This window comes from Mobula hypostoma, chromosome 28 (genome assembly GCF_963921235.1).
Source record: "Mobula hypostoma chromosome 28, sMobHyp1.1, whole genome shotgun sequence".
Classification (NCBI taxonomy): Eukaryota; Metazoa; Chordata; class Chondrichthyes; order Myliobatiformes; family Myliobatidae; genus Mobula; species Mobula hypostoma.
The window spans coordinates 33,971,958-34,260,315 of record NC_086124.1 but is presented as its reverse complement, the minus strand read 5'-3'; the positions used below and the strand labels follow the sequence as shown (position 1 = coordinate 34,260,315).

The window sequence follows — 288,358 nt, the reverse complement described above, 5'->3', positions numbered from 1 at the left end:
ACTCAGGAGTGTGTGACGATGTGGAGGGTGTTTCACGCTGTGTCTGACCCGGGAGTTTCTGACGATGTGGAGGGAGATTCACGCTGTGTCTGACCCGGGAGTGTGTGACGACGTGGAGGGAGTTTCACGCTGTGTCTGACCCCGGAATGTTTTACGACGTGGAGGGAGTTTCATGCTGTGTCTGACGCGGGAGTGTGTGACGACGTGGAGGGAGTTTCACACTGTGTCTGACCCCAGAGTGTGTAACGACGGAGAGGGAGTTTCACGTTGTGTCTCACCTTGGGTGTGTGTCGACGTGGACGGAGTTTCACGCCGTTTCTGACCCGGGGACTGTGACGATGTGGAGGGAATTTCACGTTGTTTCTTACTCAGGAGTGTGTGCCGATGTGGAGGGAGTTTGACTCTGTGTCTGTTCCGGGTGTGTGTGACGATGCGGATGGAGTTTCAGGCTGTGTCTGACCCGGGAGTGTGTGATGGGACAGTATGGAGGGAGTTTCATTCTGCATATGACTGCGTGAGTGAGTGATGGGACAGTGTGGAGGGAACTTCACCCTGTGTCTGACGCCTGGAGTGAGTGATGGGACGATGTGGAGGGAGTTTCACGCTGTGTCTGACCCGGGGGTGTTTGAAGACGTGGAGGGAGTTTCACGCCATGTCTGACCCGGGGACTGTGACGATGTGGAGGGAATTTCACGCTGTTTCTTACTCAGGAGTGTGTGCCGATGTGGAGGGAGTTTGACTCTGTGTCTGTTCCGGGAGTGTGTGACGATGCGGATGGAGTTTCACGCTGTGTCTGACCCGGGAGTGTGTGATGGGACAGTATGGAGGGAGTTTCATTCTGCATATGACTGCGTGAGTGAGTGATGGGAAAGTGTGGAGGGAACTTCACCCCGTGTCTGACACCTGGAATGAGTGATGGGACGATGTGGAGGGAGTTTCACGCTGTGTCTGACGCGGGAGTGTGTGACGATGTGGTGGCAATTTCACGCTGTGTCTGACCCGGGAGTTTGTGACGATGTGGAGGGAGTGTCACAATGTGTCTGAACCGGGAATAGGTGACGAGGAGGGAGTTTGACGATGTGTCTGACCTCGGAGTGTGTAACGATCTGGATGGAGTTTCACACTGTGTCTGACCCGGGGGTGTGTAACGATGTGGAGGGAGTTTCACGCTGTGTCTGACCCGGAAGTTTGTGACGATGTGGAGGGAGTTTCACGCTGTGTCTGACCCAGGAATGTGTGACGACGTGGTGGGAGATTCACGCTTTGTCTGACCCGGGGGTGTGTGACGACGTGGAGGGAGTTTCACGCTGTGTCTGACCCCGGAGTGTGTGACGACGGAGAGGGAGTTTCACGTTGTGTCTCACCCGGGGTGTGTGTCGACCTGGACGGAGTTTCACGCCGTGTCTGACCCGGGGAATGTGACGATGTGGAGGGAATTTCACGCTGTTTCTTACTCAGGAGTGTGTGCCGATGTGGAGGGAGTTTGACTCTGTGTCTGTTCCGGGAGTGTGTGACGATGCGGATGGAGTTTCACGCTGTGTCTGACCCGGGAGTGTGTGATGGGACAGTATGGAGGGAGTTTCATTCTACATATGACTGCGTGAGTGAGTGATGGGACAGTGTGGAGGGAACTTCACCCTGTGTCTGACACCTGGAATGAGTGATGGGACGATGTGGAGGGAGTTTCACGCTGTGTCTGACCCGGGAGTGTGTGACGATGCGGAATGATTTCAACGCTGTGTCTGACCCGTGGGTGTGTGACGACGTGGAGGGAGTTTCACGCTGTGTCTGACCTGGGGTGTGTGACGATGTGGAGGGTGTTTCACGCTGTGTCTGACCCGGGAGTGTGTGATGATGCGGAGGTAGCTTCACGCTGTGTCTGACCCCAGGAGTGTGTGATGGGACGGTGTGGAAGGAGTTTCAGCCTGTGTCTGAGCTGGGAGTGTGTGACGACGTGGTGGTGAGTTTCATGCTGTGTGTGACTCAGGAGTGTGAGACGACGTGGAGGGAGTTTCACACCGTGTCTGACTGAGGAATGTGTGATGATGTGGATGATGATTAACACTGTGCCTGAGCCGGGAGTGTGTGACGATGTGGAGGCAGTTTCACACTGTGTCTGACTCAGGAGTGTGTGACGATGTGGAGGTTGTTTCACGCTGTGTCTGACCCCGGAGTGTGTGACGACGGAGAGGGCGTTTCACGTTGTGTCTCACCTGGGGTGCGTGTCGACGTGGACGGAGTTTCACGCCATGTCTGACCCGGGGACTGTGACGATGTGGAGGGAATTTCACGCTGTTTCTTACTCAGGAGTGTGTGCCGATGTGGAGGGAGTTTGACTCTGTGTCTGTTCCGGGAGTGTGTGACGATGCGGATGGAGTTTCACGCTGTGTCTGACCCAGGAGTGTGTGATGGGACAGTATGGAGGGAGTTTCATTCTGCATATGACTGCGTGAGTGAGTGATGGGACAGTGTGGAGGGAACTTCACCCTGTGTCTGACGCCTGGAGTGAGTGATGGGACGATGTGGAGGGAGTTTCACGCTGTGTCTGACCTGGGAGTGTGTGACGATGCGGAGTGATTTCAACGCTGTGTCTGACCCCGGGATGTGTGACGACGTGGAGGGAGTTTCACGCTGTGTCTGACCCGGGGGTGTTTGAAGACGTGGAGGGAGTTTCACGCCGTGTCTGACTCAGGAGTGCGTGACGATGCCGACGGAGTTTCACGCTGTGTCTGACCCGGGAGTGTGTGACGATGTGGAGGCAATTTCACGCTGTGCCTGACCCGGGAGTTTGTGACTATGTGGAGGGAGTGTCACACTCTGTCTGAACCGGGAATAGGTGACGAGGAGGGAGTTTGACGTTGTGTCTGACCCGGGAGTGTGTGATGATGCGGCGTAGCTTCACGCTTTGTCTGACCCCAGGAGTGTGTGATGGGACGGTGTGGAAGGAGTTTCAGCCTGTGTCTGAGCTGGGAGTGTGTGACGACGTGGTGGTGAGTTTCATGCTGTGTGTGACTCAGGAGTGTGAGACGACGTGGAGGGAGTTTCACACCGTGTCTGACTGAGGAATGTGTGATGATGTGGATGATGATTAACACTGTGCCTGAGCCGGGAGTGTGTGACGATGTGGAGGCAGTTTCACACTGTGTCTGACTCAGGAGTGTGTGACGATGTGGAGGTTGTTTCACGCTGTGTCTGACCCCGGAGTGTGTGACGACGGAGAGGGCGTTTCACGTTGTGTCTCACCTGGGGTGCGTGTCGACGTGGACGGAGTTTCACGCCATGTCTGACCCGGGGACTGTGACGATGTGGAGGGAATTTCACGCTGTTTCTTACTCAGGAGTGTGTGCCGATGTGGAGGGAGTTTGACTCTGTGTCTGTTCCGGGAGTGTGTGACGATGCGGATGGAGTTTCACGCTGTGTCTGACCCAGGAGTGTGTGATGGGACAGTATGGAGGGAGTTTTATTCTGCATATGACTGCGTGAGTGAGTGATGGGACAGTGTGGAGGGAACTTCACCCTGTGTCTGACGCCTGGAGTGAGTGATGGGACGATGTGGAGGGAGTTTCACGCTGTGTCTGACCTGGGAGTGTGTGACGATGCGGAGTGATTTCAACGCTGTGTCTGACCCCGGGATGTGTGACGACGTGGAGGGAGTTTCACGCTGTGTCTGACCCGGGGGTGTTTGAAGACGTGGAGGGAGTTTCACGCCGTGTCTGACTCAGGAGTGCGTGACGATGCAGACGGAGTTTCACGCTGTGTCTGACCCGGGAGTGTGTGACGATGTGGAGGCAATTTCACGCTGTGTCTGACCCGGGAGTTTGTGACGATGTGGAGGGAGTGTCACACTCTGTCTGAACCGGGAATAGGTGACGAGGAGGGAGTTTGACGTTGTGTCTGACCCGGGAGTGTGTGACGATGTGGAGGATGTTTCACGCTGTGCCTGACCCGGGAGTTTGTGACGATTCAGAGGGAATTTCACGTTGTGTCTGACCCGGGAGTGTGTGACGATGTGGAGGAAGTTTCACACTGAGTCTGATCCCGGTGTGTGTGACGATCTGGAGGGAGTTTGACGCTGTGTCTGACCCGGGAGTGTGCGACGATGCAGAGGGAGATTCACGCTGTGTCTGACCCGGGAGTGTATGACGATGTGGAGGGAGTTTCACTCTGTGTCTGAACCGGGAGTGTGTGACGATGTGGAGGGAGTTTTACTCTGTGTCTGAACCGGGAGTGTGTGAAGAGGAGGAAATTTCACGCTGTGTGTGACCCCGGAGTGTGTGCCGATGTGAAGGGAGATGCACGCTGGGTCTGAACCGGGAGTGTGTGTCGACATGTCGGGAGTTTCACGCGTTGTCTGACCCGGTTTGTGTGACGATGTGGAGGGAGTTTCACGCTGTGTCTGATCCCGAGAGTGTGTGACGAGGAGGGAGTTTCACACTGTGTCTGACCCGGGAGTGTGCGACAATGCAGAGGGAGTTTCACGTTTTGTCTGACCCGGGAGCGTATGACGATGTGGAGGGAGTTTCAATCTGTGTCTGAACCGGGAGTGTGTGAAGAGGAGGGAGTTTCACGCAGGGTCTGACCCGGGAGTGTGTGTCGACGTGGAGGGAGCTTCACACTGTGTCTGACCCGGGAGTGTGTGACGATGTGGAGGGAGTTTCACTCTGCGTCTGAACCGCGAGTGTGTGACGAAGAGGGAGTTTCACGCTGTGTCTGACCCCGGAGTTTGTGAACGACGTGGAGGGAGTTTCACGCTGTGTCTGACCCGGGAGTGTGTGACGATGTGGAGGGAGTTTCACGCTGTGTCTGACCCGGGAGTGGTGACGATCTGGAGGGAGTTTCACGCTGTGTCTGACTCGGGAGTGGTGACGACGTGGAGGGAGTTTCACGGTGTGTCTGACCCGGTCGTGTGTGACGACGTGGAGGGAGGTTTACGCCGTGTCTGACTCAGGACTGTGTGAAGCTGTGGAGGGTGTTTCACACTGTGCCAGACCTGGGAGTGTGTGACGATGTGGAGGGATATTCACGCTGTGTCTGACCCGGGAGTGTGTGACGATGCGGAGTGAGTGTCATGCTGTGTCTGACCCGGGAGTGTGTGACGATGTGGAGGCAATTTCACGCTGTGTCTGACCCAGGAGTTTGTGACGATGGGACAGTATGGAGGGAGTTTCAGTCTGTGTCAGACTCCGTGAGTGAGTGATGCGACAGTGCGGAGGGAGTTTGACGCTATGTCTGCTCTCGGAGTGTGTGACGATCTGGATGGAGTTTCACACTGTGTCTGACACGGGAGTGTATGATTATCTGGAGGGATTTTCAAGTTGTGTCTGACCCGGGAGTGTGTGACGAGGAGGGAGTTTCACTCTGTGTCTGACCCAGGTGTGTGTGACAATGTAGAAAGAGTTTCACTCTGTGTCTGACCCGGGGGTGTGCAACGATGAGGAGGGAGTTTCACTCTGCGTCTGACCCGGGAGTGTGTGACCATGTGGAGCGAGTTTCACGCTGTTGTTACGTACCCCATAACTGGGTTGCCAAACCAGCAGAAATGGATCACTCAGTTGGAGTCTGGAGTACTAGAACTAAGAAAGTTTTATTAAAGAAACAAGCAACACAGTAATCGAAAGGATAATAAATGCAACAGTTCAGCGATGATAAACACACATGTGCACAGAATTAAGATAACAGCATCAATCAAGCTCTATCGTTGCCTAGGGGTAAATGACCAAACTTCAAAGTGACCCAAAGTTCAGTCCAGTTTAGTAGTTCAGTTCGCAGTAATCGTTGCCATGGCGATGGACAACGTGGGGAGAGAGAGAGAGAACGAGAAGAACTGATCATTCAGAACGGCTTCCACTCACAGACCGGCGATATTGCTCACAAGCAGCTTTTGGGCGGGTCCTTGGTGATGTCACCTGAGGTCACCGACTGTGACCCCTCCTCCAGATGCGGTCGATCCTCTGCAGTGATCCCGGCACCCAAGAAAGGGCGGACACACACCGGGTTCCTGCTGATCGTACCTTTCCACCCTGGTCGTTGTCTGGTACTTCCCACCTACTCGTGAGAGGCGTACCGCTTCCAGGGTCTCGTTACCTCGGGTGGCGTGTGTGCCTGTCTTAGCGAACCTGTCCCTTTTTATCCCCCTGCTGGGGTATCGCCTGTCCATCACTTCAAACAGTTCAGGGTTCAAAGGGGGAGCCGCTCCAGACAGCTCTCTCTCTCCCACGTCCCTTCATTACACATCTCCAGACGCTGCTCCATTGTTCCTTATCTCTCCTTCCCCTGAGGGCAGGTGGCAGACCACTTGCTGATGTCACTGATGCTAACCCAGGCCAGCAAACATCTTAATTTTATGTGTATTCTCGTCACACTGTGTCTGACCTGGGAGTGTGTGACGATTCAGAGGGAGTTTCACGTTGTGTCTGACCCGGGAGTGTGTGACGAAGTGGAGGGAGTTTCACGCTGTGTCTGACTCAGGAGTGTGTGACGAGGTGCAGGGAGTTTCACGCTGTGTCTGACCCGGGAGTGCGTGACGATCTGGAGGGAGTTTCACGCTGTGTCTGACTCAGGAGTGTGTGGCGATGTGGAGACAATTTCATGCTGTGTCTGACCCGGGTGTTTGTGACGGCGTGGAGGGAGTTTTACGCCATGTCTGACTCAGGACTGTGTGAAGCTGTGGAGGGTGTTTCACGCTGTGCCAGACCCGGGAGTGTGTGACGATGTGGAGGGAGATTCACGCTGTGTCTGACCCGGGAGTGTGTGACGATGCGGAGTGAGTTTCACGCTGTGTCTGACCCGGGAGTGTGTGACGATGTGGAGGCAATTTCACGCTGTGTCTGACCCGGGAGTGTGTGACGATGCGGAGGGAGTTTCACGCTGTGTCTGACCCGGGAGTGTGTGATTATCTGGAGGGAGTTTCACTCTGTGTCTGACCCGGGGGTGTGTAACGATGTGGAGGGACTTTCACTCTGCGTCTGAACCGCGAGTGTGTGACGAAGAGGGAGTTTCACGCTGTGTCTGACCCCGGAGTGTGTGACGATGTGGAGGGAGTTTCACGCTGTGTCTGACCCGGGAGTGTGTGACGATGTGGAGGGAGTTTCACGCTGTATCCGACCCCGGGAGTGTGTGATGGGACGGTGTGGAGAGAGAGTCACTCTGTGTCTGACCCCGGAAGTGCGTGATGGGGCAGTATGGAGGGAGTTTCAGTCTGTGTCTGACTCCGTGAGTGAGTGATCCGACAGTGTGGAGGGAGCTTCACCCTGTGTCTGACCCCGGGAGTGTGTGATGGGACGGTGTGGAGGGAGCTTCACCCTGTGTCTGACCCCGGGAGTGTGTGATGGGACGGTGTGGAAGGAGTTTCAGCCTGTGTCTGAGCCGGGAGTGTGTGACGACGTGGTGGGAGTTTCATGCTGTGTGTGACTCAGGAGCGTGAGATGACGTGGAGGGAGTTTCACGCCTTGTCTGACTGAGGAATGTGTGACGATGTGGAGGGTGATTAACACTGTGTCTGACACAGGAGTGTGTGCTGATGCGGTGAGAGTTTCTCCCTGCGTCTGACCCGGGGAGTGTGTGTCGACGTGGAGGGAGTTTCACGCTGTGTCTGACCCGGGAGTGTGTGACGATGTGGAGGGAGTGTCACACTGTGTCTGAACCGGGAATAGGTGACGAGGAGGGAGTTTGACGCTGTGTCTGCCCTCGGAGTGTGTGACGATCTGGATGGAGTTTCACACTGTGTCTGACCCGGGAGTGTATGATTATCTGGAGGGATTTTCACGTTTGTCTGACCCGGGAGTGTGTGACGAGGAGGGAGTTTCACTCTGTGTCTGACCCGGGTGTGTGTGACAATATAGAAAGAGTTTCACTCTGTATCTGACCCGGGGGTGTGTAACGATGAGGAGGGAGTTTCACTCTGCTTCTGACCCGGGAGTGTGTGACCATGCGGAGGCAATTTCACGCTGTGTCTGATCTGGAGTTTGTGACGATTCAGAGGGAGTTTCACGTTGTGTCTGACCCGGGAGTGTGTGACGAGGTGGGGGGAGTTTCACACTGTGTCTGACCCCGGAGTGTGTGACGATGTGGAGGGAGTTTCACGCTGTGTCTGACCCAGGAGTTTGTGACAATGTGGAGGGAGTTTCACGCTGTGTCCGTCCCTGGGAGTGTGTGATGGGACGGTGTAGAGAGAGAGTCACTCTGTGTCTGACCCCGTGAGTGTGTGATGGGACGGTGTGGAGAGAGAGTCACTCTGTGTCTGACCCCGGGAGTGTGTGATGGGATGGTGTGGAAGGAGTTTCAGCCTGTGTCAGAGCCGGGAGTGTGTGACGACGTGGTGGGAGTTTCATGCTGTGTGTGACTCAGGAGTGTGAGATGACGTGGAGGGAGTTTTACACCGTGTCTGACTGAGGAATGTGTGATGATGTGGAGGGTGATTAACACTGTGTCTGAACCAGGACTGTGTGACGAGGAAAGAGTTTCACGCTGTGTCTGACCCGGGAGTTTGTGACGATGTGGAGGGAGTGTCACACTGTGTCTGAACCGGGAATAGGTGTCGGGGAGGGAGTTTGACGCTGTGTCTGCCCTCAGAGTGAGTGACGATCTGGATGGAGTTTCACACTGTGTCTGACCCGGGAGTGTATGATTATCTGGAGGGATTTTCACGTTGTGTCTGACCCGGGAGTGTGTGACGAGGAGGGAGTTTCACTTTGTGTCTGACCCGGGTGTGTGTGACAATGTAGAAAGAGTTTCACTCTGTGTCTGACCCGGGGGTGTGTAACGATGAGGAGGGAGTTTCACTCTGCGTCTGACCCGGGAGTGTGTGACGATGCGGAGGGAGTTTCACGCTGTGTCTGACCCGGGAGTGTGTGATGACGTGGAGGGAGTTTCACGCTGTGCCTGACTCAGGAGTGTGTGATGATGTGGAGGCAATTTCATGCTGTGTCTGATCTGGAGTTTGTGACGATTCAGAGGGAGTTTCACGTTGTGTCTGACCCGGGAGTTTGTGACGAGGTGGGGGGAGTTTCACACTGTGTCTGACCCCAGAGTGTGTGACGATGTGGAGGGAGTTTCACGCTGTGTCTGACCCGGGAGTTTGTGACAATGTGGAGGGAGTTTCACGCTGTGTCTGTCCCCAGGAGTGTGTGATGGGACGGTGTGGAGAGAGAGTCACTCTGTGTCTGACCCCGGGAGTGTGTGATGGGGCAGTATGGAGGTTGTTTCAGTCTGTGTCTGATCCGTGAGTGAGTGATCCGACAGTGTGGAGGGAGCTTCACCCTGTGTCTGACCCCAGGAGTGTGTGATGGGACGGTGTGGAAGGAGTTTCAGCCTGTGTCTGAGCCGGGAGTGTGTGACGATGTGGAGGGAGTTTCACGCTGTGTCTGACCTGGGAGTGTGTGACGATGTGGAGGCAGTTTCACGCTGTGTCTGACCCGGGAGTGTGTGACGACGGAGAGGGAGTTTCACGTTGTGTCTCACCCGGGGTGTGTGTCGACGTGGACGGAGCTTCACGCCGTGTCTGACCCGGGGACTGTGACGATGTGGAGGGAATTTCACGCTGTTTCTTACTCAGGAGTGTGTGCCGATGTGGAGGGAGTTTGACTCTGTGTCTGTTCCGGGAGTGTGTGACGATGCGGATGGAGTTTCACGCTGTGTCTGACCCAGGAGTGTGTGATGGGACAGTATGGAGGGAGTTTCATTCTGCATATGACTGCGTGAGTGAGTGATGGGACAGTGTGGAGGGAACTTCACCCTGTGTCTGACGCCTGGAGTGAGTGATGGGACAATGTGGAGGGAGTTTCACGCTGTGTCTGACCCGGGAGTGTGTAACGATGCGGAGTGATTTCAACGCTGTGTCTGACCCCGGGAGTGTGTGACTACGTGGAGGGAGTTTCACGCTGTGTCTGACCCGGGGGTGTTTGAAGACGTGGAGGGAGTTTCACGCCGTGTCTGACTCAGGAGTGCGTGACGATGCAGACGGAGTTTCACTCTGTGTCTGACCCGGGAGTGTGTGACGACGTCGAGGGGGTTTCACGCTGTGTCTGACCTGGGGAGTGTGTGACGAAATGGTGGGAATTTCACGCTGTGTCTGACCCGGGATTGTGTGACGATCTGGAGGGAGTTTCACTCTGTGTCTGACCCGGGATTGTGTGACGATGCGGACGGAGTTTCACACTGTGTCTGACCCGGGAGTGTGTGACGATGCGGAACGAGTTTCACGCTGTGTCTGACCCGGGAGTGTGTGACAATCTGGAGGAAGTTACACGTTGTGACTGACCCGGGAGTTTGTGACGAGGAGGGAGTTTCATTCTGTGTCTGACCCGGGAGTATGTGACGACGTGGAAGGGGTTTCACGCTGTGTCTGACCTGGGGAGTGTGTGACGAAATGGTGGGAATTTCACGCTGTGTCTGACCCGGGATTGTGTGACGATGCGGAGGGAGTTTCACTCTGTGTTTGACCCGGGAGTGTGTGACGATCTGGAGGGAGTTTCACTCTGTGTCTGACCCGGGATTGTGTGACGATGCGGAGGGAGTTTCACTCTGTGTTTGACCCGGGAGTGTGTGACGATCTGGAGGGAGTTTCACTCTGTGTCTGACCCGGGATTGTGTGACGATGCGGAGGGAGTTTCACACTGTGTCTGACCTGGGAGTGTGTGACGATGCGGAACGAGTTTCACGCTGTGTCTGACCCGGGAGTGTGTGACGATCTGGAGGAAGTTTCACTCTGTGTCTGACCCGGGAGTGTGTGACGACGTCGAGGGGGGTTTCACGCTGTGTCTGACCTGGGGAGTGTGTGACGAAATGGTGGGAATTTCACGCTGTGTCTGACCCGGGATTGTGTGATGATGCGGAGGGAGTTTCACTCTGTGTTTGACCCGGGAGTGTGTGACGATCTGGAGGGAGTTTCACACTGTGTCTGACCCGGGAGTGTGTGACGACGTGGAGGGAGTTTCACGCTGTGTCTGACCCCGGAGTGTGTGACGATCTGGAGGGACTTTCACGTTGTGTCTGACCCCGGAGTGTGTGACGACGTGAAGGGAGTTTTACGTTGTGTCTGACCCGGGAGTCTGTGATGACGTGGAGGGAGTTGCACGCTGTGTCTGACTCGGGACTGTGTGATGACGCGGAGTGAGTTTCACGCTGTGTCTGACTCAGGAGTGTGTGACGATTTGGAGGCAATTTCACGCTGTGTCTGACCCGGGAGTTTGTGACGAGGAGGGAGTTTCACTCTGTGTCTGATCCGGGAGTGTGTGACGACGTGGAGGGAGTTTCACGCTGTGTCTGATCCGGAGTGTGTGACGATGTGGAGGCAATTTCACTCTGTGCCTGACCTTGGTGTGTGTGACAATGCAGAAAGAGTTTCACTCTGTGTCTGACCCAGGGGTGTGTGACGATGCAGAGCGAGTTACACGTTGTGTCTGACCTGGGGAGTGTGTGACGATCTGGTGGGAGTTTCACGCTGTGTCTGACCCGGGAGTGTGTGACGACATGGAGGGAGTTTCACGCTGTGTCTGACCCCGGGAGTGTGTGATGGGACAGTGTGGAGGGAGTTTCAATCTGTATCTGACTCCCAGAGTGAGTGATGGGACATTGTGGATTGAATTTCACCCTGTGTCTGACCCCTGGAGTGTGTGACTATGTGGAGGGAGTTCCACGCTGTGTCTGACACGGGATTGTGTGACGATGCAGAGCGTGTTTCACGTTGTGTCTGACCCAGGGAGTGTGACGATGTGGAGTAAGATTCACGCTGTTTCTTACTCAGGAGTGTATGGCGATGTGGAGGGAGTTTCACGCTGTGTCTGACCCACGTGTGTGTGGCAACGTGGAGGGAGTTTGACGCTGTGTCTGTCCCGGGAGTTTATGACGATGTGGATGGAGTTTCACACTGTGTCTGACACGGGAGTGTATGATTATCTGGAGGGGTTTTCACGTTGTGTCTGACCCGGGAGTGTGTGACGAGGAGGGAGTTTCACTTTGTGTCTGACCCGGGTGTGTGTGACAATGTAGAAAGAGTTTCACTCTGTGTCTGACCCGGGGGTGTGTAACGATGAGGAGGGAGTTTCACTCTGCGTCTGACCCGGGAGTGTGTGACCATGCGGAGCGAGTTTCACGCTGTGTCTGACCCGGGAGTGTGTGATGACGTGGAGGGAGTTTCACGCTGTGCCTGACTCAGGAGTGTGTGATGATGTGGAGGCAATTTCACGCTGTGTCTGATCCGGAGTTTGTGACGATTCAGAGGGAGTTTCACGTTGTGTCTGACCCGGGAGTGTGTGACGAGGTGGAGGGAGTTTCACACTGTGTCTGTCCCCAGAGTGTGTGACGATGTGGAGGGAGTTTCACGCTGTGTCTGACCCGGGAGTGTGTGACAATGTGGAGGGAGTTTCACGCTGTGTCCGACCCCGGGCGTGTGTGATGGGACGGTGTGGAGAGAGAGTCACTCTGTGTCTGACCCCGGGAGTGTGTGATGGGGCAGTATGGAGGTTGTTTCAGTCTGTGTCTGACTCCGTGAGTGAGTGATCCGACAGTGTGGAGGGAGCTTCACCCTGTGTCTGACCCCGGGAGTGTGTGATGGGACGGTGTGGAAGGAGTTTCAGCCTGTGTCTGAGCCGGGAGTGTGTGACGACGTGGTGGGAGTTTCATGCTGTGTCTGACCTGGGAGTGTGTGACGATGTGGAGGCAGTTTCACGCTGTGTCTGACCCGGGAGTGTGTGACGACGGAGAGGGAGTTTCACGTTGTGTCTCACCCGGGGTGTGTGTCGACGTGGACGGAGCTTCACGCCGTGTCTGACCCGGGGACTGTGACGATGTGGAGGGAATTTCACGCTGTTTCTTACTCAGGAGTGTGTGCCGATGTGGAGGGAGTTTGACTCTGTGTCTGTTCCGGGAGTGTGTGACGATGCGGATGGAGTTTCACGCTGTGTCTGACACAGGAGTGTGTGATGGGACAGTATGGAGGGAGTTTCATTCTGCATATGACTGCGTGAGTGAGTGATGGGACAGTGTGGAGGGAACTTCACCCTGTGTCTGACGCCTGGAGTGAGTGATGGGACAATGTGGAGGGAGTTTCACGCTGTGTCTGACCCGGGAGTGTGTAACGATGCGGAGTGATTTCAACGCTGTGTCTGACCCCGGGAGTGTGTGACTACGTGGAGGGAGTTTCACGCTGTGTCTGACCCGGGGGTGTTTGAAGACGTGGAGGGAGTTTCACGACGTGTCTGACTCAGGAGTGCGTGACGATGCAGACGGAGTTTCACGCTATGTCTGATCCAGGAATGTGTGACGACGTGGAGGGGGTTTCACGCTGTGTCTGACCTGGGGAGTGTGTGACGAAATGGTGGGAATTTCACGCTGTGTCTGACCCGGGAGTGTGTGACGATCTGGAGGGAGTTTCACTCTGTGTCTGACCCGGGAGTGTGTGACGATGCGGACGGAGTTTCACACTGTGTCTGACCCGGGAGTGTGTGACGATGCGGAACGAGTTTCACGCTGTGTCTGACCCGGGAGTGTGTGACAATCTGGAGGAAGTTACACGTTGTGACTGACCCGGGAGTTTGTGACGAGGAGGGAGTTTCACTCTGTGTCTGACCCGGGAGTATGTGACGACGTGGAAGGGGTTTCACGCTGTGTCTGACCTGGGGAGTGTGTGACGAAATGGTGGGAATTTCACGCTGTGTCTGACCCGGGAGTGTGTGACGATGCGGAGGGAGTTTCACTCTGTGTCTGACCCGGGAGTGTGTGACGATGTGGAGGGAGTTTCACTCTGTGTCTGACCCGGGAGTGTGTGACGATGCGGAGGGAGTTTCACTCTGCGTCTGAACCGCGAGTGTGTGACGATCTGGAGGGAGTTTCACTCTGTGTCTGACCCGGGAGTGTGTGACGATGTGGAGGGAGTTTCACACTGTGTCTGACCTGGGAGTGTGTGACGATGTGGAGGGAGTTTCACGCTGTGTCTGACCCGGGAGTGTGTGACGATCTGGAGGAAGTTTCACTCTGTGTCTGACCCGGGAGTGTGTGACGACGTGGAGGGAGGTTTCACGCTGTGTCTGACCTGGGGAGTGTGTGACGAAATGGTGGGAATTTCACGCTGTGTCTGACCCGGGATTGTGTGATGATGCGGAGGGAGTTTCACTCTGTGTCTGACCCGGGAGTGTGTGACGATCTGGAGGGAGTTTCACACTGTGTCTGACCCGGGAGTGTGTGACGACGTGGAGGGAGTTTCACGCTGTGTCTGACCCCGGAGTGTGTGACGATCTGGAGGGACTTTCACGTTGTGTCTGACCCCGGAGTGTGTGACGACGTGGAGGGAGTTTTACGTTGTGTCTGACCCGGGAGTCTGTGATGACGTGGAGGGAGTTGCACGCTGTGTCTGACTCGGGACTGTGTGATGACGCGGAGTGAGTTTCACGCTGTGTCTGAACCGGGAGTGTGTGTCGACGTGGAGGCAATTTCACGCTGTGTCTGACCCGGGAGTTTGTGACGAGGAGGGAGTTTCACTCTGTGTCTGACCCGGGGGTGGGCGACGACATGGAGGGAGTTTCACGCTGTGTCTGACCCAGGTGTGTGTGACGAGGAGGAAGTTTCACTCTGTGCCTGACCTTGGTGTGTGTGACAATGCAGAAAGAGTTTCTCTCTGTGTCTGACCCAGGGGTGTGTGACGATGCAGAGCGAGTTTCACGTTGTGTCTGACCTGGGGAGTGTGTGACGATCTGGTGGGAGTTTCACGCTGTGTCTGACCCGGGAGTGTGTGACGACATGGAGGGAGTTTCACGCTGTGTCTGACCCCGGGAGTGTGTGATGGGACAGTGTGGAGGGAGTTTCAATCTGTATCTGACTCCCAGAGTGAGTGATGGGACATTGTGGATTGAATTTCACCCTGTGTCTGACCCCTGGAGTGTGTGACTATGTGGAGGGAGTTCCACGCTGTGTCTGACACGGGATTGTGTGACGATGCAGAGCGTGTTTCACGTTGTGTCTGACCCAGGGAGTGTGACGATGTGGAGTAAGATTCACGCTGTTTCTTACTCAGGAGTGTATGGCGATGTGGAGGGAGTTTCACGCTGTGTCTGACCCACGTGTGTGTGGCAACGTGGAGGGAGTTTGACGCTGTGTCTGTCCCGGGAGTTTATGACGATGTGGATGGAGTTTCACGCTGTGTCTGACCCTGGAGTGTGTGATGGGACAGTATGGAGGGAGTTTCACTCTGTGCCTGACTCTGTCAGTGAGTGATGGGACTTTGTGGAGGGACTTTCACTCTGTGTCTGACCCCGGGACTGTGTGATGGGACGGTGTGGAGGGAGTTTCACCCTGTGTCTGACCCCGCAGTCTGTGACGACGTGGTGGGAGTTCAGGCTGTGTCTGACTGAGGAGTGTGTGCTGATGTGGAAGCAGTTTCACGCTGTGTCTCACCCGGGAGTGTGTGACGATGTGGAGGGAGTTTCACACTGTGTCTGAACCAGGAGTGTTTGAAGAGGAGCGAGCTTCACGCTGTGTCTGACCCTGGAATGTGTGTCGACAGGGAGGGAGTTTCATGCGTTGTCTGACCCGGGTTTTGTGACGATGTGGAGAGAGTTTCACGCTGTGTCTGACCTGGGGTGTCTGACGATGTGGAGGGAGTTTCACGCTGTGTCTTACCCTGGTGTGTGCGACAACGTGGAGGGAGTTTCACTCTGTGTCTGACCTGGGAGTGTGTGAAGATGCCGAGGGAGTTTCATTCTGCGTCTGACCCGGAAGTGTGTGACGATGCGAAGGGAGTTTCACGTTGTGTCTGACCCGGGAGTGTGTGACGATGTGGAGGGAGCTTCACGCTGTGGCTGACCCCGGAATGTGACTATCTGGAAGAGTTTCACGCTGTGTCCAACTTGGGAGTGTGTGACGACGTGGAGGGTGTTTCACAGTGTGTCTAACTCCGTGAGTGTGTGATGGGACAGTGTGGAGGGAATTTCGCCCTGTGTCTGACCCCGGTAGTGTGTGATGGGACGGTGTGTGGAGGGAGTTTCACCCTGTATCTGACCCCACTGTGTGTGACGACGAGGTGGGAGTTCAGGCTGTGTCTGACTCAGGAGTGTGTGACGATGTGGAGGCAGTTTCAGGCTGTGTCTCACCTGGGAATGTGTGACGATGCAGAGGGAATTTCACGCTGTGTCTGAACCGGGAATATGTGACGATGAGGGAGCTTGACGCTGTGTCTGACCTCAGAGTGTGTGACGATCTGGATGGAGTTTCACGCTGTGTCTGACCCCGGAGTGTGTGACGATCTGCAGGGAGTTTCACGCTGTTTCTCACCCAGGAGTGTGTGACGATCTGGAGGGAGTTTCACGGTGTGTCTGACTCCGGAATATGTGACGACGTACAGCGAGTTTGACGCTGTGTCTGACCAGGGAGTGTGTGTCGACACTTGGAGGGACTTTTACGCAGTGCCTGACCCGGGGTGTGTAACGATGTGGAGGAAGATTCACGCTGATTCTTACTCAAGGGTGTGTGACGATGTGGAGGGAGTTTCACTCTGTGTCTGTCCCGGGAGTTGATGACGATGTGGATGGAGTTTCACGCTGTGTCTGACCCTGGAGTGTGTGATGGGACAGTATGGAGGGAGTTTCACTCTGTGCCTGACTCTGTCAGTGAGTGATGGGACTTTGTGGAGGGACTTTCACTCTGTGTCTGACCCCCGGGACTGTGTGATGGGACGGTGTGGAGGGAGTTTCACCCTGTGTCTGACCCCGCAGTGTGTGACGACGTGGTGGGAGATCAGGCTGTGTCTGACTGAGGAGTGTGTGACGATGTGGAGGGAGTTTCACACTGTGTCTGAACCGGGAGTGTTTGAAGAGGAGGGAGCTTCACGCTGTGTCTGACCCTGGAGTGTGTGTCGACGTGGAGGGAGTTTCACGCGTTGTCTGACCCGGGTTGTGTGACGATGTGGAGGGAGTTTCACACTGTTTCTTATTCAGGAGTGTGTTACGATGTGGAGGGAGTTTCACGCTGTGTCCGACTCGGGAGTGTGTGAAGACGTACAGCGATTTTGACGCTGTGTCTGACCAGGGAGTGTGTGTCGACACGAGGAGGGACTTTTACGCAGTGCCTGACCCGAGGTGTGTAACGATGTGGAGGAAGATTCACGATGTTTCTTACTCAAGGGTGTGTGACAATGTGGAGGGAGTTTCACTCTGTGTCTGACCCAGGAGTGTGTGAAGATGCGGAACGAGTTCCACGCTGTGTCTGATCCGGGAGTGTGTGACGATGCGGTACGAGTTTCACGCTGTGTCTGACCCGGGAGTGTGTGACAATGCGGTACGAGTTTCACGCTGTGTCTGACCTGGGAGTGTGTGACGATCTGGAGGGAGTTTCACGCTGTTTCTCACCCAGGAGTGTGTGACGACGTGAAGGGAGTTTCACGTTGTGTCTGATCCGGAGTTTGTGACGATTCGGAGGGAGTTTCACACTGTGTCTGACCCCGGAGTGTGTGACGATCTGCAGGGAGTTTCATGCTGTTTCTCACCCAGGAGTGTGTGACGATCTGGAGGGAGTTTCAGGGTGTGTCTGACTCCGGAATATGTGACGACGTACAGCGAGTTTGACGCTGTGTCTGACCAGGGAGTGTGTGTCGACACTTGGAGGGACTTTTACGCAGTGCCTGACCCCGGGTGTGTAACGATGTGGAGGAAGATTCACGCTGATTCTTACTCAAGGGTGTGTGACGATGTGGAGGGAGTTTCACTCTGTGTCTGACCCGGGAGTGTGTGACGATGCGGAACGAGTTTCACGCTGTGTCTGACCCGGGAGTGTGTGACGATCTGGAGGGAGTTTCACGCTGTGTCTGACCCGGGAGTGTGTGACGATGTGGAGGGAGTTTCACGCTGTGTCTGATCCGGAGTTTGTGACGATTCAGAGGGAGTTTCACGTTGTGTCTGACCCGGAAATGTGTGACGATGTGGAGGGAATGTCACGCTGTATCCGACCCCGGGAGTGTGTGATGGGACGGTGTGGAGAGAGAGTCACTCTGTGTCTGACCCCGGGAGTGTGTGATGGGGCAGTATGGAGGGAGTTTCAGTCTGTGTCTGACTCCGTGAGTGAGTGATGCGACAGTGTGGAGGGAGCTTCACCCTGTGTCTGACCCGGGAGTGTATGACGATGTGGAGGGAGTTTCACTCTGTGTCTGAACCGGGAGTGTGTGAAGAGGAGGGAGTTTCACGCTGTGTGTGACCCCGGAGTGTGTGACGATGTGGAGGGAGATTCACGCTGGGTCTGACCCGGGAGTGTGTGACGACGTGGAGGGAGTTTCACGCTGTGTCTGACCCGGGAGTGTGTGACGATCTGGAGGGAGTTTCACGCTGTTTCTCACCCAGGAGTGTATGATGATGTGCAGGGAGTTTCACGCTGTGTCTGACCCCGGGAGTGTGCGATGGGACAGTGTGGAGGGAGTTTCACTCTGTATCTGACTCCGAGAGTGAGTGATGGGACAGTGTGGAGGGAATTTCACCCTGTGTCTGACCCCTGGAGTGTGTGACGACGTGGAGGCAGTTTCACGCTGTGTCTGACCTGGGGTGTGTGACGATGTGCAGGGAGTTTCACGCTGTGTCTGACCCGGGAGTGTGTGACAATGCGGAGGGAGTTTCACTCTGTGTCTGACCCTGGAGTATGTGACAATCTGGAGTGAGTTTCACGCTGTGTCTGACCCGGGAGTGTGTGACGACCTGGAGGGAGTTTCACGCCGTATCTGACCCGGGGAGTGTGACGTTGTGGAGTGAGATTCACGCTGTTTCTTACTCAGGAGTGTGTGACGATGTGGAGGGAGTTTCACGCTGTGTCTGAGCCGGGAGTGTGTGACGACATGGAGGGAGTGTCACGCCGTGTCTGACCCGGGAGTGTGTGACGATGTGGAGGGAGTTTCACGCTGGGTCTGACCCGGGAGTGTGTGTCGACGTGGAGGGAGTTTCACGCGTTGTCTGACCCGGGGTGTGTGATGACGTGGAGGGAGTTTCACGCTGTGTCTGACCCCGGGAGTGTGTGATGGGACGGTGTGGAGAGAGAATCACTCTGTGTCTGACCACGGGTGAGTGTGATGGGACAGTATGGAGGGAGTTTCACTCTGTGCCTGACTCCGTCAGTGAGTGATGGGACATTGTGGAGGGACTTTCACTCTGTATCTGACCCGGGACTGTGTGATGGGACGGTGTGGAGGGAGTTTCACCCTGTGTCTGACCCCGCAGTGTGTGACAACGTGGTGGGAGTTCAGGCTGTGTCTGACTCAGGAGTGTGTGCCGATGTGGAAGCAGTTTCACGCTGTGTCTGACCCGGGAGTGTGTGTCGACGTGGAGGGAGTTTCACGCGTTGTCTGACCCGGGTTGTGTGACGATGTGGAGGGAGTTTCACACTGTTTCTTATTCAGGAGTGTGTTACGATGTGGAGGGAGTTTCACGCTGTGTCTCACCCGGGAGTGTGTGTCGACGTGGAGGGAGTTTCACGCTGTGTCTTACCCTGGTGTGTGCGACAACGTGGAGGGAGTTTCACTCCGTGTCTGATCCGGGAGTGTGTGAAGATGCCGAGGGAGTTTCATTCTGCGTCTGACCCGGGAGTGTGTGACGAGGAGGGAGTTTCACTCTGTGTCTGACCCCGGGAGTGTGTGATGGGACGGTGTGGAGAGAGAGTCACTCTGTGTCTGACCCCGGGAGTGTGTGATGGGGCAGTATGGAGGGAGTTTCAGTCTGTGTCTGACTCCGTGAGTGAGTGATCCGACAGTGTGGAGGGAGCTTCACCCTGTGTCTGACCCCGGGAGTGTGTGATGGGACGGTGTGGAAGGAGTTTCAGCCTGTGTCTGACCCGGGAGTGTGTGACGACGTGGAGGGAGTTTCACGCTGTGTCTGACCCCGGAGTGTGTGACGATCTGGAGGGAGTTTCACACTGTGTCTGACCCGGGAGTGTGTGACGAGGAGGGATTTTCACACTGTGTCTGACCCGGGAGTGTGTGACGATGTGGAGGGAGTTTTACTCTGTGTCTGAACCGGGAGTGTGTGAAGAGGAGGAAATTTCACGCTGTGTGTGACTCCGGAGTGTGTGACGATGCAGAGGGAGTTTCACGCTGTGTCTGACCCGGGAGTGTGTGACGACGTGGAGGGAGTTTCACTCTGTGTCTGACCCGGGAGTGTGTGACGACGTGGAGGGAGTTTCACGCTGTGTCTGACCCGGGAGTGTGTGACGATGTGGAGGGAGTTTCACTCTGTGTCTGACCCCGGAGTGTGTGACGATGTGGAGGGAGTTTCACGCTGTGTCTGACCCGGGAGTGTGTGACAATGTGGAGGGAGTTTCACGCTGTGTCTGACCCGGGAGTGTGTGACGATGTGGAGGGAGTTTCACTCTGTGTCTGACCCGGGGGTGTGTAACGATGTGGAGGGAGTTTCACGCTGTTTCTTACTCAGGGGTGTGTGACGATGTGGAGGGAGTTTCACGCTGCGTCTGACCCGGGAGTGTGTGACGACGTGGAGGGAGTTTCACGCTGTGTCTGACCCGGGAGTGTGTGACGATGTGGAGGGAGTTTCACGCTGTGTCTGACCCGGGAGTGTGTGACGATGTGGAGGGAGTTTCACGCTGTGTCTGACCCAGGAGTGTGTGACGACGTGGAGGGAGTTTCACGCTGTGTCTGACCCGGGAGTGTGTGACGATGTGGAGGGAGTTTCACGCTGTGTCTTACTCAGGGGTGTGTGACCATGTGGAGGGAGTTTCACGCTGTGTCTGACTCAGGGGTGTGTGACGATGTGGAGGGAGTTTCACACTGTGTCTGACCCGGGAGTGTGTGACGATGCGGTGGGAGTTTCACGCTGTGTCTGAACCGGGAGTGTGTGATGGGACGGTGTGGAGAGAGAGTCACTCTGTGTCTGACCCCGAGAGTGTGTGATGGGGCAGTATGGAGGGAGTTTCAGTCTGTGTCTGACTCCGTGAGTGAGTGATGCGACAGTGTGGAGGGAGCTTCACCCTGTGTCTGACCCCGGGAGTGTGTGACGATGTGGAGGGAGTTTCACGCTGTGTCTGACCCGGGAGTGTGTGACGACGTGGAGGGAGTTTCACGCTGTGTCTGACCCGGGAGTGTGTGACGATGTGGAGGGAGTTTCACTCTGTGTCTGACCCGGGAGTGTGTGACGACGTGGAGGGAGTTTCACGCTGTGTCTGACCCGGGAGTGTGTGACGAGGAGGGAGTTTCACACTGTGTCTGACCCGGGAGTGTGTGACGATGTGGAGGGAGTTTCACTCTGTGTCTGACCCGGGAGTGTGTGACGACGTGGAGGGAGTTTCACGCTGTGTCTGACCCGGGAGTGTGTGACGACGTGGAGGGAGTTTCACGCTGTGTCTGACCCGGGAGTGTGTGACGATGTGGAGGGAGTTTCACGCTGTGTCTGACCCGGGAGTGTGTGACAATGCGGAGGGAGTTTCACGCTGTGTCTGACCCGGGAGTGTGTTTAGAAACGTGGAGGGAGTTTCACGCTGTGTCTGACCCGGGAGTGTGTGACGACCTGGAGGGAGTTTCACGCCGTATCTGACTCGGGGAGTGTGACGTTGTGGAGTGAGATTCACGCTGTTTCTTACTCAGGAGTGTGTGACGATGTGGAGGGAGTTTCACGCTGTGTCTGAGCCGGGAGTGTGTGACGACGTGGAGGGAGTGTCACGCCGTGTCTGACCCGGGAGTGTGTGACGATGTGGATGGAGTTTCACGCTGTGTCTGACCCGGGAGTGTGTGTCGACGTGGAGGGAGTTTGACGCGTTGTCTGACCCGGGGTGTGTGACGACGTGGAGGGAGTTTCACGCTGTGTCTGACCCCGGGAGTGTGTGATGGGACGGTGTGGAGAGAGAATCACTCTGTGTCTGACCATGGGTGAGTGTGATGGGGCAGTATGGAGGGAGTTTCACTCTGTGCCTGACTCCGTCAGTGTGTCATGGGACTTTGTGGAGGGACTTTCACTCTGTATCTGACCCGGGACTGTGTGATGGGACGGTGTGGAGGGAGTTTCACCCTGTGTCTGACCCCGCAGTGTGTGACAACGTGGTGGGAGTTCAGGCTGTGTCTGACTCAGGAGTGTGTGCCGATGTGGAAGCAGTTTCACGCTGTGTCTCACCCGGGAGTGTGTGTCGACGTGGAGGGAGTTTCACGCGTTGTCTGACCCGGGTTGTGTGACGATGTGGAGGGAGTTTCACACTGTTTCTTATTCAGGAGTGTGTTACGATGTGGAGGGAGTTTCACGCTGTGTCTCACCCGGGAGTGTGTGTCGACGTGGAGGGAGTTTCACGCTGTGTCTTACCCTGGTGTGTGCGACAACGTGGAGGGAGTTTCACTCCGTGTCTGATCCGGGAGTGTGTGAAGATGCCGAGGGAGTTTCATTCTGCGTCTGACCCGGGAGTGTGTGACGATGCAGAGGGAGTTTCACACTGTGTCTGACCCCGGGAGTGTGTGATGGGACGGTGTGGAGAGAGAGTCACTCTGTGTCTGACCCCGGGAGAGTGTGATGGGGCAGTATGGAGGGAGTTTCAGTCTGTGTCTGACTCTGTGAGTGAGTGATGCGACAGTGTGGAGGGAGCTTCACCCTGTGTCTGACCCCGGGAGTGTGCGATGGGACGGTGTGGAAGGAGTTTCAGCCTGTGTCTGACCCAGGAGTGTGTGACGACGTGGAGGGAGTTTCACGCTGTGTCTGACCCCGGAGTGTGTGACTATCTGGAGGGAGTTTCACATTGAGTCTGACCCCGGAGTGTGTGACGATCTGGAGGGAGTTTCACGCTGTGTCTGACCCGGGTGTGTGTGACAAGGGGGGAGTTTCAGACTGTATCTGACCCGGGAGTGTGCGACGATGCAGAGGGATTTTCACGCTGTGTCTGACCCGGGAGTGTATGACGATGTGGAGGGAGTTTCACTCTGTGTCTGAGCCGGGAGTGTGTGAAGAGGAGGGAGTTTCACGCTGTGTGTGACTCCGGAGTGTGTGACGATTCAGAGGGAGTTTCACGCAGTGTCTGACCCGGGAGTGTGTGACGATGCAGAGGGAGTTTCACGCTGTGTCTGACCCGGGAGTGTGTGTCGACTTGCAGGGAGTTTTACGCTGTGTTTGACCCGTGAGTGTTTGATGATGCTGTGGGAGTTTGACGCTGTGTCTGACCAGGGAGTGTGTGTTGACACTTGGAGGGAGTTTCACGCTGTGACTGACCCTGGAATGTATGACGATGCGGAGGGAGTTTCACTCTGCGTCTGACCCGGGGTGTGTAACGATGTGGAAGAAGATTCACGCAGTTTCTTACTCAAGGGTGTGTGACGATGTGGAGGGAGTTTCACTCTGTGTCTGACCCGGGATTGTGTGACGATGCGGAGGGAGTTTCACACTGTGTCTGACCCGGGAGTGTGTGACGATGCGGAACGAGTTTCACACTGTGTCTGACCCGGGAGTGTGTGATGGGACGGTGTGGAGAGAGAGTCACTCTGTGTCTGACCCCGGGAGAGTGTGATGGGGCAGTATGGAGGGAGTTTCAGTCTGTGTCTGACTCTGTGAGTGAGTGATGCGACAGTGTGGAGGGAGCTTCACCCTGTGTCTGACCCCGGGAGTGTGCGATGGGACGGTGTGGAAGGAGTTTCAGCCTGTGTCTGACCCAGGAGTGTGTGACGACATGGAGGGAGTTTCACGCTGTGTCTGACCCCGGAGTGTGTGACTATCTGGAGGGAGTTTCACACTGAGTCTGACCCCGGAGTGTGTGACGATCTGGAGGGAGTTTCACGCTGTGTCTGACCCGGGTGTGTGTGACAAGGGGGGAGTTTCACACTGTATCTGACCTGGGAGTGTGCGACGATGCAGAGGGATTTTCACGTTGTGTCTGACCCAGGAGTGTATGACGATGTGGAGGGAGTTTCACTCTGTGTCTGAGCCGGGAGTGTGTGAAGAGGAGGGAGTTTCACGCTGTGTGTGACTCCGGAGTGTGTGACGATTCAGAGGGAGTTTCACGCAGTGTCTGACCCGCGGTGTGTGACGATGTGGAGGGAGTTTCACGCTGTGTCTGACCCCGGAGTGTGTGACGACGTGCAGGGAGCTTCACGCCGTGTCTGACTCAGCAGTGTGTGACGATGTCGAGGGTGTTTCACATTGACTCTGACCCCGGAGTGTGTGACGATCTGGAGGGAGTTTTACGCCGTGTCTGACTCAGGACTGTGTGAAGCTGTGGAGGGTGTTTCACGCTGTGCAGACCTGGGAGTGTGTGACGATGTGGAGGGAGATTCACGCATGTCTGACCCGGGGTGTATAACAATGTGGAGGGAGTTTCAAGCTGTTTCCTGCTCAGGAGTGTGCGACGATGTGGAGGGAGTTTTACGCTGTGTCTGAACCGGGAGTGTGTGACGAGGAGGGAGTTTCACGCTGGGTTTGACCCGGGGTGTGTAACAATGTGGAGGGTGTTTCACGCTGTGTCTGTCTCAGGAGTGTGTTACGATGTGGAAGCAATTCACGCTTTGTCTGACCCTGGAGTGTGTAACGATGCAGAGGGAGTTTCACACTGTGTCTGAACCGGGAGTGTGTGAAGAGGAGGGAGTTTCACGCTGAATCTGACCCCGGAGTGTGTGACGACGTGGAGGGAGTTTCACGCTGTGTCTGACCCGGGAGTGTATGACGATGCGAAGGGAGTTTCACTTTGCGTCTGACCCGTGTGTGTGTGACGATGCGGAGCGAGTTTCACGCTAAGTCTGACCCGGGAGTGTGTTTAGAAACGTGGAGGGAGTTTCACGCTGTGTCTGACCCCGGAGTGTGTGACTATCTGAAGGGAGTTTCACACTGTATCTGACCCGGGAGTGTGCGACGATGCAGAGGAATTTTCACGCTGTGTCTGACCCGGGAGTGTATGACGATGTGGAGGGAGTTTCACTCTGTGTCTGAGCCGGGAGTGTGTGAAGAGGAGGGAGTTTCACGCTGTGTGTGACTCCGGAGTGTGTGACGATTCAGAGGGAGTTTCACGCAGTGTCTGACCCGCGGTGTGTGACGATGTGGAGGGAGTTTCACGCTGTGTCTGACCCCGGAGTGTGTGACGACGTGCAGGGAGCTTCACGCCGTGTCTGACTCAGCAGTGTGTGACGATGTAGAGGGTGTTTCACATTGACTCTGACCCCGGAGTGTGTGAAGATCTGGAGGGAGTTTTACGCCGTGTCTGACTCAGGACTGTGTGAAGCTGTGGAGGGTGTTTCACGCTGTGCCAGACCTGGGAGTGTGTGACGATGTGGAGGGAGATTCACGCATGTCTGACCCGGGGTGTGTAACAATGTGGAGGGAGTTTCAAGCTGTTTCCTGCTCAGGAGTGTGCGACGATGTGGAGGGAGTTTTACGCTGTGTCTTAACCGGGAGTGTGTGACGAGGAGGGAGTTTCACGCTGGGTTTGACCCGGGGTGTGTAACAATGTGGAGGGTGTTTCACGCTGTGTCTGACTCAGGAGTGTGTGACGATGTGGAGGGAGATCACGCGGTGTCTGACCCAGGAGTGTGTGTAGAAACGTGGAGGGAGTTTCACGCTGTGGCTGACCCCGGGTGTGTAACGATGTGGAGTGAGTTTCACGCTGTTTCTTACTCAGGAGTGTGTGACGACGTGTGGAAGTTTCACGCTGTGTCTGTCTCAGGAGTGTGTTACGATGCGGAAGCAATTCACGCTTTGTCTGACCCTGGAGTGTGTGACGATGCAGAGGGAGTTTCACACTGTGTCTGAACCGGGAGTGTGTGAAGAGGAGGGAGTTTCACGCTGAATCTGACCCTGGAGTGTGTGACGACGTGGAGGGAGTTTCACGCTGTGTCTGACCCGGGAGTGTATGACGATGCGAAGGGAGTTTCACTTTGCGTCTGACCCGTGTGTGTGTGACGATGCGGAGCGAGTTTCACGCTATGTCTGACCCGGGAGTGTGTTTAGAAACGTGGAGGGAGTTTCACGCGGTGGCTGACCCCGGGTGTGTAACGATGTGGAGGGAGTTTCACTCTATGTCTGACTCAGGAGTGTGTGACGATGTGGAAGAAGTTCCACGCTGTGTCTGACCCTGGAGTGTGTGACGTTGCAGAGGGAGTTTCACGCTGTGTCTGACTCGGGAGCGTGTGACAATGTGGAGGGAGTTTCACACTGTGTCTGAACCGGGAGTGTGTGAAGAGGAGGGAGTTTCACGCTGAATCTGACCCCTGAGTGTGTGACGACGTGGAGGGAGTTTCACGCTGTGTCTGACCCGGGAGTGTATACGATGCGAAGGGAGTTTCACTTTGCGTCTGACCCGTGTGAGTGTGACGATGCGGAGCGAGCTTCACGCTGAGTCTGACCCGGGAGTGTGTTTAGAAACGTGGAGGGAGTTTCACGCTGTGTCTGACCCCGGAGTGTGTGACTATCTGAAGGGAGTTTCACACTGAGTCTGACCCCGGAGTGTGTGACGATCTGGAGGGAGTTTCACGCTGTGTCTGACCCGGGTGTGTGTGACGATCTGGAGGGAGTTTCACACTGTATCTGACCCGGGAGTGTGCGACGATGCAGAGGGATTTTCACGCTGTGTCTGACCCGGGAGTGTATGACAATGTGGAGGGAGTTTCACTCTGTGTCTGAGCCGGGAGTGTGTGAAGAGGAGGGAGTTTCACGCTGTGTGTGACTCCGGAGTATGTGACGATTCAGAGGGAGTTTCACGCAGTGTCTGACCCCCGGTGTGTGACGATGTGGAGGGAGTTTCACGCTGTGTCTGACCCCGGAGTGTGTGACGACGTGCAGGGAGCTTCACGCCGTGTCTGACTGAGCAGTGTGTGACGATGTAGAGGGTGTTTCACATTGACTCTGACCCCGGAGTGTGTGACGATCTGGAGGGAGTTTTACGCCGTGTCTGACTCAGGACTGTGTGAAGCTGTGGAGGGTGTTTCACGCTGTGCCAGACCCGGGAGTGTGTGACGATGTGGAGGGAGATTCACGCTTGTCTGACCCGGGGTGTGTAACAATGTGGAGGGAGTTTCAAGCTGTTTCCTGCTCAGGAGTGTGCGACGATGTGGAGGGAGTTTTACGCTGTGTCTGAACCGGGAGTGTGTGACGAGGAGGGAGTTTCACGCTTGGTTTGACCCGGGGTGTGTAACAATGTGGAGGGTGTTTCACGCTGTGTCTGACTCAGGAGTGTGTGACGATGTGGAGGGAGATCACGCGGTGTCTGACCCAGGAGTGTGTGTAGAAACGTGGAGGGAGTTTCACGCTGTGTCTGAACCCGGGGTGTGTAACGATGTGGAGGGAGTTTCACGCTGTTTCTTACTCAGGAGTGTGTGACGACGTGTGGAAGTTTCACGCTGTGTCTGTCTCAGGAGTGTGTTACGATGCGGAAGCAATTCACGCTTTGTCTGACCCTGGAGTGTGTGACGATGCAGAGGGAGTTTCACACTGTGTCTGAACCGGGAGTGTGTGAAGAGGAGGGAGTTTCACGCTGAATCTGACCCCGGAGTGTTTGACGACGTGGATGGAGTTTCACGCTGTGTCTGACCCGGGAGTGTATGACGATGCGAAGGGAGTTTTACTTTGCGTCTGACCCGTGTGTGTGTGACGATGCGGAGCGAGTTTCACGCTAAGTCTGACCCGGGAGTGTGTTTAGAAACGTGGAGGGAGTTTCACGCGGTGGCTGACCCCGGGTGTGTAACGATGTGGAGGGAGTTTCACGCTATGTCTGACTCAGGAGTGTGTGACGATGTGGAAGAAGTTCCACGCTGTGTCTGACCCTGGAGTGTGTGACGTTGCAGAGGGAGTTTCACGCTGTGTCTGACTCGGGAGCGTGTCACAATGTCGAGGGAGTTTCACACTGTGTCTGAACCGGGAGTGTGTGAAGAGCAGGGAGTTTCACGCTGAATCTGACCCCGGAGTGTGTGACGACGTGGAGGGAATTTCACGCTGTGTCTCACCCGGGAGTGTATGATGATGCAGAGGGATTTTCACGCTGTGTCTGACCCGGGAGTGTATGACGATGTGGAGGGTGTTTCACTCTGTGTCTGAGCCGGGAGTGTGTGAAGAGGAGGGAGTTTCACGCTGTGTGTGACTCCGGAGTGTGTGACGATTCAGTGGGAGTTTCACGCGGTGTCTGACCCGCGGTGTGTGACGATGTGGAGGGAGTTTCACTCTGTGTCTGAGCCGGGAGTGTGTGAAGAGGAGGGAGTTTCACGCTGTGTGTGACTCCGGAGTGTGTGACGATTCAGAGGGAGTTTCATGCAGTGTCTGACACGCGGTGTGTGACGATGTGGAGGGCGTTTCACGCTGTGTCTGACCCCGGAGTGTGTGACGACGTGCAGGGAGCTTCACGCCGTGTCTGACTCAGCAGTGTGTGACGATGTAGAGGGTGTTTCACATTGACTCTGACCCCGGAGTGTGTGACGATCTGGAGGGAGTTTTACGCCATGTCTGACTCAGGACTGTGTGAAGCTGTGGAGGGTGTTTCACGCTGTGCCAGACCTGGGAGTGTGTGACGATGTGGAGGGAGATTTACGCATGTCTGACCCGGGGTGTGTAACAATGTGGAGGGAGTTTCAAGCTGTTTCCTGCTCAGGAGTGTATGACGATATGGAGGGAGTTTTACGCTGTGTCTGAACCGGGAGTGTGTGACGAGGAGGGAGTTTCACGCTGCGTTTGACCCGGGGTGTGTAACAATGTGGAGGGAGTTTCACGCTGTGTCTGACTCAGGAGTGTGTGACGATGTGGAGGGAGATCACGCGGTCTCTGACCCAGGAGTGTGTGTAGAAACGTGGAGGGAGTTTCACGCTGTGGCTGACCCCGGGTGTGTAACGATGTGGAGTGAGTTTCACGCTGTTTCTTACTCAGGAGTGTGTGACGACGTGTGGAAGTTTCACGCTGTGTCTGTCTCAGGAGTGTGTTACGATGCGGAAGCAATTCACGCTTTGTCTGACCCTGGAGTGTGTGACGATGCAGAGGGAGTTTCACACTGTGTCTGAACCGGGAGTGTGTGAAGAGAAGGGAGTTTCACGCTGAATCTGACCCCGGAGTGTGTGACGACGTGGAGGGAGTTTCACGCTGTGTCTGACCCGGGAGTGTATGATGATGCGAAGGGAGTTTCACTTTGCGTCTGACCCGTGTGTGTGTGACGATGCGGAGCGAGTTTCACGCTAAGTCTGACCCGGGAGTGTGTTTAGAAACGTGGAGGGAGTTTCACGCGGTGCCTGACCCCGGGTGTGTAACAATGTGGAGGGAGTTTCACTCTATGTGTGACTCAGGAGTGTGTGACGATGTGGAAGAAGTTCCACGCTGTGTCTGACCCTGGAGTGTGTGACGTTGCAGAGGGAGTTTCACGCTGTGTCTGACTCGGGAGCGTGTGACAATGTGGAGGGAGTTTCACACTGTGTCTGAACCGGGAGTGTGTGAAGAGGAGGGAGTTTCACGCTGAATCTGACCCCGGAGTGTGTGACGACGTGGAGGGAGTTTCACGCTGTGTCTGACCCGGGAGTGTATACGATGCGAAGGGAGTTTCACTTTGCGTCTGACCCGTGTGTGTGTGATGATGCGGAGCGAGCTTCACGCTGAGTCTGACCCGGGAGTGTGTTTAGAAACGTGGAGGGAGTTTCACGCTGTGTCTGACCCCGGAGTGTGTGACTATCTGAAGGGAGTTTCACACTGAGTCTGACCCCGGAGTGTGTGACGATCTGGAGGGAGTTTCACGCTGTGTCTGACCCGGGTGTGTGTGACAAGGGGGGAGTTTCACACTGTATCTGACCCGGGAGTGTGCGACGATGCAGAGGGATTTTCACGCTGTGTCTGACCCGGGAGTGTATGACAATGTGGAGGGAGTTTCACTCTGTGTCTGAGCCGGGAGTGTGTGAAGAGGAGGGAGTTTCACGCTGTGTGTGACTCCGGAGTATGTGACGATTCAGAGGGAGTTTCACGCAGTGTCTGACCCCCGGTGTGTGACGATGTGGAGGGAGTTTCACGCTGTGTCTGACCCCGGAGTGTGTGACGACGTGCAGGGAGCTTCACACCGTGTCTGACTGAGCAGTGTGTGACGATGTAGAGGGTGTTTCACATTGACTCTGACCCCGGAGTGTGTGACGATCTGGAGGGAGTTTTACGCCGTGTCTGACTCAGGACTGTGTGAAGCTGTGGAGGGTGTTTCACGTTGTGCCAGACCTGGGAGTGTGTGACGATGTGGAGGGAGATTCACGCTTGTCTGACCCGGGGTGTGTAACAATCTGGAGGGAGTTTCAAGCTGTTTCCTGCTCAGGAGTGTGCGACGATGTGGAGGGAGTTTTACGCTGTGTCTGAACCGGGAGTGTGTGACGAGGAGGGAGTTTCACGCTTGGTTTGACCCGGGGTGTGTAACAATGTGGAGGGTGTTTCACGCTGTGTCTGACTCAGGAGTGTGTGACGATGTGGAGGGAGATCACGCGGTGTCTGACCCAGGAGTGTGTGTAGAAACGTGGAGGGAGTTTCACGCTGTGGCTGACCCCGGGTGTGTAACGATGTGGAGTGAGTTTCACGCTGTTTCTTACTCAGGAGTGTGTGACGACGTGTGGAAGTTTCACGCTGTGTCTGTCTCAGGAGTGTGTTACGATGCGGAAGCAATTCACGCTTTGTCTGACCCTGGAGTGTGTGACGATGCAGAGGGAGTTTCACACTGTGTCTGAACCGGGAGTGTGTGAAGAGGAGGGAGTTTCACGCTGAATCTGACCCCGGAGTGTTTGACGACGTGGATGGAGTTTCACGCTGTGTCTGACCCGGGAGTGTATGACGATGCGAAGGGAGTTTTACTTTGCGTCTGACCCGTGTGTGTGTGACGATGCGGAGCGAGTTTCACGCTAAGTCTGACCCGGGAGTGTGTTTAGAAACGTGGAGGGAGTTTCACGCGGTGGCTGACCCCGGGTGTGTAACGATGTGGAGGGAGTTTCACGCTATGTCTGACTCAGGAGTGTGTGACGATGTGGAAGAAGTTCCACGCTGTGTCTGACCCTGGAGTGTGTGACGTTGCAGAGGGAGTTTCACGCTGTGTCTGACTCGGGAGCGTGTCACAATGTGGAGGGAGTTTCACACTGTGTCTGAACCGGGAGTGTGTGAAGAGGAGGGAGTTTCACGCTGAATCTGACCCCGGAGTGTGTGACGACGTGGAGGGAATTTCACGCTGTGTCTGACCCGGGAGTGTATGACGATGCAGAGGGATTTTCACGCTGTGTCTGACCCGGGAGTGTATGACGATGTGGAGGGTGTTTCACTCTGTGTCTGAGCCGGGAGTGTGTGAAGAGGAGGGAGTTTCACGCTGTGTGTGACTCCGGAGTGTGTGACGATTCAGAGGGAGTTTCACGCAGTGTGTGACCCGCGGTGTGTGACGATGTGGAGGGAGTTTCACTCTGTGTCTGAGCCGGGAATGTGTGAAGAGGAGGGAGTTTCACGCTGTGTGTGACTCCGGAGTGTGTGACGATTCAGAGGGAGTTTCATGCAGTGTCTGACACGCGGTGTGTGACGATGTGGAGGGCGTTTCACGCTGTGTCTGACCCCGGAGTGTGTGACGACGTGCAGGGAGCTTCACACCGTGTCTGACTCAGCAGTGTGTGACGATGTAGAGGGTGTTTCACATTGACTCTGACCCCGGAGTGTGTGACGATCTGGAGGGAGTTTTACGCCGTGTCTGACTCAGGACTGTGTGAAGCTGTGGAGGGTGTTTCACGCTGTGCCAGACCTGGGAGTGTGTGACGATGTGGAGGCAGATTTACGCATGTCTGACCCGGGGTGTGTAACAACGTGGAGGGAGTTTCAAGCTGTTTCCTGCTCAGGAGTGTATGACGATAAGGAGGGAGTTTTACGCTGTGTCTGAACCGGGAGTGTGTGACGAGGAGGGAGTTTCACGCTGCGTTTGACCCGGGGTGTGTAACAATGTGGAGGGAGTTTCACGCTGTGTCTGACTCAGGAGTGTGTGACGATGTGGAGGGAGATCACGCGGTGTCTGACCCGGGAGTGTGTGTAGAAACGTGGAGGGAGTTTCACGCTGTGGCTGACCCCGGGTGTGTAACGATGTGGAGTGAGTTTCACGCTGTTTCTTACTCAGGAGTGTGTGACGACGTGTGGAAGTTTCACGCTGTGTCTGTCTCAGGAGTGTGTTACGATGTGGAAGCAATTCACGCTTTGTCTGACCCTGGAGTGTGTGACGATGCAGAGGGAGTTTCACATTGTGTCTGAACCGGAAGTGTGTGAAGAGGAGGGAGTTTCACGCTGAATCTGACCCCGGAGTGTGTGACGACGTGGAGGGAGTTTCACGCTCTGTCTGACCCCGGAGTGTGTGACTATCTGGAGGGAGTTTCACACTGAGTCTGACCCCGGAGTGTGTGACGATCTGGAGGGAGTTTCACGCTGTGTCTGACCCGGGTGTGTGTGACAAGCGGGGAGTTTCAAACTGTATCTGACCCGGGAGTGTGCGACGATGCAGAGGGATTTTCACGCTGTGTCTGACCCGGGAGTGTATGACGATGTGGAGGGAGTTTCACTCTGTGTCTGAGCCGGGAGTGTGTGAAGAGGAGGGAGTTTCACGCTGTGTGTGACTCCGGAGTATGTGACGATTCAGAGGGAGTTTCACGCAGTGTCTGACCCGCGGTGTGTGACGATGTGGAGGGAGTTTCACGCTGTGTCTCACCCCGGAGTGTGTGACGACGTGCAGGGAGCTTCACGCCGTGTCTGACTGAGCAGTGTGTGACGATGCAGAGGGAGTTTCACGCTGTGTCTGACTCGGGAGCGTGTGACAATGTGGAGGGAGTTTCACACTGTGTCTGAACCGGGAGTGTGTGAAGAGGAGGGAGTTTCACGCTGAATCTGACCCCGGAGTGTGTGACGACGTGGAGGGAGTTTCACGCTCTGTCTGACCCCGGAGTGTGTGACTATCTGGAGGGAGTTTCACACTGAGTCTGACCCCGGAGTGTGTGACGATCTGGAGGGAGTTTCACGCTGTGTCTGACCCGGGTGTGTGTGACAAGCGGGGAGTTTCAAACTGTATCTGACCCGGGAGTGTGCGACGATGCAGAGGGATTTTCACGCTGTGTCTGACCCGGGAGTGTATGACGATGTGGAGGGAGTTTCACTCTGTGTCTGAGCCGGGAGTGTGTGAAGAGGAGGGAGTTTCACGCTGTGTGTGACTCCGGAGTATGTGACGATTCAGAGGGAGTTTCACGCAGTGTCTGACCCGCGGTGTGTGACGATGTGGAGGGAGTTTCACGCTGTGTCTGACCCCGGAGTGTGTGACGATGTGCAGGGAGCTTCACGCCGTGTCTGACTGAGCAGTGTGTGACGATGCAGAGGGAGTTTCACGCTGTGTCTGAACCGGGAGTGTGTGAAGAGGAGGGAGTTTCACGCTGAATCTGACCCCGGAGTGTGTGACGATGCGGAGGGAGTTTCACTCTACGTCTGCCCCGTGTGTGTGTGACGATGTGGAGCGAGTTTCACGCTGTGTCTGACGTGGGGTGTGTGACGATGTGGAGGGAGTTTCACGCTTTGCCTGACCAGGGAGTGTGTGACGACGTGGTGGCAATTTCACGCTGTTTCTGACGCGGGAGTGTGTGACGATGTGAAGGGAGTTTGACATTGTGTCTGAACCAGGAATATGTGACGAGGAGGGAGTTTGACGCTGTGTCTGACCTCGGAGTGTGTGACGATCTGGAGGGAGTTTCACGCTGAATCTGACCCCGGACTGTGTGACAACGTGGAGGGAGTTTCACGCTGTGTCTCACCTGGGTGCGTGTGACGATGCGGAGCGAGTTTCACGCTTTGTCTGACCAGGGAGTGTGTGACGACGTGGAGGCAATTTCACGCTGTGTCTGACGCGGGAGTGTGTGTAGAAACGTGGAGGGAGTTTCACGCTGTGGCTGACCCCGGGTGTGTAACGATGTGGAGTGAGTTTCACGCTGTTTCTTACTCAGGAGTGTGTGACGACGTGTGGAAGTTTCACGCTGTGTCTGTCTCAGGAGTGTGTTACGATGTGGAAGCAATTCACGCTTTGTCTGACCCTGGAGTGTGTGACGATGCAGAGGGAGTTTCACACTGTGTCTGAACCGGAAGTGTGTGAAGAGGAGGGAGTTTCACGCTGAATCTGACCCCGGAGTGTGTGACGACGTGGAGGGAGTTTCACGCTCTGTCTGACCCCGGAGTGTGTGACTATCTGGAGGGAGTTTCACACTGAGTCTGACCCCGGAGTGTGTGACGATCTGGAGGGAGTTTCACGCTGTGTCTGACCCGGGTGTGTGTGACAAGCGGGGAGTTTCAAACTGTATCTGACCCGGGAGTGTGCGACGATGCAGAGGGATTTTCACGCTGTGTCTGACCCAGGAGTGTATGACGATGTGGAGGGAGTTTCACTCTGTGTCTGAGCCGGGAGTGTGTGAAGAGGAGGGAGTTTCACGCTGTGTGTGACTCCGGAGTATGTGACGATTCAGAGGGAGTTTCACGCAGTGTCTGACCCGCGGTGTGTGACGATGTGGAGGGAGTTTCACGCTGTGTCTGACCCCGGAGTGTGTGACGACGTGCAGGGAGCTTCACGCCGTGTCTGACTGAGCAGTGTGTGACGATGCAGAGGGAGTTTCACGCTGTGTCTGACTCGGGAGCGTGTGACAATGTGGAGGGAGTTTCACACTGTGTCTGAACCGGGAGTGTGTGAAGAGGAGGGAGTTTCACGCTGAATCTGACCCCGGAGTGTGTGACGACGTGGAGGGAGTTTCACGCTCTGTCTGACCCCGGAGTGTGTGACTATCTGGAGGGAGTTTCACACTGAGTCTGACCCCGGAGTGTGTGACGATCTGGAGGGAGTTTCACGCTGTGTCTGACCCGGGTGTGTGTGACAAGCGGGGAGTTTCAAACTGTATCTGACCCGGGAGTGTGCGACGATGCAGAGGGATTTTCACGCTGTGTCTGACCCGGGAGTGTATGACGATGTGGAGGGAGTTTCACTCTGTGTCTGAGCCGGGAGTGTGTGACGATGTGGAGGGAGTTTCACGCTGTGTGTGACTCCGGAGTATGTGACGATTCAGAGGGAGTTTCACGCAGTGTCTGACCCGCGGTGTGTGACGATGTGGAGGGAGTTTCACGCTGTGTCTGACCCCGGAGTGTGTGACGATGTGCAGGGAGCTTCACGCCGTGTCTGACTGAGCAGTGTGTGACGATGCAGAGGGAGTTTCACGCTGTGTCTGACTCGGGAGCGTGTGACAATGTGGAGGGAGTTTCACACTGTGTCTGAACCGGGAGTGTGTGAAGAGGAGGGAGTTTCACGCTGAATCTGACCCCGGAGTGTGTGACGATGCGGAGGGAGTTTCACTCTACGTCTGCCCCGTGTGTGTGTGACGATGTGGAGCGAGTTTCACGCTGTGTCTGACATGGGGTGTGTGACGATGTGGAGGGAGTTTCACGCTTTGCCTGACCAGGGAGTGTGTGACGACGTGGTGGCAATTTCACGCTGTTTCTGACGCGGGAGTGTGTGACGATGTGAAGGGAGTTTGACATTGTGTCTGAACCAGGAATATGTGACGAGGAGGGAGTTTGACGCTGTGTCTGACCTCGGAGTGTGTGACGATCTGGAGGGAGTTTCACGCTGAATCTGACCCCGGACTGTGTGACTACGTGGAGGGAGTTTCACGCTGTGTCTCACCTGGGTGCGTGTGACGATGCGGAGCGAGTTTCACGCTTTGTCTGACCAGGGAGTGTGTGACGACGTGGAGGCAATTTCACGCTGTGTCTGACCCGGGAGTGTGTGACGATGTGGAGGGAGTTTTACTCTGTGTCTGAACCGGGAATAGGTGACGAGGAGGGAGTTTGACGATGTGTCTGACCTCGGAGTGTGTGACGATCTGGATGGAGTTTCACGCTGAATCTGACCCCGGAGTGTGTGACGACGTGGAGGGAGTTTCACGCTGTGTCTGACCCGGGAGTGTGTGACGACGTGGAGGGAGTTTCACGCTGTGTCTGACCCCGGGAGTGTGTGATGGGACGGTGTGGAGGGAGCTTCACTCTGTGTCTGACTCCAAGAGAGAGTGATGGGACAGTGTGGAGGGAGCTTCACCCTGTGTCTGACCCCTGGAGTGTGTGACGATGCGGACCGAGTTTCAATCTGTGTCTGACCCGGAAGTGTGTGACGACGTGGAGGGTGATTCACGCTGTGTCTGACGCGGGAATGTGTGACGATGCAGAGGGAGTTTCACGCTGTGTCTGACCAAGGAGTGTGTGACGATGTGGAGGGAGTTTCACACTGTGTCCGAACCGGGAGTGTGTGACGTGGAGGGAGTTTCACGCTGTGTCTGACCCCGGAATGTGTGATGACGTGGAGGGAGTTTCACGCCGTGTCTGACGCGGGGTGTGTGACGATGCGGAGTGATTTCAACGCTGTGTCTGACCCCGGGAGTGTGTAACGACGTGGAGGGAGTTTCATGCCGTGCCTGATTCAGGAGTGTGCGACGATGCAGAGGGAATTTCATGCTGTATCTGACCCCGGTATGTGTGACGAGGAGGGAGTTTCACGCTGTGTCTGACCCGGGAGTGTGTGTCGACTTGGAGGGAGTTTCACGCGTTGTCTGACCCGGGCTGTGTGACGACTTGGAGGGAGTTTCACGCTGTGTCTGACCCCGGGAGTGTGCGATGGGACAGTGTGGAGGGAGTTTCACTCTGTATCTGACTCCGAGAGTGAGTGATGGGACAGTGTGGAGGGAATTTCACCCTGTGTCTGACCCCTGGAGTGTGTGACGACGTGGAGGCAGTTTCATGCTGTGTCTGACTTTGGAGTGTGTGACAATGTGGAGGGAGTTTCACGCTGTGACTGACCCTGGAATGTATGACAATGCGGAGGGAGTTTCACTCTGCGTCTGACCCGGGAGTGTGTGACAATCTGGAGGGAGTTTCACGCTGTGTCTGACCCGGGAGTGTGTGACGACGTGGAGGGAGTTTCACGCTGTGACTGACCCGGGGTGTGTGACGATGTGGAGGGAGATTCACGCTGTTTCTTACTCAGGAGTGTGTGACGATGTGGAGGGAGTTTCACGCTGTGTCTGACCTGGGACGGTGTGACGACGTGGAGGGAGTTTCACGCCGTGTCTGAACCGGGGAGTCTGACGATGTGGAGTGAGATTTATGCTGTTTCTTACTCAGGAGTGTGTGACGATGTGGAAGGAGTTTCACGCTGTGTCTGACCTGGGACGGTGTGACGACGTGGAGGGAGTGTCACGCCGTGTCTGAACCGGGGAGTCTGACGATGTGGAGTGAGATTTATGCTGTTTCTTACTCCGGAGTGTGTGACGATTCAGCGGGAGTTTCACGCTGTGTCTGACCCGGGAGTGTGTGACGACGTGGAGGGAGTTTCACGCTGTGTCTGACCCGGGAGTGTGTGACGATCTGGAGGGAGTTTCACGCTGTTTCTCACCCAGGAGTGTATGACGATGTGCAGGGAGTTTCACGCTGTGTCTGACCCCGGGAGTGTGCGATGGGACAGTGTGGAGGGAGTTTCACTCTGTATCTGACTCCGAGAGTGAGTGATGGGACAGTGTGGAGGGAATTTCACCCTGTGTCTGACCCGGGGAGTGTGTGACGACGTGGAGGGAGTTTCACGCTGTGTCTGACCCGGGAGTGTGTGACGATGTGGAGGGAGTTTCACGCTGTGTCTGACCCGGGAGTGTGTGACAATGCGGAGGGAGTTTCACTCTGTGTCTGACCCGGGAGTGTGTGACAATCTGGAGGGAGTTTCACGCTGTGTCTGACCCGGGAGTGTGTGACGACCTGGAGGGAGTTTCACACTGTGTCTGACCCGGGGAGTGTGACGTTGTGGAGTGAGATTCACGCTGTTTCTTACTCAGGGGTGTGTGACGATGTGGAGGGAGTTTCACTCTGTGTCTGAACCGGGAGTGTGTGACGACGAGGAGGGAATTTCACGCTGTGTCTGACCCGGGAGTGTGTGACGATGTGGAGGGAGATTCACGCTGGGTCTGACCCGGGAGTGTGTGTCGACGTGGAGGGAGTTTCACGCGGTGTCTGACCCGGGGTGTGTGACGATGTGGAGGGAGTTTCACGCTGTGTCTGACCCCGGGAGTGTGTGATGGGACGGTGTGGAGAGAGAATCACTCTGTGTCTGACCACGGGTGAGTGTGATGGGACAGTATGGAGGGAGTTTCACTCTGTGCCTGACTCCGTCAGTGAGTGATGGGACATTGTGGAGGGACTTTCACTCTGTATCTGACCCGGGACTGTGTGATGGGACGGTGTGGAGGGAGTTTCACCCTGTGTCTGACCCCGCAGTGTGTGACAACGTGGTGGGAGTTCAGGCTGTGTCTGACTCAGGAGTGTGTGCCGATGTGGAAGCAGTTTCACGCTGTGTCTCACCCGGGAGTGTGTGTCGACGTGGAGGGAGTTTCACGCGTTGTCTGACCCGGGTTGTGTGACGATGTGGAGGGAGTTTCACACTGTTTCTTATTCAGGAGTGTGTTACGATGTGGAGGGAGTTTCACGCTGTGTCTCACCCGGGAGTGTGTGTCGACGTGGAGGGAGTTTCACGCTGTGTCTTACCCTGGTGTGTGCGACAACGTGGAGGGAGTTTCACTCCGTGTCTGATCCGGGAGTGTGTGAAGATGCCGAGGGAGTTTCATTCTGCGTCTGACCCGGGAGTGTGTGACGATGCAGAGGGAGTTTCACGCTGTGTCTGACCCAGGAGTGTGTGTCGACTTGCAGGGAGTTTTACGCTGTGTTTGACCCGTGAGTGTTTGATGATGCGGTGGGAGTTTGACGCTGTGTCTAACCAGGGAGTGTGTGTCGACACTTGGAGGGACTTTTACGCAGTGCCTGACCCGGGGTGTGTAACGATGTGGAAGAAGATTCACGCTGTTATTACTCAAGGGTGTGTGACGATGTGGAGGGAGTTTCACTCTGTGTCTGACCCGGGATTGTGTGACGATGCGGAGGGAGTTTCACACTGTGTCTGACCCGGGAGTGTGTGACGATGCGGAACGAGTTTCACGCTGTGTCTGATCTGGAGTTTGTGACGATTCATAGGGAGTTTCACGTTGCGTCTGACCCGGGAGTGTGTGACGATGTGGAGGGAGTTTCACACTGTGTCTGACCCCGGGAGTGTGTGATGGGACGGTGTGGAGAGAGAATCACTCTGTGTCTGACCCCGGGAGAGTGTGATGGGGCAGTATGGAGGGAGTTTCAGTCTGTGTCTGACTCTGTGAGTGAGTGATGCGAAAGTGTGGAGGGAGCTTCACCCTGTGTCTGACCCCGGGAGTGTGCGATGGGACGGTGTGGAAGGAGTTTCAGCCTGTGTCTGACCCAGGAGTGTGTGATGACGTGGAGGGAGTTTCACGCTGTGTCTGACCCCGGAGTGTGTGACTATCTGGAGGGAGTTTCACACTGAGTCTGACCCCGGAGTGTGTGACGATCTGGAGGGAGTTTTACGCCGTGTCTGACTCAGGACTGTGTGAAGCTGTGGAGGGTGTTTCACGCTGTGCCAGACCTGGGAGTGTGTGACGATGTGGAGGGAGATTTACGCATGTCTGACCCGGGGTGTGTAACAATGTGGAGGGAGTTTCAAGCTGTTTCCTGCTCAGGAGTGTATGACGATATGGAGGGAGTTTTACGCTGTGTCTGAACCGGGAGTGTGTGACGAGGAGGGAGTTTCACGCTGGGTTTGACCCGGGGTGTGTAACAATGTGGAGGGAGTTTCACGCTGTGTCTGACTCAGGAGTGTGTGACGATGTGGAGGGAGATCACGCGGTGTCTGACCCGGGAGTGTGTGTCGACGTGGAGGGAGTTTCACTCTGTGTCTGAACCCGGGGTGTGTAACGATGTGGAGGGAGTTTCACGCTGTTTCTTACTCAGGGGTGTGTGACGATGTGGAGGGAGTTTCACGCTGTGTCTGTCTCTGGAGTGTGTTACGATGTGGAAGCAATTCACGCTTTGTCTGACCCTGGAGTGTGTGACGATGCAGAGGGAGTTTCACACTGTGTCTGACCCGGAAGTGTGTGAAGAGGAGGGAGTTTCACGCTGAATCTGACCCCGGAGTGTGTGACAACGTGGAGGGAGTTTCACGCTCTGTCTGACCCCGGAGTGTGTGACTATCTGGAGGGAGTTTCACACTGAGTCTGACCCCGGAGTGTGTGACGATCTGGAGGGAGTTTCACGCTGTGTCTGACCCGGGTGTGTGTGACAAGCGGGGAGTTTCAAACTGTATCTGACCCGGGAGTGTGCGACGATGCAGAGGGATTTTCACGCTGTGTCTGACCCGGGAGTGTATGACGATGTGGAGGGAGTTTCACTCTGTGTCTGAGCCGGGAGTGTGTGAAGAGGAGGGAGTTTCACGCTGTGTGTGACTCCGGAGTATGTGACGATTCAGAGGGAGTTTCACGCAGTGTCTGACCCGCGGTGTGTGACGATGTGGAGGGAGTTTCACGCTGTGTCTGACCCCGGAGTGTGTGACGACGTGCAGGGAGCTTCACGCCATGTCTGACTGAGCAGTGTGTGACGATGCAGAGGGAGTTTCACGCTGTGTCTGACTCGGGAGCGTGTGACAATGTGGAGGGAGTTTCACACTGTGTCTGAACCGGGAGTGTGTGACGACGTGGAGGGAGTTTCACGCTGTGTCTGACCCCGGAGTGTGTGACGACGTGGAGGGAGTTTCACGCTGTGTCTGACCCCGGAGTGTGTGACTATCTGGAGGGAGTTTCACACTGAGTCTGACCCCGGAGTGTGTGACGATCTGGAGGGAGTTTCACGCTGTGTCTGACCCGGGTGTGTGTGACAAGCGGGGAGTTTCAAACTGTATCTGACCCGGGAGTGTGCGACGATGCAGAGGGATTTTCACGCTGTGTCTGACCCGGGAGTGTATGACGATGTGGAGGGAGTTTCACTCTGTGTCTGAGCCGGGAGTGTGTGAAGAGGAGGGAGTTTCACGCTGTGTGTGACTCCGGAGTATGTGACGATTCAGAGGGAGTTTCACGCAGTGTCTGACCCGCGGTGTGTGACGATGTGGAGGGAGTTTCACGCTGTGTCTGACCCCGGAGTGTGTGACGACGTGCAGGGAGCTTCACGCCGTGTCTGACTGAGCAGTGTGTGACGATGCAGAGGGAGTTTCACGCTGTGTCTGACTCGGGAGCGTGTGACAATGTGGAGGGAGTTTCACACTGTGTCTGAACCGGGAGTGTGTGAAGAGGAGGGAGTTTCACGCTGAATCTGACCCCGGAGTGTGTGACGACGTGGAGGGAGTTTCACGCTCTGTCTGACCCCGGAGTGTGTGACTATCTGGAGGGAGTTTCACACTGTGTCTGACCCCGGAGTGTGTGACGATCTGGAGGGAGTTTCACGCTGTGTCTGACCCGGGTGTGTGTGACAAGCGGGGAGTTTCAAACTGTATCTGACCCGGGAGTGTGCGACGATGCAGAGGGATTTTCACGCTGTGTCTGACCCGGGAGTGTATGACGATGTGGAGGGAGTTTCACTCTGTGTCTGAGCCGGGAGTGTGTGAAGAGTGGAGGGAGTTTCACGCTGTGTGTGACTCCGGAGTATGTGACGATTCAGAGGGAGTTTCACGCAGTGTCTGACCCGCGGTGTGTGACGATGTGGAGGGAGTTTCACGCTGTGTCTGACCCCGGAGTGTGTGACGACGTGCAGGGAGCTTCACGCCGTGTCTGACTGAGCAGTGTGTGACGATGCAGAGGGAGTTTCACGCTGTGTCTGACTCGGGAGCGTGTGACAATGTGGAGGGAGTTTCACACTGTGTCCGAACCGGGAGTGTGTGAAGAGGAGGGAGTTTCACGCTGAATCTGACCCCGGAGTGTGTGACGATGCGGAGGGAGTTTCACTCTACGTCTGCCCCGTGTGTGTGTGACGATGTGGAGCGAGTTTCACGCTGTGTCTGACGTGGGGTGTGTGACGATGTGGAGGGAGTTTCACGCTTTGCCTGACCAGAGAGTGTGTGACGACGTGGTGGCAATTTCACGCTGTTTCTGACGCGGGAGTGTGTGACGATGTGAAGGGAGTTTGACATTGTGTCTGAACCAGGAATATGTGACGAGGAGGGAGTTTGACGCTGTGTCTGACCTCGGAGTGTGTGACGATCTGGAGGGAGTTTCACGCTGAATCTGACCCCGGACTGTGTGACAACGTGGAGGGAGTTTCACGCTGTGTCTCACCTGGGTGCGTGTGACGATGCGGAGCGAGTTTCACGCTTTGTCTGACCAGGGAGTGTGTGACGACGTGGAGGCAATTTCACGCTGTGTCTGACGCGGGAGTGTGTGACGATGTGAAGGGAGTTTGACACTGTGTCTGAACCGGGAATATGTGACGAGGACGGAGTTTTGACGCTGTGTCTGACCTCGGAGTGTGTGACGATCTGGAGGGAATTTCACGCTGAATCTGACCCCGGGGTGTGTGACGACGTGGAGGGAGTTTCACGCTGTGTCTGACCCGGGAGTGTGTGTCGTGGAGGGAGTCTCACGCTGTGTCTGACCCCGGGAGTGTGTGATGGGACAGTGTGGAGGAGTTTAACTCTGTATCTGACTCCAAGAGAGAGTGATGGGACAGTGTGGAGGGAGCTTCACCCTGTGTCTGACCCCTGGAGTGTGTGACGATGCGGACCGAGTTTCAATCTGTGTCTGACCCGGAAGTGTGTGACGACGTGGAGGGTGATTCACGCTGTGTCTGACGCGGGAATGTGTGACGATGCAGAGGGAGTTTCACGCTGTGTCTGACCAAGGAGTGTGTGACGATGTGGAGGGAGTTTCACACTGTGTCCGAACCGGGAGTGTGTGACGTGGAGGGAGTTTCACGCTGTGTCTGACCCCGGAATGTGTGATGACGTGGAGGGAGTTTCACGCCGTGTCTGACGCGGGGTGTGTGACGATGCGGAGTGATTTCAACGCTGTGTCTGACCCCGGGAGTGTGTAACGACGTGGAGGGAGTTTCATGCCGTGCCTGATTCAGGAGTGTGCGACGATGCAGAGGGAATTTCATGCTGTATCTGACCCCGGTATGTGTGACGAGGAGGGAGTTTCACGCTGTGTCTGACCCGGGAGTGTGTGTCGACTTGGAGGGAGTTTCACGCGTTGTCTGACCCGGGCTGTGTGACGACTTGGAGGGAGTTTCACGCTGTGTCTGACCCCGGGAGTGTGCGATGGGACAGTGTGGAGGGAGTTTCACTCTGTATCTGACTCCGAGAGTGAGTGATGGGACAGTGTGGAGGGAATTTCACCCTGTGTCTGACCCCTGGAGTGCGTGACGACGTGGAGGCAGTTTCACGCTGTGTCTGACTTGGGGTGTGTGACAATGTGGAGGGAGTTTCACGCTGTGTCTGACCCGGGAGTGTGTGACAATGCGGAGGGAGTTTCACTCTGTGTCTGACCCGGGAGTATGTGACAATCTGGAGTGAGTTTCACGCTGTGTCTGACCCGGGAGTGTGTGACGACGTGGAGGGAGTTTCACGCCGTATCTGACCCGGGGAGTGTGACGATGTGGAGTGAGATTCACGCTGTTTCTTACTCAGGAGTGTGTGACGATGTGGAGGGAGTTTCACGCTGTGTCTGACCTGGGACGGTGTGACGACGTGGAGGGAGTGTCACGCCGTGTCTGAACCGGGGAGTCTGACGATGTGGAGTGAGATTTATGCTGTTTCTTACTCAGGAGTGTGTGACGATGTGGAAGGAGTTTCACGCTGTGTCTGACCTGGGACGGTGTGACGACGTGGAGGGAGTGTCACGCCGTGTCTGAACCGGGGAGTCTGACGATGTGGAGTGAGATTTATGCTGTTTCTTACTCCGGAGTGTGTGACGATTCAGCGGGAGTTTCACGCAGTGTCTGACCCGGGAGTGTGTGACGACGTGGAGGGAGTTTCACGCTGTGTCTGACCCGGGAGTGTGTGACGATCTGGAGGGAGTTTCACGCTGTTTCTCACCCAGGAGTGTATGACGATGTGCAGGGAGTTTCACGCTGTGTCTGACCCCGGGAGTGTGCGATGGGACAGTGTGGAGGGAGTTTCACTCTGTATCTGACTCCGAGAGTGAGTGATGGGACAGTGTGGAGGGAATTTCACCCTGTGTCTGACCCCTGGAGTGTGTGACGACGTGGAGGCAGTTTCACGCTGTGTCTGACCTGGGGTGTGTGACGATGTGCAGGGAGTTTCACGCTGTGTCTGACCCGGGAGTGTGTGACAATGCGGAGGGAGTTTCACTCTGTGTCTGACCCTGGAGTATGTGACAATCTGGAGTGAGTTTCACGCTGTGTCTGACCCGGGAGTGTGTGACGACCTGGAGGGAGTTTCACACCGTATCTGACCCGGGGAGTGTGACGTTGTGGAGTGAGATTCACGCTGTTTCTTACTCAGGAGTGTGTGACGATGTGGAGGGAGTTTCACGCTGTGTCTGAGCCGGGAGTGTGTGACGACGTGGAGGGAGTGTCACGCCGTGTCTGACCCGGGAGTGTGTGACGATGTGGATGGAGTTTCACGCTGTGTCTGACCCGGGAGTGTGTGTCGACGTGGAGGGAGTTTGACGCGTTGTCTGACCCGGGGTGTGTGACGACGTGGAGGGAGTTTCACGCTGTGTCTGACCCCGGGAGTGTGTGATGGGACGGTGTGGAGAGAGAATCACTCTGTGTCTGACCCCGGGAGAGTGTGATGGGGCAGTATGGAGGGAGTTTCAGTCTGTGTCTGACTCTGTGAGTGAGTGATGCGAAAGTGTGGAGGGAGCTTCACCCTGTGTCTGACCCCGGGAGTGTGCGATGGGACGGTGTGGAAGGAGTTTCAGCCTGTGTCTGACCCAGGAGTGTGTGATGACGTGGAGGGAGTTTCACGCTGTGTCTGACCACGGAGTGTGTGACTATCTGGAGGGAGTTTCACACTGAGTCTGACCCCGGAGTGTGTGACGATCTGGAGGGAGTTTCACGCTGTGTCTGACCCGGGTGTGTGTGACAAGGGGGGAGTTTCACACTGTATCTGACCCGGGATGTGCGACGATGCAGAGGGATTTTCACGCTGTGTCTGACCCGGGAGTGTATGACGATGTGGAGGGAGTTTCACTCTGTGTCTGAGTCGGGAGTGTGTGAAGAGGAGGGAGTTTCACGCTGTGTGTGACTCCGGAGTGTGTGACGATTCAGAGGGAGTTTCACGCAGTGTCTGACCCGCGGTGTGTGACGATGTGGAGGGAGTTTCACGCTGTGTCTGACCCCGGAGTGTGTGACGACGTGCAGGGAGCTTCACGCCGTGTCTGACTCAGCAGTGTGTGACGATGTAGAGGGTGTTTCACATTGACTCTGACCCCGGAGTGTGTGACGATCTGGAGGGAGTTTTACGCCGTGTCTGACTCAGGACTGTGTGAAGCTGTGGAGGGTGTTTCACGCTGTGCAAGACCTGGGAGTGTGTGACGATGTGGAGGGAGATTCACGCATGTCTGACCCGGGGTGTGTAACAATGTGGAGGGTGTTTCACGCTGTGTCTGACTCAGGAGTGTGTGACGATGTGGAGGGAGATCACGCGGTGTCTGACCCAGGAGTGTGTATAGAAACGTGGAAGGAGTTTCACGCTGTAGCTGACCCCGGGTGTGTAACGATGTGGAGTGAGTTTCACGCTGTTTCTTACTCAGGAGTGTGTGACGACGTGTGGAAGTTTCACACTGTGTCTGTCTCAGGAGTGTGTTACGATGTGGAAGCAATTCACGCTTTGTCTGACCCTGGAGTGTGTGACGATGCAGAGGGAGTTTCACACTGTGTCTGAACCGGGAGTGTGTGAAGAGGAGGGAGTTTCACGCTGAATCTGACCCCGGAGTGTGTGACGACGTGGAGGGAGTTTCATGCTGTGTCTGACCCGGGAGTGTATGACGATGCGAAGGGAGTTTCACTTTGCGTCTGACCCGTGTGTGTGTCACGATGCGGAGCGAGTTTCACGCTAAGTCTGACCCGGGTGTGTGTTTAGAAACGTGGAGGGAGTTTCACGCGGTGGCTGACCACGGGTGTGTAACGATGTGGAGGGAGTTTCACGCTATGTCTGACTCAGGAGTGTGTGACGATGTGGAAGAAGTTCCACGCTGTGTCTGACCCTGGAGTGTGTGACGTTGCAGAGGGAGTTTCACACTGTGTCTGACTCGGGAGCGTGTGACAATGTGGAGGGAGTTTCACACTGTGTCTGAACCGGGAGTGTGTGAAGAGGAGGGAGTTTCACGCTGAATCTGACCCCGCAGTGTGTGACGACGTGGAGGGAGTTTCACGCTGTGTCTGACCCGGGAGTGTATGACGATGCGAAGGGAGTTTCACTTTGCGTCTGACCCGTGTGTGTGTGACGATGCGGAGCGAGTTTCACGCTAAGTCTGACCCGGGAGTGTGTTTAGAAACGTGGAGGGAGTTTCACGCGGTGGCTGACCCCGGGTGTGTAACGATGTGGAGGGAGTTTCACGCTATGTCTGACTCAGGAGTGTGTGACGATGTGGAAGAAGTTCCACGCTGTGTCTGACCCTGGAGTGTGTGACGTTGCAGAGGGAGTTTCACGCTGTGTCTGACTCGGGAGCGTGTTTAGAAACGTGGAGGGAGTTTCACGCAGTGTCTGACCCCGGAGTATGTGACTATCTGAAGGGAGTTTCACACTGAGTCTGACCCCGGAGTGTGTGACGATCTGGAGGGAGTTTCACGCTGTGTCTGACCCGGGTGTGTGTGACAAGGGGGGAGTTTCACACTGTATCTGACCCGGGAGTGTGCGACGATGCAGAGGAATTTTCACGCTGTGTCTGACCCGGGAGTGTATGACGATGTGGAGGGAGTTTCACTCTGTGTCTGAGCCGGGAGTGTGTGAAGAGGAGGGAGTTTCACGCTGTGTGTGACTCCAGACTGTGTGACGATTCAGAGGGAGTTTCACGCAGTGTCTGACCTGCGGTGTGTGACGATGTGGAGGGAGTTTCACGCTGTGTCTGACCCCGGAGTGTGTGACGACGTGCAGGGAGCTTCACGCCGTGTCTGACTCAGCAGTGTGTGACGATGTCGAGGGTGTTTCACATTGACTCTGACCCCGGAGTGTGTGACGATCTGGAGGGAGTTTTACGCCGTGTCTGACTCAGGACTGTGTGAAGCTGTGGAGGGTGTTTCACGCTGTGCCAGACCTGGGAGTGTGTGACGATGTGGAGGGAGATTCACGCATGTCTGACCCGGGGTGTGTAACAATGTGGAGGGAGTTTCAAGCTGTTTCCTGCTCAGGAGTGTGCGACGATGTGGAGGGAGTTTTACGCTGTGTCTGAACCGGGAGTGTGTGACGAGGAGGGAGTTTCACGCTGGGTTTGACCCGGGGTGTGTAACAATGTGGAGGGTGTTTCACGCGGTGTCTGACTCAGGAGTGTGTGACGATGTGGAGGGAGATCACGCGGTGTCTGACCCAGGAGTGTGTGTAGAAACGTGGAGGGAGTTTCACGCTGTGGCTGACCCCGGGTGTGTAACGATGTGGAGTGAGTTTCACGCTGTTTCTTACTCAGGAGTGTGTGACGACGTGTGGAAGTTTCACGCTGTGTCTGTCTCAGGAGTGTGTTACGATGTGGAAGCAATTCACGCTTTGTCTGACCCTGGAGTGTGTGACGATGCAGAGGGAGTTTCACAGTGTGTCTGAACCGGGAGTGTGTGAAGAGGAGGGAGTTTCACGCTGAATCTGACCCCGGAGTGTGTGACGACGTGGAGTGAGTTTCACGCTGTGTCTGACCCGCGAGTGTATGACGATGCGAAGGGAGTTTCACTTTGCGTCTGACCCGTGTGTGTGTGACGATGCGGAGCGAGTTTCACGCTAAGTCTGACCCAGGAGTGTGTTTAGAAACGTGGAGGGAGTTTCACGCGGTGGCTGACCCCGGGTGTGTAACGATGTGGAGGGAGTTTCACGCTATGTCTGACTCAGGAGTGTGTGACGATGTGGAAGAAGTTCCACGCTGTGTCTGACCCTGGAGTGTGTGACGTTGCAGAGGGAGTTTCACGCTGTGTCTGACTCGGGAGCGTGTGACAATGTGGAGGGAGTTTCACACTGTGTCTGAACCGGGAGTGTGTGAAGAGGAGGGAGTTTCACGCTGAATCTGACCCCGGAGTGTGTGACGACGTGGAGGGAGTTTCACGCTGTGTCTGACTCAGGAGTGTGTGACGATGTGGAGGGAGATCACGCGGTGTCTGACCCGGGAGTGTGTGTAGAAACGTGGAGGGAGTTTCACGCTGTGGCTGACCCCGGGTGTGTAACGATGTGGAGTGAGTTTCACGCTGTTTCTTACTCAGGAGTGTGTGACGACGTGTGGAAGTTTCACGCTGTGTCTGTCTCAGGAGTGTGTTACGATGTGGAAGCAATTCACGCTTTGTCTGACCCTGGAGTGTGTGACGATGCAGAGGGAGTTTCATAGTGTGTCTGAACCGGGAGTGTGTGAAGAGGAGGGAGTTTCACGCTGAATCTGACCCCGGAGTGTGTGACGACGTGGAGGGAGTTTCACGCTGTGTCTGACCCGCGAGTGTATGACGATGCGAAGGGAGTTTCACTTTGCGTCTGACCCGTGTGTGTGTGACATGCGGAGCGAGTTTCACGCTAAGTCTGACCCAGGAGTGTGTTTAGAAACGTGGAGGGAGTTTCACGCGGTGGCTGACCCCGGGTGTGTAACGATGTGGAGGGAGTTTCACGCTATGTCTGACTCAGGAGTGTGTGACGATGTGGAAGAAGTTCCACGCTGTGTCTGACCCTGGAGTGTGTGACGTTGCAGAGGGAGTTTCACGCTGTGTCTGACTCGGAAGCGTGTGACGATGCAGAGGGAGTTTCACACTGTGTCTGAACCGAGAGTGTGTGAAGAGGAGGGAGTTTCACGCTGAATCTGACCCCGGAGTGTGTGACGACGTGGAGGGAGTTTCACGCTGTGTCTGACCCGGGAGTGTATACGATGCGAAGGGAGTTTCACTTTGCGTCTGACCCGTGTGTGTGTGACGATGCGGAGCGAGTCTCACGCTAAGTCTGACCCGGGAGTGTGTTTAGAAACGTGGAGGGAGTTTCACGCGGTGGCTGACCCCGGGTGTGTAACGATGTGGAGGGAGTTTCACGCTATGTCTGACTCAGGAGTGTGTGACGATGTGGTAGAAGTTCCACGCTGTGTCTGACCCTGGAGTGTGTGACGTTGCAGAGGGAGTTTCACGCTGTGTCTGACTCGGGAGCGTGTGACAATGTGGAGGGAGTTTCACACTGTGTCTGAACCGGGAGTGTGTGAAGAGGAGGGAGTTTCACGCTGAATCTGACCCCGGAGTGTGTGACGACGTGGAGGGAGTTTCACGCTGTGTCTGACCCGGGAGTGTATACGATGCGAAGGGAGTTTCACTTTGCGTCTGACCCGTGTGTGTGTGACGATGCGGAGCGAGTTTCACGCTAAGTCTGACCCGGGAGTGTGTTTAGAAACGTGGAGGGAGTTTCCCGCGGTGGCTGACCCCGGGTGTGTAACGATGTGGAGGGAGTTTCACGCTATGTCTGACTCAGGAGTGTGTGACGATGTGGAAGAAGTTCCACGCTGTGTCTGACCCTGGAGTGTGTGACGTTGCAGAGGGAGTTTCACGCTGTGTCTGACTCGGGAGTGTGTGACAATGTGGAGGGAGTTTCACACTGTGTCTGAACCGGGAGTGTGTGAAGAGGAGGGAGTTTCACGCTGAATCTGACCCCGGAGTGTGTGACGACGTGGAGGGAGTTTCACGCTGTTTCTGACCCGGGAGTGTATACGATGCGAAGGGAGTTTCACTTTGCGTCTGACCCGTGTGTGTGTGACGATGCGGAGCGAGTTTCACGCTAAGTCTGACCCGGGAGTGTGTTTAGAAACGTGGAGGGAGTTTCACGCGGTGGCTGACCCCGGGTGTGTAACGATGTGGAGGGAGTTTCACGCTATGTCTGACTCAGGAGTGTGTGACGATGTGGAAGAAGTTCCACGCTGTGTCTGACCCTGGAGTGTGTGACGTTGCAGAGGGAGTTTCACGCTGTGTCTGACTGGGGAGCGTGTGACAATGTGGAGGGAGTTTCACACTGTGTCTGAACCGGGAGTGTGTGAAGAGGAGGGAGTTTCACGCTGAATCTGACCCCGGAGTGTGTGACGATGCGGAGGGAGTTTCACTCTACGTCTGCCCCGTGTGTGTGTGACGATGTGGAGCGAGCTTCACGCTTTGCCTGACGTGGGGTGTGTGACGATGTGGAGGGAGTTTCACGCTTTGCCTGACCAGGGAGTGTGTGACGACGTGGAGGCAATTTCACGCTGTTTCTGACGCGGGAGTGTGTGACGATGGGAAGGGAGTTTGACACTGTGTCTGAACCGGGAATATGTGACGAGGAGGGAGTTTGACGCTGTGTCTGACCTCGGAGTGTGTGACGACGTGGAGGAAGTTTCCCGCTGTGTCTGACCCGGGAGTGTGTGTCGTGGAGGGAGTTTAACGCTGTGTCTGACCCCGGGAGTGTGTGATGGGACAGTGTGGAGGGAGTTTAACTCTGTATCTGACTCCAAGAGAGAGTGATGGGACAGTGTGGAGGGAGCTTCACCCTGTGTCTGACCCCTGGAGTGTGTGACGATGCGGACCGAGTTTCAGTCTGTGTCTGACCCGGAAGTGTGTGATGACGTGGAGGGTGATTCACGCTGTGTCTGACGCGGGAATGTGTGACGATGCAGAGGGAGTTTCACGCTGTGTCTGACCAAGGAGTGTGTGACGATGTGGAGGGAGTTTCACACTGTGTCTGAACCGGGAGTGTGTGACGTGGAGGGAGTTTCACGCTGTGTCTGACCCCGGAATGTGTGATGACGTGGAGGGAGTTTCACGCCGTGTCTGACGCGGGGAGTGTAACGATGTGGAGGGAGATTCACACTGTTTCTTACTCAGGAGTGTGTGACGATGTGGAGGGAGTTTGACTCTGTGTCTGTCCCGGGAGTGTGTGACGATGCAGAGTGATTTCAACGCTGTGTCTGACCCCGGGAGTGTGTAACGACGTGGAGGGAGTTTCATGCCGTGCCTGACTCAGGTGTGTGTGACGACGTGGAGGGAGTTTCACGGTGTGTCTGACTGAGGACTGTGTGTAGATGTAGAGGGTGTTTCACGCTCTGCCAGATCCGGGAGTGTGTGACGAGGTGGAGGGAGATTCACGCTGTGCCAGACCCGGGAGTGTGTGATGACGTGGAGGGAGTTTCACGCTGTGTCTGACCTCGGGTGTGTGACGATGTGGAGGGAGTTTCACGTTGATTCTGACCCGGGAGTGTGTCTCGACGTGGAGGGAGTTTCACGCTGTGTCTGACCCGGGTGTGTGTGACGATATGGAGGGCGTTTCAAGCTGTGTCTGACCCGGGAGTTTGTGATGATGTGGAGGGCGTTTCAAGCTGTGTCTGACCCGGGAGTTTGTGATGATGCGGAGGGAGTTTCACGCTGTGTCTGACCCGGGAGTGTGTGACAATGTGGACGGAGTTTCACGCTGTGTCTGACCCGGGAGTGTGTGACTATGCGGAGGGAGTTTCACGCTGTGTCTGACCCCGGAGTGTGTGACGACGTGAAGGGAGTTTCACGCTGTGTCTGACCCGGGATTGTATGATTGATGCGAAGGGAGTTTCACTTTGCGTCTGACCCGTGTGTGTGTGACGATGCGGAGCGAGTTTCACGCTAAGTCTAACCCGGGAGTGTGTTTAGAAACGTGGAGGGAGTTTCACGCGGTGGCTGACCCCGGGTGTGTAACGATGTGGAGGGAGTTTCACGCTATGTCTGACTCAGGAGTGTGTGACGATGTGGAAGAAGTTCCACGCTGTGTCTGACCCTGGAGTGTGTGACGTTGCAGAGGGAGTTTCACGCTGTGTCTGACTCGGGAGCGTGTGACAATGTGGAGGGAGTTTCACACTGTGTCTGAACCGGGAGTGTGTGAAGAGGAGGGAGTTTCACGCTGAATCTGACCCCGGAGTGTGTGACGATGCGGAGGGAGTTTCACTCTACGTCTGCCCCGTGTGTGTGTGACGATGTGGAGCGAGCTCACGCTGTGTCTGACGTGGGGTGTGTGACGATGTGGAGGGAGTTTCACGCTTTGCCTGACCAGGGAGTGTGTGACGAGGAGGGAGTTTGACGCTGTGTCTGACCTCGGAGTGTGTGACGACGTGGAGGGAGTTTCCCGCTGTGTCTGACCCGGGAGTGTGTGTCGTGGAGGGAGTTTAACGCTGTGTCTGACCCCGGGAGTGTGTGATGGGACAGTGTGGAGGGAGTTTAACTCTGTATCTGACTCCAAGAGAGAGTGATGGGACAGTGTGGAGGGAGCTTCACCCTGTGTCTGACCCCTGGAGTGTGTGACGATGCGGACCGAGTTTCAGTCTGTGTCTGACCCGGAAGTGTGTGATGACGTGGAGGGTGATTCACGCTGTGTCTGACGCGGGAATGTGTGACGATGCAGAGGGAGTTTCACGCTGTGTCTGACCAAGGAGTGTGTGACGATGTGGAGGGAGTTTCACACTGTGTCTGAACCGGGAGTGTGTGACGTGGAGGGAGTTTCACGCTGTGTCTGACCCCGGAATGTGTGATGACGTGGAGGGAGTTTCACGCCGTGTCTGACGCGGGGAGTGTAACGATGTGGAGGGAGATTCACACTGTTTCTTACTCAGGAGTGTGTGACGATGTGGAGGGAGTTTGACTCTGTGTCTGTCCCGGGAGTGTGTGACGATGCAGAGTGATTTCAACGCTGTGTCTGACCCCGGGAGTGTGTAACGACGTGGAGGGAGTTTCATGCCGTGCCTGACTCAGGTGTGTGTGATGACGTGGAGTGAGTTTCACGCTGTTTCTTACTCAGGAGTGTGTGACGACGTGTGGAAGTTTCACGCTGTGTCTGTCTCAGGAGTGTGTTACGATGTGGAAGCAATTCACGCTTTGTCTGACCCTGGAGTGTGTGACGATGCAGAGGCAGTTTCACAGTGTGTCTGAACCGGGAGTGTGTGAAGAGGAGGGAGTTTCACGCTGAATCTGACCCCGGAGTGTGTGACGACGTGGAGGGAGTTTCACGTTGATTCTGACCCGGGAGTGTGTCTCGACGTGGAGGGAGTTTCACGCTGTGTCTGACCCGGGTGTGTGTGACGATATGGAGGGCGTTTCAAGCTGTGTCTGACCCGGGAGTTTGTGATGATGCGGAGGGAGTTTCACGCTGTGTCTGACCCGGGAGTGTGTGACAATGTGGACGGAGTTTCACGCTGTGTCTGACCCGGGAGTGTGTGACTATGCGGAGGGAGTTTCACGCTGTGTCTGACCCGGAAGTGTGTGACGATGTGGAGGGAGTTTCACGCTGTGTCTGACCCGGGAGTGTATGACTATGCGGAGGGAGTTACATGCTGTGTCTTACTCAGGAGTGTGTGACGATGTGGAGGGATATTCACGCTGTGGCTGACCCGGGAGTGTGTGACAATCTGAAGTCGGCTTCGTCAGCGTCTTACCCGGGGTGTGCTCTCTGTCCCATTGTCACCCCTCTGCCACCCCCACGCCCCTGTGCCCACAGTGATACGTAACCAACTTCAAACCAGTGTGTGGGGTGTTTTTTATTTGTCTACATTCACGCTCCAACACTCTGTCGGCGACTCTCCTGTTGAGAAATGGCTTCCACCCTTTGCCTGCACACCTCTGCCAGTAGTTCCAGCCCCTACCCCACAGGCCCATCTCTTGCCCCACAGCCCCCAACCCCCACCCCCCCAGCCTGCGCCCCTCCGGGGGGAGATCGGTTGCGAACGATGGATAGCGACGCGCAGGTACACAAAACACGCAACAGTTGACAATGTTCACGGATCGTATAAAAGGACGTGCAATGATTTTTTTCTCACCCCACATCGTGGTTTCTTTTTGCCCCAACCCCCACCCCCCACCCCCGACCCTCCTCTGGGTCCTCAGAACGGCCAGACTTTGCGACAGGGTGAGGATCTCAGTCCCCACACTCCCTCCGTCCACATCACACACCTCCCTCTCCTTCCACCCCCCACCCTCACACAGCCAGGGTCTCTGGCCAGACCAGAGGGGGGGCTCTTGCTCACACCTGGGCCCCGTGGGTGGTCTCCCTCTCGGACACACCAAGTCCTGGCAAATGTGCGGAGGGTGAGGACATGATGGGGTCATGGACACACACCAGAGAAACAGAGAGAAGGGCAGAATGCAGGGAGGGAGGGGGAAATTATGAAGAGAGGTGGGAGGGAAGCAGAAAGAGAAAGAAGAGGGAGGGGGAGGGGAGCAGGAGGGAGAAAGGGGGAGTGGGATGGGTAGGGTGATGGACGGGGGAGAAAGAGAGAAAGAGGAGGAGAGAGACAGAGAGAGAGGAACAGAGATGGAGCAAGAGATGGCTGTCGAACGTAGGAGAAGCTAAGACACCTGGACGGATAGAAAGAGAAACACAGAAAAAGAACAGAGGGAGTGAGGAGGAGAAAGTCTGACCCCGGGAGTGTGTGATGGGACGGTGTGGAGGGAGCTTCACTCTGTGTCTGACCCTGGGAGTGTGATGGGATGGTGTGGAGGGAGATTCACTCTGTGTCTGACCCCATGAGTGAGCGATGGGACAGTGTGGAGAGAGATTCACTGTGTCTGACCCCGGGAGCAAGTGCTGGGATAATGTGGAGGGAGCTTCACTCTGTCTGACCCCGTGAGTGAGTGAGTGATGGGACAGTGTGGAGGGAGCTTCAATTTGTATCTGACCCCAGGAGTGATTGGTGGGATAATGTGGAGGGAGCTTCACTCTGTCTGACCCTGAAGTGTGTGATGGGACCGTGTGGAGGGAGATTCACTCTGTGTCTGACCCCGGGAGTGTGTGATGGGACAGTGTGGAGGGAGCTTCACTCTGTGTCTGACCCCGGGAGTGTGTGATGGGACAGTGTGGAGGGAGATTCACTCTGTGTCTGACCCCGGGAGTGTGTGATGGGACGGTGTGGAGGGAGATTCACTCTGTCTGACCCCGGGAGTGTGTGATGGGACGGCGTGGAGGGTGCTTCACTCTGTCTGACCCCGGGAGTGTGTGATGGGACGGCGTGGAGGGTGCTTCACTCTGTCTGACCCTGGGAGTGTGTGATGGGACGGTCTGGAGTGAACTTCACTCTGTGCAAGTGCATCCAGTTTTCTTTCTGCTCAGCAGGGTGAGGTCGAGTACCTCCCACGATCACAGGTGACAGCAGGCGGGAAGCTCTCATTCATCTGGATGGAAATGTCGCTGGAAATCTCAGATGCACTGCGTGCCCGTTGCCAGGGCTGGGGGTGCAGAAACTGGGCTGAATGGTCAGACGAGTCACTCAGCCGCGGGCGATAGAGGGCTGGATGTGGCCGGTACATCTCTTCCTCTGCGTAGCGCTTCATAAACAGATAGACCGAAAGCACTCCAGCGCCCTGCGTGAGGGAGAATACCACCATCAGTGTGGGAGCACATTGTGGGACTAATGAAGGAGCAGATCACCATCAGTGAGGGAGCACATTGTGGGTCTAATGAAGGAGCAGATCACCATCAGTGAGGGAGCACATTGTGGGACTAATGAAGGAGCAGATCACCATCAGTGAGGGAGCACATTGTGTGAACAATGAAGGAGCAGATTACCATCAGTGAGGGAGCACATTGTGTGAACAATGAGGGAGAACATTGTGGGAACAATGAGAGAACACATCACCATCAGTGAGGGAGCACATTGTGGGACCAATGAGGGAGCATACCACCATCAGTGAGGGAGCACATTGTGGGACCAATGAGGGAGCATACCAACATCAGTGAGGGAGCACTTTGTGGGACCAGTGAGGGAGCATACCACCATCAGTGAGGGAGCACATTGTGGAAACAATGAGGGAGCACACCACCATCAGTGATGGAGCACAATGTGGAGACAGTGAGGGAGCATGCCAGCACCCTGTGAGGGAGCACACCTCTGTCAATGAGGGGGCAGACTGTGGGAGCAGTGAGAGAGCTCTGCACGCTGGCATACTACAAAAGAGCAGATTGTGGTGTCAGTGAGGGAGGGGTGTGTATGAGCGAGCCCAGTACGGGGTGAGGGGCGGATGAAGTGGGAATTGTGGGAGTGACGGTGAGGCAGCTCTGTGTCGTGGCAGGGTGAGGGTGAGGGTGAGGGATGAGGGGATGGTTCAGTGTTGACCCTCTCCCCCTCCTTCACCCTTTCACTCTCCCCTCCCTCTCTTTCTCCTCCACATCCACTCCCTTCTTTCCTCTCTCCCTACCTCTCGTTCTCCCCTCTCCTCCCTCCCTACACTCCGTCTCCTCTACCCGCCCTCTCCTTTTCATCTTCTACTCTTCCCTTCTTCCCTCTCCTTTCTCCCTTTCCATCCTGCTCACCTCCCCATGCCTCCCCCTCCCCTCCATCCCCCTCCTTTCCCCATCCACTCCTCTCCCCGCTCCCTCTTCTCTTTCCCTCACCCCCTCCCTCTCCTCATAATCCCTCCCCTCCTATCCCATTCTCCCTTCTCCCCTCCCCTCCCATCCCCGAGAGGGACGCACCTCTTTGAGGAGGAAGGACGAGGCGGCGAAAGCAAATGACCATCCGTACCGGTAGCGGAAGTGGAGCTCCGGCTCCCTCGGGCGGTTCATCACCTCATCGTTGATGCTGGAGATGTAGAGGACCAAGCCCACCACCAGGCTCAGACCTGGGCAGGTTTGGGAAGGGAAAGGACGGTGCGATGGGGAAGTGGGAGAGGAGTGAGGGGCAAGGAGGGTGATGGAGGCAATGAGGGGGAGACGAGCAACAGAGAGTAAACAACAGATTCTGACCCCTGACCATCTCTCCCCCTCTCCCTCACCCTACACCTCTCCCCCCTCCCTCACTCTACCCCTCTCCCCACTCTCTCTGTCCACCCCTCTCTCTCCAGCCTACTCTCCCCTCACCCCACCTTTCTCTTTCCATCCCCTGCTATCTCCCCTCTCTCACCTCTCACTCTCTCCACCATTCTGTCCCCTTCCGCTCTCTCTACCCTCTCTCCATTTCACTCTCTTTACGCCTCACTCTCTCCACCCTTTCACCCAACCCCCCTCTCCCCTCTCTCCATCCCCCTCCACCCTTCTCTATACCTCCTCCACCTATCTCCACCCCTCTCTCCATCCCTCTCTCTCTCCACCCCTCTCTCTCCACCACCACCCCTCTCTCCATCCCTCTCTCTCCACCCCTCCCGTCCCCCCTCTCACTCACTCCTCCCTCTTGCTGTCCAATCGCCCCCTTTCTCTCTCTCCCCGTATGTTAAATAACAATTCCAATAGAGGTTAACGATGGAATCAGATGCCCGTTGGCGCTGGTGGGTTTGCAGGCCGTTACTTCCCACAAAGCGAAACCCAACATCACGAGTGGTTGTGTTGCTTCTCTCGCAGACCAGGAACACCTTCTATGTTCACTTTGGAAGGGAGAATAAAACTACAGTGATATCGGTACTGGGGTCCAATGTCTGAATATCTTCCAGAAGGACGACCCTTCGCAAGACCTCAGGCCCTGGAAGGGTCTAAAAGCTCATGGCAACCAACCTCAATCTGTCACGGCTGCAGTCGGAGGTTCCCACCTGCTTCAGAAGGGCAGCAGGCATAGCGGTGTCCAAGAAGAGCCGGGTGAGCTGTCTCAATGACTCTCCCCAGTTGCACTCATATCTACGGCGATTTGAGAGGTTGGTTGTGACCTGAATCAACAAGGATCTGGACCCACTGCAATTTGCCTATTGCCACAGTAGATCTACAGTCCCATTGGCTCTCTGTGTGGTCCGGGATCACCTGGACAACAGCGATACCTACATCAGGCTGCTGATTATTGATTGCAGCTCAGTGTCAACACAATCACACCCTCAGTTCTAATCAAAAAGTTCCAATACTTGGGCCTTCTGCATCTCCCTCTGCAACTGGATCCTTGACTTCCTCACCAGGAGGCCAAAGTCTGTGCGGATCAGAAAAATCATCTCCTCCTTGCTGACAGTCAACACTGGCTCACCTGCTTAGCCCACTGCTCTACTCTCTCTCTACACCCATGACTGTGCGGCTAGGCACAGCTAAAACACCTTCTATAAATTTGCCCATAACACAACTAAAGTTGGCAGAATTTCAGACGGTGACGGGGAGGCGTACAGGAGTGAGATAGATCAGCTGGTTCAAACTTGCACTCAACATCAGTAAGAGCAAGGAGTTCATTGTGGACTGCAGGCAGGGGAACTCGAGGGAACACACACCAGTCCTCATCGAAGGATCAGAAGAGGAAAGGGTGAGCAGTTTCTAGTTCCTGGTGTCAACATCTCTGTCGTATAATCATACCAACATATTAACACAATTACAAAGAAGGCCATACATATTAGATACCTAGACACACAGAAAACCTACAGCACAATACAGGCCCTTCGGCCCACAATACTGTGCCAAACATGTACTTTAGAAATTACCGAGGGTTACCCATAGCCCTCTATTTTTCTAAGTTCTATGTACCTACCCAGGAGTCTCTTAAAAGACCCTATCATATCCGCCTCCACCATCGTCACCGGCAGCTCATTCCACGCACTCTCTATTCTCCGCATAAAAAAACTTACCCCTGACATCCCCTCTGTACCTACTTCCAAGCACTTTAAAACTATGCCCTCTTGTGCTAGCCGTTTCAGCCCTGGGGAAAAGCCTCTGACTATCCACACGATCAATGCCTCTCATCATCTTATACACCTCTATCAGGTCACCTCTCATCCTCCGTCGCTCCAAGGAGAAAAGGCCAAGTTCACTCAACCTGTTCTCATAGGACGTGCTCCCCAATCCAGGCAACATCCTAGTAAATCTCCTCTGCACCCTTTCTATCATTTCCACATGCTTCCTGTAGTGAGGTGACCAGAACTGAGCACAGTACTCCAAGTGGGGTCTGACCAGGGTCCTATAAAGCTATAAAGTCCAATGCACTGTATGCCTTCTTAACCAGAGTCAACCTGCACAGCTGCTTTGAGTGTCCTATGGACTTGGACCCCAAAATCCCTCTGATCCTCCACACTGCCAAGAGCCTTACTATATTCTGCCATCACATTTGACCTACAAAAATGAACCACTTCACACTTATCTGGGTTGAACTCCATCTGCCACTTCTCAGCCCAGTTTTGCATCTTATAGATGTCCTGCTGTAACCTCTGACAGCCCTCCACACTATCCACAACACCCCCAGCCTTTGTGTCATCAGCAAATTTACTAACCTATCCCTCCACCTCCTCATCCAGGTCATTTATAAAAATCATGAAGAGAAGGGGTCCCAGAACAGATCCCTGAGGCACACCACTGGTCACCGACCTCCATGCAGAATATGACCCATCTACAACCACTCTTTGCCTCTGTGGCAACCCAGTTCTGGATCCACAAAGCCAGGTCCTCTTGGATCCCGTACATCCTTACTTTCTCAATAAGGCTTGCATGGGGTACCTTATCAAATGCCTTGCTGATATCCATATACACTACATCTACTGCTCTACCTTCATCAATGTGTTTAGTCACATTCTCAAAAAATTCAATCAGGCTCGTAAGGCACGACCTGCCTTTGACAAAGCCAAGCTCACTATTCTTAATCATATTCTACCTCTCCAAATGTTCATAAATCCTGCCTCTCAGGATTTTTCCCATCAATTTACCAGCAACTGAAGTATTACTCACTGGTCTATAATTTCCTGGGTTATCTCTACTCCGGTTCCATACACAATTTTCCACTGTCACAGTTGATAGGTCCTATTCTCTCACATCTTATCCTCTTGCTCTTCACATACTTATAGAATGCCTTGAGGTTTTCTTTAATCCTGCTCACAAAGGCCTTCTCATGGCCCCTTCTGGATCTCCTAATTTCATTCTCAGGCTCCTTCCTGCTAGCCTTATAATCTTCTAGATCTCTATCATTACCTAGTTTTTTGAACCTTTCTTAAGCTTTTTTTAAACTTGACTAGATTTTCAATAGCCTTTGTACACCACGGTTCCTAAACCCTACCATCCTTTCCCTGTCTCATTGGAACGTACCTACGCAGAACTTCACACAAATGTCCCCTGAACATTTGCCACAATTCTGCCGTACATCTCCCTGAGGACATCTCTTCACAATTTATGCTTCCAAGTTCCTGCCTGATAGCTTCAATTAAACTCTAATTAGACACTTTCCTGACTTGTCTGTTCCTATCCCTTTCCAATGCTATGGTAAAGGAGGTAGACTTGTGATCACTATCTCCAAAATGCTCTCCCACTGAGAGATCTGACATCTGACCAGGTTCATTTCCCAATACCAGATCAAGTACAGCCTCTCCTCTTGTAGGCTTATCTACATATTGTGTCAGGGAACCTTCCTGAACACACCTAACATAATAATAATAATAATAGGCATCTGTTAGTCTCATGAGACATGGATTTGCACCTTGGAAGGTTTCCAGGGCGCAGGCCTGGGCAAGGTTGTATGGAAGACCGGCAGTTGCCCCATGCTGCAAGTCTCCCCTCTCCACGTCACCAATGTTGTCCAAGGGAAGGGCACTAGGACCCATACAGCTTGGCACCAGTGTCGTCGCAGAGCAATGTGTGGTTAGGTGCCTTGCTCAAGGACAGAACACACGGCCTCAGCCAAGGTTCGAACTAGCGACCTTCAAATCACTAGACGAACACCTTAACCACTTGGCCATGCGCCAACACACCCAACAAACTCCACCCCATGTAAACCCCTAGCTCCAGAGAGATGCCAATCAATATTTGGGAAATTAAAATCTCCCACCATGACAACCCTGTTATTATTACAGCTTTTATACACATATTTTATACACATTTATGCACATACTTTATCAGCAGTCTGTGCAGAAATGGCAGATGGAGTTTAACCCGGACAAGTATGAGGTGTTGCACTTTGGGAGGTCAAACGTGAGGGCAGAGGATGAGTGTTGATGTACAGAGGGGTCCTGGGGGTCCCTGAAAGTGGCTGTACAAGTAAAGAAGGCACACAACACTTGCGCTTGTCTTCATCGGTCGGGCGTTAAGTACAAGTCGGGAAGCTACGTTGCAGCCGTATTAAACTCTGGTCTGTCCGCTCTCGGAGTATCGTGCGCAGTTCTGGTCTCCCCATTACGGGACGGGTGTGGCGGGGGGGGTGCTTTGTGGCTGTTGCGTGGATTAGAGGACATGAGGTTGGACTAACTTGGGCTGTTTCCCCTGGAGTGTCGGACGCTGAGGGGAGATCTGATAGAGGTTTATCAGATTACGAGGGGCACAGACAGAGGTGAAAATGCCTGGTGCTGCAATATTCCATATTCAGTTTGCACAGGCACTCTGCATCTGCTGCACTCCGGGCACCGTCCCGGCCGACATTCCCTGGTCTGTGAATGGAGGAGGAAGGGGAAGCGTTGCCCGGGGATCACTCTGTTCTCAGTCCGACCACTCCCGCGGGGAAAGGCAGGCACTTACCAGACAGAATGAAGAATATTCCAGAGACAAAGGCCAGGATGGTGCGCTGGGGACGGATGTGTCCAATGTTACTGATGATGAAGGCAGTGAAGACAAAGAGGAGGCTCACCATCGGAAAGGGGGTGGCTGTCTGAATCATCTCTGTGGGACAGGGGAGGGAGAGGGAGGGGCAGAGAGAAAGGGGAGAGAGGGACGGGGTGAGGGAGAGGGGAGAGCGAGAGAGGGTTGAGAATAAGGAGGGAGAAAGAGGGGTGAGGGGGGAGAGAGGGTGTGGAGGGGAGAGAGAAAAGGGGGAGGGGAGAGGGGAGAGAGAGAGGGAGGGGAAAGAGAAGGGGAAGAGAAACGGGGGAGAAAGAGAGGGGCAGATGGGGGAGGGAGAAGGGGGAGAGAATGCAGAGAGGAAGGAGGGGAGAGGAGAGTGGGTAATTCTGTGTCAGTGTGGTGGCCATTCAGTGGGGGAGGCGGCAGAGAGGGGGGCGTCACTGTAGGAAGGGGCCCCGGGAAGGACAGGTGGGACGGGTCCCAGGGAAGCGGGTGGGTGCGTTCCCGTGTTCGGGAAGGACGGGTGGGAGGGGTCCCAGGGACAGATGGGAGGGGTCTTGGAGAGGACGTGCGTCAGTGTCCCGAGAAAGGATGGGAGGGGTCCCGGGGAGAATAGGTGGGAGGGGTTCTGGGGAGGGGATCTAGTGCCCAGGGAGTTCTCTTGTCCAGGGAGGATGGATGGGAGGGGTCCCGAGAACGGATGAGAGGGGACACATGCTCACTGAGAATATTGGCTGTGTTCTCTGTTGTAATCTCAACTTCAGGCTCCAGGAAATACTCTGTCGCCACACATCGGCCGTTCTCCCGGCCTGGTGAGAGAGGGGATGAGAAAGGGAGATAGAGGAGGGAGAAAGAGGGGTAAGAGAGAGGGTGAGAGGGAGGGGGAGTGAGGGTGAGAGGGAGGGGAGGGAGATTAGGGAGTGAGAGAGGGGGAAAGAGGGGAGAGGGAGGGTTAAAAAGAGAAAGGAGAGCGGAGAGAGGGTGTAAAAGGCAAGGAGGAAGATATCAGGGTGTGAACTGTTCTTCGCCCACCCTTCACACCTCCACCTTTCTTCGCCAACCTCATTCAGTCCATCCTCCCTCCCTCTCCCTCTACAGTTCGCTCTCCTCCATCCCTCCCTCTCATTCTTCCCTTCCCATTCCTCTTTCCACTGTCCCTTTCTCTCTCCATCCTCACCCCTTTGTTCCTACCTGCGATGAAACAGACCCTCTGGTTATACTCCCTCGCTCCATCCCTCCCTCTCTCCCTTCCACCATTCCTCAGTCCCTCATCCCTACCTGGGATGAAACAGACCCTCTGGTTATACTCCCTCGCTCCATCCCTCCCTCTCTCCCTTCCACCATTCCTCAGTCCCTCATCCCTACCTGGGATGAAACAGACCCTCTGGTTATACTCCCTCGCTCCATCCCTCCCTCTCTCCCTTCCACCATTCCTCAGTCCCTCATCCCTACCTGGGATGAAACAGACCCTCTGGTTATACTCCCTCGCTCCATCCCTCCCTCTCTCCCTTCCACCATTCCTCAGTCCCTCATCCCTACCTGGGATGAAACAGACCCTCTGGTTATACTCCCTCGCTCCATCCCTCCCTCCCTCCCTCTCTCCCTTCCACCATTCCTCAGTCCCTCATCCCTACCTGGGATGAAACAGACCCTCTGGTTATACTCCCTCGCTCCATCCCTCCCTCTCTCCCTTCCACCATTCCTCAGTCCCTCATCCCTACCTGGGATGAAACAGACCCTCTGGTTATACTCCCTCGCTCCATCCCTCCCTCTCTCCCTTCCACCATTCCTCAGTCCCTCATCCCTACCTGGGATGAAACAGACCCTCTGGTTATACTCCCTCGCTCCATCCATCCCTCTCTCCCTTCCACCATTCCTCAGTCCCTCATCCCTACCTGGGATGAAACGGACCCTCTGGTTATAAGATCATAAGATAGAGGAGCAGAATAAGGCCATTTGGCCCGTCGAGTCTGCTCCACCATTTCATCGTGGCTTTTCCTCTCCCTCCCAATCTCCTGCCTTCTCCCTGCATCCCTTCATGCCCTGACCAATCAAGAACCTATCAACCTCTGCCTTAAAAATTAATAAAGGCAGCCTCCACAGCCACCTGTGGCAATGAATTCCACAGATTCACCACTCTCTGGCTAAAGAAATTCCTCCTCTTCTCCGTTCTAAAAGGGACACCCCTCTATTCTGAGGCTGTGTCCTCTGGTCTTAGACTCTCCCACCATAGGAAACATCCTCTCCACATCCACTCTATCAAGGCCTTTCACCATTCGATAGTTTTCACCCCTTACTGTTCTGAATTCCAGTGAATACAGGCCCAGAGCCTTCAAACATGCTTCAAGCTATTCAATCCTGGAATCATTTTCATGAACTCTCTCCAATGTCAGCACATCAATTTTTAGATAAGGGGCTTTTATATTCTATTCCTCTCAAAATGAATGCTAACATCACATTTGCCTTTGTCACCACAGACTCAATGTGCAAATTAACCTCTAGGGAATCCTTCACGACAACTCACAAGTCCCTTTAGGTTTTTGATTTTTTTCACCAGTTAGAAAATAGTCAACCCTTTTATTACTTTTACTAAAGTGAATGACCGTACACTTCCCAACGCTGTATTCCATCTGCCACTTCTTTGCCCATTTTCCTAATCTGCCCAAGTTCTTCTGTAGCCTCTTTGCTTCCTCAAGACTATCTGCCCCTCCACCTATCTTCGTATTGTTCACAAACTTTGCCACAAAGCCATCGATTCCATCATTCAAGTCACTGACACATAACGTCAAAAGGAGTGGCCCTAAAACAAACCCCAGCGGAACATCACTAGTTACCGGCATCCAACCAGAAAAGGCTCCCTTTGTTCCCATTCTCTGCCTCTTGCCAATCAGTCATTGCTTTATCCTTGTTAGAATCTTCTCTGTAATACCATAGGTTCTTAATCTGTTAAGTAGCCTCATGTGTGACACCTTGTCAAAGGACTTCTGAAAATCCAAGTACACAACATCAACCGATTCTCCTTTGTCCGTCCTGTTTGTTAGTCCTTCAAAGAATTCCAACAGATTTGGCAGGAAACATATTCCCTTGAGGAAACCATGCTGTCTATGGCCTTTTTTATCATGTGTCTCCAAGCAAGCCGAAACCATATCCTTAACTATCAACTCCTTCATCTTCCCAGCCTCTGAAATCAGACTAAGTGGCCTATAATTTCCTTCCTTCTGCCTTTCCCTCATCTTGAAGAGTGGAGACATTTGCAATTTTTCAGTCTTCCAGAACCATTCCAGAGTCAAGTGATTCTTGAAAGATCGTTACTAATGCCCCCACAATCTCTTCAGCCACCTCTTTCAGAACTCTGGAGTGTACACCAGGCGACTTATCTACCTTCAGACCTTTCAGTTTCCCAAAACCCTTCTCCCTAGTAAAACCTAACACGTTTCTGCCCCCCGACACACTCAAACTTCTGGCATACTGCTAGTGTCTTCCACAGTGAAGACTGATGCAAAATACTTATTCAGTTCTTCCACATTTCCTTGTCCCCTATTACTACTCTTTCAGCATCAACTTCCAGCGGTCTGATATCAACTCTCACCTCTCTTTTATACTTTATGCACCTGACGAATCTCTTTAATATTAACGGTTAGCTTACCTTGGTATTCCACCTTTACCTTCTTAATGACTTTTTTAGTTGACTTCTGTTGGTTTTTAAAAGCTTCCCAATCTTCTAACTTCCCACTATTTTTTTCTCTATAAAATTGGTTTCCTTCCAATCAATGTTGACCTGCTCTTCTCTCATACCTCTGTATACTGGCAGACTCTCCTTCGTTCCTTCCTCTGTCCCTCTCTCTCCTCCTCCATCACTCAACCCCTTGTCCTTACCAACGATGAAACAGACCATCTGACCCTCCTTTGCTCCCTCCCTCCCATCCCTTGCTCCCTCCATCACTCAGCACCTCGCCCCTACCAGCGACGAAGCAGACCCTCCAAAGGCCAGAGTGGAGAGCCATGGTGATCTCGGTGCTCTGATTATGTTGGGAAACCAGCCCCTCCTCCAGGTACAGCCAGTAGTCAGTGCTCACAGCAATTCCCACCAGCAGGAGCCCACTCGCACCGAAGGCGCTGCTCAGGAGCGTAAGCGCCCGCGCACTGCACGTCCCCAAGCCCTCCAGCTCGCCGGTGTGGAGGAGGGGTGAGAGCCCGAGGGCTCCCCGCACGCTCCCTGAGGAAAAGGGGCAGCCAGGTGGGTGTCTGTGGGGAGAGGGAGAGGCAGCAAGGAGTGAAGAGACGGGAGCAGGGGAGAGGGGAACGAGGACGAGGGGGAAAAAGGGGGTGGAGAAGGGAAAGAGAGGAAGGGAGGGGGGGAGAGGAGGAGAGAAAGAGTGGGGGGAGGAGGGAGAGAGAGGGGAAGATAGATGGCGAGGGAAAGGGGGAAGGAGAGGGAAGTGAGGGAGAGTGTAGGAAGAAAGATTGTGAGGAAGTTAGGAAGCAGGGATAGAAGGAAGGAAGAGGAGAGGAAAAAAGGTGTGGGAGAGGGTAAAGGAGAGGGAGGGAAGGGGCCATAGGTGTTAGGTGAGAGAAAGAGGAAGGGTTGAAGGGAGGAAGGGACAGAGAGAAAAGAGGGGAGATTAGAATTGATCCCAGCCTGAAACCCACTCCCAGGAATCAGTTATCCTATATATAAACCCCTGAACCACTGGGTTAGATCCCCACCTGTAACATAACCCTGGGGATCTGTTATTCTATTCAATGTTTATGGAAAGTATTCACCCCCTTCGGAAGTTTTCATGTTTTATTGTTTTACAGCATTGTATAACAGTGGATTTAATTTGACTTTTTTGACACTGATCAACAGAATCAGGTTTATTATCACTGAAATGTGCCACGAAATTTGTCAACATAGCAGCAGCAATTCAATGCAATACATAATATGGGGGGGGGGGGAAACGGGACACAAAATAAATAAATAAATAAATAAATCGATTACTGTATACGTATATTGAATAGATTAAAACTCGTGTAAAAAGACAGATTTTTAAAAAGTGAGGTAGTGTGCAAGGATTCAATGTCCATTTAGGAATCAGATGGCAGAGGGGAAGAAGCTGTTCCTGAATCTCTGAGTGTGTGCCTTCAGGCTTCTGTACCTCCTACCTGATGGTAACAGTGTGAAAAGGGCTGACCTGGGTGCTGGAGGTCCTTAATAATGGACGCTGCCTTTCTGAGACACCGCTCCTTGAAGATGTCCTGGGTACTTTGTAGGCTAGTACCCAAGATGGAGCTGACTAGATTTACAACCCTCTGCAGCTTCTTTCGGTCCTGTGCAGCAGCCCCTCCATACCAGACAGTGATGCAACCTGTCAGAATGCTCTCCACAGTACATCCATAGAGGTTTTGAGTGTATTTGTTGACATACCAAATCTCTTCAAACTCCTAATAAAGTATAGCCAATGTCTTGCCTTCTTTGTAACTACATCGACATGTAGGGATCAGGTTAGATTCTCAGAGATCTTGACACCCAGGAACTTGAAGCTGCTCACTCTCCCCACTTCTGATCCCTCTATGAGGATTGGTATGTGTTCCTTCATCTTACCCTTCCTGAAGTCCACAATCAGCTCTTTCGTCTCACTGATGTTGAGTGCCAGGCTGTTGCTGTGACACCACTCCACTAGTTGGCATATCTCACTCCTGTGCGCCCTCTCATCACCACCTGAGATTCTACCAACAATGGTTTGTATCGTCAGCAAGTTTATAGATGGTATTTGAGCTATGCCTAGCCACACAGTCATGTGTATAGAGAGAGTAGAGCAGTGGGCTAAGCACACACCCCGGAGGTGCGCCAATGTTGATCATCAGCAAGTAGGAGATGTTATCACTAATACGCACAGATTGTGGTCTTCCGGTTAGGAAGTTGAGGATCCAATTGTAGAGGGAGGTACAGAGGCCCAAGTTCTGTAACTTCTGACTCAGGATTGTGGGAATGATGGTATTAAATGCTGAGCTGTAGTCAATGAACAGCATCCTGACATATACAAGCAACATACATAAAAGTTGCTGGTGAACACAGCAGGCCAGGCAGCATCTCTAGGAAGAGGTGCAGTCGACGTTTCAGGCCGAGATCCTTCGTCAGGACTAGTCCTGAGATGCTGCCTGGCCTGCTGCGTTCACCAGCAACTTTTATCTGTGTTGCTTGAATTTCCAGCATCTGCAGAATTCCTGTTGTTAGCATCCTGACATGGGTGTTTTGTGTTGTCCAGGTGGTCTAAAGCCATGTGGAGAGCCATTGAGATTGCATCTGCTGTTGACCTATTGTGGCGATAGGCAAATTGCAATGGGTCCAGGTCTTTGCTGAGGCAGGAGTTCAGTCTAGTCATGACCAACCTCTCAAAGCATTTCATCATTGTCGACGTGAGTACTACTGGGTGATAGTCATTAAGGCAGTCCACATTATTCTTCTTAGGCACTGGTATAATTATTGCCTTTTTGAAGCAAGTGGGAACTTCTGCCTGTAGCAGTGAGAGGTTGAAAATGTCCTTGAATACTCCCATCCATGGAAGACCCTTTCATGCCAAAGTGAAAACAAATTTCTTCAGGTCTAAATTTATTACAATTATTAAACACAAAATAATTGATTGCATAATTACTCATCCCCTTCAAGTCAGTATTTAGTAGATGCACTTTTGGCAGCAATTACAGCCTTGAGTCAGTGTGGATAGGGTCTCTATCAGCTTTGCACATCTGGACACTGCAATTTTTCCCCATTCTTCTTGACAAAACTGCTCAAGCTCTGTCAGATTACATGGGGATTGTGAGTGAACAGCCTTTTTCAAATCCAGCCACAAATTCTCAATTGGATTGAGATCTGGGCTATCAGTTGGCCACTCCAGGACATGAACTTTGTGTTTTTAAGTCATTCCTGTGTAGATTTGGCTTTATGCTTGGGGTCATTGTCTTGCTGTAAAACAGCTCTCCCAAGTTGCAGTTCTCTTGCAGACTGCATCAGGTTTTCCTCCAGGATTTCCCTGTACTTTGCTGCATTCATTTCACCCTCTACCTTCACAAGCCTTCCAGGGCCTGCTGCAGTGAAGCATCCCCACAGCACGATGCAGTCTCCACCATGCTCTACGGTAGGGATGGTGTGTCTTCGATGTTGTGCATATACCAAACATAGCGTTTAGTCTGATGGCCAAAAAGCTCGATTTTGGTTTCATCAGACCATAGAACCTTCTTCCAGCTAACTTCAGAGCCTCCTATATGCCTTCTGGCAAGCTCCAGCTGAGATTCCATGCGAGTTTTCTTTTTCAACAGTGGCTTTCTCTTTGCCACTTTCTCATAAAGCCGCGACTGGTGAAGCAGCCGGGTAAAAGTTGTTGTCTGTGCAAGTCTCCCTCATCTCAGCCACCGAGGCTTGTAACTCCTCCAGAGTTGTCATACGTCTCTTGGTGGCCTCCCTCACTAGTCCCAAACAAGAGAAAAGCTGCAGATGCTGGAAATCCAAGTAACACACACAAAATGCTGGACTACCCTTCTTGCACGGTCACTCAGATTTTGAGGACAGCCTGCTCTAGGCAGATTTACAACTGTGGCATATTCTTCCCATTTCTTGACGATTGATTTAACTGTACTCCAAGGGACATTCAATGACTTGGAAATTTTCTTGTATCCATCTCCTGAGTGTTCTTTTGTCTTCATGGTGTAGTTTCTGCCAGGATACTGACTCACCAGCAGTTGGACCTTCCAGATACAGGTGTATTTTTACTACAGTCAATTGAAACATCTTGTCTGCACACAGGTCTCCAAAAACAGATCTCCATTTAACTAATTATGTGACTTCTAAAACCAATTGGCGGCGCTAGTGATGATTTGGTGGTCATTTTAAAGGGGAGGGTGAATATTTATGCAATCAGTTACTTTGTGTTTTATATTTGTAATTAATTTTGATAATTTTGTAGAGATCTGTTTTCACCTTGACATCAAAGTCTTTTTCTATTGATCAGTGTCAAAAAAGACAAATTAAATCCATGTGATTCAATGTTGAGAGACAATAAAACATGAAAACTTCTGGGATGGGGTGGGGTGAATATGTTTCAGAGACAATGTATAAACCCCTTGAACCACTGGATTACAGTGTGTAACCTATGCCCAATGATCTGTTATTATACATATAAAGCTCCTGATCCCAGGATTAGACCCCAGCCTGTAACCAGCTCAGTTATATAAAAAAACAATACCCCCAAAACCTTGCAAGGGGGACTGGGAGAAATGGAGAGAGTGTGAGAGGGGGGAAGGTGAGAAATGGAGAGAGTGTGAGAGAGGAACAGGGAGATGAAGAGGGTGAGAGGGGAAAAGGGGAAGATGGAGAGAGTGCGAGAGGTGAATGACGAGCTGTAAAGAGAGTGTGAGATGGGAACAGGGAATATTGAGAGGGTGAGAGAGGGCTCAGGACAGATAGACAGAGTGTGAACAAGGGGCTCAGGAGAGATGGAGAGAGTGTGAGAGGGGAATGAGAGAGATGGAGAGAGTGGGAAAGGGGAATTGTGTAGACTGAGAGAGAGTGAGAGTGTGAGAGAGGGTAATGGAGAGATGGACAGATTGAGCAAGGGGAATCGTGTAGATGGAGAGAGAGCGAGAGTGTGAGAGAGGGGAACGGAGAGATGGAGTGAGTGTGGGAGGGGAATCAGAGAGATGGAGTGAGTGTGGGAGGGGAATCGGAGAGATGAAGTGAGTGTGGGAGGGGAATGGGAGAGATGGAGAAAGAGTGAGAGCGAGAAAAATTACAGAAACTGATCAAGCAAGGATACTACTGCTGGAATAGATTTTTCGGGATTAGAGGTATATAAATTTTTATACTTGTTTCAAGCATTACTTATTTTCATTTCTAAATCCTTTTTTGATACTTTAGATTCTAAAATTTCTTCATATATGTGGCAAAATAAAAATCCTAGAGTAAGAAAAAAATATTTACAGAAGTCTAAAAAGGATGGTGGTTTAGCATTGCTGAATTTTAGATTTTACTATTGGGCAATTAATATTTGATATTTAATATTCTGGACGCATGATTTGGATATAACTTTAACCCCACAATGGGTAAACCTGGACTGTAAATCCGTACAAGGATTTTCTCTGACTTCCATTTTAGGGACTCCTCTTCCATTTGTTCTTTCTAAATTAAATAAACAAATGGTTAACCCAATACACTACGAATATGGTTTCAATTTCGTAAATTCTGTGGTTTGAACCAATTTATTTTATCAAGACCTATTATATCTAACTTTTTCTTTCAACCATCTGTTATAGATCAAGCTTTCTCGGTATGGAAAATGAAGGGTTGTGACGACAAGCGAACCGGCTCCAGCAGTCGCGGGCGAGTCCGCAGCCAGCGGCAACCGAGAGGGCTTGGAGTGCGGGGCAGGCCTCGGCCCGGAAGCCGATGTCACTTCCACCCCGCAAAGAGCGGGGGATGCTGGGAGCGGGCACTTAAGCGCGCGTGAATTGAAACAGTAAACAGTTCAACCACACCCTGCTCGACTCAGTGTGTTGCTTTCACTCGTTGTATATCAGCGCGACTACTGTGGTGGCCAGTGCGATCATGTTTGCTGTTGTGTGCTGGGGCAGCAGGCTGAGGGTAGCAGACACCAACAAAATCAACAAACTCATTCGTAAGGCCAGTGATGTTGTGGGGATGGAACTGGACTCTCTCACGGTGGTGTCTGAAAAGAGGATGCTGTCTAAGTTGCATGCCATCTTGGACAATGTCTCCCATCCACTACATAATGTACTGGTTGGGCACAGGAGTACATTCAGCCAGAGACTCGTTCCACCGAGATGCAGCACAGAGCGTCATAGGAAGTCATTCCTGCCTGTGGCCATCAAACTTTACAACTCCTCCCTTGGAGCGTCAGACACCCTGAGCCAATAGGCTGGTCCTGGATTTATTTCATAATTTACATATTACTACTTAACTATTTATGGTTCTATTACTATTTATTATTTATGGTGCAACTGTAACGAAAACCAATTTCCCCCGGGATCAATAAAGTATGACTATGACTATGTGACTCCGACAGTCCAACGACATTCGGACCCAACATGAACGACTCGGCTCTGCAGAATGGAGTTTCCCTTAAACTGCCAACTTCTGGACCACACAACCCCTGGTCTGGTTCGAGCAAGCGGAGGCCCAGTTCCAGGTCAGGCAAACTGTCTCAGACGCCACCAGGTATTACTACGTGGTGGGTGCCCTCGACCAGGACACAGCGGGCCGTGTTATCAACTTTCTGCATCAGCCCCCGGCAACAGACAGGTACGAGGCACTCAAGGCCCTGTTAATCCGCACATTTGGGCTCTCCCACCGTGAACGGGCTGCGCAGTTACTGCATGTGGACGGCCTGGGCAACCGGGCGCCATCAGCCCTGATGAGTGACATGCTAGCACTGGCAGACGGCCATAAGCCTTGCCTGCTGTTTGAACAGATCTTCTTGGAGCAAGTGCCAGAAGACATCCGCCTCCTGCAGATGAAGACTTCAGAGACCCGCGCGGGGTGGCTGCCCACACGGACGTGCTTTGGCGCGCTAAACAAAATGGTGGAACGACCATCGAAAGTCCAGCCCTCCCACACCCCAGCAGCAGAGCACCGAACACCCACACCAAGGGACGGCACCATTTCTGAGTCTTGGTGTTTTTATCAACAAAGGTGGGGCTGGTCACCGTGATAGCCTCCTCTACGTTTGGGACAAGCTCTCCGGGCGAAGATTCCTGGTGGACACAGGGGCGGAAACCAGTGTCCTACCCCCCTCGAGCCACGATACCCGAACTAGAAGAACAGGACCGGAACTTACGGCAGCCAACAGCAGCACCATCCGCACCAACGGCGCAAGAACCATCCCCTTGCGGTTCGGTTCCAGCCGCTTTACATGGACATTTACGCTGGCCGCAGTGTCACAGCCATTGCTGGGTGCGGACTTCCTCTGCGCGCACTGCCATCTCGTAGATTTGAAGGGACGACAATTGGTCGATGCGAGGGCACATGAGGGTATCATCAGATCCCAGTCCACCCAGACGATGTACCCAAGACGGCCCTCATTACCCCCTTTGGCCTGTTCGAGTTCCTCAGGATGCCGTTCAGGCTCAGAAATGCGGCACGGACGTTCCAGCGCCTGATGGACGCAGTAGGATGAGGTCTGGACTTCCTGTTCATCTACCTGGATGACATACTTATCGCCAGCCGCTCCCGCCAGGAACATCTAGCACATCTACGCCTGCTCTGCCGCCGCCTAAGCGACTACGGCCTGGCTATCAACCCCGCCAAGTGCCAGTTCGGCCTACCCGCCATCGACTTCTTGGGACACCGGATCGACCGCCATGGAGCTGCTCCTCTGCCGGCGAAAGCTGAGGCCATCCGCCAATTCGCCAGGCCCAGCACTGTTAAAGGCCTGCAGGAATTTGTTGGGATGGTTAACTTTCACCACCGTTTCCTGCCCTCAGTGGCCCGGATCATGCGGCCCCTTTTTGGCTTGATGTCCGGCAAGGCCAAGGAGGTCACCTGGACAGAGGAGGCAACAACAGCTTTTGAACAAGCCAAGAACGCGCTAGCAAACACCACGGTCCTAGTCCACCCCCGGGTCGACGAACCCACTGCCCTCACTGTGGATGCCTCTGACGCGGCAGCTGGTGGCGTGCTCGAGCAGCTCATCTAAGGTTAGTGGAAGCCGCTCGCCTTCTTCAGCCGGCACCTACGACCCCCGGAACTTGAGTATAGCGCTTTCGACAGGGAGCTGCTGGCCCTGTACCTTGCCATCCTGCACCTCAGGTATTTCCTGGAAAGGGAGGAATTCACGGTCTTCTCAGACCACAAGCCCCTCACTTTCGCATTTGCCAAAGTGTCGGACCTGTGGTCGGGCCGCCAGCAATGCCACCTGTCGTACAATTCGGAGTTTACCACGATCAAGCACATCTCCGGGAAGAACAACATGGTAGCCGACGCGCTGTCACGAACCTCCATCCAGTCAGTGCACTCTCTGTCTCCAGGGTGGATTATGTGGCGTTAGCTAAGGCGCAACGACTGGACCGTGAGATGCCGGTGTATTGAACCACAGTCTCAGGACTCCGCCTCGAAGACATACCCATTGGGCCCGAAGGTAATGAGCTCTTTTGCGATGTGTCCACCGGGCAACCTCGGCCCACTGTCCCGACCGCTTGGAGCCGCTGCGTTTTTGACGCCTTGCACAGATTAGCCCACCCTTCCATCCGGGCGACCATCCGGCTGATCGCAGACAGGTTTGTGTGGCACGGCCTCGCAAGCAGGTCGGGCACTGGGCCAGGACATGCACGCACTATCAAACCTCCAAAATCCGGAGGCACGTGAGGGTCCCACTGCAACCCTTCCAGCCGACACATAGGAGGTTTGAACATGTCCACGTGGACATCGTCGGCCCACTGCCGGTTTCGAGAGGAGCGAGATACCTGTTCACCATGGTGGACAGGTTCACGAGGTGGCCGGAAGCTGTCCCACTCGCTGACACGGCCACGGAGACATGCGCCAGAGCCCTGATTACCATCTGGGTGGCACGGTTCGGACTGCCAGCCCACGTCACATCAGACAGGGGTGCGCAGTTCACAACGGCTTTGTAGACTGCACTGGCACAACTCCTCGGAACCCAGCTCCACCGAACAACTGCTACCACCCGCAGTCCAACAGCCTGGTGGGATGTTTCCACAGGCACTTGAAGTTGGCCCTGATGGCACCTCCGAGGGTCAGACTGGGTTGACGAAGTCCCCTGGGTGCTGCTTGGCATCCGCACGGCACCCAAGGAGGACTGGGCCACGTCATCGGCCGAACTTGTTTATGGTGCCCGGCTCACAGCTCCCACAGCACCCCGTGGCCAGGAGGACACACCTACGGCGATCCTAACTAAACTCCAGGAGTGGCTTGGAATACTTGCCCCAGTCCTGACGTCCCACCACGGAACAACACCCTCTTTCATGCCCAAGGACCTACAACAGAGCAAGTATGTTTTGGTTCGCCGAGGCGTGCACAGACCACCCCTGCAGCGACCATACGAGGGACCCTACAAGGTGGTGCGCCATAATGGGACGACCTGCGTCCTCGACATCAGCGGTCGTGAAGAGACTTTTACCATTGACCGTCTCAAACCGGCGCATCTAGACCTTGAAGGCCCGTTTGCGGTGCCACCCCCACGACGACGAGGCCGGCCACCTAAAAGAACTGAGAGTGTGCAGGCTGTGGCACCAGTCATTGAAAGTGGGCATGCAGGTACAGCAGGCGGTGAAAAAGGCAAATGGTATGCTGGCATTTATAGCGAGAGGATTCGAGTACAGGAGCAGGGAGGTACTACTGCAGTTATACAAGGCCTTGGTGAGACCACACCTGGAGTATTGTGTGCAGTTTTGGTCCCCTAATCTGAGGAAAGACATCTTTGCCATAGAGGGAGTACAAAGAAGGTTCACCAGATTGATTCCTGGGATGGCAGGACTTTCATATGATGAAAGACTGGATGAACTGGGCTTGTTCTCGTTGGAATTTAGAAGATTGTGGGGGGATCTGATTGAAACGTATAAAATCCTAAAGGAATTGGACAGGCTAGATGCAGGAAGATTGTTCCCGATGTTGGGGAAGTCCAGAACGAGGAGTCACAGTTTGAGAATAAAGGGGAAGCCTCTTAGGACCGAGATTAGGAAAAACTTCTTCATACAGAGAGTGGTGAATCTGTGGAATTCTCTGCCACAGGAAACTGTTGAGGCCAGTTCATTGGCTATATTTAAGAGGGAGTTAGATATGGCCCTTGTGGCTAAAGGGATCAGGGGGTATGGAGGGAAGGCTGGTGCAGGGTTCTGAGTTGGATGATCAGCCATGATCATAATAAATGGCGGTGCAGGCTCGAAGGGCCGAATGGCCTACTCCTGCACCTATTTTCTATGTTTCTATGCACCTCCGATCGCCGGTTCCGGGGGCGGGGGGGTGGTGGTGGTGGAGGGTCATGTGGCGGCTCGCCCATGCGGCAACCGAGAGGGCTCTGAGTGCAGGGCAAACCTCGGCCCGGAAGCCGATGTCACTTCCACCCCGCAAAGAGCAGGGGATGCTGGGAGGGGGCACATAAGCGCGCGCGGATTGAAACAGTTCAACCAGACCCTGCTAGACTCAGTGTGTTATTTTCACCTGTTGCGTATCAGCGCAATTACAGGGTACATTAAGCCTTTGTGATTTATTTTTGGATAGCTGTTTTATGTCTTTTGAACAGTTATCTAATAAATATAATTTGCCTAGATCTCATTTTTTCAGGTATTTACAAGTTAGAAACTTTTTAAATACTAAGCTACCTACATTTCCAACTTTATATCCGTTTGATATCACGGAAAAGATTTTTGGTTTAAATCCTTATCAGAAGGGTTTAATAGCAATCATTTATGATTTGAATATGAAAATAAATTCTGGTATATCTGATAAAAATTAAGACTGAATGGGAAAGGTAACTTCATTTACCTACAGAAAAATGGGAAAAAAATTTTCAGTTAGTTCCTCTTTATGTGCTAAACATACATTGATATAATTTAAGGTGCTCTTATGTCTAAAAATAAACTGGCTCGTTTTTATTCTCATATGAGCCCTGTTTATGATAGGTGGCACTCTGAAGCTGCTTCCTTGACTCATTTGTTCTGGTCTTGCCCCTTTTTGGATAAATATTGGAAAGATATCTTAGATATTATCTCTACACTTTTGCGTATTGATTTACAGCCTCACTCCATTACTGCAATTATTGAGTTACCAATGATGGAAGTTGGTTACTTACCCCTTTCGGCCTGCCGGATGGTTGCATCCCTCACATTAATGGCGAGAAGATCAATGTTATTGAATTGGAAAGAGGTCAATCCTCCTACTACATTTCAATGGTTTTCCCAAACTATATCTTGCTTAAATTTAGAGAAAATCAGAAGTGACACCTCTGATCCTTCCGTCAAATTTGAAGAAACTTGGGAGACCATTTATTCAACATTTTCATATGATGTAGTTTGACTTTTTTCGAATCCTTTTTTTAAATTAAAATATATATGGATAGAGAGTGGGGTTAACAACATTAATGATTGTATTCAGTACAATATGTTAGCCCGACTTTGTTTTTTGGTTTTGTTTAGTTTAGTCTAGTTTTGCTTAGCTTAATTTAGTGTTTTTTTTTCTAGTTTGGGTTTTTTATTAGTTTTTTTTCCATTTATCTTTCACCATGTTCAATTATATTTAGAGCTGGGGAGATCTAACATCCCTGTACTATCAGCAATTTTATATGCAAATGTTAGCTATTAATAATGTAATCCCATTCTCTGTTTATCAATATTATTGCTATGTTTATAATTTTGAAAATTAATAAGAAGACCGGAAAAGATAAAGAGTGAGAGTGAACAGGGAGATGGAGAGCGGGTGAGGGGAATAGTGAGAAGGTGAGAGTGTGAGGGGAAAGGGGGGAGTGATAGCAGAACGGGTCGAAGATAAGGTAAAAGATGCCACACTTTCCTGTTCCCTGTCGATTCGCCCACCTCATCTCAGTCTGTCCCTTCCCCCTCCCCACATGTTGATGCCATCTCCCTCCCTCCGTGTGACAGCCCTCCTCTCCTCCTGTCCCACTTATCACCCCCCCACTGTCCCACGCCTTACCCCCTTCCCCCTTCCCCTGCCCCTTCTCCTCACCAAGACACTCTCCTCCATCTCGTGCCCATTCCCCATCTCCCATCCCACCTCTCATCCTCCCCCCATCCCTTCACCACAAACTTTGCCCTCTCCCCTTCCACCTCTCGACCTCTCCCCATCCCAACTCGCCCACCACCCATTTCACTACTCACCTACCCCAATTCCCCAACCCAGCTCTTGCTCTCCACCCCCCGTGACATTCAGCTCCCCCTCCCACTGACCACTCGCAGCCTCGTCCCCGGTACAATGTCTCGTCCTCTTCCTGTCCTACCTCTCTTTGTCCCCCATCCCGACTCTCACTCACCCCAACTGCACCACATCTCCTCCCCGTCCCAACTCAACCACTCCTGTCCCACCTCATGTCCGTCCCAACTCTCACCCACACCGTCCCACCTCATGTTCGCCTCATTCAAATTCAACCAAACTCACCCCACCACATCTCCTCCCTGACCCAGCTCACCCACCCCCGTCCCACTTCGTTCTCCTGCCCCAGTCCCAACTCTCACCCCCTATCCCCGTCCCAACTCTCACCCCCCTCACCACACCTCACCCCCTATCCCCGTCCCAACTCTCACCCCCTCTCCTCACCACACCTCACCCCCTATCCCCGTCCCAACTCTCACCCCCACCCCCTCACCACACCTCACCCCCTATCCCCATCCCAACTCTCACCCCCTCCCCCTCACCACACCTCACCGCCTATCCCCGTCCCAACTCTCACCCCCACCCCTTCACCCCACCTCACCCCCTATCCCCGTCCCAACACTCACCCCCTATCCCTGCCCCAACTCTCAACCCCTTCCCCTCACCACACCTTACCCCCATCCCCATCCCAACTCTCACCCCCACCCCCTCACCACACCTCACCACCTATCCCCGTCCCAACTCTCACCCCCACCCCCTCACCACACCTCACCCCCTATCCCGTCCCAACACTCACCCCCTATCCCTGCCCCAACTCTCAACCCCTTCCCCTCACACCTCACCCCATCCCCATCCCAACTCTCACCCCCACCCCCTCACCACACCTCACCGCCTACCCCATACCAACTCTCACCCCCACCCCCTCACCACACCTCACCCCCTATCCCCGTCCCAACACTCACCCCCTATCCCCGACCCAACTCTCAACTCCTTCCCCTCACCACACCTCACCCCCATCCCCATCCCAACTCTCACCCCCACCCCCTCACCACACCTCACCCCCTATCCCCATCCCAACTATCACCCCCATTCCCGTCCCAACTCTCACCCCCTCACACCTTCATCACACCTCACCCCCTATCCCGGTCCCAACTCTCACCCCTCCCCCCTCAGCACACCTCACCCCCTATCCCCATCCCACCTCTCACACCCCCTCACCTCCTATCCCCATCCCACCTCTCACCCCACCTCACGCCCTATCCTCGTCCCAACTCTCACCCCACCTCACCCCTTATTCCCATCCCAACTCTCACCCCCTGCCCCCTAACCTCACCTCACCCCCTATCCCCGTCCTAACTCTCATACCCTCTCCCTCACCACACCTCACCCCCTATCCCCATCCCAACTCACCCCCATCACCACACCTCACCCCCTATCCCCGTTCCAACTCTCACCCCCTCCCACCTCACCACACCTCACCCCCTATCCCCGTCCCAACACTCATCCCCTCCCCCTCACCACACCTCACCCCTTATCCCCATCCCAACTCTCACCCCCCCTCACCACACCTCACACCCTATCCCCGTCCCAACTCTCACCCCCTCACCACACCTCACCCCCATCCCCATCCCAAATCTCACCCCCACCCCCTCACCACACCTCACCCCCATCTCCATCCCAACTCTCACCCCCACCCCCTCACCACACCTCACCCCCATCCCCATCCCAAATCTCACCCCCACCCCCTCACCACATCTCACCCCCTATCCCTGCCCCAACTCTCAACCCCTTCCCCTCACCACACCTCACCCCATCCCCATCCCAACTCTCACCCCCACCCCCTCACCACACCTCACCCCCATCCCCATCCCAACTCTCACCCCCACCCCCTCACCACACCTCACCCCCTATCCCCTTCCCAACTCTCACCCCCATTCCCGTCCCACCTCTCACCCCCTCCCACCTTCATCACACCTCACCCCCTATCCCTGTCCCAACACTCAGCCCCCTCCCCCATCACCACACCTCACCCCCTATCCCTGTCCCAACTCTCACCCCCTCCCCTCTCACACCTCACCACCCATCCCCATCCCAATTCTCACCCCCTCCCCCCTCAGCACACCTCACCCCCTATCCCTGTCCCAGCTCTCACCCCCTCACCACACCTCAGCCCCTATCCCCGTCCCAACTCTCACCCCTCCTCACCCCCTATCCCCGTCCCAACTCTCACCCCACCTCACCCCTTATTCCCATCCCAACTCTCACCCCCTGCCCCCTAACCTCACCTCACCCCCTATCCCCGTCCTAACTCTCACACGCTCTCCCTCACCACACCTCACCCCCTATCCCCATCCCAACTCTCAGCCCATCCCCCTCACCACACCTCACCCCTATCCCCGTCTCAACACTCACCCCCTCCCCCTCACCACACCTCACCCACTATCCCCATCCCAACTCTCACCCCCCCTCACCACACCTCACACCCTATCCCTGTCCCAACTCTCACCCCCTCACCACACCTCACCCCCTATCCCTGTCCCAACTCTCACACCCTCCCCCCTCACCACACCTCACCCCCTATCCCCGTCCCAACTCTCACCTCCTCCCCCTCACCACACCTCACCCCTATCTGCGTCCCAACTCTCACCCCCTCCCCCCTCAGCACACCTCACCCCCTATCCCTGTCCCAGCTCTCACCCCCTCACCACACCTCAGCCCCTATCCCCGTCCCACTTCTCACCCCTCCTCACCCCCTAACCCTGTCCCAACTCTCACCCCACCTCACCCCTTATTCCCATCCCAACTCTCACCCCCTGCCCCCTAACCTCACCTCACCCCCTATCCCCGTCCTAACTCTCATACCCTCTCCCTCACCACACCTCACCCCCTATCCCCATCCCAACTCTCAGCCCATCCCCCTCACCACACCTCACCCCCTATCCCCGTCTCAACACTCACCCCCTCCCCCTCACCACACCTCACCCACTATCCCCATCCCAACTCTCACCCCCCCTCACCACACCTCACACCCTATCCCTGTCCCAACTCTCACCCCCTCACCACACCTCACCCCCTATCCCTGTCCCAACTCTCACACATTCCCCCCTCACCACACCTCACCCCCTATCCCCGTCCCAACTCTCACCCCCTCCCCCCTCACCACACCTCACCCCCTATCCCCATCCAAACTCTCACCCCCCCTCACCACACCTCACCCCTATCCGCGTCCCAACTCTCACCTCCTCCCCCTCACCACACTTCACCCCCTAGCCGCGTGCCAACTCTCACCCCCTCCCCCTCACCACCTGTCCCCGTCCCAACTCTCACCCCTCCCCCTCACCACACCTCACCCCCTATCCCTGTCCCAACTCTCACCCCTTCCCCCCTCACACCTCACCCCCATCCCCATCCCAACTCTCACCCCCACTCACCACAACTCACCCCATATCCCCGTCCCAACTCTTATCCCCTCTCACCCCCCTCACCTCCATCCCCGTCCTAACTCTCACCCCCTCTCCCTCACCACACCTCACCCCCTATCCCCATACCACCTCTCACTCCCCTCACCCCCTATCCCCATCCCACCTCTCACCCCTCCTCACCCCCATCCCCATCCCAACTCTCACCCCACCTCACCCCCTATTCCCATCCCATCTCTCACCCCCTCCCCCTAACCCCACCTCACCCCCTATCCCCGTCCTAACTCTCACCCCCTCTCCCTCACCACACCTCACCCCCTATCCCCGTCCCAACTCTCACACCCTCCCCCCTCACCACACCTCACCCCCTATCCCCATCCCAACTCGCACCCCCTCCTCCCTAACCTCACCTCACCCCCTATCCCCGTCCTAACTCTCACACCCTCTCCCTCACCACACCTCACCCACTATCCCTGTCCCAACTCTCACCCCCTCACCACACCTCACCCCCTATCCCCGTCCCAACTCTCACCCCCTCCCACTTCACCACACCTCACCCCCTATCCGCGTCCCAACTCTCACCCCCTCCCACCTCACCACACCTCACCCCCATCCCCATCCCAACTCTCACCCCCACCCCCTCACCACACCTCACCCCCTATCCCCGTCCCAACTCTCACCCCCTCCCCCTCACCACACCTCACCCCCTATCCCCGTCCCAACTCTCACCCCCTCCCCCTCACCACACCTCACCCCCATCCCCATCCCAACTCTCACCCCCTCACCACACCTCACTCCCTATCCCCATTCCAAATCTCACCCCCTCCCCCTCACCACACCTCACCCCTATCCCTGCCCCAACTCTCAACCCCTTCCCCTCACCACACCTCACCCCCTATCCCCATCCCAACTCTCACCCCCTCCCACTTCACCACACCTCACCCCCTATCCCCGCCCCAACTCTCAACCCCTTCCCCTCACCACACCTCACCCCATCCCCTTCCCAACTCTCACCCCCACCCCCTCACCACACCTCACCCCCTATCCCCATACCACCTCTCACCCCCCTCACCCCCTATCCCCATCCCACCTCTCACCCCCCCACCCCCATCCCCACTCTCACCCCACCTCACCCTCCATTCCCGTCCCAACTCTCACCCCCTCCCCCCTAACCCCACCTCACCCCCTATCCCCATCCTAACTCTCACCCCCTCTCCCTCACCACACCTCAACCCCTATCCCCATACCAACTCTCACCCCCTCCTCCTCACCACACCTCACCCCCTATCCCCGTCCCAACTCTCACCCCCTCCCACCGCACCACACCTCACCCCCTATCCCTGCCCCAACTCTCACCCCCTCCCCCTCACACCTCACCCCCTATCCCCGCCCCAACTCTCACCGCCTCCCCCTCACCAGACCTCACCCCCTATCCCCATCCCAACCCCCCCCCCCGCACCACAGCTCACCCTCTGTCCCACCCCCGACTCTCACCCGTCCACCAGTTACTCACCTTCCCCTCCCTTCTGCTCCAACTTTTCCCCTCCCTCTCCCTCCCCCCTCCGCCTCTTGCCCCCACCCCCCAGCACAGGACACTCACCTCTAACGCAGGCCTGGTGGGTTCTGACAGCAGCAGCCTCGTTCACCCATCGTAGGTCGGCATCAGGTCGGTGTGATTGCGTGCGGACACCCGGAGGGAGGAGGGAGGGAAGGACGGAGTTCTTCTCCTTCACGGGGGCCCTTGGCCAATGCCTCGGTCGCCTCCCGATCGGGGCCGCAGCGGGTCTGTCACAGGTGCGGGCCGAGGATGCTGCGGAGCGGGACGGCGAGCGCTGAAAGAAGAGGGTGCCGACAAACTGCAGGCCTCTGCAGGGTTCTCCGCGGGAAGAGAGGCGGGGGTAGGAAGCGAAGGAGAGAGAGAGAAAGAGAGAGAGAGAGAGAGAGAGAAAGAGAGAGAGAAGGAGGGGGAGGGGGCGAGGCAGAGAGAGATGCTGAGCTGGGAATGTGTCTGGGTACATGTGATCTGTGTGCTGGCAGTCCCTCCCCCATCCCGGGGCACAGGGGGGAGAGAGAGAGGGAGATAGATAGATAGAGAGAGAGAGAGACCATCCCTCCTTTCTGTCCCCCTTTCTACCATCTCTCTCATTTCTCTGAGAGCCAGAGGCAGAGAGAGGGAGCGAGAAAGAGAGAGACCCAGAACGGAGAGAAAGAGACAGACAGACAGGGAGATGGGGGAGAGAGTGAGAGATGGGGAGAGTGGATAAGAGACCGGGGAGAGAGAGGGAAGAGGAAGAGAGAGATAGAGACGGGAGGGGGAAGAAAGAGGGGAGGGGGAGAAAGAGGAGACGAGGAAAGAGAGAGAGGAGATGGGGAAAGAGAGGGGAGAGGGGGTAGAAAGCTGAGTGAGCAGAAGAGACAGGAGAGAGGGGAAAGGGGAGAAAGAGTGTGGGAGGGAAAGGGCAGGAAGGGAGGGAGGAGACAGAGAATTAGACACATGGGTTCTCCCATCCCTTCTGTTCACTTCCCCTCCCTATCCCCTCCTCTGCCCTCCACCCTCCCTCCTCCTTCTCATGTCCCTCTCCCTTTGCCTGCCCATCACCTCCACCCACTCCCACATCTCTTTATTGTCCTCCCTTCCAAACACCCGCATCCTCTCGAATCCTCGTAAATCTCCTCTGCCCTCTCTCCAGCTCAACGGCATCTTTCCTACAGCAGGGTGACCAGAACTGAACACAATACTCCAAGTGCAGCCTCACCAACGTCTTGTACAACTGTAACATAACGTCCCAACTCCTGCACTCAGTGCCCTGACTGATGAAGGCCAGCGTGGCAAACGTCTTCTTCACCGCCCTGTCTACCTGTGACTCCACTTTCAGGGAACCATGTCCCCGTACCCCTGGGTCACACTGTTCTACAACACTCCCCGGGGTCCCTGTCTACCTGTGACTCCACTTTCAGGGAACCATATCCCCGTACCCCTGGGTCACACTGTTCTACAACACTCCCCAGGGTCCCTGTCTACCTGTGACTCCACTTTCAGGGAACCATGTCCCCGTACCCCTGGGTCACACTGTTCTACAACACTCCCCAGGGTCCCTGTCTACCTGTGACTCCACTTTCAGGGAACCATGTCCCCATACCCCTGGGTCACACTGTTCTACAACACTCCCCAGGGTCCCTGTCTACCTGTGACTCCACTTTCAGGAACCATGCCCTTGTACCCCAGGGTCCCTCTGAACTAGAACACTCCCCAGGGTCCCTCTGTTCTACAACACTCCGCAGGGTCCTGGCCAGTCACTATGAAAGTCCAAGCCTGGTTTGTTTTCTGAATCTCAGTGCCCTGCTCTGATCTGCATCCATAGTTTGTCAGTTGATCCGGACCCTGCTGTACCTCAGAGAACATTCTTCATTCTTCACTGACACCAATCCTGGTGTCATCTACAAACCTACTAATCACGTCACGTAAGTCCTCACCAAGCACTGATGCCCAGTGAAACACCATCAGTCAAGGACCCCCACCATGCCAGCTCCCATCGCCGAACCAAAGTTGTGTCCAATTGATTGTATGTCAGCTTTCCAGAACACTGCAATTCTGTGTAACTGGAACACCTAATCCTGCATTCTGTTGTTTTACCTTCTTCTGCCACAATGACTGGAGCAGTCTCAATGGGCTGAATGGCCTAATTCTGCTCCAATATGAAGAGCAGGCCAGACAAGGCTTTCTCAGTATGTGTTACAATAAATTCCGATTCCAGATCCAGACGCATGTTGAATCTTGGCAAAGTCAGCACGGTAGTGTAGTGGTTAGCACAATGTTTACAGTACAAGTCACCGGGTTCAATTCCCATCCCACGGTAGTGTAGAGGTTAACACAACGGTTTACAGTACAAGTCACCGGGTTCAATTCCCATCCCACGGTAGTGTAGAGGTTAACACAACGGTTTACAGTACCAGTGACCCGGGTTCGATTCCCATCACACGGTAGTGTAGTGGTTAACGCAACGTTTTACAGTACCAGTGACCCGGGTTCAATTCCCATCACACGGTAGTGTAGTGGTTAGCACAACGGTTTACAGTACCAGTGAGTGTAGTGGTTAGCACAATGTGTTTTACAGTACCAGTGACCGGGGTTCAATTCCCATCACTGTCTGTAAAGAGTTTGTTTCGCATGGGTTTCCTCCAGGTGCTTAGGTTTCCTCCTACAACCAAAGACGTACTGGTTGGTAGGTTAACTGGGTGCAGTAAATTGTCCTGTGATTAGACTCGGATTAAGTCAGAGGATTGCTGGGTGTCACGGTTCAAAGGGCTGACAGGGCTTATTCCACACTGTATCTCAATAAATAAATAAAGTCTTCCCTACCCTCACATCCACCACCCTCTGTCCTTTCTTCCTCACTCCCTCCCTCAAATATTCTCCCTTTCCCTCCTCCCGCCCTTCCTCCTTGCCTCTGCCTTCCTTAAAGAGTAGAATTAAAGAGAATTCCAAAGCATTCTGCACAAATCAAGAACAAGCAGAGAAATGGGAAGCATTTGCTTGGATGTGGGTATTTACCTAGGAGAAGGACGTGGAGATCACGGTGATGTGCGCTCATTTGTGATGTAGGACCATACGATATGGGAGCAGAATTAGGCCATTTGGCCCATCGAGTCTGCTCCACCATTTCATCATGGCTGATCCATTTTCCTCTCAGCCCCAATCTCCTGCCTTCTCCCCGTATCCCTTCATGCCCTGACTATCAAACTCTGCCAACAAATGTACCCAATGAACAGCTGCCTGTAGCAATGAATTCCAGATTCACCACTCTCTCACCTCCATTCTAAAAGTATGTCCTTCTATAATGAGGCTGTTCCCTCTGGTCTTGGACTCCCCCACGATAGGAAACATCTTCACTACATCCACTCTATTGAGGGTTTTCATCATTCGATAGGTCACACCTCATTCTTCTGAATTCTCGTGAGTAGAGACTGAGAGTCATCAAATGCTCCTCATATGACAAGCTTTTCAACGCTGGGATCATTTTCGTCAACCTCCATTGAAACCCTCCAATATCAGCATAGCCTTTCTCACTCACCACTATCTCAAGACAAGGGTGGTCATATTCGGTGTCTGAAAGAACATTAAGGTGGACAAGTCTTCAGGGCCAGATTATTGAGACAAGCAAGAGAAGAGATTGCTAGGGTCTTGACCAATATCTTTGTGTCCTCTGGCGAGGTGGCAAGCAGCTAATGTTCTTACATATCGACGCAGGTATAAAGAAGGCAAGACAGTGGGTGTACTCCATTCGGAATTTGAGGAGATTTGATTTGTCACCTGAAAACACTCAAGAACTTCTACAAGTGTACCGTGGAGAGCATTCTGACTGGCTGCATCGTCTGGTATGGAGTATGGGGTGGTGGAGCTACTGCACCATGTCAAAGTAGCTGCAGGAATTGACAAAGTTAGTCAGCTGTGGAGGGTACCCGCCTCCACAGAATCCAAAACATCCTGAAGGAGCCGGTCCTCAGGAAGATGGCATCCATCCCCACCCAGAACATGCCCTCTTTACACTGATAATGTTGGGAAGCAGGTACAGGAGCCTGAAGGCACACACTCAGCGATTCAAGAACAGCTTCCTCCCCTCTGCCGTCCGATTCCCAAATGGACATCGAACCATATCTCACGACTTTTTAATTTCTCTCTTTGCACTACTAGTTTTAACTTAACCATTTAATAGACGTATAGATACTTAATGCAATTCAGACTTTTTCTCGCTATTTATTTATCAATTATTTCATTGTACTGCTGCCGTAAGGTTAACAAATTCCATGACATATGCTGATGATATTAAACCCCATTCTGATTCTGTCTGCTCCAGGGGGAAACCGGGAATAATCCTGGAACCTTTAGACTGGTGAGTGGGGAGGTTACCGAGGGGTAGTATTTACCAGCGTGGCCGATCTAGGGAGGGCTCAGTGAGCTTTTCCCTGTGATCAAGGGGATGGAAGAGGGTAAAGGCACATCACAGTAACATGGTGGTCAGCGTAACGCTCGGAGGTCAGAACCGCGGGTGTCTGTAAGGAGTTTATACGTGCTCCCTGTGACCATGTGGGTTTCCTTGGGGTGCTCTGTGTTCCTCTCACAGTCCAGAGTTAGTGAGTTGTGGGTGCGCTATGTTGACGCTAGAAACATACTCGTGCACTTCCCTGCACGTTTTGACCGATAGAGCTGGTCTGTAAGCATAATCTTTATCTTTCTGTGGACTTTAGCGAGGTGTTTGACAAGGGCCCTCTTGGGAGGCTCATCCTGAAGAAGAAGATGCATAGGACCCGTGGTGACTGGCCATCTGGATCCAGAACTGGCTTGTCCCCAGGAGACAGAAGGTAGTGGTCAATGGAGTATATTCTGGCTGCAGGTGTGTGGCCAGTGGTGTTCCGCAGTAATATGGATCAACATTGTTTGGGGTGTCCGGGGACGGGTAGCACGTCTGGTGAAGGGACCTGTCGTGTCCATTGTGGGGCAGCTCACTCACTGGACACTCGGCCGTCACCTGTGGCTCCCAGTAGCTGTGCGCACGCGGCAACCACACCCGCTACACCACATCGACAGGCAGGCCAAACCAGCTGAGGGCAGCTGTTGGGCCTCATACCCCAGCGAGAGAGGGACTCGCCTGTCCCAGCGTACAGAGTTAGCTCTGGCAGACTAGGCGGATGTGATCCACAGTAAGATCCAATGGCCAGGAAAGTACAGCACAGAAATAGGCCATTCAGCCCATCTAGTCCATGCTAAACCATTTCAACTGCCTAATCCCATCGACCTGCACCGGTACAATAGCCTGCCATATCCCTACCATACCTCTCTAAAGTTCTCTTAAGCTTTGAAATCGAGCTGGCATGCACCATTTGCACTGGCAGCTCATTCCACACTCTCACAGCCCTCTGTGTGAAGAATTTTCCTGTCACATTCTCCTTAAACCTTTCATCTTTCACCCTTAACCCATGATCTCTGCAACGTGGAGTGTGAAGGCCATGATGGGGCACGGAATTCAGACTCTAGTTGTGACGACTATCCGTACCACTGGACCAGGACTTGTGCAGCTGCACTAGCTGCACCGGATTTCCACGTTAAAAACTCACGCGCACGTTTCCTGCTGAAGTCGCATATGGCAGACAACCAAGACAGGTGCTGGGAATGTGGTGGTGAAGATACGCAGATACAACAGAAGTGTTCAAGATACTGTTAAGCAGATACATGGATGAGCAGAGGAAGGATGGAGATGGACATTGTGTACGGGGAATGGAGGGAGATGGACATTGTGTATGGGGAACGGAGGGAGATAGACATTGTGTACGGGGAACGGAGGGAGATGGACATTGTATATGGGGAACGGAGGGAGATAGACATTGTGTACGGGGAACGGAGGGAGATGGACATTGTGTACGGGGAATGGAGGGAGATGGACATTGTGTACGGGGAACGGAGGGAGATGGGCATTGTGTATGGGGAACGGAGGGAGATGGACATTGTGTAGGGGGAACAGAGAGAGATGGACATTGTGTATGGGGAATGGAGGGAGAAGGACATTGTGTACGGGGAACGGAGGGAGATGGACATTGTGTAGGGGGAACAGAGGGAGATGGACATTGTGTATGGGGAATGGAGAGAGATGGACATTGTGTACGGGGAATGGAGGGAGATGGACATTGTGAATGGGGAATGGAGAATGGAGAGAGATGGACATTGTGTATGGGGAACGGAGGGAGATGGACATTGTGTACGGGGAACGGAGGGAGATGGACATTGTGAACGGGGAACGGAGGGAGATGGACATTGTATATGGGGAACGGAGGGAGATAGACATTGTGTACGGGGAACGGAGGGAGATGGACATTGTGTACGGGGAATGGAGGGAGATGGACATTGTGAACAGGGAACGGAGGGAGATGGACATTGTATATGGGGAACGGAGGGAGATGGACATTGTGAATGGGGAATGGAGAGAGATGGACATTGTGTACGGGGAATGGAGGGAGATGGACATTGTATATTGTGAATAGAAAGAGATGGACATTGTCTGCAGGGAACAGAGGGAGATGAACATTGTGAACGGGGAACGGAGGGAGATGGACATTGTGTACGGGGAATGGAGGGAGATGGACATTGTGAACGGGGAACGGAGGGAGATGGACATTGTATATGGGGAACGGAGGGAGATGGACATTGTGAATGGGGAATGGAGAGAGATGGACATTGTGTATGGGGAACGGAGGGAGATGGACATTGTGAATGGGGAATGGAGAGAGATGGACATTGTATATGGGGAACGGAGGGAGATGGACACTGTGTATCAGGAGTGGAGGGAGATGGATGTTGTTTTTGCCTCCCTCAACCCTCAATCTCTCTCTCAACCCTGCCTTTTCGCCCCACATTGAGAATCAGGTTTAATATCACTAACAGATGGCATGAAATTTGTTTCTTGGCACAGCAGGACAGTGCGAGAAATATATTAAAAATACTTTGTTTCTCAAAAGGGAATAAATAATGTGGAAGGGGAGTGGTGAGGTAGCGCTCATTCAGAAATCTGATGGCAGAGGGGAAGAAGCTGTTCCTGAATCATCGAGTGTGGGTCTGATGGTAGCAATTCAACACCCACAGTTCAGGAACAGCGTCGTCCCCTCTCTCATCAGATTTCTGAATGAGCACTACCTCACCACTTTTTTGTACTGCTGATTTAATTTAACTTCTAAAAAACTAGATGTATGCTTCTTGTTATTTAGCTTTTATGATTATGTATGACATTGTACTGCTGCCACTGAACAACAGATTTCACAATCTATGCCTGTGATATTGAACCCGATTCTGAGATTCTGATATCTGCAGAACCTCTTGCTTCAGAGTTCAAAAGAGGGCTGCCCTTGCTGGTGAGACTCATGTCACAGAACCCTAACTGAGGCCTTTTTACAGATAGTTAGTCAATAATTGATTGGCTAATTAGCTAACTGACAGCAGCTTGTAAGCGGCTCAAATTGTCTTGTCACCTCCATTTTAGTTACCGCTCATTCGCCAGGATTCCTGGGAATGAAAGGGTTAATGTACGAGTAGCCCTGGGCCTGTACTCACTGGAGTTTAGAAGAATGAGGGGGGAGTCTGATTGAAACTCATTGAACTAGACAGAGTGAATGTAGAGAGAATGTTTCTAAAAGTGGGGGAGTCTTGGACCAGAACTGAGGGGTGTCCATTTAGAACGGAGATGAGAAGGAATTTCTTTAACCAGGCAGTGGAATTCATCGCACAGACAGCTGTGGAGGCCAAGTCATTGGGTATATTTAAAGTGGAGATTGATAGCTTCTTGATTATTCAGGGTGTCAAAGGTTACAGGGAGAAGGTAGGAGAATGGGGTTAAAAGGGATAATAAATCAGTCCTGATGAAATAGTGAGAGAGACGATGGGCCAATCTGCTCCGATGTCTTACAGTCAAACTGAATGGCAGTTGTTGGAGAGTGCAGTTGGGGTTTTGGTTCAAGGAGTTCAGTGTGAAGAGGTGGAGGAGGAGGCCCAGGTTTGAGGAGTGAGAGGCACAGGCAAGGTTTTATTTGCAGGTAACACACACAAAATGCTGGAGGAACTCAGCAGGGTTAGGCAGCATCTGTGGAAAGAAATAAACATTCGACATTTTGGGCCGAGACCTTTCATCAGGACTGGAAAGGTGAATGCAGAATATAGAACATTAGTTCAAGTTTATTGTTATTTCAGCCACTCAGATGCACTGGCAAACGGGATCAGAATCAGGTTTAATATCACAGGCATATCGTGAAATATGCTGTCTTTGCAGCAGCAGTACAACGCAATGCATAGCAACAGAGAAAAAAATGACGTACAGTCAGTAAATATATATTAAATAGTTAAATTAAATAATTAGTGCAAAAACAGAAAGAGAAAAGTAGTGAGTTGGTGTTCATGGGTTTGGTTCGATGTTCATAGTCATAGTCATACCGTATTGATCCCGAGGGAAATTGGGTTTCGTTATAGTTGCACCAGCCAAGAATAGAGAATAAATATAGCAATATTAAACCATAAATAATTAAATAGTAATATGTAAATTATGCCAGGAAATAAGTCCAGGACCAGCCTATCGGATCAGGGTGTCTGACCCTCCAAGGGAGGAGTTGTAAAGTTTGATGGCCACAGGCAGGAATGACTTCCTATCACGCTCTGTGCTGCATCTCGGTGGAATGAGTCTCTGGCTGAATGTACTCCTGTGCCCAACCAGTACATTATGTAGTGGATGGGAGACATTGTCCAAGATGGCATTCTTGGCCAAGATGGAAAGATGTTCATTCAGAAATCTGATGGCAGAGGAAAAGCATCATTCCGAAATCCCTTGTCTTGCCCTTCCTGAAATCCACAATCAGTTCTTTGGTCTTACTGACACTGACTGCAAGGCTGTTGCTGTGACACCACTCCGCTAGCTGATCTATCTCACTTCTGTACGCCGTTTCATCTCCAGCTGAGATTCTGCCAACAATAGTTGTACCATCAGCAAATGTATAGATGGTGCCACAGCTGTGCCTAGCCCCACAGAGAGCAGAGCAGTGGGCTAAGCAAACATCCCTAAGGTAAGATATTTGATCAAAATTAGTCCATTTGAAAAACCCAAATCATCGGTATATACACTTGAAATTTTGTCATAGAGCATATTTAACACTGAGAATTAGACATCAAATGGGACTGGTTCCTGACCCATATTGCTCATTTTGCCCCCACGGAACCATTGGCTCTTTTATATATGTTGTATGGGAATGTTTGGTTTGTGGAGGAAGGTCATCAGTACTCTTACAGAACTAACAGGGGTACAATTACCAATGGACCCCGCTGTACATCTTCTAAACGATGACTCCCACCTTTCCCTTACGGAAAAAACACGCAAAGTCTGGCTGGCAGGCCTGACTGCAGCTAAGAAGATTGTAGTCCAGCGTTGGAAACCTCCCCATGATATTTCAAATACTCACTGGCTTCGGAGATTTTTGGACATTTCTTACCTGGAACTTTCACAGCAAGAGTAAATGATGCACGACCAAACACAATCTTAACGTGGACAAATTTGATATCTAACTTAAAAGATCTTCTGTTAAAATAGGAATGCTCTGTCTGTGTATGCACTACTATTCGGTTGGTTGGTGGAGGGGTGGGAGGGGGATGAGGGGTGGAGGGGGGATGGAGGGGGGATGGTGATGAAGGTTGGGGGGTGGCTGGGTTAAACAGTCAAAATGTAATTAGTAATTACATTTAATTAGCAATTGAATGTAATTTGTTGGTGTTGCAATAAAAATTAGTAATAAAAAAAATTAGTCCATTTGGCCCATCGAGTTTGCTCCACCATTTCATCATGGCTGATCCATTTTCCCTCTCAGCCCCAATCTTCTGCCTTCTCCCCGTATCCCTTCATACGCTGACTAATCAAGACTCTGCCTTAACTTAACTAATCAACTTCTGCCTTAAATATACCCGATGACTTGGCCTCCACAGCCACCTGTGGCAACAGATTCCACAGATTCAACTATCCTCTGGCTAAAGAAATTTCTCATCTTTCTGAAAAGACAGCCCTCTATTCTGAGGCTGCGTCCTCTGGTCTTAGGTACGGCAATCTTGATTGTCAGTGAGGTGGAGATATTATTTCTGAATCGCACAGATTGTGGTCTTCTGGTTAGGAAGTCGGGGATCCAGTTGTAGAGGGAGATACAGAGGCCCAGGTTTTGGAGCTTTCCGATCAGGACTGTTGGAATGAGCTGTAGTCAATAAACAGCACTCTGTATTGTACTTGTATTGTCCGAGTGGGCCCCCCAGGGCAGTGTGCTCAGTCCACTGCTGTTCACTCTGCTGACCCACGACTGCGCTGCAACACACAGCTCGAACCACATCATCAAGTTCGCCGATGACACGACCGCGGTGGGTCTCATCAGCAAGAACAATGAGTCAGCATACAGAGAGGAGGTGCAGCGGCTAACGGACTGGTGCAGAGCCAACAACCTGTCTCTGAATGTGAACAAAACAAAAGAGAGGGTTGTTGACTTCAGGAGTGCACGGAGCGACCACTCTCCACTGAACATTGATGGCTCCTCCATTGAAATCGTTAAGAGCACCAAATTTCTTGGTGTTCAGCTGGCGGAGAATCTCACCTGGTCCCACAACACCAGCTCCATAGCAAAGAAAGCCCAGCAGTGTCTCTACTTTCTGCGAAGGCTGAGAAAAGTCCATCTCCCACCCTCCATCCTCACCACATTCTACAGAGGTTGTATTGAGAGCATCCTGAGCAGCCGCATCGCTGCCCGGTTCGAGAATTGCACCGTCTCGGATCGCAAGACCCTGCAGCAGATAGTGAGGTCAGCTGAGAAGATCATTCGGATCTCTTTACCTGCTATTACAGACATTTACACCACACACTGCATCGGTAAAGCCAACAGCATTATGAAGGACCCCACGCACCCCTCACACAAACTCTTCTCCCTCCCGTCATCTGGCAAAAGGTACTGAAGCATTCAGGCTCTCATGATCAGACTGTGCAACAGTTTCTTCCCCTAAGCCATCAGACTCCTCAATACCCAGAGTCTAGACTAACATCTACATCATTTATTATTATATTGTAATTTGTCCTCTACTGTGCCTATTGTCTTGTTTATTAATTATTGTACTGCCCTGCACTGTTTTGTGCACTTTATGCAGTCCTGTGTAGGTCTGTAGTCTAGTGTAGTTTTTGTGTTGTTTTACATAGTCTAGTGTTGTTGTTGTTGTTCGTCCATCGTTGACGTCGATGAGGACCTTGACACTGGCGCGTGATTTGGATTTAAGTGAGGGAGAGTTGTGCAGCGTCAGCCACACTCTCTCTTCCCAATTCCCATCTGGATCCAGTGGCAAGACAAGAGTCGAGACGGCTGGAGATGGGACTAGGCGCAGTGGATGACCAGGACGTCTTCTGTGTCTTGTCCTGCTCTAGTCACATAGTCTAGTGTAGCCTTGTGCTGTCTCACATAGTCTAGTGTAGTTTTGTGTTGTTTTACATAGTCTAGTGTAGCCTTGTGCTGTCTCACATAGTCTAGTGTAGTTTTGTGTTGTTTTACATAGTCTAGTGTAGCCTTGTGCTGTCTCACATAGTCTAGTGTAGTTTTGTGTTGTTTCATGTAGCACCAGGGTCCTGGAGGAATGTTGTTTTGTTTTTACTGTGTACTGTACCAGCAGCTTAGAGTCAAAATGACAATAAAAAGCAACTTGACTTGACTTGACTTGACTTGACTTGATCCAAGTTCGTGTGGAGAGCCAGTGAGATTCAATCCACTATGGACCTACTGTGGCAATAGGCAAATTGCAGTGGGTCCAAATGCTGGCTGAGACAGGAGATAGTTCTAGCCATAACCAACCTGCCAAAACACTTCATCGCTGTAGATGTGAGTGTGACTGGATGATTTTTTATCATCCATGTGTCTCCCTAAGTCTCCTAAACGTCCCTAATATACCTGCTTCTCGCAGCACTCCTGGCAGTGTATTCCATGCACCCACCACACTCTCTATGTGGAAAAAACCCTACATCTGATATCACCTTAAAATGAAAACCCCCTCATATGAGTCATTTCCACCCTGGGAAAAAGTCTCTGCCGGTCCTCTCAATCTATACCTCTTATCATCTTGTACACCTCTATTAAGTCATCTCTCACCCTCGTTTGCTCCACGGAGACAAGTGCTAGCTCACACAGTCTTTCCACATATGACATGGTTTCTGATCCAGGCAGGTGCTGGTGAATCTTCTCTGCACTCTTTCTGAAACCTCCACATCCTTCTAGCGCAGTATATAAGACATAGGAGCATCGACTCTGCTCCAGTTGGGTTAGAAATAGGCCATTCAGTCCATTGAATCTACTCCACTCGGGTTAGAACAAGGCAATTCAGCCCATCGAGTCTGCTCCATTTGGGATAGATTAGGCCATTTGGCCCAAGTTTGCTCCATTCAGGTTAGAATTAGGCCATTCAGCCTATTGAATCTGCTCCACTTGGGTTAGAAATAGGCCATTCGGCCCATCAAGTCTGCACCATCCCTTCATGGCTCATTTATTATCACTCTCTGACCCCGTTCTCCTGCCTGCTCTTCATAACATGACTGGAAGATTTGGGTCAGCCCATGATTGAATAGCGGAGCAGACTCGATGGGCCGAATGGCCTGCTCCTATATCTTATGGTCTTATGGTCTAAACCCATTCTTCAGCTTCTCCCTGGCTACCTCGAAGGCGTGGGAAGTGTCAGCGTCACAGGCCTGAACTCAGCTGCAAACAAAAGGAAGGTAGACTCAGGTGAAACAGTGCAGCGGCCACTGTTCGAGAGTGCCAGAGACAGATTGTCAACGCTTTGGCTTAACAACAGGCAAGCTTTTTCTTTTCTGGCACAGAGCAGTCAGGATGGAATGTTCTTCCTGTCAGATGTGGGAATTTCGGATACCTAAGGATTTCCCTAATGACTACATCTGCGGGAATGCACCCAACTTCGGCGGCCGACCGACCGGGTCGAGGAGTTGGAAGTACTCAGGGTACATTTTACCCGGCAAGCTGAAGGTATTTTACACGAGAGGAGTGCAGGGTTTCGGACAGTAAGTGGGTGACCACGAGGAGAGGTAAGGGGATTCAGCAGTCAGTGCAGGGTTCCCCTCAGCAAAAGGTATACCCCTTTGGATATTGCTGGGGCAGACGACCCCTTGGGCCACAGCAGGCTGGTCGCACTGTGGCTGATTGTAGGGCTCAACAGGGAGGGGTGAAATCAGGCAGTGGTAATTATAGGGGTCGCAATGGTTCAGGGGACAGACCACAAAAGAGACACCAGGGTGGGGCGTTGCCTCCTGGGTGCTGGGGTCCATGATGTATCAGAGTGGCTGCAGGATATTCTCAAGCGGGGGAAGGAGCTGCCAGAGGTCGTGGTGCACTTTGGCGCCAATGACGGAAGCAGAAAAGGAGGAGAGGTTCTACGCAGTGAGTATATAGAGTTAGGAAAGGGGCTGAAGAGAAGGGCCTGTAAGGTAGCAATCTCTGGGTTACTCCCCGTGCTGCGGGCTCGTGCTGGTAGGACTGGGATGAATGAGTGGCTGCAGGGGACAGGGTTTCAAGTTTTTGGGTTATTCGGACCTTTTCTGGGGAAGGGGGCGTCCTATACAAGAGGGAGAGGTTGCACCTGACCTGGAAGGGAACCAATACCCGGGCCGGGACGTTTGCTGATGCTACTCGGGGGAGTTTCCCTGGTCACCAGGTCAGTAAGAAAAGGATCGGACTAGAAGGTAGATGTCAGGGAAAGTATTGAAAGTTAAAATCAAAATAACAGGTTTGATGGGACAGATAGTTCACTCTCCAGGCCTGCATGGTTGTATGGAAGACCGGCAGTTGCCCATGCTGCAAGTCTCCCCTCTCCACGACACCGATGTTGTCCAAGGTAAGGGCATTAGGACCCATACAGCTTGGCACCAGTGTCGTCGCAGAGCAATGTGTGGTTAAGTGCCTTGCTCAAGGACACAACATGTTGCCTCGGCTGGGGCTCGAACTCACGACCTTCAGATCACCAGTCGAATGCCTTAACCACTTGGCCACAAGCCCACACTGTGTATATTTTAATGTTAGGAGTATTATGATGAACTTAGAGCATGTGTCAGTACACGGAACTACGATGTAACCATTACTGAAACTTGGTTACAAGAGGGGCAGGCATGGGTAAATAAGGTATCAGGGTTTAGAAGTTTTAGAAAAGGTGGAGGAGGTGGTAAGAGGGATGGATTTACACCATTAATCAGGGACACTATCACATCTGCACTCAGGGGAAACACAATGGAGGGGTCAGACACTGAGTTCATTTGGGTGGAACTCAGGACAAGGAAGGGTGTAGCCCCCAAGGATTTTATTTCAGCCCAATGCATTTGCTACTGGTGCACAAAGGAATTTAAACTGCGCACAAAAGGTTGTCACCTTCTACCTCATCGGCATGTCACGATCGTACACAGTCACATTTCCTTTTCCTGTTTCTGACGTGGATGGTGCTGCCAACGTGGAGTTTGTAGTGATTTGTCTGCAGATTTGAAAAATGGCTTATTTATACTGCTTTTACTGAAGAAATTATTCAGTGTTCACATGTTGTCACTGAACAAAAAGAAAATTGCACAGCACAATACTTGAATGCACACTGGTCATTACGAATTTGAGGGAACATTGCTACAGATCCCCGAATAGCCGCCAGGACATTAAGGAACAGGTATGTAATCAGATCAAGGAAATGTGTAAAAATTATAGGGTTGCTGTCATGGGTGACTTTAACTTGCTTAATATAAACTGAGACCTTTTTAGTGTAAGGGGTTTCAACGGGGCGGTATTTGTTCGGTGTGTACAGAAAGGTTTCTGAAATCAATATGTGGACACTCCATTGAGAAGAGTGGCTGTACTGGGCATGGTTTTGGGTAACGAGGCTGGCCAAGTGACTGTGCTTTCACTGGATGAGTTCTTACAGAACAGTGACCATAACTCCTTATCTTTCAGGATAGCTATGGTCCGATCCTTGTGGGAGAGTTTTAAATCGGAAGAGGGCAAATTGCAAGGGCACTGGGCAGGAGCACCCTTTTTTCTGGCAAGTCCACATCAGACATGTGGAGGGTGTTTAAAGATCAATTGCGCTGAGCACAGGAAAGGTATGTTCCTGCTAGAAGGAAGGACAGGAATGGGAAGATAAGAGGACCTTGGCTGTCCAGAAAGGTGGTGAATTTAGTCAAGAAGAAAAAGGAAAAAAGAAGTTAGGATCATACGAAACACATGAGAATTGTAAAGAAGGCAGAAAAGAAACTAAAGAATGGAATAGGGAAAGCCAGGGTGGGCCAGTGCTGGGGTCTAGGCCGGTATCTCTGTGTCCTTTCCAGCCACAGGTGCGGTCCCGGAATTTCTAGCCAGTAGCTAATGTTGTACCTCTATTTGAGAAGGCACAAGGGAAAATCCTGGGAACTATAGACTGGTGAGTCACACATCAGTTGTAGGGAAATTGGCCGGGGAAAATTCCTAGGGACAGGATATCTGAGCATTTGGAAACTCATGGCCTAATTAGGGAGAACCAGCATGGCTTTGTGCGTGGCAGGTCGTGCCTGGCCAGTGATGAGAGAGATTGATGAGGGTAGGGCAGTGGGTGTTGTTTGCAGGGATTTTAGTAAAGTGCTTGACAAAGTCCCCAATGGGAGGCTAATCCAGAAGATTAAGATGCATGGGATCCGTGGTGAACTGGCTGTGTGCGTGGAAGACAGCGGGTAGTGGTTGAAGGGATTTATTCGAGCTATGGTCTATAGTTAGGGGAGTTCCGCAGGGATCTGTGCTGGGAGCTCTGCTATTTGTGATGTAGATTAAGATTAAGACTTTACTGTTATGCTGTAGGTATTTCATTTTAGTAGTTAGAAACATAGAAAACCTGCAGCACAATACAGGCCCTTCGGCCCACGATGCTGTGCCGAACATGTACTTACTTCAGAAATTACCTAGGGTTACCCATAGCCCTCTATTTTTCTAGGCTTTGCGTACCTATCCAGGAGTCTCGTATCTACCTCCACCACCATCGCTGGCAGCCTATTCCACACACTCACCACTCTCTGCGTAAAAAAAACTTACCCCTGACATCTCCTCTGTACCTACTTCCAAGCACCTTAAAACTGTGCCCTCTTGTGTTAGCGATTTCAGCCCTGGGAAAAACCCTCTGATTATCCACACGATCAATGCCTCTCATCATCTTATACACCTCTATCAGGTCACCTCTCATCCTCCATCGCTCCAAGGAGAAAAGGCCGAGTTCACTCAACCTATTCTCACAAGGCATGCTCCCCAATCCAGGCAACATCCTTGTAAATCTCCTCTGCACCCTTTCTATCATTTCCACATCCTTCCTGTAGTGAGGTGACCAGAACTGAGCACGGTACTCCAAGTGGGGTCTGACTAGGGTCCTATAAAGCTGTAACATTGCCTCTCGGCCTTTATACTCAATCCCACGATTAACGAAGGCCTTCTTAACCACAGGGTCAACCTGCACAGCAGCTTTAAGCTTCCTATGGACTCAGATCCCAAGATTCCTCTGATCACCAAAATCTTTTTCCGTAGTGAATACTGGAGCAAAGTATTCATTAAGTACCTCTGCTATCTCTTCCAGTTCCATACACGCTTTTCCACTGTCACACTTGATTGGTCCTATTCTCTCACGATTTATCCTCTTGCTCTTCACATACTTGTAGAATGCCTTGGGGTTTTCTTTAATCCTGCTCTCCTAGGCCTTTTCATGCCCCCTTCTGGCTCTCCTAATTTCATTCTTAAACTCCTTCCTGCTAGCTTTATAATCTGCTAGATCTCTATCACTACCTAGTTTTTTCAACCTTTCGCAAGCTTTTATTTTCTTCTTGACTAGATTTTCAACAGCCTTTGTACACCATGGTTCCTGTACACTACCATCCTTTCCATCTCATTGGAACATACCAATGCAGAACACCACTCAAATATCCCTTGAACATTTGGCACATTTCTGCTGTACATTTCCCTGAGAACATCTGTTTCCAGTTTATGCTTCCCAAGTTCCTGCCTGATAGCTTCATATTTCCCCTTACTCCAATTAAATGCTTTCTTAACTTGTCTGTTCCTATCCCTTTCCAATGCTATGGTAAAGGAGATAGGATTGTGATCACCATCTCCAGAATGCTCTCCCACTGAGAGACCTGACACCTGACCAGGTTCATTGCCCAATACCAGATCAAGTACAGCTAATCCTCTTGTAGGCTTATCTACATATTGTGTCAGGAAACCTTCCTGATCACACCTAACAAACTCCACCCTATCTAAACCCCTTGCTATCAGGAGATGCCAGTCAATATTTGGGAAATTAAAAACTCTCACCATGACAACCCTGTTATTATTACACATTTCCAAAATCTGTTTCCCTATCTGCTCCTCGATGTTCCTGTTACTATGGGGTGGTCTATAAAAAACACCCAGTAGAATTATTGACCCCTTCCTGTTTCTAACCTCCACCCACAGAGACTCAGTAGACAATCCCTCCGTGACTTCCTCCTTTTCTACAGCCGTGACACCATCTCTGATCAGCAGTGCCATGCCCCCACCTCTTTTGCCTCCCTCCCTATCCTTTCTGAAACATCTAAAGCCTGGCACTTGAAGTAACCATTCCTGCCCCTGAGCCATCGAAGTCTCTGTAATGGCCACATCATAGCTCCATGCACGCTCTAAGCTCATCCGCTTTCTTCATGACGTTGCTTTGTAAGAACAGTCTGTTCTGCTTTTAGCATGTTTTGGGGTTTGGGCCAAAGATAAAGGTCTTTGTTGTTCAACTTAGGATTGTTGTGTCAGCCAATCAGGATGGTGGAATTGGGAGAAGGTTCCAGAGAATGCTGGACGGAGAGGTTTTGTGAGGGGCACTGGTGCGGGTCGAAGTCTTTTTGGCGGGAGCTGGGAGAGGACGGGAAGGAAGATGGCTGAGGAAGCCGTCCCTGTTGCACGAGGTGCTTTGTTTAGATGAATGGGTTCAAGGAGGAAGGACCAAAGCTCCTGTGGGAGAGCCCGTTTGTTCGAGGTGGATTTCGAGCGACATTCAGAAGGTGGTGCATGCTTTCACCATGGGTCCAGCACACAAGTTAAAGCCAACTTCAAGATGAGCTCCAACTTACTTGGACTGGGTTAACTGCAATGGGGTGGCGGAGGCAGAGGAGAGACCTGATAGAGGTTTACAAGATTATGAGCGGCATAGATAGGGTGGACAGAGAGTATCTGTTTCCCAGGGTTGAAATGTCTAATACCAGAGGGCATGCATTGAAGGTGAGAGGGGGTAGGTTCAAGGGGGACGGGAGGGGTACGTATTTTGCTCAGAGAGGGGTGGATGCCTGGAATGGTGGTGGAGGCAAATACATCAGAGGCTTTTAAGAGATGTTTGGATAGACTCATGGATGTGTGGAAAATAGAGGGATATGGACAGGGGTGGGTAGAAGGGATTTGTTTCTGGGTGTTTTTGATTTGCTTTTAGCTGGATTAGCACAACATTGTGGGTCAAATAACCTGTTCCTGTGCTGTAGTCTTCTCTGTTAGATTAGATTATGAGGACACGCAGTCCTCTTTTATTGTCATTTAGTAATGCATGCATTAAGAAATGATACAATGTTCCTCCAGTATGATATCACAGACAAACCAAGACTTAAAAACTGACAAAAACCACATAATTATAACATACAGTTACAACAGTGCAAAGGAATACCATAATTTGATAAGAACAGACCATGGACACGGTAATAAAAAGTCTCAAAGTCTCTCGAAAGTCCCATCATCTCACGCAGACGGTGGAAGGAAGAAAAACTCTCCCTGCCATGAGCTTCCAATGCCGCAAACTTGCCGATGCAGCATCCTGGAAGCACCCGACCACGGCCGACTCTTGAGTTAACCCTGGTTTCCTAAACCTTAAGTAAACTTCTTTCTTCCTCTTGTCTAGATGTTCCACGTCTCTTGTCAATAATGATTCCTTCACCCTCTCATCCTTCCCTGCCTCAATGTGACAAACCTGTCCCGATCTCCCGACAAGTGTTCCTGAAACAATCTCCACATTTCCTGGGCACAGGAGTACATTCAGCCAGAGACTCATTCCACCGAGATGCAGCACAGAGCGTCACAGGAAGTCATTCCTGCCTGTGGCCATCAAACTTTACAACTCCTCCCTCGAAGGGTCAGACACCCTGAGCCAATAGGCTGGTCCTGGACTTATTTCATAATTTACACATTACTATTTAACCATTTATAGTTCTATTACTCTTTATGGTGCAACTGTAACAAAAACCAATTTCCCCCGGGATCAATAAAGTATGACTATACTATACTATTTCCATTGTCATTTCCCTGAGCACACCCTTTCCCAATTTACGCTACCTAGTTCCTGCCGAAAAGCATCATAGTTCTCCCTCCAGCAATTAAATACCTCCCCGTACCGTCTGCCCCTATCCCTCTGCAAAGGTGTGGTAAAGGTCAGGGAGTTGTGATCACTGTCTCAGAAATGCTGAACCACCGAGACCTTGATCACTGCCCTCCACCAGATCCAGTATATTGGACTGTCTACGTATCGAGTCAGGAATCACTTAAATACCAGCCCATCCCAACCTTTTCCACTAAAGAGGTGCCAATCAATATCAGGGAAGTCGAAGTCACCCATGACCACAACACAGTTATTTTAGCACATCCAAGATCGGGCTCCCGACCTGCTCGACAGTGTCTCTGTTGCTCTTGGGGTTGGGGTCTGTAGAACACTCCCAATACAGTGATTGCTCACTTCCTGTTTCTGACTTCCACCCACACTGACTCAGAGTAGACAATCGTCTGCGATGTTCTCCCTTTCTGCAGGAGCTGTGTACGGTCCCTGATTAGCAACTTCTTGTGAGGAGAGTACACATAAAATTAAGATGTTTGCTGGCCTGGGTTAGCATCAGTGACATCAGCAGTTGGTCTGCCACCTGCCCTCAGGGGAAGGAGAGATAAGGAACAATGGAGCAGCGTCTGGAGATGTGTAATGAAAGGACGGGGGAGAGAGAGCTGTCTGGAGCGGCTCCCCCTTTGAACCCTGAACTGTTTGAAGTGATGGACAGGCGATACCCCAGCAGGGGGATAAAAAGGGACAGGTTCGCTAAGGCAGGACACACACGCCACCCGAGGTAACGAGACCCTGGAAGCGGTACGCCTCTCACGAGTCGGTGGGAAGTATCAGACAACGGCCAGGGTGGAAAGGTACGATCAGCGGGAACCCGGTGTGTGTCCGCCCTTGCCTGGGTGCCGGGTTCACTGCAGAGGATCGACCGCATCTGGAGGAGGGGTCACAGTCGGTGACCTCAGGTGACATCACCAAGGACCTGCCCAAAAAGCTGCTTGTGAGCCATCTCGCCGGTCTGTGAGTGAAGCCGTGTCTGAATGATCAGTCGTTCTCATTCTCTCTCTCTCCCCCCACATTGTCCATCGCCATGGCAACGATTACTGCGAACTGAACTTTGAGTCACTTTGAAAATTGGTCATTTACCCCTAGACAACGATAGAGCTTGATTGATGCTGTTATCTTAATTCTGTGCACATGTGTGTTTATCATCGCTGAACTGTTGCATTTATTATCCTTTCGATTATTGTGTTGCTTGTTCCTTTAATAAAACTTTCTTAGTTCTAGTAATCCAGACTCCAACTGAGTGATCCATTTCTGCTGGTTTGGCAACCCAGTTACGGGGTACGTAACATTCTTTACCACCACCCCCCGTCCCTTTTAAACCATCTAAGCCCCAGAGCACCTAACTATGGAGCTGGACAGAGGCATGGACCAGTGCTTGCAGACTCTGATGATGCAGGCTGCTGCCTTTTGAAGATCGGAAGGAAGGCTGTGTCTGTGATGGAGCTGATTGACTCCCTCCTCCATCCTGAAAGCCCCTCACACTCCATTCCCCTCCCTCCTTCCCTCCTGTTTACTCTCCCACCTCCCTTGAACACAGCTGTACATCCTTCCCCCCTCCACCTCTGACTCCATCCATTCCTCCACTGTTCACCCCCTCCCCCTCTATTTTCCTTCTCACCCCATGAACCAGACAACGGTAACCACAGATAAACTTTATTACAGAGATATTTGATGCCTGGAGTTCGGGGTCCCATCATTAGCGAGCCCGGGGTGGGGGGGTCAAAGGCCTGCCTGTGGATGTGCGGGCTGTCGTTTTGACACTTGCTGCGTATGGTTGCCTGTCGAGCATCGCAGGCAAGCTGTACTGGGCGCCTGTGGGCACATTGGTCATTAAAGCAAACAATGCATTTCAATGATAAAGAAATTCGAATCTGAATGTGTTCTCAGAGACCAGCGCGGGCAGAGGGGGGAGCGTAGGGGGTGCACAACACTGTAAGGGGGGGGGGGAGATGGACAGAGGAGCAGGAGAGGTTCCCTTCTTCCTTCGGCTGGGGTGGGGACTTTAGGGAGGAGGGGAGGGAGTCCCTGGGCGGAGGAGAGAGCCACAGACCCTCACACCCCCTGGGTGAGGGGTCCACGCGGGGGCGGGGTTGGGAAGACCGGGTTGATGAACGAGAAGCCGCTGAACTCCTCCTGGTCAAGGCTGAGGAGCACGAGCTGGTCGGGTGGCGTCAGGGTGGGAACCCCTCGAGTGAAGAACTTGTCAAAGTTCTCGCCGTTCCTCCCGGACTGTGGGGAAGGGGATAAATGAGGGGAGAGGTGGTGGGGTAAGGGGAGGGAGAGTGGGGATGGGTGACAGGGAAGGGGAGGGGGAGAGGGAAGGGGAGGGGGAGGGAGGAGGTGAAGGGGATGGGAGGGAGAGGGGGCAAGAGAAGGGGAGGTGGAAGGCAGGGTGTACAGGTAGGTAGTAAAACAGGCGTGTGGTGGATGGGGGAGGGGTGGGGTGGGGAGGGGAGAGAGACAGAAATAATTATATCTCATCCCCCAAATCATGTATCACCCCACCCCTGCTGCCCACACACAGAAGATACACTCTCTCCCTCTCTCCTCCCTCTGTACCCCTGCCCTCCCCTCCATCTCTCACTCCTCCCTCTGTCCCTCCCCTTCCCTCCCTCACCTACCTCCTCCCCTTCCCATCTCCTTTGCTCTATCCTCCCTCCATCCCTCATTCCTTCATTTCTCCCTCCCCCCTTTCTCCTCTCTCCCACCTTTGCTCTTTCCTCCCTCTCTCCCCCTTTCTTCCCCCTCTTTCCTCCATCTCTTTCCTCACTCCCTTCCTCCCTCCTCTCCCTCCCCTCCCTCTCTCCGTCCCTTCCCCCTCTCTATCCACTACCATCAGCCTCCTTCCCCCCTCCCCGCCCCTCGCCCCCGCCCCCCAGTCCCTCACTCACCGGCCGGGGTTTAAACGGCGGCTGCACCTCCAAGTTCCGCAGCCGCTCCCAGTCGATCCGCCGAAAGAACGGATGTTCGCGGAGGTCCCGCTGCCCGTCAATTCCGCAGCCCAGCCGACGGGCAGGGTTCCGCGTCATCAGCTGGGACAGAGGAGGAGAGAGGGAAGAGAGGGAAATGGGGGGGGGGGGGAGAGCAGAGGGAAGGACGGGGAGCGAGGGGGGAGAGAGAGCAGATTGGGAGGGGGAGAGAGGGATGGTGAGGGGGGAGGAGAGGGAAGAGGGAGGGTGGAGAATGGGGGAGAAAGTGAGAGAGAGGAGAGAGTGAGGGGCAGGGGGGAGTGATGGGGGGAGTGATGGGGAGAGAAAGAGGAGAGAGTGGTGGGAGAGAGAAAACAGAATGAAAGAGAGAATGAGGGGAAGAGAGGAGAGTGTGGGGGAGAGAGAGGGAGTGTGGGGGAGAGAGATAAATTGGGGAAAGGGTAAGGGAGTGGCAGGGAAGAAAGGCGAGAGTAAGGGGAGAGAGGGGGCAGAGAGATGGGAGGGGGAGTGAGGGTGATAGGGAAGGGGAAGAGGAATGAGAGAGGGGAGAGGGAGGGAAGAGAGGAGGGAGAGGGAGGGAAGAGAGGAGGGAGAGGTAGAGAGCACAGAGAGGAAGGTGGAGCAAGAAGAGAGGGGGGAGACGGAGGAGAGAGTGGAATAGGTGATATGGGAAGAGAGTGGGATGAGGGAGAGAGGGAGGGGGAAGGGGAAGAGATGGGGGAGAGGGGAAGGGAAGGGGGATGAGAGACAGGAGGAGGGATGGGGAAGAGGGGGAAACAGTGAGGAGGGGAAAAGGAATGAGGTGGAGGGGAGAGAGGGGAGATGGAGGGACGGGAATGGAGAAGGGAGGTATTAGAAGGGGTAGGGGCAGTGGAGGAAGGAAAGAAAATTGGGGAGAAACAGGGTAGAGGGAGAGGGGGCAGAGTGAGAGAGAGGGAAAGGGGAGGGGAGAGATGTGAGGGAAGTAGGTGGAGGAGTGGAGTGAGAGAGAAGTGAAGGGACGAGTGAAAGATTAGATGGAGAAAGGATTGGGGTAAAAGTGCCAACAGTAGGGCAGTGACCTGTGTCTTTCCCTCCCTTTCCAGGAGAATCAAAACTCCTTCCCCTTCCACCCCCACACACGTAATTCACTCCCCCGCCTCTGAATCTCCCAGTGGTGTCTCTGTATCCAACTCATTCCGCCTCCCCACCCGATGAACTACCACCCGCGCGCGAGCCGAGGGTCTGAGGGGGTGGAAGAGGAGGGAGTGTGTGGTGAGGTGACGGGCTACTTCCCACTTGCAGACAGACACAGCCTCTCGGGAGAGACCCCTGGGGCATGACATGGTGTGGAGGAGCTACGGGAGGGGAGGGGTGGGGCAAAGGGAGGGTTACTTACCCCCTTGCAGATAGACACGGCCTCTCGGGAGAGAGTCCTGGGGTACGTCACGGTGCGGTCCAGCACAGACTGGAATAACTCGTCCTCGTCCTCCCCATCAAATGGAGGCTGTGGGGAGAGATGGGGGAGGGGGTCCGTTAGTAGCTTCTCAGTCACCCTCTACCCCACCCTGAACAAAGCAAAATACCATACAGACCCCACCCTGAACGAAACAAAATACCATATGACACACAAACACTGCTCCACTGCAGGGAGGGAACGCTGTGGGAGGGGGTGAGGAGGGAACTAGAGGGGGTGCAATATTAGATTTCCTATTAGGAAACGAGTTAGGACGAGTGATGGAAGTCTGTGTAGGGGAACACTTTGGTTCCAGTGATCATCACACCATGAGTTTCAACTTGATCATGGATAAAGATAGATCTGGTCCTAGGGTTGAGGTTCTAAACTGGAAAGAGGCCAAATTTGAAGAAATGAGAAAGGATCTAAAAATTGTGGATTGGGACAGGTTGTTCTCTGGCAAGGATGTGATTGGTAAGTGGGAGGCCTTCAAAGGAGAAATTTTGAGAGCAGAGCTTGTATGTTCCTGTCAGGATTAAAGGCAAAGTGAATAGGAATAAGGAACCTTGGTTCTCAAGGGATATTGCAACTCTGATAAAGAAGAAGAGAGAGTTGTATGACATGTATAGGAAACGGAGTAAATAAGGTGCTTGAACAGTATAAAAAGTGCAAGAAAATACTTAAGAAGGAAATCAGGAGGGCTAAAAGAAGACATGAGGTTGCCTTGGCAGTCAAAGTGAAGGATAATCCAAAGGGCTTTTACAGGTATATTAAGAGTAAAAGGATTGTAGGGGATAAAATTGGTCCTCTTGAAGATCAGAGCGGTGGGCTATATGCGGAACCAAAAGAAATGGGGGAGATCTTAAATGGGTTTTTGCGTCTGTATTTATTAAGGAAACTGACATGAAGTCTATGGAATTAAGGGAAACAAGTAGTGAGATCATGGAAACTGTACAGATTGAAAAGGAGAAGGTGCTTGCTATCTTGAGGTAAATTAAAGTGGATAAATCCCCAGGACCTGACAGGGTATTCCCTCGGACCTTGAAGGAGACTAGTGTTGAAATTGCAGGGGCCCTGGCAGATGTACTTAAAATGTTGGTGTCTACAGGAGAGGTGCCGGAGGATTGGAGAATGGCTCATGTTGTTCCATTGTTTAAAAAAAGATCGAAAAGTAATCTGGGAAATCATAGGCCGGTAAGTTTGACGTCAGTAGTAGGTAAGTTATTGGAGGGAGTACTAAGAGACAGAATCTACAAGCATTTGGATAGACAGGGACTTATTAGGGAGAGTCAACATGGCTTTGTGCGTGATAGGTCATGTTTGACCAATCTACTGGAGTTTTTCGAGGAGGTTACCAGGAAAGTGGATGAAGGGAAGGCAGTGGATGTTGTCTACATGGCCTTCAGTAAGGACTTTGACAAGGTCCCACATGGGAGGTTAGTTAGGAAAATTCAGTCGCTAGGTATACATGGAGAGGTGGTAAATTGCTTCTCTGAGTGGAGGCCTGTGACTAGTGGTGTGCCACAGGGATCAGTGCTGGGTCCATTGTTATTTGTCATCTATATCAATGATCTGGATGATAATGTGGTAAATTGGATCAGCAAATTTGCTGATGATACAAAGATTGGAGGTGTAGTGGACAGTGAGGAAGGTTTTCAAAGCTTGCAGAGGGATTTGGACCAGCTGGAAAAATGGGCTGAAAAATGGCAGATGGAGTTTAATACAGACAAGTGTGAGGTATTGCACTTTGGAAGGACAAACCAAGGTAGAACATACAAGGTAAATGGTAGGGCACTGAGGAGTGCAGTGGAACAGAGGAATCTGGGAATACAGATACAAAATTCCCTAAAAGTGGCATCACAGGTAGATAGGGTCGTAAAGAGAGCTTTTGGTACATTGGCCTTTATTAATCAAAGTACTGAGTATAAGAGCTGGAATGTTATGATGAGGTTGTATAAGGCATTGGTGAGGCCGAATCTGGAGTATTGTGTGCAGTTTTGGTCACCAAATTACAGGAATGATATAAATAAGGTTGAAAGAGTGCAGAGAAGGTTTACAAGAATGTTGCCGGGACTTGAGAAACTCCGTTACAGAGAAAGGTTGAATAGGTTAGGACTTCATTCCCTGGAGCATAGAAGAATGAGGGGAGATTTGATAGAGGTATATAAAATTATGGTGGGTAGAGATAGAGTGAATGCAAGCAGGCTTTTTCCACTTAGGCAAGGGGAGAAAAAAAAACAGAGGACACAGGTTAAGGGTGAGGGGGGAAAAGTTTAAAGGGAACATTGGGGGGGCTTATTCACACAGAGAGTGGTGGGAGTATGGAATGAGCTGCCAGACGAGGTGGTAAATGCGGGTTCTTTTTTAACATTTAAGAATAAATTGGACAGATACATGGATGGGAGGTGTATGGAGGGATATGGTCCGTGTGCAGGTCAGTGGGACTAGGCAGAAAATGGTTCGGCACAGCCAAGAAGGGCCAAAAGGCCTGTTTCTGTGCTGTAGTTTTCCTATGATTTTCCATGGTTTTCTAATGCTGTGGGAGGGGTGAGGAGGGATCACAGTGGGAAGGGCTGAGGAGGGAACGCTGTGGGAGTGGGTGAGGAGGAAGCGCTGTGGGAGGGGGTGAGGAGGAAGCGCTGTGGGAGGGGGTGAGGAGGGAACGCTGTGTGAGGGGGTGAGGAGGGAATGCTGTAGGAGAGGGTGAGGAGGGAAAGCTGTGGGAGGGGGTGAGGAGGGATGACTGTGGGAGGGGGTGAGGAGGGATGACTGTGGGAGGGGTGAGGAGGGATGACTGTGGGAGGGGGTGAGGAGGGAACAGTCGGGGAGGGGTGTAAGGAGGGAACATTGTGGGAGGAGTGTGAGAAGGGAACATTGTGGGAGGGGTGTGAGGAGGGAGCACTGTGGGAGGGGGTGAGGAGGGAACAGTGGGGGAGGGGTGTGAGGAGGGAACATTGTGGGAGGAGTGTGAGAAGGGAACATTGTGGGAGGGGTGTGAGGAGGGAGCACTGTGGGAGGGGGTGAGGAGGGAACAGTGGGGGAGGGGTGTGAGGACGGAACATTGTGGGAGGAGTGTGAGAAGGGAACATTGTGGGAGGGGTGTGAGGAGGGAGCACTGTGGGAGGGGGTGAGGAGGGAACATTGTGGGAGGGGGTGAGGGGGGAACATTGTGGGAGGGGGTGAGGAGGGAATGCTGTGGGAGGGGGTGAGGAGGGATGACTGTGGGAGAGGGTGAGGAGGGATGACTGTGGGAGGGGGTGAGGAGGGAACACTGAGGGAGGAATGTGAGGAGGGAACACTCTGGGGGGGTGAGGAGGGATCACTGTGGGAGGGGGTGAGGAGGGAGCACTGTGGGAGAGGGTGAGAACTGTGGGAGAGGGTGAGAACTGTGGGAGGGGGTGAGGAGGGATCACTGTGGGAGGGGGTGAGGAGGGATCGCTGTGGGAGAGGGTGAGGAGGGATCGCTGTGGGAGGGGGTGAGGAGGGAACTGTGAGGGAGGGGTGTGAGGAGGGAACATTGTGGGAGGGGGTGAGGAGAGAACACTGTGGGAGGTGAGGAGGGAGCACTGAGGGAGGGGTGTGAGAAAGGAGCACTGTGGGATGGGGCGAGGAGGGAGCACTGTGGGAGGGGGTGAGGAGGGAGCACTGAGGGAGAGGGTGAGGAGGGAACTCTGAGGGAAGGGTGAGAGGAAGGAGCACTGTGGGAGGGAGTGAGGAGGGAACTCTGAGGGAAGGGTGAGAGGAAGAAGCACTGTGGGAGGGGGTGAGGAGGGAACTCTGAGGGAAGGGTGAGAGGAAGGAGCACTGTGGGAGGGGGTGAGGAGGGAACAGTGGGGGAGGAGTGGGAGGAGGGAACAGTGAGGGAGGAGTGGGAGGAGGGAACAGTGAGGGAGGCGTGTGAGGAGGGAGCACTGTGGGAGAGGGTGAGGAGGGATCGCTGTGGGAGGGGGTGAGGAGGGAACAGTGAGGGAGGAGTGGGAGGAGGGAACAGTGAGGGAGGAGTGGGAGGAGGGAACAGTGAGGGAGGGGTGTGGGGAGGGAACATTGTGGGAGGAGGTGAGGAGGGAGCACTGTGGGAGGAGGTGAGGAGGGAACACTGAGGGAGGCGTGTGAGGAGGGAGCACTGTGGGAGGGGATGAGGAGGGAGCACTGAGGGAGGGGGTGAGGAGGGAACACTATGGGAGGGGGTGAAGAGGGAGTGTTGTGGGAGGAGGTGAGGAGGGAACACTGAGGGAGGGGTGTGAGGAAGGAGCACTGTGGGAGGGGATGAGGAGGGAGCACTGAGGGAGGGGGTGAGGAGGGAACACTATGGTAGAGGATGAGGAGGGATCGAATGACGTAGCGTCTGTGAACCACTCACCTGTCCTGCGAGCATCTCGTATAGCAAGACCCCGTAAGACCACCAATCGACAGACTTGCCGTAGGGTTGGTAGGATATAATCTATAGCAGACAAGACAACATGTATCTGGTCTGGGGTCTGACTTCACACCACACCAACGTAAAGAAGGATCCCACCCCAACAGGATCAAAATATATTTTATTGTCAAAGGTCATGTATATCACAATATGGAACCCTGACTTTCATTTTCCTCCAAATCTATAGAATAGTAACTATAGCGGGATCAATGAAAGATCAAGTAGAGTGCAGAAGACTACAAATACAAATATAAATAAATTGCAATAAACAATGAGAACGTGAGATAACAAGATAGAGTTCTTAAAGTGAGATCATTGGTTGTAGGAACATATCAATGGATGGGCAGGTGAGTACAGTTATCCTCTTTTATAAGAGCCTGATGGTTGAGGGGTGGTAACTGTTCTTGAACCTGGTGGTGCGAGTCCTGAGGCTCCCGTACCTTCTACCTGATGGTAGCAGTGAGAAGAGAGCCTGGCCTGGGTGGTGGGGATCTCTGACGGTGGAGTCTGCTTTCCTATGACAGCGTTTCAGTGAAGGGAAGCAGGATGAAAAGAGTTTAACTGCACACCAGATAAAAGGCCCCACTCCAGGCTGATCCAGCGGCTCATGTTTGCCCAGTGGCTTCTACAGATGTCCTCTTCAAAGTATCTTGGCTGATTTAGTCACGGTCTGGTAGGGTCAGGTACGGTCCGTCATGGTCTGGTACGGTCAGGTACGGTCTGGTAGGGTCAGGTACAGTCAGGTACGGTCAGATAGGGTCTGGTACGGTCAGATACAGGCTGGTAGGGTCTGGTAGGGTCAGGTACGGTCTGGTACGGTCAGGAAGGTAAGAAGCTGCAGAGTGTCATGCACTCACTCAGCCCAGTACATCCCTCCCCACCATCAGGAGTATCTACACCAGGTGCTGCCTCAGGAAGGCAAGGTCACCGTCAAAGATCATCACCATCCAGGCCACGGCATCTTCTCGCGTCTCCTTGCCCATCCTCTGCGTTCCCCCCCCACACCCCCGCCACCTTTCTTTCTCCCCGGGCCTCCTGTCCCATGATCCTCTCATATCCCCTTTGCCAATCACCTGTCCAGCTCTCAGCTCCATCCCTCCCCCTCCTGTCTTCTCCTATCATTTCGGATCTCCCCCTCCCCCTCCCACTATCAAATCTCTTACTAGCTCTTCCTGACGAAGGGTCTCGGCCCGAAACGTCGACTGCACCTCTTCCTAGAGATGCTGCCTGGCCTGCTGCGTTCACCAGCAACTTTGATGTGTGTTGCTTGAAATGCCAGCGTCTGCAGATTTCCTCGTGTTTGAGCAGACCAACAAGTTGCATTGTATGGAAACTGCACTGGAGCGGGCTGGAAGGCTTTCCACTGGTAGTCATAACTGCCTAACACATCACCAGTGGCAGCCCACCCACCATCACAGACATATACACAGAAAGGTGCCGGAAGAGGGCCAGCAACATCATGAAGGATCCCACCCACCCTGCTGGTCCCCCTCCCATCAGGAAGGAGAATATGTAGCATCCACGCCAGGAACACCAGACCCGAAAACAGTCACTTTCCCCAAGCAGTGTGGCTGATCAACACCTCCACCCAGTAACCCTCCACACCCCCAACCACCACTACTTTAACATTTCCTGTCAGTCACCTTTACAGACACTCCTGTGCCTAGCATCACTTTATGGACATACAGTCAATCTTTGTGTAGAAGCTATCTTATGTATTTATTGCATCGGATCCAGAGTAACAATTATTTTATCCTCCTTTACACTTGTGTGCTGGAAATGACATTAAACCAGGGGTCCCTAATCTTCTTTGCATTGCAGACCGCTTTAATATTGACAATATTCTTGCAGACCAGCCGGGGGGGGGGGGGGATTCAAGTAGGGTTAAACTCACCTCAACATCTCTATTTACAGTTAAGGTTGCCAACTTTCTCACTCCCAAATAAGGGTCAAAATTAGCAGTCAAATATGGGATGCTTGTGTTTACCCTGAGAAAGACTACCATGACCATGAAGCCCTGTGTGGGCACCTGTGTGCACATACATGACGTGCACATGCGTGTACGTGCCGATTTTTTTCCCCCACAAATCGGTTTTGGCTTAATCTTCCCGATTCTGTTAAGTGAAACTGCATTGTACATACATTATTTCTACTTTATATAGGCTGTGTATTTATCATTTCATTCCTGCTTTTACTATATGTTAGTGTTACTTTAGGTTTTATGTGTTATTTGGTATGATTTTCCGTGCTGTAATTGTTATTTGGGCGCGTGGCCAAGTGGTTAAGGCATTGGACTAGTGATCTGAAGGTCGTGAGTTCGAGCCTCAGCCGAGGCAGTGTGTTGTGTCCTTGAGCAAGGCACTTAACCACACATTGCTCTGTGACGACACCGGTGCCAAGCTGTATGGGTCCTAGTGCCCTTCCCTTGGACAACATCGGTGTCGTGGAGAGGGGAGACTTGCAGCATGGGCAACTACCGGTCTTCCATACAACCTTGCCCAGGCCTGCGCCCTGGAGAGTGAAGACTCCAGGCGCAGATCCATGGTCTCGCAAGACTAACGGATGCCTTTACTTTAATTGTTATATGGTTATATGATTTGGTAGGGTATTTCAAGTTCAACAGTGCGTGACAGGGAAAGAGGAAAGGTGCAGCTGACTCATCATTTCATATCGCCAAATCACATCGTTTCCTCGCGGCCCGGTGCATGAAACAATCTTGAATGTTGAATGGACTTGTGCATCATACAATAAATAAACTCAGCTTCGATGTTAATGCACATGCTTTAACCATTTCCGTGCTCCAGTGACAGACCACCCTTTGGGTGAAAAGGTTGCCCCTTGGATCCCTATTAAATCTCCCTCCCCTCTCACCTTAAACCTATGCCATCCGGTTCTTGATTGCCCACCCCTGGGGAAAAAAGACTGTGCACAATCACCCCATCTGTGTCCCTCGTGGTTTTATACACGTCTGTAAGGTCACCCCTCAGTCTCCTACACTCCGAGGAATAAAGTCCCAACCTGTCCAACCTCTCTCCATAACTCAGTCCTCGAGCCCCAGTAACATCCTCGTAAATCTCCTCTGCCCTCTCTCCAGCTCAATGGCATCTTTCCTACAGCAGGGTGACCAGGACTGAACACAATACTCCAAGTGCAGCCTCACCAACGTCTTGAACAACTGTAACATAACGTCCCAACTCCTGTACTCAGTGCCCTGACTGATGAAGGCCAGCGTGACAAACATCTTCTTCACTGCCCTGTCTACCTGTGACTCCACTTTCAGGGAACCATGTCCCTGTACCCCAGGGTCACACTGCTCTACAACACTCCCCAGGGTCCCTGTCTACCTGTGACTCCACTTTCGGGGAACCATGTCCCCGTACCCCAGGGTCCCTCTGTTCTACAACAGTCCCCAGGGTCCCTGTCTACCTGTGACTCCACTTTTGGGGAACCATGTCCCTGTACCCCAGGGTCCCTCTGTTCTACAACAGTCCCCAGGGTCCCTGTCTACCTGTGACTCCACTTTCAGGGAACCATGACCCCGTACCCCTGGGTCCCTCCATTCTACAACACTCCCCAGGGTCCCTGTCTACCTGTGACTCCACTTTCAGGGAGTATTGTCCCTGTACCCCTGGGTCACTCTGTTCTACAACACTCCCCAAGGTCCCTGTCTACCTGTGACTCCACTTTCAGGGAGTATTGTCCCTGTACCCCTGGGTCATTCTGTTCTACAACACTCTCCAGGGTCCCTGTCTACCTGTGACTCCACTTTCAGGGAACCATGTCCCTGTACCCCAGGGTCACACTGTTCTACAACACTCCCCAGGGTCCCTGTCTACCTGTGACTCCACTTTCAGGGAACCATGTCCCCGTACCCCTGGGTCACTCTGTTCTACAACACTCCCCAGTGTCCTGCCATTCACTGTGTAAGGACCCTAGATAGTTTTCCCAAAACACAACTCCTCGCACTGATCCAAATTAAACCATTTGTCATTACCTGGCCCACTTGCCCAGCTGATCAAGGTCCCCTGTACTCTCTCTCTCTCTCTCTCTCTCTCTCACACACACACACACACACACACACACACACACACACGAACAACACACCTCTGGAGCAATGTAGTCGGGGGTACCACAGAAGGTCCTGGTGGTGTCCCCATCAAAAATGTTTTCCTTGCACATTCCGAAGTCCGCAATCTTGATGTGTCCCTCAGAGTCGAGGAGCACGTTGTCCAACTTCAGATCTCTGGTGAGCGATGGAAGATTTCTGTCAACAGAGGAACTCCACCTCCCAATAGAGGCCACCACTCCACCCCACACTGCTCCTTCCCAACCACTCCCATGTTCAGATGACCATAAGACCATAAGAATTAGGCCATTCAGCCCATCAAGTCTGCTCCACTATTCCATCATGGCTGATCCCGGATCCAATGCAACCCCATAAACCTGCTTTCTCACCATATCCTTTGATGCCCTGACCGATCAGGAAATTATCAAACTCCACCTTAAATATACCCACAGACTTGGCCTCCGAAGCAGTCTGTGGCAGAGTATTCTACAGATTCACTACTCTCTGGCTAAAAAAATTCCTCCTTACCTCTATTCTAATGGGTCGCCCTCAGTTTTGAGGCTGTGCTTTCTGGATACCGCACCATAGGAACCATCCTCTCCACATCCACCCTATCTAGTCCTTTCAACATTCGGTAGGTTTCAATGAGATCCCCACATTCTTCTCAATTCCAGTCAGTACAGGCCCAAAGCTGCCAAATACTCCTCATATGTTAACCCCTTCATTCCCAGAACCATCCTCGTGAACCTCCTCTGGACTCTCTCCAATGACAACACATTCTTTCTGAGATATGGGGCCCAAAACTGTTGACAGTACATTAAGTGCTGCCTGACTAGTGCCTTATAATGGCTCAGCATTATCTCCTTGCTTTTATATTCTATTTCCCCGCCACCCCTTCCCATCCACTCTGACCCCTTCCTATCCACTCTCATCGCTTCCCATTCACATCAAACCTTTCCCATTAACTCCCAATTTTCACATTCCAAATGGGGCCCCACTGCTTCCCATTCACTCCCACAGTACAAACCCCTAATAGGACCCCACCCATTCCCATTCATTCCGACTGTTCCAACTGGACCCTGCCCCTTCCCCTTCACTCCCACCATCCACACTCCCAATGGGTCACATCCCTACCAACTCACTCCTATCACCTGCACTCCCAATGGGACCCTAGCCTATCCATTCACTCCCACTGTCCACACTCCCTAAACCTTCCCATTTAATCCAAACCCACCCTTATACATTCACTTCCATCATCCATACACCCAAAGGGACCCCATACCTACCCATCAACTCCCACCATCCAGACTCTGAATGGGATTCAACACTTCCCATTCACTTTCACCATGACACTCCCAGTGGGACACCACCCCTTCCATCACCCCCAATGTAGACACTCACAGTAGGACCCAGTCCCCTCGGTCACTCCCACTGTCTCCACACCTTCCCATTCACTCCCAATGTCCACATTCCCAATGGGAACTCGCCATTTCCATTCATTCCCACTGTCCACACTCCCAATGGGACCCCACCCCTGCCCATTCAAACCCAACAACTGCACTCCCAATGGGACCCCACCACTTCCCATTCATTCCCACTGTCCACACTCCCAATGGGACCCACCCCTTCCCACTGTCCACACTCCCAATGGAACCCCACCCGTGCCCATTCAAACCCAACAAATGCACTCCCAATGGGACCCCACCACTTCCCATTCATTCCCACTGTCCACACTCCCAATGGGACCCCACCCCTGCCCATTCAAACCCAACAACTGCACTCTCAATGGGACCCCACCACTTCCCATTCATTCCCACTGTCCACCCTCCCAATGAGACCCACCCCTTCCCATTCATTCCCACTGTCCACACTCCCAATGGAACCCCACCCCTGCCCATTCAAACCCAACAACTACACTCCCAATGGGACCCACCCCTTCCCATTCATTCCCACTGTCCACACTCCCAATGGAACCCCACCCCTGCCCATTCACACCCAACATCTACACTCCCAATGGGACCCCACCCCTGCCCATTCACACCCAACATCTACACTCCCAATGGGACCCCACCCCTGCCCATTCACACCCAACATCTACACTCCCAATGGGACCCTGGCCTTCCCATTCACTCCCACTGTCCTGACATGCAATTGGACACTGCCTTTTCTCATTCACTGCTGCAGTCCACATTACAGATGGGACCCCACCCCCTCGAATGCACTCCCACGGTCCACACACTCAATGGGACCGCACCACTTCTCATTCACTCCCGATGTCCACACACCCAATGGGAGTCAGCCCCTTCCCATTCCCTCCTACCATCCGCAATCCCAATGGGACCAACCTCTTCCCATTCACTCTCAATGTCTACACTCCCAATGGGACCCCAGTCCTTCCCATTCACTCCCACTGTCTACATTCCCAATGGGATCCAACCCTTCCCATCACTCCCACCATCTGCACTCGCAATAAGACTCCACCACTTCCAATTCACACCATTCATCCACACTCCCAATGGGACACCGCCCCTTCCCATTCACTCCCACCATTCACATTCCCAATGTGACCCCACCACTTCCAATTCACACCATTTGTCCACACTGCCAATGGGACACCACCCCCTCCCATTCACTCCCACCATCCACATTCCCAATGGGACCCCAGCACTTTCCATTCACTTCCATCGTATACACTCTCAATCGGACCCAACACCTTTCCCATTCACTCTCATGGTCCACACTCAAAGAGATTCCACTCTTTTCCCATTCACTGCCACTGTCCACACACTCAATGGGGCCCCACCTCTTCCCATTCATTCCTACAGTCCACACTCCCAATGGGACCCCACCTCTTCACATTCACACCCGCTGCCCACACTCACAAATGGACCCCACTGCTTCTATCACTCCCAGCATCTGAACTCCCAAAGGAAACCTCCCCGTCCCATTCCCTCCCACTGTAAATACTCCCAATGGGACACCACCACTTCCCACTCGCTCCCACTGTCCACAATCCCAATGGGTTCCTGCCTCTTCTCATTCACTCCCATCTGCACTCCCAATGTGATCCCACACTTTCCCATTCTCTGTCATCATCAATACTCCCAATCGGACCCCACCCCTACCGTCCCACCGTCCCCACTTCCAATGGAACCCACCTTTCCCATTCACCGCCACCATATGCACACCCAAATGGACCACATCCCTTCCATTACTTCCCTTTTCCACACCCCTTCCAATTCATCCCATCATCCGCACTTCTAATTGGACCCAATAGTCTTCCGATTCATTCTCACGGTCCACTCCCAATCGGACCCAACCTCAGTGGCTGGGAAAATGTTGGAGTCCATTATTAAGTATGAGGTTTCGGGGTACTTGGAACCCATGTTGGGGAGGTACAGTCGACGTTTCAGGCCGAGACCCTTCGTCAGGACTAACTGAAGGAAGAGTTAGTAAGAGATTTGAAAGCAGGAGGGGGAGGGGGAGATCCAAAATGATAGGAGAAGACAGGAGAGGGAGGGATGGAGCCAAGAGCTGGACAGTTGATTGGCAAAGGGGATATGAGAGGATCATGGGACAGGAGGTCCAGGGAGAAAGACGAGGGGGGGGGGGAAGAAAACCAGAGGATGGGCAAGGGGTACAGTCAGAGGGACAGAGGGAGAAAAAGGAGAGTGAGAGAAAGAATTTGTGTATAAAAATAAATAACGGATGGGGTACGAGGGGGAGGTGGGGCATTAGCGGAAGTTAGAGAAGTCGATGTTCATGCTATCAGGTTGGAGACTACCCAGACAGAATATAAGGTGTTGTTCCTCCAACCTGAGTGTGGCTTCATCTTGACAGTAGAGGAGGCCGTGGATAGACATGTCAGAATGGGAATGGGATGTGGAATTAAAATGTGTGGCCACTGGGAGATCCTGCTTTCTCTGGCGGACAAAGCGTAGCTGTTCAGCAAAGCGGTCTCCCAGTCTGCGTCGGGTCTCGCCAATATATAAAAGGCCACATCGGGAGCCCCGGACGCAGTATATCACCCCAGCCGACTCACAGATGAAGTGTTGCCTCACCTGGAAGGACTGTCTGGGGCCCTGAATAGTGGTAAGGGAGGAAGTGTAAGGGCATGTGTAGCACTTGTTCTGCATACAAGGATAAGTGCCAGGAGGGAGATCAGTGGGGAGGGATGGGAGGGACGAATGGACAAGGGAGTCGCGTAGGGAGCGATCCCTGCGGAAAGCGGGGGGGGGGGGAGGGAAAGATGTGCTTAGTGGTGGGATCCCGTTGGAGGTGGCGGAAGTTGCGGAGAATATTATGTTGGACCCGGAGGCTGGTGGGGTGGTAGGTGAGGACCAGGGGAACCCTATTCCTAGTGGGGTGGCGGGAGGATGGAGTGAGCGCAGATGTGTGTGAAATAGGGGAGATGCGTTTAAGAGCAGAGTTGATAGTGGAGGAAGGGAAGCCCCTTTCTTTAAAAAAGGAGGACATCTCCCTCATCCTGGAATGAAAAGCCTCATCCTGAGAGCAGATGCGGCGGAGACGGAGGAATTGCGAGAAGGGGATGGCGTTTTTGCAAGAGACAGGGTGAGAAGAGGAATAGTCCAGATAGCTGTGAGAGTCAGTAGGCTTATAGTAGACATCAGTGGATAAGCTGTCTCCAGAGACAGAGACAGAAAGATCTAGAAAGGGGAGGGAGGTGTCGGAAATGGACCCAGGTAAACTTGAGGGCAGGGTGAAAGTTGGAGGTGAGTTCTGCATGCATGCAGGAAGCAGCGCCAATGCAGTCGTCGATGTAGCGAAGGAAAAGTGGGGGACAGATACCAGAATAGGTTTGGAACATAGATTGTTCCACAAAGCCAACAAAAAGGCAGGCATAGCTAGGACCCATACAGGTGCCCATAGCTACACCTTTAGTTTGGAGGAAGTGGGAGAAGCCAAAGGAGAAATTATTAAGAGTAAGGACTAATTCCGCTAGACGGAGCAGAGTGGTGGTAGAGGGGAACTGATTAGGTCTGGAATCCAAAAAGTAGCAGAGAGCTTTGAGACCTTCCTGATGGGGGATGGAAGTATATAGGAACTAGACATCCATGGTGAAAATAAAGCAGTGGGGGCCAGGGAACTTAAAATCATTGAAAAGTTTAAGAGCGTGAGAAGTGTCACGAACATAGGTAGGAAGGGATTGAATAAGGGGGGATAAAACCGTGTCGAGGTATGCAGAAACGAGTTCGGTCGGGCAGGAGCAAGCTGAGACAATAGGTCTGCCAGGATAGTTCACTCAGGTTGGAGGAACAACACCTTATATTCCGTCTGGGTAGCCTCCAACCTGATGGCATGAACATCGACTTCTCTAACTTCCGCTAATGCCCCACCTCCCCCTCGTACCCCATCCGTTATTTATTTTTATACACACATTCTTTCTCTTACTCTCCTTTTTCTCCCTCTGTCCCTCTGACTATACCCCTTGCCCATCGTCTGGGTTCCCCCCCCCCCGTCTCTCTCCCCAGACCTCCTGTCCCATGATCTTCTCATATTCCCTTTGCCAATCACCTGTCCAGCTCTTGGCTCCATCCCTCCCCCTCCTGTCTTCTCCTATCATTTTGGATCTCCCCCTCCCCCTGCCACTTTCAACTCTCTTACTAACTCCTCCTTCAGTTAGTCCTGACGAAGGGTCTCGGCCCGAAACGTCGACTGTACCTCTTCCTAGAGATGCTGCCTGGCCTGCTGCGTTCACCAGCAACTTTGATGTGTGTTGCTTGAATTTCCAGCATCTGCAGAATTCCTGTTGTTCCCATGGTGGAGACATAGTTTCTCTGTGAAGCGAAATCTTGCCTGACAAATCTGATAAAGTTCTTCGAGGAAGTAACAAGCAGGGTGGACAAAGGAGAGGCAGTGGATGTCACTTACTTCAACTTTCAGAAGGCATTTGATAAGGTGCCAGACATGAGGCTTCTTAATAAGATAAAATCCTGTGGCATTACAGGAAAGATACTGGCATGGATAGAGGAATGGCTGACAGGCAGGAGGCAGTGAGTGGGAATAAAGGGGGCTTTTCTGGTTGGCTTTCAGTGACTAGCGGTGCTCCTCAGGGGTCAGTGTTGGAACCGCTACTTTTTCACATTGTTTGTCAATGATTTGGATAATGGAATTGATGACTTTGTGGCAAAGTTTGTGGATGATACAAAGATAGTTGGACGGTGTAGGTAGTGCTGAGGGAGCAATGTGATTGCAGCAGGACTTAGACAAATTGGAAGAATGGGCAAAAGATGGCAGATGGAATACAGTGTTGGGAAATGTAGGATAATGCGGTCTGGTAAAAGGAACAATAGCACAGACTATTATCTAAATGGGGAGAAGGTTCAAACATCAGAGGTGCAGAGGGACTTAGGAGTCCTCGTTCAAGACTCCCAGAAGGTGAATTTACAAGTCTGTGGTAAAGAAGGCAAATGCAAAGTTGGCATTTATTTCAAGAGGAATTGAATATAATGTTACCATTATATAGGACCCTGGTCAGACCCCACTTGGAGTACTGTGCTCAGTTCTGGTCACCTCACTATAGGAAGGATGTGGAAACTATAGAAAGGGTGCAGAGGAGATTTACAAGGATGTTGCCTGGATTGGGGAGCATGCCTTATGAGAATAGGTTGAGTGAACTCGGCCTTTTCTCCTTGGAGCGGTGGAGGGTGAGAGGTGGCCTGATAGAGATGTATAAGATGATGAGAGGCATTGATCGTGTGGATAGTCAGCAGCTTTTCCCCAGGGCTGAAATGGCTAACACGAGGGGGCACAGTTTTAAGGTGCTTGGAAGCAGGTACAGAGGAGTAGTTAGGGGTAAGTTTTTTTACGCAGAAAGTGGTGCGTACATGGAATGGGTTGCCAGCAATGGTGGTGGAGGAAAATACGATAGGGTCTTTTAAGAGACTCCTGGATAGGTGCATGGAGCTTAGAAAAACAGAGGGCTATGGGTAACCCTAGCTAATTTCTAAAGTAAGTACCTGTTTGGCACAGCATTGTGGGCTGAAGGGCCTGTATTGTGCTGTAGGTTTTCTATGTTTCTATAAAAGAAGGAGATAATGCTGAGGCTTTATAAGGCACTAGTCAGGCTGCACTTGGAGTATTGTCAACAGTTTTGGGTCCCATATCTCAGAAAGGACGTGTTATCATTGGAGAGAGTCCAGAGGAGATTCACAAGGATGATTCCGGGAATGAAGGGGTTAACACATGAGGAGTGTTTGGCAGCTTTGGGCCTCTACTCACTGGAATTTAGAAGAATGCGGGGAGATCTCATTGAAACCTACCGAAAGGACCAGATAGGGTGGATGTGGAGTGGACGTTTCCTATGGTTGGGATATCCCGAACTTGAGGGCACAGACTCAAAACTGACGGGTGACCTTGAAGAACAGAGGAAAGGAGGGATTTTTTTTAGCCAAAGAGTGGTGGATTTGTGGAATGCTCTGCCACAGACTGCAGTGGAGGCCAGATCCGTGGGTATATTTAAAGTGGAAGTTGATAGTTTCCTGATCAGTCAAGGCATCAAAGGATATGTTGAGAAGGCAGGTGTATGGGGTTGAGTGGGATCCTGGTTCAGTCATGATGGAGTGACCAAGCAGACTCGATGGGCTGAATGACCTAATCATGCTCCTATGTTTTACGATTGTGTGGGACCCAATCTCTTCCCATTCTATCCTACTGTCCACATCCCCAATGGGACCCCGTCTTTTCTTATTCACACCAAACATCCCCACTCCCAATGGGACCTAATCCTTTCTCATTCACTCCCACCATCCACACTCCCAATGGGAACCATCCCTTCCCATTCAGTCCCACAGCTACACTCCCAAATATATCGCCCCCTTCTACCACTCATTCCAAGCCTCCACACTCTCAGTAGAACCCACTTCTTCCCATTCAGTCCCAATGTAACATCACCCCGTCCCATTCACTCCCACCATCCACACTCCTAATGGACCCCACCCCTTCCCATTCACTCCCATCATCCCCACTCCCAATGGGACGCAACCCCTTCCCATTCATTCTCACCATTCACACTCCTAATGGACCCCACCCCTTCCCATTCACTCTCACTGCCCACACTCCCAATGGGACCCCACGCCTTCCCATTCACTCCCACTGTCCACACTCCCAATGGGATCCCACGCCTTCCCATTCACTCCCACGATCCACACTCCCAGTGGACCCCACCTCTTCCCATTCACTCCCACCATCCAAACTCCCAATGGGACCCCACCCCTTCCCATTCACTCCCACTGTCCACACTCCCAATGGGACCCTACCCCTTCCCATTCACTCCCACTGTCCACACTCCCAATGGGACCCCACCCCTTCCCATTCACTCCCACCGCCCATCCTAATGGGGTCTCCATGGACACCCAGGCCACTGTGCTGTGGATGGTGATGGAGTGCACCTTTACCTGTAGATGATGCCGTGGTCGTGGAGGTAGAAGAGGCCAATCGCTATTTCTGCTGCATAAAACCTGAAGGGCAGCGGGGGGTTGGGCAGAGGAGAGAGGAGGGGGAGAGGATGGTAAAAGGGGAGGGGTATGTGCAGAGGAGAGGAGATGGGTGGCGATTTATGAGGGGTGAGAAGAGGAGTGGGGCAGAGGGAGGGTAGGCAGCAGGGAGTTGCAGGAGGGACAAGGGAGGTGTGGTTAGAATTAATCCAAAATTGATCATCCCCCACCACCCACGACGACCTCAGGCAAGGAGATCTCCATCTGCACCAGGAGAGGGAGAGCAGAGGAGGACGTGGTGTTGGAGTGAGAGATAGATTGCCAGAGGATGGTGCAGGCAGCAACGATGTAATCAGGTAAGGAGAGGAGCGAGTGACAGAAAGTGCGAGGTGAATGATGAGGGATGGATGGACAGAGTGAGAGACGGGATGGTTGGAGTGAGTGAAGGACAGGGTGAGTGAGTGACAGATGGATGGACGGAGTGGGTGACGGATAGAAGGATAGTGATGGACAGGAGACTAATGGATAGGAGAGTGATAGATGGAAGAAGTGTGTAATGGATGGAATGAGAGTGATGGATAAAAGGAGTGTGATGGATGGAAGGAGAGTGATGGACAGAAGCAGAGAGTGATGGATGGAAGGAGAGAGTGATGGATGGAAGGAGTGTGTGATAGATGGAAGCAGAATAATGGGCAGAGTGAGTGTGTGATGGATGGAACGAGTTTGTGATGGATGGAACGAGATAGTGATGGATGGAACGAGTGTGTGATGGATGGAACGAGAGTGATGGATGGAACGAGTGTGTGATGGATGGAACGAGATAGTGATGGATGGAACGAGATAGTGATGGATGCAGGGCATGTGTGATGGATGGAGGGATTAAGCGGTGGATGGAGGGATTAAGTGGTGGATAGAGGGAGAGAGTGATGGATGGAGGGAGAGAGTGATGGATGGAGGGATTAAGTGGTGGATAGAGGGAGAGAGTGATGGATGGAGGGAGAAAGTGATGGATGGAGGGAGAGAGTGGTGGATGGAGGGATTATGTGGTGGATAGAGGGAGAGAGTGATGGATGGAGGGAGAAAGTGATGGATGGAGGGAGAGAGTGATGGATGGAGGGAGAGAGTGGTGGATGGAGGGATTAAGTGGTGGATAGAGGGAGAGAGTGATGGATGGAGGGAGAAAGTGATGGATGGAGGGAGAGAGTGGTGGATGGAGGGATTATGTGGTGGATAGAGGGAGAGAGTGATGGATGGAGGGAGAGAGTGATGGATGGAGGGAGAGAGTGGTGGATGGAGGGATTAAGTGGTGGATGGAGGGAGAGAGTGGTGGATGGAGGGATTATGTGGTGGATAGAGGGAGAGAGTGATGGATGGAGGGAGAGAGTGATGGGTGGAGGGAGTGTGTGACAGACGAAGGGATTGAGTGATGAATGGAGGGATTGAGAGTGTGATGGGGCAGTGAGAGGGAATGACAGTGGTGTTATCTGAGGGAGTGTGTTTGGGAATGAGGGAGGGTGTGAGCGAATGAGGGAGTGGTGGGATTTGGATGTGTGTTGGGGAATGAGGGAGTGGTGGGATTTGGTCGTGTGGGAATGAGAGTGGTGGTATCGGAGGGAGTGTATGAGGGAATGAGGGAGTGTGTGAGGGAATGAGGGAGTGTGTTGGGGAGTGAGGGAGTGGTGGGTTTCGGACGTGTGTTTGTCGAGGGGTTACTCACACGGCGTGTGGTTCCTTGAAGCGACCAACAGTCTGGATGTGATACATCAGGTCCCCACCGTTCACGTACTCCATCACGAAGAACAGCCGGTCCTGAGGAGGGTGAGGGGTTCCAAGTGTAAAGGGGAAGAGAGGGGGAGGGAGAGGGGGTAGGTAGTGTGCAGAGCTGGGCTGAGCAACGGTGTGAGAAAGACCGACAGTCCCTCTGCCTCACGAGTGTAGACCCTACCCCACCCTCGCCCCAGCTTCCCTCCATCCCAACCCCTCTCTCCCTCCCCCCATCTCACCCCCCCCTCGCCCCCACTCTCCCAACTGCGTCTTTTCCATCCACTGTCTCACTCACGTCTGTGGACAGCACAACGACATTCTGCACTCCGCAGCTGGTCCTCTCCCCCCTTTCATCCCTCCCCACACTCCCTCCCTCTGTCCACCCCTCACCCCCTCTCTGCTCTCACCATGGTCTGGAAGCAGCAGTAGAGCTGTGTGAGGAAGTGTGGCGGGTCGGCCATGGACAGCACCCTCCTCTCCACCATCGTGCACTCCACGTCATCGTCCTGCATGATCACGTCTTTCTTCAGTGTCTTCACCGCAAACAGCTTTTCAGTGCCCTTCAGCTCGGCGAGCAGCACCTTGTGAAGGAGGGGGAGATGCGTGGGTGTCGGGCAAAGGCAAGGACCCCACCCCACCGAGGGCACCCAAGACTCCGCGCCTCCAGTCAGGCCTGACTCACGTCTTCGAGAACGAGGCACTGGAGGAACCCAGCAGCAGGTCAGGTGGTGGCGGCAAAGGGGAATATACAGTCGATGTTTCAGACTAAAAGCATTCAAATATCCAACTATTCCATATATGCTGAGTTCCTCCAGCATCTCGTTTGTGTTGTTCTGGATTTCCAGCATCTGCAGAATCTCTTGTGTTTCAAATTTAAAGTTTACGTTTACTATCTCGATGGGAGACGCCAGAGAGTAGTGCTGGATAACTGTGTGTCAGATTGGAGGAGGGTGTGTAGTGGTGTGCCTCAGGGATCTGTACTGGGTCCAATGTTGTTTGTCATATATATTAATGATCTGGATGATGGGGTGGTAAATTGGATGAGTAAGTATGCAGATGATACTAAGATAGGTGGCGTTGTGGATAATGAAGTAGGTTTTCAAAGCTTGCAGAGAGATTTAGGCCAGTTAGAAGAGTGGGCTGAAAGATGGCAGATGGAGTTTAATGCTGAAAAATGTGAGGTGTTATATTTTGGTAGAACTAATCAAAATAGGGCATACATGGTAAATGGTAGGGCATTAAAGAATGCTTTAGAACAGAGGGAGCTAGGAATAGTGGTACATAGTTCCATGAAGGTGGAATCTCATGTGGATAGGCTGGTGAAGAAAGCTTTTGGTTTGCTGGCCTTTATAAATCAGAGCATTGAGTACAGGAGTTGGGATGTAATGTTGAGTTTGTATAAGGCATTGGTAAGACAAATCTGGAGTATTGTGTACAGTTCTGGTCACCGAATTATAGGAAGGATGTCAATAAAATTGAGAGAGTACAGAGGAGGTTTACTAAAATGTTGCCTGGGTTTCATCTCCTAAGTTACAGAGAAAGGTTGAACAAGTTAGGTCTTTATTCTTTGGAGCGTAGAAGGTTGAGGGGGGGACTTGATAGAGGTGTTTAAAATTATGATGGGATTGATAGAGTTGATATGGATAGGCTTTTTCCATTGAGAGTGGGGAAGATTCAAACAAGAGGGTATGGGTTGAGAATTAGAGGACAAAAATTTAGGGGTAACATGAGGGGGAACTTCTTTACTCAGAGAGTGGTAGCTGTGTGGAACGAGCTTCCAGCAGAAGTGGTTGAGGCAGGTTCGATATTGTCGTTTGAAGTTAAATTGGATAGATATATGGACAGGAAAGGAATGGAGGGTTATGGGCTGAGTGCAGGTCGGTGGGAGTAGGATAGGGTAAGAGTTCGGCATGGACTAGAAGGGCCGAGATGGCCTGTTTCTGTGCTGTAATTGTTATATGGTTATCTCTTGTGTTCGTGCCCTCTAACCCATGCAATGTCCTGGTGAACCTCCTCTGCCCCCTCTCTAAAACCCTCACACCTTTCCTGTCATGGGGTGACCAGAAGAATGCACAACACTCCAAGTTTATTACTGCCCTGTGTGTACTTGTGCGGCCATTTCCGCGGGGCTGTGGACTTGGACCCCCGAGATCCCTCTGTAGATCAACAATGTTAAAGACCCTGTCATTAACCATGTCTCTGTCCATTTATATTTGACCTCCCAAAGTGCAACACCTCACACTTGCCCGGGTGAAACTCCACCTGCCACTTCTCCACCCAGATCTGTATCCGATCTCTATCCACTGTATCCTTGGACAATCTTCTACAAGATCCACATCTCCGCTGATCCTCGTGTCGACTGCAAATTTACTAACCCTCCCATCCACGGTTTCACGCATAATCATTTCTCCCTCTCCTCCTCTTACAATTCTGTCGCTCCTTACCTCCCCCTTTTCCCACCCTCCAATTTCCCTATCTTCCCTCTCCACTCCTGCCTAGCATTTCACCCGTTTCCACAATGTCTACCATCTGACCATACCCCACCACAGCCTTCTTCCTCACCACCCATCCCACAGCGCAGAGCTCTCTCATTGCCCCCCCACAATGCACAGGCAACCCTCACAGGACCCTCCCTCCGCACAGAGATCCGACAATGGCCCCCCCATCGCGCTCCCACCTTTCCAAAGCTTCCCCGGCCCAGGACCATGAGGAAGTTGAAATCCGAGGGTCCAAAACTGTTCCCGAGATTCAGGGAGACCTTGGAGTTCGTTGGACTGAAAGGCTTTGGTGTGGAAGGGGTTAACTTCACCTTCTGCAAGAGAAAGGTGCAAGAGTTATTTCACCTCCCCTCGGCCCCTCGCCCAAGCAGCTATACTCCCCCTCCTCCTGTTCAAACTCGTCCCTCACCCTCTCCCTATCTCTGTAATCCTACACTCCCCCCTCCTGTTCAAAACACTCCCTCACCCCCTCCCTATCTCTGTAACCCCTACACACCCCCTCCCTCACCCCCTATCTCTGTAACCACGACACTCCCACCTCCTGTTCAAACCCCTCCCTCACCCCTCCCTATCTCTGTAACCCTTACACTCCCCCTCCTGTTCAAAACCCTCCCTCACCCCCTCCCTATCTCTGTAACCCCTACACTCACCCCTCCTGTTCAAACCCCTTCCTCACCCCCTCCCTATCTCTGTAACCCCAACACTCCCCTCTCCTGTTCAAACCCCTCCCTCACCCCCTCCCTATCTCTGTAACCCCTACATTCCCCCCTCCTGTTCAAACCACTCCCTCACCCCCTATCTCTGTAACCCCTACACTCCCCCCTCCTGTTCAAACCCCTCCCTATCTCTGTAACCCCTACACTCCCCCCTCCTGTTCAAACCCCTCCCTCACCCCCTCCCTATCTCTGTAACCCCTACACCCACCTCCTGTTCAAACCCCTCCCTATCTCAGTAACCCCTGCACTACCCTCTCCTGTTCAAACCCCTCCCTCACCCCCTCCCTATCTCTGTTACCCCTACACCCACCTCCTGTTCAAACCCCTCCCTCAACCCCTCCCTATCTCTGTAACCCCTACACTCCCCCCTCTTGTTCAAACCCCTCCCTCACCCCCTCCCTATCTCGGTGACCCCTACACTCACCCCTCATGTTCAAACCCCTCCCTCACCCCTTCCCTATCTCTGTAACCCCTACACTCCCTCTCCTGTTCAAACCACTCCCTCACCCCCTCCCTATCTCTGTAACCCCTACACTCCCTCTCCTGTTCAAACCCCTCCCTCACCCCCTCCCTATCTCTGTAACCCCTACACTCCCCCTCCTGTTCAAACCCCTCCCTCAACCCCTCCCTATCTCTGTAACCCCTACACTCACCCCTCCTGTTCAAACCCCTCCCTATCTCAGTAACCCCTGCACTACCGCCTCCTGTTCAAACCCCTCCCTCACACCCTCCCTATCTCTGTAACCCCTACACTCCCCCCTCCTGTTCAAACCCCTCCCTCACACCCTCCCTATCTCTGTAACCCCTACACTCCCCCTCTTGTTCAAACCTCTCCCTCAACCCCTCCCTATCTCTGCAACCCCTACACCCCCCTCCTGTTCAAACCCCTCCCTCACCCCCTCCGTATCTCTGTAACCCCTACACCCCCCTCCTGTTCAAACACCTCCCTCAACCCCTCCCTATCTCTGTAACCCCTACACCCCCCTCCTGTACAAACCCCTCCCTATCTCTGTAACCCCTACACTCCCCCCTCCTGTTCAAACCCCTCCCTCACACCCTCCCTATCTCTGTAACCCCTACACTCCCCCCTCCTGTTCAAACCTCTCCCTCAACCCCTCCCTATCTCTGTAACCCCTACACACCCCCTCCCTCACCCCCTATCTCTGTAACCACGACACTCCCACCTCCTGTTCAAACCCCTCCCTCACCCCTCCCTATCTCTGTAACCCTTACACTCCCCCTCCTGTTCAAAACCCTCCCTAACCCCCTCCCTATCTCTGTAACCCCTACACTCACCCCTCCTGTTCAAACCCCTTCCTCACCCCCTCCCTATCTCTGTAACGCCAACACTCCCCTCTCCTGTTCAAACCCCTCCCTCACCCCCTCCCTATCTCTGTAACCCCTACATTCCCCCCTCCTGTTCAAACCACTCCCTCACCCCCTATCTCTGTAACCCCTACACTCCCCCCTCCTGTTCAAACCCCTCCCTATCTCTGTAACCCCTACACTCCCCCCTCCTGTTCAAACCCCTCCCTCACCCCCTCCCTATCTCTGTAACCCCTACACCCACCTCCTGTTCAAACCCCTCCCTATCTCAGTAACCCCTGCACTACCCTCTCCTGTTCAAACCCCTCCCTCACCCCTCCCTATCTCTGTTACCCCTACACCCACCTCCTGTTCAAACCCCTCCCTCAACCCCTCCCTATCTCTGTAACCCCTACACTCCCCCCTCCTGTTCAAACCCCTCCCTCACCCCCTCCCTATCTCTGTGACCCCTACACTCACCCCTCATGTTCAAACCCCTCCCTCACCCCTTCCCTATCTCTGTAACCCCTACACTCCCTCTCCTGTTCAAACCCCTCCCTCACCCCCTCCCTATCTCTGTAACCCCTACACTCCCTCTCCTGTTCAAACCCCTCCCTCACCCCCTCCCTATCTCTGTAACCCCTACACTCCCCCTCCTGTTCAAACCCCTCCCTCAACCCCTCCCTATCTCTGTAACCCCTACACTCACCCCTCCTGTTCAAACCCCTCCCTATCTCAGTAACCCCTGCACTACCCCCTCCTGTTCAAACCCCTCCCTCACACCCTCCCTATCTCTGTAACCCCTCTGGCCCCTACACTCTTACCTATCTCTGTAATCCCTCTGACCCCTACACCCTCCCTATCTCTGTAACCCCTACACTCCCCCCTCCTGTTCAAACCTCTCCCTCAACCCCTCCCTATCTCTGCAACCCCTACACCCCCCTCCTGTTCAAACCCCTCCCTCACCCCCTCCATATCTCTGTAACCCCTACACCCCCCTCCTGTTCAAACACCTCCCTCAACCCCTCCCTATCTCTGTAACCCCTACACCCCCCTCCTGTACAAACCCCTCCCTATCTCTGTAACCCCTACACTCCCCCCTCCTGTTCAAACCCCTCCCTCACACCCTCCCTATCTCTGTAACCCCTACACTCCCCCCTCCTGTTCAAACCTCTCCCTCAACCCCTCCCTATCTCTGTAACCCCTACACTCCCTCTCCTGTTCAAACCCCTCCTTCACCCCCTCCCTATCTCTGTAACCCCTACACTCCCCCTCCTGCTCAAACCCCTCCCTCACCCCCTCCCTATCTCTGTAACCCCTACACTCCCCCCTCCTGTTCAAACCCCTGCCTATCTCAGTAACCCCTGCACTACCCCCTCCTGTTCAAACCCCTCCCTCAACCCCTCCCTATCTCTGTAACCCCTACACTCCCCCCTCCTGTTCAAACCTCTCCCTCAACCCCTCCCTATCTCTGTAACCCCTGCACTACCCCCTCCTGTTCAAACCCCTCCCTCACCCCCTCCCTATCTCTGTAACCCCTACACTCCTCACCCCCTCCCTATCTCTGTAACCCAAACCCTCCATCCTCCCTCACCCCCTCCCTATCTCTGTAACCCCTACACTCCCCCTCCCTCACCCCCTATCTCTGTAACCACGACACTCCCACCTCCTGTTCAAACCCCTCCCTCACCCCTCCCTATCTCTGTAACCCTTACACTCCCCCTCCTGTTCAAAACCCTCCCTCACCCCCTCCCTATCTCTGTAACCCCTACACTCCCCCTCCCTCACCCCCTCCCTATCTCTGTAACCCCTACACTCACCCCTCCAGTTCAAACCCCTTCCTCACCCCCTCCCTATCTCTGTAACCCCAACACTCCCCTCTCCTGTTCAAACCCCTCCCTCACCCCCTCCCTATCTCTGTAACCCCTACATTCCCCCTCCTGTTCAAACCCCTCCCTATCTCTGTAACCCCTACACTCCCACCTCCTGTTCAAACCCCTCCCTCACCCCCTCCCTATCTCTGTAACCCCTACACCCACCTCCTGTTCAAACCCCTCCCTATCTCAGTAACCCCTGCACTACCCCCTCCTGTTCAAACCCCTCCCTCACCCCCTCCCTATCTCTGTTACCCCTACACCCACCTCCTGTTCAAAACCCTCCCTCAACCCCTCCCTATCTCTGTAACCCCTCTGGCCCTACACTCCCCCCTCCTGTTCAAACCTCTCCCTCAACCCCTCCCTATCTCTGTAACCCCTACACTCCCCCTCCTGTTCAAACCCCTCCCTCACCCCCTCCCTATCTCTGTGACCCCTACACTCACCCCTCATGTTCAAACCCCTCCCTCACCCCTTCCCTATCTCTGTAACCCCTACACTCCCTCTCCTGTTCAAACCCCTCCCTCACCCCCTCCCTATCTCTGTAACCCCTACACTCCCCCCCTGTTCAAACCCCTGCCTATCTCAGTAACCCCTGCACTACCACCTCCTGTTCAAACCCGCCCTCACACCCTCCCTATCTCTGTAACCCCTACACTCCCCCTCCTGTTCAAAACCCTCCCTCAACCCCTCCCTATCTCTGTAACCCCTCCCTCACCCCCTCCCTATCTCTGTAACCCCTACACTCACCCCTCCTGTTCAAACCCCTTCCTCACCCCCTCCCTATCTCTGTAACCCCAACACTCCCCTCTCCTGTTCAAACCCCTCCCTCACCCCCTCCCTATCTCTGTAACCCCTACATTCCCCCCTCTTGTTCAAACCACGCCCTCACCCCCTATCTCTGTAACCCCTACACTCCCCCCTCCTGTTCAAACCCCTCCCTATCTCTGTAACCCCTACACTCCCCCCTCCTGTTCAAACCCCTCCCTCACCCCCTCCCTATCTCTGTAACCCCTACACCCACCTCCTGTTCAAACCCCTCCCTATCTCAGTAACCCCTGCACTACCCCCTCCTGTTCAAACCCCTCCCTCACCCCCTCCCTATCTCTGTTACCCCTACACCCACCTCCTGTTCAAACCCCTCCCTCAACCCCTCCCTATCTCTGTAACCCCTACACTCCCCCCTCCTGTTCAAACCCCTCCCTCACCCCCTCCCTATCTCTGTGACCCCTACACTCACCCCTCATGTTCAAACCCCTCCCTCACCCCTTCCCTATCTCTGTAACCCCTACACTCCCTCTCCTGTTCAAACCCCTCCCTCACCCCCTCCCTATCTCTGTAACCCCTACACTCCCTCTCCTGTTCAAACCCCTCCCTCACCCCCTCCATATCTCTGTAACCCCTACACCCCCCTCCTGTTCAAACACCTCCCTCAACCCCTCCCTATCTCTGTAACCCCTACACCCCCCTCCTGTTGAAACCCCCTCCCTATCTCTGTAACCCAAACCCTCCATCCTCCCTCACCCCCTCCCTATCTCTGTAACCCAAACCCTCCATCCTCCCTCACCCCCTCCCTATCTCTGTAACCCAAACCCTCCATCCTCCTCCCTCACCCCCTCCCTATCTCTGTAACCCCTACACTCCCCCCTCCTGTTCAAACCTCTCCCTCAACCCCTCCCTATCTCTGTAACCCCTGCACTACCCCCTCCTGTTCAAACCCTTCCCTCACCCCCTCCCTATCTCAGTTACCCCTACACCCACCTCCTGTTCAAACCCCTCCCTATCTCTGTAAGCCCTCTGGCCGTACACTCCTCCGTATCTCTGTAGCCCCTCTGGCACTATACTCCTCCCTATCTCTGTAACCACGACACTCCCACCTCCTGTTCAAACCCCTCCCTCATCCCTTCCTATCTCTGTAACCCCTACACTCCCTCTCCTGTTCAAACCCCTCCCTCACCCCGTCCCTATCTCTGTAACCCCTACACTCCCCCTCCTGTTCAAACCCCTCCCTCACCCCCTCCCTATCTCTGTTACCCCTACACCCACCTCCGGTTCAAACCCCTCCCTATCTCTGTAACCCCTACACTCCCCCCTCCTGTTCAAACCCCTCCCTCACCCCCTCCCTATCTCTGTAACCCCTACACTCCCCCCTCCTGTTAAAACCTCTCCCTCAACTCCTCCCTATCTCTGTAACCCCTGCACTACCCCCTCCTGTTCAAAACCCTCCCTCACCCCCTCCCTATCTCTGTAACCTACACTCCCCCCTCCTGTTCAAACCTCTCCCTCAACCCCTCCCTATCTCTGTAACCCCTACACTCCCCCCTCCTGTTCAAACCCCTCCCTCACCCCCTCCCTATCTCAGTTACTCCTACACTCACCTCCTGTTCAAACCCCTCCCTATCTCTGTAACCCCTACACTCCCCCCTCCTGTTCAAACCCCTCCCTCACACCCTCCCTATCTCTGTAACCCCTACACTCCCCCCTCCTGTTCAAACCTCTCCCTCAACCCCTCCCTATCTCTGTAACCCCTACACTCCCCCTCCTGTTCAAACCCCTCCCTCACCCCCTCCCTATCTCTGTGACCCCTACACTCCCTCTCCTGTTCAAACCCCTCCCTCACCCCCTCCCTATCTCTGTAACCCCTACACTCCCCCCCGTTCAAACCCCTGCCTATCTCAGTAACCCCTGCACTACCACCTCCTGTTCAAACCCGCCCTCACACCCTCCCTATCTCTGTAACCCCTACACTCCCCCTCCTGTTCAAAACCCTCCCTCACCCCCTCCCTATCTCTGTAACCCCTACACTCCCCCTCCCTCACCCCCTCCCTATCTCTGTAACCTCTACACTCACCCCTCCTGTTCAAACCCCTTCCTCACCCCCTCCCTATCTCTGTAACCCCAACACTCCCCTCTCCTGTTCAAACCCCTCCCTCACCCCCTCCCTATCTCTGTAACCCCTACATTCCCCCCTCCTGTTCAAACCACTCCCTCACCCCCTATCTCTGTAACCCCTACACTCCCCCCTCCTGTTCAAACCCCTCCCTATCTCTGTAACCCCTCACACTCCCCCCTCCTGTTCAAACCCCTCCCTCACCCCCTCCCTATCTCTGTAACCCCTACACCCACCTCCTGTTCAAACCCCTCCCTATCTCAGTAACCCCTGCACTACCCCCTCCTGTTCAAACCCCTCCCTCACCCCCTCCCTATCTCTGTTACCCCAACACCCACCTCCTGTTCAAACCCCTCCCTCAACCCCTCCCTATCTCTGTAACCCCTACACTCCCCCCTCCTGTTCAAACCCCTCCCTCACCCCCTCCCTATCTCTGTGACCCCTACACTCACCCCTCATGTTCAAACCCCTCCCTCACCCCTTCCCTATCTCTGTAACCCCTACACTCCCTCACCTGTTCAAACCCCTCCCTCACCCCCTCCCTATCTCTGTAACCCCTACACTCCCTCTCCTGTTCAAACCCCTCCCTCACCCCTCCCTATCTCTGTAACCCCTACACTCCCCCTCCTGTTCAAACCCCTCCCTATCTCTGTAACCCCTACACTCACCCCTCCTGTTCAAACCCCTCCCTATCTCAGTAAACCCTGCACTACCCCCTCCTGTTCAAACCCCTCCCTCACACCCTCCCTATCTCTGTAACCCCTACACTCCCCCCTCCTGTTCAAACCCCTCCCTCACACCCTCCCTATCTCTGTAACCCCTACACTCCCCCCTCCTGTTCAAACCTCTCCCTCAACCCCTCCCTATCTCTGCAACCCCTACACCCCCCTCCTGTTCAAACCCCTCCCTCACCCCCTCCATATCTCTGTAACCCCTCTGGCCCTACACTCCTCCCTATCTCTGTAACCCCTCTGGCCCTACACTCCTCCCTATCTCTGTAACCCCTACATTCCCCCTCCTGTTCAAACCACTCCCTCACCCCCTATCTCTGTAACCCCTACACTCCCCCCTCCTGTTCAAACCCCTCCCTATCTCTGTAACCCCTACACTCCCCCGTCCTGTTCAAACCCCTCCCTCACCCCCTCCCTATCTCTGTAACCCCTACACCCACCTCCTGTTCAAACCCCTCCCTATCTCAGTAACCCCTGCACTACCCTCTCCTGTTCAAACCCCTCCCTCACCCCCTCCCTATCTCTGTTACCCCTACACCCACCTCCTGTTCAAACCCCTCCCTCAACCCCTCCCTATCTCTGTAACCCCTACACTCCCCCCTCTTGTTCAAACCCCTCCCTCACCCCCTCCCTATCTCGGTGACCCCTACACTCACCCCTCATGTTCAAACCCCTCCCTCACCCCTTCCCTATCTCTGTAACCCCTACACTCCCACTCCTGTTCAAACCCCTCCCTCACCCCCTCCCTATCTCTGTAACCCCTACACTCCCTCTCCTGTTCAAACCCCTCCCTCACCCCCTCCCTATCTCTGTAACCCCTACACTCCCCCTCTCCTGTTCAAACCCCTCCCTCAACCCCTCCCTATCTCTGTAACCCCTACACTCACCCCTCCTGTTCAAACCCCTCCCTATCTCAGTAACCCCTGCACTACCGCCTCCTGTTCAAACCCCTCCCTCACACCCTCCCTATCTCTGTAACCCCTACACTCCCCCCTCCTGTTCAAACCCCTCCCTCACACCCTCCCTATCTCTGTAACCCCTACACTCCCCCTCTTGTTCAAACCTCTCCCTCAACCCCTCCCTATCTCTGCAACCCCTACACCCCCCTCCTGTTCAAACCCCTCCCTCACCCCCTCCGTATCTCTGTAACCCCTACACCCCCCTCCTGTTCAAACACCTCCCTCAACCCCTCCCTATCTCTGTAACCCCTACACCCCCCTCCTGTACAAACCCCTCCCTATCTCTGTAACCCCTACACTCCCCCCTCCTGTTCAAACCCCTCCCTCACACCCTCCCTATCTCTGTAACCCCTACACTCCCCCCTCCTGTTCAAACCTCTCCCTCAACCCCTCCCTATCTCTGTAACCCCTACACACCCCCTCCCTCAACCCCTATCTCTGTAACCACGACACTCCCACCTCCTGTTCAAACCCCTCCCTCACCCCTCCCTATCTCTGTAACCCTTACACTCCCCCTCCTGTTCAAAACCCTCCCTAACCCCCTCCCTATCTCTGTAACCCCTACACTCACCCCTCCTGTTCAAACCCCTTCCTCACCCCCTCCCTATCTCTGTAACGCCAACACTCCCCTCTCCTGTTCAAACCCCTCCCTCACCCCCTCCCTATCTCTGTAACCCCTACATTCCCCCCTCCTGTTCAAACCACTCCCTCACCCCCTATCTCTGTAACCCCTACACTCCCCCCTCCTGTTCAAACCCCTCCCTATCTCTGTAACCCCTACACTCCCCCCTCCTGTTCAAACCCCTCCCTCACCCCCTCCCTATCTCTGTAACCCCTACACCCACCTCCTGTTCAAACCCCTCCCTATCTCAGTAACCCCTGCACTACCCTCTCCTGTTCAAACCCCTCCCTCACCCCTCCCTATCTCTGTTACCCCTACACCCACCTCCTGTTCAAACCCCTCCCTCAACCCCTCCCTATCTCTGTAACCCCTACACTCCCCCCTCCTGTTCAAACCCCTCCCTCACCCCCTCCCTATCTCTGTGACCCCTACACTCACCCCTCATGTTCAAACCCCTCCCTCACCCCTTCCCTATCTCTGTAACCCCTACACTCCCTCTCCTGTTCAAACCCCTCCCTCACCCCCTCCCTATCTCTGTAACCCCTACACTCCCTCTCCTGTTCAAACCCCTCTGGCCCCTACACTCCTCCCTATCTCTGTAACCCCTCTGGCCCTACACTCCTCCCTATCTCTGTAACCCCTCTGGCCCTACACCCCTCCCTATCTCTGTAACCCCTACACTCACCCCTCCTGTTCAAACCCCTCCCTATCTCAGTAACCCCTGCACTACCCCCTCCTGTTCAAACCCCTCCCTCACACCCTCCCTATCTCTGTAACCCCTACACTCCCCCCTCCTGTTCAAACCCCTCCCTCACACCCTCCCTATCTCTGTAACCCCTACACTCCCCCCTCCTGTTCAAACCTCTCCCTCAACCCCTCCCTATCTCTGCAACCCCTACACCCCCCTCCTGTTCAAACCCCTCCCTCACCCCCTCCGTATCTCTGTAACCCCTACACCCCCCTCCTGTTCAAACACCTCCCTCAACCCCTCCCTATCTCTGTAACCCCTACACCCCCCTCCTGTACAAACCCCTCCCTATCTCTGTAACCCCTACACTCCCCCCTCCTGTAACCCCTCTGACCCTACACTCCTCCATATCTCTGTAACCCCTCTGGCCCCTACACTCCTCCCTAACTCTGTAACCTTTGAAATCTGGCCCTACACTCCTCCCTATCTCTGTAACCCCTCTGGCCCTACACTCCTCCCTATCTCTGTAAACCCTCTGGCCCTACACTCCTCCCTATCTCTGTAATCCCTCTCTGGCCCCTACACTCCTCCCTATCTCTGTAACCCCTCTGGCCCTACACTCCTCCGTATCTCTGTAACCCCTACACTCCCCCCTCCTGTTCAAACCCCTGCCTATCTCAGTAACCCCTGCACTACCCCCTCCTGTTCAAACCCCTCCCTCAACCCCTCCCTATCTCTGTAACCCCTACAGTCCCCCCTCCTGTTCAAACCTCTCCCTCAACCCCTCCCTATCTCTGTAACCCCTGCACTACCCCCTCCTGTTCAAACCCCTCCCTCACCCCCTCCCTATCCCTGTAACCCCTACACTCCCCCCTCCTGTTCAAACCCCTCCATCACCCCCTCCCTATCTCTGTAACCCCTACACTCCCCCTCCCTCACCCCCTATCTCTGTAACCACGACACTCCCACCTCCTGTTCAAACCCCTCCCTCACCCCTCCCTATCTCTGTAACCCCTCTGGCCCTACACTCCTCCCTATCTCTGTAACCCCTCTGGCCCCTACACTCCTCCCTATCTCTGTAACCCCTACATTCCCCCTCCTGTTCAAACCCCTCCCTATCTCTGTAACCCCTACACTCCCACCTCCTGTTCAAACCCCTCCCTCACCCCCTCCCTATCTCTGTAACCCCTACACCCACCTCCTGTTCAAACCCCTCCCTATCTCAGTAACCCCTGCACTACCCCCTCCTGTTCAAACCCCTCCCTCACCCCCTCCCTATCTCTGTTACCCCTACACCCACCTCCTGTTCAAAACCCTCCCTCAACCCCTCCCTATCTCTGTAACCCCTACACTCCCCCCTCCTGTTCAAACCTCTCCCTCAACCCCTCCCTATCTCTGTAACCCCTACACTCCCCCTCCTGTTCAAACCCCTCCCTCACCCCCTCCCTATCTCTGTGACCCCTACACTCACCCCTCATGTTCAAACCCCTCCCTACACTCCTTCCCTATCTCTGTAACCCCTACACTCCCTCTCCTGTTCAAACCCCTCCCTCACCCCCTCCCTATCTCTGTAACCCCTACACTCCCCCCCTGTTCAAACCCCTGCCTATCTCAGTAACCCCTGCACTACCACCTCCTGTTCAAACCCGCCCTCACACCCTCCCTATCTCTGTAACCCCTACACTCCCCCTCCTGTTCAAAACCCTCCCTCAACCCCTCCCTATCTCTGTAACCCCTACACTCCCCCTCCCTATCTCTGTAACCCCTACACTCACCCCTCCTGTTCAAACCCCTTCCTCACCCCCTCCCTATCTCTGTAACCCCAACACTCCCCTCTCCTGTTCAAACCCCTCCCTCACCCCCTCCCTATCTCTGTAACCCCTACATTCCCCCCTCCTGTTCAAACCACGCCCTCACCCCCTATCTCTGTAACCCCTACACTCCCCCCTCCTGTTCAAACCCCTCCCTATCTCTGTAACCCCTTGGCCCCTACACTCCTCCCTATCTCTGTAACCCCTCTGGCCCCTACACTCCTCCCTATCTCTGTAACCCCTACACCCACCTCCTGTTCAAACCCCTCCCTATCTCAGTAACCCCTGCACTACCCCCTCCTGTTCAAACCCCTCCCTCACCCCCTCCCTATCTCTGTAACCCCTACACCCACCTCCTGTTCAAACCCCTCCCTCAACCCCTCCCTATCTCTGTAACCCCTACACTCCCCCCTCCTGTTCAAACCCCTCCCTCACCCCCTCCCTATCTCTGTGACCCCTACACTCACCCCTCATGTTCAAACCCCTCCCTCACCCCTTCCCTATCTCTGTAACCCCTACACTCCCTCTCCTGTTCAAACCCCTCCCTCACCCCCTCCCTATCTCTGTAACCCCTACACTCCCTCTCCTGTTCAAACCCCTCCCTCACCCCCTCCATATCTCTGTAACCCCTACACCCCCCTCCTGTTCAAACACCTCCCTCAACCCCTCCCTATCTCTGTAACCCCTACACCCCCCTCCTGTTGAAACCCCTCCCTATCTCTGTAACCCCTACACTCCCCGCTCCTGTTCAAACCCCTCCCTCACACCCTCCCTATCTCTGTAACCCCTACACTCCCCCCTCCTGTTCAAACCCCTCCCTCAACCCCTCCCTATCTCTGTAACCCCTACACTCCCCCCTCCTGTTCAAACCTCTCCCTCAACCCCTCCCTATCTCTGTAACCCCTGCACTACCCCCTCCTGTTCAAACCCCTCCCTCACCCCCTCCCTATCTCAGTTACCCCTACACCCACCTCCTGTTCAAACCCCTCCCTATCTCTGTAACCCCTTGGCCCTACACTCCTCCCTATCTCTGTAACCCCTCTGGCCCCTACACTCCTCCCTATCTCTGTAAGCCCTCTGGCCCTACACCTGGCCCTACACTCCTCCCTATCTCTGTAACCCCTCTGGCCCCTACACTCCTCCCTATCTCTGTAACCCCTCTGGCCCTACACCCCCTCCCTATCTCTGTTACCCCTACACCCACCTCCGGTTCAAACCCCTCCCTATCTCTGTAACCCCTACACTCCCCCCTCCTGTTCAAACCCCTCCCTCACCCCCTCCCTATCTCTGTAACCCCTACACTCCCCCCTCCTGTTAAAACCTCTCCCTCAACTCCTCCCTATCTCTGTAACCCCTGCACTACCCCCTCCTGTTCAAAACCCTCCCTCACCCCCTCCCTATCTCTGTAACCTACACTCCCCCCTCCTGTTCAAACCTCTCCCTCAACCCCTCCCTATCTCTGTAACCCCTACACTCCCCCCTCCTGTTCAAACCCCTCCCTCACCCCCTCCCTATCTCAGTTACTCCTACACTCACCTCCTGTTCAAACCCCTCCCTATCTCTGTAACCCCTACACTCCCCCCTCCTGTTCAAACCCCTCCCTCACACCCTCCCTATCTCTGTAACCCCTACACTCCCCCCTCCTGTTCAAACCTCTCCCTCAACCCCTCCCTATCTCTGTAACCCCTACACTCCCCCTCCTGTAACCCCTCTGGCCCTACACTCCTCCCTATCTCTGTAACCCCTCTGGCCCTACACTCCTCCCTATCTCTGTAACCCCTCCCCTCACCCCCTCCCTATCTCTGTAACCCCTACACTCCCCCCCGTTCAAACCCCTGCCTATCTCAGTAACCCCTGCACTACCACCTCCTGTTCAAACCCGCCCTCACACCCTCCCTATCTCTGTAACCCCTACACTCCCCCTCCTGTTCAAAACCCTCCCTCACCCCCTCCCTATCTCTGTAACCCCTACACTCCCCCTCCCTCACCCCCTCCCTATCTCTGTAACCTCTACACTCACCCCTCCTGTTCAAACCCCTTCCTCACCCCCTCCCTATCTCTGTAACCCCTCTGGCCCCTACACTCCTCCCTATCTCTGTAACCCCTCTGGCCCTACACCCCCTCCCTATCTCTGTAACCCCTACATTCCCCCCTCCTGTTCAAACCACTCCCTCACCCCCTATCTCTGTAACCCCTACACCCATACACTCCCCCCTCCTGTTCAAACCCCTCCCTGTTCAAACCCCTCCCTATCTCTGTAACCCCTACACTCCCCCTCCTGTTCAAACCCCTCCCTCACCCCCTCCCTATCTCTGTAACCCCTACACCCACCTCCTGTTCAAACCCCTCCCTCATCTCAGTAACCCCTGCACTACCCCCTCCTGTTCAAACCCCTCCCTCACCCCCTCCCTATCTCTGTTACCCCTAACACCCACCTCCTGTTCAAACCCCTCCCTCAACCCCTCCCTATCTCCCCCTATCCTGTAACCCCTCCCCTATCTCTGTAACCACTCTGGCCCCTACACTCCTCCCTATCTCTGTAACCCCTCTGGCCCTACACTCCTCCCTATCTCTGTAACCCCTCTGGCCCTACACTCCTCCCTATCTCTGTAACCCCTCTGGCCCTACACTCCTCCCTATCTCTGTAACCCCTCTGGCCCCTACACTCCTCCCTATCTCTGTAACCCCTACACTCCCCCTCCTGTTCAAACCCCTCCCTATCTCTGTAACCCCTACACTCACCCCTCCTGTTCAAACCCCTCCCTATCTCAGTAAACCCTGCACTACCCCCTCCTGTTCAAACCCCTCCCTCACACCCTCCCTATCTCTGTAACCCCTACACTCCCCCCTCCTGTTCAAACCCCTCCCTCACCCCCTCCCTATCTCTGTGACCCCTACACTCACCCCTCATGTTCAAACCCCTCCCTCACCCCTTCCCTATCTCTGTAACCCCTACACTCCCCCCTCCTGTTCAAACCCCTCCCTCACACCCTCCCTATCTCTGTAACCCCTACACTCCCCCCACCTGTTCAAACCTCTCCCTCAACCCCTCCCTATCTCTGTAACCCCTCTGGCCCTACACTCCTCCCTATCTCTGTAACCCCTCTGGCCCCTACACTCCTCCTTATCTCTGTAACCCCTCTGGCCCTACACTCCTTCTTATCTCTGTAACCCCTCTGGCCCTACACTCCTCCCTATCTCTGTAACCCCTCTGGCCCTACACTCCTCCCTATCTCTGTAACCCCTCTGGCCCCTACACTCCTCCCTATCTCTGTAACCCCTACACTCCCCCCCGTTCAAACCCCTGCCTATCTCAGTAACCCCTGCACTACCCCCTCCTGTTCAAACCTGCCCTCACACCCTCCCTATCTCTGTAACCCCTACACTCCCCCTCCTGTTCAAACCCCTCCCTCACTCCCTCCCTATCTCTGTGACCCCTACACTCACCCCTCATGTTCAAACCCCTCCCTCACCCCCTCCCTATCTCTGTAACCCCTACACTCCCTCTCCTGTTCAAACCCCTCCCTCACCCCCTCCCTATCTCTGTAACCCCTACACCCACCTCCTGTTCAAACCCCTCCCTATCTCTGTAACCCCTACACTCCCCCCTCCTGTTCAAACCCCTCCCTCACCCCCTCCCTATCTCTGTAACCCCTACACTCCCCCCTCATGTTCAAACCTCTCCCTCAACCCCTCCCTATCTCTGTAACCCCTGCACTACCCCCTCCTGTTCAAAACCCTCCCTCACCCCCTCCCTATCTCTGTAACCTACACACCCGCCTCCTGTTCAAACCTCTCCCTCAACCCCTCCCTATCTCTGTAACCCCTACACTCCCCCCTACTGTTCAAACCCCTCCCTCACCCCCTCCCTATCTCTGTTACCCCTACACCCACCTCCTGTTCAAACCCCTCCCTCAACCCCTCCCTATCTCTGTAACCCCTACACTCCCCCCTCCTGTTCAAACCCCTCCCTCACACCCTCCCTATCTCTGTAACCCCTACACTCCCCCCCGTTCAAACCCCTGCCTATCTCAGTAACCCCTGCACTACCACCTCCTGTTCAAACCCGCCCTCACACCCTCCCTATCTCTGTAACCCCTACACTCCCCCTCCTGTTCAAAACCCTCCCTCACCCCCTCCCTATCTCAGTAACCCCTACACTCCCCCCTCCCTCACCCCCTCCCTATCTCTGTAACCTCTACACTCACCCCTCCTGTTCAAACCCCTTCCTCACCCTCCCTATCTCTGTAACCCCAACACTCCCCTCTCCTGTTCAAACCCCTCCCTCACCCCCTCCCTATCTCTGTAACCCCTACATTCCCCCCTCCTGTTCAAACCACTCCCTCACCCCCTATCTCTGTAACCCCTACACTCCCCCCTCCTGTTCAAACCCCTCCCTATCTCTGTAACCCATACACTCCCCCCTCCTGTTCAAACCCCTCCCTCACCCCCTCCCTATCTCTGTAACCCCTACACCCACCTCCTGTTCAAACCCCTCCCTATCTCAGTAACCCCTGCACTACCCCCTCCTGTTCAAACCCCTCCCTCACCCCCTCCCTATCTCTGTTACCCCAACACCCACCTCCTGTTCAAACCCCTCCCTCAACCCCTCCCTATCTCTGTAACCCCTACACTCCCCCCTCCTGTTCAAACCCCTCCCTCACCCCCTCCCTATCTCTGTAACCCAAACCCTCCATCACCCCTCATGTTCAAACCCCTCCCTCACCCCTTCCCTATCTCTGTAACCCCTACACTCCCTCACCTGTTCAAACCCCTCCCTCACCCCCTCCCTATCTCTGTAACCCCTACACTCCCTCTCCTGTTCAAACCCCTCCCTCACCCCTCCCTATCTCTGTAACCCCTACACTCCCCCTCCTGTTCAAACCCCTCCCTATCTCTGTAACCCCTACACTCACCCCTCCTGTTCAAACCCCTCCCTATCTCAGTAAACCCTGCACTACCCCCTCCTGTTCAAACCCCTCCCTCACACCCTCCCTATCTCTGTAACCCTCTGGCCCTACACTCCTCCCTATCTCTGTAACCCCTCTGGCCCTACACTCCTCCCTATCTCTGTAACCCCTACACTCCCCCCTCCTGTTCAAACCCCTCCCTATCTCTGTAACCCCTACACTCCCTCCTCCTGTTCAAACCTCTCCCTCAACCCCTCCCTATCTCTGTAACCCCTGCACTACGCCCTCCTGTTCAAACCCCTCCCTCACCCCCTCCCTATCTCAGTTACCCCTACACCCACCTCCTGTTCAAACCCCTCCCTATCTCTGTAACCCCTACACTGCTCCATATCTCTGTAACCCCTCCGGCCCTACACTCCTCCCGATCTCTGTAGCCCCTCTGTCCCTACACTCCTCCTTATCTCTGTAACCCCTCTGGCCCTACACTCCTCCCTATCTCTGTAACCCCTCTGGCCCCTACACTCCTCCCTATCTCTGTAACCCCTCTGGCCCTACACTCCTCCCTATCTCTGTAACCCCTACACCCCCTCCAGTTCAAACCCCTCCCTCAACCCCTCCCTATCTCTGTAACCCCTACACTCCCCCCTCCTGTTCAAACCCCTCCCTCACACCCTCCCTATCTCTGTAACCCCTACACTCCCCCCTCCTGTTCAAACCTCTCCCTCAACCCCTCCCTATCTCTGTAACCCCTACACTCCCCCTCCTGTTCAAACCCCTCCCTCATCCCTTCCTATCTCTGTAACCCCTACACTCCCTCTCCTGTTCAAACCCCTCCCTCACCCCCTCCCTATCTCTGTAACCCCTACACTCCCCCTCCTGTTCAAACCCCTCCCTCACCCCCTCCCTATCTCTGTTACCCCTACACCCACCTCCTGTTCAAACCCCTCCCTATCTCTGTAACCCCTACACTCCCCCCTCCTGTTCAAACCCCTCCCTCACCCCCTCCCTATCTCTGTAACCCCTACACTCCCCCCTCCTGTTCAAACCTCTCCCTCAACCCCTCCCTATCTCTGTAACCCCTGCACTACCCCCTCCTGTTCAAAACCCTCCCTCACCCCCCTCCCTATCTCTGTAACCTACACTCCCCCCTCCTGTTCAAACCTCTCCCTCAACCCCTCCCTATCTCTGTAACCCCTACACTCCCCCCTCCTGTTCAAACCCCTCCCTCAACCCCTCCCTATCTCTGTTACCACTACACCCACCTCCTGTTCAAACCCCTCCCTCAACCCCTCCCTATCTCTGTAAACCTCTGGCCCCTACAGTCCTCCCTATCTCTGTAACCCCTTCTGGCCCTACACTCCTCCCTATCTCTGTAACCCCTCTGGCCCTACACTCCTCCCTATCTCTGTAACCCCTCTGGCCCCTACACTCCTCCCTATCTCTGTAACCCCTCTGGCCCTACACTCCTCCCTATCTCTGTAACCCCTCTGGCCCTACACTCCCCCATATCTCTGTAAACCCTACCCTACACTCCTCCCTATCTCTGTAACCCCTCTGGCCCCTACACTCCTCCCTATCTCTGTAACCCCTCTGGCCCTACACTCCTCCCTATCTCTGTAATCCCTCTGGCCCTACACCCTCCCTATCTCTGTAACCCCTACACTCCCCCCGTTCAAACCCCTGCCTATCTCAGTAACCCCTGCACTACCCCCTCCTGTTCAAACCTGCCCTTCTGTAACCCCTAAACTCCCCCTCCTGTTCAAACCCCTCCCTCACTCCCTCCCTATCTCTGTGACCCCTGCACTACCCCCTCCTGTTCAAAACCCTCCCTCACCCCCTCCCTATCTCTGTAACCTACACTCCCCCCTCCTGTTCAAACCTCTCCCTCAACCCCTCCCTATCTCTGTAACCCCTCTGGCCCTACACTCCTCCCTATCTCTGTAACCCCTCTGGCCCTACACTCCTCCCTATCTCAGTTACCCCTACACCCACCTCCTGTTCAAACCCCTCCCTATCTCTGTAACCCCTACACTCCCCCCTCCTGTAACCCCTCTGGCCCTACACTCCTCCCTATCTCTGTAACCCCTCTGGCCCTACACTCCTCCCTATCTCTGTAACCCCTCTGGCCCCTACACTCCTCCCTATCTCTGTAACCCCTCTGGCCCTACACTCCTCCCTATCTCTGTAACCCCTCTGGCCCTACACTCCTCCCTATCTCTGTAACCCCTCTGGCCCCTACACTCCTCCCTATCTCTGTAACCCCTCTGGCCCCTACACTCCTCCCTATCTCTGTAACCCCTCTGGCCCTACACTCCTCCCTATCTCTGTAACCCCTCTGGCCCTACACTCCTCCCTATCTCTGTAACCCCTCCACTCCCCCCACCTGTTCAAACCTCTCCCTCAACCCCTCCCTATCTCTGTAACCCCTACACTCCCCCTCCTGTTCAAACCCCTCCCTCACCCCCTCCCTATCTCTGTGACCCCTACACTCACCCCTCATGTTCAAACCCCTCCCTCACCCCTTCCCTATCTCTGTAACCCCTACACTCCCTCTCCTGTTCAAACCCCTCCCTTACCCCCTCCCTATCTCTGTAACCCCTACACTCCCCCCCGTTCAAACCCCTGCCTATCTCAGTAACCCCTGCACTACCCCCTCCTGTTCAAACCTGCCCTCACACCCTCCCTATCTCTGTAACCCCTACACTCCCCCTCCTGTTCAAACCCCTCCCTCACTCCCTCCCTATCTCTGTGACCCCTACACTCACCCCTCATGTTCAAACCCCTCCCTCACCCCCTCCCTATCTCTGTAACCCCTACACTCCCTCTCCTGTTCAAACCCCTCCCTCACTCCCTCCCTATCTCTGTAACCCCTACACTCCCTCTCCTGTTCAAACCCCTCCCTCACCCCCTCCCTATCTCTGTAACCCCTACACCCACCTCCTGTTCAAACCCCTCCCTATCTCTGTAACCCCTACACTCCCCCCTCCTGTTCAAACCCCTCCCTCACCCCCTCCCTATCTCTGTAACCCCTACACTCCCCCCTCATGTTCAAACCTCTCCCTCAACCCCTCCCTATCTCTGTAACCCCTGCACTACCCCCTCCTGTTCAAAACCCTCCCTCACCCCCTCCCTATCTCTGTAACCTACACTCCCGCCTCCTGTTCAAACCTCTCCCTCAACCCCTCCCTATCTCTGTAACCCCTACACTCCCCCCTACTGTTCAAACCCCTCCCTCACCCCCTCCCTATCTCTGTTACCCCTACACCCACCTCCTGTTCAAACCCCTCCCTCACACCCTCCCTATCTCTGTAACCCCTACACTCCCCCCTCCTGTTCAAACCTCTCCCTCAACCCCTCCCTATCTCTGTAACCCCTACACTCCCCCTCCTGTTCAAACCCCTCCCTCACCCCCTCCCTATCTCTGTGACCCCTACACTCACCCCTCATGTTCAAACCCCTCCCTCACCCCTTCCCTATCTCTGTAACCTCTACACTCCCCCCTCCTGTTCAAACCCCTCCCTCACACCCTCCCTATCTCTGTAACCCCTACACTCCCCCCACCTGTTCAAACCTCTCCCTCAACCCCTCCCTATCTCTGTAACCCCTCTGGCCCCTACACTCCTCCCTATCTCTGTAACCCCTCTGGCCCTACACTCCTCCCTATCTCTGTAGCCCCTCTGGCCCTACACTCCTCCTTATCTCTGTAACCCCTCTGGCCCTACACTCCTCCCTATCTCTGTAACCCCTCTGGCCCTACACTCCTCCCTATCTCTGTAACCCCTCTGGCCCTACACTCCTCCCTATCTCTGTAACCCCTACACTCCCCCCCGTTCAAACCCCTGCCTATCTCAGTAACCCCTGCACTACCCCCTCCTGTTCAAACCTGCCCTCACACCCTCCCTATCTCTGTAACCCCTGCACTACCCCCTCCTGTTCAAAACCCTCCCTCACCCCCTCCCTATCTCTGTAACCTACACTCCCCCCTCCTGTTCAAACCTCTCCCTCAACCCCTCCCTATCTCTGTAACCCCTACACTCCCCCCTCCTGTCCAAACCCCACCCTCACCCCCTCCCTATCTCAGTTACCCCTACACCCACCTCCTGTTCAAACCCCTCCCTATCTCTGTAACCCCTACACTCCCCCCTCCTGTTCAAACCCCTCCCTCACACCCTCCCTATCTCTGTAACCCCTACACTCCCCCCTCCTGTTCAAACCTCTCCCTCAACCCCTCCCTATCTCTGTAACCCCTACACTCCCCCTCCTGTTCAAACCCCTCCCTCACACCCTCCCTATCTCTGTAACCCCTACACTCCCCCCTCATGTTCAAACCCCTCCCTCACACCCTCCCTATCTCTGTAACCCCGACACTACCCCCTCCTGTTCAAACCCCTCCCTCACCCCCTCCCTATCTCTGTAACCCCTACACTCCCCCCTGTTCAAACCCCTGCCTATCTCAGTAACCCCTGCACTACTCCCTCCTGTTCAAACCCGCCCTCACACCCTCCCTATCTCTGTAACCCCTACACTCCCCCTCCTGTTCAAACCCCTCCCTCACTCCCTCCCTATCTTTGTGACCCCTACACTCACCCCTCATGTTCAAACCCCTGGCCCTACACTCCTCCCTATCTCTGTAACCCCTCTGGCCTCCTACACTCCTCCCTATCTCTGTAACCCCTACACCCACCTCCTGTTCAAACCCCTCCCTCACCCCCTCCCTATCTCTGTAACCCCTACACCCCCCCCTCCTGTTCAAACCTCTCCCTCAACCCCTCCCTATCTCTGCAACCCCTACACCCCCCTCCTGTTCAAACCCCACCCTCACCCCCTCCATATCTCTGTAACCCCTACACCCCCCTCCTGTTCAAACACCTCCCTCAACCACTCCCTATCTCTGTAACCCCTACACCCCCCTCCTGTTCAAACCCCTCCCTATCTCTGTAACCCCTACACTCCCCCCTCCTGTTCAAACCCCTCCCTCACACCCTCCCTATCTCTGTAACCCCTACACTCCCCCCTCCTGTTCAAACCCCTCCCTCAACCCCTCCCTATCTCTGTAACCCATGCACTACCCCCTCCTGTTCAAACCCCTCCCTCACCCCCTCCCTATCTCAGTTACCCCTACACCCACCTCCTGTTCAAACCCCTCCCTATCTCTGTAACCCCTACACTCCCCGCTCCTGTTCAAACCCCTCCCTCACCCCTTCCTATCTCTGTAACCCCTACACTCCCTCTCCTGTTCAAACCCCTCCCTCACCCCCTCCCTATCTCTGTAACCCCTACACTCCCTCCCCAGTTCAAACCCCTCCCTATCTCTGTAACCCCTACACTCCCCCCTCCTGTTCAAACCCCTCCCTCACACCCTCCCTATCTCTGTAACCCCTACACTCCCCCCTCCTGTTCAAACCTCTCCCTCAACCCCTCCCTATCTCTGTAACCCCTGCACTCCCCCTGCTGTTCAAACCCCTCCCTCACCCCCTCCCTATCTCTGTTACCCCTACACCCCCCTCCTGTTCAAACCCCTCCCTATCTCTGTAACCCCTACACTCCCCCCTCCTGTTCAAACCCCTCCCTCACCCCCTCCCTATCTCTGTAACCCCTACACTCCCCCCTCCTGTTCAAACCTCTCCCTCAATCCCTCCCTATCTCTGTAACCCCTGCACTACCCCTCCTGTTCAAAACCCTCCCTCACCCCCTCCCTATCTCTGTAACCTACACTCCCCCCTCCTGTTCAAACCTCTCCCTCAACCCCTCCCTATCTCTGTAACCCCTCTGGCCACTACACTCCTCCCTATCTCTGTAACCCCTCTGGCCCTGCACTCCTCCCTATCTCTGTAACCACTACACCCACCTCCTGTTCAAACCCCTCCCTCAACCCCTCCCTATCTCTGTAACCCCTACACTCCCCCCTCCTGTTCAAACCCCTCCCTCACACCCTCCCTATCTCTGTAACCCCTACACTCCCCCCTCCTGTTCAAACCTCTCCCTCAACCCCTCCCTATCTCTGTAACCCCTACACTCCCCCTCCTGTTCAAACCCCTCCCTCACCCCCTCCCTATCTCTGTGACCCCTACACTCACCCCTCATGTTCAAACTCCTCCCTCACCCCTTCCCTATCTCTGTAACCCCTACACTCCCTCTCCTGTTGAAACCCCTCCCTTACCCCCTCCCTATCTCTGTAACCCCTACACTCCCCCCCGTTCAAACCCCTGCCTATCTCAGTAACCCCTGCACTACACCCTCCTGTTCAAACCCGCCCTCACACCCTCCCTATCTCTGTAACCCCTACACTCCCCCCTCCTGTTCAAACCCCTCCCTCACCCCCTCCCTATCTCAGTTACCCCTACACCCACCTCCTGTTCAAACCCCTCCCTATCTCTGTAACCCCTACACTCCCCCTCCTGTTCAAACCCCTCCCTCACTCCCTCCCTATCTCTGTGACCCCTACACTCACCCCTCATGTTCAAACCCCTCCCTCACCCCTTCCCTATCTCTGTAACCCCTACACTCCCTCTCCTGTTCAAACCCCTCCCTCACTCCCTCCCTATCTCTGTAACCCCTACACTCCCTCTCCTGTTCAAACCCCTCCCTCACCCCCTCCCTATCTATGTAAGCCATACACTCCCCCTCCTGTTCAAACCTCTCCCTCAACCCCTCCCTATCTCTGCAACCCCTACACCCCCCTCCTGTTCAAACCCCTCCCTCACCCCCTCCATATCTCTGTAACCCCTACACTCCCCCCTCCTGTTCAAACCCCTCCCTCAACCCCTCCCTATCTCTGTAACCCCTACACCCCCCTCCTGTTCAAACCCCTCCCTATCTCTGTAACCCCTACACTCCCCCCTCCTGTTCAAACCCCTCCCTCACACCCTCCCTATCTCTGTAACCCCTACACTCCCCCCTCCTGTTCAAACCCCTCCCTCACCCCCTCCCTATCTCTGTAACCCCTACACTCACCGTTCTCCTGTTCAAACCCCTCCCTCGCTGCCTCCCTATCTTTGTTGCCCCTACACTCACCTCCTGTTCAAACCCCTCCCTATCTCTGTAACCCCTACACTCCCCCCTCCTGTTCAAACCCCTCCCTCACCCCTTCCTATCTCTGTAACCCCTACACTCCCTCTCCTGTTCAAACCCCTCCCTCACCCCCTCCCTATCTCTGTAACCCCTACACCCCCTCCAGTTCAAACCCCTCCCTCAACCCCTCCCTATCTCTGTAACCCCTACACTCCCCCCTCCTGTTCAAACCCCTCCCTCACACCCTCCCTATCTCTGTAACCCCTACACTCCCCCCTCCTGTTCAAACCTCTCCCTCAACCCCTCCCTATCTCTGTAACCCCTACACTCCCCCTCCTGTTCAAACCCCTCCATCACCCCCTCCCTATCTCTGTAACCCCTACACTCCCTCTCCTGTTCAAACCCCTCCCTATCTCTGTAACCCCTACACTCCCCGCTCCTGTTCAAACCCCTCCCTCACCCCTTCCTATCTCTGTAACCCCTACACTCCCTCTCCTGTTCAAACCCCTCCCTCACCCCCTCCCTATCTCTGTAACCCCTACACCCCCTCCAGTTCAAACCCCTCCCTCAACCCCTCCCTATCTCTGTAACCCCTACACTCCCCCCTCCTGTTCAAACCCCTCCCTCACACCCTCCCTATCTCTGTAACCCCTACACTCCCCCCTCCTGTTCAAACCTCTCCCTCAACCCCTCCCTATCTCTGTAACCCCTGCACTCCCCCTGCTGTTCAAACCCCTCCCTCACCCCCTCCCTATCTCTGTAACCCCTACACTCCCTCTCCTGTTCAAACCCCTCCCTCACCCCCTCCCTATCTCTGTAACCCCTACACTCCCCCTCCTGTTCAAACCCCTCCCTCACCCCCTCCCTATCTCTGTTACCCCTACACCCCCCTCCTGTTCAAACCCCTCCCTATCTCTGTAACCCCTACACTCCCCCCTCCTGTTCAAACCCCTCCCTCACCCCCTCCCTATCTCTGTAACCCCTACACTCCCCCCTCCTGTTCAAACCTCTCCCTCAATCCCTCCCTATCTCTGTAACCCCTGCACTACCCCTCCTGTTCAAAACCCTCCCTCACCCCCTCCCTATCTCTGTAACCTACACTCCCCCCTCCTGTTCAAACCTCTCCCTCAACCCCTCCCTATCTCTGTAACCCCTACACTCCCCCCTCCTGTTCAAACCCCTCCCTCACCCCCTCCCTATCTCTGTTACCACTGCACCCACCTCCTGTTCAAACCCCTCCCTCAACCCCTCCCTATCTCTGTAACCCCTACACTCCCCCCTCCTGTTCAAACCCCTCCCTCACACCCTCCCTATCTCTGTAACCCCTACACTCCCCCCTCCTGTTCAAACCTCTCCCTCAACCCCTCCCTATCTCTGTAACCCCTACACTCCTCCTTATCTCTGTAACCCCTCTGGCCCTCACCCCCTCCCTATCTCTGTGACCCCTACACTCACCCCTCATGTTCAAACTCCTCCCTCACCCCTTCCCTATCTCTGTAACCCCTACACTCCCTCTCCTGTTGAAACCCCTCCCTATCTCTGTAACCCCTACACTCCCCCCCGTTCAAACCCCTGCCTATCTCAGTAACCCCTGCACTACACCCTCCTGTTCAAACCCGCCCTTACACCCTCCCTATCTCTGTAACCCCTACACTCCCCCCTCCTGTTCAAACCCCTCCCTCACCCCCTCCCTATCTCAGTTACCCCAACACCCACCTCCTGTTCAAACCCCTCCCTATCTCTGTAACCCCTACACTCCCCCCTCCTGTTCAAACCCCTCCCTCACACCCTCCCTATCTCTGTAACCCCTCTGTAACCCAAACCCTCCATCCTCCCTCACCCCCTCCCTATCTCTGTAACCCCTACACTCCCCCCTCCTGTTCAAACCTCTCCCTCAACCCCTCCCTATCTCTGTAACCCCTACACTCCCCCTCCTGTTCAAACCCCTCCCTCACCCCCTCCCTATCTCTGTAACCCCTACACTCACCCCTCATGTTCAAACCCCTCCCTCACCCCTTCCCTATCTCTGTAACCCCTACACTCCCTCTCCTGTTCAAACCCCTCCTTCACCCCCTCCCTATCTCTGTAACCCCTACACTCCCCCCTGTTCAAACCCCTGCCTATCTCAGTAACCCCTGCACTACCCCCTCCTGTTCAATCCCGCCCTCACACCCTCCCTATCTCTGTAACCCCTACACTCCCCCTCCTGTTCAAACCCCTCCCTCACTCCCTCCCTATCTCTGTGACCCCTACACTCACCCCTCATGTTCAAACCCCTCCCTCACCCCATCCCTATCTCTGTAACCCCTACACTCCCTCTCCTGTTCAAACCCCTCCCTCACTCCCTCCCTATCTCTGTAACCCCTACACTCCCTCTCCTGTTCAAACCCCGCCCTCACCCTCCTCCCTATCTCTGTAAGCCCTACACTCCCCCTCCTGTTCAAACCCCTCCCTCACCCCCTCCCTATCTCTGTAACCCCTACACTCCCCCCTCCTGTTCAAACCCCTCCCTCACACCCTCCCTATCTCTGTAACACCTACACTCCCCCTCCTGTTCAAACCTCTCCCTCAACCCCTCCCTATCTCTGCAACCCCTACACCCCCCTCCTGTTCAAACCCCTCCCTCACCCCCTCCATATCTCTGTAACCCCTACACCCCCCTCCTGTTCAAACACCTCCCTCAACCCCTCCCTATCTCTGTAACCCCTACACCCCCCTCCTGTTCAAACCCCTCCCTATCTCTGTAACCCCTACACTCCCCCCTCCTGTTCAAACCCCTCCCTCACACCCTCCCTATCTCTGTAACCCCTACACTCCCCCCTCCTGTTCAAACCCCTCCCTCAACCCCTCCCTATCTCTGTAACCCCTCTGGCCCTACACTCCTCCCTATCTCTGTTCAAACCCCTCCCTCACCCCCTCCCTATCTCAGTTACCCCTACACCCACCTCCTGTTCAAACCCCTCCCTATCTCTGTAACCCCTACACTCCCCCCTCCTGTTCAAACCCCTCCCTCACCCCTTCCTATCTCTGTAACCCCTACACTCCCTCTCCTGTTCAAACCCCTCCCTCACCCCCTCCCTATCTCTGTAACCCCTACACCCCCTCCAGTTCAAACCCCTCCCTCAACCCCTCCCTATCTCTGTAACCCCTACACTCCCCCCTCCTGTTCAAACCCCTCCCTCACACCCTCCCTATCTCTGTAACCCCTACACTCCCCCCTCCTGTTCAAACCTCTCCCTCAACCCCTCCCTATCTCTGTAACCCCTACACTCCCCCTCCTGTTCAAACCCCTCCATCACCCCCTCCCTATCTCTGTAACCCCTACACTCCCTCTCCTGTTCAAACCCCTCCCTATCTCTGTAACCCCTACACTCCCCCTCCTGTTCAAACCCCTCCCTCACCCCCTCCCTATCTCTGTTACCCCTACACCCCCCTCCTGTTCAAACCCCTCCCTATCTCTGTAACCCCTACACTCCCCCCTCCTGTTCAAACCCCTCCCTCACCCCCTCCCTATCTCTGTAACCCCTACACTCCCCCCTCCTGTTCAAACCCCTCCCTCACACCCTCCCTATCTCTGTAACCCCTACACTCCCCCCTCCTGTTCAAACCTCTCCCTCAACCCCTCCCTATCTCTGTAACCCCTACACTCCCCCTCCTGTTCAAACCCCTCCCTCACCCCCTCCCTATCTCTGTGACCCCTACACTCACCCCTCATGTTCAAACCCCTCCCTCACCCCTTCCCTATCTCTGTAACCCCTACACTCCCTCTCCTGTTCAAACCCCTCCCTTACCCCCTCCCTATCTCTGTAACCCCTACACTCCCCCCCGTTCAAACCCCTGCCTATCTCAGTAACCCCTGCACTACCCCCTCCTGTTCAAACCCGCCCTCACACCCTCCCTATCTCTGTAACCCCTACACTCCCCCTCCTGTTCAAACCCCTCCCTCACTCCCTCCCTATCTCTGTGACCCCTACACTCACCCCTCATGTTCGAACCCCTCCCTCACCCCTTCCCTATCTCTGTAACCCCTACACTCCCTCTCCTGTTCAAACCCCTCCCTCACTCCCTCCCTATCTCTGTAACCCCTACACTCCCTCTCCTGTTCAAACCCCTCCCTCACCCCCTCCCTATCTCTGTAACCCCTACACCCACCTCCTGTTCAAACCCCTCCCTATCTCTGTAACCCAAACCCTCCATCCTCCTCCCTCACCCCCTCCCTATCTCTGTAACCCAAACCCTCCATCCTCCCTCACCCCCTCCCTATCTCTGTAACCCAAACCCTCCATCCTCCCTCACCCCCTCCCTATCTCTGTAACCCCTGCACTACCCCCTCCTGTTCAAAACCCTCCCTCACCCCCTCCCTATCTCTGTAACCCCTACACCCACCTCCTGTTCAAACCCCTCCCTCAACCCCTCCCTATCTCTGTAACCCCTACACTCCCCCCTCCTGTTCAAACCCCTCCCTCACACCCTCCCTATCTCTGTAACCCCTACACTCCCCCCTCCTGTTCAAACCTCTCCCTCAACCCCTCCCTATCTCTGTAACCCCTACACTCCCCCTCCTGTTCAAACCCGTCACTCACCCCCTCCCTATCTCTGTGACCCCTACACTCACCCCTCATGTTCAAACCCCTCCCTCACCCCTTCCCTATCTCTGTAACCCCTACACTCCCTCTCCTGTTCAAACCCCTCCCTCACCCCCTCCCTATCTCTGTAACCCCTACACTCCCCCCCTGTTCAAACCCCTGCCTGTCTCAGTAACCCCTGCACTACCCCCTCCTGTTCAAACCCGCCGTCACACCCTCCCTATCTCTGTAACCCCTACACTCCCCCTCCTGTTCAAACCCCTCCCTCACTCCCTCCCTATCTCTGTGACCCCTACACTCACCCCTCATGTTCAAACCCCTCCCTCACCCCTTCCCTATCTCTGCAACCCCTACACTCCCTCTCCTGTTCAAACCCCTCCCTCACTCCCTCCCTATCTCTGTAACCCCTACACTCCCTCTCCTGTTCAAACCCCTCCCTCACCCCCTCCCTATCTCTGTAACCCCTACACTCCCCCTCCTGTTCAAACCCCTCCCTCACCCCCTCCCTATCTCTGTAACCCCTACACTCCCCCCTCCTGTTCAAACCCCTCCCTCAGCCCCTCCCTATCTCTGTAACCCCTACACTCCCCCCTCCTGTTCAAACCCCTCCCTCACCCCCTCCCTATCTCTGTAACCTCTACACTCCCCCTCCTGTTCAAACCCCTCCCTCACCCCTCCCTATCTCTGTAACCCCTACACTCCCCCCTCCTGTTCAAACCCCTCCCTCACCCCCTCCCTATCTCTGTATCCCTACACTCCCGCTCCTGTTCAAACCCCTCCCTCACCCCCTTCCTATCTCTAAAACTCCTCCACTTTCAATACTCCAGATAGAGAAGGTGGAGTGAGGGATCTGGCAGCAGTGTGATTGAGAGGGACATTGGCATTACTGTTGATGCAGGAGTGCTGTTCCCCACCCAGTCAGAGGGTGAGGTGCTGCCCTTTAAGATGAGGATCACAGAGGGTGTGAGAGTCCCTCGGACACATTGCCTGGACTGTCCAAGCCTTCTTGGAGTTACTCAGTTCAGTGGTGAGCAAAGTATTGGAGAAGATTCTTGGAGACATGACTTACAAGCATTTGGAGATAAGTAGGCTGATTGGGGACAATCAACGTGGCTTTGTGAAGGGTATGAATGAACTGCTCGAGGATGTGACGGTGCACTTTGATGAAGGTAGAGCAGTGGATGTGGTGTGTATGGCTTTCAGATAGATATACTTTATTAATCCCGAGGGAAATTTGGTTTCGTTACAGCCGCACCAACCAAGAATAGAGCGTAAAAATAAGGCAGTAAGACATTTGGTAAGGTTCCTCATGGTGGGCTCATTGAGGAAGTTAAGAGGCATGGAATCGAGGGATTTTTGTCTGGGTGGATTCAGAATGGCTTTGTCCACAGTAGGTAGGTCACTGTAGATGGAATGTATTCTGGGTGGGGATCGGTGACCAGTGATGTTCCACAGAGCTCTGTTCTGGGACCCCTACTCTTTGTGAGTTGTTTTAACATAAATGACTGGATGAGGAAGGGAAGGGTGGGTTAATAAGTTTGTGGATGACATGAAGGTTGGTGGAGTTGTGGATAGTGTAGGAGGTTGTTGTGGGTTACAACAAGACATTGACAGGATGCAGAGCTGGGCTAAGAAGTGGCAGATGCAGTTCGACCCGGAAAAGTGTGAAGTGATTCACCTTGGAAGGTCAAATCTGAAGGCAGAGTACATGGCAGGACTCTTAGCAGCGTGAAAGAACAGAGGGATCTTGGGGTCCTCATGAGTAGAACCCTGAAAAATGCAGTGCGAGATGATGGGGTGGCTAAGAAGGCATTTGGTGTGTTGGCCTTCATTAGTCAGAGGCTGAGTCCAAGAGATGATGTTGCAGCTCGACAAAACTCTGGCTAGAAAACACTTGGAGTATTGTGCTCAGTTCTGGTCACTTCCTCACAGGGGTGATGTGGGAGCTTTAGAGAGAGTGCAGAGGAGATTTAGCAAGATACTGCCCAGATTGGAGACTGTGTATTCTGAGGAAAATTTGAGTGAGCTGGGGATTTTATCTCTGGGGTGAAGGAGGATGAGAGGTGACTTGACAGAGGTGTCTTCAAGATGATAAGAGGCAGAGACAGAGTGGACAGCCAGAGACTTTTTCCCAGAGTGGAAATACAAGGGGGCAAAATTTTAAGGTGATTGGAGGAAAATATGGGGGTGGGGATATCAGAGTCAGATTTTATACACCGAGAAGTGGTGGGTGGATGGTTAGAGGAGGGAAAGGGAGGGGCAGGAAGAGGGTAGGGGAGAGAGTTACAGGGGGAAGAGAATGGGGGTAGAGCGGTGGAGGGAAAGGAGGAGATGGGGAGAGGATTTGAGGGAGAGGAAGGGGAGAGGGTGGGAATAATGTAGTGACTGAGAGAGGAGGCAGAGATGGGTGAAGAGGCACCTCCGCTGTCTTGGTAGACTGCACCCACACCAGCAGCAACTCACAGCCCTTCCCCAGCACACCAGAACAGAAGCCCACCCAGATTCCACCCTGCCAGTTGCTGTGATGAAGGAGGAAACCAGAGGGTAGAAATTCCACACACACAGCATCACAGATTGGGTTTGAACCACGACACCACATTGCTACTCACTGTGATACCCAGTAACCAACTCCTCAGACTCAGGGTGAGGCTCTCAGTGTACTTACCGGTGACAACAATCCCTTCTGGTTTGGGACTGATGGACCCTGATATTGAGGACTTGGGGATACGGGCTGAAAAGTGATGTAAACATGAATTTGAAAATGAGAGTGGTTTCGTTGTGAAATTCACTCAGTGATCACCCTGTGCAGTGGGACAGAGACTGGAGAGTGGGGGTGAGGGGGAGTTCCCACCTACAGGTGAGAGTGAGGGAAAGTGTATGGTAATGAGGGGGTTGTAAAGAGAAAGGGGAGGCGGGGGAGGGAGGGGCAGAGGGGGATGGGGAGGGAGGAGGAATCTCCCTCCACACTGTCCCATCACCCACTCCCAGGATCAGACACAAAGTGAAGCTCCCTCCACACCGTCCCATCACACACCCCGGGGTCAGACACAGAGTGAAGCTCCCTCCACACCGTCCCATCACACACTCCCGGGGTCAGACACAGAGTGAAGCTCCCTCCACACCGTCCCATCACACACTCCCGGGGTCAGACACAGAGTGAATCTCCCTCCACACCGTCCCATCAGACACCCCGGGGTCAGACACAGAGTGAAGCTCCCTCCACACCGTCCCATCACACACTCCCGGGGTCAGACACAGAGTGAAGCTCCCTCCACACCGTCCCATCACACACTCCCGGGGTCAGACACAGAGTGAAGCTCCCTCCACACCGTCCCATCACACACTCCCGGGGTCAGACACAGAGTGAAGCTCCCTCCACACCGTCCCATCACACACTCCCGGAGTCAGACACAGAGTGAAACTCCCTCCACACCGTCCCATCACACACACCCGGGGTCAGACACAGAGTGAAGCTCCCTCCACACTGTCCCATCACACACTCCCGGGGTCAGACACACAGTGAAGCTCCCTCCACACCGTCCTATCACACACTCCCAGGATCAGACACAAAGTGAAGCTCCCTCCGCACCGTCCCATCACACACCCCGGGGTCAGACACAGAGTGAAGCTCCCTCCGCACCGTCCCATCACACACTCCCGGGGACAGACACAGACTGAATCTCCCTCCACACCGTCCCATCACACACTCCCAGGATCAGACACAAAGTGAAGCTCCCTCCGCACCATCCCATCACACACCCCGGGGTCAGACACAGAGTGAATCTCCCTCCACACCATCCCATCACACACTCCCGGGGTCAGACACAGAGTGAAGCTCCCTCCGCACCGTCCCATCACACACTCCCGGGGTCAGACACAGAGTGAATCTCCCTCCACACCATCCCATCACACACTCCCGGGGTCAGACACAGAGTGAAGCTCCCTCCACACCGTCCCATCACACACTCCCGGGGTCAGACACAGAGTGAAGCTCCCTCCACACTGTCCCATCACACACTCCCGGGGTCAGACACAGAGTGAAGCTCCCTCCGCACCGACCCATCACACACTCCCGGGGTCAGACACAGAGTGAATCTCCCTCCACACCGTCCCATCACACACTCCTGGGGTCAGAAACAGAGTGAATCTCCCTGCACACCGTCCCATCACACACTCCTGGGGTCAGACACAGAGTGAATCTCCCTCCACACCATCCCATCACACACTCCCGGGGGCAGACACAGAGTGAATCTCCCTCCACACGTCCCATCACACACTCCCGGGGTCAGACACAGTGAAGCTCCCTCCACACCGTCCCATCACACACTCCCGGGGTCAGACACAGAGTGAAGCTCCCTCCACACCATCCCATCACACACTCCCGGAGTCAGACACAGAGTGAATCTCCCTCCACACGTCCCATCACACACTCCCGGGGTCAGACAGAGAGTAAATCTCCCTCCACACCGTCCCATCACACACTCCTGGGGTCAGACACAGAGTGAATCCCCCTCCACACCGTCCCATCACACACTCCCGGGGTCAGACACAGAGTGAATCTCCCTCCACACCGTCCCATCACACACTCCCGGGCTCAGACACAGGGCGAGAATTTTTGTGTACTTACTGGTGAGTAGAAACCCTTCTGCTCTAGGACTGACTGACCCTGATATTGAGGACGTGGGGATAAGGGCTGAAACATGAGGTAAACAGAAGTTTGAAAATGAGAGTGGTTTTGGTGTGAAAGAGGTTCTTTCAGGTTGTTATAGCCGGGAATGATACTGGGGATGATCTCCCTACAACGATTAAATGCTCTCTGTAGTGTCCATCTCAAATCGTTCTGACAACCAAGAGAGGGGGAGAGTGAGAGACAGAGAGGGGGAGAAAGACGGGCTGAGAAAGGGAGGGAGAGAGAGAGGGAGGGGCAAGGAGAGACAGAGAGGGAGACAGTGAGAGGGGAGGGAGAGTGGGAGATGGGAAAGAGAAAGGGACAGAGGGAGGGACAAGAGATAGACAGAGAGAGAGGGAGAGAATCTGACGATCAACACACCGTGTCCCATCACACACTCCTGGGGTCAGACACAGAGTGAAGCTCCCTCCACACCGTCCCATCACACACTCCTGGGGTCAGACACAGAGTGAAGCTCCCTCCACACTGTCCCATCACACACTCCCGGGGTCAGACACAGAGTGAATCTCCCTCCACACCGTCCCATCACACACTCCCAGGGTCAGACACAGAGTGAATCTCCCTCCACACCGTCCCATCACACACTCCCGGGGTCAGATACAGTGAAGCTCCCTCCACACCGTCCCATCACACACTCCCGGGGTCAGACGCAGAGTGAGTCTCCCTCCACACCGTCCCATCACACACTCCCAGGGTCAGACCCAGAGAGGAGCTGTGCTGACTGAGCTGGGAGAAATCGAAGGAAAACTACTGGATAAAGTTCGTGGAATACTTTGGAGGTGGCTCTAAAAGTCTCTTGGACAACTGAGTGAGTGACGGCGTTGGTGTGGAAGCTCGGTGTGGAGTTTTGCTACCGGTTTGGACTGGGTTTGTTGGCGGCTGCTTACTGTGTAGCTCCCAGCTGCGGCCGCTGGCAACTCGCCAGTAAGCCGGTTCGCTCCAAAACCGGAGGCAAACGCCGTCGTTTTCCCCCCATTGACATCGGGGCAACGTTCCTCCTCCATTGTTTTCCTGATTTTTCGTCCGGTGTCGGTGCCGGTGCCGGTGCCGGAGCATCTGGAAGGACGTTTCGGCCTCTCCCGGCCTGGGTCTCTGCAAGTCCGACGGAGCCTTTCCTGGCGCCGAGCCAGCGAGGAACTGTCGACTGCAAACTTTCCCGGCCAGTTACTCGTTTCGCTCCAGGACTTCTAATCGACAGCGCTGTAGGATTCTCGGACTGGAAAGAGCGCCAGCATGCCGGACCGGTCTCCAGGGAGTCGCGGGCCTTCGGGGAGTTACGCAAGGGCGGCTGCCTCCCCGGCCTCGGACAACGCCCTGTTTCGGTCGGTGAAGGTGGAACGTGGGGTGCAATGTATTTTGCGCCCTGGAATGACACTAGAAAAGTGTACGGAGGCAATGGAGGACCTTGTGGGGAAAGGTGGTATTCTGGCCACCGAGAAGGAGTTCGGAAAGGCGGTGTTCTATCTGGTGAATGAAGAGCTAGTGCACCGGGCCCTAAGCAGGGGAGTCACGGTGGACAACATCTTTTTACCTATGGAGCTGGTGACGGCCCCCACGCAACGTATCGTGCTTGGGCATGTTAAGCCTTTCATTCCAAATGAGGACTTGCTTCCCCCACTGGCCCGTTTAGGGCAAGTAAGGTCGGAGATCACTGCCATCCGACACAAATTTAAGAGACGCAACCTCCGCACCGTAATCTCTTTCCGGCGTCAGGTTTTCATGCAGCTGGAGAGGGAGGACGATGTTGAGGGCCGCTTTACTGTCCGGCACGAGGGAGTAGATTATCAGGTGTACTGGAGCTCCGAGCGCCCACGGTGCCATGCGTGCAGGGAGGTGGGGCACTTTCGGAGGGACTGTCCTGCCGCCCGGAACCCGAGGGAGCCCACTTCGGGCACCAGTGCCGCAGCTACCTCTGCCCCTGATCCTACTCCTGCGCGTGCGCCTGCACCTGCATCTGACCCTGCCCCCGCCCGTGATCCTGCCCCAGCCCCTCACCCTGCCCCTACCCCTACCCCTGTCCCTACTTCTACGGTTGGGTCGGTCCCTGCTCCTCTCCCTGTAGTTCAGGTGGGGGACGGGGTGGAGTCTGTGCGGAGTAAGAAGGCAAAGGGGAAATCCAAACATAGTAAGAAGCGGGCCTTTGAGGCCGCAGAGCTCACACCCATTTCGTCTGAAGTGGAGCGTGGGACTCGGGGAGGTGCGCAAGCAGACGGGGCGATGGAAACAGAAGGCGCCGCCCCATCGGTGAAGCCTGCACCTGTGTGCTCCTCCAGCGTGAAGAGGAGAAGGGAACGTTCCCGCAAGAGGGCAGGGGATGTAGATGCGGGGGAGTCCCAGGAAGGGGTGGGAATCCGGGTAGGGGTTGGTTCTAAACCTGAGTCCTCAGATGTAGCCACCAGTCCTGGGGTAGATGGTGTGGTTGTGCAAAAAGCTTGTGATAGGCCTGTTTGCACAAATGAGGCAGCCCTGGAGGCCTCCACCCAGGACCTACAAGTCAGCGCCTCTCTGGAGGCCAGTGTACCGAATAGTGTAAGAGGAGACGAGGCAAAGCTCTCTCATTCTCAGCACCAGGCGGCTTATGAATCCCTTGGACCAAAGGTGCCGGGTTCCCCTCTATGCCTGCCCCCTAGGGAGGACGATATTCTGTGCACATCGACCCCAGCAATAAATGACTTGCAGGGAGTCCCTGGGGATTGTCTCTCCACTGTCGCAAATGTGGATGAGGCTGATGCGACGGTGGAGCAGGCAGGTAAGAGCGAGGTGCCCGCTGCGCGGTGTGGGTCACAGGCGCAGCCATCTATTGGAACATGCGGGGAGGCCGATGGGGATTCTGTCTGCAGTGACGGGTTGGAGGGGGACTCTTTCGATAGTGAAACAATGGACATCCTCACCCCTCCTGAGAAATCTCCATTGATACCTGTAGAGGAAATTAAGCATTTCATTCTCACCTCTGAGGGTGCCAAGCACCGGCCTCAGCTAGCCTCGCTTCGCTGGCCCAGCATGCCGAGGCTGGTGAGGTCCCTGCGAGTCATCCTCAGACGAAAGGGAAAGGGAAAGAGGAATGCGGTGGTGGGGAACGACAGACGGCAACTAAAATCTTTCCTGGATGACCTAGTAAGGGACATCAGAGGGAGAAGCAGCCTCGCTCCTACGGGGGATGGTGGGTCACAGGGTGTTGCTGGTACCGCTCGAGCCCGGAAAGCAAAAGGTATCCTTGCTTTCTTTCCGGACAGTGTGGTGGAAGGCGCCTCCGCTCTCACCGAAATGGGCGCAGCTGCTGAGACCTAGTGTGCTCCCGCCATGAAGCTTACCATAGCTAGTCTCAATGTAAACGGCAGCAGGGGTCCTCTTCGCAGGCATAACAATCTCTCAGTCCTCAGGGATGGGCGGTATACGGTGAGTTTCCTGCAGGAAACCCATACCATCCCTGGGGACGAGTCTGCTTGGCTCCTGGAGTGGCAAGGCGGGGTCTACATGAGCCACCTCAGCTCCATTTCTAGCGGGGTGGCGATCCTGTTGGCCCCGACCTTCCAGCCAGTAATTGAAAGGGTCCAAGACGTTGTGCCCGGCCGTCTACTCCACCTGGTTGTGCGCCTGGATGGCGTACCATTGCTTTTTATCAATGTGTACGCTCCCAGGCGCGGTGTGATGCAGACGCGCCTATTCTGTCAGCTGTCCACCCTGCTGAGCTCCATCGATCCTGGGGACTGCGTCATCCTCGGGGGAGATTTCAATTGTACCCTCGAGGCGGAGGACCGTTCGGGCCTCCAACGCGACCCAGCATCAGCAAAAAAGTTAAAGGAGCTAGTCGGCTCCTTTGACTTGGTGGACAGCTGGCGGAATTTTCACCCCGACTCTAGCACCTTCTCGAGAAGGTCAAGAGAAGGAGGTTCCAGGATAGACCGCATTTACATCTCTCGGGCCTACGCCTCCCGCGTGTCGGCGTCCTCCATGCGGCCAGTGTCGTGCTCGGATCATCACCTTGTGTGGATGGAATTTATTCCACTACACCCTCGGGTGGGATCCGGGTATTGGCATTTTAACAACCGGCTGCTGGAGGACAGCCGTTTCCGGGATTCGTTCCGAGCGTTCTGGGTCTCCTGGAAGGAGAGGCGGAGAGAGTTCTGCTCCCTACGGCTATGGTGGGATGTGGGCAAAGCCCACATCCGGTTTTTATGTCGGGAGTACACTAGGGGGTCGACCAAAGGGCGGGGCTCTGAGATTGAGCGGCTTGAGAGAGCGTTGCTTGACCTGGAGTCCCGCCTCGGTCCGACCACTGGAGACCAGCAGCTGTGGCAGGAATACCAGGAGAAGAAGGACGCACTAAGGGACTTGCAGCTTCAGCAGTCCCGAGGTGCGTACGTGAGGTCACGGATCCAAATGCTGCAGGATTTGGACCGTGGCTCACCCTTCTTCTACTCGTTGGAGAGGTGGCGGGGAGTTCAAAAGCAGCTAGTGGAATTGCTGGCTGCCGATGGCTCCTCCATCACGGACCCTGATGGAATTAACAACGAGGTCCGTTCATTCTATCGGTCCTTATTCTCGCCTGATCCGTCAAATGCGGAGGCGTGCAATGAGGTCTGGAAGGATTTGCCTAAGGTCAGTCCAGAGGATGCAGTGCGTCTGGATGCCCCCCTGACTCGGGAGGAGCTGTCCACTGCCCTTCGGCAACTCCGGAGGGGCAAGTCCCCTGGTTTGGATGGACTGAGTGTTGAGTTTTATCAGGCTTTTTGGGATGTCCTGGGGGATGATTACAGCCTTGTCCTAGGGGAGAGCCTAGCCACCGGAGAAATGCCCCTCTCATGGCGAAGAGCTGTTGTGGTCCTACTGCCCAAGAAGGGAGACCTCCGCCTGCTAAAGAACTGGCGGCCGGTCTCCCTCTTGTGCGCGGACTACAAGATCTTCGCCCGGGCAATGGCCAACCGTCTGGGTTCGGTAATTGGACAGGTGGTCCATCCTGACCAATCTTACACGGTCCCGGGCCGCTCCATCCAGGACAATGTCCACCTAGTACGGGACCTGATCCACCTGCTCCAGGAGACTGGGACCCCGGCAGCGTTTCTTTCTCTTGACCAGGAGAAGGCGTTTGACCGGGTGGACCACAGTTTCCTGCTGGGCACCCTGCAGGCTTTTGGGCTCGGACCACACTTTGTGGCCCGAGTTCGGCTCCTGTACTCTGCCGCAGAGTGCCTAGTTAAGATCAACGGATCACTGACAGGACCTATCCACTTCCGAAGAGGAGTGCGTCAAGGGTGCCCCATGTCCGGTCAACTGTATGCGATCTGTGTCGAGCCATTCCTCGGCCTTCTTCGGCGAAGGCTGACAGGTCTGGTTCTGCGCGAACCGGACATGAGGGTCGTCCTCTCGGCCTACGCCGATGACGTACTCCTCATGATGACAGACCCCTGTGACCTGCGGAGGATGCGCGAGTGCCAAGATGTTTTCTCGGCGGCATCCTCCGCCAGGATCAACTGGGCGAAATGTTCCGGACTCTTAGTAGGCCAGTGGCAGGTGGACTCCCTGCCGGAGGAGATGAGAGCTTTTGAGTGGAGCACCAGACGTCTTCTCTATCTGGGAGTCTACCTGAGTCCTTCTGGGGAGACCTGGCTGGCGAACTGGCAGGACCTGGAGACAAAGGTCATGGCCCGGCTTGGGCGCTGGTCAGGCCTTCTCAGGGTGCTTTCCTATCGAGGCAGGGTGGTGGTCATAAACCAGCTGGTGGCCTCCATGTTGTGGTACCGGATGGTCACCTTGGCCCCCCCTGCCCCTTTTGTTGCGAGAATGCAGAGGAAGCTGGTGGACTTCTTCTGGGGAAACAGGAAACACTGGGTCTCTGCAGCGGTTCTGAGTCTCCCAGTAGGAGAGGGCGGACAGTCGCTGGTGTGTGTACGCACACGACTGGCGGCTCTCCGCCTCAGGACTCTGCAGAGATTCCTGTACGCCGAGCGCCCTCCCAGGTGGCACGTGTTGGCGACTTTCTTCCTCCGGAGGGGCTGCTGCCTTCACGAAGATATGCAGCTACCACCGGCAGGCGTCAGCCGTGCTGCTTTGCAGAGGCTGCCCGGCTTCTATCAGGACCTACTGAGAGTCTGGAACATGGTTGCCTCAGGCCGGGAATCCCCTCCTCTGGCAGAGGGCGGGGTCCTGGCCGACCCTTGCCCTGCCTCAGCGGATGTCGGTGCGGCTCAGGTGTGTGGATCGACTCAAGCTGAGCTGCTCGTCGGGCCCAGGCCCCGCAGCCTTACCCGAGAGACGAATCCACACAACTTGAGCCGTCTTTCATCGACACCCACAATCCCATTCAGGGATGCAGGCAGGAGGTACCTTTATGGGCTGCTGCTCCACACCCTCCACTTCCTAGCCTTTGTCCACCGTCCCGACACGCCATGGCGGTCGGTCTGTCCACCTGGAGGTGAGGGGGGTCCCCAATGGAAGTCCCTTTACAAGGGAGTCCTCCCCATGCACCTTGGGGATCTCGGCTGGAGGGTGCTGCATAAAGCGGTGCCCTGCAATAAGTTCTTTAGTCTGTACACGGATCTCCCAGCCGCGTGTCACTTCTGCGGGCTGGAGGAGACCGTGTACCACATGTACGTGGAGTGTGTGAGGCTGCAGCCCCTTTTCGCGTTTTTGCGTGGGCTGCTTCTCGCCTTCTGGTTGCATTTCAGTCCCACCCTATTTATATATGGTCATCCAGTAAGGAGGGGGGCACAGAGGGATGAGGATGTCCTTGTCAACTTGCTCCTGGGGCTGGCGAAAATTGCCATCCGTGGCTCCTGGAAAAGGGTGGCAGGAGGTTCTCCCCGGGCGGACTGCCTGGCTATGTTTAGGGGGTATGTTCGTGCCCGGGTGAACATTGAAAAGGAATACGCACAGTCCACGGCGACCGTAGAGGTGTTCCGGGACCGTTGGGCTCCGCGGGGTGTAAATGCCATCATTGATGAGGATGGCAATATATTGGTTTAAGATGTATTGTCTGTTTGTAGTGTAGTAAATATGTTAGTCACTGGGTTTGTAAATATTGTATAGCACCGACATTTGTAATAAAGAATTTTGTAAAAAAAAAAAAAAAAAAAGGGTCAGACACAGAGTGAATCTCCCTCCACACCGTCCCATCACACACTCCCGGGGTCAGACACAGAGTGAATCTCCCTCCACACCGTCCCATCACACACTCCCGGGGGCAGACACAGAGTGAATCTCCCTCCACACGTCCCATCACACACTCCCGGGGTCAGACACAGTGAAGCTCCCTCCACACCGTCCCATCACACACTCCCGGGGTCAGACACAGAGTGAAGCTCCCTCCACACCGTCCCATCACACACTCCCGGAGTCAGACACAGAGTGAATCTCCCTCCACACCGTCCCATCACACACTCCCGGGGTCAGACGCAGAGTCAATGTCCCTCCACACCATCCCATCACACACTCCTGGGGTCAGACACAGAGTGAAGCTCCCTCCACACCGTCCCATCACACAGTCCCGGGGTCAGACACAGAGAGAATCTCCCTGCACACCGTCCCATCACACACTCCTGGGGTCAGACACAGAGTGAATCTCCCTCCACACCGTCCCATCACACACTCCCGGGGGCAGACACAGAGTGAATCTCCCTCCACACCGTCCCATCACACACTCCTGGGGTCAGACACAGAGTGAATCTCCCTCCACACCGTCCCATCACACACTCCCGGGGTCAGACGCAGAGTGAATGTCCCTCCACACCGTCCCATCACACACTCCTGGGGTCAGACACAGAGTGAAGCTCCCTCCACACCGTCCCATCACACACTCCCGAGGTCAGACACAGAGAGAATCTCCCTGCACACTGTCCCATCACACACTCCTGGGGTCAGACACAGAGTGAATCTCCCTCCACACCGTCCCATCACACACTCCCAGGGTCAGACACAGAGTGAATCTCCCTCCACACCGTCCCATCACACACTCCCGGGGGCAGACACAGAGTGAATCTCCCTCCACACGTCCCATCACACACTCCCGGGGTCAGACAGCAGAGTGAATCTCCCTCCACACCGTCCCATCACACACTCCCGGGGTCAGACGCAGAGTGAATGTCCCTCCACACTGTCCCATCACACATTCCCGGGCTCAGACACAGGGCGAGAATTTTTGTGTACTTACCGGTGAGTAGAATCCCTTCTGCTTTGGGACTGACTGACCCTGATATTGAGGACGTGGGGATAAGGGCTGAAACATGAGTTAAACCGAAGTTTGAAAATGAGAGTGGTTTTGGTGTGAAAGAGGTTCTTTCAGGTTGTTATAGCCGGGAATGATACTGGGGATGATCTCCCTACACCGATTAAATACTCTCAATAGTGTCCATCTCAAATCGTTCTCACAACCAAGAGAGGGGGAGAGTGAGAGACAGAGAGGGGGAGAAAGACGGCCTGAGAAAGGGAGGGAGAGAGAGAGGGAAGGGCAAGGAGAGACAGAGAGGGAGACAGTGAGAGGGGAGGGAGAGTGGGAGATGGGAAAGAGAAAGGGACAGAGGGAGGGACAAGAGATAGACAGAGAGAAAGGGAGAGAATCTGACGATCAACACTCCGTGTCCCATCACACACTCCCGGGGTCAGACACAGTGAAGCTCCCTCCACACTGTCCCATCACACACTCCCGGGGTCAGACGCAGAGTGAGTCTCCCTCCACACCGTCCCATCATACACTCCCGGGGTCAGACGCGGAGTGAATCTCCCTCCATACCGTCCCATCACACACTCCCAGGGTCAGACGCAGAGTGAAGCTCCCTCCACACCGTCCCATCACACACTCCCGGGCTCAGACACAGTGAAGCTCCCTCCACACCGTCCCATCACACACTCCCGGGGTCAGACAGCAGAGTGAATCTCCCTCCACACCATCCCATCACACACTCCCAGGGTCAGACACAGAGTGAAGCTCCCTCCACACCGTCCCATCACATTCTCCCGGGGTCAGACGCAGAGTGAATCTCCCTCCACACTGTCCCATCACACACTCCCGTTGTCAGACGCAGAGTGAAACACCCTCCACACCATCCCATCACACACTCCCGGGCTCAGACACAGGGCGAGAATTTTTGTGTACTTACCGGTGAGTAGAATCCCTTCTGCTTTGGGACTGACTGACCCTGATATTGAAGATGTGGGGATAAGGGCTGAAAAATGAGGTAAACAGAAGTTTGAAAATGAGAGTGGTTTTGGTGTGAAAGAGGTTCTTTCAGGTTGTTATAGCCGGGAATGATACTGGGGATGATCTCCCTACAACGATTAAATGCTCTCAATAGTGTCCATCTCAAATCGTTCTGACAAACAAGAGAGGGGGAGAGTGAGAGACAGAGAGGGGGAGAAAGACGGGCTGAGAAAGGGAGGGAGAGAGAGAGGGAGGGGCAAGGAGAGACAGAGAGGGAGACAGTGAGAGGGGAGGGAGAGTGGGAGATGGGAAAGAGAAAGGGACAGAGGGAGGGACAAGAGATAGACAGAGAGAGAGGGAGAGAATCTGATGATCAACACTCCGTGTCCCAACACACACTCCTGGGGTCAGACACAGAGTGAAGCTCCCTCCACACCGTCCCATCACACACTCCTGGGGTCAGACACAGTGAAGCTCCCTCCACACCGTCCCATCACACACTCCCGGAGTCAGACACAGAGTGAATCTCCCTCCACACCGTCCCATCACACACTCCCGGGGGCAGACACAGAGTGAATCTCCCTCCACATGTCCCATCACACACTCCCGGGGTCAGACAGAGAGTAAATCTCCCTCCACACCGTCCCATCACACACTCCTGGGGTCAGACACAGAGTGAAGCTCCCTCCACACCGTCCCATCACACACTCCCGGAGTCAGACACAGAGTGAAGCTCCTACCACACCGTACCATCACACACTCCCGGAGTCAGACACAGAGTGAATCTCCCTCCACACCGTCCCATCACACACTCCTGGGGTCAGACACAGAGTGAATCTCCCTCCACACCGTCCCATCACACACTCCCGGGGTCAGACACAGAGTGAATCTCCCTCCACACCGTCCCATCACACACTCCCGGGGTCAGACACAGAGTGAATCTCCCTCCACACATCCCATCACACACTCCCGGGGTCAGACAGAGAGTAAATCTCCCTCCACACCGTCCCATCACACACTCCTGGGGTCAGACACAGAGTGAAGCTCCCTCCACACCGTCCCATCACACACTCCTGGAGTCAGACACAGAGTGAAGCTCCTACCACACCGTACCATCACACACTCCCGGAGTCAGACACAGAGTGAATCTCCCTCCACACCGTCCCATCACACACTCCTGGGGTCAGACACAGAGTGAATCTCCCTCCACACCGTCCCATCACACACTCCCGGGGGCAGACACAGAGTGAATCTCCCTCCACATGTCCCATCACACACTCCCGGGGTCAGACAGAGAGTAAATCTCCCTCCACACCGTCCCATCACACACTCCTGGGGTCAGACACAGAGTGAAGCTCCCTCCACACCGTCCCATCACATACTCCCGGAGTCAGACACAGAGTGAATCTCCCTCCAAACTGTCCCATCACACACTCCTGGAGTCAGACACGGACTGAGTTTCCCTCCACACCGTCCCATCACACACTCCTGGGGTCAGACACAGACTGAATTTCCCTCCACACCGTCCCATCACACACTCCTGGGGTCAGACACAGACTGAATTTCCCTCCACGCCGTCCCATCACACACTCCCGGGGTCAGACACAGAATGAAGCTCCCTCCCCACTGTCCCATCACACAGTCCCGGGGTCAGACACAGAGTGAAACTCCCTCCACACCGTCCCATCACACACTCCCGGGGTCAGACAGCAGAGTGAATCTCCCTCCACACCATCCCATCACACACTCCCAGGGTCAGACACAGAGTGAAGCTCCCTCCACACCGTCCCATCACATTCTCCCGGGGTCAGACGCAGAGTGAATCTCCCTCCACACTGTCCCATCACACACTCCCGTTGTCAGACGCAGAGTGAAACACCCTCCACACCATCCCATCACACACTCCCGGGCTCAGACACAGGGCAAGAATTTTTGTGTACTTACCGGTGAGTAGAATCCCTTCTGCTTTGGGACTGACTGACCCTGATATTGAAGATGTGGGGATAAGGGCTGAAAAATGAGGTAAACAGAAGTTTGAAAATGAGAGTGGTTTTGGTGTGAAAGAGGTTCTTTCAGGTTGTTATAGCCGGGAATGATACTGGGGATGATCTCCCTACAACGATTAAATGCTCTCAATAGTGTCCATCTCAAATCGTTCTGACAAACAAGAGAGGGGGAGAGTGAGAGACAGAGAGGGGGAGAAAGACGGGCTGAGAAAGGGAGGGAGAGAGAGAGGGAGGGGCAAGGAGAGACAGAGAGGGAGACAGTGAGAGGGGAGGGAGAGTGGGAGATGGGAAAGAGAAAGGGACAGAGGGAGGGACAAGAGATAGACAGAGAGAGAGGGAGAGAATCTGATGATCAACACTCCGTGTCCCAACACACACTCCTGGGGTCAGACACAGAGTGAAGCTCCCTCCACACCGTCCCATCACACACTCCCGGAGTCAGACACAGAGTGAATCTCCCTCCACACATCCCATCACACACTCCCGGGGTCAGACAGAGAGTAAATCTCCCTCCACACCGTCCCATCACACACTCCTGGGGTCAGACACAGAGTGAAGCTCCCTGCACACAGTCCCATCACACACTCCCGGAGTCAGACACAGAGTGAAGCTCCTACCACACCGTACCATCACACACTCCCGGAGTCAGACACAGAGTGAATCTCCCTCCACACCGTCCCATCACACACTCCTGGGGTCAGACACAGAGTGAATCTCCCTCCACACCGTCCCATCACACACTCCCGGGGTCAGACACAGAGTGAATCTCCCTCCACACCGTCCCATCACACACTCCCGGGGTCAGACACAGAGTGAATCTCCCTCCACACCGTCCCATCACACATTCCCGGGGTCAGACACAGAGTAAATCTCCCTCCACACCGTCCCATCACACACTCCCGGGGTCAGACACAGAGTAAATCTCCCTCCACACCATCCCATCACACACTCCAGGGGTCAGACACAGAATAAAGCTCCCTCCCCACCGTCCCATCACACACTCCTGGGGTCAGACACACAGTGAAGCTCCCTCCACACCGTCCCATCACACACTCCCGGGGGCAGACACAGAGTGAATCTCCCTCCACATGTCCCATCACACACTCCCGGGGTCAGACAGAGAGTAAATCTCCCTCCACACCGTCCCATCACACACTCCTGGGGTCAGACACAGAGTGAAGCTCCCTCCACACCGTCCCATCACATACTCCCGGAGTCAGACACAGAGTGAATCTCCCTCCAAACTGTCCCATCACACACTCCTGGGGTCAGACACGGACTGAGTTTCCCTCCACACCGTCCCATCACACACTCCTGGGGTCAGACACAGACTGAATTTCCCTCCACACCGTCCCATCACACACTCCTGGGGTCAGACACAGACTGAATTTCCCTCCACGCCGTCCCATCACACACTCCCGGGGTCAGACACAGAATAAAGCTCCCTCCCCACTGTCCCATCACACAGTCCCGGGGTCAGACACAGAGTGAAACTCCCTCCACACCGTCCCATCACACACTCCCGGGGTCAGACGCAGAGTGAATGTCCCTCCTCACTGTCCCATCACACACTCCCGTCGTCAGACGCAGAGTGAAACTCCCTCCACACCGTCCCATCACACACTCCCGGGCTCAGACACAGGGCGAGAATTTTTGTGTACTTACCGGTGAGTAGAATCCCTTCTGCTTTGGGACTGACTGACCCTGATATTGAGGACGTGGGGATAAGGGCTGAAACATGAGTTAAACCGAAGTTTGAAAATGAGAGTGGTTTTGGTGTGAAAGAGGTTCTTTCAGGTTGTTATAGCCGGGAATGATACTGGGGATGATCTCCCTACACCGATTAAATGCTCTCAATCGTGTCCATCTCAAATCGTTCTGACAACCAAGAGAGGGGGAGAGTGAGAGACAGAGAGGGGGAGAAAGACGGGCTGAGAAAGGGAGGGAGAGAGAGAGGGAGGGGCAAGGAGAGACAGAGAGGGAGACAGTGAGAGGGGAGGGAGAGTGGGAGATGGGAAAGAGAAAGGGACAGAGGGAGGGACAAGAGATAGACAGAGAGAGAGGGAGAGAATCTGATGATCAACACTCCGTGTCCCAACACACACTCCTGGGGTCAGACATAGAGTGAAGCTCCCTCCACACCGTCCCATCACACACTCCTGGGGTCAGACACAGTGAAGCGCCCTCCACACCGTCCCATCACACACTCCCGGGGTCAGACACAGAGTGAAGCTCCCTCCACACCGTCCCATCACACACTCCCGGAGTCAGACACAGAGTGAATCTCCCTCCACACATCCCATCACACACTCCCGGGGTCAGACAGAGAGTAAATCTCCCTCCACACCGTCCCATCACACACTCCTGGGGTCAGACACAGAGTGAAGCTCCCTCCACACCGTCCCATCACACACTCCCGGAGTCAGACACAGAGTGAAGCTCCTACCACACCGTACCATCACACACTCCCGGAGTCAGACACAGAGTGAATCTCCCTCCACACCGTCCCATCACACACTCCTGGGGTCAGACACAGAGTGAATCTCCCTCCACACCGTCCCATCACACACTCCCGGGGTCAGACACAGAGTGAATCTCCCTCCACACCGTCCCATCACACACTCCCGGGGTCAGACACAGAGTGAATCTCCCTCCACACCATCCCATCACACATTCCCGGGGTCAGACACAGAGTAAATCTCTCTCCACACCGTCCCATCACACACTCCCGGGGTCAGACACAGAGTAAATCTCCCTCCACACCATCCCATCACACACTCCAGGGGTCAGACACAGAGTAAATCTCCCTCCACACCGTCCCATCACACACTCCTGGGGTCAGACACACAGTGAAGCTCCCTCCACACCGTCCCATCACACACTCCCGGGGGCAGACACAGAGTGAATCTCCCTCCACATGTCCCATCACACACTCCCGGGGTCAGACAGAGAGTAAATCTCCCTCCACACCGTCCCATCACACACTCCTGGGGTCAGACACAGAGTGAAGCTCCCTCCACACCGTCCCATCACATACTCCCGGAGTCAGACACAGAGTGAATCTCCCTCCAAACTGTCCCATCACACACTCCTGGGGTCAGACACGGACTGAGTTTCCCTCCACACCGTCCCATCACACACTCCTGGGGTCAGACACAGACTGAATTTCCCTCCACACCGTCCCATCACACACTCCTGGGGTCAGACACAGACTGAATTTCCCTCCACGCCGTCCCATCACACACTCCCGGGGTCAGACACAGAATAAAGCTCCCTCCCCACCGTCCCATCACACACTCCTGGGGTCAGACACACAGTGAAGCTCCCTCCACACCGTCCCATCACACACTCCTGGGGTCAGACACAGAGTGAAGCTCCCTCCACACCGTCCCATCACATACTCCCGGAGTCAGACACAGAGTGAATCTCCCTCCAAACTGTCCCATCACACACTCCTGGGGTCAGACACGGACTGAGTTTCCCTCCACACCGTCCCATCACACACTCCTGGGGTCAGACACAGACTGAATTTCCCTCCACACCGTCCCATCACACACTCCTGGGGTCAGACACAGACTGAATTTCCCTCCACGCCGTCCCATCACACACTCCCGGGGTCAGACACAGAATAAAGCTCCCTCCCCACTGTCCCATCACACAGTCCCGGGGTCAGACACAGAGTGAAACTCCCTCCACACCGTCCCATCACATTCTCCCAGGGTCAGATGCTGAGTGAATCTCCCTCCACACTGTCCCATCACACACTCCCGTCGTCAGACGCAGAGTGAAACTCCCTCCACACCATCCCATCACACACTCCCGGGCTCAGACACAGGGCGAGAATTTTTGTGTACTTACCGGTGAGTAGAATCCCTTCTGCTTTGGGACTGACTGACCCTGATATTGAAGACGTGGGGATAAGGGCTGAAAAATGAGGTAAGCAGAAGTTTGAAAATAAGAGTGGTTTTGGTGTGAAAGAGGTTCTTTCAGGTTGTTATAGCCGGGAATGATACTGGGGATGATCTCCCTACAACGATTAAATGCTCTCAATAGTGTCCATCTCAAATCGTTCTGACAAACAAGAGAGGGGGAGAGTGAGAGACAGAGAGGGGGAGAAAGACGGGCTGAGAAAGGGAGGGAGAGAGAGAGGGAGGGGCAAGGAGAGACAGAGAGGGAGACAGTGAGAGGGGAGGGAGAGTGGGAGATGGGAAAGAGAAAGGGACAGAGGGAGGGACAAGAGATAGACAGAGAGAGAGGGAGAGAATCTGACGATCAACACACCGTGTCCCATCACACACTCCTGGGGTCAGACACAGAGTGAAGCTCCCTCCACACCGTCCCATCACACACTCCTGGGGTCAGACACAGAGTGAAGCTCCCTCCACACCGTCCCATCACACACTCCCGGAGTCAGACACAGAGTGAAGCTCCTTCCACAGCGTCCCATCACACACTCCCGGAGTCAGACACAGAGTGAATCTCCCTCCACACCGTCCCATCACACACTCCTGGGGTCAGACACAGAGTGAATCTCCCTCCACACCGTCCCATCACACACTCCCGGGGTCAGACACAGAGTGAATCTCCCTCCACACCGTCCCATCACACACTCCCGGGGTCAGACACAGAGTAAATCTCCCTCCACACCGTCCCATCACACACTCCCGGGGTCAGACAGAGAGTAAATCTCCCTCCACACCGTCCCATCACACACTCCTGGGGTCAGACACAGAGTGAAGCTCCCTCCACACCGTCCCATCACACACTCCCGGAGTCAGACACAGAGTGAAGCTCCTTCCACACCGTCCCATCACACACTCCCGGAGTCAGACACAGAGTGAATCTCCCTCCACACCGTCCCATCACACACTCCTGGGGTCAGACACAGAGTGAATCTCCCTCCACACCGTCCCATCACACACTCCTGGGGTCAGACACAGAGTGAATCTCCCTCCACACCGTCCCATCACACACTCCCGGGGTCAGACACAGAGTGAATCTCCCTCCACACCGTCCCATCACACACTCCCGGGGTCAGACACAGAGTGAATCTCCCTCCACACCATCCCATCACACATTCCCGGGGTCAGACACAGAGTAAATCTCTCTCCACACCGTCCCATCACACACTCCCGGGGTCAGACACAGAGTAAATCTCCCTCCACACCATCCCATCACACACTCCAGGGGTCAGACACAGAGTAAATCTCCCTCCACACCGTCCCATCACACACTCCTGGGGTCAGACACACAGTGAAGCTCCCTCCACACCGTCCCATCACACACTCCCGGGGGCAGACACAGAGTGAATCTCCCTCCACATGTCCCATCACACACTCCCGGGGTCAGACAGAGAGTAAATCTCCCTCCACACCGTCCCATCACACACTCCTGGGGTCAGACACAGAGTGAAGCTCCCTCCACACCGTCCCATCACATACTCCCGGAGTCAGACACAGAGTGAATCTCCCTCCAAACTGTCCCATCACACACTCCTGGGGTCAGACACGGACTGAGTTTCCCTCCACACCGTCCCATCACACACTCCTGGGGTCAGACACAGACTGAATTTCCCTCCACACCGTCCCATCACACACTCCTGGGGTCAGACACGGACTGAGTTTCCCTCCACACCGTCCCATCACACACTCCTGGGGTCAGACACAGACTGAATTTCCCTCCACACCGTCCCATCACACACTCCTGGGGTCAGACACAGACTGAATTTCCCTCCACGCCGTCCCATCACACACTCCCGGGGTCAGACACAGAATAAAGCTCCCTCCCCACTGTCCCATCACACAGTCCCGGGGTCAGACACAGAGTGAAACTCCCTCCACACCGTCCCATCACATTCTCCCAGGGTCAGACGCTGAGTGAATCTCCCTCCACACTGTCCCATCACACACTCCCGTCGTCAGACGCAGAGTGAAACTCCCTCCACACCATCCCATCACACACTCCCGGGCTCAGACACAGGGCGAGAATTTTTGTGTACTTACCGGTGAGTAGAATCCCTTCTGCTTTGGGACTGACTGACCCTGATATTGAAGACGTGGGGATAAGGGCTGAAAAATGAGGTAAGCAGAAGTTTGAAAATAAGAGTGGTTTTGGTGTGAAAGAGGTTCTTTCAGGTTGTTATAGCCGGGAATGATACTGGGGATGATCTCCCTACAACGATTAAATGCTCTCAATAGTGTCCATCTCAAATCGTTCTGACAAACAAGAGAGGGGGAGAGTGAGAGACAGAGAGGGGGAGAAAGACGGGCTGAGAAAGGGAGGGAGAGAGAGAGGGAGGGGCAAGGAGAGACAGAGAGGGAGACAGTGAGAGGGGAGGGAGAGTGGGAGATGGGAAAGAGAAAGGGACAGAGGGAGGGACAAGAGATAGACAGAGAGAGAGGGAGAGAATCTGACGATCAACACACCGTGTCCCATCACACACTCCTGGGGTCAGACACAGAGTGAAGCTCCCTCCACACCGTCCCATCACACACTCCTGGGGTCAGACACAGAGTGAAGCTCCCTCCACACCGTCCCATCACACACTCCCGGAGTCAGACACAGAGTGAAGCTCCTTCCACAGCGTCCCATCACACACTCCCGGAGTCAGACACAGAGTGAATCTCCCTCCACACCGTCCCATCACACACTCCTGGGGTCAGACACAGAGTGAATCTCCCTCCACACCGTCCCATCACACACTCCCGGGGTCAGACACAGAGTGAATCTCCCTCCACACCGTCCCATCACACACTCCCGGGGTCAGACACAGAGTAAATCTCCCTCCACACCGTCCCATCACACACTCCCGGGGTCAGACAGAGAGTAAATCTCCCTCCACACCGTCCCATCACACACTCCTGGGGTCAGACACAGAGTGAAGCTCCCTCCACACCGTCCCATCACACACTCCCGGAGTCAGACACAGAGTGAAGCTCCTTCCACACCGTCCCATCACACACTCCCGGAGTCAGACACAGAGTGAATCTCCCTCCACACCGTCCCATCACACACTCCTGGGGTCAGACACAGAGTGAATCTCCCTCCACACCGTCCCATCACACACTCCCGGGGTCAGACACAGAGTGAATCTCCCTCCACACCGTCCCATCACACACTCCCGGGGTCAGACACAGAGTAAATCTCCCTCCACACCGTCCCATCACACACTCCCAGGGTCAGACAGAGAGCAAATCTCCCTCCACACCGTCTCATCACACACTCCCGCGGTCAGACACATTGAGGAGCTGTTCTGATTTAGTTGGGAGGAATCCGAGGAAAAACTACTGCAACACACATCAAAGTTGCTGGTGAACGCAGCATCTGTTGTTGTCCCCTTCACCATCAGGTCTGACCACGTGAAGGTGTTGGGGATCTGGTTCGGAGGGGCCGAGGCGTGCAACAGGAACTGGCAGGAGCGGACTGCCAAGGTGAAACAGAAACTGGGACTGTGGGGAGGGCGCTTCCTGTCGATAACGGGCAAGAACCTGGTCATCAGGTGTGAGGTGCTCTCAGGGCTGCTGTACTTGGCGCAGGTGTGGCCCGTCCCCCGCTCCTACAGCTCGGAAATCACCCGGGCTGTCTTCAGATTCGTCTGGGGATCCAAGATGGAGCGGGTGAGACGGACCGTCATGCACAAGTCCCTGGACAACGGGGGCAAGAACGTCCCCAATGTCGCCCTCACCCTGATGGCCAGCTTCGTATGTGGCTGCATCAGGTTGTGTGTAGAGCCCAGGTATGTGGGCACCAAGTACCACTATGTGCCCAGGTTCTACCTGTCGCCCTGGCTACGAAGGATGGGTCTGACCCCACTCCCGCGCAACGCCCCAGTTAGCTGGTCGTTGCCGGCATACCTGTCCTACGTAGCAAAGTTCTTCCAGGAGAACGCCTTTGACCACAGGGCCATCAGGCAGTGGTCGGCACGTAGTGTCCTGCAGGCACTGCAGGAGAAGGACGTGATGGACACAGTGGGGTGGTTCCCTGAGCAGACTGTCCAGTTCATCTGGCAAAATGCCTCATCGCCAGACCTCACCAACAGGCACCAAGACCTCACCTGGCTGGCGGTGAGAGGGGCCCTCCCAGTCAGAGCCCTCCTGTACGCCCGGAACGTTGCCTCTGCACCCCACTACCCACGGGAGGACTGCAGTGAGGAGGAGTCTGCGACCCACCTCTTTGCACACTGTCAGTTCGCAACGAGGGTGTGGAGGAGGATGGACGGGCTAGTGTCACGTTTTATCCCCAGCAGCTGCGTAACAGAGGACTCTCTGATCTACGGGCTGTTCCCGGGGACACACACGGAGACCAACGTCTGGTGCTGCTGGCAGATCATCAGCTCGGTGAAAGACGCTCTTTGGTCAGCCCGAAACTTGATGATCTACCAGCACATGGAGATGTCCGTGGGAGAATGCTGCCGACTGGCACATTCTCGGCTGCAGGAGTACGTGCTGAGGGACGCACTGAAACTCGGTGCAGCCACCGCAAGGGCCCGGTGGGGAAGGACCACAGTATAGGTTTCTCCACCCGTGGGAGTGGGAGGGGTCGGGGGGCGGGGAGTATACCCCTCAACAATGATATGCTAAGCTGAACTACTGGAGTGCCACGTGGGTGGCTATAAATACGGATATGTACTGTGTATAATGGAAACGTATGTAAAGGATGAAAAGTTATTGAATGGTTTATTGTATATATTTATTTTTGAATAAAGTATATTTTGAAATAAAAAAAATCTGTTGCTTGAATTTGCAGCATCTGCAGAATTCCTGTTGTTTGCGAAAAACTACTGCATAAGGTTTCGTGAGATACTTGGAGGTGGTTCGAAAAGACTCTTGGACATCTGAGTGAGGAGCTGGGTTAGTGTGGAAGCTTCGTTTGGAGTTTTTGTACCAGTTTGGACTGGGTTGTTGGCGGCTGCGAATTGCGCAGCTCCCAGCTGCGGCGGCTGGCAACTCGCCAGGAAGCCGGTTCGCTCCAAGAACCGGAGGCAAACGCCGTCGTTCCCCCACTAACATCGGGGCAACGTTCCTCCTCATTTATCTTCCTGATTCTCGTCCGGTGTCAGAGCCGGAGCATCTGAAAGGACGTCTCGACCTCTCCCGGCCTGGGTCTCTGCAAGTCTGACGGAGCCTTTCCTGGCGCCGAGCCAGCAAGGTACTGTCGACTGCAAACTTTTCCGGCCAGTTATATCGATTCGCTGCAGGACTTCTAACTGGCACCGCTGTAAAATTCTCGATTCGGAAATAGCGCCAGCATGCCGGACCGGTCTCCAGGGAGTCGCGGGCCTTCGGGGAGCTACGCAAGGGCGGCTGCCTCCCCGGCCTCGGACAACGTCCTGTTTCGGTCGGTGAAGGTGGAACGCGGGGTGCAATGTATTTTGCGCCCTGGAATGACACTAGAAAAGTGTGCGGAGGCCATGGAGGACCTGGTGGGGAAAGGTGGTATTTTGGCCACCGAAAAGGAGTTCGGGAAGGCGGTGTTCTATTTGGCGAATGAAGAGCTAGTGCACCGGGCCCTAAGCAGGGGAGTCACGGTAGAAAACATCTTTTTACAGATGGAGCTGGTGACAGCCCCCACACAACGCATCGTCCTCGGTCACGTTAAACCTTTCATTCCCAACGAGGACCTGCTTCCCCCACTGGTCCGTTTAGGGCAAGTAAGGTCGGAGATTACTGCCATCCGACACAAATTTTAGAGACGCACCCTCCGCACCGTAATCTCTTTCCGGCGTCAGGTATTCATGCAGGTGGAAAGGGAGGACGACGTTAAGGGCCGGTTTACTGTCCGGCACGGTGGGGTGGACTATCAGGTGTATTGGAGGCTCCGAGCGCCCACGGTGCCATGCGTGCAGGGAGGTGGGGCATTTTCGGAGGGACTGTCCTACCACCCGAAATCCTAGGGAGCCCACTTCGGGCACCAGAGCCCCAGCTACCTCTGCCCCTGATCCTACTCCTGCGCCTGACCCTCCCCCAACCCCTCACCCTGCCCCTGATCCTGCCACGACCTCTCACCCTGCCCCTACTCCTACGGTTGTTTCGGTCCCTGTTCCCTGTGGTTCAGGTGGGGGACGGGGTGGAGCCTGTGCGGGGCAAAAAAGCAAAGAAGAAGTCCAGACGCCCTAAGAAGTCAGCCCCCGAGACCGCAGAGCTCACGCCCATTTGCCCTGAAGTAGAGCGGGAGGATCGCCGAGGTGCGCAGGTGGACGGGGCGGTGGAAGCGGAGAGCACCGCCCCGTCGGTGAATCCTGCACCTGTGGGCTCCTCCGGCATGAAGAGGAAAAGGGGAATGTTCCCCAAAGAGGGCAGGGAATGTAGATGCGGGGGTGTCCCAGGAAGGGGTGGGAATCCGGGCGGAGGTTGGTCCCTGATGCAGCCACCAGTCCGGTGGTGGATCGTGTGGTTGTGCAGAAAGCTGGTGCTAGCCCTGTTTGCACAACTTAAGACAGACCCGGAGCCCTCCACCCAGGACACAGTAGTAGGCGCCTCCCTGGCGGCAAGTGTGTTGCATAATATGAGAGGGGAGGAGACCAAACTCTCTCACTGTCAGCATCAGGCTGCCGGTGAATCCCGTGGACCAGAGGCGCTGGGGTCCCCTTCGTGCCTGTCTCCTAGGGAGGGTGGTATACTCTGCATGCCAACCCCATCGGCTGGTGGCCTGCAGGGAGTCCCTGGGGATCCCTCCATTGTTGTAACTGTGGATGGGACCGATGCGACGGTGGAGCGGGCAGGTGTGAATGGGGTGCCCGCTGCGCAATGTGGGTTACGGGTGGAGCCATCCATTGGAACACACGGGGAGGAAGATGGGGGATCTATTTGCAGTGAGGGGTTGGAGGGAGACTCCTTTGATAGTGAGACATTGGACATCCTCACCCGCCCCCCCAGAAATCCCCATTGATACCGGCGGAGGAAATTAGGGAGTGCATTCTCAACTCTGAGGGTGCAAAGCATCGGCCTAAGCGAGCCTCGCTTCGCTGGCCCAGCATGCCGAGTCTGGTGAAGTCCCTGCGAGTCGTCCTCAGACGGAAGGGGAAGAGGAATGCGGTGGTGGGGAATGACAGGCGGCAGCTGAAATCCTTCCTGGATGACCTGGTAAGGGAAATCAGAGCGAGAAGCAGCCTCGCTCCTTCAGGAGATGGTGGGTCACAGGGAAGGGTACTGGTGCCGAGGCCTCGTGTGCTCCCGACATGAAGCTTACCATAGCGTCCTCTCCGCAGTTATAACGATCTCTCAGTCCTCAGGGATGGGCGGTATGCGGTGAGTTTCCTGCAGGAAACCCATACCATCCCCGGGGACGAGTCTGCTTGGCTCCTGGAGTTCAGGGTGGGGTCTACATGAGCCACCTCTAGCGGGGTGGCGATCCTGTTGGCCCCGACCTTCCAGACAGAAAACGGAGGGTCCAAGACGTTGTGCCCGGCCGCCTGCTCCAGCTGGCTGTGCGCCTGGGTGGTGTACCATTGCATTTTATCAATGTGTACGCTCCCAGGCGCGGTGTGATGCAGACCCGCCTATTCTGTCAGCTGTCCACCCTGCTGAGCTCCATCGATCCTGGGGACTGCGTCATCCTCGGGGGGGATTTCAATTGCACCCTCGAGGCGGAGGACCGCTCGGGCCTCCAACGCGACCCAGCAGCGGCAAAAAAGTTAAAGGTTAAATGTTAAAGCTCCTTTGACTTGGTGGACAGCTGGCGGAATCTTCACCCCGACTCTAGCGCCTTCTCGAGAAGGCCTAGAGAAGGAGGTTCCAGGATAGACCGCATTTACATCTCTCGGGCCTACGTTTCCCGCGTGACGGCGTCCTCCATGCGGCCAGTGTCGTGCTCGGATCATCACCTTGTGTGGATGGAATTTATTCCACTACACCCTCGGGTGGGATCCGGGTATTGGCATTTTAACAACCGGCTGCCGGAGGACAGCCGATTCCGGGATTCGTTCCGAGCGTTCTGGGTCTCCTGGAAGGAGAGGCGGAGAGAGTTCCGCTCCCTATGGCTGTGGTGGGATGTGGGCAAAGCCCACATCGGGTTTTTATGTCGGGAGTACACTAGGGGGTCGACAAAGAGGTGGGGCTCTGAGATTCAGCGGCTTGAGAGAGCGTTGCTTGACCTGGAGTCCAGCCTCGGTCCGACCGCTGGAGACCAGCAACTGTGGCAGGAATACCAGGAGAAGAAGGACGCACTAAGGGACCTGCAGCTTCAGCAGTCCCGAGGTGCGTACGTGAGGTCACGGATCCAAATGCTGCAGGATTTGGACCGTGGCTCACCCTTCTTCTACTCGGTGGAGAGGTGGCGGGGAGTTCAGAAGCAGCTAGTGGAGCTGCTGGCTGCCGATGGCTCCTCCATCACAGACCCTGATGGAATTAACAACGAGGTCCGTTCATTCTATCGGTCCTTATTCTCGCGGGATCCGTCAAATGCGGAGGCGTGTAATGAGGTCTGGAAGGATTTGCCCAAGGTCAGCCCAGAGGACGCAGTGCGTCTGGATGCCCCCCTGACTCGGGAGGAGCTGTCCACTGCCCTTCGGCAACTCCGGAGGGGCAAGTCCCCTGGCTTGGATGGACTGAGTGTTGAGTTTTATCAGGCTTTTTGGGGATGTCCTGGGGGATGATTACAGCCATGTCCTAGGGGAGAGTCCAGCCACCGGAGAAATGCCCCTCTCATGGCGAAGAGCTGTTGTGGTCCTACTGCCCAAGAAGGGAGACCGCCACCTGCTAAAGGACTGGCGGCCGGTCTCCCTCTTGTGCACGGACTACAAGATCTTCGCCCGGGCAATGGCCAACCGTCTGGGTTCGGTAATTGGACAGGTGGTCCATCCTGACCAATCTTACACAGTCCCGGGAAGCTCCATCCAGGACAATGTCCACCTAGTACGGGACCTGATCCACTTACTCCAGGAGACTGGGACCCCGGCAGCGTTTCTTTCTCTTGACCAGGAGAAGGCGTTTGACCGGGTGGACCACAGTTTCCTGCTGGGCACCCTGCAGGCTTTTGGGCTCGGACCACACTTTGTGGCCCGAGTTCGGCTCCTGTACTCTGCCGCAGAGTGCCTTGTTAAGATTAACGGATCACTGACAGCACCCATTCCCTTCAGAAGAGGAGTACGTTAGGGGTGCCCCATGTCTGGTCAATTATATGCGATCCGTGTCGAGCCATTCCTCAGCCTTCTTCGGGGAAGGCTGACAGGTCTGGTTCTGCATGAACCGGACACGGAGGTCGTCCTCTCGGCCTACGCCAATGATGTACTCCTCATGATTACAGATCCCTGTGACCTGCGGAGGATGCGCGAGTGCCAAGAAGTTTTCTCGGCGGCATCCTCCACTAGGGTCAACTGGGCGAAATGTTCCGTACTCTTAGTAGGCCAGTGGCAGGGGGACTCCCTGCCGGAGGAGATGAGAGCTTTTGAGTGGAGCACCAGACGCCTTCTCTAGTCTGAGTCTACCTGAGTCCTTCTGGGGAGACCTGGCTGGCGAACTGGCAGGACCTGGAGGCAAAGGTCATGGCCCAGCTGGGGCGCTGGTCAGGCCTTCTCAGGGTGCTTTCCCATCGAGGCAGGGTGGTGGTCATAAACCAGCTGGTGGCCTCCATGTTGTGGTACCGGATGGTCACCTTGGCCCCTCCTGCCCCTTTTGTTGCGAGAATGCAGAGGAAGCTGGTGGACTTCTTCTGGGGTAACAGGAAACACTGGGTCTCTGCAGCGGTTCTGAGTCTCCCAGTAGGAGAGGGCGGACAGTCGCTGGTGTGTGTACGTACGCGAATGGCGGCTCTCCGCCTCAGGACTCTGCAGAGATTCCTGTACGCCGAGCGCCCTCCCAGGTGGCACGTGTTGGCGACTTTCTTCCTCCGGAGGGGCTGCTGCCTTCACGAAGATATGCAGCTACCACCGGCGGGCGTCAGCCGTGCTGCTTTGCAGAGGCTGCCCGGCTTCTATCAGGACCTACTGAGAGTCTGGAACATGGTTGCCTCAGGCCGGGAATCCCCTCCTCTGGCAGAGGGTGGGGTCCTGGCCGACCCTTGCCCTGTTTCAACGGATGTTGGTATGGCTCAGGTGTGTGGATCGACTCAGGCTGAGCTGCTCGTCGGCCCAGGCCCGCAGCCTTACCCGAGAGACGAACCCACACAACTTGAGCCGTCTTTCATCGACACCCACTATCCCATTCAGGGATGCAGGCAGGAGGTATCTGTATGGGCTGCTGCTCCACACCCTCCACTTCCTAGCCCTTGTCCACCGTCCCGACACGCCATGGCGGTCGGTCTTTCCACCTGGAGGTGAGGGGGGTCCCCAATGGAAGTCCCTTAACAAGGGAGTCCTCCCCATGCACCTTGGGGATCTCGGCTGGAGGGTGCTGCATAGAGCGGTGCCCTGTAATAAGTTCTTTAGTTTGTACACGGATCTCCCAGCCGCGTGTCACTTCTGCGGGCTGGAGAAGACCGTGTACCATATGTACGTGGAGTGTGCGAGACTGCAGCCCCTTTTCACGTATTTGCGTGGGCTGCTTCTCGCCTTCTGGTTGCATTTCAGTCCCACCCTATTCATATATGGTCATCCAGTAAGGAGGGGGGCACAGAGGGATGAGGATGTCCTTGTCAACTTGCTCCTGGGGCTGGCAAAAATTGCCATCCGTAGCTCCTGGAAAACGGTGGCAGGTGGTTCTCCCCGGGCTGACTGCCTGGCTATGTTTAGGGGGTATGTTCGTGCTCGGGTGAACATTGAAAAGGAACACGCACAGTCCACGGCGACCGTAGAGGTGTTCCGGGACCATTGGGCTCCGCGGGGTGTAAATGCCATCATTGATAGAGATGGGAATATTTTGGTTTGCATTGTCTATTTGTAGTGAAGTAATTGTGTTAGTCACTGTTTTGTGTATATTGTATAGCACCGATATTTGTAATAAAAACAAAAAACAGGGGTCTGACACAGAGTGAAACTCCCTCCACACTGTCCCATCACACACTCCCGGGATCAGACACAGAGTGAAGCTCCCTCCACACCATCCCATCACACACTCCCGGAGTCAGATACAGAGTGAATCTCCCTCCACACCGTCATGTCACACACTCCCGGGGTCAGACACAGAGTGAATCTCCCTCCACACCATCCCATCACACACTCCGGGGGTCAGATGCAGAGTGAAGCTCCCTCCACACCGTCCCATCACACAATCCCGGAGTCAGACACAGAGTGAATCTCCATCCACACCGTCCCATCACACACTCCCGGAGTCAGACACAGAGTGAATCTCCCTCCACACTGTCCCATCACACACTCCCAGGATCAGACACAGAGTGAATCTCCCTCCACACTGTCCCATCACACACTCCCGGGGTCAGACACAGAGTGAATCTCCCTCCACACCATCCCATCACACACTCCCAGGGTCAGACACAGAGTGAAGCTCCCTCCACACTGTCCCATCACACACTACCGGGGTCAGACACAGAGTGAAGCTCCCTCCACACCGTCCCATTTCACACTCCCGGAGTCAGACACAGAGTGAATCTCCATCCACACCGTCCCATCACACATGCCCGGGGTTAGATGCAGAGTGAAGTTCCCTCCACACTGTCCCATCACACACTCCCTGGGACAGACACAGAGTGAAGCTCCCTCCACACTGTCTCATCACAGACTCCTGTGGTCAGACACACACTGAATCTCCCACCACACCATCGCATCACACACTCCCGGGGTCAGACACAGGGCTAGAATTTTTGTGTACTTACCGGTGAGAACAATCCCTTCTGGTTTGGGACACACGGACTCTGATATTGAGGACGTGGGGATAGGGGCTGAAAAATGATGTAAACATAAGTTTGAAAATGACAGTGGTTTCATTGTGAAATTCACCCGGTGATCACCCTGTGCAGTGGGACAGAGACTGGAGAGTGGGGGGTGGGCAGAGACGGGGAGTTCCCACCTTCAGGTGAGAGTGAGGGAAAGTGTATGGCAGTGAGGGGCTTTGGGGAAGGAGAGTGGAGATATGAGAGGGAGTAGGGGAGAGAGAGAGGGAGAGGGGTACGGAGGGAGAGAGAGTGTTTGATGACTTACAGATTGCAAAAGCTACGTCCACCGCACAGTCTCCCCACACACGCGGGGTGAGACGCAGAGTGAAGTTCCCTCTACACCATCCCATCACACACTCCTGGGGTCAGACACAGAGTGAATCTCCCTCCACACCGTCCAATCGCACACTCCCAGGGTCAGACACAGAGTGAATCTCCCTCCACACTGTCCCATCACACACTCCCGGTGTCAGACACAGAGTGAAGCTCCCTCCACACTGTCCCATCACACGCTCCCAGGGTCAGACACAGAGTGAAACTTCCTCCACACCATCCCGTCACACACTCCCAGGATCAGACACAGAGTGAAGCTCCCTCCACACCGTCCCATCACACACTCCCGGGGTCAGACACAGAGTGAAACTCTCTCCACACCGTCCCATCACACACTCCCGGGGTCAGACACAGAGTGAAGCTCCCTCCACACCGTCCCATCACACACTCCCGGGGTCAGACACAGAGTGATGCTCTCTCCACACCGTCCCATCACACACTCCCGGGGTCAGACACAGAGTGAATCTCCCTCCACACCGTCCCATCACACACTCCCGGGGTCAGACACAGAGTGAATCTCCCTCCACACCGTCCCATCACACACTCCCGGGGTCAGACGCAGAGTGAAGCTCCCTCCACACTGTCCCATCACACACTCCCTGGGACAGACACAGAGTGAAGCTCCCTCCACACTGTCTCATCACAGACTCCTGTGGTCAGACACACACTGAATCTCCCTCCACACCGTCCCATCACACACTCCCGGGGTCAGACACAGGGCGAGAATTTTTGTGTACTTACCGGTGAGAACAATCCCTTCTGGTTTGGGACACACGGACTCTGATATTGAGGACGTGGGGATAGGGGCTGAAAAATGATGTAAACATAAGTTTGAAAATGACAGTGGTTTCATTGTGAAATTCACCCGGTGATCACCCTGTGCAGTGGGACAGAGACTGGAGAGTGCGGGGTGGGCAGAGACGGGGAGTTCCCACCTTCAGGTGAGAGTGAGGGAAAGTGTATGGCAGTGAGGGGCTTTGGGGAAGGAGAGTGGAGATATGAGAGGGAGTAGGGGAGAGAGGGAGGGAGAGGGGTACGGAGGGAGAGAGAGTGTTTGATGACTTACAGATTGCAAAAGCTACGTCCACCGCACAGTCTCCCCACACACGCGGGGTGAGACGCAGAGTGAAGTTCCCTCTACACCATCCCATCACACACCCCTGGGGTCAGACACAGAGTGAAACTTCCTCCACACCGTCCCATCACACACTCCCGGGGTCAGACACAGAGTGAATCTCCCTCCACACTGTCCCATCACACACTCCCGGGGTCAGACACAGAGTGAATCTCCCTCCACACCGTCCCATCACACACTCCCGGGGTCAGACACAGAGTGAAGCTCCCTCACACTGTCCCATCACACACACGCGGGGTGAGACGCAGAGTGAAGTTCCCTCCACACCATCCCATCACACACTCCTGGGGTCAGACACAGAGTGAATCTCCCTCCACACCGTCCAATCACACACTCCCAGGGTCAGACACAGAGTGAATCTCCCTCCACACTGTCCCATCACACACTCCCGGTGTCAGACACAGAGTGAATCTTCCTCCACACCGTCCCGTCACACACTCCCGGGGTCAGACACAGAGTGAAGCTCCCTCCACACCGTCCCATCACACGCTCCCAGGGTCAGACACAGAGTGAAACTTCCTCCACACCATCCCATCACACACTCCCGGGATCAGACACAGAGTGAAGCTCCCTCCACACCGTCCCATCACACACTCCCGGGGTCAGACACAGAGAGAAGCTCCCTCCACACCGTCCCATCACACACTCCCGGGGTCAGACACAGAGTGAAACTCCCTCCACACCGTCCCATCACACACTCCCGGGATCAGACACAGAGTGAAGCTCCCTCCACACCGTCCCATCACACACTCCCGGGGTCAGACACGTAGTGAAGCTGCCTCCTCACCGTCGCATTACACACCCCCGGGGTCAGACACAGGGCGAGAATTTTTTTGTACTTACCGGTGAGAGCAATCCCTTCTGGTTTGGGACTGACGGGCCCTGATATTGAGGACTTGGGGATATTGGCTGAAAAATGATAAGTTTGAAAATGAGAGTGGTTTCATTGTGAAATTCATTCGGTGATCACCCTGTGCAGTGGGACAGAGACTGGAGAGTGGGGGCAAGGGGGAGTTCCCACCTACAGGTGTGAGTGAGAGAAAGTGTATGGTAGTGAGGGGCTTTGGGGAAGGAGGGGAGGGAGAGGCAGGGAGAGGCAAACAGAAGGAAAGAGAGAGAACAACAGAGAGAGTGTTTGAAAATGAGAGTGGTGTTCGTGTGAATTCACCCGGTGATTACCCCTGTGCAGTGGGACAGAGAGTTTTTGGAAGTAAGTGATTAATAGAGAGGGTTGGGAGTGATTTTGAGTGAATGAGAGCAAAAAATGGAAATATTGTGAGGGATTGAGAGTGACTGAGAGATAGAGAGAGACTGTGACAAAGAGCAGTATGGAGGTCTTTGTATTGCTGCTGTTGTGTGTGGGTGTGTTGGTGACTGTACATCTGACAGTGAACAGACTGCTGACTGGTGTGTGTATGTGTGGGAGAGAGTGAGTCTATGTCCGTGTGTGCGTCTGACTGTCTGCTGTGATTGTGTGTCTACACTTGTGTCAGTATGCACGAGCCTGTGTGTGTTTGTATGTTTATGGGGATCAGTGTGTGAACTTCTCGAACAGGAATCTGATTGTCTGGTGTGTGTGTGTCTGTCTGTGTGTGAGTGTGTGTGTGTGTCTGTGTGTGAGTGTGTGTCTGTCTGTGTGTGAGTGTGTGTGTGTCTGTGTTTGTGTGTGGGTGTGTGTGTGTGCCCTTGTGTGTTTGTGTGTGTGGGGGGGGGTGTGTGTATCTGTATGTGTGTGTGTGTGTCTGTGTGTGTCTGAGTGTGTGGGGTGTGTGTGTGTGGTTTAGTGTATGTGATTTACCTGGGTCTGCGCTCCGTCCTGCGTGCCCGTACGTGGTTCTCGTGTCCTGCGCAGTATCGTCTGCAGGGGGAAGTGACACACTGAGATGTCAGACAGCAAGTGGGGAATGACAGGGTGGGGACAGGAGGAGCTCCCTGTGACTGGGATCCTCCTGTGCAGAGGTTTTACGAGGGGTGGAGAGGGGTTGCGTTACCTCCAGCTTCTTACACAGCTCAGCCTGGTCCTCGGCCGAATCTGAAACCACAGGGACATTGAAGTATTCTCCTTCTTCCTGGGCCAGCAGTTTAAACCTGGGGGTTGGAGAAAGTGGGGACAAGGGAAGGGGGTTAGGGGGAAAGAGAGTGCGTGAGAGAGGGGAGAGAGGAGGGAGGGAGGGGGAGAGGGGGTTGAGAAGGTGGGAGAAAGGGGGAGAACAGGGAAGAGAGAGGGGAAAGGGGGAGCAAGAGGGGGATGGGGCGTAGGAGAGAGGGGTGTGTGGAGAGGAGGGGTGGGAACAATGTCTGATTAGATTGTCTTGTTGTTACACATTTGCTCCATGCGACATTGCCTATCCTGTGCTACTTTGGCCCAAGTTTGTGACACATTTGACCTTCGTTTGATCTCATTCGGGTGATGTTCGATCACAGTTTCTGTCGTGTTTGGTGAGCTTTCCTTCTGTCCGGGGTGATTATTAGATCGTGTTTGGATTTTGGCAGTGCCTTGATTGAAAGATGTTTGAGCTATTCTCAGACCATGTTTCATGTTTGATCCATGTTCAGCCATGTTATGTCTATGTAAGCTCATGTAAGTCCATGTTCTGTCCAGACAACAGGTTGCGTTTCCTCCATTTGAGGGTCGGGTTTGGGACGTGTTCAGCAAGTGTTCAGGCCGTGTATGGTCTGTGTATGGCCTGTTTGAAGGTGAGGTTTGGAATGTGTTCAGTAAGAGTGCAGGCTGTGTCCGGTCTGTGTTTGGCCCATTTGAAGGTCGGGTTTGGGAAGTATTTGGTTTGCGTTCAGGCCATGTGCAGTCCGTGTTTGATCCATTTGAATATCAGGCTTGGGACCTGTTTTGTAAGCGTTCAGGCCGTATACAGTCTGTGTCTGGTCCGTTTGAATGTCGGGTTTGGGATGTGTTCGGTAACTGTACAGGACATGTGTAATTTGTGTATGGTCGATTTGAATGTCGGGTTTGGGAATTATTTGTTAAATGTTGAGGCCATGTACAATCTGTGTTTGGTCCATTTGAATGTCGGGTTTCGGACGTGTTCAGTAAGCGTTAAAGCCGTGTACAGTCAGTGTTTCTTCCGCTTGAAGGTCGGGTATGGGATGTATTCGGGAAGTGTACAGGGTGTGTACAGTCTGTGTTCGGTCCACGTGGAGGTCTGGTTTGGGAAGTAAGTTTGGGTCACATACAGTTTGAGTTTGGTGCATTTGAAGGCTGTGTTTGGGACGTGTCAGTAAGCGTCCAGGTGACGTGCAGTCCGTGTTTTCTCCATTTGAGTTCGAGTTTGGGATGTGTCAGTAAGCGTTCAGGCCTGCACAGTTTGTGTTCGGTGCATTTGAAGGTCAGGTTTCAGATCTGTTCAGTCCATGTTTGGTGTGTTTGAAGGTCGGGTTTGGGATGCGTCAGTAAGCGTTCAGGCCGTGTACAGTTCGCGTTTGCTCCATCTGAAGTTCAGGTTTGGGAAGTATTCGGGAAGCTTTCAGGTGTGTACAATCCGTGTTTGGTCCATTTCAAGGTTGTATTTGGGACGTGTTCGGTAAGCTTCAGGCCGTGTACAGTCCTGTTGGGTAAGTTTTTAGCCGTTCTCAGGCCCTGTTCAGTCTGTGTTTTGGACACATGTGAACCGTGTTCATTCCATGTCTGTTCTGTGGAGGAAATGCTCACCAGCTATCCACAGGGATGTTGTATAGCTCCGAGATTCCGAAAGACATGGCTCCCATGAAGTCATTACGGGACGTCCGGTCCCAGTCCCAGACCTCCACCAGGAGACGGCGTTCCCGATCTGATGGCTTCAGGGAGCTGGGTGGGGGGGTGTGGGGAAGAGGGAGGGGAGAGAGAAAGAGAGGGGTACGGGGGTGTTGGTGATGGAGAAAATAAAGGGAGAGAGAGAGAAAGGGGAGAGGGGAAGAGATCCAGCAGGAGAGAGAGATGGGAAGATAGAGGAGATAGAGGGAGTGAGAGAGAGTGAAGGGGGGAGAGAAGGGGAAGAGAGGAGAAGAGAGATCGGGTGAGTAAGGAACAGAGAGAGGGGAGGGTGGGTGAGAGAGGAGAGAGTTGGTTAGAGAGGAAGTGGGAGAGAGGGAGAAGAAGGGGAACATAAGCGGGAGAGACGGGGACAGAGAGGCGGAAATGGTAAAGAGAGAGGGAGAGGGGGAGAGAAAGGGGAGAGATAGGCAAGTGGGGGAGTGGGGAGAGAGAGAACGGAGAGATGGGGGAAGATGTGGAGAATTTTCAAATGAGTCATGAACCATGAGACACAACTTTCCTTCTCCCCATTTTTTACCCACTTCCCTCTCCTTCCCACTCTCTGTCCCCTCCCCACTCACCACCCCACACTCCCTCTCCCCTCCCCACTCACCACCCCACACTCTCTCTCCCCTCCCCACTCCTTCTCCCCACTCACCACCCCACACTCTCTCTCCCCTCCCCACTCCTTCTCCCCACTCACCACCCACACTCTCTCTCTCCCCTCCCCACTCACCACCCCACACTCTCTCTCCCCTCCCCACTCACCACCCCACACTCTCTCTCCACACCCCTCTCCTTCTCCCCACTCTCTACGAACTCACCTCTGCTTCTCCCCACTCACCTGTCCTTTCCCCACTCACCTGTCCTTCTCCCCACTCACCTGTCCTCTCCACTCACCTGTCCTTCTCCCCACTCACCTGTCCTCCCCACTCACCTGTCCTCCCCACTCACCTATCCTTCTCCCCAATCACCTGTCCTTCTCCCCACTCACCTGTCCTTCTTCCAACTCACCTGCCCTTCTCCCCATTCACTGTCCTTCTTCCCACTCACCTGTCGTCTCCATCCACCATCCTTCTCCCCACTCACCTGTCCTCTCCACTCACCTGTCCTTCTCCCCACTCGCCTGTCCTTTCCCCACTCACCTGTCCTCCCCACTCACCTGTCCTTTCCCCACTCACCTGTCCTTCTCCCCACTCACCTGTCCTCTCCACTCACCTGTCCTTCTCCCCACTCACCTGTCCTCCCCACTCACCTGTCCTCCCCACTCACCTATCCTTCTCCCCAATCACCTGTCCTTCTCCCCACTCACCTGTCCTTCTTCCAACTCACCTGCCCTTCTCCCCATTCACTGTCCTTCTTCCCACTCACCTGTCGTCTCCATCCACCATCCTTCTCCCCACTCACCTGTCCTCTCCACTCACCTGTCCTTCTCCCCACTCGCCTGTCCTTTCCCCACTCACCTGTCCTCCCCACTCACCTGTCCTTTCCCCACTCACCTGTCCTTCTCCCCACTCACCTGTCCTCTCCACTCACCTGTCCTTCTCCCCACTCACCTGTCCTCCCCACTCACCTGTCCTCCCCACTCACCTATCCTTCTCCCCAATCACCTGTCCTTCTCCCCATTCACCTGTCCTTCTTCCAACTCACCTGCCCTTCTCCCCATTCACTGTCCTTCTTCCCACTCACCTGTCGTCTCCATCCACCATCCTTCTCCCCACTCACCTGTCCTCTCCACTCACCTGTCCTTCTCCCCACTCGCCTGTCCTTTCCCCACTCACCTGTCCTCCCTACTCACTTGTCCTTCTGCCCACTCACCTGTCCCCTCCCCATTCACCCGTCCTCTCCCCACTCACCCATCCTCTCCCCACTCACCTGTCCTTCTCCCCACTCACCTGTCCTTCTCCCTACTCACCTGTCCTTCTCCCCACTCACCTGTCCTCCCCACTCACCTGTCCTTCTCCCCACTCACCTGTCCTCCCTACTCACTTGTCCTTCTGCCCACTCAGCTGTCCTTCTCCCCACTCACCTGTCCTCTCACCCACCTGCCTCTCCACTCACCCGTCCTCCCCCCGCTCACCTGTCCTCTCCCCACTCACCTCTCTTCTCCACTCACCCATCCTTCTTCCCACCCACCTGTCCTCTACACCCACCTGTCCTTCTCCACACTCACCTGTCCTTCTTCCAACTCACCTGCCCTTCTCCCCATTCACTGTCCTTCTTCCCACTCACCCGTCCTTCTCCACACTCACCCGTCCTCTCTCCACTCACCCGTCCTTCTCCCCACTCACCTGTCCTCTCCACTCACCTGTCCTTCTCCCTACTCACCTGTCCTTCTCCCCACTCACCTGTCCTCCCCACTCACCTGTCCTCCCTACTCACTTGTCCTCCACGCTCACCTATCCTTTCCACACTGCCCTGTCCTCCCCACTCACCTGTCCTTCTCCCCACTCAGCTGTCCTTCTCCCCACTCACCTGTCCTCTCACCCACCTGCCTCTCCACTCACCCGTCCTCCCCCCACTCACCTGTCCTCTCCCCACTCACCTCTCTTCTCCACTCACCCATCCTTCTTCCCACCCACCTGTCCTCTACACCCACCTGTCCTTCTCCACACTCACCTGTCCTTCTTCCAACTCACCTGCCCTTCTCCCCATTCACTGTCCTTCTCCCCACTCGCCTGTCCTTTCCCCACTCACCTGTCCTCCCTACTCACTTGTCCTTCTGCCCACTCACCTGTCCCCTCCCCATTCACCCGTCCTCTCCCCACTCACCCATCCTCTCCCCACTCACCTGTCCTTCTCCCCACTCACCTGTCCTTCTCCCTACTCACCTGTCCTTCTCCCCACTCACCTGTCCTCCCCACTCACCTGTCCTTCTCCCCACTCACCTGTCCTCCCTACTCACTTGTCCTTCTGCCCACTCAGCTGTCCTTCTCCCCACTCACCTGTCCTCTCACCCACCTGCCTCTCCACTCACCCGTCCTCCCCCCGCTCACCTGTCCTCTCCCCACTCACCTCTCTTCTCCACTCACCCATCCTTCTTCCCACCCACCTGTCCTCTACACCCACCTGTCCTTCTCCACACTCACCTGTCCTTCTTCCAACTCACCTGCCCTTCTCCCCATTCACTGTCCTTCTTCCCACTCACCCGTCCTTCTCCACACTCACCCGTCCTCTCTCCACTCACCCGTCCGTCTCCCCACTCACCTGTCCTCTCCACTCACCTGTCCTTCTCCCTACTCACCTGTCCTTCTCCCCACTCACCTGTCCTCCCCACTCACCTGTCCTCCCTACTCACTTGTCCTCCACGCTCACCTATCCTTTCCACACTGCCCTGTCCTCCCCACTCACCTGTCCTTCTCCCCACTCAGCTGTCCTTCTCCCCACTCACCTGTCCTCTCACCCACCTGCCTCTCCACTCACCCGTCCTCCCCCCACTCACCTGTCCTCTCCCCACTCACCTCTCTTCTCCACTCACCCATCCTTCTTCCCACCCACCTGTCCTCTACACCCACCTGTCCTTCTCCACACTCACCTGTCCTTCTTCCAACTCACCTGCCCTTCTCCCCATTCACTGTCCTTCTTCCCACTCACCCGTCCTTCTCCACACTCACCTGTCCTTTCCCCACTCACATGTCCTCTCCACTCACCTGTCCTTCTCCCTACTCACCTGTCCTTCTCTCCACTCACCTGTCCGCTCCACTCACCTGTCCTTCTCCCCACTCACCTGTCCTTTCCCCACTCACCTGTCCTTCTCCCCACTCTCCTGTCCTCCCTACTCACTTGTCCTTCTGCCCACTCACCTGTCCTTCTGCCCACTCACCTGTCCTCTCCACTCATCTGTTCTTCTCCCTACTCACCTGTCCTTCTCCCCACTCACCTGTCCTCTCCACTCACCTGTCCTTTTGCCCACTCACCTGTCCTCCACGCTCACCTATCCTTTCCCCACTGCCCTGTCCTCCCCACTCACCTGTCCTTCTCCCCACTCACCTGCCCTTCTGCCCACTCACCTGTCCTCTCCACTCATCTGTTCTTCTCCCTACTCACCTGTCCTTCTCCCCACTCACCTGTCCTTCTCCCCACTCACTTGTCCTCCTGCCCACTCACCTGTCTTTCTGCCCACTCACCTGTCCTCCACACTCACCTATCCTTTCCCCACTGCCCTGTCCTCTCCACTCACCTGTCCTTCTCCACACTCACCCGTCCTTCTCCACACTCACCCGTCCCCTGTCCTTTCCACCCACCCATCCTTCTTCCCACTCACCTGTCCTCCCCACTCACCTGTCCTCTCCACCCACCCATCCTTCTTCCCACTCACCTGTCTTCTCCACCCACCTGTTCTCTCCACCCACCTGTCCTTCTCCACACTCACCTGTCCTTCTCCACACTCACCTGTCCTCTCCACCCACCTATCCTCTCCACACCCACCTGTCCTTCTCCACACCCACCTGTCCTTCTCCCGACTCACCTGTTCTGCTCCCGACTCACCTGTCCTTCTCCCGACTCACCTGTCCTGCTCCCGACTCACCTGCCCTTCTCTCTACTCACTTGTCCTTCTCCCCACTCACCTGTCCTCTCCACCCACCCATCCTTCTTCCCACTCACCTGTCCTCTCCACCCACCTGTCCTCCTCCACACTCACCTGTCCTCTCCACCCACCTGTCCTCTCCACCCACCTGTCCTTCTCCACACTCACCTGTCCTGCTCCCCACTCACCTGTCCTTCTCTCCACTCACCTGTCCTCCCCACTCATCTGTCCTTTCTCCATTCACCTGTCCTTTCTGCACTCACTCTCTTCTGACCATCACTCTCCTTCCCCACTTTCTACTTTGCTCCCCTTCTCCCGCCCTTCCTCTTTTCGCTGCTTCCTCTCTCAAAGTGAAAGGAAATTTCTTATTAAAGTCCATGTACGTCACCATATACAACCCTGAGGTTCATTTCCTTCTGGGCACTTACAGGAAAATAAAGAAATAAAATAGATATTTATGAAAAACAAAGACTGACATTGCGCAAAAGTATAATCACACAAAGAAAAATAATACTGAGAACATGAGATGAAAAATCTTGGAGGTGTGTCCATAGGTTATGAGAGCAGTTTGGGAATGGGGTGAGTGAAGTTGAGTGATGTTATCCTCCGGTTCAGACCCTGATTGTCGAGAGGTGATAACTGTTCCTGGACCTGGTGGTGTGAGTCCTGAGGCTCCTGTACCTCCTTCCTGATAGCATTGGTACTTCCGTACCAGGCTGTCATGCAGCTGGCCAATATACTCTCCACCACACATCCATGCAACGTTTGTCACAGTTTTAGATGTCATGCCAAATCTTGGCAAAATTTCAAGAAAGTAGAGGCAGTGCCGTGCTTTGTGATGATGTGTCCACAACAGGTCCTCTGGATCGATAACTCTGAGGAATTTAGAGTTATCGACACTCTCCCCATCCATCCTCCCCGCCTTCACCCCCTCCCTACCCGCCCCTTCGCTCCCTTTCCCGTTCCTCTCCCCTACGCACACTCTCCCTCCTCCCACACCCCTTCCTGTAGGTGCTGAGAGGGCCCTCACAAGGTGAAGGATTCGTTCCAGATGGGGTTGAGGGTTGACCGGATCGTACGGGTCTTTTGTTTACTTTGTCCTTTGGGGTCTGGGATCAACTTGAGCTTCACGTAGGGATCTGACAGTCCATTCGGATCCATCGGGATCAGATTCCGGGCTTCACCAACTGCGGGGGTTGGGGGGGAGGAGAGAGAATGGGGAAGAGGGGGCAGGGGGAGGGGAGAGAGAGGGGGTTGGGATAAAAAAAGGGAAGAGAGAAGGGGAGGGAGAAGCAGGAGAAAGAGAGATGAAGAGCGAGGGAGAGGGTGAAGAGAGAGATGGGAGAGGATGAAGAGCGAGGAAGAGGGTGAAGAGTGAGGGAGAGGATGAAGAGAGAGGGAGAGGATGAAGAGAAAGAGGGTGAAGAGCGAGGGAGAGGGTGAAGAGAGAGATGGGAGAGGGTGAAGAGAGAGACAGGGGAGGGTGAAGAGCGAAGGAGAGGGTGAAGAGCGAGGGAGCGGGTGAGGAGCGAGGGAGAGGGTGAAGAGAGAGACGGGAGAGGATGAAGAGCGAGGGAGAGGGTGAAGAGCGAGGAAGAGGGTGAAGAGAAAGAGATGGGAGAGGCGGCAGAGAGAAAGGGGGAAGGGTGAGAGAGGAGAGAGGATAGCAAGAGAGGGTGATGGGGAGACAGGAACAAGAGAGAGTGGGGAGAGATGGGGGTGAGCAAGGAGGAAGAGGGGAGAGAAAGAGGGGAAGGGGAGAGAGAGGGGTTAGAGAGAAAGGGGTGATGGGGAGAGAAGAGAGAGAGGGGTTAGAGAGAGTGGGGAGAGAGAAGTAGGGAGAGGAGAGAGAGGGGAGAGGGTGGTGAGAGTGGGGGAGGGAGTGAGAGGAGGAGAGAGATGGTGAGAGAAGGTGAGGAAGGAGAGAGGTGGAAGAGAGGGGAGTGGGGGGAGAGAGGTGGGGTGAGATTGAAGAGTGTGAGTTCCGTCACTGCTGCTCCCACAGTGTGGAGCTGCCACACCGCCCCTCCCATTGCGTGCAGATCCCTCACTGCCCCTCCCAAGGCTTGGGGCTCCATCATTGACCCTCCCACAGTGTGGAGCTTCCTCACCATGACACCCACAACTCAAAGCTTCCTCGCTGCCACTTCTACAGGACAGAATACCCTGGCCACCCCCCCCCACTGCCCCTTCTAGGGATACAGTTACCCTGACCCCCCGCCCCCCCGTCACTGCCCGTTCTAGAGAACCAGTTACCCTGACCCCCCCCCCTCACTGCCCCCAGGACAAACCTGTGACGTGAAGCTCGTTGTCAGTGTGGATCTCACACTTGAGGTGAATGCGACCGCGTCTCTCTGTGTGGTCCATCCCACACAGGCTGGGCACGTTGTTCACACACCGTTTGTGCACGTTCATCTCGCAGCCTGAAACAAACATAGAAACATAGAAAATAGGTGCAGGAGTAGGCCATTCGGCCCTTCGAGCCTGCACCACCATTCATTATGATCATGGCTGATCATCCAACTCAGAACCCTGCCCCAGCCTTCCCTCCATACCCCCTGACCCCTGTAGCCACAAGGGCCATATCTAACTCCCTCTTAAACATAGCCAATGAACTGGCCTCAACTGTTTCCTGTGGCAGAGAATTCCACAGATTCACCACTCTCTGTATGAAGAAGTTTTTCCTAATCTCGGTCCTAAAAGGCTTCCCCTCTATCCTCAAACTGTGACCCCTCGTTCTGGACCTCCCCAACATCGGGAACAATCTTCCCGCATCTAGCCTGTCCAATCCCAAAAAACGGAGTGGGGGGGGAGAGACAGTCTGAAATGAATGGAGGGGCTTGGAAATTACTCCTCACACTCTAGGAATATACGTTGGGGGGGGGTGGAATTACATCTCACAGCCTGGAATGAACCGGATGAAGGGGAATTACATCTCACAGCCTAGGAACATATGGGGTGGGGGGGGGGTGCAGAATTACAGTGGCATACAAAAGTTTGGGCACCTCAAGAGATTTGAGCTCTCAGATAACTTTTACCAAGGTCTCAGACCTTAATTAGCTTGTTAGGGCTATGGCTTGTTCACAATCATCATTAGAAAAGGCCAGGTGATGCAAATTTCAAAGCTTTATAAATACCCTGACTCCTCAAACCTTGTCCCAACAATCAGCAGCCATGGGCTCCTCTAAGCAGCTGCCTGGCACTCTGAAAATTAAAATAAATGATGCCACAAAGCAGGAAAAGACTATAAGAAGATAGCAAAGCGTTTTCAGGTAGCCGCTTCCTCAGTTTAGATTATGAGAACACTCAGTCCTCGTTTATTGTCATTTAAAAATGCATGCATGCATTAAGAAATGATACAATGTTCCTCCAGAGTGATATCACAGGAAGGCACGGGGGTGCAGAATTATATCTCATAGTCCAGGAACGCACGGGGGGGGGGGGGGGAGATGACATCTCAGTGTAGAAACACCCGGGGGGGGGGAGATGACATCACACAGTGTAGAAAAACACGGGGGGGGAGATGACATCTCACAGTGTAGAAACACACGGGGGGGGAGATGACATCTCACAGTGTAGAAATACACGGGGGAGATGACATCTCACAGTGTAGAAACACCCGGGGGGGGGAGATGACATCTCACAGTGTAGAAACACACGGGGGGGGGGAGATGACATCTCACAGTGTAGAAACACCCGGGGGGGGAGATGACATCTCACAGTGTAGAAACACACGGGGGGGGAGATGACATCTCACAGTGTAGAAACACACGGGGGGGGAGATGACATCTCACAGTGTAGAAATACACGGGGGAGATGACATCTCACAGTGTAGAAACACCCGGGGGGGGGAGATGACATCTCACAGTGTAGAAACACACGGGGGGGGGGAGATGACATCTCACAGTGTAGAAACACCCGGGGGGGGGAGATGACATCTCACAGTGTAGAAACACACGGGGGGGGAGATGACATCTCACAGTGTAGAAACACACGGGGGGGGGAGATGACATCTCACAGTGTAGAAACACACGGGGGAGATGACATCTCACAGTGTAGAAACACCCGGGGGGGGGAGATGACATCTCACAGTGTAGAAACACACAGGGGGGGAGATGACATCTCACAGTGTAGAAACACACGGGGGGGGGAGATGACATCTCACAGTGTAGAAACACACGGGGGAGATGACATCTCACGGTGTAGAAACACACGGGGGGGGGAGATGACATCTCACAGTGTAGAAACACACGGGGGGGGGAGATGACATCTCACAGTGTAGAAATACACGGGGGAGATGACATCTCACAGTGTAGAAACACCCGGGGGGGGGGAGATGACATCTCACAGTGTAGAAACACCCGGGGGGGGGTGATGACATCTCACAGTGTAGAAACACACGGGGGGGGAGATGACATCTCACAGTGTAGAAACACACGGGGGGGGGGAGATGACATCTCACAGTGTAGAAACACACAGGGGGGGAGATGACATCTCACAGTGTAGAAACACACGGGGGGGGGAGATGACATCTCACAGTGTAGAAACACACGGGGGAGATGACATCTCACGGTGTAGAAACACACGGGGGGGGAGATGACATCTCACAGTGTAGAAACACACGGGGGGGGGAGATGACATCTCACAGTGTAGAAACACACGGGAGGGGGATGACATCTCAGTGTAGAAACACATGGGAGGCATGATTACATCTCAGAGCCTGGAATGCAGTGAGGGTTACACATCACTGACAGGGAACAGACAGTTTCGGGTGTGTGTCTGTGTTTGTGCTTGAGTTAAACTTCTCTGACAGGGAACAGACAGTCTGGTGTGTGTGTGTTTGTGAGAGTGTGTATTTGTCTGTTTGTGTCAATGACAGAAAGAGAGTGGGTTTGTCTTTGCATATGTGTCTGTCTGTGTGTGTGTGTTGGTGTGTGCGTCATTCCGAGTGTTGGAGTTTGTGTGTGAGTGTGTGAGACCGTGCGGGGGCAGTCTGATGGTGGGTGTGTGGTTGATGCCACTGCAGTGTGTAAGATACAGGAACAGAAAATGGAAGATTTGGGACTCACTGTTACACTTCATGCCCTGGTGCACCAGCCCATACAGCAACGAACCACAGTGATCGCAGAACGTGGGGCTGCTGTACGTGTGAACTTTGAACTTGTGCTTATTCCGCGGATCCTAGAGAGAATAAAATTAATTTAAAAATCAACAGAAGAACAGTGAGTGTATTAACTTCTGCAGATCTGAACACACAGTTGTAACCTCTCCCCGGCAGACAGTACGCCGTGTCAACATACTATTGTAACTTCTCCCCGTGTGATTGCTCCCTATGTGAACAGTGACGGTTGTAACCTGTCCCCAAGTGAGGTTTATAGTGACTGCCCGCACCCGTCGACAGGTCAGGAATAAAACCGATTCCCTTCATTTTTGAAGGCATTGAGAATTTGGATAAAATGTACAGAGACAGGACACTGTCAATGGCAAGAGTCTTCACTGTGTTGATACTCGGTGGGATTTTTGGGTCCAAGTCAATATCTCACTGAAAGTGGCCACACAATTAGACAGGGCGTTGAAGAATGCGGACGGCCCATTTTCTTCGTCGTTCGGTGTGTCAATTTCTTGTGTCGGGAATTCACACTGCAGCCGTGCAAATCTCTGGTCAGACTGCACAGCGTTCGGAGTGTCGTGTGCTGTGTTGTCGCCCCATTTGAGGAAGGGTGTGGGGGCAGAAGAGATTCAGTTCACCAGGATGCTGCCCGAGCAATCAGGAGAGATTAGATGGAGGGGTAGTGTTCTGTGGAGTGCTGTGTTCAGTTCTGGTCACCTGGCTACAGGAAGGATGTGGACTATAGAGAGTGCAGAGGAGATTTACAAGGATGTTGCCTGGATTGGAAAGCATGCCTTATGAGAATAGGTTGAGTGAACTTGGCCTTCTCTCCTTGGAGTGACGGAGGATGAGAGGTGACTTGATAATGGTGTATCAGATGATGAGAGGAATTGATGGTGTGGGTAGTCAGAAGCTTCTTCCCAGGGCTGAAAGGGCTAACACGAGGGGGCACAGGTTTAAGGTGCTTGCAAGTAGGTACAAGGAGGATGTCAGAGATATGTTGTTCTTCACAGAGAATGGAGGGTGCTTGGAATGCAATACCAGTGACTTTTCCACGCTGCTGGTGGAGTCAGATATGTTAGATTCTTTTTTGAGATTCTTATATGGGTACATGGAACTTAGAAAAAATCGAGGGCTAAGCGGTAGGCAGTTTCTGGAGTTGATTACATGGCCAGCACAACATTGTGGGCCGAAGGGCCTGTACTGTGCTATAGATTTCTATGTTCTCCGGAGTGGTGAAGGCTGAGGTTTATAAGATTTTATGAGGCACAGATACAGGAGGCAGCTAGTTCCCTTCTCTCCAGGGCAGTGCTCTCTAATAGTTCCATTTCAGCACTTCAAGGAAACTTGCCCACCCTCCATGGACTCTCTCTACACTTTCTGCCGCCTCAGTGAAGCAGCCGTCCTCACCTACATTCTCTCTTCTCCCCCCTGCCGTCGGGCAGAAGATACAAAGCTCGTCCTACCAGGCTCAGGGTCAGCTTCTACCCATCTGCTATCAGACCTCTGAATGGAGCTTCTGTCAGTCAGACCCTTAGCCTGACAACCTGCCCTGTTATGATCTTGTAATTTATCGTTCACCTGCGCTGGACTTTTTCAGTAGCTCTTGCACTTTAAAGGCATCCGTTAGTCTTGCAAGACCGTGGATCTGCACCTGGAAAGTCTTCACTTCTCTTCCAGGGCGCAGGCCTGGGCAAGGTTGTATGGAAGACCAGCAGTTGCCCGTGCTGCAAGTCTCCCCTCTCCACAACACCGTGGGAAGGGCATTAGGACCCATACAGCTTGGCACTGGTGTCGTCGCAGAGCACTGTGTGGTTAAGTGCCTTGCTCAAGGACACAACACGTTGCCTCGGCTGGGGCTCAAATTCACGACCTTCAGGTCACTAGTCTAATGCCTTAACCACGTGGCCACGTGCCCACACTTTAATCTGCATGTTATTGTTGTGACGAATACACATAGATAAGATGTTAGCTGGCCTGTGTGATCAGCAGTTGGTCTGCCACCTGTCTTCAAGAGAGAGATAAGGGACACAATGAAACAGCACCTGGAGATGTGTAGAGAGCTGTCTGGAGCGGCTCCCCCTTTGAACCCTGAACTGTTTGAAGTGATGGACAGGTGATACCCCAGCAGGGGGACAGACAGTTGGAGAGAGAGGAGAAACAGAGGGAAAGGGAATTTGAGCTGGAGAAGTTAAAGATAAGGGCAGAGCAGGGGCTCGTGCCGAACCAAGGTGGGGGTTTCCGGGCGACCCAGGAGGTTAGGCTGGTTCCCCCATTTGACGATACCGACGTGGATCGGTACTTTCTCCACTTCGAAAAAGTGGCTATAAGTCAGGACTGGCCGAGGGATAAGTGGGCTGTGTTACTTCAGAGTGTACTGAAAGGGAAAGCACAACAAGCTTACTCAGCTTTGTCCGCGGAAGATGCCCAGAGGTATGAGGTGGTGAAAGAGGCCATCCTCAGGATTTATGAGTTGGTCCCGGAGGCATACCGGCAGAGGTTCCGGAATGCGTGGAAGCAGTGGGACCGCACGTATTTGGAGTTTGCCCGTGAGATGCATACATATTGTGAGCGTTGGTGCGCCTCGAAGGGGGTAGAGGGGGATTATGACAGACTGCTACAACTGATCCTGATTGAGCAGTTCAAAGGTTGTGTCCCTGAGGGTATGAGACCCTACCTCGATGAGAAGGAGGCAGCCACGTTAGCCACAACTGCGAAGTTAGCGGATGAGTATGCGTTGACGCATAAAATGAAGTTTGCCCCGAGTAAAGGCTACCAGAAGGGTAGTCAGGACGGCGGAGAGAGTCCGCCGGAAAAGTCAGAAAGTAAGCCGGGGACTAGTGAAAGGGATAAGGTAGAGCGGGAGCAGTCTGGTAGGAAGTCTCCTGGGGTCGTCTGTTATAATTGTGGGAAAGCCGGACACTTTGCGTCCAGGTGCTTTGCCCCAAAGAAGGAGACGGGAAAAGGAAAAGCGGAAATTTGGAATGGCTGTATCGAGCTGTTATGCGAACCGCTAGGGAAGGACAGGTCTGAAAAAGTCCAGGAAGGGCGCGAGAGGTTTATCTCGGCCGGATTGGTGTCAGTGAAGGAGGGGTTAAAACCAGTTCCAGTGCGGATCTGGAGAGACACGGGAGCGTGTCAGTCACTAATACTGAAGAGTGTATTAGAGTTTAGCTCAGAGACCCAGACTGGGGAGGTAGAGGTCAAAGGTGTTGGGGAAGGGACAGAGTCAGTCCCTTTGCACCAGATACACTTACAAAGCAACCTGGTCTCTGGACTAGTCACGATCGGGGTGAGGTCCGAATTACCGATGAAAGTCTTTCTCGGTAATGACATCGCCGGAGGAATCGTGTTCCCAGTCGTGAGATTGACAGGTCAGCCTGCCAGCATTGAGGCCCCGCCCATGGACTCACAGGTTCATCACGGGCCCGCGATAGTGAATTTAGCTGAAACGTTTCTGCCAACCTTGTATGAGACGGGGTGTAGTGAGACAAGAGGTAGTGAGGGAGCTGCGACGGACGTAGCAGTAGCCAGGAAAGAATTTGTGCAGACACAGGAGCGAGACGAGGGGCTGATGGTTTTGGCAGAGACAGCTCTCTCTGACACAGCTTTAACAAGTAGACTATTGTGTGGAGGACGAAGTGCTAAGGAAGAAAGGGAAATCAAGTACAGTACCCGCAGATGAGGAATGGGGGGTGGTGCAAAAGAGTTATGGGGATGAGGTTTTTAACATGGCCCACGAGGTACCCCCCGGTGGACATTTTGCGGTGCTGGAGGAAACAGTTGGTGGAATCATGAAAGAGATTTACCGGCTGCCCAGGGGGAAAAATGTTATTGATCATGACCGACGCGAACTGAGACGGTCACAGGCTTTTGATATGCTAACAAACCTAGTCGGTGTTAGCGTGGAAATCAATGAAGCTAGGGGCCCCCTGATAAGAGAAAAAAACCATTTTGAAAAGATTAGTATGGGATCGATCAGATGGGAGAAGGCTATTGTTTTGGCCAGGTCTAATGATAAGGTCTCTCCCTTAATCCCCGAACAAAGCGAATCTTTAGAAGAAGTAATTAAACGACTCGCACCTGTGTGTTTGATTGCCCCGAGGCAATGCAAAGAACTGGGACGTTGGCTGGTGTCTGTTACAATAAGCTGAGTGGGAGCAAATTCAAGGCAGTTTTTTTTTATACACAGAGAGGGGTGGTGGAGAGAGGCACGATAGAGGTGGTTAAAGACAGCCATGTGTACAGGAAAGAAGTATAAATTAGAACAGATTGATGTATTTATCATCATGTTTCACATTTAAAATTCTAAGTAATTCAATATATTGTTAAGTTTCACATGATGTGCTTGAGCTTTCAATAAACTGCATCTAACTTGCTCTACCAGACAAGCAGGATCAATGCTTCAACTTGTACAGTCATGTGACCCACATAAACAAGTCTTTTAACCGAATCAATCCATGTTGACTGGGTTTCCCAGTGAGCTAGTCCTGTCTACCCACATCCCGATGTTAGCAGCTAATTAAACAGTCCCCTCCATGGGCTCTCGACCTCGTCGTGGTCCTCGTACCTTACTGTCTGCCTGAGCTGTACTCTCTCTGAACTGGCACACTTCATTCCACATTCTGTTATTGTTTTCCCTTGTTCTACCTGGATGCTCTGTGTAATGACTGATCTGTACCAACTGTATGCAGGACAAAGCTTTTCACTGTATTTCAGTATGCGTGACAACAATAAACCAATCCTAACTCGGTTGGTCTACCTCAATGCACTCTGTAGTGACCACCTCATTATAGGAAGCTTTAGAGAGGGCGATTTACCAGGATGTTGCCTGAATTAGAGAGCATGTCTTATCAGGAAAGGTTGAGTGAGCTAGGGGTTTTTTCCTTTGGAGAAAAGGAGGATGAGAGGTGACTTGATAGAGGTGTCTAGGATGAGGCACAGATCAAGTGCACAACCGGAGACTTTTTTCCCCAGGTGGAAATGGTTAATATGATGGGGCATAGTTTTAAGGTGAACGGAGGAAAGTATGGGGGGGGAGGGGAGATGTCAGAGGTGGTTTTTAACGTAAGAAAGTGGTGGGTGTGTGGAAGACTGCGAAGGTTGCTGACAGGGGCAGATGCATTAAGGAGATTTAAGACCCTTAGATAGGCACATGGATGGAGGAAAAATTGAGGGTTAAGCGGTAGGGAAGGACAAGATTAATCTTGTAGGTTAAAAGGTTGGCACAACACCACAGGCAGTAGATCCTGTGATCTGATCTGTATGAACAGTATAAAAGACAAGTTTTCATTCTCTCCAGGTGTATAAAACACGTGACAATACCCCTCATATCCATACAGTTCTCTAGATTGCTTACAATTCAGTGTAAGGAGGAGGAGAAGATGGCGGTGCGACGGCAACGCGCGCAGCCTCTCCGGTGAATGATGTCTGTTATCTGTCAAGTAGGGACCGTGCACAATTCAGATTTGATGGAGACGGACGTGAGAATGCAGAGGGACACCTAGAGAAACTTCTGAAATGCCCGCTTCGCTGCCGCTGCTACTGTGTGGTAACCGGAATCTCTGGAGCAGAAGGCCCCGAAATCCTCGGCTTTGCGTGTTTCAGCGGCCGGGGCGAGGTCGAAGGCGCTCGGCAGAGGATGACGCTCAGGAGGCTGTATCAGAGAGGCTGGTCGGAGGATCGAAGTTTTCGGACGGATGGACTCAGTGTCTACAGATCCCTGAAAGTTGCCTCACAGGTAGATAGGGTAGTTAAGAAAGCTTATACCCCATAGCTTTCATAAGTCGAGGGATAAAGTTTAAGAGTCGCGATGTAATGATGCAGCTCTATAAAACTCTGGTTAGGCCACACTTGGAGTATTGTGTCCAGTTCTGGTCACCTCACTATAGGAAGGATGTGGAAGCATTGGAAAGGGTACAGAGGAGATTTACCAGGATGCTGCCTGGTTTAGAAAGTATGCATTATGATCAGAGATTAAGGGAGCTAGGGCTTTACTCTTTGGAGAGAAGGAGGGTGAGAGGAGACATGATAGAGGTGTACAAGATAATAAGAGGAATAGATAGAGTGGATAGCCAGTGCCTCTTCCCCAGGGCACCACTGCTCAATACAAGAGGACATGGCTTTAAGGTAAGGGGTGGGAAGTTCAAGGGGGATATTAGAGGAAGGTTTTTTCACTCAGAGAGTGGTTGGTGCGTGGAATGCACTGCCTGAGTCAGTGGTGGAGGCAGATACACTAGTGAAGTTTAAGAGACTACTGGACAGGTATATGGAGGAATTTAAGTTGGGGGCTTATATGGGAGGCAGGGTTTGAGGGGCCTGTACTGTGCTGTACTATTCTATGTTCTATGTATCGGCTATGGTCGGCTGCTTCCAAGGCATCGGCAAGTTGACGGTGTGGGGAGGATTATGGCAGGGAGTTCCTCCCTTTTGCCGCTGCTATCGGGGACTTGGGAGTCGATCGACTCGGGGACCTTTGAGACTTTATCTACCGTGCCCATGGTTTGTTCTTCATCAAATTGTGGTATGGCTTTGCACTGCTGTAACTATATGTTATAATTATGTGGTTCTGTCAGTGTCAGTCTTTGGTTTGTCCTGTTTTCTGTGATATCACTCCGGAGAAACATTGTATCATTTCTTAATGCATGTATGCATTTCTAAATGACAATAAAAGAGGACTGAGTGTTCTCATAATCTAAATGTCACTAACAGTCCCATGTCAGCCTCTGCTTCTTGCACCTCATTCCAAATATGCACTGCTTTGCGTGCAGAAGCTGCCCGATGTCCCTATTAAGCCTCTCGCCTTTGATTGTAAACATACCATTCATTTTTAGCCCAACCTTCCTGGGCTGGCCTGACTTCAGTGGTTAGGAAAGCAGTTCTAAGGAACTCTTAAAAAGGTTTCCAGGAACTCGGAGATACATAATAAAACAGGCCAAAATCTGCATGTCCTCAAGGTATTCTTTGAGGATGTAACAGGCAGGTAAAACAAAGCAGAGTCAGTGGGTGTTGTTTCCTTAGAATTTCAGAAAGCCTCTGCCAAGATCCTGCCCATGAGCCTGCTTAGCAAAATATGAGCCCATGGTATTACAGGAAAGATACCAGCATGGATAAAAGATTGGCTGGCTGGCAGGCAGGAGGCATCGAGTGGGAATAAATGGGGCCTCTTCTGGTCAGCTGATAAAGACTAATTGTGTTCTGCATGAGTCAGTGTTGGGTCCACGTTTTAGACCATAAGATACGGGAGCAGAATTAAGCCATTCAGCCCATTGAGTCTGCTCTGCCATTCCATCATAACTGATTTAGTATCCCTCTCAACCCCATTCTCCTGCCTACTCCCTGTAACATTTGATGCCCTGACTAACCAAGTACCTATCGACCTCTACTTTAAATATACTCAATGATTTGGACTGCACAGCCGTCTGTGGTAATAAATTCCACAGATTCACTGCCCTCTGGTTAGAGAATTACTCCCTATCTCCTTTCTAAATGGATGTCCCTCTATTCTGAGACAGTGTCCTCTGATCCTAGATTCCCCCATTTTAGAAAACATTCTCTCCACATCCACTGTCTGGGCCTTTCAACATTTGATAGGTTTCAATGAAATCCCCCCTCATTCTTCTAAACACCAGCTAACAGAAGCCCAGAGTCATCAAACATGTTAACCCTTTCATTCCGAGAATCATTCTTGTGAACCTCTTCTTGACCCCACATCTTAGATAAGAGGCTAAAACTGCTCACAGCACAAGTGGGGTCTCATAAAGCCTCAGCGTCACTTCCTCACTCTTATAGCCGAGTCCTCTCGAAATGAATGCTATCATCACATTTGCCTTCCTCACCACTGACTCAAACTGCAAGTTAATCTTTAGGGATTCCTGCACAAATACTCCCAAGTAGGGTGCCGTGCACCATCCTGATGTGATGGAGGCAGACGTGAGAGCACGGAAGAACATCTGGTGAAACTTCTGAAATGCCTGCTTCACTGCCGCTGCTGCTGTGTGATCCAGAATCTCGGGAGGGGAAGGCCCCAAATCCTCGGCTTTGCCTATTGCTGGCAGCCGGAGCGGGGTCAAAGCGCTCAGCAGGGATGGTGCTCAGTGCTCGGTGTCGGAGAGCTGGTCGGAGGCTCAAAGTTTTCGGACGGACTCAGAGTCGGCTGTGGTCGGGTGCTTCCAATGCATCGGCAAGTTTGCAGTGCTTGGAGGTTCATGGCAGGGAGAGTTTCTCCCTTCTACCACCTGCGTGAGATGATGAGGTTATCGGGACTTTGAGACTTTTTTTTTACCGTGCCCATGGTCTGCTGTTTGTGAAATTACGGTATTGCTTTGCACTGTTGTAACTATACATTATAATTATGTGGTTTTGTCAGTTTTAGTCTTGGTTTGTCCTGTGTTTCTTGTGATATCTATCTGGAGGAACATTGTATCATTTTTTAATGCATGCATTTCTAAATGACAATAAACGAGGACTGAGTGTCCTCATAATCTAGTCTAATCTAATCTAAGTCCCTTTGCACCTCTGATTTTCGAATTTTCTCCCCATTTAGAAAATCCTATGTTTTTATTTCTTCTACCAAGGAACATGACCTTAAGCTTCCTGACACTGTATTCCATGGGCTATTTCTTTGCCCATTCTCCTAATCGTTTTAAGTCCTTCTGCATCCTCCCTGCTTTCTCAACACTACCTTCTCCTCCACCATATCATCCGCAAACTTGGCCATCAAGCCCCAATTCCATCTTCCAAACTGTTGACCGATAACGTGAAAAGGAACGGTCCCATTACGAACCCCTGTGGAACTCCACTTGTCACTGGCAGCCAATCAGAAGGGTTCTCTTCAGAAGTCCCTTTTATTCCTTCTCTTTGCCTCCTGATAATCAGCCTATCTTCTATCCACGCTGATATATTTCCTGTAGGTCTCATCTTGTTTAGCAGCCTCATGTGTGACACCTTGTCAAAGACCTTCTGAAAATCCAGGAACACATCATCCATTCATATTCCTTTGTCAATCCTGCCTGTTAATTCCTCAAAGAATTCCAACAGATTGGTCAGGCAAGATTTTCCCATGCCAACTTTGGCCTAGTTTATCATGTGCTTCCAAGTTCCCCCAAACCTCATCCTTAATAATGGACTCCAACATCTTCCCAGCCACTGAACTCAGGTTAACTGGACTATGGTTTCCTTTCTTCTGTCTCTCTCCCTTCTTGAGGAGTGGAGTGACATCTGATTTTCCAGTCATCTGGAACCATGCCAGAATCTCGCGATTCTTAAAAAATCATTACTAAAGCCTCCACGATCTCTTCTGCTGCCTCTTTCCGAACCCAGGCGTGTAGTCCATCTGGTCCCGGTGAATCCTTTCAGCTTACCTAGCAACTACTTATTTCTGCTCCATGACACTTAAATTTCTGGCATACTGCTGGTGTCTTCCATAATGAAGACTGAGGTAAAATACTGACTCAGTTTGTCTGCCATTTCTTTGTCGCCGTCATTACTACCTATAGCGGGGGAGCCTGTGACCAGAGGGAACAGCCTCACAACAGAGGAACATCCATTTAGAAGAGAGATGAGGAGGAATTTCTTTGGTCAGAGTGCAGAGAATCTGCGGAGGCCGAGTCATATATTTAAAGCAGAGATTCTTGGTTAGTAAGGGTATCAAAGTTTATGGGAAGAAGGCAGGAGAGTGAGGTTGAAAGGGAAAATAAGTCAGCCATGATGGAATGGTGGAGCAGATTCCATGGGGCAAATCAGCTAATTCTGCTTCTCTGTCTTCTGGTCTGTTGAAAAATATCCTGTCTAGTTCCGTCATGGTCTGGTAGGGTCTGGTACAGAACGTCACGGTCTGGCATGGTCAGGAAGGTAAGAAGCTGCAGAGTGTACTCACTCAGCCCAGTACATCCCTCCCCACCATCGGGAGTATCTACACCAGGTGCTGCCTCAGGAAGGCAAGGTCACCGTCAAAGATCATCACCATCCAGGCCGCGCCATCTTCTCGCATCTCCCATCGGGTAGGAGGTACAGAAGCCCGAAGCCCCACTTCACCAGGTTCAGGATCGGCTACTTCCCTTCAACCAATTGGCACAAGCCTAATCACTGGCTTGGTACAGTAACAGCATGACCAACTGTGTTCCTTCTGTGAAAAATTGAGTCTGTGTTTCTTTGTGAGTGATATGTCTCTGAAGCTGGGTACCCCTGTGATGTTGCTGTAAGTAAGTTTTTCATTGCACCTGCGTTCACACAGGATTGTGTATCGGACAATAAACTCCACTTTGACCTACAGGACCCTTGCTGTTTGGGGTATACATAAATTACTTCCATTAAAAAAAACTGGACGGGTAAGTTCGCAGATGACAGGAGGATCGGTGGAATTATGGACAGTGTAGAAGGTCACCAAAACTCACAGCAGGATATATATCATTTCCATTTGTGCAGAGAAATGGCAAATTGAGTTTAATCTGGACAAGAGTGAGGTGTTGCACTTTGGGAGGTCAAATGCAAAGGGTCAGGACACAGTTAATGGCAGGATCCTTAACAGTGTTGATGTTCAGTGGGATCTCATACATCAGGTCCACAAGTCCACAGCCCCATGAAAGTGGCCTTCTGTTTGTTCTTTTTGTCTAATGTACCGTTTGGAACTCGATCGAAAGATCCGCTGCTATGCGTCTGGAGAGCTGCCTCATGGTCTTCAGCGATGGAGAAGCCAAAAAAAGTCCGAGAACACAAACTGACTGGTGGTAAAGACCAGAGTCGAGACGCGGGGTCATCTCGAAGTGGTGAGCAAGCTAGAAGCATCGAGGTGAATATGGAGGGGGTCAGAGATAGTCAGCAGCTGGATCAGTGGTCACTCTTTATGGAAGGACTGAGTTTGTGCGGCTGCTCTCTTTGTATGCAGAGAAGAAGACGTCCCCCATATTCTGAGATTTATGCTATTATTGGTTTCCTTCAGTCTTTCTTTGGTGTTTTCTTTCTTGTGGACGATTGGCAACTGGGTGGTCTGTTAATTCTTGTGTGTAAGAGGGGGTTTGGGGGTTTGGTGGTACGGTCGCTGTTCTTTTCTGCAAGTGAGGCTGTTCCTTGTAGAGGGTTGCTGGTTGCTATTGTGGCTGGTTTTTGCTGCATGCAAGGGGTGGGGGATTTTGAGGTCTGCAAGTTTTGTTTCTTTTCTTTTTCAGGTTGAGGGGAGTTGATGTCTTTTCTTTCATCAACACCCATGGTCTTTCTGTATTTAATGGCTATCTGGAGAAGACAAATACCCGAGCTGTATTGTCCATGTACACTTTGACAGTATAACCAACCTTTGGACCTTTTTAAGAAGTTGTTAGACAGACTGATGAACATGCAGGGTTGTGGGAGGATGTGAGGGGACTTTATGGCATGGGGGTGGTGGATACCTGGAATGTACTCCCAGGGTAGGGTGGTGGCACAGATATGTTTAAGAAGTTGTTAGACAACTGATGAATGTGCAGGGCAGAGGGAGATGGGACATGTTCAGGCAAGAGTTCAGCAGAGGAGGACAAAGGGCTTAATTAGGAAGGGGAAAAAAGATTATGAGAGAAAACTGGCAGAGAACATAAAAACGGACTGTAAAAGCTTTTATAGATATGTAAAAAGGAAAAGACTGATAAAGACAAATGTAGGTCCCCTGCAAACAGAAACAGGTGAATTGATTATGGGGAGCAAGGACATGGCAGACCAATTGAATAATTACTTTGGTTCTGTCTTCACTAAGGAGGACATAAATAATCTTCCAGAAATAGTAAGGGACAGAGGGTCCAGTGAGATGGAGGAACTGAGCGAAATACATGTTAGTAGGGAAGTGGTGTTAGGTAAATTGAAGGGATTAAAGGCAGATAAATCCCCAGGGCCAGATGGTCTGCATCCCAGAGTGCTTAAGGAAGTGGCCCAAGAAATAGTGGATGCATTAGTGATAATTTTTCAAAACTCGTTAGATTCTGGACTAGTTCCTGAGGATTGGAGGGTGGCTAATGTAACCCCACTTTTTAAAAAAGGAGGGAGAGAGAAACCGGGGAATTATAGGCCGGTTAGCCTAACGTCGGTGGTGGGGAAACTGCTGGAGTCAGTTATCAAGGATGTGATAACAGCACATTTGGAAAGCGGTGAAATGATCGGACAAAGTCAGCATGGATTTGTGAAAGGAAAATCATGTCTGACGAATCTCATAGAATTTTTTGAGGATGTAACTAGTAGAGTGGATAGGGGAGAACCAGTGGATGTGGTATATTTGGATTTTCAAAAGGCTTTTGACAAGGTCCCACATAGGAGATTAGTGTGCAAACTTAAAGCACACGGTATTGGGGGTAAGGTATTGGTGTGGGTGGAGAATTGGTTAGCAGACAGGAAGCAAAGAGTGGGAATAAACGGGACCTTTTCAGAATGGCAGGCGGTGACTAGTGGGGTACCGCAAGGCTCAGTGCTGGGACCCCAGTTGTTTACAATATATATTAATGACTTGGATGAGGGAATTAAATGCAGCATCTCCAAGTTTGCGGATGACACGAAGCTGGGTGGCAGTGTTAGCAGTGAGGAGGATGCTAAGAGGATGCAGGGTGACTTGGATAGGTTGGGTGAGTGGGCAAACTCATGGCAGATGCAATTTAATGTGGATAAATGTGAAGTTATCCACTTTGGTGGCAAAAATAGGAAAACAGATTATTATCTGAATGGTGGCCGATTAGGAAAAGGGGAGGTGCAACGAGACCTGGGTGTCATTATACACCAGTCATTGAAAGTGGGCATGCAGGTACAGCAGGCGGTGAAAAAGGCGAATGGTATGCGGGCATTTATAGCGAGAGGATTCGAGTACAGGAGCAGGGAGGTACTACTGCAGTTGTACAAGGCCTTGGTGAGACCACACCTGGAGTATTGTGTGCAGTTTTGGTCCCCTAATCTGAGGAAAGACATCTTTGCCATAGAGGGAGTACAAAGAAGGTTCACCAGATTGATTCCTGGGATGGCAGGTCTTTCATATGAAGAAAGACTGGATGAACTGGGCTTGTACTCGTTGGAATTTAGAAGATTGAGGGGGGATCTGATTGAAACGTATAAGATCCTAAAGGGATTGGACAGGCTAGATGCAGGAAGATTGTTCCCGATGTTGGGGAGGTCTAGAACGAGGGGTCACAGTTTGAGGATAGAGGGGAAGCCTTTTAGGACCGAGGTTAGGAAAAACTTCTTCACACAGAGAGTGGTGAATCTGTGGAATTCTCTGCCACAGCAAACTGTTGAGGCCAGTTCATTAGCTATGTTTAAAAGGAAGTTAGATATGGCCCTTGTGGCTACAGGGGTCAGGGGGTATGGAGGGAAGGCTGGGTTCTGAGTTGGATGATCAGCCATGATCATAATAAATGGCGGTGCAGGCTCGAAGGGCCGAATGGCCTACTCCTGCACCTATTTTCTATGTTTCTATGTTTCTAAAAAGGATATGCATAAGTTTAACACTCTGGACAAACAAGTTCCACACTCCGAACAGCAACAGTTCCCAAACAAAAGTTTTGGAATTAGATCTGTGGGAAGAAATACATAGCACTAGAGGAACTTGCTAGAGGCAGTATCTTTGGAAATGAATAAACAGTCAACGTTTCAGGCCAAGACCATACTTCAGGACTCAATCTGTGGATGCTGCCTGACCTGCTGAGTTCTTCCAGCATTTTGTTTGTGTTGATCTGAATTTCCAGCATCTCTTATTTTTCTGATTTGTTGTGGAGACTCACCAAGGTAACCACTGCCAGTCCTGCCCACCAGTCTGACAGGGCAGGCTAACTGCAATTATCAGTTAACTAGGACCACAACTAGACACGAAGACACACCATAGGACATAGGAGAAGAATTAAGCCATTTAGCCTATTGATTACACTCCGTGATTCAATTATGGCAGATTTAAAAGTTCAAAGTTCAATGTAAATTTATTATTAAAGTAAAAATGTATGTCACCTTGAGATTAATTTCCCTGCGGACATCCTCAATAAATCCATCATAGAATAATAACCATTACAGAATTAATGAAAGACCTCACCAACTCTGGTGCTCAACCAGTTGCAAAAGACAACAAACTGTGCAAATATAGAAAAGAAATAATAATAATAATAATAAATAAATAAACAATAAATATCGAGAACATGAGATCCTTGAACGTTAGTCCATAATCAAGAACCCAATGACCAGGTCTCCACAACAATTCTAGGCAGTGAATTTCACAGATTCATTCCCCCTCAGCTGAAGAAACTCCTCCTCATCTCTGTTCTAAAGGGACAAGTGTGTCTCTTGGTTCCAGATTCTCCCACTATAGCAAACGTCCTCTCCACATTCACTCTATCTAGGCCTTACAATATTCGAAAGGTTTCAACGGGATTCCTCCTCGTACTTCTAAACTCCAGTGAGTACAGGCCCAGAGCCATCAAACACTCCTCATACATTAACTCTTTCAATCCCAGAATCATTCTCATGACCTTTCTGTGGTTTCTCTACAATGTCAGCATATCTTTTCGTAGATAGGGCCCAAAGCTGCTCACAATATTCCAAGTGAGGCCTCACCAGTGCCTAATAAAGCCTCAACATTGCATGCAACCTACACAAGATGCTGGAGGAACTCAGCAGGCCAGGCAGCATCTACGGGAAAAAAGTACAATCGATGTTTTGGGCTGAGGCCCCTCAGCAGGACAATATTACATCCTTGCTTTTATATTCTACTCCTCTTGAAATGAATGCTAACATTGTATTTACCTTCCTCGCCACTCACTCAACCTGCAAATTCAGGGGTATCCTGCATGGGGAGTTCCTAATTCCTTTGCACCCCAGATTTTTCAATTTTCTCCCCGTTTAGATAACAGTCCATGCCTTTATTTCTTCTAACAAAGTGCATGACCATACACTTCTCAACTGCCGATTTTCCTAGTCTATTCAAATCCTCCTGCAGAGTCCCTATTTCCTCAACACCACCCGCCCCTCCACCAAAAAATCAAAAAATGGTAGAAAAGGACAACAGACCCGTTCAGCATCCATGGGGACAGGAGAAGGGTGAGCCATTTGGGTCTGGAATGGACCAAGAAGGACTCAGTGGATCAGACAGTGCCTGCGGAGAGTGGGGAGTCCATGTTTCCCCTGTCAGAGGGGGTAGGGAGTGTAAATAAGCTTCAGGAAATCGTGGAGAGGAAGAGGAAGGTGGATCTCTGATGAGGGCACAGAGTAGGTTGGGGAGAGGATTAGCTCTGTAGGAGGTGAGTTGGCCAATGAGTGAATCCAAGCATGCACAGGTTCTTCGGCCCATCTGGTCTCTGCCAGCCCACTTCCTTATCTAAGCCAGTTCCATTTGCCCACATGTGCCCTGTATCCCTCTAAACCATTCCGATCCGTGTACCTGTCCAAATGCCTTTTAAATGCTGTTAATGTTCCAGCCTCAACCACTTCCTCTGGCAGCTCGTTCCGTAGATGGACCTCCCTCTGGGTGAAAAAGTTGCCCCTCGGGTCCCTGTTAAATCTCTTTCCCCCTCTCACCTTAAACTTGTGCCCTCTGGTTCTTGATTGCCCAGCCCTGGGCAAAAAGACTGTGCACATTCACCCTATCTGTGCCCCTGATGGTTTTATACGCCTCTGTAAGGTCACCCCTCAGTCTCCTACGCTTCAAGGAATAAAGTCCCAACCTACACAACCTCTCTCCATAACTCAGTCCCTGAGCCCCGGTAACATTCTCGTAAATTTCCTCTGCCCTCTCTCCAGCTCAACGGCATCTTTCCTACAGCAGGGTGACCAGAACTGAACACAATACTCCAAGTTCGGCCTCACCGACGTCTTGTACAACTGTAACATAACGTCCCAACTCCTGTACTCAGTGCCCTGACTCATGAAGGCTAGCGTGGCAAACGTCTTCTTCACCGCCCTGTCTACCTGTGACTCCACTTTCAGGGAACCATCTCCCTGTGCCCCTGGGTCCCTCTATTCTACAACACTCCCCAGGGTCCCTGTCTACCTGTGACTCCACTTTCAGGGAACCATGTCCCTGTACCCCTGCGTCACTCTGTTCTACAACACTCCCCAGGGTCCCTGTCTACCTGTGACTCCACTTTCAGGGAACCATCCCCCTGTGCTCCGGGTCCCTCTGTTCTCATCTTAAACCTGTGCCCTCTGTGTGTTGCTCCAGATTTCCAGCATCTGCAGAATCTATAAGGTCACCCCTCAGTCTCCTACACTCCAAGGAACAAAGTCCCAACCTCTCTCCGTAACTCAGTCCCTTGAGTCCCTACAACATCGTAAAGCTCCTCTGCCCTCTCTCCAGCTCAATGGCATCTCTTCAGCAGGGGGAAGGGATTGGAAAACAGGGAATAGGAAGAGATCTCTGGAGGGGAGGATGGGGGAAATGGCAGAGATTGGAATAATAATTCCTGGACAGTGGGCCACTCAGCCCTACTGATACAGGCTGTCTGAGATCCCTATGTAAGCTTGAGTTTATTGTCTGATACACAAGCCCGTGTGAACATTAATTACAGTAGTATCACAGCCACACAGCATCAGAGACACAATACTCACAATGAAACACAGAAACCGAAGATACATCGGACTCAATTTTTCTCAGAAGGAACACAATGAAACTCAGTGGTCATGGTGTTACTGTACCAAGCCAATGATTAGGCTTGTGCCAATTGGTTGAAGGGAAGTAGCCGATCCTGAACCTGGTGAAGTGGGGCTTCGGGCTTCTGTACCTCCTGCCCGATGGGAGACGCGAGAAGATGGCGTGGCCTGGACGGTGATGATCTTTGACGGTGACCTTGCCTTCCTGAGGCAGCACCTGGTGTAGATACTCCCGATGGTGGGGAGGGATGTACTGGGCTGAGTGAGTGCATGACACTCTGCAGCTTCTTACCTTCCTGACCGTACCAGACCATGACGGACCGTACCTGACCCTACCAGACCGTACCAGACCATACCAGACCCTAGCTGACCGTGTTGGACCGTGATGGAACCAGTCCACAGCCTGGGGCTGTGCTTCATCAGGAGTTTTTGTCTTCACTAAGGAGGACATAAATAATCTTCCAGAAATAGTAGGGGACAGAGGGTCCAGTGAGATGGAGGAACTGAGGGAAATACATGCTAGTAGGGAAGTGGTGTTAGGTAAATTGAAGGGATTGAAGGCAGATAAATCCCCAGGGCCAGATGGTCTGCATCCTAGAGTGCTTAAAGAAGTAGCCCAAGAAATAGTGGATGCATTAGTGATAATTTTTCAAAACTCGTTAGATTCTGGACTAGTTCCTGAGGATTGGAGGGTGGCTAATGTAACGCCGCTTTTTAAAAAAGAAGGGAGAGAGAAACCGGGGAATTATAGACCGGTTAGCCTAACGTTGGTGGTGGGGAAACTGCTGGAGTCAGTTATCAAGGATGTGATAACAGCACATTTGGAAAGCGGTGAAATGATCGGACAAAGTCAGCATGGATTTGTGAAAGGAAAATCATGTCTGACGAAACTCATAGAATTTTTTGAGGATGTAACTAGTAGAGTGGATAGGGGAGAACCAGTGGATGTGGTATATTTGGATTTTCAAAAGGTTTTTGACAAGGTCCCACACAGGAGATTAGTGTGCAAACTTAAAGCACACGGTATTGGGGGTAGGGTATTGGTGTGGATAGAGAATTGGTTAGCAGACAGGAAGCAAAGAGTGGGAATAAACGGGACCTTTTCAGAATGGCAGGCGGTGACTAGTGGGGTACCGCAAGGCTCAGTGCTGGGACCCCAGTTGTTTACAATATATATTAATGACTTGGATGAGGGAATTAAATGCAGCATCTCCAAGTTTGCGGATGACACGAAGCTGGGTGGCAGTGTTAGCTGTGAGGACGATGCTAAGAGGATGCAGGGTGACTTGGATAGGTTGGGTGAGTGGGCAAATTCATGGCAGATGCAATTTAATGTGGATAAATGTGAAGTTATCCACTTTGGTGGCAAAAATAGGAAAACAGATTATTATCTGAATGGTGGCCGATTAGGAAAAGGGGAGGTGCAACGAGACCTGGGTGTCATTATACACCAGTCATTGAAAGTGGGCATGCAGGTACAGCAGGCGGTGAAAAAGGCGAATGGTATGCTGGCATTTATAGCGAGAGGATTCGAGTACAGGAGCAGGGAGGTACTACTGCAGTTGTACAAGGCCTTGGTGAGACCACACCTGGAGTATTGTGTGCAGTTTTGGTCCCCTAATCTGAGGAAAGACATCCTTGCCATAGAGGGAGTACAAAGAAGGTTCACCAGATTGATTCCTGGGAAGGCAGGACTTTCATATGAAGAAAGACTGGATGAACTGGGCTTGTACTCGTTGGAATTTAGAAGATTGAGGGGGGGATCTGATTGAAACGTATAAGATCCTAAAGGGATTGGACAGGTTAGATGCAGGAAGATTGTTCCCGATGTTGGGGAAGTCCAGAACGAGGGGCCACAGTTTGAGGATAGAGGGGAAGCCTTTTAGGACCGAGATTAGGAAAAACTTCTTCACACAGAGAGTGGTGAATCTGTGGAATTCTCTGCCACAGGAAACAGTTGAGGCCAGTTCATTGGCTATATTTAAGAGGGAGTTAGATATGGTCCTTGTGGCTACGGGGGTCAGGGGGTATGGAGGGAAGGCTGGGGCGGGGTTCTGAGTTGGAGGATCAGCCATGATCATAATAAATGGCGGTGCAGGCTCGAAGGGCCGAATGGCCTACTCCTGCACCTATTTTCTATGTTTCTATGTTTCTATGTTTGAAGACCATGTGAATTGCTGCAGGAGACTGTGTTGCAACCAGTCAGGAGTTCCAACAGGACACCTGTGGAAACTTGTTCAAGTGTTCGGTGCCAAGCTGTACTCCTAAAGAAGTAAAGATACTGTTGTACTTGCCTTGTGTTGGCTGTGTATATGAGATGTTGACGCCCCAGGAGTTAACACTGCATCTTGAGCCCTGGAGTGGGAGACGTGTCCATTCACGAAGTGTGTTGTGCTTGTGTTCTGCCCCATTGGTACAGAACTTTGCGGGGTGGGGAGTTGTTCACAGGCTAAATGGTGAGGGTTGGGACAAGGAATGGGGTTGCAGCTACAGGGAGCAAACGGTCAACAAAATATGGTCCATGGATCATTTTTTCCTTACATGTGCTACCCAGATCTCTGCCCATGTTTGTCATCTGTCTACAAGATCACCAAGGAATGGTTATTCTCATCACCCCTTCGTTTACCCCTTCTGCCCCGCTGGGAGTGGAGGATACAACCAGCCTGTTTTGTGTGATTTTTTTTATCAATAACTTGGATGAGGAAGTGGAAGGGTGGGTTAGTAAGTTTGCAGATGACATGAATGTTGGTGGTGTTGTGGATAGTGTCGGAAGGTTTCAACAGGACATTGACAAGATGCAGAGCCGGGCTGAGAAGTGGCAGGTAGAGTTCAAATCCAAAAAGTGCAAAGTGATTCACTTTGGAAGATCAAATTTGAAGGCAGAGTGCAAGGTTGGAATGGCAGGATTCTTAGAAGTGTAGAGGAACTGAGAGATCTTGGAGTCCACATCCATCGATCTCTCAAAGTTGATAGGGTGGTTAAAAAGGCGTATGGTATGCTGGCCTTCATTAGTCCTTCAGAAAGATATTGAAACTCTACAAAACTCTGGTTAGACCACACTTGGAGTACTGCGTTCAGTTCTGGTCACCTCATTACACAAAGGATGTGAGAGCTATAGAGATCTGCTGCCTTGATCAAAGAGCATGTCTTATGAGGAAAGTTTGACCAATCTAGGGATTTACTCTTTAAAGAAAGGAGGAAGAGAGGTGACTTGATAGAGCTCATAGAGTTATAAAAAGTACAGCACAGAAACAGGCCCCTCAGCCCATCTAGTCTATGCTAAACCACTTAAACTGCCTACTCCCATCAACCTGCACCGGGAACATTGCCCTCCATATCCCTCCCCTCCATGTACCTATCCAAATGTCTCTTTAATGTTGAAATCGAGCTCAAATGCTCCACTTGTGCCAGCAGCTCGTTCCACACTCTCATGACCCTCTTGAGTTAAGACATTTCCCTTCATATTCCCCTTAAACTTCTCACCTTTCACTTTTAACCCATGACCTCTGATGCAGTCCCAATCACCCTCAGTGTAAAAAGCCAGCTTGCATTTACCTTATGTATACATCTCATAATTTTGTATACCTTTATCAAATCTCCCCTCAATCTTCTAAATTCCAAGAAATAAAGTCTGAAGCTATTGAAGATGATATGGGGCATGGGAGGAGCGGATAGCCAGCATCGCTTTCCCATGGTGGAGTGGTGGTAGCAGGGAGTTGGGCCGGGGGGAGCTGAGAAGCTGGAATGGGATCAACGAGCTGGGAATGGTGAGGACAGTGACACAACTTCAGAACAAGACAGAAAATCAAAAATCGGGTGCCAGAGTTGCCGATACATGAAGTCCCAGCAGGTGGTTAAGGGCCCGTTCCAGAAAATTAGATTATCTCAGGCAACGCCTACAATAACAAACCAACTTGCACACACACGCACACAGAGACGCAGGGGTACCTGCGCTGAGTCAACAAGAGAGAAGGAAACAAACAACCTTGGACAGAATACACAGCTGCAGCATACAGATCCCTCCTGTGGCAAGCCACCCCTCCCATCCCCTCACCTCTGAGTTTGCACCCTTATCGACTCCCGGGCAGGCGAAGGTCACAAATTCATGGCATCTCTTGTGGACGACAAAGGAACAGACTGAGGAGGAGAAGGAGAGGGAAATCGTGGTGAGAGGCGGATTCCTCGTGCTGACATTGAGATCCAACTCGCGACATGACAGCAACACATCCTGAACTTCCCTCTACCTATCCTTCAGCTCCCTCTACTTTCCTCAGTCCCTCGTTTCCCTTTCTCCTTCCTCCTCCCTTTTTCTCCCACTCCATCCATTTCATTTTCCTTCTTTCTCTCTCGCCCCTCACTCCTCTTCTCCAACAGCTAATCCACTTTCATCTCAGGCGTTCTCAACTCGGCAGCAGGTAACTTCACTTCGTCTGCCCCCTCCACTCCTCCCTCCGCTGTCTCTCTCCAGGCATTGATTGCCCATTTCTGCCTGGTTAAAAGTGCACAGGGACTCTGACAGTGAAAATCCCACATTCTGGCATCTGTAGCAAGACTGGCAGATGGACAGTCCTGCGGGATCCGTGGAAAGAACCCAAATATCCCTCAATGGCAGGATGGAAAATTCAGCCAATCGAAACAACCTCAGCACCTGTCACATACCCCTGAGTCAGACGCAGAGTAAAGGCCCTACTACACTCAACCGTCACACCCTCCAGGGCTCAGACACAGAGTGAAGCTCCCTCCCCACCGTCCCATCACACACTCCCGGGGTCAGACACAGAGTGAAGCTCCCGCCCCACCGTTCCATCACACACTCCCGGGGTCAGACACAGAGTGAATCTCCCTCCACACCGTCCCATCACACACTCCCGGGGTCAGACACAGAGTGAAGCTCCCTCCACACCGTCCCATCACACACTCCCGGGGTCGGACACAGAGTGAAGCTCCCTCCACACCGTCCCATCACACACTCACGGGGTCAGACACAGAGTGAAGCTCCCTCCACACTGTCCCATCACACACTCCCGGGGTCAGACACAGAGTGAATCTCCCTCCACACCGTCCCATCACACACTCCCGGGGTCAGACACAGTGTGAAGTTCCCTCCACACCGTCCCATCACACACTCCCGGGATCAGACACAGAGTGAATCTCCCTCCGCACTGTCCCATCAAACACTCCAGGGGTCAGACACAGAGTGAAGCCCCCTCCACACCGTCCCATCACACACTTCCGGGGTCAGACACAGAGTGAATCTCCCTCCACACCGTCCCATCACACACTCCCGGGGTCAGACACAGAGTGAATCTCCCTCCACACCGTCCCATCACACACACCCAGGGTCAGACACAGAGTGAAGCCACTCCACACCGTCCCATCACACACCCCCGGAGTCAGACACAGAGTGAAACTCCCTCCACACCGTCCCATCACACACTCCCGGGGTCAGACACAGAGTGAAGCCCCCTCCACACCGTCCCATCACACACTCCCGGGGTCAGACACAGAGTGAATCTCCCTCCACACCGTCCCATCACACACTCCCGGGGTCAGACACAGTGTGAAGCTCCCTCCACACCGTCCCATCACACACTCCCGGGGTCAGACACAGAGTGAATCTCCCTCCGCACCGTCCCATCACACACTCCCGGGGTCAGACACAGTGTGAAGCTCCCTCCACACCGTCCCATCACACACTCCCGGGATCAGACACAGAGTGAATCTCCCTCCGCACTGTCCCATCAAACACTCCAGGGGTCAGACACAGAGTGAAGCCCCCTCCACACCGTCCCATCACACACTTCCGGGGTCAGACAGAGAGTGAATCTCCCTCCACACCGTCCCATCACACACTCCCGGGGTCAGACACAGAGTGAATCTCCCTCCACACCGTCCCATCACACACTCCCAGGGTCAGACACAGAGTGAAGCCCCCTCCACACCGTCCCATCACACACTCCCGGAGTCAGACACAGAGTGAATCTCCCTCCACACTGTCCCATCACACACACCCGGGGTCAGACACAGAGTGAAGCTCCCTCCACACTGTCCCATCACACACCCCCGGGGACAGACACAGAGTGAAACTCCCTCCACACCGTCCCATCACACACTCCCAGGGTCAGACACAGAGTGAAGCCCCCTCCACACCGTCCCATCACACACTCCCGGGGTCAGACACAGAGTGAAGCTCCCTCCGCACCGTCCCATCACACACTCCCGGGGTCAGACACAGTGTGAAGCTCCCTCCACACCGTCCCATCACACACTCCTGGGGTCAGACACAGAGTGAATCTCCCTCCACACCGTCCCATCACACACTCCCGGGGTCAGACACAGAGTGAACCCCCTCCACACCGTCCCATCACACACGCCCAGAGTCAGACACAGAGTGAAACTCCCTCCACACCGTCCCATCACACACTCCCGGGGTCAGACACAGAGTGAAGCCCCCTCCACACCGTCCCATCACACACTCCCGGGGTCAGACACAGAGCGAATCTCCCTCCACACCGTCCCATCACACACTCCCGGGGTCAGACACAGTGTGAAGCTCCCTCCACACCGTCCCATCACACACTCCCGGGGTCAGACACAGAGTGAATCTCCCTCCGCACCGTCCCATCACACACTCCCGGGGTCAGACACAGTGTGAAGCTCCCTCCACACCATCCCATCACACACTCCCGGGATCAGACACAGAGTGAATCTCCCTCCGCACTGTCCCATCAAACACTCCAGGGGTCAGACACAGAGTGAAGCCCCCTCCACACCGTCCCATCACACACTTCCGGGGTCAGACACAGAGTGAATCTCCCTCCACACCGTCCCATCACACACTCCCGGGGTCAGACACAGAGTGAATCTCCCTCCACACCGTCCCATCACACACTCCCAGGGTCAGACACAGAGTGAAGCCCCCTCCACACCGTCCCATCACACACTCCCGGAGTCAGACACAGAGTGAATCTCCCTCCACACTGTCCCATCACACACACCCGGGGTCAGACACAGAGTGAAGCTCCCTCCACACTGTCCCATCACACACCCCCGGGGACAGACACAGAGTGAAACTCCCTCCACACCGTCCCATCACACACTCCCAGGGTCAGACACAGAGTGAAGCCCCCTCCACACCGTCCCATCACACACTCCCGGGGTCAGACACAGAGTGAAGCTCCCTCCGCACCGTCCCATCACACACTCCCGGGGTCAGACACAGTGTGAAGCTCCCTCCACACCGTCCCATCACACACTCCTGGGGTCAGACACAGAGTGAATCTCCCTCCACACCGTCCCATCACACACTCCCGGGGTCAGACACAGAGTGAACCCCCTCCACACCGTCCCATCACACACGCCCAGAGTCAGACACAGAGTGAAGCTCGCTTGAAATCTGATGCCCAGATTTGTTTTTATTATCCAGAATCCCAAGTTGGGCTGAGCTTTCTGAGCCAACTGTTGCTGGGAATCCAGAGAGAACACGGAGATTGAGAAATATCCCACTGGGCACATGTGAACTGGGTTAATTGGAAAATCTGATTTGCAGAATACCTGACCTAATTTGCAGCATCATTGCCCATGACAGACAATCACACTTTCTGTCACACACAGCGGCCTTGGGAGTGTATGATGGGACCGTGTGGAGGGAGATTCACTCTCTGTCTGACCCAGGGAGTGTGTGATGGGACAGTGTGGAGGGAGCTTCACTCTGTGTCTGACCCCAGGAGTGTGTGAAGGGACAGTGTGGAGGGATCTTCACTCTGTGTCTGACCCCAGGAGTGTGTGATGGGATGGTGTGGAGGGAGATTCACTCTTTGTCTGATCCCGGGAGTGTGTGATGGGACAGTGTGGAGAGAGATTCACTCTGTGTCTGACCCCGGGAGAATGTGATGGGACGGTGTGGAGGGAGATTCACTCTGTGTCTGACCCCGGGAGCGTGTGATGGGACGGTGTGGAGGGAGCTTCACTCTGTGTCTGACCCTGGGACTGTGTGATGGTACGGTGTGGAGGCAGTGTGTGATGGGACAGTGTGAAGGGAGATTCACTCTCTGTCTGACCCTGGGAGTGTGTAATGGGACGGTGTGGAGGGAGCTTAACTCTGTGTCTAACCCCAGGAGTGTGTGATGAGACGGTGTGGAGGGAGCTTCACTGTGTGTCTGACCCGGGGAGTGTGTGATGGGACGGTGTGGAGGGAGCTTCACTCTGTGTCTGACCCGGGAGAGTGTGAGGGGATGGTGTGGAGGGATCTTCACTCTGTGTCTGACCCCAAGAGTGTGTGATGGCACGGTGTGGACGGAGTTTCACTCTGTGTCTGACCCAGGGAGTGTGTGATTGGACCGTGTGGAGGGATCTTCACTCTGTGTCTGACCCCAGGAGTGTGTGATGGGACCGTGTGGAGGGATCTTCACTCTGTGTCTGACCCCAGGAGTGTGTGATGGGACGGTGTGGAGGGATCTTCACTTTGTGTCTGACCCCAAGAGAGTGTGATGGGACGATGTGGAGGGATCTTCACTCTGTGTCTGACCCCAGGAGTGCGTGATGGGATGGTGTGGAGAGAGATTCACTCTGTGTCTGACCCCGGGAGTGTGTGATGGGACGGTGTGGAGGGAGCATCACTCTGTGTCTGACCCCGAGAGTGTGTGATGGGACGGAGTGGAGGGAGCTTCACTCTGTGTCTGACCCCGGGAGTGTGTGACGGGACGGTGTGGAGGGAGCTTCACTCTCTGTCTGACCCCAGGAGTGTGTGATGAGACGGTGTGGAGGGAGTTTCACTCTGTGTCTGACACAGGGAGTGTGTGATGGGACCGTGTGGAGCGATCTTCACTCTGTGTCTGACCCCAGGAGTGTGTGATGGGACAGTGCGGAGGGGGCTTCACTCTGTGTCTGACCCTGGGAGAGTGTGATGGGACGGTGTGGAGGAAGCTTCACTCTGTGTCTGACCACAGGAGTGCGTGATGGGATCGTGTGGAGGGATCTTCACTCTGTGTCTGAGCCTGGGAGTGTGTGATGGGACAGGATGGAGAGAGTTTCACTCTATGTCTGTCCCCGGGAGTGTGTGATGGGAAGGTGTGGAGGGAGTTTCACTCTGTGTCAGATCCCGGGAGTATTGATGGGACGGTGTGGAAGGAGTTTCACTCTGTTTCTGACCCCGGGAGTGTGTGATGGGACGGTGTGGAGGGAGCTTCACTCTGTGTCTGACCCCAGGAGTGTGTGATGGGACAGTGTGGATGGAGATTCACTCTGTGTCTGACCCCGGAAGTGTGTGATGGGACGGTGTGGAGAGAGATTCACTCTGTGTCTGACCTCGGGAGTTTGTGATGGGACAGGGTGGAGGGAGCTTCACTCTGTGTCCGACCCCGGTAGTGTGTGATGGGACGGTGTGGAGGGAGATTCACTGTCTGTCTCACCCGGGGAGTGTGTGATGGGATGTTGTGGAGGGAGATTCACTCTGTGTCTGACCCCGGGAGTGTGTGATGGGATGTTGTGGAGGGAGATTCACTCTCTGTCTGACCACAGGAGTGTGTGATGGGACGGTGAGGAGGGAGCTTCACTCTGTGTCTGACCCCGGGAGCACGTGATGGGACACTGTGAAGGGAGCTTCACTCTATGTCTGCCCTAGGAGTGTGTGATGGGACGGTGTGGAGGGAGCTTCACTCTGTGTCTGAGCGTGGGAGTGTGTGATGGGTCGGTGTGGAGGGAGCTTCACTCTGTGTCTGACCCCGGGAGTGTGTGATGGGACGGTGTGGAGGTAGCTTCACTCTGTGTCTGACCCCAAGAGTGTGTGATGGGACGGTGTGGAGGGAGTTTCACTCTGTGTCTGACCCAGGGAGTGTGTGACGGGACCGTGTGGAGGGATCTTCACTCTGTGTCTGACCCCAGCAGTGTGTGATGGGACCGTGTGGAGGGATCTTCACTCTGTGTCTGACCCCAGGAGTGTGTGATCGGACGGTGTGGAGGGATCTTCACTCTTTGTCTGACCCCAGCAGTGTGTGATGGGATGGTTTGGAGGGAGATTCACTCTGTGTCTGATCCCGGGAGTGTGTGATGGGACAGTGTGGAGAGAGATTCACTCTCTGTCTGACCCCGGGTGTGTGTGATGGGACAGTGTGGAGGGAGCTTCACACTCTGTCTGACCCCAGGAGTGTGTGATGTGACGGTGCGGAGGGAGCTTCACTCTGTGTCTGACCATGGGAGTGTGTGATGGGACGGTGTGGAGGGAGTGTGTGATGGGACAGTGCGGAGGGGGCTTCACTCTGTGTCTGACCCTGGGAGTGTGTGATGGGACGGTGTGGAGGGAGCTTTACTCTATGTCTGACCCCGCGAGTGTGTGATGGGACGGTGTGGAGGGATCTTCACTCTGTGTCTGACCCCAGGAGTGTGTGATGGGATGGTGTGGAGGGAGATTTACTCTGTGTCTGACCCCGGGAGTGTGTGATGGGACAGTGTGGAACGAGCTTCACTCTATGTCTGACCCCAAGAGAGTTTGATGGGACGGTGTGGAGGGAGATTCACTCTGTGTCTGACCCCAGGAGTGTGTGATGGGACGGTGCGGAGGGACATTCACTCTGTGTCTGACCCCGGGAGTGTGTGATGGGACAGTGTGGAGGGAGCTTCACTCTGTGTCTGAGCCTGGGAGTGTGTGATGGGACGGTGTGGAGGCAGCTTCACTCTGTGTCTGACCCCAGGAGTGTGTGATGGGTTGGTGTGGAGGGAGTTTCACTCTGTTTCTGACTCCAGGAGTGTGTGATGGGATGGTGTGGAGGGAGATTCACTCTGTAACTGACCCCCGGAGTGTGTGATGGGACAGTATGGAGAGAGTTTCACTCTATGTCTGACCCCGGAAGTGTGTGATGGGAAGGTGTGCAGGGAGTTTCACTCTGTGTCAGATCCCGGGAGTTTTGATGGGACGGTGTGGAAGGACTTTCAAGCTGTTTCTGACCCCGGGAGTGTGTGATGGGACGGTGGTGGAGGGAGCTTCACTCTGTGTCTGACCCCGGAAGTGTGTGATGGGACGGTGTGGAGAGAGATTCACTCTGTGTCTGACCTCGGGAGTGTGTAATGGGACGGTGTGGAGGGAGCTTCACTCTGTGTCCGAACCCGGGAGTGTGTGATGGGATGTTGTGGAGGGAGATTCACTCTCTGTCTGACCCCGGGAGTGTGTGATGGGACGGTGTGGAGGTAGCTTCACTCTGTGTCTGACCCCAAGACTGTGTGATGGGACGGTGTGGAGGAACATTCACTCTGTGTCTGCCCCAGGGAGTGTGTGATGACACCGTGTGGAGGGATCTTCACTCTGTGTCTGACCCCAGGAGTGTGTGATGGGACCGTGTGGAGGGATCTTCACTCTGTGTCTGACCCCAGGAGTGTGTGATCGGACGGTATGCAGGGATCTTCATTCCGTGTCTGACCCCAGGAGTGTGTGATGAGATGGTTTGGAGGGAGATTCACTCTGTGTCTGACCCCGGGAGTGTGTGATGGGACAGGGTGGAGAGAGATTCACTCTCTGTCTGAACCCGGGTGTGTGTGATGGGACCGTGTGGAGGGAGCTTCACACTCTGTCTGACCCCAGGAGTGTGTGATGGGACGGTGCGGAGGGAGCGTCACTCTGTGTCTGACCCTGGGAGTGTGTGATGGGACGGTGTGGAGGGAGTGTGTGATGGGACAGTGCGGAGGGGGCTTCACTCTGTGTCTGACCCCGGGAGTACGTGATGGGACACTGTAGAGGGAGCTTCACTCTATGTCTGCCCTAGGAGTGTGTGGTGGAACGGTGTGGAGGGAGCTTCACTCTGTGTCTGATTCCAGGAGCGTGTGATGGGCTGGTGTGGAGGGAGATTCACTCTGTGTCTGACCACGGGAGTGTGTGATGGGACAGTGTGGAGAGAGATTCACTCTCTGTCTGACCCCGGGTGTGTGTGATGGGACGGTGTGGAGAGAGTTTCACTCTATGTCTGACCCCGGAAGTGTGTGATGGGACGGTGTGGAGGGAGATTCACTCTGTGTCTGACCCCGGAAGTGTGTGATGGGACGGTGTGGAGAGAGATTCACTCTGTGTCTGACCTCGGGAGTGTCTGATGGGACGGTGTGGAGGGAGCTTCACTCTGTGTCCGAACCCAGGAGTGTGTGATGGGATGTTGTGGAGGGAGATTCACTCTCTGTCTGACCCTGGGAGTGTGTGATGGGACGGTGTGGAGGTAGCTTCACTCTGTGTCTGACCCCAAGACTGTGTGATGGGACGGTGTGGAGGAACATTCACTCTGTGTCTGCCCCAGGGAGTGTGTGATGACACCGTGTGGAGGGATCTTCACTCTGTGTCTGACCCCAGGAGTGTGTGATGGGACCGTGTGGAGGGATCTTCACTCTGTGTCTGACCCCAGGAGTGTGTGATCGGACGGTATGCAGGGATCTTCATTCTGTGTCTGACCCCAGGAGTGTGTGATGAGATGGTTTGGAGGGAGATTCACTCTGTGTCTGACCCCGGGAGTGTGTGATGGGACAGTGTGGAGAGAGATTCACTCTCTGTCTGACCCCGGGTGTGTGTGATGGGACGGTGTGGAGGGAGCTTCACACTCTGTCTGACCCCAGGAGTGTGTGATGGGACGGTGCGGAGGGAGCGTCACTCTGTGTCTGACCCTGGGAGTGTGTGATGGGACGGTGTGGAGGGAGTGTGTGATGGGACGGTGTGGAGGGAGTGTGTGATGGGACAGTGCGGAGGGGGCTTCACTCTGTGTCTGACCCCGGGAGTACGTGATGGGACACTGTAGAGGGAGCTTCACTCTATGTCTGCCCTAGGAGTGTGTGGTGGAACGGTGTGGAGGGAGCTTCACTCTGTGTCTGATTCCAGGAGCGTGTGATGGGCTGGTGTGGAGGGAGATTCACTCTGTGTCTGACCACGGGAGTGTGTGATGGGACAGTGTGGAGAGAGATTCACTCTCTGTCTGACCCCGGGTGTGTGTGATGGGACGGTGTGGAGAGAGTTTCACTCTATGTCTGACCCCGGAAGTGTGTGATGGGACGGTGTGGAGGGAGATTCACTCTGTGTCTGACCCCGGAAGTGTGTGATGGGATGGTGTGGAGAGAGATTCACTCTGTGTCTGACCTCGGGAGTGTCTGATGGGACGGTGTGGAGGGAGCTTCACTCTGTGTCCGAACCCAGGAGTGTGTGATGGGATGTTGTGGAGGGAAATTCACTCTCTGTCTGACCCCGGGAGTGTGTGATGGGACGGTGTGGAGGTAGCTTCACTCTGTGTCTGACCCCAAGACTGTGTGATGGGACGGTGTGGAGGAACATTCACTCTGTGTCTGCCCCAGGGAGTGTGTGATGACACCGTGTGGAGGGATCTTCACTCTCTGTCTGACCCCAGGAGTGTGTGATGGGACCGTGTGGAGGGATCTTCACTCTGTGTCTGACCCCAGGAGTGTGTGATCGGACGGTATGCAGGGATCTTCATTCTGTGTCTGACCCCAGGAGTGTGTGATGAGATGGTTTGGAGGGAGATTCACTCTGTGTCTGACCCCGGGAGTGTGTGATGGGACAGTGTGGAGAGAGATTCACTCTCTGTCTGACCCCGGGTGTGTGTGATGGGACGGTGTGGAGGGAGCTTCACACTCTGTCTGACCCCAGGAGTGTGTGATGGGACGGTGCGGAGGGAGCGTCACTCTGTGTCTGACCCTGGGAGTGTGTGATGGGACGGTGTGGAGGGAGTGTGTGATGGGACAGTGCGGAGGGGGCTTCACTCTGTGTCTGACCCCGGGAGTACGTGATGGGACACTGTAGAGGGAGCTTCACTCTATGTCTGCCCTAGGAGTGTGTGATGGAACGGTGTGGAGGGAGCTTCACTCTGTGTCTGATTCCAGGAGCGTGTGATGGGCTGGTGTGGAGGGCGATTCACTCTGTGTCTGACCACGGGAGTGTGTGATGGGACAGTATGGAGAGAGTTTCACTCTATGTCTGTCCCCGGGAGTGTGTGATGGGAAGGTGTGGAGGGAGTTTCACTCTGTGTCAGATCCCGGGAGTATTGATGGGACGGTGTGGAAGGGGTTTCACTCTGTTTCTGACCCCGGGAGTGTGTGATGGGACGGTGTGGAGGGAGCTTCACTCTGTGTCTGACCCCAGGAGTGTGTGATGGGACAGTGTGGATGGAGATTCACTCTGTGTCTGACCCCGGAAGTGTGTGATGGGACGGTGTGGAGAGAGATTCACTCTGTGTCTGACCCCGGGAGTGTGTGATGGGACAGGGTGGAGGGAGCTTTACTCTGTGTCCGACCCCGGTAGTGTGTGATGGGACGGTGTGGAGGGAGATTCACTGTCTGTCTCACCCGGGGAGTGTGTGATGGGATGTTGTGGAGGGAGATTCACTCTGTGTCTGACCCCGGGAGTGTGTGATGGGATGTTGTGGAGGGAGATTCACTCTCTGTCTGACCACAGGAGTGTGTGATGGGACGGTGTGGAGGGAGCTTCACTCTGTGTCTGACCCCGGAAGTGTGTGATGGGACGGTGTGGAGAGAGATTCACTCTGTGTCTGACCTAGGGAGTGTGTGATGGGACGGTGTGGAGGGAGCTTCACTCTGTGTCCGAACCCGGGTGTGTGTGATGGGATGTTGTGGAGGGAGATTCACTCTCTGTCTGACCCCGGGAGTGTGTGATGGGACGGTGTGGAGGTAGCTTCACTCTGTGTCTGACCCCAAGACTGTGTGATGGGACGGTGTGGAGGAACATTCACTCTGTGTCTGCCCCAGGGAGTGTGTGATGACACCGTGTGGAGGGATCTTCACTCTCTGTCTGACCCCAGGAGTGTGTGATGGGACCGTGTGGAGGGATCTTCACTCTGTGTCTGACCCCAGGAGTGTGTGATGGGACAGTGTGGATGGAGATTCACTCTGTGTCTGACCCCGGAAGTGTGTGATGGGACGGTGTGGAGAGAGATTCACTCTGTGTCTGACCCCGGGAGTGTGTGATGGGACAGGGTGGAGGGAGCTTTAATCTGTGTCCGACCCCGGTAGTGTGTGATGGGACGGTGTGGAGGGAGATTCACTGTCTGTCTCACCCGGGGAGTGTGTGATGGGATGTTGTGGAGGGAGATTCACTCTGTGTCTGACCCCGGGAGTGTGTGATGGGATGTTGTGGAGGGAGATTCACTCTCTGTCTGACCACAGGAGTGTGTGATGGGACGGTGTGGAGGGAGCTTCACTCTGTGTCTGACCCCGGAAGTGTGTGATGGGACGGTGTGGAGAGAGATTCACTCTGTGTCTGACCTAGGGAGTGTGTGATGGGACGGTGTGGAGGGAGCTTCACTCTGTGTCCGAACCCGGGAGTGTGTGATGGGATGTTGTGGAGGGAGATTCACTCTCTGTCTGACCCCGGGAGTGTGTGATGGGACGGTGTGGAGGTAGCTTCACTCTGTGTCTGACCCCAAGACTGTGTGATGGGACGGTGTGGAGGAACATTCACTCTGTGTCTGCCCCAGGGAGTGTGTGATGACACCGTGTGGAGGGATCTTCACTCTCTGTCTGACCCCAGGAGTGTGTGATGGGACCGTGTGGAGGGATCTTCACTCTGTGTCTGACCCCAGGAGTGTGTGATCGGACAGTATGCAGGGATCTTCATTCTGTGTCTGACCCCAGGAGTGTGAGATGAGATGGTTTGGAGGGAGATTCACTCTGTGTCTGACCCCGGGAGTGTGTGATGGGACAGTGTGGAGAGAGATTCACTCTCTGTCTGACCCCGGGTGTGTGTGATGGGACGGTGCGGAGGGAGCTTCACTCTGTGTCTGACCCCAGGAGTGTGTGATGGGACGGTGTGGAGGGAGATTCACTGTCTGTCTGACCCCGGGAGTGTGTGATGGGACAGTGTGGAGGGAGATTCACTCTCTGTCTCACTCCGGGAGTGTGTGATGGGATGTTGTGGAGGGAGATTCACTCTGTGTCTGACCCCGGGAGTGTGTGATGGGACGGTGTGGAGGGAGTTTCACTCTGTGTCTGACCCCGAGAGTGTGTGATGGGACGGAGTGGAGGGAGCTTCACTCTGTGTCTGACCCCGGGAGTTTGTGACGGGACGGTGTGGAGGGAGTTTCACTCTGTGTCTGACCCCAGGAGTGTGTGATGGGACGGTGTGGAGGGAGTTTCACTCTGTGTCTGACACAGGGAATGTGTGATGGGACGGTGTGGAGGGAGCTTCACACTCTGTCTGACACAGGGAGTGTGTGATGGGACCTTGTGGAGGGATCTTCACTCTGTGTCTGACCCCAGGAGTGTGTGATGGGACCGTGTGGAGGGAGATTCACTCTGTGTCTGACCCCAGGAGTGTGTGATGGGACAGTGCGGAGGGGGCTTCACTCTGCGTCTGACCCTGGGAGAGTGTGATGGGACGGTGTGGAGGGAGCTTCACTCTGTGTCTGAGCCTGGGAGTGTGTGATGGGACAGTATGGAGAGAGTTTCACTCTATGTCTGTCCCCGGGAGTGTGTGATGGGAAGGTGTGGAGGGTATTTCACTCTGTGTCAGATCCCGGGAGTATTGATGGGACGGTGTGGAAGGAGTTTCACTCTGTTTCTGACCCCGGGAGTGTGTGATGGGACGGTGTGGAGGGAGCTTTACTCTGTGTCTGACCCCAGGAGTGTGTGATGGGACAGTGTGGATGGAGATTCACTCTGTGTCTGACCCCGGAAGTGTGTGATGGGACAGTGTGGAGAGAGATTCACTCTGTGTCTGACCTCGGGAGTGTGTGATGGGACGGTGTGGAGGGAGCTTCACTCTGTGTCCGACCCCGGAGTGTGTGATGGGATGTTGTGGAGGGAGATTCACTCTCTGTCTGACCCCGGGAGTGTGTGATGGGACGGTGTGGAGGGAGATTCACTGTCTGTCTCACCCCGGGAGTGCGTGATGGGATGTTGTGGAGGGAGATTCACTCTGTGTCTGAACCCGGGAGTGTGTGATGGGATGTTGTGGAGGGAGATTCACTCTCTGTCTGACCCCAGGAGTCTGTGATGGGACGGTGTGGAGGGAGCTTCACTCTGTGTCTGACCCCGGGAGCACGTGATGGGACACTGTGGAGGGAGCTTCACTCTATGTCTGCCCTAGGAGTGTGTGATTGGACGGTGTGGAGGGAGCTTCACTCTGTGTCTGACCCAGGGAGTGTGTGATGGGACCGTGTGGAGGGATCTTCACTCTGTGTCTGACCCCAGGAGTGTGTGATGGGACCGTGTGGAGGGATCTTCACTCTGTGTCTGACCCCAGGAGTGTGTGATCGGACGGTGTGGAGGGATCTTCACTCTGTGTCTGACCCCAGGAGTGTGTGATGGGATGGTTTAGAGGGAGATTCACTCTGTGTCTGACCCCGGGAGTGTGTGATGGGACAGTGTGGAGAGAGATTCACTCTCTGTCTGACCCCGGGTGTGTGTGATGGGACGGTGTGGAGGGAGCTTCACACTCTGTCTGACCCCAGGAGTGTGTGACGGGACGGTGTGGAGGGAGCTTCACTCTGTGTCTGACCCCAGGAGTGTGTGATGGGACGGTGTGGAGGGAGTTTCACTCTGTGTCTGACACAGGGAGTGTGTGATGGGACCGTGTGGAGGGATCTTCACTCTGTTTCTGACCCCAGGAGTGTGTGATGGGACCGTGTGGAGGGAGCTTCACTCTGTGTCTGACCCCAGGAGTGTGTGATGGGACGGTATGGAGGGAGTTTCACTCTGTGTCTGACACAGGGAGTGTGTGATGGGACCGTGTGGAGGGAGCTTCACTCTGTGTCTGACCCCAGGAGTGTGTGATGGGATCGTGTGGAGGGATCTTCACTCTGTGTCCGACCCCGGGAGTGTGTGATGGGACTGTGTGGAGGGAGCTTCACACTGTGTCTGACCCCGGGAGTGTGTGATGGGACAGTGTGGAGAGAGATTCACTCTCTGTCTGACCCCGGGTGTGTGTGATGGGACGGTGTGGAGGGAGCTTCACACTCTGTCTGACCCCAGGAGTGTGTGATGGGACGGTGTGGAGGGAGCTTCACTCTGTGTCTGACCCTGGGAGTGTGTGATGGGACGGTGTGGAGGGAGTGTGTGATGGGACAGTGCGGAGGGGGCTTCACTCTGTGTCTGACCCTGGGAGTGTGTGATGGGACGGTGTGGAGGGAGCTTCACTCTGTGTCTGACCCAGCGAGTGTGTGATGGGACGGTGTGGAGGAATCTTCACTCTGTGTCTGACCCCAGGAGCGTGTGATGGGATGGTGTGGAGGGAGATTTACTCTGTGTCTGACCCCGGGAGTGTGTGATGGGATAGTGTGGAACGAGCTTCACTCTATGTCTGACCCCAAGAGAGTTTGATGGGACGGTGTGGAGGGAGATTCACTCTGTGTCTGACCCCAGGAGTGTGTGATGGGACGGTGTGGAGGGAGATTCACTGTCTGTCTGACCCCGGGAGTGTGTGATGGGACAGTGTGGAGGGAGATTCACTCTCTGTCTCACTCCGGGAGTGTGTGATGGGATGTTGTGGAGGGAGTTTCACTCTGTGTCTGACCCCGGGAGTGTGTGATGGGACGGTGTGGAGGGAGTTTCACTCTGTGTCTGACCCCGAGAGTGTGTGATGGGACGGAGTGGAGGGAGCTTCACTCTGTGTCTGACACAGGGAGTGTGTGATGGGACCGTGTGGAGGGATCTTCACTCTGTTTCTGACCCCAGGAGTGTGTGATGGGACCGTGTGGAGCGATCTTCACTCTGTGTCTGACCCCAGGAGTGTGTGATGGGACAGTGCGGAGGGGGCTTCACTGTGTGTCTGACCCTGGGAGAGTGTGATGGGACGGTGTGGAGGGAGCTTCACTCTGTGCCTGACCCCAGGAGTGTGTGATGGGATCGTGTGGAGGGATCTTCACTCTGTGTCTGAGCCTGGGAGTGTGTGATGGGACAGTGCGGAGGGGGCTTCACTCTGTGTCTGACCCTGGGAGTGTGTTATGGGACGGTGTGGAGGGAGCTTCACTCTGTGTCTGACCCGGGGAGTGTGTGTTGGAACGGTGTGGAGGGAGCTTCACTCTGTTTCTGACCCCGGGAGTGTGTGATGGGACAGTGTGGAAAGAGCTTCACTCTATGTCTGACCCCAAGAGAGTTTGATGGGACGGTGTGGAGGGAGATTCACTCTGTGTCTGACCCCAGGAGTGTGTGATGGGACGGTGTGGAGGGAGATTCACTGTCTGTCTGACCCCGGGAGTGTGTGATGGGACAGTGTGGAGGGAGATTCACTGTCTGTCTCACCCCGGGAGTGTGTGATGGGATGTTGTGGAGGGAGATTCACTCTGTGTCTGACCCCGGGATTGTGTGATGGGACGGTGTGGAGGTAGTTTCACTCTGTGTCTGACCCCGAGAGTGTGTGATGGGACGGAGTGGAGGGAGCTTCACTCTGTGTCTGACCCCGGGAGTTTGTGACGGGACGGTGTGGAGGGAGCTTCACTCTGTGTCTGACCCCAGGAGTGTGTGATGGGACGGTGTGGAGGGAGTTTCACTCTGTGTCTGACACAGGGAGTGTGTGATGGGACCGTGTGGAGGGAGCTTCACTCTGTGTCTGACCCCAGGAGTGTGTGATGGGATCGTGTGGAGGGATCTTCACTCTGTGTCTGAGCCTGGGAGTGTGTGATGGGACAGTATGGAGAGAGTTTCACTCTATGTCTGTCCCCGGGAGTGTCTGATGGGACGGTGTGGAGGGTATTTCACTCTTTGTCAGATCCCGGGAGTATTGATGGGACGGTGTGGAGGGAGCTTCACTCTGTGTCTGACCCGGGGAGTGTGTGATGGAACGGTGTGGAGGGAGCTTCACTCTGTGTCTGACCCAGGGAGTGTGTGATGGGACCGTGTGGAGGGATCTTCACTCTGTGTCTGACCCCAGGAGTGTGTGATCGGACGGTGTGGAGGGATCTTCACTCTGTGTCTGACCCCAGGAGTGTGTGATGGGATGGTTTGGAGGGAGATTCACTCTGTGTCTGACCCCGGGAGTGTGTGATGGGACAGTGTGGAGAGAGATTCACTCTCTGTCTGACCCCGGGTGTGTGTGATGGGACGGTGTGGAGGGAGCTTCACACTCTGTCTGACCCCAGGAGTGTGTTATAGGACGGTGCGGAGGGAGCTTCACTCTGTGTCTGACCCTGGGAGTGTGTGATGGGATGGTGTGGAGGGAGATTCACTCTCTGTCTGATCCCGGGAGTGTGTGATCGGATGTTGTGGAGGGAGCTTCACTCTATGTCTGACCCCAAGCGAGTTTGATAGGACGGTGTGGAGGGAGCTTCACTCTGTGTATGCCCTAGGCGTGTGTGATGGGACTGTGTGGAGGGTGCTTCACTCTGTGTCTGAGCCTGGGAGTGTGTGATGGGACGGTGTGGAGGGAGCTTCACTCTGTGTCTGACCCCGGGAGTGTGTGATGGGACGGTGTGGAGGGAGATTCACTCTGTAACTGACCCCGGGAGTGTGTGATGGGAGTGTGTGGAGAGAGTTTCACTCTATGTCTGACCCCGGGAGTGTGTGATGGGAAGGTGTGGAGGGTGTTTCACTCAGTGTCAGATCCCGGGACTGTTGATGGGACGGTGTGGAAGGAGTTTCACTCTGTTTCTGACCCCGGGAATGTGTGATGGGACGGTGTGGAGGGAGCTTCACTATCTGTCTCACCCCGGGAGTGTGTGATGGGATGTTGTGGAGGGAGATTCACTCTCTGTCTGACCACGGGAGTGTGTGATGGGATGTTGTGGAGGGAGCTTCACTCTATGTCTGACCCCAAGAGAGTTTGATGGGACGGTGTGGAGGGAGTTTCACTCTGTGTCTGCCCTTGGCGTGTGTGATGGGACGGTGTGGAGGGAGCTTCACTCTGTGTCTGAGCCTGGGAGTGTGTGATGGGACGGTGTGGAGGGAGCTTCACTCTGTGTCTGACCCCGGGAGTGTGTGATGGGACGGTGTGGAGGGAGATTCACTCTGTGACTGACCCCGGAAGTGTGTGATGGGAGTGTGTGGAGAGAGTTTCACTCTATGTCCGACCCCGGGAGTGTGTGATGGGAAGGTGTGGAGGCAGTTTCACTCTGTGTCAGACCCCGGGAGTGTGTGATGGGACGGTGTGGAGGGAGCTTCACTCTGTGTCTGACCCCTGAAGTGTGTGATGGGACGGTGTAGAGGGAGCTTCACTCTGTGTCTGACCCCAGGAGTGTGTGATGGGACGGTGTGGAGGAAGATTCACTCTGTGTCTGACCCCGGGAGTGTGTGATGGGTCGGTGTGGAGGGAGCTTTACTCTGTGTCTGACCCCGGGATTGTGTGATGGGATGTTGTGGAGGGAGATTCACTCTGTGTCTGACCACGGGAGTGTGTGATGGGATGTTGTGGAGGGAGATTCACTCTCTGTCTGACCCCGGGAGTGTGTGATGGGATGGTGTGGAGGGAGATTCACTGTCTGACTGACCCTGGGAGTGTGTGTGATGGGACGGTGTGGAGGGAGATTCACTCTCTGTCTGACCCCGGGAGTGTGTGTTGGGTCGGTGTGGAGGGAGATTCACTGTCTGACTGACCCCGGGAGTGTGTGATGGGACGGTGTGGAGGGAGATTCACTCTGTGTCTGACCCTGGGAGTATGTGATGGGACGGTGTGGAGGGAGCTTCACTCTGTGTCTGACCCCGGGATTGTGTGATGGGATGTTGTGGAGGGAGATTCACTCTGTGTCTGACCCCGGGAGTGTGTGTTGGGACGGTGTGGAGGGAGATTCACTGTCTGACTGACCCCGGGAGTGTGTGATGGGACGGTGTGGAGGGAGATTCACTCTGTGTCTGACCCCGGGAGTGTGTGATGGGACGGTGTGGAGGGAGCTTCACTCTGTGTCTGACCCCGGGATTGTTTGATGGGATGTTGTGGAGGGAGATTCACTCTCTGTCTGACCCCGGGAGTGTGTGATGGGATGGTGTGGAGGGAGATTCACTGTCTGACTGACCCTGGGAGTGTGTGATGGGACGGTGTAGAGGGAGATCCACTCTGTGTCTGACCCCGGGAGTGTGTGTTGGGACCGTGTGGAGGGAGATTCACTGTCTGACTGACCCCGGGAGTGTGTGATGGGACGGTGTGGAGGGAGATTCACTCTGTGTCTGACCCCGGGAGTGTGTGATGGGACGGTCTGGAGGGAGCTTCACTCTGTGTCTGACCCCGGGAGTGTGTGATGAGATGGTGTGGAGGGAGATTCACTGTCTGACTGACCCTGGGAGTGTGTGATGGGACGGTGTGGAGGGAGATTCACTCTGTGTCTGACCCCGGGAGTGTGTGTTGGGACGGTGTGGAGGGAGATTCACTGTCTGACTGACCTCGGGAGTGTGTGATGGGACGGTGTGGAGGGAGATTCACTCTGTGTCTGACCCTGGGAGTGTGTGATGGGATGTTGTGGAGGGAGATTCACTCTCTGTCTGACCCCGGGAGTGTGTGATGGGATGTTGTTGAGGGAGATTCACTCTCTGTCTGACCCCGGGAGTGTGTGATGGGATAGTGTGGAGGGAGATTCACTGTCTGACTGACCCTGGGAGTGTGTGATGGGACGGTGTGGAGGGAGATTCACTCTGTGTCTTACCCCGGGAGTGTCTCTTGGGACGGTGTGGAGGGAGATTCACTGTCTGACTGACCCCGGGAGTGTGTGATGGGATGTTGCGGTGGGAGATTCACTCTCTGTCTGACCCCGGGCGTATGTGATGGGACAGTGTGGAACGAGCTTCACTCTATGTCTGACCCCAAGAGAGTTTGATGGGACGGTGTGGAGGGAGCTTCACTCTGTGTCTGACCCCTGAAGTGTGTGATGGGACGGTGTGGAGGAAGCTTCACTCTGTGTCTGACCCCAGGAGTGTGTGATGGGACGGTGTGGAGGGAGATTCACTCTGTGTCTGACCCCTGAAGTGTGTGATGGGACGGTGTGGAGGAAGCTTCACTCTGTGTCTGACCCCGGGAGTGTGTGATGGGACGGTGTGGAGGGAGCTTCACTCTGTGTCTGACCCCGGGAGTGTGTGATGGGATGTTGTGGAGGGAGATTCACTCTGTGTCTGACCCCGGGAGTGTGTGATGGGATGGTGTGGAGGGAGATTCACTGTCTGTCTGACCCCGGGAGTGTGTGATGGGATAGTGTGGAGGGAGATTCACTGTCTGACTGACCCTGGGAGTGTGTGATGGGACGGTGTGGAGGGAGATTCACTCTGTGTCTTACCCCGGGAGTGTCTCTTGGGACGGTGTGGAGGGAGATTCACTGTCTGACTGACCCCGGGAGTGTGTGATGGGATGTTGCGGAGGGAGATTCACTCTCTGTCTGACCCCGGGCGTATGTGATGGGACAGTGTGGAACGAGCTTCACTCTATGTCTGACCCCAAGAGAGTTTGATGGGACGGTGTGGAGGGAGCTTCACTCTGTGTCTGACCCCTGAAGTGTGTGATGGGACGGTGTGGAGGAAGCTTCACTCTGTGTCTGACCCCAGGAGTGTGTGATGGGACGGTGTGGAGGGAGATTCACTCTGTGTCTGACCCCTGAAGTGTGTGATGGGACGGTGTGGAGGAAGCTTCACTCTGTGTCTGACCCCGGGAGTGTGTGATGGGACGGTGTGGAGGGAGCTTCACTCTGTGTCTGACCCCGGGAGTGTGTGATGGGATGTTGTGGAGGGAGATTCACTCTGTGTCTGACCCCGGGAGTGTGTGATGGGATGGTGTGGAGGGAGATTCACTGTCTGTCTGACCCCGGGAGTGTGTGATGGGACAGTGTGGAGGGAGATTCACTGTCTGTCTCACCCCGGGAGTGTGTGATGGGATGTTGTGGAGGGAGATTCACTCTGTGTCTGACCCCGGGATTGTGTGATGGGACGGTGTGGAGGTAGTTTCACTCTGTGTCTGACCCCGAGAGTGTGTGATGGGACGGAGTGGAGGGAGCTTCACTCTGTGTCTGACCCCGGGAGTTTGTGACGGGACGGTGTGGAGGGAGCTTCACTCTGTGTCTGACCCCAGGAGTGTGTGATGGGACGGTGTGGAGGGAGTTTCACTCTGTGTCTGACACAGGGAGTGTGTGATGGGACCGTGTGGAGGGAGCTTCACTCTGTGTCTGACCCCAGGAGTGTGTGATGGGATCGTGTGGAGGGATCTTCACTCAGTGTCTGAGCCTGGGAGTGTGTGATGGGACAGTATGGAGAGAGTTTCACTCTATGTCTGTCCCCGGGAGTGTCTGATGGGACGGTGTGGAGGGTATTTCACTCTTTGTCAGATCCCGGGAGTATTGATGGGACGGTGTGGAGGGAGCTTCACTCTGTGTCTGACCCGGGGAGTGTGTGATGGAACGGTGTGGAGGGAGCTTCACTCTGTGTCTGACCCAGGGAGTGTGTGATGGGACCGTGTGGAGGGATCTTCACTCTGTGTCTGACCCCAGGAGTGTGTGATCGGACGGTGTGGAGGGATCTTCACTCTGTGTCTGACCCCAGGAGTGTGTGATGGGATGGTTTGGAGGGAGATTCACTCTGTGTCTGACCCCGGGAGTGTGTGATGGGACAGTGTGGAGAGAGATTCACTCTCTGTCTGACCCCGGGTGTGTGTGATGGGACGGTGTGGAGGGAGCTTCACACTCTGTCTGACCCCAGGAGTGTGTTATAGGACGGTGCGGAGGGAGCTTCACTCTGTGTCTGACCCTGGGAGTGTGTGATGGGATGGTGTGGAGGGAGATTCACTCTCTGTCTGATCCCGGGAGTGTGTGATCGGATGTTGTGGAGGGAGCTTCACTCTATGTCTGACCCCAAGCGAGTTTGATAGGACGGTGTGGAGGGAGCTTCACTCTGTGTCTGCCCTAGGCGTGTGTGATGGGACTGTGTGGAGGGTGCTTCACTCTGTGTCTGAGCCTGGGAGTGTGTGATGGGACGGTGTGGAGGGAGCTTCACTCTGTGTCTGACCCCGGGAGTGTGTGATGGGACGGTGTGGAGGGAGATTCACTCTGTAACTGACCCCGGGAGTGTGTGATGGGAGTGTGTGGAGAGAGTTTCACTCTATGTCTGACCCCGGGAGTGTGTGATGGGAAGGTGTGGAGGGTGTTTCACTCAGTGTCAGATCCCGGGACTGTTGATGGGACGGTGTGGAAGGAGTTTCACTCTGTTTCTGACCCCGGGAATGTGTGATGGGACGGTGTGGAGGGAGCTTCACTATCTGTCTCACCCCGGGAGTGTGTGATGGGATGTTGTGGAGGGAGATTCACTCTCTGTCTGACCACGGGAGTGTGTGATGGGATGTTGTGGAGGGAGCTTCACTCTATGTCTGACCCCAAGAGAGTTTGATGGGACGGTGTGGAGGGAGTTTCACTCTGTGTCTGCCCTAGGCGTGTGTGATGGGACGGTGTGGAGGGAGCTTCACTCTGTGTCTGAGCCTGGGAGTGTGTGATGGGACGGTGTGGAGGGAGCTTCACTCTGTGTCTGACCCCGGGAGTGTGTGATGGGACGGTGTGGAGGGAGATTCACTCTGTGACTGACCCCGGAAGTGTGTGATGGGAGTGTGTGGAGAGAGTTTCACTCTATGTCCGACCCCGGGAGTGTGTGATGGGAAGGTGTGGAGGCAGTTTCACTCTGTGTCAGACCCCGGGAGTGTGTGATGGGACGGTGTGGAGGGAGCTTCACTCTGTGTCTGACCCCTGTAGTGTGTGATGGGACGGTGTAGAGGGAGCTTCACTCTGTGTCTGACCCCAGGAGTGTGTGATGGGACGGTGTGGAGGGAGATTCACTCTGTGTCTGACCCCGGGAGTGTGTGATGGGTCGGTGTGGAGGGAGCTTTACTCTGTGTCTGACCCCGGGATTGTGTGATGGGATGTTGTGGAGGGAGATTCACTCTGTGTCTGACCCCGGGAGTGTGTGATGGGATGTTGTTGAGGGAGATTCACTCTCTGTCTGACCCCGGGAGTGTGTGATGGGATAGTGTGGAGGGAGATTCACTGTCTGACTGACCCTGGGAGTGTGTGATGGGACGGTGTGGAGGGAGATTCACTCTGTGTCTTACCCCGGGAGTGTCTCTTGGGACGGTGTGGAGGGAGATTCACAGTCTGACTGACCCCGGGAGTGTGTGATGGGATGTTGCGGAGGGAGATTCACTCTCTGTCTGACCCCGGGCGTATGTGATGGGACAGTGTGGAACGAGCTTCACTCTATGTCTGACCCCAAGAGAGTTTGATGGGACGGTGTGGAGGGAGCTTCACTCTGTGTCTGACCCCTGAAGTGTGTGATGGGACGGTGTGGAGGAAGCTTCACTCTGTGTCTGACCCCAGGAGTGTGTGATGGGACGGTGTGGAGGGAGATTCACTCTGTGTCTGACCACTGAAGTGTGTGATGGGACGGTGTGGAGGAAGCTTCACTCTGTGTCTGACCCCGGGAGTGTGTGATGGGACGGTGTGGAGGGAGCTTCACTCTGTGTCTGACCCCGGGAGTGTGTGATGGGATGTTGTGGAGGGAGATTCACTCTGTGTCTGACCCCGGGAGTGTGTGATGGGATGGTGTGGAGGGAGATTCACTGTCTGACTGACCCTGGGAGTGTGTGATGGGACGGTGTGGAGGGAGATTCACTCTGTGTCTGACCCCGGGAGTGTGTGTTGGGACGGTGTGGAGGGAGATTCACTGTCTGACTGACCCCGGGAGTGTGTGATGGGACGGTGTGGAGGGAGATTCACTCTGTGTCTGACCCCGGGAGTGTGTGATGGGACGGTGTGGAGGGAGCTTTACTCTGTGTCTGACCCCGGGATTGTGTGATGGGATGTTGTGGAGGGAGATTCACTCTGTGTCTGACCCCGGGAGTGTGTGATGGGATGTTGTGGAGGGAGATTCACTCTCTGTCTGACCCCGGGAGTGTGTGATGGGATGGTGTGGAGGGAGATTCACTGTCTGACTGACCCTGGGAGTGTGTGATGGGACGGTGTGGAGGGATATTCACTCTGTGTCTGACCCCGGGAGTGTGTGTTGGGTCGGTGTGGAGGGAGATTCACTGTCTGACTGACCCCGGGAGTGTGTGATGGGACGGTGTGGAGGGAGATTCACTCTGTGCCTGACCCCGGGAGTGTGTGATGGGACGGTGTGGAGGGAGCTTCACTCTGTGTCTGACCCCGGGATTGTGTGATGGGATGTTGTGGAGGGAGATTCACTCTGTGTCTGACCCCGGGAGTGTGTGTTGGGACGGTGTGGAGGGAGATTCACTGTCTGACTGACCCCGGGAGTGTGTGATGGGACGGTGTGGAGGGAGATTCACTCTGTGTCTGACCCCGGGAGTGTGTGATGGGACGGTGTGGAGGGAGCTTCACTCTGTGTCTGGCCCCGGGATTGTTTGATGGGATGTTGTGGAGGGAGATTCACTCTCTGTCTGACCCCGGGAGTGTGTGATGGGATGGTGTGGAGGGAGATTCATTGTCTGACTGACCCTGGGAGTGTGTGATGGGACGGTGTAGATGGAGATCCACTCTGTGTCTGACCCCGGGAGTGTGTGTTGGGACGGTGTGGAGGGAGATTCACTGTCTGACTGACCCCGGGAGTGTGTGATGGGACGGTGTGGAGGGAGATACACTCTGTGTCTGGCCCCCGGAGTGTGTGATGGGACGGTGTGGAGGGAGCTTCACTCTGTGTCTGACCCCGGGAGTGTGTGATGAGATGGTGTGGAGGGAGATTCACTGTCTGACTGACCCTGGGAGTGTGTGATTGGACGGTCTGGAGGGAGATTCACTCTGTGTCTGACCCCGGGAGTGTGTGTTGGGACGGTGTGGAGGGAGATTCACTGTCTGACTGACCTCGGGAGTGTGTGATGGGACGGTGTGGAGGGAGATTCACTCTGTGTCTGACCCCGGGAGTGTGTGATGGGATGTTGTGGAGGGAGATTCACTCTCTGTCTGACCCCGGGAGTGTGTGATGGGATGTTGTGGAGGGAGATTCACTCTCTGTCTGACCCCGGGAGTGTGTGATGGGATGGTGTGGAGGGAGATTCACTGTCTGACTGACCCTGGGAGTGTGTGATGGGACGGTGTGGAGGGAGATTCACTGTCTGACTGACCTCGGGAGTGTGTGATGGGACGGTGTGGAGGGAGATTCACTCTGTGTCTGACCCTGGGAGTGTGTGATGGGATGTTGTGGAGGGAGATTCACTCTCTGTCTGACCCCGGGAGTGTGTGATGGGATGTTGTTGAGGGAGATTCACTCTCTGTCTGACCCCGGGAGTGTGTGATGGGATAGTGTGGAGGGAGATTCACTGTCTGACTGACCCTGGGAGTGTGTGATGGGACGGTGTGGAGGGAGATTCACTCTGTGTCTGACCCCGGGAGTTTGTGATGGGACGGTGTGGAGGGAGCTTCACTCTGTGTCAGACCCCGGGATTGTTTGATGGGATGTTGTGGAGGGAGATTCACTCTCTGTCTGACCCCGGGAGTGTGTGATGGGATGGTGTGGAGGGAGATTCACTGTCTGACTGACCCTGGGAGTGTGTGATGGGACGGTGTAGAGGGAGATCCACTCTGTGTCTGACCCCGGGAGTGTGTGTTGGGACGGTGTGGAGGGAGATTCACTGTCTGACTGACCCCGGGAGTGTGTGATGGGACGGTGTGGAGGGAGATTCACTCTGTGTCTGACCCCGGGAGTGTGTGATGGGACGGTCTGGAGGGAGCTTCACTCTGTGTCTGACCCCGGGAGTGTGTGATGAGATGGTGTGGAGGGAGATTCACTGTCTGACTGACCCTGGGAGTGTGTGATGGGACGGTGTGGAGGGAGATTCACTCTGTGTCTGACCCCGGGAGTGTGTGTTGGGACGGTGTGGAGGGAGAATCACTGTCTGACTGACCTCGGGAGTGTGTGATGGGACGGTGTGGAGGGAGATTCACTCTGTGTCTGACCCTGGGAGTGTGTGATGGGATGTTGTGGAGGGAGATTCACTCTCTGTCTGACCCCGGGAGTGTGTGATGGGATGTTGTTGAGGGAGATTCACTCTCTGTCTGACCCCGGGAGTGTGTGATGGGATAGTGTGGAGGGAGATTCACTGTCTGACTGACCCTGGGAGTGTGTGATGGGACGGTGTGGAGGGAGATTCACTCTGTGTCTTACCCCGGGAGTGTCTCTTGGGACGGTGTGGAGGGAGATTCACTGTCTGACTGACCCCGGGAGTGTGTGATGGGATGTTGCGGAGGGAGATTCACTCTCTGTCTGACCCCGGGCGTATGTGATGGGACAGTGTGGAACGAGCTTCACTCTATGTCTGACCCCAAGAGAGTTTGATGGGACGGTGTGGAGGGAGCTTCACTCTGTGTCTGACCCCTGAAGTGTGTGATGGGACGGTGTGGAGGAAGCTTCACTCTGTGTCTGACCCCAGGAGTGTGTGATGGGACGGTGTGGAGGGAGATTCACTCTGTGTCTGACCCCTGAAGTGTGTGATGGGACGGTGTGGAGGAAGCTTCACTCTGTGTCTGACCCCGGGAGTGTGTGATGGGACGGTGTGGAGGGAGCTTCACTCTGTGTCTGACCCCGGGAGTGTGTGATGGGATGTTGTGGAGGGAGATTCACTCTGTGTCTGACCCCGGGAGTGTGTGATGGGATGGTGTGGAGGGAGATTCACTGTCTGACTGACCCTGGGAGTGTGTGATGGGACGGTGTGGAGGGAGATTCACTCTGTGTCTGACCCCGGGAGTGTGTGTTGGGACGGTGTGGAGGGAGATTCACTGTCTGACTGACCCCGGGAGTGTGTGATGGGACGGTGTGCAGGGAGATTCACTCTGTGTCTGACCCCGGGAGTGTGTGATGGGACGGTGTGGAGGGAGCTTAACTCTGTGTCTGACCCCGGGATTGTGTGATGGGATGTTGTGGAGGGAGATTCACTCTGTGTCTGACCCCGGGAGTGTGTGATGGGATGTTGTGGAGGGAGATTCACTCTCTGTCTGACCCCGGGAGTGTGTGATGGGATGGTGTGGAGGGAGATTCACTGTCTGACTGACCCTGGGAGTGTGTGATGGGACGGTGTGGAGGGATATTCACTCTGTGTCTGACCCCGGGAGTGTGTGTTGGGACGGTGTGGAGGGAGATTCACTGTCTGACTGACCCCGGGAGTGTGTGATGGGACGGTGTGGAGGGAGATTCACTCTGTGCCTGACCCCGGGAGTGTGTGATGGGACGGTGTGGAGGGAGCTTCACTCTGTGTCTGACCCCGGGATTGTGTGATGGGATGTTGTGGAGGGAGATTCACTCTGTGTCTGACCCCGGGAGTGTGTGTTGGGACGGTGTGGAGGGAGATTCACTGTCTGACTGACCCCGGGAGTGTGTGATGGGACGATGTGGAGGGAGATTCACTCTGTGTCTGACCCCGGGAGTGTGTGATGGGACGGTGTGGAGGGAGCTTCACTCTGTGTCTGGCCCCGGGATTGTTTGATGGGATGTTGTGGAGGGAGATTCACTCTCTGTCTGACCCCGGGAGTGTGTGATGGGATGGTGTGGAGGGAGATTCATTGTCTGACTGACCCTGGGAGTGTGTGATGGGACGGTGTAGATGGAGATCCACTCTGTGTCTGACCCCGGGAGTGTGTGTTGGGACGGTGTGGAGGGAGATTCACTGTCTGACTGACCCCGGGAGTGTGTGATGGGACGGTGTGGAGGGAGATACACTCTGTGTCTGGCCCCCGGAGTGTGTGATGGGACGGTGTGGAGGGAGCTTCACTCTGTGTCTGACCCCGGGAGTGTGTGATGAGATGGTGTGGAGGGAGATTCACTGTCTGACTGACCCTGGGAGTGTGTGATGGGACGGTCTGGAGGGAGATTCACTCTGTGTCTGACCCCGGGAGTGTGTGTTGGGACGGTGTGGAGGGAGATTCACTGTCTGACTGACCTCGGGAGTGTGTGATGGGACGGTGTGGAGGGAGATTCACTCTGTGTCTGACCCCGGGAGTGTGTGATGGGATGTTGTGGAGGGAGATTCACTCTCTGTCTGACCCCGGGAGTGTGTGATGGGATGTTGTGGAGGGAGATTCACTCTCTGTCTGACCCCGGGAGTGTGTGATGGGATGGTGTGGAGGGAGATTCACTGTCTGACTGACCCTGGGAGTGTGTGATGGGACGGTGTGGAGGGAGATTCACTCTGTGTCTGACCCCGGGAGTGTGTGTTGGGACGGTGTGGAGGGAGATTCACTGTCTGACTGACCCCGGGAGTGTGTGATGGGATGTTGCGGAGGGAGATTCACTCTCTGTCTGACCCCGGGCGTGTGTGATGGGACAGTGTGGAACGAGCTTCACTCTATGTCTGACCCCAAGAGAGTTTGATGGGACGGTGTGGAGGGAGCTTCACTCTGTGTCTGACCCCTGAAGTGTGTGATGGGACGGTGTGGAGGAAGCTTCACTCTGTGTCTGACCCCAGGAGTGTGTGATGGGACGGTGTGGAGGGAGATTCACTCTGTGTCTGACCCCGGGAGTGTGTGATGGGACGGTGTGGAGGGAGCTTTACTCTGTGTCTGACCCCGGGAGTGTGTGATGGGATGTTGTGGAGGGAGATTCACTCTCTGTCTGACCCCGGGAGTGTGTGATGGGATGGTGTGGAGGGAGATTCACTGTCTGACTGACCCTGGGAGTGTGTGATGGGACGGTGTGGAGGGAGATTCACTCTGTGTCTGACCCCGGGAGTGTGTGATGGGACGGTGTGGAGGGAGCTTTACTCTGTGTCTGACCCCGGGAGTGTGTGATGGGATGTTGTGGAGGGAGATTCACTCTCTGTCTGACCCCGGGAGTGTGTGATGGGATGGTGTGGAGGGAGATTCACTGTCTGACTGACCCTGGGAGTGTGTGATGGGACGGTGTGGAGGGAGATTCACTCTGTGTCTGACCCCGGGAGTGTGTGATGGGACGGTGTGGAGGGAGCTTCACTCTGTGTCTGACCCCGGGATTGTGTGATGGGATGTTGTGGAGGGAGAATCACTCTGTGTCTGACCCCGGGAGTATGTGTTGGGACGGTGTGGAGGGAGATTCACTGTCTGACTGACCCCGGGAATGTGTGATGGGACGGTGTGGAGGGAGATTCACTCTGTGTCTGCCGCCGGGAGTGTGTGATGTGACGGTGTGGAGGGAGCTTCACTCTGTGTCTGACCCCGGGATTGTGTCATGGGATGTTGTGAAGGGAGATTCACTCTCTGTCTGACCCCGTGAGTGTGTGATGGGATGGTGTGGAGGGAGATTCACTGTCTGACTGACCCTGGGAGTGTGTGATGGGATGGTGTAGAGGGAGATTCACTCTGTGTCTGACCCCGGGAGTGTGTGTTGGGACGGTGTGGAGGGAGATTCACTGTCTGACTGACCCCGGGAGTGTGTGATGGGACTGTGTGGAGGGAGATTCACTCTCTGTCTGACCCCGGGAGTGTGTGATGGGATGGTGTGGAGGGAGATTCACTGTCTGACTGACCCTGGGAGTGTGTGATGGGACGGTGTAGAGGGAGATCCACTCTGTGTCTGACCCCGGGAGTGTGTGTTGGGACGGTGTGGAGGGAGATTCACTGTCTGACTGACCCCGGGAGTGTGTGATGGGACGGTGTGGAGGGAGATTCACTCTGTGTCTGACCCCGGGAGTGTGTGATGGGACGGTGTGGAGGGAGCTTCACTCTGTGTCTGACCTCGGGAGTGTGTGATGGGACGGTGTGGAGGGAGATTCACTCTGTGTCTGACCCCGGGAGTGTGTGATGGGATGTTGTGGAGGGAGATTCACTCTCTGTCTGACCCCGGGAGTGTGTGATGGGATGTTGTGGAGGGAGATTCACTCTCTGTCTGACCCCGGGAGTGTGTGATGGGATGGTGTGGAGGGAGATTCACTGTCTGACTGACCCTGGGAGTGTGTGATGGGACGGTGTGGAGGGAGATTCACTCTGTGTCTGACCCTGGGAGTGTGTGTTGGGACGGTGTGGAGGGAGATTCACTGTCTGACTGACCTCGGGAGTGTGTGATGGGACGGTGTGGAGGGAGATTCACTCTGTGTCTGACCCTGGGAGTGTGTGATGGGATGTTGTGGAGGGAGATTCACTCTCTGTCTGACCCCGGGAGTGTGTGATGGGATGTTGTTGAGGGAGATTCACTCTCTGTCTGACCCCGGGAGTGTGTGATGGGATAGTGTGGAGGGAGATTCACTGTCTGACTGACCCTGGGAGTGTGTGATGGGACGGTGTGGAGGGAGATTCACTCTGTGTCTTACCCCGGGAGTGTCTCTTGGGACGGTGTGGAGGGAGATTCACTGTCTGACTGACCCCGGGAGTGTGTGATGGGATGTTGCGGAGGGAGATTCACTCTCTGTCTGACCCCGGGCGTATGTGATGGGACAGTGTGGAACGAGCTTCACTCTATGTCTGACCCCAAGAGAGTTTGATGGGACGGTGTGGAGGGAGCTTCACTCTGTGTCTGACCCCTGAAGTGTGTGATGGGACGGTGTGGAGGAAGCTTCACTCTGTGTCTGACCCCAGGAGTGTGTGATGGGACGGTGTGGAGGGAGATTCACTCTGTGTCTGACCCCTGAAGTGTGTGATGGGACGGTGTGGAGGAAGCTTCACTCTGTGTCTGACCCCGGGAGTGTGTGATGGGACGGTGTGGAGGGAGCTTCACTCTGTGTCTGACCCCGGGAGTGTGTGATGGGATGTTGTGGAGGGAGATTCACTCTGTGTCTGACCCCGGGAGTGTGTGATGGGATGGTGTGGAGGGAGATTCACTGTCTGACTGACCCTGGGAGTGTGTGATGGGACGGTGTGGAGGGAGATTCACTCTGTGTCTGACCCCGGGAGTGTGTGTTGGGACGGTGTGGAGGGAGATTCACTGTCTGACTGACCCCGGGAGTGTGTGATGGGACGGTGTGGAGGGAGATTCACTCTGTGTCTGACCCCGGGAGTGTGTGATGGGACGGTGTGGAGGGAGCTTTACTCTGTGTCTGACCCCGGGATTGTGTGATGGGATGTTGTGGAGGGAGATTCACTCTGTGTCTGACCCCGGGAGTGTGTGATGGGATGTTGTGGAGGGAGATTCACTCTCTGTCTGACCCCGGGAGTGTGTGATGGGATGGTGTGGAGGGAGATTCACTGTCTGACTGACCCTGGGAGTGTGTGATGGGACGGTGTGGAGGGATATTCACTCTGTGTCTGACCCCGGGAGTGTGTGTTGGGTCGGTGTGGAGGGAGATTCACTGTCTGACTGACCCCGGGAGTGTGTGATGGGACGGTGTGGAGGGAGATTCACTCTGTGTCTGACCCCGGGAGTGTGTGATGGGACGGTGTGGAGGGAGCTTCACTCTGTGTCTGACCCCGGGATTGTGTGATGGGATGTTGTGGAGGGAGATTCACTCTGTGTCTGACCCCGGGAGTGTGTGTTGGGACGGTGTGGAGGGAGATTCACTGTCTGACTGACCCCGGGAGTGTGTGATGGGACGGTGTGGAGGGAGATTCACTCTGTGTCTGACCCCGGGAGTGTGTGATGGGACGGTGTGGAGGGAGCTTCACTCTGTGTCTGACCCCGGGATTGTTTGATGGGATGTTGTGGAGGGAGATTCACTCTCTGTCTGACCCCGGGAGTGTGTGATGGGATGGTGTGGAGGGAGATTCACTGTCTGACTGACCCTGGGAGTGTGTGATGGGACGGTGTAGATGGAGATCCACTCTGTGTCTGACCCCGGGAGTGTGTGTTGGGACGGTGTGGAGGGAGATTCACTGTCTGACTGACCCCGGGAGTGTGTGATGGGACGGTGTGGAGGGAGATACACTCTGTGTCTGGCCCCCGGAGTGTGTGATGGGACGGTGTGGAGGGAGCTTCACTCTGTGTCTGACCCCGGGAGTGTGTGATGAGATGGTGTGGAGGGAGATTCACTGTCTGACTGACCCTGGGAGTGTGTGATGGGACGGTCTGGAGGGAGATTCACTCTGTGTCTGACCCCGGGAGTGTGTGTTGGGACGGTGTGGAGGGAGATTCACTGTCTGACTGACCTCGGGAGTGTGTGATGGGACGGTGTGGAGGGAGATTCACTCTGTGTCTGACCCCGGGAGTGTGTGATGGGATGTTGTGGAGGGAGATTCACTCTCTGTCTGACCCCGGGAGTGTGTGATGGGATGTTGTGGAGGGAGATTCACTCTCTGTCTGACCCCGGGAGTGTGTGATGGGATGGTGTGGAGGGAGATTCACTGTCTGACTGACCCCGGGAGTGTGTGATGGGACGGTGTGGAGGGAGCTTCACTCTGTGTCTGACCCCGGGATTGTGTGATGGGATGTTGTGGAGGGAGATTCACTCTGTGTCTGACCCCGGGAGTGTGTGTTGGGACGGTGTGGAGGGAGATTCACTGTCTGACTGACCCCGGGAGTGTGTGATGGGACGGTGTGGAGGGAGATTCACTCTGTGTCTGACCCCGGGAGTGTGTGATGGGACGGTGTGGAGGGAGCTTCACTCTGTGTCTGACCCCGGGATTGTTTGATGGGATGTTGTGGAGGGAGATTCACTCTCTGTCTGACCCCGGGAGTGTGTGATGGGATGGTGTGGAGGGAGATTCACTGTCTGACTGACCCTGGGAGTGTGTGATGGGACGGTGTAGATGGAGATCCACTCTGTGTCTGACCCCGGGAGTGTGTGTTGGGACGGTGTGGAGGGAGATTCACTGTCTGACTGACCCCGGGAGTGTGTGATGGGACGGTGTGGAGGGAGATACACTCTGTGTCTGGCCCCCGGAGTGTGTGATGGGACGGTGTGGAGGGAGCTTCACTCTGTGTCTGACCCCGGGAGTGTGTGATGAGATGGTGTGGAGGGAGATTCACTGTCTGACTGACCCTGGGAGTGTGTGATGGGACGGTCTGGAGGGAGATTCACTCTGTGTCTGACCCCGGGAGTGTGTGTTGGGACGGTGTGGAGGGAGATTCACTGTCTGACTGACCTCGGGAGTGTGTGATGGGACGGTGTGGAGGGAGATTCACTCTGTGTCTGACCCCGGGAGTGTGTGATGGGATGTTGTGGAGGGAGATTCACTCTCTGTCTGACCCCGGGAGTGTGTGATGGGATGTTGTGGAGGGAGATTCACTCTCTGTCTGACCCCGGGAGTGTGTGATGGGATGGTGTGGAGGGAGATTCACTGTCTGACTGACCCTGGGAGTGTGTGATGGGACGGTGTGGAGGGAGATTCACTCTGTGTCTGACCCCGGGAGTGTGTGTTGGGACGGTGTGGAGGGAGATTCACTGTCTGACTGACCCCGGGAGTTTGTGATGGGATGTTGCGGAGGGAGATTCACTCTCTGTCTGACCCCGGGCGTGTGTGATGGGACAGTGTGGAACGAGCTTCACTCTATGTCTGACCCCAAGAGAGTTTGATGGGACGGTGTGGAGGGAGCTTCACTCTGTGTCTGACCCCTGAAGTGTGTGATGGGACGGTGTGGAGGAAGCTTCACTCTGTGTCTGACCCCAGGAGTGTGTGATGGGACGGTGTGGAGGGAGATTCACTCTGTGTCTGACCCCGGGAGTGTGTGATGGGACGGTGTGGAGGGAGCTTTACTCTGTGTCTGACCCCGGGAGTGTGTGATGGGATGTTGTGGAGGGAGATTCACTCTCTGTCTGACCCCGGGAGTGTGTGATGGGATGGTGTGGAGGGAGATTCACTGTCTGACTGACCCTGGGAGTGTGTGATGGGACGGTGTGGAGGGAGATTCACTCTGTGTCTGACCCCGGGAGTGTGTGATGGGACGGTGTGGAGGGAGCTTCACTCTGTGTCTGACCCCGGGATTGTGTGATGGGATGTTGTGGAGGGAGATTCACTCTGTGTCTGACCCCGGGAGTGTGTGTTGGGACGGTGTGGAGGGAGATTCACTATCTGACTGACCCCGGGAATGTGTGATGGGACGGTGTGGAGGGAGATTCACTCTGTGTCTGCCGCCGGGAGTGTGTGATGTGACGGTGTGGAGGGAGCTTCACTCTGTGTCTGACCCCGGGATTGTGTCATGGGATGTTGTGAAGGGAGATTCACTCTCTGTCTGACCCCGTGAGTGTGTGATGGGATGGTGTGGAGGGAGATTCACTGTCTGACTGACCCTGGGAGTGTGTGATGGGATGGTGTAGAGGGAGATTCACTCTGTGTCTGACCCCGGGAGTGTGTGTTGGGACGGTGTGGAGGGAGATTCACTGTCTGACTGACCCCGGGAGTGTGTGATGGGACTGTGTGGAGGGAGATTCACTCTCTGTCTGACCCCGGGAGTGTGTGATGGGATGGTGTGGAGGGAGATTCACTGTCTGACTGACCCTGGGAGTGTGTGATGGGACGGTGTAGAGGGAGATCCACTCTGTGTCTGACTCCGGGAGTGTGTGTTGGGACGGTGTGGAGGGAGATTCACTGTCTGACTGACCCCGGGAGTGTGTGATGGGACGGTGTGGAGGGAGATTCACTCTGTGTCTGACCCCGGGAGTGTGTGATGGGACGGTGTGGAGGGAGCTTCACTCTGTGTCTGACCTCGGGAGTGTGTGATGGGACGGTGTGGAGGGAGATTCACTCTGTGTCTGACCCCGGGAGTGTGTGATGGGATGGTGTGGAGGGAGATTCAATCTCTGTCTGACCCCGGGAGTGTGTGATGGGATGTTGTGGAGGGAGATTCACTCTCTGTCTGACCCCGGGAGTGTGTGATGGGATGGTGTGGAGGGAGATTCACTGTCTGACTGACCCTGGGAGTGTGTGATGGGACGGTCTGGAGGGAGATTCACTCTGTGTCTGACCCCGGGAGTGTGTGTTGGGACGGTGTGGAGGGAGATTCACTGTCTGACTGACCCCGGGAGTGTGTGATGGGATGTTGCGGAGGGAGATTCACTCTCTGTCTGACCCCGGGCGTGTGTGATGGGACAGTGTGGAACGAGCTTCACTCTATGTCTGACCCCAAGAGAGTTTGATGGGACGGTGTGGAGGGTGCTTCACTCTGTGTCTGACCCCTGAAGTGTGTGATGGGACGGTGTGGAGGGAGCTTCACTCTGTGTCTGGCCCCGGGATTGTTTGATGGGATGTTGTGGAGGGAGATTCACTCTCTGTCTGACCCCGGGAGTGTGTGATGGGATGGTGTGGAGGGAGATTCATTGTCTGACTGACCCTGGGAGTGTGTGATGGGACGGTGTAGATGGAGATCCACTCTGTGTCTGACCCCGGGAGTGTGTGTTGGGACGGTGTGGAGGGAGATTCACTGTCTGACTGACCCCGGGAGTGTGTGATGGGACGGTGTGGAGGGAGATACACTCTGTGTCTGGCCCCCGGAGTGTGTGATGGGACGGTGTGGAGGGAGCTTCACTCTGTGTCTGACCCCGGGAGTGTGTGATGAGATGGTGTGGAGGGAGATTCACTGTCTGACTGACCCTGGGAGTGTGTGATGGGACGGTCTGGAGGGAGATTCACTCTGTGTCTGACCCCGGGAGTGTGTGTTGGGACGGTGTGGAGGGAGATTCACTGTCTGACTGACCTCGGGAGTGTGTGATGGGACGGTGTGGAGGGAGATTCACTCTGTGTCTGACCCCGGGAGTGTGTGATGGGATGTTGTGGAGGGAGATTCACTCTCTGTCTGACCCCGGGAGTGTGTGATGGGATGTTGTGGAGGGAGATTCACTCTCTGTCTGACCCCGGGAGTGTGTGATGGGATGGTGTGGAGGGAGATTCACTGTCTGACTGACCCTGGGAGTGTGTGATGGGACGGTGTGGAGGGAGATTCACTCTGTGTCTGACCCCGGGAGTGTGTGTTGGGACGGTGTGGAGGGAGATTCACTGTCTGACTGACCCCGGGAGTGTGTGATGGGATGTTGCGGAGGGAGATTCACTCTCTGTCTGACCCCGGGCGTGTGTGATGGGACAGTGTGGAACGAGCTTCACTCTATGTCTGACCCCAAGAGAGTTTGATGGGACGGTGTGGAGGGAGCTTCACTCTGTGTCTGACCCCTGAAGTGTGTGATGGGACGGTGTGGAGGAAGCTTCACTCTGTGTCTGACCCCAGGAGTGTGTGATGGGACGGTGTGGAGGGAGATTCACTCTGTGTCTGACCCCGGGAGTGTGTGATGGGACGGTGTGGAGGGAGCTTTACTCTGTGTCTGACCCCGGGAGTGTGTGATGGGATGTTGTGGAGGGAGATTCACTCTCTGTCTGACCCCGGGAGTGTGTGATGGGATGGTGTGGAGGGAGATTCACTGTCTGACTGACCCTGGGAGTGTGTGATGGGACGGTGTGGAGGGAGATTCACTCTGTGTCTGACCCCGGGAGTGTGTGATGGGACGGTGTGGAGGGAGCTTTACTCTGTGTCTGACCCCGGGAGTGTGTGATGGGATGTTGTGGAGGGAGATTCACTCTCTGTCTGACCCCGGGAGTGTGTGATGGGATGGTGTGGAGGGAGATTCACTGTCTGACTGACCCTGGGAGTGTGTGATGGGACGGTGTGGAGGGAGATTCACTCTGTGTCTGACCCCGGGAGTGTGTGATGGGACGGTGTGGAGGGAGCTTCACTCTGTGTCTGACCCCGGGATTGTGTGATGGGATGTTGTGGAGGGAGAATCACTCTGTGTCTGACCCCGGGAGTATGTGTTGGGACGGTGTGGAGGGAGATTCACTGTCTGACTGACCCCGGGAATGTGTGATGGGACGGTGTGGAGGGAGATTCACTCTGTGTCTGCCGCCGGGAGTGTGTGATGTGACGGTGTGGAGGGAGCTTCACTCTGTGTCTGACCCCGGGATTGTGTCATGGGATGTTGTGAAGGGAGATTCACTCTCTGTCTGACCCCGTGAGTGTGTGATGGGATGGTGTGGAGGGAGATTCACTGTCTGACTGACCCTGGGAGTGTGTGATGGGATGGTGTAGAGGGAGATTCACTCTGTGTCTGACCCCGGGAGTGTGTGTTGGGACGGTGTGGAGGGAGATTCACTGTCTGACTGACCCCGGGAGTGTGTGATGGGACTGTGTGGAGGGAGATTCACTCTCTGTCTGACCCCGGGAGTGTGTGATGGGATGGTGTGGAGGGAGATTCACTGTCTGACTGACCCTGGGAGTGTGTGATGGGACGGTGTAGAGGGAGATCCACTCTGTGTCTGACCCCGGGAGTGTGTGTTGGGACGGTGTGGAGGGAGATTCACTGTCTGACTGACCCCGGGAGTGTGTGATGGGACGGTGTGGAGGGAGATTCACTCTGTGTCTGACCCCGGGAGTGTGTGATGGGACGGTGTGGAGGGAGCTTCACTCTGTGTCTGACCTCGGGAGTGTGTGATGGGACGGTGTGGAGGGAGATTCACTCTGTGTCTGACCCCGGGAGTGTGTGATGGGATGTTGTGGAGGGAGATTCACTCTCTGTCTGACCCCGGGAGTGTGTGATGGGATGTTGTGGAGGGAGATTCACTCTCTGTCTGACCCCGGGAGTGTGTGATGGGATGGTGTGGAGGGAGATTCACTGTCTGACTGACCCTGGGAGTGTGTGATGGGACGGTGTGGAGGGAGATTCACTCTGTGTCTGACCCTGGGAGTGTGTGTTGGGACGGTGTGGAGGGAGATTCACTGTCTGACTGACCTCGGGAGTGTGTGATGGGACGGTGTGGAGGGAGATTCACTCTGTGTCTGACCCTGGGAGTGTGTGATGGGATGTTGTGGAGGGAGATTCACTCTCTGTCTGACCCCGGGAGTGTGTGATGGGATGTTGTTGAGGGAGATTCACTCTCTGTCTGACCCCGGGAGTGTGTGATGGGATAGTGTGGAGGGAGATTCACTGTCTGACTGACCCTGGGAGTGTGTGATGGGACGGTGTGGAGGGAGATTCACTCTGTGTCTTACCCCGGGAGTGTCTCTTGGGACGGTGTGGAGGGAGATTCACTGTCTGACTGACCCCGGGAGTGTGTGATGGGATGTTGCGGAGGGAGATTCACTCTCTGTCTGACCCCGGGCGTATGTGATGGGACAGTGTGGAACGAGCTTCACTCTATGTCTGACCCCAAGAGAGTTTGATGGGACGGTGTGGAGGGAGCTTCACTCTGTGTCTGACCCCTGAAGTGTGTGATGGGACGGTGTGGAGGAAGCTTCACTCTGTGTCTGACCCCAGGAGTGTGTGATGGGACGGTGTGGAGGGAGATTCACTCTGTGTCTGACCCCTGAAGTGTGTGATGGGACGGTGTGGAGGAAGCTTCACTCTGTGTCTGACCCCGGGAGTGTGTGATGGGACGGTGTGGAGGGAGCTTCACTCTGTGTCTGACCCCGGGAGTGTGTGATGGGATGTTGTGGAGGGAGATTCACTCTGTGTCTGACCCCGGGAGTGTGTGATGGGATGGTGTGGAGGGAGATTCACTGTCTGACTGACCCTGGGAGTGTGTGATGGGACGGTGTGGAGGGAGATTCACTCTGTGTCTGACCCCGGGAGTGTGTGTTGGGACGGTGTGGAGGGAGATTCACTGTCTGACTGACCCCGGGAGTGTGTGATGGGACGGTGTGGAGGGAGATTCACTCTGTGTCTGACCCCGGGAGTGTGTGATGGGACGGTGTGGAGGGAGCTTTACTCTGTGTCTGACCCCGGGATTGTGTGATGGGATGTTGTGGAGGGAGATTCACTCTGTGTCTGACCCCGGGAGTGTGTGATGGGATGTTGTGGAGGGAGATTCACTCTCTGTCTGACCCCGGGAGTGTGTGATGGGATGGTGTGGAGGGAGATTCACTGTCTGACTGACCCTGGGAGTGTGTGATGGGACGGTGTGGAGGGATATTCACTCTGTGTCTGACCCCGGGAGTGTGTGTTGGGTCGGTGTGGAGGGAGATTCACTGTCTGACTGACCCCGGGAGTGTGTGATGGGACGGTGTGGAGGGAGATTCACTCTGTGTCTGACCCCGGGAGTGTGTGATGGGACGGTGTGGAGGGAGCTTCACTCTGTGTCTGACCCCGGGATTGTGTGATGGGATGTTGTGGAGGGAGATTCACTCTGTGTCTGACCCCGGGAGTGTGTGTTGGGACGGTGTGGAGGGAGATTCACTGTCTGACTGACCCCGGGAGTGTGTGATGGGACGGTGTGGAGGGAGATTCACTCTGTGTCTGACCCCGGGAGTGTGTGATGGGACGGTGTGGAGGGAGCTTCACTCTGTGTCTGACCCCGGGATTGTTTGATGGGATGTTGTGGAGGGAGATTCACTCTCTGTCTGACCCCGGGAGTGTGTGATGGGATGGTGTGGAGGGAGATTCACTGTCTGACTGACCCTGGGAGTGTGTGATGGGACGGTGTAGATGGAGATCCACTCTGTGTCTGACCCCGGGAGTGTGTGTTGGGACGGTGTGGAGGGAGATTCACTGTCTGACTGACCCCGGGAGTGTGTGATGGGACGGTGTGGAGGGAGATACACTCTGTGTCTGGCCCCCGGAGTGTGTGATGGGACGGTGTGGAGGGAGCTTCACTCTGTGTCTGACCCCGGGAGTGTGTGATGAGATGGTGTGGAGGGAGATTCACTGTCTGACTGACCCTGGGAGTGTGTGATGGGACGGTCTGGAGGGAGATTCACTCTGTGTCTGACCCCGGGAGTGTGTGTTGGGACGGTGTGGAGGGAGATTCACTGTCTGACTGACCTCGGGAGTGTGTGATGGGACGGTGTGGAGGGAGATTCACTCTGTGTCTGACCCCGGGAGTGTGTGATGGGATGTTGTGGAGGGAGATTCACTCTCTGTCTGACCCCGGGAGTGTGTGATGGGATGTTGTGGAGGGAGATTCACTCTCTGTCTGACCCCGGGAGTGTGTGATGGGATGGTGTGGAGGGAGATTCACTGTCTGACTGACCCCGGGAGTGTGTGATGGGACGGTGTGGAGGGAGCTTCACTCTGTGTCTGACCCCGGGATTGTGTGATGGGATGTTGTGGAGGGAGATTCACTCTGTGTCTGACCCCGGGAGTGTGTGTTGGGACGGTGTGGAGGGAGATTCACTGTCTGACTGACCCCGGGAGTGTGTGATGGGACGGTGTGGAGGGAGATTCACTCTGTGTCTGACCCCGGGAGTGTGTGATGGGACGGTGTGGAGGGAGCTTCACTCTGTGTCTGACCCCGGGATTGTTTGATGGGATGTTGTGGAGGGAGATTCACTCTCTGTCTGACCCCGGGAGTGTGTGATGGGATGGTGTGGAGGGAGATTCACTGTCTGACTGACCCTGGGAGTGTGTGATGGGACGGTGTAGATGGAGATCCACTCTGTGTCTGACCCCGGGAGTGTGTGTTGGGACGGTGTGGAGGGAGATTCACTGTCTGACTGACCCCGGGAGTGTGTGATGGGACGGTGTGGAGGGAGATACACTCTGTGTCTGGCCCCCGGAGTGTGTGATGGGACGGTGTGGAGGGAGCTTCACTCTGTGTCTGACCCCGGGAGTGTGTGATGAGATGGTGTGGAGGGAGATTCACTGTCTGACTGACCCTGGGAGTGTGTGATGGGACGGTCTGGAGGGAGATTCACTCTGTGTCTGACCCCGGGAGTGTGTGTTGGGACGGTGTGGAGGGAGATTCACTGTCTGACTGACCTCGGGAGTGTGTGATGGGACGGTGTGGAGGGAGATTCACTCTGTGTCTGACCCCGGGAGTGTGTGATGGGATGTTGTGGAGGGAGATTCACTCTCTGTCTGACCCCGGGAGTGTGTGATGGGATGTTGTGGAGGGAGATTCACTCTCTGTCTGACCCCGGGAGTGTGTGATGGGATGGTGTGGAGGGAGATTCACTGTCTGACTGACCCTGGGAGTGTGTGATGGGACGGTGTGGAGGGAGATTCACTCTGTGTCTGACCCCGGGAGTGTGTGTTGGGACGGTGTGGAGGGAGATTCACTGTCTGACTGACCCCGGGAGTTTGTGATGGGATGTTGCGGAGGGAGATTCACTCTCTGTCTGACCCCGGGCGTGTGTGATGGGACAGTGTGGAACGAGCTTCACTCTATGTCTGACCCCAAGAGAGTTTGATGGGACGGTGTGGAGGGAGCTTCACTCTGTGTCTGACCCCTGAAGTGTGTGATGGGACGGTGTGGAGGAAGCTTCACTCTGTGTCTGACCCCAGGAGTGTGTGATGGGACGGTGTGGAGGGAGATTCACTCTGTGTCTGACCCCGGGAGTGTGTGATGGGACGGTGTGGAGGGAGCTTTACTCTGTGTCTGACCCCGGGAGTGTGTGATGGGATGTTGTGGAGGGAGATTCACTCTCTGTCTGACCCCGGGAGTGTGTGATGGGATGGTGTGGAGGGAGATTCACTGTCTGACTGACCCTGGGAGTGTGTGATGGGACGGTGTGGAGGGAGATTCACTCTGTGTCTGACCCCGGGAGTGTGTGATGGGACGGTGTGGAGGGAGCTTCACTCTGTGTCTGACCCCGGGATTGTGTGATGGGATGTTGTGGAGGGAGATTCACTCTGTGTCTGACCCCGGGAGTGTGTGTTGGGACGGTGTGGAGGGAGATTCACTATCTGACTGACCCCGGGAATGTGTGATGGGACGGTGTGGAGGGAGATTCACTCTGTGTCTGCCGCCGGGAGTGTGTGATGTGACGGTGTGGAGGGAGCTTCACTCTGTGTCTGACCCCGGGATTGTGTCATGGGATGTTGTGAAGGGAGATTCACTCTCTGTCTGACCCCGTGAGTGTGTGATGGGATGGTGTGGAGGGAGATTCACTGTCTGACTGACCCTGGGAGTGTGTGATGGGATGGTGTAGAGGGAGATTCACTCTGTGTCTGACCCCGGGAGTGTGTGTTGGGACGGTGTGGAGGGAGATTCACTGTCTGACTGACCCCGGGAGTGTGTGATGGGACTGTGTGGAGGGAGATTCACTCTCTGTCTGACCCCGGGAGTGTGTGATGGGATGGTGTGGAGGGAGATTCACTGTCTGACTGACCCTGGGAGTGTGTGATGGGACGGTGTAGAGGGAGATCCACTCTGTGTCTGACTCCGGGAGTGTGTGTTGGGACGGTGTGGAGGGAGATTCACTGTCTGACTGACCCCGGGAGTGTGTGATGGGACGGTGTGGAGGGAGATTCACTCTGTGTCTGACCCCGGGAGTGTGTGATGGGACGGTGTGGAGGGAGCTTCACTCTGTGTCTGACCTCGGGAGTGTGTGATGGGACGGTGTGGAGGGAGATTCACTCTGTGTCTGACCCCGGGAGTGTGTGATGGGATGTTGTGGAGGGAGATTCACTCTCTGTCTGACCCCGGGAGTGTGTGATGGGATGTTGTGGAGGGAGATTCACTCTCTGTCTGACCCCGGGAGTGTGTGATGGGATGGTGTGGAGGGAGATTCACTGTCTGACTGACCCTGGGAGTGTGTGATGGGACGGTCTGGAGGGAGATTCACTCTGTGTCTGACCCCGGGAGTGTGTGTTGGGACGGTGTGGAGGGAGATTCACTGTCTGACTGACCCCGGGAGTGTGTGATGGGATGTTGCGGAGGGAGATTCACTCTCTGTCTGACCCCGGGCGTGTGTGATGGGACAGTGTGGAACGAGCTTCACTCTATGTCTGACCCCAAGAGAGTTTGATGGGACGGTGTGGAGGGTGCTTCACTCTGTGTCTGACCCCTGAAGTGTGTGATGGGACGGTGTGGAGGAAGCTTCACTCTGTGTCTGACCCCAGGAGTGTGTGATGGGACGGTGTGGAGGGAGATTTACTCTCTGTCTGACCCCGGGAGTGTGTGATGGGATGTGTGGAGGGAGATTCACTCTGTGTCTGACTCCGGGAGTGTGTGATGGGACAGTGTGGAACGAGCTTCACTCTATGTCTGACCCCAAGAGAGTTTGATGGGACGGTGTGGAGGGAGCTTCACTCTGTGTCTGACCCCGGGATTGTGTGATGGGATGTTGTGGAGGGAGATTCACTCTGTGTCTGACCCCGGGAGTGTGTGTTGGGACGGTGTGGAGGGAGATTCACTGTCTGACTGACCCCGGGAATGTGTGATGGGACGGTGTGGAGGGAGATTCACTCTGTGTCTGCCCCCGGGAGTGTGTGATGGGACGGTGTGGAGGGAGCTTCACTCTGTGTCTGACCCCGGGATTGTGTCATGGGATGTTGTGGAGGGAGATTCACTCTCTGTCTGACCCCGTGAGTGTGTGATGGGATGGTGTGGAGGGAGATTCACTGTCTGACTGACCCTGGGAGTGTGTGATGGGACGGTGTAGAGGGAGATTCACTCTGTGTCTGACCCCGGGAGTGTGTGTTGGGACGGTGTGGAGGGAGATTCACTGTCTGACTGACCCCGGGAGTGTGTGATGGGACTGTGTGGAGGGAGATTCACTCTGTGTCTGACCCCGGGAGTGTGTGATGGGACGGTGTGCAGGGAGCTTCACTCTGTGTCTGACCCCGGGAGTGTGTGATGGGATGGTGTGGAGGGAGATTCACTGTCTGACTGACCCTGGGAGTGTGTGATGGGACGGTGTGGAGGGAGATTCACTCTGTGTCTGACCCCGGGAGTGTGTGTTGGGACGGTGTGGAGGGAGATTCACTGTCTGACTGACCTCGGGAGTGTGTGATGGGACGGTGTGGAGGGAGATTCACTCTGTGTCTGACCCCGGGAGTGTGTGATGGGACGGTGTGGAGGGAGCTTCACTCTGTGTCTGACCCCGGGATTGTGTGATGGGATGTTGTGGAGGGAGATTCACTCTGTGTCTGACCCCAGGAGTGTGTGATGGGATGGTGTGGAGGGAGATTCACTCTGTGTCTGACCCCGGGAGTGTGTGTTGGGACGGTGTGGAGGGAGATTCACTGTCTGACTGACCCCGGGAGTGTGTGATGGGACGGTGTGGAGGGAGATTCACTCTATGTCTGACCCCGGGAGTGTGTGATGGGACGGTGTGGAGGGAGCTTCACTCTGTGTCTGACCGCGGGGTTGTGTGATGGGATGTTGTGGAGGGAGATTCACTCTCTGTCTGACCCCGGGAGTGTGTGACCGACCTGTGGAACTGAGTCTCTATGAGAAGCGTGGTTGAGGCGAGGTAGACGTAAATACTACTTGCCTTGACACTGGAATCCTTGTTTACCTAGACCCCTGTGGAGGAGAACAGATGTGTATGAGCACCGATTGACGTGGAGAGTCAAGCATCCGTACAAACCCGATCTCCCTCCGTCGCCCGTACACAATGTCCATCTCCCTCCGTCGCCCGTACACAATGTCCATCTCCCTCCATTCCCCGTTCACAATGTCCATCTCCCTCCATTTCTCCGTACACAATGTCCATCTCCCTCCATTCCCCATACACAATGTCCATCTCCCTCCGTTCCCCATACACAATGTCCATCTCCCTCCATTCCCCGTACACAATGTCCATCTCCCTCCATTCCCCATACACAATGTCCATCTCCCTCTATTCCCCGTTCACAATGTCCATCTCCCTCCATTTCTCTGTACACAATGTCGATCTCCCTCCGTTCCCTGTACACAATGTCCATCTCCCTCCATTCCCCATACACAATGTCCATCTCCCTCCATCCCCGTAAACCATGTCCATCTCCCTCCGTTCCCTGTACACAATGTTCATCTCCCTCTGCTCCCCATACACAATGTCTATCTTCCTCCATTCCCCATACACAATGTCCATCTCCCTCCATTCCCCGTACACAATGTCATCTCCCTCCATTCCCCATACACAATGTCCATCTCCCTCCATTCCCCGTACACCATGTCCATCTCCCTCCATTCCCCGTTCACAATGTCCATCTCCCTCCATTCCCCATACACAATGTCCATCTCCCTCCGTTCCCCGTACACCATGTCCATCTCCCTCCATTCCCCGTTCACAATGTCCATCTCCCTCCATTCCCCATACACAATGTCCATCTCCCTCCATTCCCTGTACACAGTGTTCATCTCCCTCCGCTCCCCATGCACAATGTCCATCTACCTCCATTCCCCATACACAATGTCCATCTCCCTCCATTCCCCGTACACAATGTCCATCTCCCTCCATTCCCCATACACAATGTCCATCTCCCTCCATCCCCGTAAACCATGTCCATCTCCCTCCGTTCCCTGTACACAATGTTCATCTCCCTCCGCTCCCGATACACAATGTCCATCTTCCTCCATTCCCCATACACAATGTCCATCTCCCTCCATTCCCTGTACACAGTGTTCATCTCCCTCCGCTCCCCATGCACAATGTCCATCTACCTCCATTCCCCATACACAATGTCCATCTCCCTCCATTCCCCGTACACAATGTCCATCTCCCTCCATTCCCCGTACACAGTGTCCATCTCCCTCCATTCCCCGTACACAGTGTCTCTGTGCACACTCTCTGTATTAAAAAAATAACTTGCCCACACACTGCTTTAAGCTCTCAGCTTAAACACATGCTCTCTAGTATTAGACCTTTCCACTCTGCCTCTCGTAATCTTGTGAACCTCTCTCAGATCTCTCTTCAGCCTGCACTGCCCCAGGAGAAACAACCCAAGTTTGTCCGACCTCTCATTATAGCTCTGCCGAATAATCCAGACAGCGTCATTGTGAACCTCTTCTGCACCCTCTCCAAAGCCCCCCACACCCGTCCCGTAATGGGGAGAGCAGAACTGCACATGATACTCCGAGAGCGGACAGACCAGAGTTTAATACGGCTGCAACGTGACTTCCCGACTCTTGTACTCAATGCCTGACCGATGAAGGGAAATGTGCCGTGTGCCTGATTTCCTTGTGCAGACACTTAGTTCCCAGTGTACATCGGCCATGTATCCTGACCCTTTACATTTGACCTCCCAAGGTGCAGTAATTCCCTGAAAGTGGCGTTGCATGCAGACAGGGTGAAGGTGGTGTTTGGGAAGATAAAACAGGGTTGGAATTTCACAGGGAATGGCAGGGACCCTGGGGAGTGTTGTAGATCAGAGGGACCCTGGGGTACAGGGACATGGTTCCCTGAAAGTGGAGTCACAGGTAGACAGGGACCCTGAGGAGTGTTGTAGAACAGAGTGACCCAGGGGTATGGGGACATGGTTCCCTGAAAGTGGAGTCACAGGTAGACAGGGACCCTGGGGAGTGTTGTAGAACAGTGTGACCCAGGGGTATGGGGACATGGTTCCCTGAAAGTGGAGTCACAGGTAGACAGGGACCCTGAGGAGTGTTGTAGAACAGAGTGACCCAGGGGTACAGGGACATGGTTCCCTGAAAGTGGAGTCACAGGTAGACAGGGACCCTGAGGAGTGTTGTAGAACAGAGTGACCCAGGGGTACAGGGACATGGTTCCCTGAAAGTGGAGTCACAGGTAGACAGGGACCCTGGGGAGTGTTGTAGAACAGTGTGACCCGGGGGTACAGGGACATGGTTCCCTGAAAGTGGAGTCACAGGTAGACAGGGCAGTGAAGAAGATGTTTGCCACGCTGGCCTTCATCAGTCAGGACACTGAGTACAGGAGTTGGGACGTTGTGTTACAGTTGTATGAGACATTGGTGAGGCTGCACTTGGAGTATTGTGTTCAGTTCTGGTCACCCTGCTGTAGGAAAGGTGCAATTGAGCTGGAAAGGGTGCAGAGGAGATTTACGAGGATGTTACTGGGACCTCAGGATTGAGTTATGGAGAGAGGTTGGACAGGTTGGGACTTTATTCCTCGGAGTGTAGGAGACTGAGGGGTGACCTTACAGAGGTGTATAAAACCACGAGGGGCACAGATAGGGTGAAAGTGCACTGTCTTTTTCCCCAGGGCTGGGCAATCAAGAACCAGAGGGCACAGGTTTAAGGTGAGAGGGGGAAAGAGATTTAATAGGGACCTGAGAGGCAACTTTTTCACCTGGAGGGAGGTCCATTTATGGAATGAGCTGCCAGAGGAAGTGGTTAAGGCAGGAACATTAACAGCATTTAAAAGGCACTTGGATGGGTAATGGAGGATCAGGTGAGTTTGAAGGTTAGGATCACAGGAGATTGGGACTAGCTGGGCGGGCGGGGGCGTATTGACAATAAACTGGACTGGTCAAGGCTGTCTAAAAGAAGGGTCAGAGCCGTTTCTATTTCCTGAGGAGACTGAGGTCCTTTAACATCTGTCGGACGATGCTGAGGATGTTCTACGAGCCTGTGGTGGTCAGTGCGATCATGTTTGCTGTTGTGTGCTGGGGCAGCAGGCTAAGGGTAGCAGACACCAACAGAATCAACAAACTCATTCGTAAGGCCAGTGATGACGTTAAGATGGAACTGGACTCTCTGACGGTGGTGTCTGAAAAGAGGATGCTGTCTAAGTTGCATGCCATCTTGGACAATGTCTCCCATCCACTACATAATGTACTGGGTGGGCACAGGAGTACATTCAGCCAGAGACTCATTCCACCAAGATGCAACACAGAGCGTCATAGGAAGTCATTCCTGCCTGTGGCCATCAAACTTTACAACTCCTCCCTTGGAGGGTCAGACACCCTGAGCCAATAGGCTGGTCCTGGACTTATTTCCTGGCGTAATTTACATATTACTATTTAATTATTTATGGTGCAACTGTAACGAAAACCAATTTCCCCTGGGATCAATAAAGTATGACTACTACGACTATGGCAGCAGGGACTAGTTGGGCAGAAGGGCCTGAAGTGTAGGATGGTCTTGTTTTGAGTGTATGAGGTACTTGTGGGACTGTACCCAGAATAGACCACGGGAGGGGACAGGAAAGGAACTCCATGGGTGGGGGGTTAATTTTCTCTCTTCCCTTTCCCCTCTCTCTCTTGGATGCTTTATAGAGCCTCAACATTACATCCTTGCTCTTATATTCTATACCTCTAGAAATGAATGCCAACATTGCATTCACCTTCTTCACCACCAACTCAACCTGGAGGTTAACCTTTAGGGTATCCTGCACAAGGACTCCCAAGCCCTTTGCATCTCTGCATTTTGAATTCTCTCCCCATCTAAATAATAGTCTGCCCATTTATTTCTTCCACCAAAGTGCATGACTATACACTTTCCAACGTTGTATTTCATTCGCCACTTCTTTGCCCATTCTCCAAAACTATCTAAGTCTCTCCGCAGGCTCTCTGTTTCCTCAACACTACTCGCTCCTCCACCTATCTTTGTATCATCAGCAAACTTAGCCACAAATTTATTAATTCCATAGTCCAAATCATTGACATACATCGTAAAAAGCAGCGGTCCCAACACCGACCCCTGTGGAACTCCACTGGTAACCAGCAGCCAGCCAGAATAGGATCCCTTCATTCCCACTCTCTGTTTTCTGCCGATCAGACAATGCTCCAGCCATGCCAGTAACTTCCCTGTAATTCCACGGGCTCTTATCTTGCTAAGCAGCCTCATGTGTGGCACCTTGTCAAAGGCCTTCGGAAAATCCAAGTAACCACATCTACTGCATCTCCTTTGTCAACCCTGTTTGTAATTTCCTCAAAGAATTGCAGTAGGTTAGTCAGGCAGGATTTTCCTTTCAAGAAACCATGCTGGCTTTGGCTTATCTTTCATGTGCTTCCAGGTATTCCATAATCTCATCCCTAACAATCAATTCCAACAACTTCCCAACCACTGATGTCAGGCTAACAGGTCTATAGTTTCCTTTCTGCTGCCTCCCACCCTTCTTAAATAGCGGAGTAACATTTGCAATTTTCCAGTCATCTGGTACAACGCCAGAATCTATCAACTCTTGAAAGATCATTGTAATGGCTCCACAATCTCTCCAGCTACTTCCTTCAGAACCCGAGGGTGCATTCCATCAGGTCCAGGAAATTTATCCACCCTCAGATCATTAAGCTTCCTGAGCACCTTCTCAGTCGTAATTTTCACTTCCCTGACACTCTTGAATGTCTGGTATACTGCAAATGTCTTCCATTGTGAAGACTGATGCAAAGTACGCATTTAGTTCCTCTGCCATCTCATCATCTCTCATTACAATATCTCCGGTGTCATTTTCTATTGGCCCTATATCTATCCTCAACTCTCTTTTACCCTTTATATACTTAAAAAAATTATAGTGTCTTCTTTGATATTAGTTGCCAGCTTCCTTTCATAATTCATCTTTTCCTTCCTAATGACCTTCCTAGTTTCCTTCTGCAAGTTTTTAAAAGCTTCCCAATCCTCTGTCTTCCCATTACCTTTGGCTTCCTTGTATGCCCTCTCTTTTGCTTTTACTTTAGCTCTGATTTCACTAGTCAGCCACGGTCGTGAGCTTTTTCCATTTGAAAATTTCTTCTTATTTGGAATATATCTGTCGTGCACTTCCCTCATTTTTCACAGAAACTCCAGCCATTGCTGCTCTGCTGTCCTTCCTGCTAGTGTCCCTTTCCAGTCAACCTTGGCCAGTCCCCCTTACATGTTATCCTAATTTTCTTCATTCCACTGAAATACCAACATGTTGGAAATTTAGCTACTCCTTCTCAAATTTCAAAATATCATATTGTGATCACTGTTCCCTAAGGGTTCTGTAACCTTAAACTCTCTTATCGCCTCCAGATCACCCAATCCAGCACAGCCAGTCCCCTAAGTGGGCTCAACAACAAGTTGTTCTAAAAAGCATCCCTTACACATTCTACAAGTTCTCTCTTGAGGTCCGGTACTGACCTAGTTTTCCCAATCCACTTTCATGTTAAAATGCCCAATGATTATCATGACATTGCCCTTCTGACATGCCTTTTCCTGCTGTCTTTTGTAATCTACATCCCGGCTGCTGTTTGGTGACCTGTATACAACTGCAATTAGGGTCCTTTTATTCCGACTGGGTAGCCTCCAACCTGATGGCATGAACATCGACTTCTCTAACTTCCGCTAAGGCCCCACATCCCCCTCGTACCCCATCTGTTACTCATTTTTATGCACACATTCTTTCTCTCACTCTCCTTTTTCTCCCTCTGTCCCTTTGAATATACCTCTTGCCCATCCTCTGGGTCACCCCCCCCTCCTTGTCTTTCTTCCCGGACCTCCTGTCCCATGATCCTCTCGTATCCCCTTTTGCCTATCACCTGTCCAGCTCTCGGCTCTATCCCTCCCCCTCCTGTCTTCTCCTATCATTTTGCATCTCCCCCTCCCCCTCCAACTTTCAAATCCCTTACTCACTCTTCCTTCAGTTAGTCCTGACGAAGGGTCTCGGCCTGAAACGTCGACTGCACCTCTTCCTATAGATGCTGCTTGGCCTGCTGCGTTCACCAGCAACTTTGATGTATGTTGCTTGAATTTCCAGCATCTGCAGAATTCCTGTTGTTTCCTTTTACCCTTGCCATTTCTCAAACTCAACCCATAGAGACTCTACACCTTCCGATCCTATGTCATCTCTTTCCAATGATTTAATATTATTTCTTATACATAGAACCACACCACCCCCTCTGCCTACTAACCTATTGTAAAGGGTTTCTTCTTTTATGTTACTGCGTAGGCTAATTAAAATGCCTTCTTTGTTATGTTATAATTAAAATGGTTTTTCTGAAATAACTGTGCTGTAAGGAATTCTCTCTCTCTCTGCTTGTTTGGGTTATATTATTGATAAGAGAGAGAATGAACCAATTGGGATAGATGTTATTCTTTCTTGTGTGTTTGTAAGCTATTGTGATGCGCGGGCTTTGGGGAAGAAGGCGCAATGGGGACAGAGAGAGGAGACGCGATGCTCTAAGCTGGCTGACGGAATGGACCCCGAGCAGGAGTCTGATGCCCAGGGTCTTCGGTGAGGAGAGGAGACGAAGACAGACTCGTGTGGAGCATCTGGTCGACCACCATGGTTGATCCCAGCCGGCGGGTCGAGGAGATCAGAGGGGATCGAATGGAGGAAAGAAGACTCTATTAATTGAGCTCCAACGGTTGTGCACGAAGTGGTTGAACTTTGATAAGTTTGGCGCCTTTTACTTTCCTTTTATATTTTATCTCTATTAATTACATAGTTCCAGTAATATCTACAAAGTGTACTCATTTAATCGCATATGGTGTATTGTCTGTTATCTGGCGGGCTGGGGTACATCACACAAACTTGATTACCCAGTTTGGCGGGGCCAAAGACTGCTCCCCCTAGACGAAAGCGAGCTGTGCGAGCCTGAGGCTTACCAGGGGGCTACACTATCTTTCTGATACACTGTATATCCTTGGACGTTCAGCTCCCAATGGCAGCCATCCTTTAGCCAAGTTTCAGAGATGGCCACAACGTCATATTCGCCAGTCTGCAGCTGAATTTCAAGATTGTCTATTTTATTTCTCATGCTGCATGCATTCAAATGCAACACTTTCAGTCCAGGACTGTATTTGTTGCTTTCCGTTTTAACTGCACCACGCCTCTATTGCCCTGTAACTCATCCCACTGGCTGTGATTAAGCCTCATCTCCTGCCTGTCCTTTCCATCGTCTCTGTTGCACGCTACCTTTGATTTATTCCTGTTTTCCCCTTCCTCAGCTCTATCACTCCCATTCCCACCCACCCCCCTTGCCAAATTAGTTTAAACCCTCCCTAACAGCTCTATTAAACCTGCCTGCTAGGATATTGGACCCCTTTGGGTTCAGGGGTAACCTGTCCTTTTTGTACAGGTCGTACCTCCTCCAGAAGAGGCCCCAATGATCCAGGAACCCAAAGCCCCGCTGCCTACACCGGTCTCTCAGCCACACATTAATATGCCTGATAATGTTATTCTTGCCGTCGTTAGCACATGACACAGGCAGCAATCCTGAGATTACTACCCTGGAGGTGCTTTTCAGTTTCCTACTCAACTCCCTGAAAACTCTCCTCCCATTTTCTACCTATGTCAGACTTCTGGCTGTTCACCCTCTCCCTTCAGAATACTCTGCACCCGATCCGAGACATCCCGTACCCTGGCGCCTGGGAGGCAACACACCATGCGAGTATCTCTGTCAGGCTGATAGAACCTCCTGTCTGTTCCTCTCACTGTGGAATCTCCTATGACTCCCGCATTCCTCATCTTCTTCTTTCCCTTCTGCACCATGGAACCAGGCTCAGTGCCAGAGACCCGAGCGCCATGGTCGTCCTCTGTCAGGTCACCCCCCTCAACAGCATCCAAAACGAGATAACGATTACTGAAGGGGATGGCCAGAGGGCTGCTCTCCACTTTCTGAGCTCTTCCCTTCCCTTCCCTGACAGTGACCCTCTTATCTAACTCCTGCAGCCTCGGGGTGACTAACTCCCTGTAGCTCCTCTCTACCTCCTGCTCACTTTCCCTAATACACTGTAGGTCATCGAGCCACAGCTCCAGATCCCTAACACGGTCTCTCAGTCTCAATCTTTCCACTGCTCTCTCCCTCAATCCATTCCTTATCCCCTTCAACCCCTCCCACTTCTCCCTCAACCCTTCCCCCTCTCCCCACCCTCAATCTGTCCACTTCCCTCTTTCTCAATCCCTCCCTCAAATGCCCAACTCCCTTTCTCTCAATCTGACCAGTTCCCCCTCCCTCACCCCTGCCCAATCCCATCCCTTGTCCTTAATCCCTCCAGCCATTAATCTGTATCCCCCTCCCTCTCGCCGTCCCTCTATTACCACCATCCCCGAAACATGATGAGGGGAAAGGGGGACAGGAGGAAGGGGAGAGAGGGAGGGAGAAGAAAGAGAGAGAGGGGGAGAGAGGGGGAGAGAGGGAGAGAGGGAGAGAGGGAGAGAGGGAGAGAGGGAGAGAGGGAGAGAGGGGGGAGAGGGGGGAGAGGGGTTGAGGAGAGGGGAGGAGGGGGAGAGGAGGAGAGGGGGAGAGGGGAGAGGAGGGGGAGAGGAGGAGAGGGGGAGAGGGGGGAGGGAGAGGGAGAGAGGGAGAGAGATATGCGCAGGTGTAAGGCTAAATGAGCGGGTAGAGAGTCCAGGGAAGAAAGACAACGTGGGAATAAAACGATGGACAGAAACGGAAGGAGCGGACAGGCAGAGGACTCCTGTCTCCGCAAATTGTGGTTTTCCCTCCCTCATTTCCCAATCCCCCCTCGGAACGTCAGCCTCCCCTCGCTCCCTCCGTCTGCCGGCGCTCCCTCACCAGATGAAGTCGGTGCAGTGACTACAGAAGGTTGGCTGCCTGAAGAAGCGGGCGATAAACTTGTGCTCCTTCACCTGGTGGACGTTTTTCTGGCGGAGCGCTCCCCGCCGGGCGAAGGCACCGACAGGAGTTAGCGGCGGCGGAGAGCCGCTTTCCACGGGCTCGCCCGAGCTAGTCACCTCAGCCATGACTGCGCTCACTCGCCCGACTCGGGCACTGCCCAGCCCTTTTGTACCCGCGCTCGGAGGCGGCTACCACTTAAAGGGGAAGGCGGCGGGCATCAGCGCTTAAGTATGATCGGAATGGGTGAAACCATGAAGAAAAGGGTGGAAACAACAAAACAGCACGAAATAGCACACAGACACACAAACACACACTCACACATACAGTGTACATACACACACACACACACACACACACACACACACAGACACAAACACACACTCACACATACAGTGTACACACACACACACACATACAGTGTACATATACACACACACACACATACAGTGTACATACACACACACACACACACAGTGTACACACACACACATACAGTGTACATATACACACACTCACACAGTGTACACATACACTCACACATACAGTGTACATATACACACACACACTCACACACACAGACACACAAACACACACTCACACATACAGTGTACATACACACACACACACACACACAGTGTACATATACACACACTCACACACACACACACACACACACAGTGTACATACACACACACAGTGTATACACACACACATACAGTGTACATATACACACACTCACACAGTGTACACATACACTGACACATACAGTGTACATATACACACACACACACACACACAAACACAAACACACACTCACACACACAGTGTATACACACACATACAGTGTACATATACACACACACTCACACACACACACACACACGCACTCACACACAGTGTACATATACACACACACTCACACACACACAAACACACACTCACACATACAGTGTACATATACACACACACTCACACACACACACTCAAACACACACTCACACACACAGTGTACATACACACACAGACACACAAACACACACACACATACAGTGTACATATACACACACACACAAACACACACACACAGTGCATATATACACACACACAGTGTATATACACACATACATATACAGTGTATATACACACATACACATACAGTGTACATATACACACATTCACACATGCAATGTACATACACACAAACACACACTCACACATACAGCGTACATACAAACACTCATACAGTATATATACACACACTCACACATAGTGTATACAGAAACACTCACATACAGTGTATATACACACACACACTCACATACAGTGTACATATACACACATTCACACATGCAATGTACATACACACAAACACACACTCACACATACAGCGTACATACAAACACACATACAGTGTATATACACACACTCACACATAGTGTATACAGAAACACTCACATACAGTGTATATACACACACACTCACATACAGTGTACATATACACACATTCACACATGCAATGTACATACACACAAACACACACTCACACATACAGCGTACATACACACTTACACATACAGTGTATATACACACACACTCACACATACAGTGTACATATACACATACTCACACATACAGTGTATATATATACACACACTCTCACACAGTGTATACACACACACTCACATACAGTGTATATACACACACTCTCACATACTGTGTACATATACACACACTCACACATACAGTGTATACATACACACACTCACACATACAGTGTATATACACACACACTCACACATACAGTGTATATACACATATACACATACTCACACATACAGTGTATATATACACACACACTCACACACAGTGTATACACACACACTCACATACTGTGTATATACACACATTCACACATGCAATGTACATACACACAAACACACACTCACACATACAGCGTACATACACACTTACACATACAGTGTATATACACACACACTCACACATACAGTGTACATATACACAAACTCACACATACAGTGTATATATACACACACACTCACACAGTGTATACACACACACTCACATACAGTGTATATACACACACACTCACATACACTGTACATATACACACACTCACACATACAGTGTATATACACACACACTCACATATACAGTGTACATATACACACATTCACACATGCAATGTACATACACACAAACACACACTCACACATACAGCGTACATACACACTTACACATACAGTGTATATACACACACACTCACACATACAGTGTACATATACACATACTCACACATACAGTGTATATATACACACACTCTCACACAGTGTATACACACACACTCACATACAGTGTATATACACACACACTCACATACTGTGTACATATACACACACTCACACATACAGTGTATACATACACACACTCACACATACAGTGTATATACACACACACTCACACATACAGTGTATATACACATATACACATACTCACACATACAGTGTATATATACACACACACTCACACACAGTGTATACACACACACTCACATACAGTGTATATACACACATTCACACATGCAATGTACATACACACAAACACACACTCACACATACAGCGTACATACACACTTACACATACAGTGTATATACACACACACTCACACATACAGTGTACATATACACACACACTCACACAGTGTATACACACACACTCACATACAGTGTATATACACACACACTCACATACACTGTACATATACACACACTCACACATACAGTGTATATACACACACACTCACATATACAGTGTACATATACACACATTCACACATGCAATGTACATACACACAAACACACACTCACACATACAGCGTACATACACACTCACACATACAGTGTACATATACACATACTCACACATACAGTGTATATATATACACACACACTCACACACAGTGTATACACACACACTCACATACAGTGTATATACACACACACTCACATACAGTGTACATATACACACATTCACACATGCAATGTACATACACACAAACACACACTCACACATACAGCGTACATACACACTCACACATACAGTGTATATACACACACACTCACACATACAGTGTACATATACACATACTCACACATACAGTGTGTAAATATATATACACACACACTCACACACAGTGTATACACACACACTCACATACAGTGTATATACACACACACTCACATACAGTGTACATATACACACACTCACATATACAGTGTATACATACACACACTCACACATACAGTGTATATACACACATACACATACAGTGTACATATACACATACTCACACATACAGTGTATATATATACACACACACTCACACACAGTGTATACACACACACTCACATACAGTGTATATACACACACACTCACATACAGTGTACATATACACACACTCACATATACAGTGTATACATACACACACTCACACATACAGTGTATATACACACATACACATACAGTGTACATATACACACATTCACACATGCAATGTAGATACATACAAACACACACTCACACATACAGCGTACATACATACTCACACATACAGTGTATATACACACACTCACACATACAGTGTACATATACACATACTCACACGTACAGTGTATATATATACACACACACTCACACACAGTGTATACACACACACTCACATACAGTGTATATACACACACACTCACATACAGTGTACATATACACACACAAACACACATACACACAGTGTATACACACACACACATACAGTGTACACATACACACACTCACACAGTGTACATACACACACACAGTGCATATATACACACACAAACACACACTCACACACACAGTGTATATACACACACACACTGTATACACACACATACAGTGTACATATACACACACTCACACAGTGTACACATACACTCACACATACAGTGTATACATACACACTCACACATACAGTGTATATACACACACTCACACATACAGTGTATATACACACACACTCACATACAGTGTATATACACACACACATACAGTGTACATATACACACATTCACACATGCAATGTACATTCACACAAACACACACTCACACATACAGCGTACATACACACTCACACATACAGTGTATATATACACACACTCATGCATACAGTGTACATATACACATACACATACAGTGTATATATATACACACACACTCTCACACAGTGTATACACACACACTCACATATAGTGTATATACACACACACTCACATACAGTGTACATATACACACACTCACACATATAGTGTATACATACACACACTCACACATACAGTGTATATACACACACACTCACACATACAGTGTATATACACACATACACATACAGTGTACATATACACCCATTCACACATGCAATGTACATACACACATCACACACTCACACATACAGCGTACATACACACATACACATACAGTGTACATATACACACACATGCAATGTACATACACATAAACACACACTCACACATACAGTGTACATACACACACAGTGTACATACACACACAAACACACACTTACACATACAGTGTACTTCTACACACTCACACATAGTGTACACACACATACAGTGTATATACACACACAGATACACACTCACACATATGGTGTACATACACACAAACACACACTCACACATACAGTATACAAACACACACACATACAGTGTACATACACACAAACACACACACATACAGTGTACATACACACAAACACACTCACACATACAGTGTACACACACACTCTCACTCATACAGTGTACACACAGACACACACACATACAGTGTGCACACACACACTCACACATTCAGTGTACATACACACACAAAAACACATGCTCACACATACAGTGTACATACACACACACTCACACATACAGTGTACACACACAAACACACAGTCACACATACAGTGTACATACACACAAACACACACTCACGCATACAGTGTACACACACACACACACAAAAATGCATAATCAAACATACACACACAGTCTCCCTCTCCCTCTCTCTCTCTCTCATTCTCACACACACTAGTTTCTGAAGAAGGGTTTCAGCCCGAAACTTCGATAATTAGTCATTTCCACAGATGCTGCTTGACTTGCTGAGTTTCTCCAGCAATTTGTGTCTGTCACTAATATTACAATGTACTCTCTCCTGACTTGTGTTTTTCAATGACCTTTTCTCCGGAGTTGCTTGGAGTGTTCTTTTGTCTCCATGGTGTAGTTTTGCCAGGATACTGACTCACCAGCAGTTGGACCTTCCAGATACAGATGTATTTTACTGCAATCAATTGAAACACCTTGAGTACACAGGTCTCCAAAAACAGATCTCCTTTTAACTAATTGTGTGACTTCTAAAACCAATTTGCAGCACCAGTGATGATTTGGTGTGTCATATTAAAGGGGTTGAGTACTTATGCAATCAATTATTTTGTGTTTTATATCTTTGTAATTAATTTAGATCACTTTGTAGAGATCTGCTTTCACTTTCACATGAAAGAGTCTTTATCTTTTGATCACCATGAAAAAGTCGAAATTTAATCCACTGTGATTTAATCTTGTAAAACAATAAAACATGAAAACTTCCAAAGGGCGTGAGTACTTTTTATAGGCACTGGAAGTTTCAATGATTTGGATGATAGAATCAATGGCTTTGTTGCAAAGTTTGCAGACAATACTAAGATAGGCAGAAGGTTAGGTAGTTTTGAGGAAATAAGGAGGACTCAGATTAGGTGTGTGGGCAAATAACTGGTAGAGGGAATATAGTGTTGGGAAGTGTATGGTCATGCATTTCGGTAAAAGAACTAAAAGGGTTGACTATTGTGTCCATGGATGAGACATTGTTACAGCCATTACATGGTTAATTCACTATTAAACCCTAACCAGAAGTTTAGAGTATACTCTATCCATGGATTAAACAATGTCACTGACTTTACAGGGTTAATTCAACCTCACCACAAGATGTGAAGTGTGTGAGAGAGAGGGAGAGACTGTGAATGTGTATGTGTAAGTGTGTGTGAGAGAGAGAGGGCAGAAGAGTGTGAGTGTCTATGTGAGAGAGGGAGAGTGTGTGAGTGTCTATGTGGGTGAGTGCAAGGGGAAGATTGAGTGTAAGTGTGTGTGTGACAGAGAGAGAGAGAGAGAGAGAGAGATGGGGAGAATGTGTGACTGTCTGTGTGTTTCAGAGAGAGTAAATCTTTATGAGTGTCTGCGTGTGTGAGATAAAGGGAGAGTGGAGTGTGTGTGAAAGAGAGGTGTGTGTGTGAGACAGGGGGAAACATCTGTGAGTTTCTGTGTGAGATAGAGGGGAGAAGTTTGTGAGTGTCTGTATGGTTGAGAGAGAGGTAAAGTAAGTGAGGGCCTGTGTCTGTGAGAGTGAGGGGAAGAGTGTGTGTGAGAGTTGGGGGGGGGAAGAGTGTATAAGTCTGTTTGTGTGAGAGAAATGGAAAGACTGTGAGCATCTGTATGCTTATGACAGCAAGGAAATGTGTGAGTGTACATACGTGAAAGTTAGGGAGAGTGTCTGTGTCTGTGGGTGAGAGAGAGGGAGACTGTAAGTGTCTGCGTGTGTGAGACAAGAGAGAGTGTGTGAGTGTCAGTGTGAGAGAGAGAGAGTGTGTGAGTGTCTGTGTGAGAGAGAGAGAGTGTGTGAGTGTCTGTGTGAGACAGAGAGTGTGAGTGTCTGTGTGAGAGAGAGAGAAAGTGTGTGAGTGTCTGTGTGACAGAGTGTGTGAGTGTCTGTCTGAGAGAGAGAGTGTGTGAGTGTCTGTGTAAGAGAGAGAGAGTGTGTGAGTGTCTGTGAGAGAGAGAGAGTGTGTGAGCGTCTGTGAGAGAGAGAGTGTGTGAGTGTCTGTGTGAGAGAGAGTGTGTGTGAGTGTCTGTGTGAGAGAGAGAGTGTGAGTGTCTGTGTGAGAGAGAGAGAGAGTGTGTGTCTGTGTGTGAGAGAGAGAGTGTGTGAGTGTCTGTGTGAGAGAGAGTGTGTGAGTGTCTGTGTGAGAGAGAGAGTGTGAGTGTCTGTGTGAGAGAGAGAGAGAGTGTGAGTGTCTGTGTGAGAGACAGAATATATAAATATATATATAAACAAAAAATATAAATATATGTAAAAAATATATATAAATATATATATAAAAAATATATAAATATATATAAAAAAAGATATATAAATATATATGTAAAAATAAATATATAAATATATATATAAAAAATATATAAATATATATATAAAATATAAAATATATAAATATATATATAAATATATAAATGTATATATAAAACAAAATATATAAATATATAAACAAAAAATATATAAATATATATAGAAAAAATATATATAAATATATATATAAAAATATAAATAATGAATATAAAAAGGATATATAAATATATATATAAATATATAAATATATATATAAAATATATAAATATATATAAAATATATAAATATATATGAAAAAAAATAATAAATATATATATAAACAAAATATATATAAATGTATATATAAAAAAAAAGATATATAATATATATAAAAAATATATAAATATATATATAAAAAACAGATATATGAATATATATAAAATATATAAATATATATAAAAATAAAAAATATATAAATATATATAAAAAATATAAATATATATAAAAATATAAATGTATATATAAAATATAAATGTATATATAAAAAAGAAAATATATAAATATATATATAAATATATAGATATATATAGAAAAAAATAAAAATATATATATAAAATATATAAATATATATATAAAATATATAAATATATATAAATATATAAATATATATGAAAAAAAAATATAAATGTATATATAAAAAATATATAAATATATATATATATAAAATATATAAATATATATATAAAATATATAAAAGATATATAAAATATATAAATATATATATAAATATATAAATATATATATAAAATATATAAATATATATATATAAAAAATATAAATATATATATAAAATATATATAAATATCTTTAAAAAATATATTTATTATATAAAATATATAAATATATATATATAAAAAAATATAAATATATATAAAAAATATGTGAAATGTATATATAAAATATAAAATATATATGTAAAAATAAATATATAAATGTATCTCTGAAAATAAAAAATATATAAATATATATGAAAAAAATATATAAATATATATATAAAATATATAAATATATATATAAAATATGTGAAATGTATATGAAAAAAAATGTAAATGTATATATTGAAAATATAAATGTATATATATAAAAAAAAATGTATATATATATGAAAAAATATAATGTATATATAAAATATATAAATATATATTAAAAAAAATATATAAATATATATATAAACAAAAAATATAAATGTATATATAAAATATATAAATTATATATAAAAAAAATATAAATATATATAAAAAATATATAAATATATATGAAAAAAATATAAATATATATATAAAAAAATATATAAATATATATATATATAAAAAATATATAAATATATATATAAAATATATAAAAGATATATATAAAAAAATATAAATATATATATAAATATATAAATATATATATAAAATATATAAATATATATATAAAATATATAAATATATATGAATATATATAATATCTTCTGAAAATATATAAATATATATAAATATATAAATATATATATAAAAATATAAATATATATAAAAAATATGAATGTCTATATAAAATATAAAAATGTATATGTAAAAATGAATATATAAATATATATGAAAATAAAAAATATTAAATATATATGAAACAAATATATATAAATGTATATATAAAAATGTAAATGTATATATAAAATATGGAAATGTATATGAAAAATATAAATGTATATATAAAATATGTAAATGTATATATATAAAAATGTGAATCTATATATAAAAAATAAATGTATATATAAATATATAAATATATATATAAAATATAAATATATATATAAAATATATAAATATATATATAAAAATATATATATATAAATATATATGTGAAATAAAATATGTGAATCTATATAAAATATATAAATATATATATATGAAAAAAATATAAATATATATATAAAATATAAATATATATATAAAATATATAAATATATATATAAAAAATATATAAATATATATATAAACAAAAAATATATAATGTATATATAAAAAAAATATATAAATATATATATAAAATATATAAATATATATATAAAAAATATAAATGTATAATAAAAAATATATAAATATATATAAAAATATATAAATATATATATAAACAAATATATATAAATATATATATAAAAAATATAAATATATATAAAAAATATATAAATATATATAAAAAAAAAAATATATATAAATGTATATATAAAATATATAAATATATATATAAAAAAATATATAAATTATATATAATAAATATAAATGTATATAAATGTAAATAAAAAATATATAAATATATATAAAATATAAATATAAATATATATATCAAACAGATATATAAATATATATATAAAAAAATATATAAATATATATGTAAAAAATAAAAATATATATAAATGTATATATAAAATATATAAATGTATATATAAATATATATAAATATCTTCTAAAAAATATATAAATATATATATAAATATATAAATATATATATTAAAAAAAAATATATAAATATATATATATAAAAAATATATAAATATATATGAAAAAATAAATGTATATATAAATAAATATATAGATATATATAAAAAAAATATAAATATATATAAAAAATATATAAATGTATATATAAAAAAAATATATAAATATATATAAAAAAATATAAATGTATATATGAAAAGACAAAATATATAAATATATATATAAACAAAAAATATATAAATATATATAAAAAATATATATAAATGTATATATAAAAATATATAAATATATATATAAAAAAAAATATATAAATATAATATAAAAATATATAAATATATATAAAAAAAAATATATAAATATATATATATAAAAATATATAAATATATATATAAAATATATAAATGTCTATATAAAAAATATATAAATATATATATAAACAAAATATATAAATATATATATAAAATATATAAATATATATATAAAATATATAAATATATATATAAATATATAAATATATATATATAAAAAATATATAAATATCTATATAAAAAAATATATATAAATATATTCTAAAAAATATAAATATATATGAAAAAAAAAATATATAAATATATATATAAAATATATAAATATATATATAAAAATATAAATGTATATATAAAAAATATATATATATATATAAAACAAATATATAAATATATATATAAACAAAAAATATATATAAATATATATATAAAATATATAAATAAATATAAAATATATATGTATATATAAACAAATATATAAATATATATATAAACAAAAAATATATATAAATATATATATAAAAAATATATAAATATATATATAAAAATATATAAATATATATATAAAAAAAATATATAAATATATATATAAATATATAAATATATATATAAAAATATATAATATATATATATAAAATATAAAATATATATATATATAAATGTATATATAAAAAATATATAAATATATATATATAAATATATAAATATATATAAAAAAAAAATATATAAATATATATAAAAATAAAAAATATATAAATATATATATAAAAAAAGATATATAAATATATATGATAAAAATATAAATGTATATATAAAAAATATATAAATATATATATAAAAAATATATATAAATATATATATAAAAATATATATATATATATATATAAAAAATATATAAATATATATGTGAAAAAATAAATATATATGAAAATATAATGTATATATAAAATATATAAATATATATATAAAAAATATATATAATATATATAAAAATATATAAATATATATATAAAATATATAAATATATATAAAAAAAATAAATATATATATGTAAAAGACAAATATATAAATGTATATATAAACAAAAAATATATAAATATATATAAAAAATATATATAAATATCTATATAAAAATATATAAATATATATGAAAAAAAGATATATAAATGTATATATAAATATATAAATATATATGAATATATAAATATATAATAAAAAATATATAAATATATATATAAAATATATAAATATATATATAAAATATATAAATATATATGTAAAATATATATAATATATATATAAAAAAAAATATATAAATATATATATAAAAAATATATAAATATATATATAAAATATATAAATATATATATAAATATATAAATATATATATATGAAAAAATATAAAATATATATATAAATATATATAAATGTATATATAAATATATAAATATATATATAAAATATAAAATATATAAATATATATGAAAAAAAATATATAAATATATATATAAAAATAAAAAATATATAAATATATATATAAAATATATATATATATATATAAAAAAATATAAATATATATATAAAAAATATAAATGTATATATAAAAAATATAAATATATATATAAAAAATATATAAATATATATATAAAAATATATAAATGTATATATATAAAACAAAAAATATAAATATATATATAAATATATAAATATATATAAAAAAATATATAAATATATATATAAATATATAAATATATATGAAAAAAAATATAAATGTATATATAAAAAAAAAATATATAAATATATATATATAAAAAAATATATAAATATATATAAAAATATATAAATATATATATAAAAAATATATAAATATATATATAAAATATATAAATATATATATATATAAATATATATATAAAAAATATATAAATATATATATAAAAATATATATAAATATATTCTAATATATAAATATATATATAAAATATATAAATATATATATATAAAAAAATATATAAATATATATAAAAAATATATGAATGTCTATATAAAATATAAAATAATATATAAAAATAAATATATAAATATATCTCTTGAAAATAAAAAATATATAAATATATATGAAAAAAAAATATATGAATGTATATATAAAAATATGAATGTATATATAAAATATGAAATGTCTATGAAAAAAAATATAAATATATATATAAAAAAAATAAATGTATGATATATAAAATATAAATGTATATGTAAAATATAAATATATATGAAAAAAAATATAAATATATATAAAAAATATATAAATATATATAAAATATATAAATATATATATAAAAAAATATATATATAATAAATATGATATAGATGAAATATATGAACATATATATAAAAAAAATATATAAATATATATAAATAAAATATAAATATCTATAAAAAAAATAAATATATATATATAATATATAAATACTATAAAATATATAAATATATATATAAACAAAATATATAAATATATACAATAAAAAAATATATAAATATATATAAATATATAAATATATATAAAAATATAAATATATATAAAATATATAAATATATATAAAATATATAAATTATATATAAAATATATAAATATTATATATAAAAAATATATAAATATATATATAAAAAAAATATATAAATATATATATAAAAAAATATATAAATATATATAAAATATATAAATGTATATATAAAATATATAAATGTATATATAAAAAAATATATAAATATATATATAAAATATATAAAATATATATATAAAATATATAAATATATATATAAAAAATATAAATATATATATATAAATATATAAATATATATAAAAAAAATATATATAAATATCTTCTAAAAATATATAAATATATATATAAAAAATATATAAATATATATATAAAAAATATAAATATATATATAAAATATATATATATATATAAAAAAAATATATAAATATATATATAAACAAAAAATATATATAAATATTATATATAAATATATAAATAAATATAAAAAATATATATATTATATATATATAAATATATATATAAACAAAAAATATATATAAATATATATATAAATATATAAATATATATATAAAATATATAAATATATATATAAAATATATAAATATATATATAAAATATATAAATATATATAAAATATATAAATATATATATATAAAATATATAAATATATATATAAAATATATATAATGTATATATAAAAATATATATATATAAATATAAAATATATAAATATATATGAAAAATATATAAATATATATATAAAAATAAAAATATATATATATATATGAAAATATAAATGTATATATAAAAATATAAATATATATATAAAAATATATAAATATATATATAAAATATTTGAAATATATATGAATATATGATATATATATAAAAGAAAATATAAATATATATGAATAAATATATATATATAAATAAATATAATTATATATAAAAAAAAAATATATAGATATATATAAAAGAAAAATATATAAATATATATATAAAAAATATATAAATATATATATATAATATATAAATATATATAAAAATATTATGAAAAATTAAATATATATGAAAAGACAAAATATATAAATGTATATATAAACAAAAAATATATAAATATATATGAAAAAATATATATAAATGTATATATAAAAAATATATAAATATAATATGAAAAAGATATATAAATATATATAAAATATATAAATATATATATAAAATATATAAATATATAATATAAAATATATAAATATATAAAAAAATATATAAATATATATGAAAAAATATATAAATATATATAAAAAATATATAAATATATATATAAAAAAAATATATAAATATATATATAAAATATATAAATATATATATAAATATATAAATATATATATAAAAAAATATATAAATATATATATATAAAATATATAAATATATATATAAAAAATATATATAAATGTATATATAAAATATATATAAATAAATAAAAAAAAATATATAAATATATATAAAAAAAAAATATATAAATATATATATGAATAAATATATAAATATAAATATAAATAAAAGATATATG

At 52.5% G+C, this 288,358-nt stretch overlaps 2 protein-coding genes across 2 annotated transcripts; both read right to left on the bottom strand.

The window, feature by feature from the left end:
- Positions 1-53,607: 53,607 nt before the first annotated feature.
- LOC134338986 (voltage-dependent calcium channel gamma-7 subunit-like) lies at positions 53,608-67,733 on the bottom strand. The gene is made up of 6 exons (XM_063035208.1): positions 67,714-67,733; positions 65,303-65,586; positions 62,064-62,150; positions 61,300-61,440; positions 56,386-56,531; positions 53,608-55,274 (listed from the first exon to the last, which is right to left on the bottom strand). The coding sequence occupies exons 1-6, from the start codon at positions 67,731-67,733 to the stop codon at positions 55,020-55,022; spliced, it is 933 nt and encodes a 310-aa protein (XP_062891278.1). The 3' UTR covers positions 53,608-55,019.
- Positions 67,734-103,191: 35,458 nt separating this feature from the next.
- On the bottom strand, positions 103,192-274,262 carry LOC134338800 (protein kinase C alpha type-like). Its single transcript, XM_063034869.1, has 23 exons — positions 274,075-274,262; positions 265,185-265,216; positions 222,322-222,404; positions 201,652-201,763; positions 198,874-199,005; positions 197,613-197,769; positions 191,974-192,108; positions 190,298-190,394; positions 190,105-190,164; positions 189,150-189,215; positions 187,913-187,978; positions 186,779-186,844; positions 177,076-177,141; positions 157,910-157,975; positions 127,321-127,455; positions 125,051-125,224; positions 124,597-124,688; positions 122,841-122,903; positions 114,462-114,600; positions 110,301-110,381; positions 105,884-105,991; positions 104,467-104,607; positions 103,192-103,804 (listed from the first exon to the last, which is right to left on the bottom strand). Exons 1-23 carry the CDS (start codon positions 274,260-274,262, stop codon positions 103,628-103,630), a joined length of 2,436 nt encoding a protein of 811 aa, XP_062890939.1. The 3' UTR covers positions 103,192-103,627.
- Positions 274,263-288,358: the final 14,096 nt, after the last annotated feature.

Coding starts and splice junctions, on each gene's coding strand:
- LOC134338986 (XM_063035208.1), bottom strand. CDS start 67,733: ATGATGAAATGCTTTGAGAG. Junction 61,441..62,063: donor GAACACAGCCAATATTCTCA/GTGAGCATGTGT, acceptor CCTGTCCCACAG/AGATGATTCAGACAGCCACC. Junction 56,532..61,299: donor AATATTCTTCATTCTGTCTG/GTAAGTGCCTGC, acceptor AAACCTGCCCAG/GTCTGAGCCTGGTGGTGGGC.
- LOC134338800 (XM_063034869.1), bottom strand. CDS start 274,262: ATGGCTGAGGTGACTAGCTCGGGCGAGCCCGTGGAAAGCGGCTCTCCG. Junction 189,216..190,104: donor AGGACGGAGCGCAGACCCAG/GTAAATCACATA, acceptor ATCATTTTTCAG/CCAATATCCCCAAGTCCTCA. Junction 114,601..122,840: donor GACCACGGCATCATCTACAG/GTAAAGGTGCAC, acceptor ATCGCTCACCAG/AGATCTGAAGTTGGACAACG.